This window comes from Rattus rattus, chromosome 4, assembly GCF_011064425.1.
Source record: "Rattus rattus isolate New Zealand chromosome 4, Rrattus_CSIRO_v1, whole genome shotgun sequence".
NCBI classification, from domain to species: Eukaryota; Metazoa; Chordata; class Mammalia; order Rodentia; family Muridae; genus Rattus; species Rattus rattus.
The window spans coordinates 85,106,771-85,395,128 of record NC_046157.1 but is presented as its reverse complement, the minus strand read 5'-3'; the positions used below and the strand labels follow the sequence as shown (position 1 = coordinate 85,395,128).

General features: G+C 45.5%; 1 protein-coding gene across 2 annotated transcripts; it reads right to left on the bottom strand.

Moving 5' to 3' along the window:
• Window positions 1-136,554: 136,554 nt before the first annotated feature.
• Runx2 (RUNX family transcription factor 2) lies at window positions 136,555-263,431 on the bottom strand. 2 transcript variants are annotated; one of them, XM_032900677.1, is made up of 7 exons: window positions 263,028-263,431; window positions 252,796-252,952; window positions 245,759-245,863; window positions 187,828-188,001; window positions 168,379-168,540; window positions 139,245-139,310; window positions 136,555-137,523 (listed from the first exon to the last, which is right to left on the bottom strand). In XM_032900677.1, exons 1-7 carry the CDS (start codon window positions 263,421-263,423, stop codon window positions 137,045-137,047), a joined length of 1,539 nt encoding a protein of 512 aa, XP_032756568.1. In that variant the 5' UTR covers window positions 263,424-263,431; the 3' UTR covers window positions 136,555-137,044. The 2 variants fall into 2 exon arrangements, with proteins under 2 accessions (XP_032756568.1, XP_032756567.1); XM_032900676.1 differs by lacking the exons at window positions 187,828-188,001; window positions 245,759-245,863.
• Between the last annotated feature and the right edge of the window lie 24,927 nt (window positions 263,432-288,358).

Genomic DNA, 288,358 nt, shown 5'->3' with positions numbered 1-288,358 from the left:
AACCCTCTCTGCTCGCACATGTGCATGCTGTATCCACTCCATGACTTGCATCTCTCTGTCCCTCAGCCATTCCGAATGGGCTTTAAAGCCCAGAAGGTCTGAGACCCATCCGAACTATGCTCAGGATAACAAGAACGTATTGCCATCCTCGCCGCCACCCTGCTTTGCTGTTGGCATTTGTACCAGCATTGTGAAAGCAACAGAGGACAACAGTGCGTATGCCTCCCCAGATGTGGTCCCACATCAGACAACAGCTGCATAAGGAAGAACGCGTTTCACATCACTTTCACTTCATGGAAGGTGTCCTGTTTGATGCCACACCAGAATCCAGTCAGCAGTACTCTCTAAAAGTCTGTTGTGATGTGGAACCTGAAGTTTCAACAATACCCATGTTTCATTAAAATCCCCAAGAGCCCTGCACTTCCAACATGCCTTTACCCACATTGGGTCATCGGTGGTCACTAGACTCCCCTGCTACCCATTCATAGATTAAGGTCTCAGTTTCACAATTCCTGGGGATATTATGTAAATGAATAATTCCATTAAGTCTAGGTCCTTGAGCATATCTTTTTAATCCTCTGAGAATATTCATAAAGCCCTCTTACATCAACCAAGATAGAGCCGTTGACTCAAAGGAGACTGTGTGCGCCATTGCGTGAATCGTCAGCTTAGCTCTCTGGCTGTTGTTTCACAGACCATGGTTTTACTTGAGACACTGTCTCCTGACAGACAGTCATGCTTACTTGGGCTCAGGTATCTCACAGGAACCTTCTAGAAAATAACTGTTGGCATGGTAGCCAAATGTAAAATACAAGCTTTCAAGCAAAAATTCAAAATGGCAAAAATGTCTCTACAATTTTCTTCTTGGGCTTTTCTAGTGAGGTTGGTGACGCTTTTAATAAAGGTGAGCTTTAATACTCAGCCAGGCAGAGCCTCAGAATAATCTTTAGCTGCATAATGAATTTGAGGCTAGCCTTGGTTATAAGAGACCCTGTTCTAAGAAAAAAACAAAAGCAAACAAACAACAGCCAGAAGGCAGAGCCAGTAAGATAGCCCTGTGGTAACGCTTCCAAGCCTGAGGTGGGTCTCCGGGACCTACATAGTGGAAGGAAAGAACCACCTTCTGCAAGTTATTCCACATGTATGTCCTGGTATATGTGGCGTGTGTGTGTGTGTGTGTGTGTGTGTGTGTGTGTGTGTGTGTGTGTGTGCGCACGCGCATGCGCACACGATCTGTTTGGCATTAATTTATCACTGTATTAACAAGCAGTTTAGCTATATCCTCAACTTCAAGTATAGCTACCTGAAGTTCTGCATCCTGGGGTAACTGTATCTGCTCAAATGGTCAACTTATGGTGGAGGATGAGGAAGGAGGAGGAGAAGAGGAGAAGGAGAGAGATGAGGATGAGGGGAAGGGGAGGGGGTAGAAGAGGAGGAAGAAGAGAAGGGAAAGGGGGGGAGGAGTGGAGAAGGGGAGAAAGGAGGAGGGAAGGGAGGAGAAGGGAGAAGACAGAGGGAATAGGAGAGGTGGAGATGGGAGGAGGGAGAGGGGGAGGAACGGTAGGGGGAAGGGAATGGAGGAGGAGGGAGAAGGGGAGGGATTGGAGGAGGAAGGAGAGGAGGAGGAGACAGTTTATTGCTCTACATTGTTTCCTACATTCAAAAGTGACACATTTCAAGAGAAAAGACCTGGAATACTGCACGGAGCACGAAGAAGACAAACAATGATGACCCCACCCAACTCCCAGAAGTGACATCGTGGGCATCGGGTATAAATCTGCAACCTCCCTTTACTCTATAGCACAGTACAATCCTGGTGCTCACATTGGTCTGTAAACAGAGTCCACCCACACCATAAGACACACATATTCTTCATCAGTAACTAGTGTTTTTGGTTTTTTTATAAACATATTGACAACTAGCCCATCACCATCTGGGAATTATTACAACATTGTTTAGCCAGACCCCTCATTGGGCATCCTGGTTGTTTTCACCCTTCTCTGTTCCACAAATTGCACACTTCTTCGATTCTTTCCTCCGGGAGTTACCAGACACGGAATTGTTGGGTCAAAATGTATACATAATTAAGAAAATTTTAGATGGACTCATAAAAATATAGTTGGCATACAATAAACTAAATTTATTTCATTATCTCATGTGCACAATTTCATTATTTTCAGCATGAATGTAAACCCAAGGGGGAAAGAAATATTTAGAAATAAACTAAAATTTAAAAAAAATAAGCAAATAAAAATAAACTCTCAAATCATTACCATCATTGTTGCAGTCAAGAGAATGAAAATGTCTATCTACCTTGTGAGTTTTATTGAGGCTGTTTCTGCATGCTCCCCCCCATCCCCCGTGTGTATAAAATCACTAGGTTGACTTCCAGGGACTGACCTCTTCTGGCACAGGACTTCTCACCCTGATGAATTCTCAACATGCTTGTTACCGCCATGTTCCTTGAAATAACTGTGTCTCTTACCAGAATCACTGAGGCAGAAATCATGTGACCACAGGGAAACCAAGTACAGGAGGAGGCTAGGCACGTGGTGCCACAGTCAGTAGGGCTTAGCAAGGCAGTAGATTTGTCCCTTCCCCTCCCTCACGTGCCTTTGAATATAGAACCCCTGGGGACTTTTCCCTGGAGATACTTCTGAGGGGCAGCCACACTGAGGGGCAGCCACACCGAGATGTACCTTGGTCTCCCGCTGTGGTGAAATTATTGTCCCTTCATGGTTCCTGGAAGCTAGAGAATGTTGGGTGCTCTTGTTCTCCTGTGTGGAATCCACAGGACATGACGAAACAGACTGGACAGACAGATGCCCCTCCACGTGCCACAAGTATGAGGGACAGAAAGGTGCTCTGTGAAACCACAGAAGAAAGGCTCCATTCATAGATTTATTCACGGGCCACTAAAGAGGCCCATGAGCCCCAAATCCATCTTTAAAGTCCTGACAGGAGAGTTAGGTTTAAATGGGGGTCAAGGGGTGCAAAAGTAAGCAGTTCTGGTCAGGGCATGGTCACCATCACTTTGTCTCTGCTTCATGTTCCCTGCAATGCAGCGAGCAAAGTTGTTAGAACTGTGTGACATCTCTCTCTGCAGACAGGATCCTCCTCTGGCTGACACCAAGGCTCAGCCTGTCCTTTTCAGGCTTCTGGGGAAATTCCACTTCCTTGGGGTGTGTTCTTTCAATGCCGTGGCAGTCAGAGGAGGGGCCACAAGTGTCTCTTTCAAACGTCTTCGCTTTTGCCTGGATAATCCCACAGAGGGAAGTATGCTGGTCTGTACAGAATCCTGAGACCCTGTTGGGCTGTCTAGCTGTGTGTATGAAGGGGCTAAGCTGGAGAAGCAGGTAAAACCATAGCTCTAAGGAGTTGAGACTGCAAGCTGAGCGAGTGACCGGAAGACCTTTGAAAGTTTAGATGTCACTGTGTATCTACATGTGACAGTGGCTATGAATACCCAGGCCAGAAACAGATACGTAGATGAGTCACAGAGAATTATAAAAATAATCAAAACCACTATGAAAGGGCTCAGTATGTGAGTGTAATGACCAGGTAAAGGCAGAATTGTATAAAGGCAGTGTGTTGTGGGGGCTAAGGATGAGGAAGTCAATAAAGGTGTCCAGACTTTCAGGATGTCATGCATTAGCTCCCACGTCCACATCAACTAGGACAGGCAAGGCTAATTTCCTTCTTGTTCTCAGAGGCCAGTGCAGGTTCTAAGACAACAGAGCTACTCATTAAATGTTTCCAAATGGATGAATCTGTCTGAAGGCAGAGCTGCAAGTTACCTCAAGTCACGAATGGAAGTGGCTAGCCAGAGAAGCTGCCTAGAACACTTCAGGTTAAGAACAGTCTCCTGCCTCAGTACTCTGGGCTGTGCAGGGTAGAATGGTCGTTGGGGACTTGTTCATATCAAAACATGAGGATGTGAAATGACCATGGTAGGAGTGACTTGGGTCACATCCAGCATCCTGACAACTCATGGGTTTCATGGAGAACTCTGGGAGTTTGATAAAGGAGAAAACCTGCCGAGTTAGAGACAGAAAGGGGGGGAGACCCTCCCATGCCTACCAAAGTTTACAGAAAGCCCTAAGCAAGATCTCAAGGAGGGACTCTGCCAATTCGAAGACAACCCTCCTCGCTATAGCAAGAAGGCATCTTACAGAATCATGAATCCTTTTCTGAGAAGGGCTAAAGCCAAAACTGTATAGTTGAGGAGGTTTAAAATTATTCATGTCTAATAAAGGTACCACAATTACATCAGACACACATATTTGTAGGACAGCTTCAGTGTGGGATGGAAAGGCTCCCCTAGGCTTTGGGGAGTCTCTATTAGAGGCTTTCTAACTCAGGGTCCTTGAACACAATTTTAAACTCAACAATTTTCAGATTCCTTCCTATAGAAAAAAAATATGGCGATGTTTGAGAGTCATCCTTGACACTTGACCTTGAGAGATCACCACGGGCCTCGCTGAGATAATACACACAAGGAGAGTGTGCTCTGTAAATGAAGTGCTTACCATTGAAGACAGGAACCTGCTGATGTGAGTCCACACACACACACACACACACACACACACATACACACATACACACATACATACAGACACACACACACATACACACATAGACACATCAGACATACACACATACAGACACACACACACATACACACATAGACACATCAGACATACACACATACAGACACACATACACACATACAGACACATATACACACATACAGAGACACACGTATACAAACACACACAGACACACACACACATGCACACCATCTGCCTGGGGTCTATGAGAATTAATTGAAATAATAAAGAGTGAGTTCTGCATATTCAATGATTGACTTTTAAAATGGTTGCCATTAGAGAGATGGGAGGAAACACAACTCCTTTGACTCTGCTCTAGGGAGGCTGAGGACTCTTCTCACGGGCCAGATGATCTTCACTTACACTCTAAAGCCTGCAATTCCAGCTAAAGGTCTTCACACTGACTGCTAGATAAAGCTGAGCTTGGGGCCCACCCACCCGAGGCCCACCCTGGAGTCTCACCAGCTCCAGGTCAGCAGCCTCTTGTTGACTTAAGAATCTCAACCTCTGGAATCTGGTGCACCGGTCTGCTGCCCACCTAAGCCTCTCAGTCCTTCAAGGTGTTTAATTTGATCTGCCAGACTTTGCACGCTGGGGCCGTCACTCCCTCAGAGGTTCTGCTTGCTTTTATAGCATGAGCTAGGAAGCTAGGAAATTGCAGAATGGGGGAAAATTACCAAGAGCTGAACATTGGTCTGACCACCTACCTACCCTTGGTATGGTCTTCTCCTACACTTGGCTTCCTTGCTTATAAATTGAGGCTCATAATCACAGCCCAGCTCTGAATAAGCAAATATAATCCTAAATATATAAATCTATTCCTATAATCTGTGGCATACTCCTCAGGATAGGATACGCTTTACTCCCGCGATGTCAGAGTCTTGTCTTGGTCGCTGGAAGATTCCACTGGACGGTTTTTCACCTCCTCCACACAGTAATTCTGGGATCTAGGCTCCCTCATGCTCAGATGCCAGCCCTGAAATATCTGGCTCCCAGGACTACTGTGACACAGGGAGAAAGAACCTTCTGGATGCACCATTACCTCTTCCTTTGGAAGCTCAGTCACATAGTCCTGACCACAAGGCGAGAGAAGGTAAGAAATGTCGAGGTGCCTATGGGATAATTAGTCGATGCCTCTGGCTGTCCTTGTATTAATGGTACAGAGTTCATATCTTTAGGGAAAAGACAAGACAGAGATAAACAACCCTGGAATCCAACAAGCCTGTGTCCCTTACTGCTTAGACCTTGAACACTGCACCTAACTGCATGGGACCTATTCCTTCATCCTTAACTTGGGGGTCTTAGCAAAGCGTACCCCGCCATACTGCTGTGAGACCCTTGGGAGATACCACGGGGAAAGTGCCTCTTTCCTGCCACATATATGCTCACTAAATGGGAGCTGATTTTTTTCATTTTCTGAACTTCTGAATTGCTGTTTTACCTCTTCGAATCTTCCGTGCCAGCTTGAACAAGACCAGATCTTTTTTGTTTTTGTTTTTATCAGCATATTATTTTTACTGATTCTTTGGGAATTTCACATCACGTTCTTGTTTCCCAGTCCTTCTATGTCCCCCTGACCCTTGTGACCTCCTCTCAAACAGTAACAATTTTAAAATAAATTTTTTAAAAGGAAAAAGATAAAAAGTAAAAGCACAAGCCCAATTTGTGTTCTCTGTACACTTACTGGAGCATGGTCAAACTCCCCTTTAATAGAACCGAGTCCTTCCCTCCTGCACCCCTATCAGGAGCTAGCAATTGTGGATAGTTCAAGTCAGCCTCCTTATCAAACTTTCTATGAGTTCTCTTCAATGGCTTCCTGTTTAGTCTGTTACTTTGGGGTGGAGGAGGGGTGGGGTTGTCATAGAAACCTTCCATGCCCCTCTTTCTCACCTGTTGATATCATTGCAAAAGTAGCTCCGTTGCTCTTTACAGGATCTCACAAGGCCCTCAGAGGTAGCCTGCACCCTGGCCTCAGGTGGTATCACAGGCCACTCAGATCAGTTTGACTCCCAGTGGCAGCATGGCCCAAGGACATCAACATGACGTCAGGTGACAATCCAGACAGACCATCTGGATCTACAAGGCTGGATCTTAAGGGTCTGTCACCCCTACCAACTCCTAGGGCAGAGTTCCTTTGTTGCTAATAGAGCAAGATCTACTGTTCTTGGCAGGGCCTCCCCGGGTCCAGTTGTACAAGGTAGTCACTGCTCAAGTGCCTTTGGGTGGGGAGTTTGCCTAAAGAGATGTGCATACATGGGCAGTCCCGGTCAGGGTGGACTCCTCTGTGGAATGGAACACAAGTGAGTCAAAGGGCAACGCATTCCCTGTGCCCAGCTGTGGCGCTGTACGGTTGTGGTTGGTATGCTCAGAGCTATAGCACACATTGATATAGGAGCTCTGGGTGGAGGCTCATCCAGGGTTCTGCATCCTCGGCACCGGAATCAGCTGCAACAGGGACATAGGGCGTATCCTTTCTTAAAAAGCTGGAGACCATCTTCAAGTCCTTCCCCCAGCTCTCTTACAACTAATGGATTGTTTTCTTTGTGGACATCTTGTTTATCCCACATGCCTCAGTTTCCCCTATTGTAGGATGCACACCAGGCACACTCATAATCCCAAATGTGTTACTTAAGGTCTAGTAGATGATGAGAGCTCTGAAATCTCGACACCAATGTAAACACATAGAGGGCGATGCTGATTTCTGGTAAAAATGGTGAAGTTATGCAAGGATTAAAAGTCCTATTATCTGTGACGTGTCTACAGAACACACGTTTGTTTCATTGTTCTGTTATCTTCAATTGAAGGAGATGTAGGCTCTGGAGTATAGTGTCAAGAACACAATCAGGGAAGGTCCCAGAGGCCTGGAAAACAAACCAATGGGGAAATAGGATCCATTTGTATATGTGTGGTGTGTATATGGTGGGTGTGACAGGCTCACAGTGGGGTAGGCGGCTCTTACGTATGTGTGTGGGGTTGTACGTGTGATGTCTTCATGTGTGTATGTGACATATATGTGTTGTGTGTGTGACATGTTCATGTGTGTATGTGATGGATGTATGGGGTGTGTGAAACATGTGCACATGCCACAGCACATGTGTGGAGATCAGAGGACAATGGGCCAGCGTCAGTTGTCTCCTTCCCAGGAACTGAACTCAGGTTTATAAGGCTTGGTGGAATAGAACCTTTACTCACCTAACTATTTCACTGACCAAGAAATGTTTTGTTTTCTTTTGCTTTGTTTTCTCTGGTGTGAAGGAGGGGATCTTAAACGAGGCAACCCGAGCTTGACCCTGTGGTCATGCTGTCCAGACCCCAGCTCTTTGCTTCTTTCCTCCCAGTCACTCTGAGCTCAAACTATGAAGTCTGATCCATGTTGAATTCTCACTGCAATCTGTAAGAAGAGTAAAGAGTAGCACGTCTCCATCCTCTTCCCAGGATTCCCAGTTAGGATATAGTTTGCCAGAGTAGTTACATGACACCTGCTTTCTGCAAGGGAAGCTGGGAAATGTAGGGTTTTAGCTGGGTAGGTGGCTGTGTTATCAAAGAACAGAAACAAAAAATGGACTCAGAATAGACATTTCACGGTGTCCAGATGGCGTGAAGGATGAAGTAAGTTGCAATCAGGAAAGGGAAGTGATGTAAAAATTTACATGGGGGTTAATCCTCAATGTTAGTCATCTACTTCCTCAGTAATGATACCTAAGAAACACAAAGTCTTAGAGACACGCAACAGTGATCATCTTGTGTCTGCCAGGGATCAGCTAGGGGCCAGCTAGAGGCTCTGCTTGTTTGGACTGGGCTTTCTCACACGTCCTGAGGTTGTGCTGTATTTTACTGATGTAAACGTGCTTTGCCTGGGACAAATATGGTAGGCTTGGCTCTGCCCTTCAGGGTCTCCTCCTCCAACATGCTGGCAAACATGCTGTCATGGCAATGAATGCTGGACAAGACAGCAAGAGGAAGCACAAGGTCTCTGAGGCCCAGATTTGGAGCCAACACATAGCACCTTTCACTTTGTCTTGTTGGCTAAACCGGTTGCAAGACTAAGCAGCAAGGTCCGGGCAAGGTTACAGAGAGGGGAAGAAAGGTCATGAGCTTCCCCAGCTCCCTGCTCCATCTCTACCAACACTGCATGACAACTCTTGCTCCTCTCCACCCCTGCCAATACACTCAGTTTTCTGTTTATTATTACTGTAAATAGCATGCTAACAGAGGTGAGGTAGTGGCGACTCATTACGATGTCACTTGGAGTTTCCCCAATGAGTACAGATGTTGAGCATCTTCCCATGTATTTGTGTGCTCTTTGCATAACTTCTTTGGAGACTGTATGCTCAAATCCATCATCTATCAATCTATCGGTTGACTGTGTATTTGTGTGCACATAGTATGAGTCTGTGTGTGTCAAAAAGTGCACATAAAGGCCAGAGCACAACTTTGTTGATGTCATTTATATCCTTTTACCATGTAGATCTTAGAGATTAAACTTAGGTCATCACTTAGCAGTAACCTCGCCTACTCACTGAACTATCTCGCCGGCCCCTTCATCTGTTTTCCAGTTGACATGTTATGTATATATTCTAGGTGTCAATTCCTGGCCAGATAGATAACTCTTTAGCCTATTCCCCACTCAAAGCACTGTCTTTTATGTGAACTCTTCGTTCTTGTAGCTTGTTTAGTGATGGAATGGCCATTTACAAAGTAGAGAGACAATATTAGAGTTCTTCAAATGACCAGGGTGATGCAATGAGATATCTAAAAGGATGTATTGTCTCGTCAGCCATAGGAATACCATGGCACTTCAAATATCACTATCGGGGTCGCCTTCCCTTCCACCGGCACATACCAGAAATGGCAGAGCCTCCTCTGGGATCTCGAATTGGTGTGTCTACAGTCATGGCAGGCAGCAAGAGAAGCATGTGGGAGCAAATGGAAGTGTCTACAAGAAATTGACGACACCCTCAACCAGCTCCTGCTTCGTGGCCAGTTTGTGAGGACCCAAATTTGTTACCATGCAGTCATCTAAGGCTGGAGCTAGAGAGGGTCTATGGACTGCAAGAAGCCTGTGCCAAATTTTAGGTAATTCAGTGCACTTTTCTGAGCCTCAATTTCCCTAAAGTAAACTGGGATGCCTTGTTGAGACAGAGATCTCTTCCAGTCTTTGGGGCCTGAGGAAAGCCAGGGGGCCACCAGCACACAGTATGTGAAGGTGACTTGTGTGTCCTTGGTACTGGGAAGAAAAGTGATGGATATGCTGAGGGTTGGGACGGCCAGGGAAATACGGAGAATTCCCCACCCAGGACAGCAGACCCCTAAAGGTTCCTAATGAGAATAGAGGCGGGCACTTGCAGTGTTAGCTCAGGAGAGCAGAGAGGCCTTGGTGAGGGGAAGTGGAGGCACCTGGGATGTCTGTGAAGTGGGGCTGACAAAGACAGAGCATCACAGGAGAGTAGTTTGGAGATGGTGTGATGAAGAGGGGTGTTCAAAATTACTTCTTGCCTTAGAACTCGACCAGAAGCAGAGCAAGAACTATCCTCTGTTCACAAGCAGAAACAACGGTTCACTCCCAAATTCCCAAAGGCAACCTTTGTCCAACAAGGAGGGCTAGGTGGCACTTCAGAAAAAAAAAGTGTGTGTGTGTGTGTGTGTGTGTCTGTGTGTGTGTGTGTGTGTGTCTGTGTGTGTGTGTGTGTGTATTAGGGGGGGCAGAGGCAGAAAAAGAGAGAGACAGAAACAGAGAGAGGCAAAGACAGACAGAGAGGGGGAAGGGGAGGGGGCGAGGGAGAGAAGAGGCAAAGAGACGCTTCTTTGAAGCGTGTCATTCACAACTGCTAGGTAGTCCAGGAGCTTTACAGAGACTCTTCTATTTCCGCCTCCCATCTCCCTATAGGGGAGCAGAGATTTCTCACACACACACACACACACACACACACACACACTGCACAACGCACACTCATATGCACGCACCACTGGAGTCTAGCTTTTATCTAGGTTCTGATCTCAACTTAGATCACCAGGCTTGAGTTTTCTTCCCAGTTCCCATAGGCGGCACTTTGGGACCTGTTCTCCTAAGAGGAGAAAGGAAAGGATGACCGTGTTTGTCACTTTAATAAGAAAATTCATCACCCTTAAGTTAGTTAGACCCCAAGCAAACATCCACCAGCCAAGCATGAGCTGACTACCTACCACATGCCCATCACTGGGAGGACATCTGGACCTTCCTGTCTTTGTGACACTGGTGACAAAGGCTATGCCAGCACCTCTCTGGCACAAATGGACCTGGCAGGGAGGTAGGATGGGGCTGTAGACTGGTCCTGTGAGGAAACATAACAGGATGAAGAGTAGCCTCTTGTTTCCTACCCTGAAATGCTGGCCAAACCAGGAAGCAGAGAGGGAGATCTTTCAAGGTGAATGCTAAGAGGTGGAGTTGCTGGGGGTATAAAGACTGACCTTGAGAAAACTCCAATTGAATGTTTTGTTTTGTTTTTCTAAGACCTTCTCAAGCGGATTGGAGATTTGAGACACTCTGATTCACAACTTAAGAGTTCTGATTAAACATTGATTTATGCGATGGCCAATCTGGGCCCAATCCATTAGAGAAGGATTTTTTATTGTTATTGTCGTTCTAATATTATTGTATTTATGAGCCCATGAAATACTTCTTGGCTGCCGCCCTGCCTGGAGTCAACAGCAGCACAAGACATCTTAAGTTCTAGAAAGAGGAGTTCAAGGCCCATTTTCTGCCTCCACATTGCTGTGCTCTAGAATTTCCTGGCGCCATCTCATATTTAAACTCTACATTTACGTATTTAGCCTGCGTGAATGCTCCAACAGGCTTGCCTATGGCTCTGCGAGCCTGTCACATTTGTTTGCCTCTTTCTTTCCCCAACTATGGCAGTAACTAGCCTGAAGCTGGAGTTTCAGCTGGGTTGGAAACTCACTGGACACTTCCCAGCTGCAGGGATTGGGGTTGGTGTTTATTTGCTCAGAGAAAGCCCAGTTGAGGCTATGCAGAGTTCAGTGGGTTATCATGCACTTCCGGCTTGATTTGTGGCTATTCTGGTTCAGTGACTTAAAAAGAAACACGTGGCCTGGCTAGACAGGAACTTGTTGAGATCTTGCCATGGTGGGGAGGAAACAGAGGTAACCAGATTTCAAGTATCTTTATATTTCTCTCTTACGGGAAAGACATTTTCCTCGTGATGCTGTTGGCTGATGTGTGCTTGCAGTCCCCGATGCAGGTCAACCCCAGCCTGGCAACATCCCATCTACTTTCTCTCTAGCTAGGCCACTGAAGGGATATCACCTCCCTTTGAGCCTCTAATTCAGCCTACTTGCCTTAAGGCATTTCCTGTAATTTATCAGAGAGAGAGAGAGAGAGAGAGAGAGAGAGAGAGAGAGAGAGAGAGAGAGAATGAATCTGATGGAAGACAGAGAAAAGCTGTAGTGTCAGATCTGGTCCCAGGAAGGTGGCCAGTCCTACCTGTAAGAATGACTTCTCCATAGTCTGGGAAGACTTAGAACCATGGCCCTGTGAACAACTGAACACACCATCTAAGCCAGGCTTTGTCAAGCTTCTTCCAGAAGGAACCAGGGTATAGATATTTTTAACTGAGTATCACATGTAGTCTCTGTTCTGGAATTTGGTTTGTGTGCAGTAGCTTCAGTATTCCAAAGTCTTCCTGGGTCTGCACGCTTAACAAAAGTTGGTCACCAAATGTAGCCTGCTGATCCTTAGTTTAGTCGAAACAAAAACATTTTGCAATAAGGTGGCTTTGATCTCTCTCTCTCTCTCTCTCTCTCCTCTCTCTCTCTCTCTCTCTCTCTCTCTCTCTCTCTCTCTCTCTCTCTCTCTCTCTCTGTGTGTGTGTGTGTGTGTGTGTGTGTGTGTGTGTGTGGTGTTTATGTGTGTCCATCTGTCCATCTGTCTGTCTGTCCTTGTGAGAGAGGAGAGGAGATACCGGACCACTTGAAGCATTCCTGTCCTTTCATAGCTCATGTCTTGGGATGGAAGTAACCCTGAAAACCCTCAGTCCAGGAGAACCAGAAGTGCCACAGTAGAGGGAACACAGGCCTTAGGTGACAGGTGGTTTTGCCTCAGCCAGCTCCAAGCTCCTTTGGTTCCCCTGAGCAAGTTACTTGGCTTTGGCAACCTTTCCAGTCTCCATCTTCAGGATGAAGGAGGTCTGAGAATACCCAAGTTTCCTTCCAAATTCAATATTCCCTGTAGGCACCTTAGCCCCCTTTTGGAAATGGAGTGGAACATCAGAAGAAGAAAAAAAAAGACTACAAGAAAATCTATTAGTTTCTTTACTCTAGCTCAAAGCCCAGCCAAGTCTGAGGTGACCACCTCACAACAGAAAACTCCCCCTTGTGGAGTGGGGTGGTTGGCACAGCCCAACTCAAGGACACTCAAGAGGAGCGAGCGAAAGCCAAGGATGGGTGGTCATCCCTGCCATATTCACCATGGAAACAAGCTATGTGGCCCCGTATATTGCGCCAAGAATCCTGGTGGAGCCATGTCATTGTGGGCAGACACTGAGGCTCCCAGAAAACAAGCAAAGGAGAGGCCTGGAAGCTGTTGTGGAGACAGGTCATCATGACCTTCCCTCCCAGGCCAGGACTAAGACTGGCCACCGGACAAGCCTTCATCTCGGTCCAGCTGTCCCTCAGGAAGCAAGGGGTGGGCCACGCCTTTGCCAGGATGGGCTTGGTACTGTTTCTTCCATCAACAACTATTGAGCACCACTTGTATGCCCAGATGGCGTTGGATATTGTACGGATGGAGTAGACAGCACATGGGGCCCACTCAGGAAGGGATAGCTAGGCCCAACATGAGCACCCTTCCAAGGGAATGCAAGCCTAGAAGTAAGTACCTTGCAAATTTAGGAGGAAAATGCTGGATTACAAGGAAGAGCCTTGTAAGACTTTTCTGGTGGCCACACAGAGGCTTTGCATGCTGCTAATTTGTTTGGTTGTTTATTTGTGTGTGTGTGTGTGTGTGTGTGTGTGTGTGTGTGTGTGTGTACATGTATAAGCATATTTGCAGTGTGCATCGGGGACGGGAATATGCACACACACTGTGGGCAGAAGATGTAGGACAACCTTTCCTGTCAATCTTCAGATACTATTTGTCTTGTTTTGTTTGTTTGCTTTTGAAACCAAGTCTCTCACTGGCCTGGAACTCACCAAGTAGATTAGGCTGACCACTGGGGTTATGAGTCTATACCACAATTGGCTTTTTTATATGTGGATTCTAGGGACCAGACTCAAGTCATTATGCTTGTAAGTACCGGATTTACTGACCGAGCCATAGCCCCAGCCCTGTACATTCACAGGTCCGTGTGTATGAACTTGTATTTGTGTGTTTTTATACAGAGGTGCCTGACAGCTACAGACAATCCTTCCACATGCATTGTTTCTTTGAGATAGGGTCTCTCACTGGCCCAGAACTCACCAAGTAGCTACTGGGATGACAGTAACCCTGGTCAGAGCTTTTCACTCCAGGAGAGCCAGGATTTGCCACAATGGAAACAGCTCAGGCTTCTCTGTCTTACTGGCTCCCTAGCCAGCATTCTCCATGAGAGCGAAGGACAGGGTCAGCATGCCTGTGCCGACAAATAGTGGAATCCTTGCTTGCTGATAACCCCGTAGCAATGTGCCTGAGCCTCCGGATCCTGATGTGATCAGTACAGAAACCTGCAGAGAGCCCGACATTTTCTGACCTCTGGCCAGAACTGGTTGTTTAAATCAGGTGTCCCGAGGTGGCGCAGGAGGGAAATAACATACAATAGTAGCAGGTGATGCTTTGGGGCCTGTAGTGTGGTGAGAAACGTTCACCTCAGAGGACCCAATGGGAAATGGATACTTTTAGCCACCCACATGGCACAACTGTTCCATCCTCCAGCACTTCCTTCCCACTCTCCCCAACCCCAGGATGCATGACATCATCGGCGCTCTAGCCAGAGAGGGGTGGAGAGAGGGGAGATGCTGAGATGCCTTGTTTCTCCTGTTTCCTGTTTGCTTCCTGCCATCTTCTCGTCTCCCAGGGACCTCTTAGCTCCAGGGAGCCCATTTGTTGCCACCCAGGAGGAAAGACAGTGGCCAAAGGCAGCTCGAAGAGGGGGGAGAGTTACAGCCAGGCATGGACAAGGTCCAGGCTCTGTTAGTTACTGCCTCTGTGACCACAGACAGGCCGCATGGCCTCTCTGGGCCATGGTGAAATGAGGGTACAGGCCCTAGCTCCTCACCTTGCCTACAAAGTAATCAGAAGCACTAAATGAGGCCCAGTATGGGGAGCACAAGGCACAGGAGCACGATAGCTATAGGGTAGAAATTGTTCTGATTAAGCAAGATAGCCCAGGCTAGTCCCCAGAGGTATTTTGCTTAGACTGCAACACACTACGCTTCTCAAAAATGTATATGTTAAGCCTTGAAAACCAACCAAACAAACAAACAATGAGGTAGTAAGAAAAGGCAAAGACTCTGAGGAACTGATGATCTGGTCAGGACTCCACTCTGGTTTCATTTTGTTTGTTCTCAGACGATGTCCCTCTACATAGACGAGACTGACCTGGGACCCACAGACATCCAGCAGCCTGTCTTCCAAGTGACGGGATTAAAGGAGTGTGCCTCTACACCCAGCTAGGGTTCCACTCCCACTGATGGAACGATGCCCTTCAAAGAGGGAAGGGATGACCTAGAAAGGCCTTTCCTGCCCTTCTAGCTCGTGGTGACAGAGCGAGGAAGCAATATTCCTTATCTGTTGTTTGTTTCTGACAGGGTCCCAGGTACGGACAACTAGACTTGAATTCACACAGAACCAAAGATGACCAAAAAACTCCTCATCCTCCTGCTTCCGATTCCCCAGTGCCGGGATTAGAGGTGTGTTAGAAAAGGCAGCACCTCAGTAGTGAAGATGAGTCCCCTACCAGACACCACAACTGTCAGCTCCCTGACCTTGCACTTCCTGCTCTCCAGCAGCGTGAGAAATGCTGTTGCATTGCCTTAGGTCTCCTAGTCTTGGGTGTTTGGTTTTAACAAACACAAAGGGACCAAGACAGTTGCTAGGGTCCTGTCTATCGGGGTAGGAATCCACACTGGTCAGCCTGCAGACAGCCCTTTCGGAACATGGGCTCTTTTCCTGAAAAATGAGATGGAATGAAATGAAATAAAAATAAATAGTGGATGGGGTGTATGTACGTGAGTGGAGTGCGTGACTATCGTACAGGAGGAGTCCCTGGGTTTGATCCCCTGCATTACATAAACTCAGAATGATGGACAGGCCTATAATATCACTGTGTGGAAGATGGAGTCAAGGGGATCAGAAATTCAAGGTCAACCGAAGCTTCAAGGTCAACCACAGCTACATGATGAGTTCAAGGGAAGTCTAGGATGCATAAGACCATGTCTGAAAAAATAAATACAAAGTAACAATAGACAGAAGCTGTGTCCCTTAGCCATAGAGGCATAGTATCTGAGACTTGAGTATAGGACTCCCTTGTGTAACATGGCCTCCTGTGGGTACAGCATAGAGTTCATAAACAAGTGTTTGGGTAGCACTTCTGGTGTTGGTTATCAGGAGCCGGCTTTACGGTTGGTTGCAGATCTCCTCTGAACCCAGTGACGACAGTGACGTCACCCATAGGCGACAGGGACCCGCACATCTGTTGCCGGGCAATCACCATACATTCCCAGCACCCATTTGGTTTACCTCCCACCTTTACTGCAAGCGGTTATGTCACAGCCTAAATAAAAGGCCAACCCTTCCTGACCTTCACTCCTTCTCCATCTCTCTCTTTTCCCCACTTTGTCTCTGTAGCCCCTTTTTGACCCTTTCCCCCATGATAAACCTCTCTTTCGTGGAACTGCATTACCTGGTGTTGTCTGTCTGAACGTGAGCTGCGATTCTATCACAACATCTGGACCGTCACATCCCTTCACCTTAGTGTCTGATTCTGCAGAGCAGGTGATCGCCTCACTTGACACAAACAACCAGATCAAGGCTCAAAGGTCTTAAATAAGTTACTCCCAAAGTCAACCCACAAGAAGGAAGCCTGGCCTCACTGTGAATACTACTATCCGCACAGCCTGGAAATCTGATGACCCCCCTTAGTGTGAGTTATTAGGCTGGGAGACCCTGGAAGATGGGGCCTGATGGACTTCATGGTGTGTGTGTGTGTGTGTGTGTGTGTGTGTGTGTGTGTGAGAGAGAGAGAGAGAGAGAGAGAGAGAGAGAGAGAGAGAGAGATCCTTCAAACAGAAATGATTAGCTAGATGTTAGACTGTAGGCCCCTGTTGAGTACAGACTCAAGTTCAAGCTCCTGGGAGAGCATAATTTGCTTGCAACTCCAAGTGTTTCTTGGGAAACTGTAACTGTCCTCCGTGGAGTCGATTAGAGATATGAGTCTGTGACCTCGCCCCGGAGCTGTACAGTCAGATCTGCGTTTTCCTCCACATGGATCCTGCCCACCAAGGTCTGAGAAGCACTAGAAACCAGGAGAACCGAACGGACCCTGCTGTTAGCTCTTGTACCAGTTGTGAACCCTAATAGTGTTCAACAACAGTGTGGTATGCTTTCAGACCCTAGATTTCTTCCAGGGGAAAAGGTCCTGGATTGGCTTCTGCACCCTGGGCTGACGGCATCCATGTTCTGATTCAAAAAAGATGGTGGGGGAAGAATCCTGCCCCTGAAACCATGGGAGAACATGGGGTTCTGCAAATTTACAACGTTCTGCCTAGGTCAGTGGACATCAATCCAAGAACACTGGCAACATCTGGAGACAGTTTGTGTTGTCCACGCTGGGGAAAGTGGCAGGCAGCTAAGGAGCAGAGAGGCCAGGGATGCTGGCTTTCCCCTCACTGGCTACTGTCTGTCACTAGGCTTCTACTTGGGCTCAGAGGGGGAAAGATGAATGTATTAGGTGTAGAGAGAACTGAGAGTTTTAAGACCCATGAGAACCTTCAGCTGCTTCTTCATCCTAAGCATTGAAAACAGTCGAAGACTCCAGGAGTGGGGGTGAGGTGGGGTGGAGAGGGTTGGACTTGACAGCCAAGAAGAGAAGAGTCCAAAAGCCAGAGCTCAGAGAGTATAGACACACACTTTATTCACCACAAACAAGAGTCTTTCTTAGTCATAAGAAGGACTTAAATACCCCAACCCACGGCTTTTCTGCTCTGTCCTTTTTCCTCCTGCCCTATTCCCTAAACTCTTGAAATGTAGGTATAAATGAGAAAGAACAATTTGTTTTTCCTAAAGATACTTTAAAAAGAGATATGTGGAGCCCACTGGAGTCCACTGGAGGCGGACACACCATTAGCATCTCAAGAAAGGAATGCTGGAGAGCCCCCAGAGGGTGCTTTTGATGACAGGACCTCCTCTCCCATCCGTCCCCTCACTTTGCCCAGGGTTCAATGGACTGGGGAGGAAATGTTGCTTTTCTAATCACCTTGCCCCAAGCCCTTCTGGAGGTGCTTTTCCTACCAGGGATTTAAAACGAGTGAGGGGCATTTGAAGGTGAAAGGAAACACACAAAGGCTTTAGCTTGTCAGCTTGTGGCACCAGCAGGAGACACGCCATCCTCTGAGTGACAGGCCAAGGGCATCCATTCTGTTATAAAACCAAGCTGAGTGACTGGTTCTTCCACTGATTTGCTTGTCTCCCTCAGAGACAGGGTCAGAGGAGTCAGTGAGGATGCGTGGTACCCTCAGCATCCCTTTGTTCTGGGGAGATCCAACTCTGTTAGTTGGCATCTGGTGCTTCGGGCACTGACTGAGACTGGGGCACCAGTGACGAGGCCAATTTAGTGAGGGCCTTTGCTATGATGTCCAGGTGGCCATTCATTGTCCGTAGCTCCACCAGGATGTCCCCAACACTGGCCTCCAGAGTGGCAGCAGTGGCTGGAGGGGGGCAGGGAGGTGGGGAGGATCCAGGGTGTTCAGCATGACCATCCCTGGCAGGGCCTGGGTGCTGATTGTGGCCCCTCTCTGAGGCTGGGGCTGGGGCCAGCATGGTCTGTGGCCGCTCACGATCCTTGCCACGGACACCGGGAGATGTGGCTGAGGGGCAGCTTGGCAGCCAGTCAACAAGGTGGGGCGCAGCCTCTGGGGAGGAGGTCACAATGGTGTAGAGCCCACTGCGCCGAGGGACACAGGGGGCTGGGGCTGTAGAGGCAGTGGGCAGAGGCTGCAGGAGAGAGGGTAACATGGTGGGGCTCGGGGAGAAAGGCTGAGGCTCACAGGAGGAGGACGGAGATGGCAGAGCTGCTGTAGAGGGGCCAGGCTCCTCTGAGGACAGGAACAGAGTAGTAGAAGACTGTGAGTCCAAGGTACTGGGCTCTGAATCTGTCAAATAAGAAGACAGGAAAGGTTACTTGGGCATCCCTGTTATCTCCGTTACCAACTACACATTAAACGTTCAAGAAGTCAGCAAAAAGCGTGGAACTGGATTTCCTGCCACTCAGAGGAATATCAGGCAAGGAGGAGTGGTCTGTGAAGAAGGCAGTATCCCGAGAAGAAAGTAGGCAGTGTGGGAGTCCAAGCCAGCATCTCAAGACTGTATTAAACATATGAATACACACACACACATACACACACACACACACACACACACACACACATACACACGTCTACAACTAGGGGCAGTGATGTGTGCCACAGCCATGTACAGCCCTGTGTTAGCCCTTGAACTTTTGGGTAGAAAGCACACAGCTGCTCCTTAGGACTGGACATGATAGCAAGGCTACCCACCTCCCATCAAGGGGCCCACACCCAGGCAGATGACGCCCCTCAGTTGTGTCAGCAAGCACATTTACTATCTGTGAGCGAATGTTCCATGATCACTCTCTATATAAGTGGCCCTAAGGGTCCTTGAAGTCACGTGTCTGAAGCCCCTCCTCCAGTTCCTGCAAGTGATTTATTTGCTCTTGGTTTCTATGCCCTCTCTGTCTTCTGCCCATTCTTTGGTGATCTCAAGCTCTACAAAGGCAGGACATGCTGGGGTCCCTCTGCGATCAGTAGGTTGTCTAGTGAGAGTGAGGCAGAGAACTCCCATCATCACTACTAGAAAGGAAGGTCTCCTTTCTCAAGAGACTGCTCTGTCTGACAGTGGGTTGGCCCTCAGAGAAGTCCTTTTTGGAAATATCATCTGTCCTGACTTCAGCACCCAACAAGGTCCTTCCATTGTTCGTGGGCCCCGGATGCTCAGCAACGCAGTGTGTGTGATTGACAATCATGTCTGACCAGAGACGAGTTCATTCCTCAGTTAACAACCTTTGAGCAAAGTCACTGCCATGTCTGAGAAGGTCTCTTCAGAGAAGTGTCCTGGGCTCCTTGTGAACTGCGTCTCCTCAACCTCATCTCAATTTCTCTCAGACTTCTAAGATCGCCTTGTACAAAGCAAGAGGCACATGTGTGTCTGGCCCACAATTGCCCTTGAGTTGGAAATGATGAAAGAGAAGCTTTGCAAGCTGTTTACATTGACTCTCTTGAGAAAGATATTGGCTTTGCATTTCTAATTCTTTTGGCAGACCAGATACCTCTGTGGAAGTCAAAGAGAAATTTACCATGCAGAATGTTCTAGAGAAATGGTTTCAAAGTTAACATTGTCCATGGCATTCCTCTGTTAAAAAACAAATTACGATTAAGTTGGTCAAGACTGGTACCTCAGGGCCTGGACTACATATAGATGGCTACACAGCTACACAGAGCAGCTTTGGCTGCTGCAAGATGCTGCTGAGATGGACCCTCTTGGCTGTTGGAGCTCCTTCAGAAGATGAGATGAAAGTGGGGGCACGACTCGGACAGATGGATGGACGGACATTTACTTGATGCCCCGGGTTCAATCCCCAGCACCACATAAACCAATGTAGTGGTGTCTACCTAGAATTCTAGCTTTCAGGAGGATCAGGGGTTCACACTTATCCTTGGCTGCATAGCAAGTTCGAGAAGGAAGAACACAAGGTTATATGAGGCTCAGGAGGGAGAATGTAGTACATGGAATGAAATGCCAACTGTTACCTGTGCCTTCTCCTCCCTCCTCCATTTTAACTGAGCCTTGATCACCATGATGGTTAATATTCACTGTCAACTTAATCAGATTTTTAATCACCTAAGATTTGGCACACCACTGGGCATGTCGGCGAAGCTGTTTCATGTTTGGCTGAACTGAGAGAGAGACGTTCTTTGAATGTGGGTGGCACTGTCCCATTGGCTAGGGTGCTCAACTGAATGAAAAAAGGAGAAAGGACAGATATGGAAAAGAAACTGAGGTGCAGAATTCTGTTTCTCTCTGTTTCCAACTGTGGACGCAATGTGATCAGCCACCTCGAGCTCCTGCAACCAAGCCTTCCCCAGCAGCCAAGCCTTCCCCACCACATTCGATAGACTGTATCCCTGAAAACCTTGAGCCAAGAGCAACCTTTCCTTCTTTAAGTTACTTTTCTCTGGTCACAGCAATGAAAAAGTAACTAAGACATCTACTCAGAAGAAAGTTCACATATCCAGTCTCCCTCACAGAGAGCTGGCTGTAGCCAAGTCAGTCCTGCACACGTACTAAAGTAGGACAAACACTAAAGTGTTGAGTTCCATCTACCTTCCTTGGGTCTAGTGCTTTGGCCTCATGGCTGGAGCTCAAGTGGTTTGCTTTGACCAAGAGGTGAAAACTGAGAACTAATTAACCTGAGAACTCTTAGAATGTGTTTCTCTCTCTCTCTCTCTCTCTCTCTCTCTCTCTCTCTCTCTCTCTCTCTCTCTCTCACACACACACACACACACACACACACACACACACACACACACACACACACACACACACACACACACACACACACAAGGGGAAGGCTCAGTTGTGTAATTTGACCAGCTGATTCAACAGAGGACAGGCATTGGGTAAAGCAGGGGCAGGATGAGTTAAGTTACATTGTTACATTGTAACAGTTACAGCGGGGGTTGAGGATTCACCACACAGCAGCCATGTTAGCTTCTGGGGAGCTCTGGAGAGGCAGCTGGGTTATAAAGAGGACAAGTCCGATTGTTGGGGCCAAGAAGTGGGAAATAAGGGGAGAAGGAAGAGAGAAATGGCCTTAGTTCAAGGCTCCAGACTGGAAACTTTCCCTTTCTTGTTCTCTGGAGTCTGGGTGGCCTTTTCCCAGCCACACCCAGGCCTCCAGCAAGGCTCAGTTGTGACACACCTCATCAGAGGCAGCCCTTGGAAACATTTTCCCAGGAGCCTGGAGGGCGGGGAAACTCTCTAGCCCGAGGCCTGCAGGAGAGCGGGTCTGTGGGAAGAGGGTGAGGTGTCTGAAGGCGCAGAGACTCCTCAGTGCCGCCTCTGGGCCTCGGCCTTTGATGGCTCGGGCTTGGCTGGATGGCTGCCCACTCCCTTCGAAACAGCAGGCACACTAAAGGGAGGACTGAACAAGTGTCTGATGAACTCAGCCCAATAATATTCAGTTCTTTTATTTTCCAGGAACGTCAGGAGCCCCACAGGGTGATCTTCTGGTTTGAAGACCTGGTGAGTCAAGTCTATACAGACCTCTGACTCAGTTTCATCCTGGGTTCTCAGCAGACATCTCCCAGGAGCACGGCTCAGCGGGAGAGCAAGGCCTAGACACCTCATTAGGAGAGGACAGAAGGGCTCTGAAGCAGGCGTGAGACAGGCTAGAGCCCACAAGGTGACACAGGCCACAGTGACAGTAATACCCATGCTCAGTGACTTCGGAGTACGAAATCATGCATTCACTTCACTAATCTTTGTGGCTAACTTGGCATGGCTTCTGCCATTAATGTCATAACACTGAGAAAACTGAGGCTCAACTAAATGAGGTATCCTGCACCCTGACCCAGAGCAAGTAGCTTGTGTCTAGAAAGGCTACTCTGTCGTGGATGGGACAGACACTTCGGAGGCATGAGATAATGCAGAAGCAGCATGGCCGTGTGTGTGTGTGTGTGTGTGTGTGTGTGTGTGTGTGTGTGTGTGTACTTGAAATCTAATTTGTATCCCTTTCTCCTCATTTCAAATGCTGGTGAACAAACTGCCTCCCTCACAGAAGCAGTGCAATGAGCAACTTCAGATGGGGTGGGCTAGCTGAAGCCACTGAGGCAAAGCCTGTGCTATAACCCTCAGAGTCCGGTCTTCACATAAGTGACGGGGCCACAGGGATTATCCTCTGCCTCTCCCCTCAGCACTGCCCACTGCTGTATATACTCATCCCCACTGCCAAAGGGGTCAAAGGTCAAAGGCTGAGCATGTAGGAAATCCATGGACCCCATCCCTGGTGATGCCACCAAGGTGTCACACCAGCAGCATTGTCAGCATGGATGTCTGTGGAAGCTACCCCGCTTTTCATTCTCTAGGACTAAGGAGTCGGGTTCCTGGTCAGTCACTGAGTTAATGAAGGGAAGGTGCTACAAAGTGGGCATTGGGCAGCCACACAGACTGGGTGTAGCTGAAAAGAACACTTGCTTGAGGTTCCTTCAAGGAAGGAGACACTGAAGTGAAAGGAGTTTGGGCATGTAGGATATCAGCAATGTTATTGACAATGGGCAAAGGGACCATAAACGGGTCCACTGTGGTACAGAAGGACAGATGTCCACATACGAAGGAATACTACTCTGCCCTAAAAAGGAAGAAAACCAGATACTTTCTGCAACATGGCCATATGTTGAGAATATAATACTAAGTAAAATAAAGCAGCCATGGAAGTGAGTACACAAATACCATCAGACTCGCTTAGGTGAAGTTCCTTGACTAGACAAACACAAATACCATCAGACTAGCTTAGGCGAAGTTCCCTGACTAGACAAACACAAATAGCATCAGACTAGCTTAGGTGAAGCTCCCTGACTAGACAAACGCTCAGAGACAAAAAGGACCTGGTGCTACGGGGTGGGGAGACTAAGTGCAGAGCTTCATCTGGGGGCTACGAAAGCCCTGGAGATAGATAGTGGTAGTGGCTGCACAGTGACATCAATGTACCCAGTGTCACTGAGCTGCACACTTGAGAACAACAGCAACGATGCATTAATGTCAGTCGCTCACAGCTGTAAAACAGGGAACCTTGTGACAAGAGAGGGGGGAACTTGAGACGTCTCGAATCACAATTTGGCCCAGCCATCGGAGATCATAGCTGTGTGTACACTTCTGTAACTCTCCATACAGGGATCAAATGAATCAGCCTGCTACTGAGGTTGCTATGGATACAGTGTGGGCAGAGCACCCCAGCAGGTCCCCAAGGATAGAACTGCTTACTTAACCCCCGACCCTAAGTGCTGCGAAGGCATGTCTGAGTCAGAGAGGGGGCGTCTTGCTACTAAGAGCTTCTGGTGAGACTGTGGAGATGCAGGTGGGAAGAAAATGATGTTTTTAGACCCCCATGCTTTCTAATGATGTTTGCAATGCAAGCTTTTCACCACTGGGTTGATTCCTCGGGGCCACAAATGTCCACTGTCATGGGGCCCTAAATGCACATAGAATTGTGTGTGTTTCAGAACTCCATGGCCCTCAGCCAGGCTCCTGGCCACCTCATCCCTTCCCTAGTGGTTCTTGAAGCTACCAGGCATGTTCCTGTCTCACAGTCTTGGCACTTGCTGTCCCCTCTGCCTAGAATGCTTCCCCTCAGGTATCTATGTCCCTCACACCGTCTTCACTCCTTCAGCCTTTGCTCAAAGTCACCTTAATTCCTCTTCTGGTTCCTTTGCCTGTAAGTGCCATGCCCACCTCCCACCATGTCTGCTTTCTGTTTCTCTTATCCTAGGCATCAAATTCGGTCACTGTAGCATTCACATTCCAAGGTTACTCAAGATAGAAAGAAGCTCGATTTGAAATGGCTGGCCTACCGACGAGGGCAGAGGGCAGAGGGCAGAGGGTGGTGGGTGGAGGGCGGAGGGTGGAGGGTGGAGGGTGGAGGGCGGAGGGCGGAGGGCGGAGGGCGGAGGGTGGAGGGTGGAGGGTTCCCATAAAGAGAAGGATGAAGGAGAAAACTCAGTTGGTGAAGCTCTTGGGGAGCAGGCCTGTGTTCAGATCCCCAGAACCCACATAAAAATCTGGTCATGGTGGCTCTCCTACAACCCCAAATCCAGTGGGAAGGGAAACGGGCAGATCCCTGGAGCTTGTTGTCCAGTTAGTCTGGCCCAGTCCGTGAGCTCTAGGCTCACAGAGAGACCCTGTCTCAAAACTGAGGTGAAGGGCCATCAAGGAAGACACATGACATCAACTTCTGGCCCCCACATGTCCCCACATCCATGTAGAGGAGTGGTTCTGATGCTTTGATTTAGTTAGGAGTCTGTGTTTACTGATGCTGAAGGTCCTTGCCCCCAACTGGTTTTTGATCTATCAATAAAGATGCCAGCAGCCAATACCTGGGCCGAAAGAAAGAGGCAGGACTTCCAGGTTCCCGAAAGCTAGGAGAGACGAGAGGGCAGGAAGGGGAGGATCAAGATACCTGAGGGAAAGAGGTGGATACAGACTCGGAGCATCCCACAAACAAGGCTGTGTAGCAAAAACGACACGCAACACATACAAGCACACAGATATGCACAACATACAGAACACACACACACACACACACACACACACACACACACACAGAGACAGAGACAGAGACATGGAGAGAATATAACAAGAACAGAAGGCCAAGAGAGGTGCCTGCTAAGCTAAGGGACGTCAACTTTAAACAGGCAGTGGAAGCCACTGCAGAGTTTAAGTAGGCACAAGATAGATTTGATTTGCTTCTTCAAGATTCCCCTGGATGCCAACTGGTAGGTGGTGGCAAAAAGATGAAATTAGAAGAACCATGTGGCCTTTCTGATCACCCAAGGCGCCCTGAGAGAGGACCTACAGAGCAGGTCTAAGCTTGCAGTGTTTGAAGCGATTGGTTTTTTTTTTTCTAGGAATAGATTGAATTTCAGAAGTTAAAAAAAAGAAACTCCTGCTGCCACCCTATGTAACAGTACTGGGAATGTTGGCCTCAGCCCCTGCATGCTAAGCCATCATGGCCTTTCATATATCTCCATGCAGTTGAAGCCAGCGTGGGTTTTATGGCATTTTTTAAAAGCCCCACGGTAAGTGTTTTCTATCCACTTAGACAAGGCCACTCTGCCACCTCTTAACATAGCTGTTACTCAGTATGTGGAAGATGTCTCCATGTGTCTGTGAACACACCCACACGGACAGAGACTCCATGTGGCTACATGGAATAGCTTTTGGTGGGGGACACAAGGTGTTTGTTTTTACAGCCTATATATTCTTTGCCGTGAATTTTTCTTTCCTGTGGAGAAGCTATTTCTACACCATAACGGACCTTGGCTCAGGGAGAGAATGTTCAAAATAGATTATGTTCCTCAGCCTTGTTTCCAGGGTTGAACAGCTCCCAAGTCGACACAGTTAATCCTTCCTCCCAGAGAGCCCCTCACCTTTGAACCTCATTTTCTAAACTATCATTAAAAAAAAAAACAAACAAAAAAAAACAACAACAACAAAAAAAAACCAGAAACAATTCCAAGGCTCTGTTCCTGAGTGAGGACCCTGCAGAAGCCCAGGCTCTCTGCCCACCCAGGCAAGAGATCATCCAAGGGGCCATCTCCCTTGTAAAAACGGCAGGCTTCCCGTGAACTCGACAGAAACAGCAGGGCTGTAAAAGACGGCATTCTGCTTTTAACAAGGCCAGGCAGGTTGGAGAGAAGCCAGCCTGGGTAGTCTGAAGGAACCCAAGAATATTAGAACCCAGGGTCATAAGGAGCCAGGACACCACTAGGAATGTTGGTAGAAGAGACAGTCTGGCGAGCCGCTGGGAAACAACCGGAAGCCCACTGTGCCAACCCTGGCATGAGTCAGCAGGCAAGAAAGGCGGCCAGGACAGTTGGGTCGACCAGGCAGCTCTGTGCCTGGCCACACAGGATTAGAGCCTCCTGAAGCCCCTCCCTCACACAGCAAACCTCAAAGAGCTCCAAAGATGCCAAGGGTGACAGGTGACAGGTGTGCGTACACGTGGCCGCTCACCAGCTCTGCCAAGACAAGCACCCCGATCAATTCCATGGTGGCCCTTGCTAACCTCTTGCCCGCATTTTGGATGAACAGCGGGGCACTCCATCTGGAGATGTGGAGCGTTGATGGACTCTGTTCCCCAAAGCTCGGAACATCACAGCTGTACACAAAGTTTCTCGGGAAGCGGGGGCTACGGGGTGGGAGCGTGGAACAGAGGTAAGACCTGGGCCCTCCAGGGCCCTCTGCTTTCTTGGGAGACAGAATTAGACACTTGGTAAGTGAATGCCAATTGGCTATGCCTTTTTCCCATGCCGTAAACAGGTCCAAGCAGAGCCTGCTCCTAAGACCTAACACAGTCCTGAGAGATGGCAGTGCCCACCCTAGCTTCCTTAAGTGTCCTAGGAAGGCACTTTTCTTAACCAGTACTTCCTCCCCTCAGGGTGGCTCCTTCTGAAGCCACACCTCCCAGCCACGCCTCCCGACCTCGCCTCCACGGCTCTCCTCAGGTCCTTTTTTCTAATTTGGATCTAGTCTCTCCTTTCTTGTACTTCCATGCCATTCTTCTAATGATAACCTTCGGTGCCAGGCTCAATTATATACACAGCTCAAATGAGCAACCCCGACTCTAAATTTGGCCTTGTCCATTGGAAGGAGGAGCCGTGGGACATCTTGTGTTGCCCAAAAGGAAAGATGCGGGTCCCAACGGGGAGTCAAAGCCAACGAAAGGGGGGAAAATTCTAAAAAAAAAAAAAAAAAAAAAAAAAAAGGTACAAATACGGAACGAAGAAACAGCCCAGGCCTGGCTGCCCCCCGGGTCACTGGGCTGAGGCCGTTTCTGTGACTTCAGCCAGGCCTGTTAGTACCCCATGCCCTGCCTCAGGCAGGCAACAGCAACAGTCGCGCTTTGATTTCTTCTTCCTCTTTAGAAATGGCCTGCTGTCTGACCCTACCTATGCTTTCTCTGCAGGGTTAACAGAGGGTAAAATGAGAGCATCTACCGGGAATTTCCTGACTTCTGTGAATTTTCCTCCAGATCTTGCTATGAGTCAACGCGATGTTCTTAGGACACGTGGAAAGACTCGAAGTGCCTCCCAGCTCCCCTCATCCTCCTCCGAGCACCAGGAAAAGCCTGCTGAGTAACCGGGGTGAAAAGGCAGAAGGCCCCCTCCCTCCTTGACTCTGCCACTATACTGTCCCCAGACTCCATTGTGGTATTACTAGCCCACATTATCTATAAAAAATTTCTCTGTACATCCAACATAGCAACGAAAAACTTGGCCTCCTTTCAAACTTAAGCTCGTGTTTGATTTTAATCATTTGGTTTAATTATTTAAATGTTTAAATCATTATGATTTAATTATTTAAATGTTTGAATCGTTGTGATTTTATTGATAGTTACAGTTGAGGCATCTGTACAATAGAGAGGGAAGTAATAAGAAGACTATAGAAGAAAGAGTGGCTTTCCTCAGGTGCACACTGCCTGACAGGCTGAGGACTTAGAGCATCCCCCTCAGGTCTAGGGAGGCACACAGAATCACCTCTTCAACCAAAGGGTTTTAACTCAGTTAAATTCATTACAGCATCATGTGTCAGCCGGGTGACCTCCAGAGCTGGCCAGCCCTTGCCGGCTGAGACCAGCTATGACCTGTTCGTGTTCATGATGTGGCTAATTGTTCCCAGGAGTTTAGAGAGGAAATGTTCTTGGGTCAATGGAATCCTCTGAAAGATGCAGGACTCGTGGCTCAGCTGGTAGCACGCTTGCCTCACAAGCAGGATGACCTGAGTCCAAGACTTGGTATCCTCATGAAAATCTAGGCTTGGTGACTTGGAATCCCTGTGACAGAAACCAAAGACGGAAAGACCCAGGGGCTGGGTGGATGGCTAGCCTAGCCTAATTGATGGGCTCCAGAGCGATGAGGGATCCTTGCCTCAAAGGAGGTGGACTCTGTTCCTGAGGTTGGCACTGGAGGTTGTCCTTTGGACTCCACAAAAATACAAATACTCACACACATGCAAACACATATATACAAACACCAACGCCCACAGAAATGTATGCACACACATACTTGCACACATGTGTAAACTCGTATGTACACATCTTAAAGTGTGCTGGAATTAAAGTTAAAGGGCACTCAAATGAGATTCAGAAGAGTCTGTGTGCTGGGGGTAACCACGCAAGCATTTTACAAACCCAATGTCACTTCATGTAATCAAAGCACAACTTGGGACCAGAGTCTCTCTACCTTTATAAAAGCAGACATATCCACTTTTCCTCTCGTTCATTCTAGAAAAAAAGAAAGGTTTGGGGGTCTCCTGGTATAGCCCAGGCTGGCCTCAGACTTGCTAAGCATCCCAGGGTGACCTTGATGTTTCTTGTCTCCTGCCTCCACCTCCTGGGTGCTGCAATCACAGGCTTGGTTTGTGTCGTACTGAGGATTAACCCACAAGGCTTCCTGGGTGCCAGGCCAACGCTCAACCAACTGACCTACTGCCCTACCTCCTAAAGGAAACGTCTAAGTCACTACAGTGCTTAATGAATTAAGATTATAAAATTTTTCTTTAAAATCTTAATTCTTATATTTTCATTTATTTATTTACAACTATAGAAAGGCCCTTTTTTCCCTAGTCAAACATTCCTGTCATTTGCTGTTTGCTTGTCAAGGTGCAGGTTGGTGAGCTGGGTGGGCGGGGCAGCTCCTGTGAGCTGAGATTCCACCCAGAGGGACAACGGGCTGTCGCATACGGATTAGACAGGTTCACAAGGTGAGTTCTGGATATGTATTTCTCTCAAACACTCTGAGTTCACTTACACCAGCATACACACACATACACACACACACACACACACACTTACACATATACACACATATTCACACATACATACATACACACACATATACACACATACATACACACACATACATACATACACACAAACACACACTTACACATATACACACATACACACACATTACACTTACACATACACACAAACACACACACATACAAACACACACTTACACATATACACACATACACACACATTACACTTACACATACACACAAACACACACACATATACAAACACACACTTACACATATACACACATACACACACATTACACTTACACATACACACAAACACACACACATACACACACACACACATACACACACACACACACACACACACATACACACAAACACACACACACACACACACAACACACACAAACACACACACACACACAACACACACACATACACACAAACACACACACATACAAACACACACACTTACACATATACACACACATATACACACATACATACATACACACATACATACACACACATACATACACACACACACACTTACACATATACACACACATATACTTACACATACATACACACAAACATACACACACACACACACACACACACACACACACACACACACACACCAATCCTTCCCATGGGGATGAGGTGGGATTTAATTATTGGAAATTCGTTAACTTCTTTAACAGTGCATAGATTAAAGACATTCCCTGGCACTGTCTTCTGTTTCGTGTGATTCCTGAGGCCCTTCCCTGGTGTTTTGGGTCATTTAGAAAAAGTACTGTGAGCTATGAAGTTTTCATAGTGCCTTTAGGTGATTTCTCGGTCTGCTTTTCCTTATTTTGAAAAAAAATTCTACTGCTTTCTTTTTCTCTCTTGTATTTTAAAATTACATTAGTTTATTATTAATTTAATATTGATTTATCTATCTGTCTGCCTATTACTTATTTACTTGGCATGGGGAGGGCTATGCACCACAGCACACATACAGATATCAGGAGACTGGATTTAGTTCCCTTTTCCACATGTGGATGCCAGGGATGGAGCGCCGCTCCTCAGGCTTCCGTTTCACTGAGGCGTGACTGTTTTCTTCTTAATGCAGTGCAAGCCTCTCCCTCTCACCATGGGCTACCAGGCACTAGCCACAGGCAGGCCCTTGCCCTTTCCTCTCACCCTCCTGCCTCCTGCTTTCTCTGTCCTCTTAGCTCCCACTTCACCTCTCACTTTTTAACTTAGCCTCTGGTTTCACAACTTAACAAATTGGACTTTGAGCTCTCTGTTGTAAATCCTGCTTATGTCTCTTCGATGACTGGCCAAAACGGAGAACCAATTGTCTCAGATACAATACAGAAGTCTGGGGACACTGCAGAGCCTTAGTGCTAGGAGCCCAGGATGCAATAGCTGAGCTCCCTCCTTGTGCAAGCCTTCCAGGCATCAGACTCACACAAGTTCCCATGTTTGGAAACATGGGAAAGAGACCAGGCAGCTGCTTGGGGTGGCCATGAGGCAGCAGCTAAGAATGCCTGCTGTCCTGGCTGCAGCTGTGTCCCTGAACAGGTGCTGCCTGCCCACAAACGCTGTCTCATCCCTCAGGCTCACAGAAGCACATCCCTGATCGGAGACCGTGGCATTCCCCAACTCTGCCTATTCATCTTGAGGACGGGAAGATAACTAACAGAAGGAAGACAAGTTCCAGGTGACAAGAGCCACTGTCCCTCTGCACCCCCCACAACCTCTGCCTGTGACTATTATGGCAATGACTCCTGACTCCAGCAGTGTCCCAGAGAAGGGTGTCTGGTCCTTCAGGGGCCACGGCCACCCACATCCCACTCACTAAGAATTCATCAGGCCTAATGCTCTGCTGGATGTCCCCTGGATGGGACAAAGCTCAAGGGAGGGATGAGGTAAGTGAATGAAGACTGGAGAGGTGGCCAAGCCAGGCAATTTCCTCCTGCAGCCACCAGAACCTCCTGCTTGTAAAATTCCTTCCTGTCCTTTTCCCCAACAGCATTTGCTCTCTCCTCACACACCTCTCCGCAGCCCCTCCCCCTCTCCTAGCTGGGAAGCTTCCTTGGGTTTCCTGGGAGACATATGATGGATAGAATGCTCTTTGTCAGTTTGATTCCAAATGACCCAGGAGACACATTTCGAGCGATGCCTGTGAGGGCATCCCCAGAGAGGTTAGGCGGAGAAGGGAAACCTCACTCTGAATGGGTACACCAGCATCCCTTGGGCTCCCGGTATCAGACCGAATAGAAAGATCACTGCACACAAAGAAGCTGACCGGGAACACAATCTGACCAGCCTCCTCCTGCCCCACTCCTAATCCTAGAGCCTCACCTTCTCAAGGTGACGAACTGTGAGTCAAAATAAAAATCTGCCTTTCCCTGAGTCCCATTGGCTCAGGTATTTGGTCACAGCCACAAGGCTAGGAAGTAGTAGGGGCTGAAACACACAGCCCCAGAGAGATGTCAGTTGGGTCACCTGGCACTGGCATGTTCTGAGACTAAAGCTAGAGGAGTCAATCCCTTGTTACGAGAACTCTGGGAACCTCAGCGTGACATGATGAATGTGTGAGGCAGGACCTGGGCTTGAGGGGTTTCTCATTTTCCATGAAAAACTTTTTAAAACATTTGTGAGAATGTGGGGTGTGTGTATGTGTGTATGATGTGTGTGTGTGTGTGTGTATGTATATATGTGTGTATGGTGTATATGTGGTGTGGTGTGTGTGTGTACATGTATAGTGGGGGTGGTGAGTGTGTGTGAAGAAAAATTTGAGAGACAGCTATCCCCTTGACCAATGCTGTACAGTCAACCAGTCTTCCTGAATTATGTCCTCAGAACGGGTTTGAGCATTTAAGGAAGTGTCCGGCAGGCCTGGCTGCCTCCTCTTGAACTTGACAAGTGGAGGACTTGATTGGCTCTCTGGGTTGGTTGGTTGGTTGGTTGGTTGGTTGGTTGTTTGGTTGACTATGGAGATAAAGAAGAGACACCAAACTCCTGGGCCTACCTCCCCTTGTCAAAGCCACCTCTCCAGCATTCACCATCAGTGTACCTAAACCATATAACAAAAGCATCTGGTACCAAGCCTGAGACTAGCTTAATTACAGTCCCGTCCCTCCTGCCCCCAACTTCCCTGGACCTGCTTTAACTTCTTTCAAGCCCCCATTCACCAGCCCTGTCCTCCTAAATCTCTATGAGCTTAGCTTGTGATGGAGCCCTCAGGCCTCATCTGTAAGTTTTCAAAGGTCATTCTGGCCTGGACACACTTTTCCCCAGCTAACTTTGTTTCCTAAAACTTAGAAAGAAAGAAAAGAAAAGAAAGAAAGAAGGAAAGAAAGAAAGAAAGAAAGGAAGGCAGGAAGACAGACAGGAAGGAAGGAAGACAGACAGGCAGGCAGGCAGACAGATGGATGGACTGACGGAGGGAGGGAGGAGGGAGGGAAGGAAGGAAGGCAGGCAGGCAGACAGACAGACAGACAGACGGATGGAGGGAGGGAGGAAGAAAGAAAGGAAGAAAGACGTACAGGCAGAAAGAGGGAAGGAGGGAGGGAGGGAAGGGAAGAAGGGAAGGAGGGAAAGGAGGGAGGAGAGGAGAAGGAAGGAAGGAAGGAAGGAAGGAAGGAAGGAAGGAAGGAAGGAAGGAAGGAAGGAAGAGAAGGTGGCTTCTAGCTTTCTGGGAGCCCTAGACATGCTGAGGGCATGAGGCCTACGACGTGGGAGGCTGGGGATTCCCACAGGTGCCATCAGAGTTCAAGCTTTGAAAGTCGGATGGGGCTTTGCAGAGAGATTTCCATCTACCATTCTGTGGCATCATCGCCGCCAGAATTAAGTCTGCCATCTCTTTCATTTCCCATGATTCCCTGGAGGGCTGGGAATTGTGTTACAGTCAGGCAGGTGGCGGTCTCTGAGCAGACATGGGGTTGGGTGGGGGGCACAGTTTTCCTCTTCTCCTCTCTAAGAATAAGTATCTAGGGTAGACGTAAAAGACTCCATCCAAGGAGCCCTAACCCTATAATGTGGCAAAGAAAAAAATGTATCCATCAGCATTGTGTACATAATGGCTCCCTCTTCAGCTCTGAGATCCTCCTGAGGGTGGAAATCCATTTCTGCTCTTCAGCCTCTCCTCTCTGTGAAGACGTCATCATCATCCAGACCCGTATGCTGGCACACAGTGGGGTGGCAGCCCAGAGGTCCCGCCATTTTCGATTGACTCAGTCACTGCCCTGCATTAATCAAAGAACCCCAGAAGTGAAGAGCTCTTTCCTTAGACAGGATTTCCCCCTAAGACCCAGTGGGGCCAAGTGCTAAGAGTCAGTACTGAATATTCCCACACTGATGTCCTCTGGTCTTCCCAGCTAGTCTCCTTGTGACCTCCTCGACCCAGTCTCAGATCCTGGGGTCCTTGACAAGTCCTCAGACGCAGCCTTCTATGTCTTACCAAGGGACCTAGCTGGCATTCCCATCCTCAAGCCTGAAACTATCTGCTTCTCTTCCTGTGGCCCCAGAAAAGCATGCATAGCTCAGAGGTTAGGGCTGCAGCACACAGAGGAAGATTCTAGAAGCGACCTCACACTGACATGATAGAAGGGTGGATGTAAAGAAGGGAAGGGAGAGGGGAGGAGGGGTAAGGAAAGATGAGAGGGGTAGAGAGTAGGAGAAAATATTAGACCAGAAAAAAAAAACCTTTAAAATGTTACCTCTTTCTTCCCCCCAAATAAATCTAAATGGGATACCACAAAAGGGGGAAACACCAGCTTTGTTATTTGAGGGATCAGTGGAGAAGAGTTGTAGGTGGTCCGCATCCTCCTCCTGGTGGGTCGGCACCGGTCCCAGAGAAGAAACTGGGCCGTCACCAGTCTGCTCCTGCGGCCAGCGTGGCCATCAGAGCAGCGCCCTGGGAGGCCACTTGGGCGGTGGTGGCCCTGGCCGCACCTCCAGGCGGTCCATTTGGATATGAACAACACTTTGATAGCTGGCCACGAAAGGCCAAGTTCTGAAAGCCCCCATTCATGGACCCTGCACACAGAAGCGGCACACAGGGGGAAAAAATGGTTTCCCAGTCCGTCTAGAAAGGTGGGTTCGTGTTTATTAATCGAAGGCCACATAAAGACCTCAGGGTTATAAACGTTCCTTATGAGTTCCACAGTAGCTGGTGCTGGAAAGGGGGAAAAAAAAATTCCATCCGGTGATTACCTGGGACAAAAGCAGCCACTGTGGTCTCCATGTGAGGTTCAGAAGAAGAGTACACAAAGCAAGGGGGCCTAGGTTGTGCAGGCCCCACTTGGAGCAGTGTGGTTTCCAGAAAGGCTGGGAAACTGGGGCCCCCTGCTCCCAGCCCCCCAGACATGGGGTCATTGGTAGCAGGTGAGCCCTACCCCCACCCCAGCTTCCTCATAGCACTTGGTTCTTCCTTCTGACTTTGTGGAACACCCAAGGGGAGTTTTTGTTTTAAAAGGTCACTGGCAATTAACTCCCTGTAGAAATCAGAGAACCGGAGGGGAAAGGGTTGTCTTGGAGGAAGTTCAGAGAAAAGCATTCTGGTAGGTTAGGTAGGCTGGCTCCTGCCCTCCTGGGAGACCACAGTGGGCACTTCCCACCTACAGCAAGGACCATGGAGAAGGAATTAAGGAGCAAGCTAGAGATTAGAGTGAGGCCCAGTCCCCTTTTGAAGCTTAATTACAGCAAACTGATCAGCTTTCTGCTGGGCCTATTACACAAACGGTGGAGACAGTCTGTCTCATAGGAGACCCTGTGAGCCCCGGGGTACAGATTGGCAGGGGAGCTGCTTCTGTCTTCTAGTGCAGTGCAGAAAAATCTAAACTGATAACTGAATACAAATCAGTTCTAGAGGTTAAAGAAAACGGAAAAGAAAATTCCAATTCCTGTTCCCTCCAGATAAGGGTTTCCAGTGGGGAGGAAGATGGATTCAAAGCCATTTACATTTATTTGTTTATTTGTTGGTTTGTTTGTTTGTTTGTATGTCCAAATTTATTTCGAGGTGGAGGAATCAAACAGAACTGTCACCATATCACAAAGTCATCTCAAGGAGGCACAGGGTTTAGTCATCCAGCCCCTGGACCACCAGCATGTCCCATGAATCCTCAGCACCTCAAATACTTGACCGTGCTGAAAAATCAACTGGAGGTTCCGGTTCCGTGTGCAGTTTGGCGGTGCACTCTAGGCATTCTTAGAGTGTGGTCCCTAGTAATCACTGTGGTGGTTTGAATATGCTTGACCCAGGGAGAGGCACTATTAGGAGGTGTGGCTTTGTTGGAGGAAGTGTGTCACTGTGGGGGTGGGCTTTGAGACCCTTCTAGCTGCCTGGATCAAGATGTAGAATTTTAGGGTCCTCCATCCCCATGAATGCCTGGATGCTGGCAAGCTTCCTGCCATGATGATAATGGACTACACCCCTAAAGCTGTCAGCCAGCCCCAATTAAACATCCTTCATAAGCGTTGCCTTGGTTACTGTGTCTCTTTACAGCAATGGAACCCTAAGACAATCGCATTCATCTTATTCATACATCACAGGGAAATGTCCTCGGATGCCTGCCACTGTCTCTGAGGGAAGGGGAACCTCATTCCCATGGGTGAAAATGTTCTGTTGACAAGGTCTCTGCTGTTTCCCATGCAGCATGTTTCCCATGTCGGAGATGCAGACAGGACTTTACCCGTGGGTTACAGTGTCACAAGCAGACTACAGTGCCAGCCTTAACCCTTTGCAGACAAATAAGTCTAGGCCAGCCCTAGGTCAAAAGCTATGTCTGACCCTGTAGCAGTCACAGAAGAGCAAAAGCCAAGGGCTTTCTATTCTCAGTATGGTGCCTCTGGATTTCTATCTGGCTCCTGAGGGACAAGGTTGAGCTGTGTGCTATCTGGGAGACCACAAAAGTAGTAGAAAACAAAGCATGTGTGAGACCGTTTGGGAGCCAAGGTCTGAAGTATCTGTCTTAAGAGCTGTCATTCAAATACACAATGAAAGACGGAGAGAGGATACAACATCTACGTCACCAACTTCTCACGGACACCAAGGAAAAGAATATCATAAACTGTCTGTCTTTGGCCACCAAGGAAGAGTTAACCCTGCATCGAGATATTCTGGCATTCCTGCAAATCATGACTCTCTGCATAGGGAGAATAAACCTTTCACAAAGCAGCTTGACTTCTCACATGGTTTGGTTATGCGGCATTCGTCAACCAATTGAGAGCTGTGGCTGAATTTGGTGGCGTTGTCAGAATGTGGAAGAAAACCCAGAGGCAGGGCCTCATTGTAGAAAATAAGGCACTGAGAACAGTCCCTTACTCTCTGATCCCAGACCCCAGACCCCACTTCCTGTCCACCATGAGGATAATCATGGGTAACCATCTGTCTTTCACCGTAATGTACCCATCTCACCACAGGCTTAAAAGCAATGGATCCAGATAGTCATGGACCAAAGCTTTGGATGCCATGAGCCCCCCCACCCCCCACAAAAAAAACCATTCTTCCCTTAAGTCGATGGTGTCACGGCTTTTCTCGTAGAAATGAAAAACCTAGCAGCAAGGTCTACCAAAGCCATCCCACCCTAGTGTAGAGAATTTAGCCTATTCCCCAGCACCACCTCCACCTCTTCAAAGAGGAGAAAAACAGAGTTCCAGAGAGAAGGGAGTAACTCAGAGGCTTTGCCGGCCAGAGTCGCCCAATAATCCAAAAGGAGTGGCCTCCGGGACTCTTCCAGGACTTGGAAGGAACGGTCTCTTGGCTTGGTAAGCACCTGTCTCCAGGAGACAGATTCAGAGCCTGACCTGTGAACTTCATGTGTGGTGACTTCCAGAGCCTGACGCTAACACATACAGGTCAGCTTAAGCAGTGTGCCTGCCATGTTCCTTCTGTGCCCAGCCCTTCGTGTACAGGGCAGCCTCCACCAGCCAGTACCTTCTCCAGAAGTGACAGCCAGCCCAGAGCACCGCAGAGGATGACAGTGAAAATGAGTCCTGATCGTGAGATAAAGGCCTCTTGAAAAGCCCTCAGTAAGACCTCGTGTCCATCTAAGGGGAAAAGTGACCCTGGCCTCTCCTCTTTTTATCCAGTGCCTGGCCGGTAACTTATCAACTCTCGCCTGTTTCCTCTGCCTCGGAGATCGCTGCGGGACTCATTCTGCAGGGGATGGACATGTACCCCTCACTGAAAAGTCAGCCTAGTCCAGACCTTAGAGAAGGTTCTTCCCCATTCAACTTCCCTCAGATGCTCTGGAGATACCAATGGTCATTGGCCGTCCTCACTGAAGCAAGCTAATCGCAACCTCAAGCGACACAATTATCTGCTGAAACGAGCTATGGAGTAAATTATCTGAGATCAAGTCTTCCTTTGAGTGCAAAGATCATTTTAAACTTTACCAGCACAATATCTATTTGATCACCAGCAACTGGCTTTTCAGAGAGAGCTCATGGCTCTAGCCATGCATTGATGACACCCTTCATCTTCTCCCTATCTCCTCTGTAGGCTACACTTCCAGTATCCAGTCAGGGTTTCCTCTGAGAGGGAAGATGGACTCACTAGCTTTGAAGTACAGGGGTTGTCCTGGTATTTTGTTTTTTTAATTCCTACATCATGGGTAGCTTTGTTGATTTCTATTTTTAAAACAAGCATTGCAAAAATATTTTAGCTCTTGAAAACACATAAGAAAAGATAGCAACTAATTGAAACCTCACTGGCCTATCAGACAATCGTTTTTTTCTTATATCACTTTATACCATCCATCCATTCATCCATTCACCCACCCATCCATCCACCCACCCATCCATCCATCCACCCACCCATCCATCCACCTACCCATCCATCCATCCACCCATCCACCCATCCACCAACCCATTCATCCATCTACCCACCCACCCACCCACCCATCCATCTATCCATCCACCCACCCATCCATCCATCCACCCACCACCCATCCATCCATCCATCCATCCATCCATCCATCCATCCATCCATCCATCCATCCATCCATCCATCCATCCATCCATCCATCCATCCCACCCACCCATCCATCCATCCATCCACCCACCCATCCATCCATCCATCCACCTACCCATCCATCCATCCATCCACCCACCCATCCATCCATCCGTTCTTTCTCTGTACACAAACTATCATAGGAACTTTTAGGAAAAAAAGAATATACCTCCTTCACCCATTTTGTTTGTTTTGTTTTGTTTTGTTTTTTCTGTCCCAACTTCCTCTCTTGAACACTTCAGGTCCAGGTGACCAATGATACCCAGACAATCTCCTTCTAGCCTGGACTCTTTGATTCCTTTCCACCCTGCCCCACCTAAGGCACAGGTTCTAGCCTATAAGAAGGACGTAGCTGGATATCCACACATGCAATTAGAACTCTCTAGAAGTCAGCAGTTGCTAACTCATAAATGCTGATGTGTACCTATCGTTGGAAGTCCCTTTCTGAGACAAGACAGATGAAGTAAAGGAGGTTCTTGTGGATTCCTCTTTCAGGACATACTTGTGTTGGTTCTGTGGGTGAGAAATTTAGTATGGATGGTACCAAACCATGACATCTACCCTTTACTCCACTGGCAGATTAGAGAGTAGTTGAATCTGAGGCCTGAGAAATGATAAGCAAGCTCTAACCACTGAGCTCCATCTGCAGCCATTTCCCCTCTTTATGTCCAGATGAGATTTTGCTAAGTTACATGGACGGTCCTTGAACTCACTGTATTCCAGGTGACCCTTGAACTCTTCTTTCTCTTGCCACACCCTTCTTGATGTTTCATTCCCGTGCACACGTACACACACACACACACACACACACACACAGAGGCTCATTTTTTCAGGCCCTGCTGAACTTAACTCCCCTCAGCTCTCACAGGATGGCTGCTTAGACTTTCCCACCCTTTGCCTCAATGGCTTCCTTGTCTGCATTAACCTCCTCACGCCCATCCACATTTGACACTTGTTCCTTGTCGTGGTGACATCTTCCAAAAGTTGACCCCAAAAGATACCCACTTGATAATGTGTCCACTCTAGCAAGGGTGTCCCACCTTCTGCCATTGGCATATGACCTTTATCATCTACAAATGGGTTTGGCCACATCCACAGCTACCCTGGGACACACACGGGCTACATGCCAGACATTGGAAAGACTTCCTAGAATGTAGGATAACAACAGATACAGATGGGCTATTTTGAAATTTTCAATTCATGCTGACGATGAATTTGATGGTAGGCTTTTTTGTTTATAAAACACTTTTTCACATAAAAAAAGAATATCCTATTTGGGCTATTTGAAGTTATGAAAATAAGGGACCTTACAGGGCTATATTTACTACAAGAAAGAAGGAGTGCACATCTGTGCCTCAGCCTGAGTATTGGAGCCTGCACCCGTTTTCTGGCCTTTTGAACCTGCAGCCATGGTGCCTGCCACACATCTCTTCGTTTGCCTGTCACTCCCAGGAGCAGCCCTGCAGGCCAGATCTCTGCTGGGCAGCAGGTGCTGTGGAGGTCACCCAAAGAAAAAAAAAAGCAGAAAACAAAAATTTTCCACTCGGAGCAGGCAGGCTTCAAGGAAGGGCTCATAAAGCCCTGGAACTTCTGGCAAACGCCATCTGCTTCACATGTTCCCCAGCTCATGGTGCGTGACCCTGGTTTTCATTGGCATACAGCAAAGCATCAGGGTGGTATGCGGATGGGTCTTAGGCTCCCTGACTACAGGACGGTGCCAAGATGGCAGGCCTGCCTGTGCATTCAACCAGTCCAGCTACAAGCCACAGACAACTTTAGAGCACGGGTCTAAGGGGGTAAGAGAAAGGAAGCCAGGAGGGTGGATAACTCAACTCAAGGACCCAAGAACAGCCAGGATGCTGTGACAGACCCTGCATGCTGACAGCTCTGAAACGGAACCTATAGTGTCCCTTATGGTTAGCAGAATGCACGGGGGTGGGGGGAAGACACCCTCTGAGTATCACAAGATCCTGCGATATCCGATGTTCGTTTATTTATTCCAGGTGGTAAACTCTGGGTGGGGTGCCGCCCAGAGTCAGCATTGGAGAGAGTTACTCAAAGACATTTGTGTTCCTTCTTTCCAAAACTCTTTAGAAACGAAGTTATCTACCTCTCTGTAAATACCACTCTTCTATAGGCCATGGCAAGTAAGGACTGTGTGGGCTCCGTAGCCAGTCCTGGCTTTGCTGTGGCCAGCAGACTTTCTAGCTAGTCTGCTTTCCCACTATGTGTCTTCGAACTCCCGAGGTAGCTGTGGGAAGAGGGCAGAGAGACTCGGCTTCATCCTAGCAGAACAAGCAATGGGGATGAGGCTAAGAACCTACAGTAAAGGACAGCCAATGATGTCCCTTCACCTGAGAAACTGCTTTCCTTATGGGACTGGTGGAAACCGCAGGATTCAAGCTTATGGCTGTGGTGGATACGGTGTGTGTGTGTGTGTGTGTGTGTGTGTGTGTGTGTGTGAGCGCCACATGTACATCACCATTCTGCACAACCATTACCATCTAGATTGTTACAAGCCAACAAACAAGTGGAGAGTTTGGGCAAAAGATGACAGGGAGGAGATAAAGACAGGGCCTAGACATGTGATGGTCTTACTGGTCCAATGCTGGCAAATGTTTACTTTTAGATCTCTTGTGTGCAGTAATCTGTTTATATAAGCCAGTGGTGGTTAGGCATCCTGTAGCTTGCAGCTAGATGCACAGAGATTAGATGCACATATGTAATCTCTCTGTTCTCATAGGACACTACATTCTTCTCTAAAGAGCACACCAGGACCGTAATTAATAAGAACAATTTGTAAGTGTGACGATCTGTCTATGTCTCCATCTTTGACTCAGTATTCAGTGCTGTGAGACTAGGGACCACGTGATGGGAGCCTCACTGAATACCCAGCTCCTAGTTCAGGGCCCAGCATGTAGCAGATGCTGTGGGTGCTGGGTGATTGAAGCCTTGTACAGCACTTGCTCCCCATACTGGCCACTCACGTCACTTCCTACTCCCAGGAAGACTACTGAAGTGGGAAACTTCTAGTGTCTTTGGAAAGTTAGTTATGTCAAATGATGTTTTGCTGGGGCACACGGGTGAGAGGATGTCTTGCTAGAGCAGACACAGGAAAGAAAGCTTTCCGAAGCAGGCACAGGTGAAAAGACACTTTAACATAGCAAACATGTGAAAGGACCTGTGAGGAAGGAGTATAAATATGACCCCCAGACAGTGGGAGATGAGCACCTCACTGTTCTTCGCTAATGATAAGCATGTATTAGTTCGCCTTACAAAGTGTTTTTGAGCTCAATTTGTGGTAACGCCATTGAGAGAAACTTGCCCATGAGGTTCCTGAGGCAGCTTGCTGCTTCTGTTACCTTGCCTCAGGCCAGTTGGTGTCTATGTCTGGTATCTGCCTGCTGAGAGGACTGGACTGAAGCTGCCAGTTCCTGTGTGGTGTCTGCCTGCCTAGAGGACTGGTCAGCAGCTGCTGGGTCGTATTTGGTGTTTGCTACGGGACTGAACTGCTGAGAGAGAAGATATAGCTCAACCCCCAAGAGCTATTGCTGAACAGGTCCACTTCCCTGTTATCCTAATAACTTTTCTCTTCTACTACCTGCTGGGTTCTTTCTGCTGGGAAATGGGCTAGAGGAAAGGCTGAACCCTTATTAAAAGTATGATGCAAAATATGTATGCCTATATACTACTGTGGTGATGTCTCATAGAAGCAAGCCCTGCTAACATGGAAACCACCCCCCTTCCCTCAACACGTCAGACTTCCCATGCTAAGCAAGCTTTTCCATGAGAACAGTGCCCAACACAGACTCCTTAGCAAGTGCTTCGTAAAGGCAGACCTGACAGACTTTGAAACCTACCTGAAGTTGAGCAAATTCTGCTCTCTGACAGGTAGGGGAATCCCTTCCGGTGCTGAGGGCCTGAGACCCATGGGCAAGAAGCCTCTCCCACCAAGGTACTGGATTGTGCTTCAGAAAAATGGAAACACTTGGTGCTTGCCTTTCCTGGTGCTTTATGGCTGTGTGTATAGGTGCCTATGCCTGTTCATGTGTGTGCCAGTGCATATATGTGTGTCTGTGCGCATGCACATGTGTGCCTGTACGTATGGAGAATACCACCCCAGGAATTCCCCAGGTATTCCTCATCTACTTTATTTCATCTGGTTTTGAGTCAGAGTTTTTCTGGAACCTTCTGTTCACTGCTGAGGCTTGGCTGACTGGCCAGGGAGCCTTACTCCTCCTTACTCTTCCTTCCCAGCACTGGGATGATTAGCCTGCACCACCCTGTGTTTTATGAGGGTTCCAGGCACTGAACTCTGGCCCTCATGCTTGTAAGACAAGTACTTCACTTACCAAACTCTGTCTGCAGCCACAGGATAGCTTTCTTTGTGTATGCATGCATGTGTGCATGTGTGTACACAGGTGTCGATGCCTGGGGAAGTCAGTGGCACCAGGTCCCTCTGGAAATGGACTGACAAGCAGCTGTGACCTGCCCAGTGTGTCCCAGAAATGTGTCCTCTGCAAGAGCACTGTGGGCTTTTAACTGCTGGGCCATCTCTCCAGCAGGAAGAATGCCTTCTTAGTTAAAAAAGAAAATATTCTTCAACCCTTTTTTGCTGGACTATGTTACCACTTCTAGCTTCAGCTGGAACTAGCAACTCAAATCCAATCCCAGAAAAGTTAAGAGAAAAGAATTCAATCGCACCACCCACCGGGGAACCGGAGTTTACAAAACAGCTTCCCCAGAGCTGGCTGCGAACACTGTAGGGAGGGTGGTCTCCCCTCTATCCCTGCCCCTGGTGCTCTTGTGCCAGACAGTGTCTATTACCTGTTCCCCTTCTGCAAAATGTCAGTGTACAAACTCCTGGAGAGGAGCCATGGGCAACTTGGAGACAGGATCTCCCACGTAGGGCAGAAAGATCCCAAGTTTCAACTGTCTGTCTCCATTCATATTGTGCCTCCCAAAAGGAGGGAAACTGGCTCCCGGGAAGCCATAAGGCAGAATGATCAGAAACCAGGATTCCAGACTTGGGAAGCCTGCTACCTCTTAGTTCTATGATCTCAAGCATCATGTCCAGCCTCTTAAAAACAAAACAAAACAACAAAACACCCTCTTTTCTTCCTCCTCCTCCTCCTCCTCCTCCTCCTCCTCCTCCTTCTTCTTCTTCCTTTTCTTCTTTCTCCTCCTCCTCCTCCCCCCTCCCTCCCCTCCTCCTCCTCCTCCTCCTCCTTTCTTCTTTTTTTTGCTTGGGTACAATTGAGAAATGCATAACCCATGTGAAATACAGACTCTTCAGGCTTGTCACTTGGCTAAATAAATAAAACAATAAACCTCGGACTAACCTATGAAGCCATGCCTCAGGGAGGTGACTGGAGGCCTTTTCTCCTGTTTGCTAGTTCCCACCACCTGTCACTAGATGTGTGCACACGCGCGCATGTGCAAGCTTGTGCCTCTTCCTTTGTGCCCCTAAGCTTTGCTCTCCAGCTCTCTGCAAGGCAAAACACCTCCTCTTCTGCCTCTTTTCATCCTCTGAACACAGGATAACAAGTTCTACATGATCATTAGAAGGTTTACAAATTCCGTGTTTGGAAAGTGCCCGGCACATGCCAGGCACTCAAACCATACTTAATGGTGCTATTAATATAATATCCTTCAAGATCCAAGTTAGCATATGCGTAAGTTAACCAGAGAGGGCTGGAGAAGCAGAGGTGGCAGTAGCAGGGGCCTTCCCCTCCCCATCCCAGTCTTTAGGCTGAAGCCCAACTTGGCAATTGGCTGGGATCTGGAAAGGGAGCTGGCCAGCCACCCAGAGCGCTGCAGCGTCCAGTTACCACCCGAGCCTGCTTTCCAGCTGAATCCTGCTGGGCAGAGGGCAGTGATGCCAGGCACATCACTGGCACCACCGTATGAGCGAGGAAGAATGTGCTGCAGCCACAAACACACACAAAGATTTGGATCAAAATGAAGTCCCCGGATGGGGCCATCAAGCGTATATGTTTTAGGAGGCTTGTCTCTCTGTGTGTGTGTGTGTCCCTGCCTGAGTGTCTGTGTCTTTCTGGCAGTGTTCAAGTCTCCTGAAAATAGAGGTTTATTATGGAAATGCTGACAGATCCTTAAATAGAGCATGGTATTTGCAACTCTGTAATTATGCCCTCATTGAAATGCTCCAAAGAAAACATGATTTCCTTGCACAAATAAATCAGGCAGAGCTTTAAAGGCGCATATTTAAATCATTTGACCTATAAAGAACCATCAGAGATAGGTTGCAAACAATAATGGCTGTTTTTGAAAGCCTAGGCCCGTACCAGGGAAATGTATACAGACTCCCATGATGTTTTGTAAAGTTGGACCTGTCTCTCACTACCATCCTCCTGTGGGAGTAGGTATGGAATTAGCATGGTCACGGCATTAATGGCTACAGTAATTTAAAGAGCTTGGAAATTGTCCTTGTATAAATAAATAAGAGATATGTATCTCCACCCACTTACACCCAGCACGAGATTTAAGAGATATTCACCCCACCCCAACTCTCTCACTTTCCACCTTCCCACCTCGTTGTGTCTCTCTTTCTACTGTATCTGTTCTGCATACAAGACACCCTCTGAGGCTGGACCCTGCAAATAACCACTTCAAGATGATACAGTGCCTCAGGCATGCCCATCAGCAAGGGCCGTGCCCTCCCCCTCTACAGAAAATGCCTCAGGCACTGATCTCTGTCTTCACAGTCTTTCTTTGAAGATATAAAGTCACAGATCCTTTAGGACCCCATCTGGAGCTGCTCCATGTAGAGACCGTCCACCATGGATTTGCAGCTTGGCATAGGGCCTTACAGCCCTTGTGACCTGCTCCAGGATAGACAAAGGCCATCCTTCAACTCTACCACAGCTCCCAGAGTAACTAGAGTGGAAGACCGTGGTGATGGAGGGTGAACACGCCCCCTCCCCCTCTACCTTCCCCTGCATTCAGGTTGTGGTTTATAATTTCAAACATCTATTGATACTTCCAAGTGGCAGTTGCTAAATGACAGGTTTCATTTTTTGGGAACGATCAAAACCAAAACTGGTCACGTCGAGCCCGTCGAAATTTGTCCTGGGTGGCAAATGAAAGTCTACACACAGCTACAAACTCACAAAGCATCAGGATTGTCCGGCACTAGCTTTCTAAACAGCAAAACTCTACCTAGACTTACACTTATATAATTACACGTATTTGTGTTGGGAGGATCCATGTACCACAGCTGGCTGACAGGGGTCAGAGAATAACTTGAAGAAGTTGATCTCTCCTTTTTTGACAATGTGTGAGTCCTGGCAATTGACCTTGGCTCTTCAGGCTTGGTAGCAAGTGCTTTGCCTGCTGAGCGTCTCGCCAGTCTGCTCTAGACTCTTCGTGGAAGTAGCGTCCACATGTGAATCACAAGTGAGAGTTTAAATAGGGCTGCTTCCCGTCTAGCCAGGCCATCCTACATCTTGGAGGCCTGGGTAAAAGTTACCTAAACGTATGTATAACTCATACAAATCCCAAGGTCCTTGTGACCAAAGCTTGACATAGAACCAACAGCTGGGAAGGGGCCCAGTTGGTGACATGTTTGTAAATTGCATACAAAGCCCTGAGTTAGTTCTCTTACACAGCAAAAATCAGACATGCTGGCACATGCCTACAATCCCAGCACTCAAGGAAAGGTAGCAGGATTCGGACTATAAGAGCCATCTCTAGCTACATAGCAACTTTAAGGGCAGACTCGGATACCTGAGGACCCCACACACAAAACAACAGACAAAAACAAACAACAAAAAGGACAAAATCGTGCAACCAACCAAAAACAAAGACACTTGACAGCAATTTAAAACTTTTACCTTTCTTTTCAGAAAACACCCAGTTGGGGGCAGGAGGTATGCTTAAAATTCACTGCACCCTGAATTAAGTCTCCTCCTTAGCCCATAGGTTAAGGCCTTGGTCTTTCCCCATGGCCTGCCACGTGACTGTACTTAGAAGCAAGTCCTTTAAGAAGAAATGGAGGTTAAGTGAGGTGATTAGGGTCATCGGGGTTGAACCCTCATTAAGTATGACTGATGTCCTTGCAGACTGAGAGTCACTTGAAATCCCTACACAAAGGGAAACAGCCTAGGGAGCCTGGCCAGAGGCAGCCTTCCTCCAGCCAGAGAGAAAGGCCTCAGGAGAGTTCGACCCTGCCAACAACTTGATCTTAGATCCCAACATCCCTAGCTCTGAGAAAATAAATCTGTTGTCAAATCACCCTGTCTATGCCATTTTGCTACAACTCCCCTAACAGATAAATTCAACTCCCTGTCACTGGCCCCAGAATCTATTCACCCCTCTAGGTGACCCTCAGACCCACCTAAATGTCTGTCTTCTTGTCTGCTTCCCAGTATCTCTCTACCTGTTGGGTCGGTTCTTTCCTATGTTGACTGACAGGGCCTCTCTGGCCACTTGGAATATTTGTCTTCCCCTGCCTCCTTGTCATCTTACCATAACCAACTCCAGATCCTAAGGGAAGGATGCACGGAGAGATACTATCTACCAGTATATACTAGTCACAATCTGTTGCCTTTGAGACCTACTTCAAAGATATGATAGGGAACCAAGAAAGAAAGAGAGAAGCGTTCAGACAGAAGAGTAGAAACTGGCAGTGCCACCAGAGGGACAGCACAGACCAATCATTTCTTGTCGTTTAATAAAAGTAAGACAAAGGGCTCAGGGGATGGCCTAACCCATAAAGCAAGACTGAGGACCAGGGCTTGAACCTCTAAAAGCATCCATAAAGTACCAGGCATGGTGGTATACACTTGTACTTCCAGAGCTGGGAAGACAGACACAGGCAGAGTCCCTAGAGCCAGCAAGCCCAGGCCAGTGAGACACTCTGTCTAACAGCACAGGATGGATGATTCTATGCCTGAGAAACAACACCCAAGGTTTACTTCTGGTCCTTGTAGAGCTTGATCTTGGATGCCAGCATCCAGAAATCTGGATATGCATGTGTACATCATCACCATCACCACAGATCCAAATGACATATTTATCACAATGAGAAAAATGGCCAACATCTTTGACATCCTGTCCACCTATTCAGAAATGGATGTGAAGGCAAATAGGTTGTAAAGGTATTCCAAGTCCCCTGGCTCTGTCCTGGGAGAAAGCAGATGACTAAATAAGCCTCTCTTGGCTTGCACTAGCTGAAGAGAAAAGAGAACCGGAAATAGTCCCTGCAAGAAGAACAATTTTACAAGCACCAATAGACTGTCTGGTTTTTTTTGTTTTTGGGGGGATTTTTTTTAAAGTTTTTCCCCTTTGGAATGAGCTTGTTTACAGTTGACAAGCAAAATATTTAGAAATGGAATGGGGAGAAAAGGTCTCTACCAAGTCCAACAAATTCTCCCGTTAGTCAGCAGAGTGTCTGCCAGCCTGAATTCAGGCATCTGTGTGCAATTAAGACAGTATTTACCATGCATGCTTCCCCTTTAAAGCCTTTTTCCCAGCTGATGAACCCTCACAGCACCATGGTAGGAGGTGTCCTGCAGAAAGGGGTGCGATAGACCAAGGTTCCCCCATCATCCTAAAACCTACAGCTTCCTGGAGAGACAATACCTCAACTGTCCGGTGAGCTGGTACCCTCCCAGATACACAAGGACTTTAGGGTCAGTGCCTTCCTCTGGGTACAGGGGCCATCCAGAGAGTAGGCCACAAACTTCTTTGCTGTCCATATCCAAAAGAGAAAGGCACAGCTGACTTCTATGGGAGAGGAAGGCTCATTTCTATATCCAAACTCTCTCCTCCAACTAACAGTCTATAGGGGCCTCTTAAAACACATGCTAGCTTTTCTATGAGTAAGTTACTAGGCTAGGACTGGCACTCCCAGAGTTCCCTTTCCCATCTGATTCAGGTGACAGTGCTCCACAGGGGACTCAGAGGCAGAAGAGACATTGTTTTCCTTTCCTTAAGATGGAGGTTATGCTCTGGAAAGGACAGGGACTTGCCCTTGATACTACTGGCCTCCTCACCTGCCCACCTAGCTGGAGGAGAGCAGAGATGTACCCAAAGGGCCGGCTTTAGCTCTCTGAGTCCTCAACATCATGGTGAACATTCCCTGCTTCAGAACATTGCTTCTATTGTCAACGTGGCAAATTCGATGACTAAATGTTTTACACTCATGTGACATGCCTCATGCATGCTATCAAGTGATAGCATCAACAAATGGAGTCTTGGAGAATCAATTAAGCCATGAGAGCTGTGCCCATCACAAAATGGGTCCGTGCCCTTGTGAAAAGAGATTGATGGGAATTCATTTGCTCTTCTCGGCACACGAGAACACAACAGGGCACCATCTAGGAAGCTGAAAACAAGTTTTCACCAGATGCTAAACCTACTGATGCCTTGATCCCCATCTTCCCAGTTTCTACAACTTAGAGGAATACATTTTAGAGGTCTGCAAGCCACCCAGTCTAAGGAGTTTGTTAAAGCAACGCAAAGGGACTGAAACAGTGAGTAACGCGTGGGCCCGGCTCACCTCTATGGACCTCTAATCCATCCTCGGAACTCTGCCCTACTTCATCCACAAATCTTCAGTGACACCTCGACCCCTACCATGCAAGGCAACAATGGTCCAAATGTCTCACAAAACATGTACCATCAACAACAAAACCCTATTCACCCTGTCACCAGTTACCAGTGGCTTCCCTTCTGGCTCAAACCTCAACTGACCCAGAGAATTTGACTATTCACGGGACCACAGAATCCACAATGGGAGCTCAGCCTGGAGTCTCATCTCCTGCAAGCTCACAGGACACCACAGTTCAGATGAGCCTCAGTCTCCCCATTTCTCTCCTCCATCTGCCTGGCCCCGTTGCCTGTAACTCGGTACTCAGAAGACCTTGCATCTGCCTTCCAAGTCTCTTCCCCGGGAGGCTCTGGTTGCTTTCTTCCTTCCCCAGTCTGTGCCTCGAGTCATATGCTGACCCCAGGAAGAGTTCTGACAGGTGCTCCGCTCGAGCAAATGTTAGTTTCAAGTGTGGGAGTTTAGTTCCTTTAGTAGGCAGCTTAATATTTTCTGGAAGAATCCAAGCATGGTAGGGAGGGTGAAAATTGTTCATTACAAGCCTCCCAAAGGGTCACCATTTATGGAAGCTGGGTGTACCCATGCTCTGTAAGTCTATAGTGTAAAGCATGGAGGGAAGAAATGTTGGGAAAGTGTTGGATCCACGGTTGTAATTCTGGTCATTTGCTGGTTTGCCCTTGGATTCACAGTCTACCATCCTCCACTCTTTGGTATCCAAAGAAATGACTCCATAAACTATCAAGATCCTCCCTTGCTTCCTGCTCAGTTTGCCTCATGGGAAGCACAAGCAGGAGGTAGGAATGGTGGCTACACGGGAGAAGCCAGGCTCCACAGCCACCTTTGCCTGGGGCTGTATCTTTCTCATGCAGCCCAGAGCCAGCTGTGTTCTTGTAGAAATGGCTTCTAAGTGACAGCTAAGTTTCTTGGACCAGAGTGACACTGTAGGTCTCTCTGGGCCCCAGATAAATAGTGGCTTTGTCATGCTCGTTTGGGATTGTGTGGCCATCCCTGGCTGCCCTCTCAACTCTTCTAAAATCCTTGGTAGCTGATTTCTCATATTAAATTACCTCTAGTGAGTTATTTCACACGGGTTTTGTTTTTACTTTTATTGTTTGGAGAGACATTGGCTGATACTGATGTGCCCCACCCCAGGGATTTGAACTTGCCAGAAGTGACTTCCTTCCAACATTTTAAAACTACTTGGACCAGCATCGTTTTTCTACAATTATTGCTTGTAGACAACAACACACATAGTGTTACCGAAGAGGAACATCAAATGGCATCTGTGTGCCCAGCCTTTGTACGGTGTTGCAAAGTTGTGGGGGAAATGGATTCACATTATCCTCCCCCTAAGCAGTAACAACAGACTTACGTTAGAATATTTTCTCGAGACTTGGTCATAGGTGTCTACTCATCCCTGCTACAATGTATTGCTCAAAGTCTTCCATAACTTCACCAGAATCTACTGAGCATCTAATGAAGCCCAGGGAAACAAGCTAGTGGTTAGGCAGGGTTCTTCAAGTTCATCTTCAGCCAGTCCCCGTCACAAGGACTTCACGAGAGGGTGGGGTGTGTTCTCTCAGGAAAGACCACATTGTCTTTCTTCCTCGAGTCCCTGCAGAGTCAAATATTCTGATCACCCTTATCGATGCTGTGTGAGATGTAATCATGCATCGTTTGACCTACTTTGTCAAGGTTGCCTCGTCCTATATCTTCAGAGACATCGATATCTTCCCCCCCCCTCCTCTAGTCACACTGACTCTGCTGCTCCTCAGATCCTTCACATCCATGTCCAGATCATCTTTCCTGCCAGTCTCAGATCTCTTCCTCAGCACTTGATACGGGATCTGGCGAGTAGAAATCCGTGCAAGTGTTTGTTGGATGACCGATGGCATGGTGTTCTGCTTGGAATGGGGAATAGCCACCGATGTGTTAATTTAGCATTGACCACAAAGCAATGGCCTGGTGTGAGGGCAGTACCACTCATGCTTGGTGATCACTGGAGTCATAGGCAAGACAGACAGACAAACAGACAGACGGACAGACAGACAGACAGGAAGGCTTGGATCAATGCTGAATCCTCATAATTAAGCAGAGTTTATAATTAGGAGTCTTCATGGACAGGTTGGCTGCCATTGGAAATCCAACAAAACTAGTTCTGTCTCAAGATTTGGCCAGTCATTAAAAAAGAAAAAAATCAAGTTTCCTAAGGAAATGTTTGAGCTTTTGTATCCCAGAAGCCCTGCCCCCTCAAAAGTTAGCTCGGTGTGGCTTGGTACTTTAAATTCTTCTGTGAGTATCCCTAGTTACAGAAAATATGGATTGTACCGGACCAGATAGGCAACAGCTTCTTTGTTTTCCTTCACCAAAATGGCCTGGGAACCTAGCACTCAGGAAGAAAGCCCTCCGGCATGCAGATTAGATGCTGACCACAGGAGAGTATCTGTCAGTAGTTGTTAGACACTCCCTCTTTCCAGATCTCAAACTCCAATCTTTATTTATTAAAGAGAGAAGTATGCACCCACAAGGCCTAGGCCTGTGCCAAGCTTTCTAAACCTAACCAAGAGCCCAAAGGTGACGAAGCCCACACTTAGAGCCACACTGATTTTTCTACCAAGTCTGGGCCGTTATTTCCAGGCACACAGCTAGCAGCATTTCTGATCCCACTGGCTTCGACCATCAAAACATCCTTGCTTGTCCTTCCTTTACCCATCCACTGGCTGGGTGCATGATTGCCTTGACCTTAGAAAAGGCAGTCTCTTCTCTCTTAGTCTCCTCAGTTACTGCTCCACCCCTGCATGTCCGGTCCTGACAGGAGCCACCCACACTCCAACCTGTGGGTAGCTCCCCCCAAGGAGAAAACCAAACAAAGAAAGAACCAATCAAAAGCATGACTGCAGATTAGATAGGAGATTTTCAACAACACAGGAGCCATGTCGAATTATCATACGGTGCCTTATGACACACGGCAACATCATAACATTCAAAGATGGATGAAGGGTGGCTAGCCTTCAATGTCCCCCTGCCTTGTCAGGGTCGGGTGGCAAAGGGTTGCCCCTTCTCTGCCTTCTGGGCAGGAAGTCTTCTTCGGCTCTTGCATTCCATCCAAAAGACAAAAGAGGGGGTGGATTTCTCTGAACCCTTGCCAGTTCGTACTGAGGTGGGTGTTGGGTCTTTTGAAACTGTCAGAATGAGTATGCTTCTGATTATGGGGTTCCCAAGACTCTGAGCCAGCCTTTTTTTTTTTTAAGCACATACATTTTCTTCCTGGACCAGAGCCACATTGCTCTGGCTATGTTAATCCCCCAGTAGTCACACTGCTTACCAGGGCATCCAGGGAGTTGCTTGTTTTAGGGAAATCCTGTCAGTTTGAACTCTGTTCAAGAATGTGCCCAGAGTACTTCAGCCTAGGAGAAAAGTAGATTCTGCCTGGAAAGTTGAAAGCACTTGATAGTTGGGGGTGTGGGGGACTTGTGGCAGAGGTGATCTTGGAGTCAGGAAGTAATGAGTAGATTCAAGGAGTCAGTTAACCCTATGGCCATCTAACCTGTGACCTTGGAGGTGGACTAGCTACTGGAAAATTCTCATGATGACTGACAGGTGAAAACTGGTTTATACTGGCGAGGCCAACTGCAGGATGAGATTGTCTTGGTCACATGGTCACACCATCTTCATTTTAGGGGCCTCCTCTTCTTCTTATAGGTTCTCTGGGCCCCTGATGATGTCTGAGAGACAGACTTCTCAGTGCAGCCTACAATTTCTAAGCAAAGACATTACATATTCCAGGTTTTTGCTTCTTATTTTCCTGGCTCATTAAGATTTTCTGGTCCCATGTCTCTACACTGATAAGAAGAAATGACTATTAATCCTACGGATTCTTGAGAGTGTCACTTTGGGGAAAACAATTAGAGTAGAGCTGAGTAGGTGTCTCTGTGGATAAAGCACCTGCCATGCAAGAGTAACTAAAAGGGTTCAGATCCTTAAGAGCCACTAAAAAGCCAGGTACATACATTGGTCACTTGTAATATCAAAACATGGTAGGCAGACACAGGGGCTCCCTGGAATAATCTGGCTACCAGGCCAGCAGAAACAGCAAACTTTGGGTTCAGCGAGAGACCCTGACTCCTTAAATAAGACGGAGAGCAATGCCAAAAGACACTCAACATCTGCACCCTCAAGCTTCCACATGTCATGTGCACAAGCACACGCCTGCATATGAACCCCCCTCAGCCCACCCCCACACATGTGGGCTCACGCACATAAGGACACGCGTACACATATACATCACATGCATACATAGTCAAAAGCAAATAAATAAAATAGGTCAGTTCCTACAGAATGAGAATTTCTCAAGTATGAGTTTTTCATCTCCATCATCCCTCGAATTCTGTATCTCTGCCTGAAGGCCACTGAGGGGTTCACGGACAATATGATTCATATGGTTCACAGTTTTGTTGCATATTAAAACCAACCTGAAGAAGTAACGTTGCACAGCAGACAAAGCATCAGACTTGGGGGGGGGGTCTCAGTCTTCCTCTTGGCTCTCTGTTAGCTAGCATGATCCTAATCAATTACTCTACCTCTGTGATTGATTTCTTATCTGCAAGAACCCACTGACACCCCTGGGAATGACTGACTCTCTACTGGGTCCATGAAATGACACAGACTTTAAAAAGTGTCTGTAGGGGGCGCTGTCTAAATATGTGATGAACAGCAGTTCCTGCAAGTCACTCAGGTATGATCATGGCATGATTGTACTTACTTGGGTATCCATCACTTTTGTTCCTGATATTGAACTGTACTTCATTAAGGACGAAAGAGAGAGAGGGACTGTGGGAGGGAGAGAAGAAAGGAGAAAGGGAGAAAGGGAAATAGGGAAGGAGGGAGAGAGGGATGAAGATTCATGAAAAATGAAGCAGAATACAGAATGTGTCTTCTCCCAAAGGAAAGGAAAACAGGAAGGGAGGAAAATGCGGGTCAAAAGTGTAATGAAAGCATGCACTTGTCAAGCATGTTTGTTCAACTGTCCAGAATGCTGGTATTAAAGCACCTGATAATGATTTAAATTTGAATCCGGACTAAATCTCATTTAGAACATGTATCTTTCCTATGGCTAATTTCCTGCTTTATAAAATTAGTTAGATGCTAATGCTCAGCTCACTGGATTATTTTTGAAGACAGAAAACAACAAAGCAGGCTAAACTCTGCCCGTAGAATGCGTGTGTGAGCTGCGTCCATGCAGAACATGCAGAGGAGCCTGATTTCAGGGTTGCAATGAGGCACACATGACCTAGACTCCAGGAGGTAGCTAGAGAAAGACATATTCTTAACATTGGAGGACAAAGACAATGGGGGCTGCAATTGGAAAATCTTCTCCTTTGAGCTACAAAAGAGGAATAATGAGAGCTGGTGTGGGGAGTTGGATGGGATTGGGCTCCATAGCTCCTATGTCTGAATACTTTGTCCTCAGGTGATGGAACTGTTCGGGAAGGATTAGAAGGCGTGGTTTAGTTGGAGGAGATGTGTCCCTGGGGGTGGGCTTTAAAGGTTCTTAAAGATACATACCACACTCCATTCCCAGTGTGCTCTTGTTTCCTGCTTGTAGATTCAGATGTGAGGTCACAACTATTCCTGCCACCATGCCTTCGCCCTGCCACCATCATGGATGCTAAACTTCTGGAACTGCAAGCTGGACAAAGCACTTTCTTTTATAACTTGCTTTCAGTTATGGTGCTTCGTCACAACAATTGAAAAATAACTAAGATGCCTACTGACCCAAGAAAGCCTTAGTCACCAGATCCACACGGCTACGAGCACACCCTTTGTTAGATGTCAAATTAGACTTCCAACAGCATTGGGCCTCCCTTCCTATGTTTTCTAGGGCACACTCTGGATGTCAACAGTTCAAAACATAGGAGTTATGGTCTGCTAGGATGAGCAGATAGTGCTACTTCTGAAGCTCTTTGGAAGATAAATAGGTGCAACCAGCCCAAGTATTGGGGCAGGAGGAGGGCATGCAGAGGAGAAAGGGAGAGTGGCATGCAAAAGAGAGAGGAGGATGGGTTGGCTAAGTAAGTTTGCTTCTAAAGCCAGAGCTATGGATTTGTGCCACCAGTGATGATGATGGGGTGCACAGAAGACCAAACAGAAACACCTAATGCCTGTCTGTACATTATTTCATAGATTCCTTTGCCAAAGAGCAAGGTAGATAAACTTCAGAGTCCTCGAAATGGTTTTGATGTTTTGTGATCTAGCTTCTTCTGTGACTTCTTCCCCTTTCATCTCTTTGTTTGGCATTTGATGAAATATCTCCCTGCATATCTATACGACATCTGTTTTTCTTTCACTTAGGCCTCTGCCCACATGGGCTTCCATCTGAGAACTTGAAAAAAATTTTCCCCTGTTCACCATAATACTGGCAAGCACTCAGTTATCCTGTCTCGAGGTCTGAACTTCTATTGTAGATGAATGGATGGATGTGGTGGTTTGAATGAGAGTGGCCCCCATGGGCTCACATGTCTGAACACTTAGTCTCCAGTTGGAGGAGCAACTGTTTGGGAAGGATTAGGAGGTGTGGCCTTGTTGGAGAAGGAGTGTCCCTGGGAGCGGGCTTTGAGGTTCCAAAAGATTCTGACCATCCCTGCTAGTTCTCGATGCCTTGTGCTTGTGGATCAAGATGTAAGCTCTCAACTACTGCTCCAGCACCATGTCTGCCTGCCTGCTTCCATGCTCCCACCATGATAGCCATGGACTCTAACCTTCTGGAACCTTGAGCTTCCAATCAAACTCTTTCTTTTATAAGTTGCTTCCATCACCGTGTTTTATTATAGCAATAGAAAAGTAGCTAAGACAATAGATAAGGGTAGAATGAGCAGCCACAAAGCCAGTGTTGTTGATATGGGTTGACTGTCTTAGGAAAAGCTTTCATATAATCCTACATGTTTTTTTTTTCCTTTTTCTTTTTTTTCGGAGCTGGGGACCGAACCCGGGGCCTTGCGTTTGCTAGGCAAGCGCTCTACCACTGAGCTAAATCCCCAACCCCCCTACGTGTTTTGTTATATGTCAGAGAACATAAAATAAAAGGTTTGGCCATGAATGGAGTCCATTTTGTACTCTTACTCGGTTGTAAAACTGTGAGTATTTCTTTCAACTCCATTCTGTGTAGAAAGAGCCCTGGATCTGAATGCGTGGGTTGGGTTCCATCTTGATTCAGTCCTTCTCTAGTACAAGATCAGATAAGGATCATGACCAGATTAAATCCAAATTTGCTCAGGTTTACAAAGCAAACGACTTCTTCGAAGAGACTAAAAATTAAACAAGATGCTATAAGCAAAAGCACTTGAAACGCTAAAATGTGATGTGAATGGATCTGGGGCCAGTTCTGCACAAAAAAGGAGGCTTCCTTTTGAAAATGTGGTATTTGATGAGTTGTTAGTAAGGCTGTAGTTGGCATGGTTTCTAAAGCAATATTCTATGACACTGTGTGCTATGGCTATGAGTGGGTCCTGTAGTCAATCTTCTTGATTAAAATCAACTTTTTCTGCAATAAACAAGAACAGAAAACATTGGAGTATATCGCGAAGACTTTGTTTTATAGGTAAGTTTGTAGTGTTATAATATGAAATCATTTTTTCCCACTGTCATGGTCAAAAGGTTTGAAAACTACTGCTTTCAAAAGATCTTACTATGACTGAATTAGGTACTGAAGCCCCGAATTCAAATACGACGTAACAATAACCATTACCATGATTGCCTCAGGTCGGATGGGTTCTGTTATCCCATTTTTCAGAGGGGAATAACAGGCTCCAGACCATGTAGAGGTAAGAAGGGTTTGATGCGGACCAGATCTTCATTCTTCATTTCCCATCTCAGGCAAATTAAACAGGCAGACTACTGAACTGCCTCCCTCACTTTAAGCACTCTGAGGGAGTGAGGAGTTAAGGAAATGGAGGATTGTATATTAATACTGAGGATACAGTCTTTAGTGGTAGGAAGAATGTTTGTGCCCAAATGTTCAAAATGGAAACATTGTCAGGGTGAACTGATTTGGGTGGAGCTCAACAACCCTGGGTTTAAAATGGTGGGGAGGGGAATGACCAAGTGCCTAATTTTCAAGTCAAAGGAGAAGCCCCAAATAGAATTCACAGGAATTTTTTTTTTCTCCAAGAAAACAGTAGTCATCTGGGCAGAGATCAAGAATAAACTGTAAAATCATGATGTGTTCTGCAGCTCCAATCTCACAGTGCCTCTCAGATCAACTCTAATCCATATCTCATGTGCATGAAAAGACTATTTAACCCCTCACTCGCTTCTCCAATAGGTTCTCTCCACAACTCACTCAATTTTTTTCTTGCTACAATGTGAGCCCCTGTGGGTTTAGAAGACGTGGGATGCAGCCTTCTGTAGCTTTCTTAACTTCTTTGATTCTATGATAAAAAAAAAAAACCTCTCTGCCCAGAAGCAACTCAAGGAAGAAAGTTTATCTCGACCCATCATTCCAGAGGAAGAGGCCATAGGGCAAGGCGTGGTAGCACATGACCAGAGCAAGAAGAGGAGAGAGCACATCTTCAACCACAACGTGAAACAGAGAGCACAAAGTGGGGTGAGGCTATAAATTCTCAAGACCTACCCTAGTGACACACTTCCTACAACAAGATTGCACCTTCTTAACCTTCCCAAGCAGTACCACCAACTGAGGACCAAGTGTTAATATCTGGTCTATGGGGGACATTTCTCATTCAAACCACCACAAGCACCAAAAGTTCCAAATATAAGGAGGACAATACTTTTGTCTGGATTGTTACTCCCCAAAGGCATATGTTAACACATCCTTTTAGTCTTCAACCAATGATACTACCTACTATCAGGAGACAATGGGACAAGAGTCAGGATCATTGGAAGCATGTCCTTAGAAAAGATTGTGGGACTTCAGTTTCTTCTTCTATCTCTCTGCTTTTTGACTATTGTGAGGTTGATGTGACCAAACCAAATTGATATCAACTAGATATAGATTGTAACCTCCAACCCTGTGAGCCCAAATAAATTTTTTATGTGATTGACATCACTTTGACAGGAACTAGAATCACCTGAAGATGGTCCTTGACGTGTGTGTGTGTGTGTGTGTGCGTGTGCGTGTGCGTGTGCGTGTGCGTGTGCGTGTGTGTGTGTGTGTGTGTGTGTATGTATGTGTGTGTGCGATCTTGATTACATCCATTGATGTGGGAAGACTGCTCTTAATTGTAGGTGGGACCATTCCCTGGGTATGTGATCTTGGATTGCATGAACTGGGGAAAGCAATTCCTCCATGATTCTTGACCATGGATGACCTGTGACCAGGTCCCTCAAGCTCCTACTCCCCTGCCCTCATAACTTCTCCACCCGATGGACATAACATGGAATTGTGAGGCAGAGTAAATTCATTTTTCCTTAAGTGGCTTCTGCCAGAGCGTTTTATTACAGCAACAGGGAAAGGAGCTAAGATATACTCTATCAATTGGTAACCTTGAATAGTTTGTTATATGAAGCCAGGGTTTCCCTAGTGAACTGAATGGACACTAAATGTAACCATAAGTACGTTGTTAGGTGGAAAAATAAAAAGGATCCTGATTTGATACAGAGAAGAAGAGGAGACTGCAATATCACCATACAAACAAAGAGTGGAGTGACATACTCAAAACTAAGGAATCCCAGATGCCAGGAAAACCTAGATGAACAAGGAATGCATCCTTCCCTATCCACCGAGAGAGTCCAGGCCTTCTAACACCTGATTTTAGCACAGTGGTGCTGATTTCAGGCTGACTTCAGAACTACGCATGAGGGAACAAACTTCTATTACTTAGCCTGAATTTACAGTGGATTGTTACAGCATCTGCAGGAAGCTAATTAAGTCTGGGATATAGAAAGATGTGACAACACCTAACCTAATAAACGGTGCCTAGCAGGTATTCGATATACTTTTTCTCCCACGTGCTTTTATCTCTAATTCTTTTCTATTTTATGTACTTGAATGTTTTGTCTGTCTGTCTGTATGTATGTGTTGTATGTATGTATGTATGTATGTATGTATGTATGTATGTATGTATGTATTATATGTATGTATGCATGTATGTGTTCTGTATGTGTTCTGCATGGGTCCTGGTGCCTGTGAATGCTAGAAAGAGGGCATCGGATACCCTGAAACTGGAATTGCGGATGGCTCCGAGGCACCTTGAAGCTCTGGGAACTGAAGCCAGGTCTACTATAAGAGCACCCAACACTCTTAACTGCTAAGCCAGATCTCCACCTCTCCCCATAACCCTTTGTTCATTTTTCTGTGGCTTCTAGTTTCCCATCATCTTTTAAAATGAGTATTCAGAAGCTGAAGAGATAGCTTAGTTGGTAAAGGCCTTGCCTCATAAGCACGGGGAATTGAATTTAAGTCCCCAGAAGCCACATTTCACACCAAGCCGTATGCAAGGGCGTGCATTTGTAGTTCTCTTGGCACTGTGGGGACAGAGGCCTGGGCTCTTTGTACTTACTGGACAGCCAGATTAGAAAAACTGGAGAGCTCCACATTCAGTGAGACACCATGTTTCAAAAGGGAAGGTGAAGAGTGACTGAGGAAGAGCTCAGTATCAACTCTGTAACACACACACACACACTCACACACACACTCACACACACACACCACACACACATACACACACACACACACACACTCACATACACACTTACACACATACTTATACACACACTCACACACACATACCACACACATACACACACACACTCACACACACACTTACACACATACTTATACACACACTCACACACTTATACACACACTTACACACACACTCACACACTTACATACACACATACTTATACACACACTCACACACTTATACACACACACTCACACACTTACATACACACACTTATACACACATACACACACTTATATACACACACTTATACACACACTTACACACACATACTCACACACACACTTATACACACACACTCACACACACACTTACACAAACACACCACATACACAGACACACACACGGATACACACAGAGAGACACACACACTCACACACACACACACACACACACTTACACAGGCACCCCCCCACACAAACATACATGCATGCACACACACTCATACGCATACACACAGAGGGACATATGCAAACAGGTACACACCCACACATAGGGAACATACAGTCAATGACATATAGGAAAAAAAGAGCAAGAACTAGGGGGCTCAATTCAATATCTCATCAGACTCTGAGACCTCTACGTCCCTGTCTATAAAATGGGGGCCATGGCACCTACTTTGTGGAGATTCCTGTGAAAACCAAATAAAGAGAAGAAACAACTCCTGCTGTCATCCTTGTGTGTCACGTGCTTATTGGTCCTGCCAGCTCAACTTTCCATCTTTGGAGAAAACAAAGAGTGGGTAATTATGATTTCGATTTCAAGGAATAATTATAGTTTTAAGAGTGCTGATGGTTAAAACTGAGGTTTTTCTCCAGGCATTTGTCTCCAAGGAGCACTGGATGAAGTCTATGGACCTGCTGTCCCTTCTGTGTGTTTTACAGATTTGCAGTGTGTATGCTGAATCTACTCAGGCCCAGCATGCAGAAACTTGAGTTGTCTAAAGGATATTGCTAAATCCAGATAACCTTTTTTACATGGTATACAAGATCAGAAGCAAATGCCGCAGTGTGGTACCATACAGAGCACTTACACCAACCATGGGCATGCACAGTGTGTGCTGCACGGCTGGCTTCGGATCATAGGCCAGAATCACCAGCGTGGGACCACACGTGGCATCTGGCAGCCACCACACCACATGTGGTGTGCACTGTACAGCCGGCTTCCAAGAAAACATGCTACCACAGAAGCTATCCTGCCACATGGGGATGCCCAGAGCTCGCCCAACCCTTTCCTCCCTCTCTCTGTCACATCAGCTCTCATGGAACTCCATGAATACCCAATGTCCTTGGCTTGCTGGCCTTCCAGTGGTACTGTTTTTATAGATGACTGCCCTGCTCGTACACCATTATATTGTAAAATGTCCAGGAAAGAAAATATCCAGAAGGGACAAGAGTCCTCATAATGAGGGCAGTGCAAATTTAGGAGCATGGGATTTAATGAATACCAAGTGTCTGTTCATGCCTTGGCCATGTCCTCAAAAGGAGACATATTCAACTGTCTTCTTTTAGTGTCTCTTCTTGGTTCAAAATAAATTCTATGAGCCATGGAAGAGCTTTATCATAAACACATCTATATCAACCAGTTTTTAAAGAAGAAAATACGGGTTGGGGATTTGGCTCAGTGGTAGAGCACTTGCCTGCAAGTGCAAGGCCCTGGGTTCGGTCCCCAGCCCTGAAAAAAAAAAAAAAGTTGGAAATACTATTCTTTCTGACTGAGTGTTGGGGAGGGCACATGTGTATGGCCTGAGGTAAGTATTTCTAGAGGTTAAAGAACAACTTTCAGGAGTCAGCTCTCTCCTTCCAGCATGTGGGTCCCAGGCATCAAACTCAGATCATCTTGCTTGGCAGCAAACGCCTTTACCCAAAGAGTCATCCCCCCAACCTATTAACTCATTTCCAGAGGGGTTAGAGAACACAGGAACGCTCCCTGGAAATCACCACATGGCGAAAACCCAGTCAAACCACTAAAAAAAAGAGCAAATCTAAAATTTACCATACCCTCCTTAACATGGAAGCTTCTAGAAGGAAGCAAGGGAATGCATCTCTGGCTTCTTTAAATATCTTCCTGTGTTTAATTTCACTGAAAACCACACTTCTGGCCCTACCATGCCTGCAGCCTTCTCATTACCTCCAGCAATTTACATGGCATCTTTTTTGAACTTCAGATTCCCGGACAGGGTTGAGCATGGTGGGGTAAATTAGTGAATCATAAAAATTAGAGCTGGAAAAGGCCTCTGAGGTCACGGGGTCATCCTCTGCCAACTCCCCGAGATGGTTGCCTGTGGTTTCTTTCTGAACACTTTGTTCAAACTAGTTTTAAGTCAACAATATTGTTCCCAGGGAGGGGGTGGGGTGGGTAGGAGGCACAACGAAGAATTCTTTGACCCTGCCATTCATTTTACTAGCTCAAACCTGAGAGATGGAAGTCGGAGCCACCATTCAGGAAGAGGGAGATGGATAGTGGGAGACAAGGTCAGTGATAGATTTTGGAGGGCATTGAGTCCAACATTACAGTTTTAAAATAGGGAAAATGAGGTTTAGCAATCCCATGGAACTCAGGGGCTGGACCAGACACTAACAACTGTTACTAGTTCCCTTCTCTTCTGGACTCGTTTTCTGCCTAAGGGTTTGTTGGACCATGTGTCACTGTGAGATCTGTGACAGTGGATCCCGTGTTATATTTACTTAAGTTATTTTTTTGAGGAAGGGTATCGTGTAGTCTAGGCTGTCCTCAAGCACCCCGAGATTACCTTCTGATCCCCCTCTCTTGACTTCCTCAGTGCTAGGATTGTATCCACGATTCCCCCACACCTGGATTATGCAGTACTGAAGATAAAACCTAGGGTTTAAGCATGTTAAGCAAACACTCTGCCAACTGAGGTGACTCCTCAGACCCCTGTTGTATTTATTTGTATTCATTCCCAGGACTTATCTGGGAATGGATCAGTATAAGCAGGCTGATCTGAATTACTACCCCAATGGTCTCTTCCCCTGTCTCCTATGGACATTACAAGAAGTCAGGTTGAGGGTCAAAGTAGCCACAGTTTTCTATGGGTTCCCCTGAAGTAGATTAAGCCTTTTCAAGCAACGTCCCAGGCTGAGCTGGACAGCGGCCTGAGGCATGCAGGAAGGCCACGGGCATCTGAATTAAGTTTACTTACTGACCTCCGAGGTCTCTTCCACCTCTAAGTCTTAGACCCTGCGATATAAAAGAGCTTTCTTTCCTAAGACACATAAGGTTCCAACTAGTCGAATCCTTTAAAAGTCAAAGGCCTCTCAAGAAGGATCCCTGTGGTCTCTCACCCGAATAAATCAAACACATCAAAACAGGGGTCCAACCATAGGCCCAGGGAAAGAGTGGTCCCCAATGTCTTCTTCCAAATGCACCTCTTGATCTATCTTAGCGACTTCAAAAGTTACCCCTCTAATACACGTTTTAAAACCTCATTTAGCATGGCCGGTAGTCGAATGGGCTCTGCGAGCTAGTTTGGCAAACAGATGAAATCACAGCAAATCCATATTCATTAAAGACATCTCATATGTCATCTCCAAGGATGGATGGCAGCTTTCGTGTGGGAGGAAGGGTGGCTCAGCCGAAAAGCTCTGGGGTTTGCAGAGACCTGTCGGCCGCCTTCCCGTTTCACCTCCTTTTAATTGATTCATCCCCAAACGCTGGGCAGCCCCGGGACTCATCCGGTTCAGCCGAAGCCCTTTCATGCTAAATCCCTCTCTCTTCCCCTTCTTAGCGCCAGCTGGTTGTGCTTCAGCAAGACCTCGAAGATGCCTGAACAGACTCACACGCTGCTTTACATTTTAGCGTACTGAAAACTAGGACGTCGTTGTAGAAATTATTGGAAATGATAGGTTAAAAATAAGCCATAACTATTTTCCGAGGGAACCCTATGAATATTTGGCATGTTGAAATTAAAGCCTTTCCTATCATCTCCCAACACCTTTAGGAGAGTGGAGGGGAGATTAAAGGATAATTTTATAAGTAAGAACCTGCTGTGATTGTGGGTTAATACCAATCAAACTTTGAACATGGAAACATCTAAGACAGGCAGGGGGCGGGGAGATAGAAATGATACTGGCTGCATCAAACAAGATGAACGTCCTTTCCTCTCTGGGAATGGAGGGAGAGAAAGGGTCAAGGATGGGTGGCCTTGTGACCTCGTCCACTCCGACTCCACTCACTGCATCGGAGTTACCATTGGCTTCATGTCGAGAGCGAGCCTGGCGTGTCTCATCTCACCGAGCTGATATCTTCTGGAGTCTCCTACAGGATGCTGGCCTCGGTTGACAGCAGGCACATCTCGGGGAGAACTCCAGGCTGTTTTCTGTGGCATAAACACTTAGACGCTTGTCTTGGAATAGTGAGACGCAGTTGGGAAGGGGCGAGTTCTGTCCATTTGCTACCTATGTTTGGTTTCATTCAGTTTATCCAGGAGAGAGCGTATGTGACTGGGCTTTTGTGAACAGCTGTACCTGACAACTGGATTTCAAAGTGCACCATCACTTCCCCCTTAGTCAGCCAATCTGCCCTGTGAGTTTGGTTTCACTTAGGGTATGCTATCCGGTCTTCTGTCAGAGAGATTGAAAGGAAGGAAAGGAAAAAGAAAAGTAAAGAAAAGAAAAAAAGGAATCCTGTATACAGACTTAAGGATTCTTCTACTGAATAAAGGCTTAAAGAAAAGGGTCAGGGATGGGTATGGCAGAAAAGAAATTCAAGGGACACACACACACACACACACACACACACACACACACACACACACACACACACAAACACAAGCTGTGCATGGCTTCTAAGCCAGTGAAATGCGAGCAGTTTGAAATGACACCTAGCACTCAGTTCTGTCCTCACAGACTCACATATTCAAATGTAACCCCCCCCACACACATACATGCACCCATGCACCCATGCCCGCACACATGCATGCTCACACATTCACCTGTGTAAGTTTTCACTAGCTCCTCACTTTGTTTGACTTTTGACATCCCCTCAAACATTGTACAAGTGCGTGTGGAGTTAGCTCTTTCTCCTTTGCTGCTCAGGATACCTAGCAGGGACGCAGGACAATCTTATCTCACAGTTACAGTGAAAGATAACAATTAAGTTATCTACTCAGGGCTTCCCAAGCTCCAGGTATCTTCCCTGAAACTTGCTGGCTCTGTGAGAAGCTTGATTCTCTGGTGTCTTTCAGGAACCCCAGCTGACCCCAAGCCATTATTCAGTGTTGACTGTGAGGTAAGGTGTGAACAGGAGTCAGCTTGTGTGCCCCACCCCAGCACAGGGCCCAGCTGCCCCCTCAGGCCATCTGACTTCCTTACTCTCTCCTCCTTTAGACAGCTGCGTGGAAGGGAGCTGAGGAAGAGCTGCTGGAGCTGAGGCAGGCCCTCGAAATCTACAGCGGGAACTAAGCACTCATCACCACTGCCACCCTGTGCTAGCCCTGGAACTGGGACTGTGACAGAGTGGGGTTCAGGCTGACAAAAGAAAGAGCCCCACAGATACATGGCTAATTGACTGCTGACATAGGCACAAAGGCGTTTCAAAGGGGAAAGGAAATTATTTTCAAATGTTGCTGCAGCCATTACGAATCCCCCGCCCCCCACGAAAGTGAGCTTCCGTCCACACTTAGAACCACATGGAATTTAACTCAAAATGACTCAGAGGCCTAAAAGTTTTGAAGGACACATGGGAGATGTTTGCAAACATGGGATAAGCAAAGGTTTCCCGGTCCGGATGTCAAAAATGTGTCTGCACATGAGGAAAAGCAAATTGGATGTCATCAAAATTATTAGCTTTTGGCTCTTGCACAGGTAGCATTAAAGAACTCTAAGAGAGCCAGTGAGATGGCTCAGCAGGTAAATGGTGCTTGCTGCTAAACCTAATGACCTGGGTTCGATCCCAGAACCCAGTGGTAGAAAAAAAAATAAAAAGAGCAAATTCATATAAGCTGTCCTCTGACCTCCTCCACATGTGCTCTGTGAAACACATGTATGTCCACTCACTCACTCACTCACTCACTTATTCACTCACTCATATGCACATGCATAAATAAATAATATAAATAAAAATTTTAAGGAAAGTGGAAGAAACAATCACAGCCAGGAAAATAATTGTAAATCACTTTGTGTGTATGTGTGTAAAATATAACATAGTAAATAATATAGTAAATACAGGGAACTACAAGAAAGAAAGAACCTTCAGGATTTTCATTATGAAGAAATTACATTTAGAGCGATGGTCCTCACCTTTCTGATGCTGCGACCCTTTAATACAGTTCCTCATCCTGTGGTGACCCCAACCACGAAATCATTTTTGTTGCTACTTCATAACTGTAGCTTTGTTACTGTTATGAAACATAATGTAAATATCTGTGTTTTCCCATGGTCTTAGGCGATCCCCGTGAAAGGGTCATTTGAACCCCAAAGGGGTCGAAGCCCATAGGTCGAGAAGCACTGGTTTATCGGATCAACCGAAACCAAGCGTGAGAGTATGTAGAGACCCTGTGCGCTGATTAAAGAGAAATGCTTAAAGAAATAACGCTCTGACTTGAATATCACGCCATGCATAGATGTGTTAGAACATCTCCCTAGAAACAAAGAGATTTGCATGCCACCTGAATTAATTAAATAACGAGAAAATACAAGTCTCTGTCCTGAGACACGCGTGTGAGTGTTCACTGCAGCTTTATCTATAGCATCTGTAAACTGAAAACAACACAAACACCCATCAGAGGGTGAGTGAGTAAACAAATAGCCATCAGGTAGCTCAGTTGGTAAAGTGCTTGCCTGTCGAGCATTAGACCTTGAGTTTGATCTCAGTACCACATACATAGCTGTGACAGCCCATAGCAATAATCCTGGTGCTTGGAAGGTGGAGGCCAGAAGGCCAGCAGCTCAAGGTTGTCCTCAGCTATGTAGTGAGGGTGACACAGCCTAGGGTATGTGACACTCTGTCTCAAACAAACGAACAAGAGGCACGAACCATTTCCATGTAAAAACCTGGCTAAATCTTTGAATAATTACACTGAGCTGAGAGAATCCAGGCACCCAACCGCACTCCCCAAAGTATATATTGTCTGATTAATTTCTACACAAATACAAAGGACTCTACAGTGACAAAAAGGAGATTGGTGATTGGTTGGGTGTGGGGGGAGTTAAGGAGGCCAGGAGGGAGGGACTATCAAAAGGAAATCTACTGGGGGCAGCAGATACACTCCTTACCTCAACTGCAGTAATGGCTTCATGGGTGTCCATGTGTGTCAAATTGTACACGTTAGCATGTGCAGCTTACTACTGGATGAACCTTTCTAAAAATGTGTAAGGCTTGGCCTCGTGGTTGGAGGACTTGCAGCAGAGTGTGTAATCGGAGCTCACTGTGGATTTCCCTCCAGACGAAGACGGTTAGTAGGTGTTTCCAGTGACTTATCCCAAAGTGAGTTTGCTTTTCCTTGTTTATCTGGGTGGTTCATGAATGTCGTGGGAGACTACAGCATGCCCGTTAGTGACTTCGTAGAGCTTTCCACCTGACTCTGCAAACTGCATTTAACACATGGCTGAGAACCACTCAGTGTTTGGGGTCACGTGACCCAGTAAATAGCCTTCCTTCATTTTCCTAGCACCTTCTTGGGTCCCAACCCTGACACACACATGTTCCTTCCTAACAACACACACACACACACACACACACACACACACACTTGCCCAAAGTGCATAGCGAAGAAAGAACATTTTTCTTAGCTGTTTTTTCCCCAAGGAAAGCCACATGTCGCTTCACTAGGGCCTGCATTTTTACAGATCTCTTTAAGGGACCTTTAAAGGCTGTTGGAGACTTTCACCACAGGGATCAGAGGTTCTCCTTCTAATTATAAGAAGGGAGCTCCTTCCAGGCAGTGTGTGGTTAAGTTGTCGGTTGACTGAGAAAAGCTAAACTAGTTTCCGGCTCAACACTCAGAGAAGGGCAGAAGGTAGAAGCCCAGAGTCTATTGCTATTGAAAACCCAGACCTGCTGCCCACCACTCAAGTCAAGCCAGCAGTGGTGAATTCCTAGCTGATACATAGGGAGCAGACACGAGGTCCCAGGAAGACGTGTCCCAGGGAGACTGCCGTCCAAGGTTGGCTCAGAATCTCCACACAACAGTCATTTGTCTCCTCCACTGGCTTCAGATGGGGCCACAGATGAAGCACTCTCTTCCCTCAATTCCTATTGCTTTACAAGATGGCTCAGGCTAGCCCTGCAAGTGACCTTTCTCAAATCCACCTGGCCCAGCCTTGGCATGGCCTCAGGTCAAGGGCACAGATAAATAAAGCAACAGTTGGAGCTTCTGACTCTGCTTTAATTGTTCTTTGGAAATGAAACCCAAGATCAGGGACTCTGGTCGTGTCCTAGCCAACTACCTCACTACCACATAAATCTCAGTCCCGTCATCCAGAGAAGCCACTGTCTGGTCCTTGCCTGAATGCCTCCAGTCAGAGCTGTGTCTTAAAACAGGCTGTAATTGTTCAAAAGTTCTTCCGTATATGTGCAGCTGTGACAGAGCATGAGGAAGTCCTCTTTGTCCTGGCGAGGAGAAATCTCCAAGATACACTATCAAGTTAAAAAATAAAAGGGTGAACAATGTGTGTCATGTACTCACTTCAGGACTAAAGAATGAGAAAAGACCTGCTGGTCACGTGTGCGTGTGTGAGCATTACGAAACTCAGAAAGAACAGACAAGAAGCCCTAGAAAAGGATCGCTCACAGAGGAGCGGTGGGGGGGAAACTCCAGCGCTGAAATGAAAGCAAGAGCAGGTCTGAGGAATTTACCTCCCGCCGGGAGCTATTCTCAGCACAGAACACATGGAGGGCTCACTTAGGTCACAACCCTCTGAAAGGAGAGGTCCTATTATTATCCCTGTCTCAGATTAGGAAGCTCAGAGAGAGGGTTTGGGCAACTTGGTGAAGGAGTCACTTCGAGGAAGTAGTAAAGTGGGCCACACCCAGGCAGCCCCACTTCATACACTAGACAACCTCAGGACCGTTCTAGTTAGCTTGCCCATGCTGAACAATGGAGGAATCTGAGAGATGATGTGTGTGTGTGTGTGTGTGTGTGTGTGTGTGTGTGTGTGTGTGTGTGTGTGTTTGGTGTAAGTTTAACAAGAATTCTTCTATGACTTCTGTGAAAAGACGTTGTTAGGAAGTGGGGGCCGGTTTGAGAAAGCAAAAATAGGCAAAGAAGAGAGAAGAGGAAGAGGAGGTGAAGAAAGGAGAAATAGGAGAGAAAAATGAAGGGTCCTTTCTTCTCAGCTCAACCAAACCCTGCTTCCTCACACTTGGTTGGCTGGTCAGTTCTGTCCCAGAAAATTCTCTAAGAAACAATCCTCCTATTCTCAGGTCTGAAAAAGGACATCGTTGGTTCGTCCTGCTGCATGGTAGGTACTCCAGGCTTCCATAGCAGTTCCCCCAACCCAAATACTCCAGGCTTCCATAGCAGTTCCCCCATCCCCATGTACTCCAGGCTTCCATAGCAGTTCCCCCATCCCCATGTACTCCAGGCTTCCATAGCAGTTCCCCTATCCCCATGTACTCCAGGCTTCCATAGCAGTTCCCCCATCCCTATGTACTCCAGGCTTCCATAGCGGTTCCCCCATCCCCATGTACTCCAGGCTATCAGATGCCCTCTTAAGGATGGGCCCAGGAGAGAACCCAGCTCTCATGCATTGGTTTGACTCATAAGATCATTTTCAGAACTATATTTCTACCTATTCAGCCTTATTTTCCACTTGCTTCTTCTGAGAGAGCTCTCAGTCTCTCTTGCAATTAAACGTCTCACGCCCGTTCCCACGTGTCCCTGTGTGCTCAACCCTCCCTGCCCCTGACTGGTACAGCTAGTTCTAAGCCCGAGCCTGAGACTTTAAATCTTTCCCCCATTAAGCCTTATCTCATTAATCTCTCTCTTCCATCCCTATTGTTCCAGCCTGGCTCAGGTGGATCCTGGTTCAGTTTTGCAGATTAGACTGATCCCTCCTGCCCCGGGGGCAACTACTGGGACGGATATGAACACTCAATCCCAGAGGGATCCTGTGCACTCTTGCGTGTTGCTGGTGCTAATGTAGGAAGAGACCAAACACCTGACTTCTGGTCAGCCCCTGCATCCCTCTGGGCTGATGTCTGCTGGAGCAGTGCCATCCTCAGGTACTACCTAGGCCTCAGGTTCAGTACTGCCTCCACCCCACCCCACCCCCAGCCTCCAGCGGGAGCACCTCCCCTAGGAACTGGGAGTGAAAACATGAACACAGTCCCACCACCACAGAGTGCTACAGTCGGGAAGGAAGGGCCGTCATGTGCAGGGCATATGTTCAAAGTTGGCTAGTGATTACAGCGGCTTAAAACGCTGTGTTCTAGATTAGCTGCTTGGGGTTTTCTGAAGCTTGTGCCGAAATCAGAGATGCCGTGGGGATGACATCTTCCTTATCTGTGAAGTGATGTGATGTGGAGTTTACTCAGCAAGCAAACCCCAGAGACCACAGAGCAAGGAGGCTGTCCAGGAATTCCACTCCCGGCCGCTAGCCAGATGTTCAGGTTGACATTCATCTCGAGACTCCACATGCCTTCTCTCCGAGAGATGAGATCGGGCCGCTATTTCAAAGCTGAATTTTTAAGCAGGGAGGGCCGGCTACCTAATCATCATGATGGTAGCATGTCTGATTTGGGGGTTTGAGAGCAAAGCAAGGAAGATTCCTAAAAGCGTGATAGGAGAGACAAAGCGCGTCACAGCTGGACAGATCCTAGTGTCCCAAGATCATTCTCCCCGGGACAAAGTCAAGAAAGCACAAGTAGCAAGAATGACTTGGTTGAGAACTAGAAGGGCCTGGAGGATGAGGTGATGTGGGGTTGAGGAACAGGGAACCAATCAAGCTCCTGGAGGGCCAGCCCTCTACCAAGGGCATGGTAGGACACACTTCAATAGCTAATTAAGTCTCAGATGGCATCAGGAACTTGGACTTGTCTGAATAGGGGGTGAATTTACAACGAAAGCTTACTAACCTCGACACCCACGTGTGCTCTCCCATTCTGCCCCGGCCATGCTGAAGAGGCTTTGGAATATTATATAACCTGTGTTAGCACCCCAGGAGCCATGTGAAATGGCTACCAGGGAGGTAAGAGGCAGGAAAGAGCAGATTGGCAATCAGCACTCCTCCAGCCTAAGGGATGTTCTGTGAGCAGAGATGATAAGAGGAGGAAATTCTAACATCAGAACTACTTTAAAGAATGGCGGCAAATAAAATAACTCTTCATTCCTGCGACTATGCTACTACGGGGGCATTCCTAGTATTGCCTGCAAAGGTATGTTTGCAGAAATCCTGAGGCAAACTCCTTCTCAATCTCAAGGGAAGCTAGAAAGCCCTCTAAAATGCACTTCTGACCCCAAACCAGTACAGGAAGAAGCCGTCAAGTATACTCAGCTGGGAGCCAGGTGCGGTTGGCACCCCTTGATGGATCAAACTGGTTCTAAGAGTGACTCACCTTGATTACACCCTTGGGGACATCATTCATGGATATCATCTGTCCCCTGAGACTTCCAAAACCACGAGTCATGGCAAAACACACACACACACACACACACACACACACACACACACACACACACACACACACACACACGGCCTCTGACAATCGCGCCATTGTTCACAGCAGAAAAACCAGGCACACCCTTTATCTAAGATAAAAAGAAAATGCAGAAAGCCATGAAAGGAAATCTACCTTGTCCAACCTGAAGAACAACCACTGGGCTAGTGTGAGCGCGGCGGTCCGTTTGCAGCCAGGCACCTTCTGGAAGCGACTCGGCTAGCAGGAGACTCATCAGCCAAGACTCCTTAAAATGATAAGGTGTTCCTGCCACCTGTCTCCAGGTCCCCTTTCGTGGCTCTCCTTCCAAATCAGCCTCATCCTCTTTCCAGGGCCTCAGCACCTGGTTAGTTAAACTTCTGTGTGCTCAGAATTTAGCTCTCTTTTCCTGCCAGGGAATAAAGTTTTCGAGGTGGAAACTCATTTCAGCTCTTGGAAAGCAGCCAAAAGGGGGTGATACGTGGACTCTAGAGTCTTCATTGCAGAGCTCGAAATTCATCAGCTCGGGAGCTTTTCTACCATCTTGTCCTTCATTCCTGCCCAGGACAGAGGCACTCTGTCTCTGCACGACAGACATCATACACTGGCCTCACTGTGGGGCCTCGTTGTGGTGTCTTATCCCAAACACCTTCACCTCAAGATGCCTTTCTGAAGCTGGGGAAATGGCTCAGATAACACAGTGATCGCTGTGCAAGCAGCAAGCCCTACATTCAGATGCACAGCACACACATCAAAAGCACAGTGTACACGTCAGAGAGCTGGGCATGGCTGCATGTTCCCATAATCCCGTCAAAAGGGACGGAGACACAGGAAGATCTCTGGGGCTCGCTGGCCAGTCAGTATACCCAGTCAATGAAGGTCAGATTCGGGGAGAGACCGTGTCTCAAAAAATAAAGTGGAGAGTGACTGAGATCACCCAGCGTTGACCTCCGGCTTCCACAGGAAGACGCACAGCACAGAGAGAAAGAGAGGGGACAGTCTTTCTACAAAAGCTACTGATCTGGGAGGACTTAGCCTGACACATTGTCTAAAGCCAAGTTTAGAATATATATAACCTTGCTGAGCACAGATATGGGGCTTGAGAGATTTTATGTTCTATCTCCAACCTATTTGTGCCCTTGGTAATGTTGAGGCACTTTCTTCCATATATTGGAGGGAGAAAGGTATACATTTTTGTCCTCAGGGTCCCTCCTCACTGCTCCTTGTTTCCACCAATCTCAAGAGTGAACAACCAGCAGAAGCCTCATATAAAAGCCCACCTGAGTGCTAGACAACAGTTCAGTGAGTTACACACTCTGCATAAGCCCAGTGACCAGTGTCAGATCCTCATAGCCCATGTAAGAGTACAGGTGTAATGACAAAAATACCAAGAGATGAGGGACCGAGGCAGGGGAGTCATTGAAATCTTGCCAACTGCCTGGCCTGCAACCTACCATAAATAACAATAAATAACTCTCTCTCTCTCTCTCTCTCTCTCTCTCTCTCTCTCTCTCTCTCTCTCTCTCTCTCTCTCACACACACACACACACACACACACACACACACACACACACATGCAAACCTATCCAGTTATTATTCCCAAAAGAACACTGGTTTTTCCCAGGTCTTCCCTTTAGAAACTTTAGAAACTTCCCACTGGACACACATCTAGTGTGCCCACCCAGAGGTTGTCATCCCAAGTGGAGAGCATTGTAGCAGTGATTTTGCATATTTAAGTTACTCATGCCAAGTATGTATTTGAGTGTGAGTCTGCGAGACAGAGACGACAGAGAAACAAAGAGAGGGGCAAAGACACTAGTGAAGGGCAAAAGAGAGCTCTTCACAGACTACCTAGTCTAGACACCCTTTAATCCTTCCAATAATTGTATGGTTGTCTGGGTGTTTCTGTGTGTTTGAGCCAGGTTTGGTAACGACTTTAATAGAAAATTGTCTGCCTGAACTTCCAAATGTATGGCCTGAGGTTATTTAAAATGTTTTTGACATTTCGTCTCTAGTTCTGTCCCCTTGGTTGTAATCTGTTTGTGCTTTAATTTTTCCATCTTGAATCCTTGTTTCTGATTCATGAATCTCTGCTGAAACCATGCTTCCCCCTCCCTTTCCCTCTCATTCATTGTTTACTCTAGAATTTCTGTCGCTTCCCTACATTGGACACTTAGGCCATAAAAGAAAATGTTTTCTTTTCTAATTGCAATGGCTACTAACAATCAGCCAGTTGCATGACCAGCCAGACCCTGGGGAAGCTTCAGTCACATGTCTATCAGACAAGAACACAGCATGCCAGTGGGACAAGACCAGTGAGTCTTTCCTTGGGACTACTCAGAGTCCAAGGACTGTTCTCTGGTGTCCTTGTGGCTTACAGAGAGAATTAGTTGGGTCAACAGCATGCTGGGGCATTTCCCAGACCCTAGGCCTTGGCCCTATGACTCTGATGTCTTAACTGGGAAGCCAAGTGACATCCCTGGTCTTACACTATCTTTGACTTTCAACATCAGTTTCTTCATTTGCTAGTTGGCAATGTCACCTTCCTTTTGACCATGTAGATCAATCTTTGGAAGAATGCAGGAATTTTGTTTGCTTAGTTGATTTTGAAGTGTGTGTGTGTGTGTGTGTATGCATATATGAATGTATGGAAATGTAATGTGTGTTTGTATATGTGTCAGTGCATGTGTGTGGTACGTTTATGTTAATTTTTACATGTCCACTGAGTATACTGCACCTTTGATAAACTAAGATTGTTAGCCTTAAATATTTTCCTGGGCATTCTTTATAATTTGCTATCTACAAATTCGTGTCATCTAGAGATAGAAGGGCTCTAGCTCTTCCTTTAAGTCTGGCTGTTTTATACCCTCTTCTACGCTGCTTTCCCTGGACAGAACATTCAGCACAGGAGGCACACAATTCATATCCTGGTGCTTACTTTGAAAGGAAACCTCTCTGCCATTCACCTAGTTTCCTGTTAGCGCTGAGCTCTTCACGCACAGGGAAGCCACTCATGGTCCCTTGGGATGGGAAGCCCAGAATTCCTATATGATCTATCAATTCCATGCTTGGGTCTTTATCCAAGATAACTGGAAATATATGTACACACAAAAAAAAAAGTCCATGGAAATAGTATTTATTGGAACCTAAATTGGAAGCATCTCAAATATCTATGAACTGGTTAAAAGGGCAGAATGTGCTTCTCCATTGGACGTAACTCAGCCTCAAAATCAATGACCTGCTGATCGCTGTTACAGCAGGGGCAGACTTTGCAACCTACATGTTTCATGGGAAAACTTGGGTGAAATGTCCAGAGTAAGCTACCACACATGTAGAGATTAGGTTGGGGTTTGTGAGGAAATGAGAGACAGAGGACAATCAGGGTGATAGATACTAGATTTCTCTTTGGAAGACTGAAAATGTTCTGAAATTATCAGTGATGATTGTGGAGTTTGATATTGTAAAAGCCAGTGGATGGTATACTCTAAGTGATTATATGTTTTAAAAGGTTCACCTATTACTTGTGTGTGTATGTGCGTGTGTGTGTGTGTGTGTGTGTGTGTGTGTGTGTGTGTGCTTATACATGAGTGCAGATGACCTGCCATTAGTGTTACAGGCAGTTGTTAATTTCCTGGCTTGTATGCTGGGAACTGAACCCATGTCCTTTGCAAGAGCAGCAATCAATTTCAATGCTAAGCCATCTCTCGAGCTCCCGTGTGTTTGTGTGTGCTTAACCACTTTAACTTTAAGGGTGTATTTTTGTTTTCCTCTAGAATTTTTTTTTCTAACCTTTAGAGACTTCTGTTCGACCCAAGGGTTGTTTAGAAAGAGTGTTTAATGTCAGAGAAATACTTTGTGCTCTTTAAATCCTTTTAAGATTGTCAGTGCTGTGTTCTCTAAGTTTAGCACCTAGCTCCTCCTGGACAATGCCCCCTATGTACTTGAAAAGAATGCGCACTCTGCGGCTATTGGACAGGATGCTCCAAGAGATGTCAGCTGGTCAGCTGCATTGGTGCTGTCGTTCAATACATTCCTCCCAGCTGTCTGTCTGCCCTCGCAATTGTTTAGGCGCCATGGTCTCAAAGGATGACTGTTGAATCATCTGTCTCCTTTCAATTCTGTCAACTTTAGCTTCTTACGGTTTAGGGTTCTGTCCTTCGGAGTTTTCCATTTAATCCTTTAGGATGTTATCCTCACCAGGGATCTCCCAACTGATGCTGTAAATTACCCCTCTTGTTTCCTTTCTTTATCCCAGTGTCTATTTTTGCCTGAAATCAATATAGCTAGACCCAGCTTCCTTAGAATTTGTTTTCATGTGGAATAACCATTTCTGTTTTTTCAATCTTTTTCGGTCTAAAATATACCTCATAAAATCACACTTACTGGGATTCCGATTCCGATACGGCGTGGCAGTCTTTACATTCAACCTAGTTGCACAGATGCTGGGGCTCGCATCCGCTGTGATTTTTCTTCTCAGTCTTTTGAGGCCTTTATTACCTTCTTTGGTGTTAACTAGATACTTTGTAGTGTTCTCTTTTAATGTTTCTATTGACTTTTAAGACACTTTTTTAAACTTCTGCCTTACTTGTTACTCTCAGGATTAACGTGTACAATTCTGGGAGTGGACCAAAGATGAGGCTCAGGTATCCTTCCTTAGGGGACATCTGTCTTGTTTTTGGAGATGGTCCTTCACTGACCTGATGCTCTCCCAGTGGGCTAGGCTGACTGGGGGGAGTCCTGCCCCTGCCTCCTCAGCCCTGGGTTATTAAGCACTCACCCCTGGCGTGACGTCTTTTATCTTAAGTTCTGAAGATCAAACTCTGGTCCTCATGTTTGTGCATCGAGCACTTGATTGACTGAGCTATGCCCCGACCCTATCCCATAGAACAGAACTTCGTTTGTCGAATTCTTCTCCAGGTCGGTCCTAATAAAATGCAAAGCAAGGTTGAAAGTTCACTCGCGTATATGGCTCTACGTCACCCCCCTTCTTTGCTCCATTATATAAACACATATAGGACGTTTTATAGACTTCATATCCATTACGTTTTTATGTTTTATACAAAGCTTTATAGATAGAGATATAAAATCCTTATATATACACGCAATTCAGCGTTGTACATATTGTTTTATGTAATTATCCTTTAAACCTAATAAGAAAATTAGGAAAGGGAAACACAAAATACAGTTTCCATATTTATCGATGTAGTTACCTTGTCCGGTGAATTTTATTTTTTAATTTCTTCTTATGGGTCCAAGTCCCTCTCCTGGTGTCCTATCCTTCCAACCCAAAGGACTTTCATTGACATTTCTTGTAAAGTAGGTCTGCCAGCAATGAACGCTCTCATTATTTGCTCAGAAAAGGATTTAATTCACCTTTTTATTAGAAAGAGAGCTTGTTGGATATAATACACTTGATTGGGTGTGTGTGTGTGTGTGTGTGTGTATGCGCGCGCGCGCGCGTGTGCATGTGTGTGTGTGTTAGTATTCTTACAATGTCATAAATCACGTGATTTCCAGTGTTGGTGATGGAAATTCGTCTATAACTATATGGTTCTTGCATGTGCGAGACGACGTTCTGCAGCCTCTCGTTCTTCCGCCTTTCATACTTGGCTCTCTCTAGAAGTCTCTCTTTTCTTATACTCCTTGTTGGCGGAGTTGATTTGATGCTGTTGTCTTAAGATCTTAATTTATTTTCTAATTATGAGGTTGATGTGGTTTGTGTAAGGACAGGAGCCTCCTCAGGCCAGAGGTGTGGGATCCCCCTCAGTTGGAGCTGCAGGCAGTACATAGAGAGCCACATAACATGGCTGCCAGGAACTAAACATGGGGCCCCTGTGAGAACAGTGCACATTCGTAAGCACTGAGTCCCCTCCCCAGCCCCTGTTATTGTATTGTGTTGTGTTGTGTTGTATTGTGTTGTACTGCATTGCATTGCATTGTATATTTTGAGGCAGGGGCTCATGTAGCCCGGGCTTGTACTTGCTAAGAATCTTTAAAAATAAATAAATAAATAAATAAATAAATAAATAAATAAATAAATAAATAAATAAATAAATGTCCTTGAGCTCCTGACTCGCCCATCTCTAGCTCCTGCTTGGGATATAGGGATGTGCCACTGCTTTCTTGAATACTTCAATTAATCTTGTCATTTTGGGATCTTACAACCCTCAGCTCTTCCAATATTGTGTCCGCCTCCTCTCGCTTGCCCCTGCCCCTGAGCCTCACGCTGTGCGTTAGAAGCCCTCACAGTGGCCCGCGAGTCTCTGAGCTGTGTTAATTTTTTACCCCTGCCATTGTCTTTCCCTTGGGTTTTATCATCCCTACGGCTCCCATTTCGCTCTCTGTGTTTGCGGGGTCCCTCCGTGATTGTTTCTCGAACCTGCAGCCGACGAGGGACTCCAGCAAATTTTTCATTTCCCTTGCTGTGCTTTTCAACTCCACAGCTCCGGTCTGATTCCTGATGCTCTCCATTTGATATATCATCACCAGGCTGGCCTCTGATTCTTTAAACATGGATCCCCTTAGTTCTTCGAACATGTTTATTATATCTGCTTTGAAGTCTTTGTCGGCTCGGTCCCAAATCTGGATTTCCTCAAAGACAGCTTGTTTGGCTGCTTTCTTTTCTGCGGTGTATGAGTGATGCTTTTCTGCTTCTTCGCATGTCATTTCTATTTTTCCTTGTTGTTGAAAATTGAACATATCAGTTAATATGTTAGAGCAAAGCTGGAGTCTGACTCTCTCTCTCTCTCTCTCTCTCCCTTCTCTCTTTCTTTTCTCTCTTCTCGCCTCTCTCCTCTCTGTCTTCTCCCTTTCTTCTCTCCTCTCTTCTCTGTCTTTGTCTCTGTCTCTCTCTGTCTCTCTGTCTCTGTCTCTGTCTCTCTCTCTCTTTCTCTGTATGTTTTCTCTGTCTGTCTCTCCATCTTCTCTCTCTCTCCCTCTCTCCTCTCTCTCTCTCTCTTCTTGTTTCTTCTCTCCTCTCTTCTCTGTCTCTGTCTCTCTCTCTCTGTGTCTCTCTGTGTCTCTGTCTGTCTCTGTTTCTCTCTCTCTTCTCTCTTCTCTTTCTTCTCTCTCCTTTCTCTCCTCTCTCCTCTCTCTTTTGTTTCTTCTCTCCTCTCTTCTCTGTCTCTGTCTCTCTCTCTCTGTGTGTCTCTCTGTGTCTCTGTCTGTCTCTGTTTCTCTCTCTCTTCTCTCTTCTCTTTCTTCTCTCTCCTTTCTCTCCTCTCTCCTCTCTCTCTTGTTTCTTCTCTCCTCTCTTCTCTGTCTCTGTCTCTCTCTGTGTGACTCTCTGTGTGTGTCTCTCTGTGTGTCTCTCTGTCTCTCTGTCTCTCTGTCTCTCTGTCTCTCTCTCTCTCTCTCTCTCTCTCTCTCTCTCTCTCTCTCTCTCTCTCTCTCAGCTGCTGATGTTTTGGTCCATAGTTGGTTACCTGGTCACTTCCTTGTTTAACCCTTCGGTCAGAGCTGATCTCCCCAGCAGTGTTAAGTTGGTGTTGCTGATATCTCTGCTCTTTTGTTTTGAATCCCTTTATTTAAAAAAAAAAATGACTTTATTTTCAATTACCTGTCTATGAGTGTGCCTTGGGAATATGCGAGTGAGTGAAGGGGCCTGAGGAGGTCAGAAGAGAAGAGTGGATCACTGGGTCATTGGGAGTCACTCAACTCAGTTACTGGAAAGCAAACCCCGGTCTCCTGCAGTAGTGGTAAGTGCTGCTCACCACTCAGCCATCTCTCCAGTCTGTTTGCTTGTTTTTAAGCCTAACCTCGTATACTTCATATTTAGTCAAAACTGTTCAGCTACTTAATGCCCTTTCTAGTACTCCTGAATGTGTGTGTACACTTCGGGAACCCCAGGGGTGTTTAAATGGCTACTAAGGCTGTTTGCTGTTGGCGCATTTTTTACTGCTACTTTCTGTGGTGGTTAGTTTTGGAGTTTTCTTGTTTGGTTGGTTTTTACAACTTGACACAGGCTAGAGTCACCTGGGAAGAGGAAATGAACATCCATTACTTGACTACATCTCGTGCACCTGAAGGCAACTATGGGGCCATTTCCTGGTTAATGATTGATGCGAGACGGTCCAGCCCACTGTGGGTGGAGCCACCCTGGGCAAGGTGGTCCTGAGCTGCATCAGGAGCTGAGCTGAGCTGAGCAAGCCATGAGGAAGAAGCCAGCAATGGTTCCGTGGTTTTTACTTCAGCTCCTTCTTGAGTTCCTTCACACACTTCCCTCAGGGATGGACATGAAAACGGGAGTCAAAGAAACCCTTTCCTCCCCGAGTTCCTTTTGTTTGTGGACTCCAACTTTAGAAGGGCTGCAGTTTGGGTCTTCCATACTCATTTGTTCCCAAGATCACTCTTTGGGCTTTTCTGAAGTTCATTCCATCTAGCAGTAAGCCCACTGGCTTCCCTGGCTTGTTCCGCTCTGGCTGCCGTGACAAACACTGTGAATGGAGCTCAGTCTGTTATATGTCTTCAGTGGGGTTTTGCGTGTAATAACATAGCCAGCTTGAGCACCCCCACTCAGGAGAATGATGGACAGGCTTCCCACTCTCCAATTCCGGACCACCCATCAGTTCTACTTTGCATCTAATGTAACGATCATAATGGTATTGTGACCAATGTGATGGTAAGAGACCCAATTTCAGAGAATGTAAGAGCTTGCCTAGCCAGCCATGACCCACATATCTGAGATGGAAGCAAGTGCTGATGGAGCTACTAATCCACATCTGAGGACTCCTGGGGCTTCAGGGCTCTGGAGATGCCTACTTGAAGAGTCTGTGTATACTGAGTGATCTCAGAAATAAATGCTGTCGTCTGGTTAGTTCTGCTGACTCTATCCTTCTCTTGAGCAGACATAGTATAGATTTAGTTGTTGTTGTACATAACCCATGCTCCAAGTACCAAGCAGTGTTGTCCTGTATTTTAAATTGTGTGTGTGTGTGTGTGTGTGTGTGTGTGTGTGTGTGTATAGACCAGAGGTCAACTATGCATCTTCACTTTTCAGTTTACTTTGAAACAAGGTTTCTCACCGACACTTGAGCCCGCCATTTTGGCTAGACCAGCTAAACGGTGAGCCCTGGAGCTCTGGTTGTTCATCCCTCTAGCACTGGAATTATGGCTTTTGTGTTGGTTGTGCTGACATCATGTCTGTGCGCTATGGGACAAACACTTTACCCACTGAGCCATCTTCCCAGTCCCTATAATTCCAACTTAATCCTCACAGCAATAACAGAAAAGGAAAAGGGGACCTGGTCATGCTCCCTCCGAGACTGTAGAAGCTAGAGCTCAGTTTCAAATAGCAGAGGCAGGATCCAAAGACAGACCGGACTCAAAGGCTTGCCGTTAGCCCCTGTTCAATGCTCTCCTGGAGTTTAAATGATACCCAAATAAAAAGGAACTGAAGAGCGCTGAGGAAAAATCATGATCAAAGGGTTAGCTGTAAACCAGTGGAGAAAACCAGGGTGCGGGGATGACTTGGTTTAGAAAATAGCAAAGGGGTTGGGGATTTAGCTCAGTGGTAGAGCGCTTGCCTAGCAAGCGCAAGGCCCTGGGTTCGGGTCCCCAGCTCAAAAAAAAAAAAAAAAAAAAAAGCAAAATGGCAACTTTAAAGAGATATGATATCAGCATTTGATAAGTGCTAGATACCCACCCCGCCCCCAAGGGAGAAAAAAGCAAAACAGGACACTAGGAAGAGACTTTTCACCCAATTAGGCTTGCTTCTTTCAAAGATGGCTGAGAGAGTAAAGTTTGCTAAGACCACTTCGATGACTGTTTTAAGTCATCCTACAAGTTGGCTTACACACAGGCTAGAAGGGACTCCTAAGAGTGACCCACAAGGACCTCCATCCAACCTGTACTTGAGCCTCACATGCGGCTCAATTTGCATGCCCCCACAGTGCCTTTTGATCCAAGTGACCAGTTAAAGCAAGGTTCCTGAGGTAAAAGGTAAGGCCAAGGCTGTGTTTAGAAGTGAGCAGGTGCCACGTGGGCTGTAAGTCCCAGATGTGTGAAAACCCCTGGTGGCTCCAACTATCTCCCTAACAAATCTCTGCAAAAGTCTCCCACTTGGCTTAACACTTTGTGGTGAGGCACAGCACCCAGAGAGTGCCGGAAAAGACAGCTTCACCTTGGCCACACCTCCTTAAACGGATACGCACCATCACTTGGAGGAAGCATGACTTTCGTAGAGGAAGCTACACTGGAAAGTACAAACCCAGTTCAAGGAAGGTTAATTCACAGGATCTAAGTAAACGTGTGGCTGTAAGAGTGGGAAGGTTTGACGGTTACAAGGAGAGGAAAAGCTGGGCCAGAGGGAGGCTCGTTCACACCCAGAGAAGATAGGGCAGAAGCCTAGGACATCTACCAGTCTCCCTTCAGTCCAGCCTTCAATCGGGTCTCCCAGAATTTATCCATTGGGTCAAGAGCTCTACGTGGTGACCTAAATCCTACACAGCCATGGTTCCCCCAGCCAGCTGGGACCAGAAACAGATGTTTCTGAGTTCATTTTTTCACATTAGCTTCATTTTGCTCGAGATTTCATTAAAAGCCACTTCCAGCACCGATACGTGCGATGTGAAGCCCTGCAGATGAATTGCCCTGCGGATGATGACAACAGTCACGCCACACTCCATGGATCACGTTGCTCCTTCCTCAGCCCGACTGGCTGGAACACAAAGGCAACTGCGAGGCAAAACGCTCTGAACGCAATAGCCAGGGAGCGTTGGTTTGGCTTTTTTTTTTTTCTCCCCTCCCCTACATAGATTCCCAGTGGGAACTGACATGCAGATTAGACAAATCACTTTTTATAATCCTAAAGATGGCTGCCCGATGACTCCAGAATATTAATCAAAGCCCGAGGCAGGGTAAAATGTGAATTGAATTTCTTAATGGAGAGAGACGTGAACTTTCTGTCCTTAGATCTCTGGCTGTGGACGTCTCTAAGGCAATGAAAAACTTAGCTACCCAGTTTATAATATTCTGAGAGATATATCACCAAAGTGTCAGAACGTATCATGGCTTCAGTTTCTGTTTGGAGAACTCGGTTTCCGATGTGGTCAAAGGAAAGTCAGGGGCTGCTGGCAGAGAATTTAAGGGTTGTCCATAAAACCCAAAGTCTTATATGTTTGGGGTCATTTAAAGATCCCGTGATCCTTTTCACCAGTGCCTGGGGGCCTGTCTGAGTTTCCACCAAACACTAAGGGCTTGGTATTTTTTATTTAGTCCATAGCATTGCAGTGGAGTGAAGTGTTTTCCTTTCTATGTGAGTGCTACTAAGATGAGCCCAAAAGAAACTGGACTAAAAGTGATTGAGGTTTAATACAAAAACCGGAAGTCAGCCTATACAGTCTGTCCTTCTGTGGAGATCAAAATCACATTCTGAAGTCATTTCTGTGACACTAATCATTAGGACTAAAGGACAAGAAGAAAAATGAGTGCCTGGTGAGATGGAGATGTGTTTCCTTGCCCTTTTGAAAAATGTTTGGTTTGACGAGATGTCCCAAGGTCATTACGGCTGTGCTTCCCAGAGAGGAAGTGCACACCAGCACCTCCTCCCACCTGGAGGCCCGCAGGTTCCTTGAGGCCTGGTGGGCTCTGAATCTTTCTACTGTGAGCGACTCCATTCTAATGGGCCTAAAAGCTGTTTATCATTAGGGCTTGTCCAAACCCTGCTGGTGATGCAGAGGTGTGAAGGAGGGCCGGACGTTCAGGTGAGAACACCAAGGAGGAATGTGGGAAGCCTGTGTTTGAGAGATCAGTGAACACAGGCAAGGAAGGAGGCTGATGGGAAAAGACTGGAGATTCCAGATTTCCCCGGAATTCAAAGATCTCCCAGCAGACACACACACACACACACACACACACACACACACACACACAGAGAGAGAGAGAGAGAGAGAGAGAGAATGTAAATAAATAAATGTAATAAAAATTTAAATTTGGATTCCAACAAATACCTGACAGGATTTTTAAAAATGTGTGTGTGTGTGTGTGTGTGTGTGTGTTTGTGTGTCTGTGTATGTGTCTGTGTGTGTTGTCTCTATGTGCATGTATGTGTTTGTCTGTGTCTGTGTGTGTCTGTGTGTGTGTCTCTCTCTGTGTATGTGTGTGAATGTGTGTGTGTATGTATGTATGTGTATATGTGTGTCTGTGTATGTGTCTGTGTGTGTCCCTGTGTGTTTATGTGTGTGAATGTGTGTTTATGTGTGTGTGTATGTATGTGTATATGTGTGTCTGTGTATGTGTCTGTGTGTGTGTCTCTGTGTGTTTATGTGTGTGAACGTGTGTGTATGTGTGTGTATATGTGGTGTGTATGTGTGTGCATGTCTGTATACAGGAGTGAACATAAGTGTGAACATAAGTGTGCAAGGACTTGTATGTGATGCATGTAATGACTGGAGGAAGACTTCGAGCCCTGCAGCTCACCAATTCATCTTGCTCTTGATAAGCTTGGCTGGTGAAGCCCAGGGATTCTCTGCCCCTTAACTCTTGCATCCCCAACTCATGACACCACACCCAGGGTCTATGGTTTGAACTCAGGTCCTCCTGCTTGCAAAGCAGGTACTCTACACACTGAGCCATTACTCTAGCCCCAAGGACTTTGAGGACTATTAACAGAGATCCTCTTAACAAGCAAAAAGCAGTACTCTCCAAATCCCTTCTCTTCCTCCAAGTCCTCTTCCTCACCTCCATATCCATCCCCCAAATGGTCTAGCCCACTCAAGGGAAGAGGAGAGCATTTGGAGATCAGAATGAAGCTTCTTATCAATCACTCAGAAGAAAACAAGAGAGGCACACCTGGCTCTGGGCTGCCCAGATTAAAGCCGCATGGCAAGATGACTCCTGTTTTGCAGGCTTTGAGCTTGCCCTGAATCATGAACTAAACGGCAGCTCCTCCTGCCTTGTGTATCTGCTTCTCTTGGCCTTGGATGGCATTCCTGGTAGTTGGGAGAAGGCAGATTTTTTTCCCTCCAGTTTTGGAGATCCCCTGAGATTACCAGCAATTATGCAGTAAATCTTGAAGATCTATCTCCCCTCAAACACGGTGTGCTATAGCATGCTAGGTTACAAGATACATAATTAGAGCTCATTCAGCTGACAGATTAATGAGGGCGTAGCAAAGGCCAGATAGCAGTAAATTAGGCAGCAACCTCGGGCATTACGCGGGCACTAAATTGTGCATCCTTTGCTGTGTGTTGGCTGCTGCTCGAAGTGTCTGAAATGTCTGTTTTATGAAGTGTTTGCTTAAGGAACCTCAGCTTGCATGCTCTAGGGCCAGCATGCAACACTTCGCTGCCCAACTTTGGAACCACCTGCCTGATACACAGACTATCCGCACAGCCTACTCTAAAGCAAGTAGTTAAATGAACAGATAAGGTCAGTGATTTGGTAAGCAAGTTGGAAATGTCTTTTATAACTAGATTTAAAGAGGGGCCGGAGAGATGACTCAGTGGTTAAGAGTACTTGCTGTCTAATCATGGAGACCAGCCTTCAGATCCCAGCACCCATGTAACCAGCTAGGCACCCTGCAAACACCTATAAGTCCTGCTTTGTGGGAGCTGATACCCTCTTCTAGCCTCTACATGTGTACACATGCACATCTACACACTTGCACACTTATACACATGCACATCTACACACTTGCACACTTATACACATGCACATCTACACACTCGCACACTTATACACATGCACATCTACACACTTGCACACTTATACACATGCACATCTACACACTTGCACACTTATACACATGCACACCTACACACTTACACACTTATACACATGCACATCTACACACTTGCACACTTATACACATGCACATCTACACACTTGTACACTTATACACATGCACATCTACACACTTGCACACTTATACACATGCACATCTACACACTTACACACTTATACACATGTACATCTATACACCTGCACACTTATACACATGCACATCTATACACCTGCACATACTCGTGTGTGTATACAAACATTAAGTAATTAATTAAAAACTGCCTGAGTTCTATAAACTCTCACTGACAGTTACTCTCTATAGATATTTCTATGAAATAAGGTCTCACTCTAGATAACCCAGGCTGACCCAGAACTCACCACACCATCTAATCCAACATGACCTCTATATCTGCAGTAATCCTTCTGCTTCAGCCTCTCCAACACTGGAATTACAGGCATGTGTTACGGTGACCAGCCCCTTGCTAGAAATCATGTATCCCCATGGAGAAACCTACCTGAGCGATTAACATATTCTCTTGTCCGGGAGAGGACAGACAGTTCACCAAGGCATACATAACATCAAGCAAATCCACACAGGCTCAGGGGGGGGGGGGTTAGACAGATGCAGGTGCTGTCACAGGCCTTGACTGACGTAGCCTCAGCTTCTGTACACACCATTTTTCTCTTTAGTTTCCCCTCTCTTCTGATTTCTACCTTTCTCTTTAAAAATTAAGCTATATATTTATTTTAAATATATATATACATATATATTATGTTTATACATGTGTATCTGTGTGTGGGTGTGCGCATGAGTGCAGGTACCCATAGAGTCCAGAAGAGGGTGTCAGGCTCCAGGGTGCAACAGATACAGGAAGCTATGAGCAGCCGAATATAGTTCCTGGGAGCTCTGGGTCTCTGCAAGAGCAGTATGTGCTCTTGACCTCTGAGCTATCTCTCAAGACCCAGCTTCCGCACAATCCTAAGTTTTCCTTAGGCACGAGCCTTGCCTCTGCCTCTAGCCTTCCTCCAAATCCCTTAATGATTTGTTTGCCGACACTCTAGAAGAATATTTGTGCAGCTTTAAGATGACATCTCAATTTCCTCACAATGCATTTCGATGTCACAGAGGACCTGCCGCCTGGCAGTCTGTGCAGTACTCTGTTTGCGAACAGATTACGTTGTTCAGTTGTGGGAAGTGTCTGCTGAACAACCTAGACAGCATGGCAGTGATGCTGTCAACCCAATTAGCCAAGCCAGGCTCACTCTCCTCAGAGATACTGGAGTTTCGTCTTTCAACTCAAATCAGTGTGATGCTATGTGTTCCCCTGGAGGGCAGAATGGGTGGAGGGGCCTTGCTTCAGAATTGTAATTGTTCCTCACAGGCAGATGGATGGATGAGTAGGTGGGTGGCTGGTTTTCACACACACACACACACACACACACACACACACACACTCATTGGGGGTCTCTATGTCAAGGGAAAAAATGGACATTCTGCCTCTTTTCAGAAAAGTCTGTCCCTGAAGCTCATTGCTTTCTTCCCCTGAAACTCTCCCTTGGGAGAAATGCCTCTCAAAAGATCCCACAGATGAGAGACTCGGGAGATAATGCAGATCCCACAGCAATGCCCTATGGTGAGCCTGTGATAAACTGGAGGACGTCTTTAAGGGTCAGGAGCCAAAGAAAGGACTCTGAGAAGGACGGTTGTGAAGGGAAGGAGGGTTAGGCACTCTAGAGGTGCGTTCTAAGGGTGCTGAACTTGGGTGTGCCTAGAAAGTGAAGATTTAGCAGTCAAGACCTAAGGTATCTCCTGCAGGAATTTCCAGGTGCCTCGGGGGAGATGGACACTTTGGGCTGAGGGATGGCTCATTTGATGAAGACCTGACTTCTGATCCCTAGCACCTAAGTAAAAGGCATACACGGTGACACATTCCAATAGCCTCAGTACTGGGGATACAGAGCTAGGCAGGTCCCTAGAGCTCATTGGCCACTCAGCCTAGCAAAATAAGTTCCCATCTCAACGAGAGACCCTGTCTCAAAAGTAAAAATGAGGTGCAAGTAATTGAGAGTGCCTCCCAAAGTCAACCCCTAGGCTATGACACACACGTGCACACACACACACCACAGAGAGGGGGTGGGGGGGTACACGTCTACCTCAGGACACAAGACAGGATTTATTTTGGAGCAGAGACTCACCTGCTGTGCCCCACAGGATTTGGGGCCTTTCCTTGGCAACGTATCACAGGGGCCATCTTGAAGGCTCACTTCCATCAAATGACGGACCAGGCTCCTATAAGCCTTCTATCCAATAACTTTGTGTCACAGCAAAACCAAAGTTTGTGCAGAAAGCAATGAGTAACTTGGTTAGAAAAACCCACTATGCTCTTTTCGGACACTTGAGCCATCTAAATTCCGGGACCCAAGTATAATAAACACAGAAGAGGTGGGAACCGTGCCTGCGGGAAGACATCATATCCTAAACTCATCATTAAATTGCTGGGTAGAGTGAGTGATGAAAAAGACCAGAAAATACGATGCTTTGGTGAATTGGGGTCTCATTACTGTTTAATTGGGTCTCCTGTGAGACATTTAAATCTGTGGGCAGCCATGGTGGGTGAGAACTCTCCTCTAGTGGCCCCCAAATGACTTCACCTTCACTTTCATTTTGCTAGTGGAGGGAAGCCAGGCCATTTGCTAAAATATTCGAATGACGGGCGTCTGTTTTAAAGCCTGCATGTGTGAGGCAAGTCACCACGGAGGGAAGAACCCTCCAGAATGGCTTTTAGCACTAGGGCAGCCACACAGGAGGTCCAGCCACCTTGCTTGCTCCCTCGTGCCTTTCATGTCAGACTTTCCCAGAGCAGAGATCTGTTCCCTAAGGATGGAACGCAGGCGTTTCCAAGAGCGCTAAGCGCTCAGTAGTCTGTACCCAAGACCCCTTCAAATTAGAGCTGCTGTTGTGATCTTGTGTCTTAAACGGTACTTCATAGTGACCCTGTGGGCTCAGGGGCTAAGGGACTTGCGATTCAGCCTCTGCTATGTCCTGAGACTAAGCAGGGGCCTGACTGATCGGGACTCTTAGCTTCAGGCTTCCTTACTTTATGGTCAGATTACCCCCACCCCGGCCTCTTTTTCCCCATCTGCAGCCAAGACTCCTGCCTTGTAGGGGTGCACCCTCTCTCAAGGCAGACATTTGCAGTTCAAACTAGAGTTCCTGTGACTGTGTTGAGGAGCAAGGAGGCCCCTTAGCTTCTCTGCACAGGATTCCAGCTCTCCTGTGACCATATTTAAAGGGGGGTGGGGGTGGGAAGAAGCAACCGGCTTGTTTGTAATCTTAGAGAGTCAGCTTTCTCGAACAGCAAACGGATTGCAGTGCAGTTCCCCCCTCTGTCAAACTGATTTCTGTCACCCACTCCAGCCCTTGCCACCCCATTCTCCTTGCCCATGGCAGACATCATAAGTGTTTTTTGACCTCAATTATCTCAAGGTTTAGCTGTTTGATAAGGGAATGAATGGGTGAGATAGTTTTTGTGGGGTGTCGGAGTAGGCCTGTAGGAGTCTCTTCCAGTGAGAATAGGTGTGTTTTTTAGTGATTAGTGAAAGGCAGGGGGATGACTACTCGTGGGTATAAATAAATATTCCTGTAATTGCTGACACTGCCCTAACTGACTCAGACACCTCACTGAAACACAAAACTCCATCTGGTAGGCCAAAGAGGGTGGAGGCTGATTTTAGATCTCGAGATGAACGGAAATGTGAACTTGATCTCTCATGGATAAGTTATCATGAGGAAGAAAGTGAGCTGCGTGTTTTCCGTGTCTGCCCTTTCTAGCCTTGGTTTATCAAATATATCAGCCTGCAACACAGATTTTTATTTTCTTTCTCACTTTAGGAAACAACAGCAGCAACAACAAAAAAACCAACAGTGGGTCCACAGAACATCGCCTGCCCTTCTCCGGTGTGAATAACACCGGCCGGTAGACAAAGTTCTTTGAGGAGAACGGGTATTCATAAACCTGAAAAAAAAAAACTTTAAAAAAAGATATTCTAATATTTATTTACTTATTTATGTAAGTAATGAAAAGGGGGGGGAAACACCAAGAGTTTCACCTGGCGTGTGTTTGTGGTGACTCATTTCGAGAATATTCTGAGGGGAAAACCCACCTCCCTTCTATCTCTAGGAAATTCCCTTTCTGTGGGAATGCACACCCCAGAATGCCATGCTCACAGGTCAGGGGACCCAGGGGCTAGGGAAGTTGTGTGTCTGTCTCCCCATTTTAGAAGCTACAAGCCCCAAGGCAAGCCAGAGCTCTCTCTCTGATCAGGGCATATTTTTCAATCAGAGCAATTTTATGGAGGGGGCTTAACTGACTTCCTACATTCCTGTTGCTGCCTTAATTTCTTTGCTTGCACAGAAACCCCTACAGGGGAGCTGTAAAGAAAACAGAATAAATAAAGGAGGAAGAAACTACTTCTCTTCTCTTTCCTCCCTAAAGCCCCTCGTAAACATCCCACCCTGTGTCACACAACGTACGGCCAGCGCTAAGCCTTGGCAGTATTTTGACGCGATGCACGGGCCTTTTCTCCTCTTCTATTCCTTTGAGGTTCATCTTGCAGCCCAGGACTCTGTTCCCCTGCCAACTTGGTGGGAGTGTTTAGTGACTGGAAGGCTGTGGCCCGCTCTCCCCAGAACTTCACACTTCATTTTTCCATATCCCTGGGAGCAGCAGCAAATATTTCACCAGCCTGGTTTGCTGGCTACCGCCATAAATCAGACTTAGGCCTCAAAAAAATATCCAGGCCTGTCAAGGCCTTAAGCTCTATTTTCTGATTCCATCCAGCGGTAAGTGAGAGCTTGTATTCTCCTTTAAAACTGTAAAGGGATTTTTAAGGATTGTCGCTGGAAGCCTGCCAGCCACGGGAGATACAACGCAGAGCACGGAGCTGGTTAAGGAGAGATTGGGGCAAGTCTGAAGTATGAAAAATGTCTTTCCTTAAAGAGTTTGCAATGAAATGAGAAACAGGGCTTAAATTTCATAAAGGTCTGAAAAGAAAGGAGAAAGAAAAAAGAGAGGGGGAGAGAGTGGGGGAGACCTGAGCCATTTATGAGAGAAGACTTAGGAAATGAAGGGGGATGCTCTTGAAGAGGCATGAGCGTCTATATCTGTTATGCCCATCCCCACCCCCACCTCCCTGCCGTGTCTGTATACACAGATCCTCAGGCCGTTCATTAGTCAGTCCCCGCCATCATTACTGACTATATGACAGCAAGAACAAACAGACCGGACAGTTTTATGTGCTGTATATTAATTGCTTCATAATTTAAGCCTACAAACCAGGACAGTGAGTCGAGTCGGTTTGGAAAACCCCTTGCTTTAAGTGCTAAGCAAGTTTGCAAGGTGCAAATCAGTCCCCAATGTTTGCCCGGGTCGAGTAACTTCAGCTGCAAAGGCTGAACGGCTCCTGCAAGGTTAGGAGACCGATGGGGTCGAAGGAGGTAGGCATTGCACCAAGACACCATGTTCCAGGAAATGTGGTAAACCCCGTAGGGGAGCCAGGCTGAGATCGCGCACGACGCGTAGGAAACAGACCTCGGGGGCTTGAGGCTGCGTTGTGTTTTATTGACGCACATGTGCGACTTCAACAAGGTTAAGGAACTGAGGCAAATACAATCTGTTCTCTGACTGCACCAAGTCGTTGCAGACTGGGGTCTCGGGGTGCTGTGTGAAGTTAGGAGCAAAAGATAGAAGAAAGAAAATGCTCCATGGTTTCAAGTAGGATTTAAATTAGGTTGGGATGGGCAGGAACAGGGCCATTTAGATCATGTGATCTGACTGTACAATCAAGAGAGTTGGGCAGGAGGCAGGAGGGACCGGTGACAGCACACAGTAATTAAACTTGGAAGGAAAAGAAATCCAGAGCCCGTTTGTTTGAAGGAATTTGTAGAGGAGGCTTCCTGACCTGGCTTTGCTGTCCCACTAGAGAAGTCATTTCCTTACGTCTGTCCTGAAGTCGGTCAGCTGCATTAAAGCCCAGTCAGTGGTACCGTGTTCTCTTGGAGCATCTTCTTGAGGGAGAACTCAAGAATACCTACCACTAGATGTCCTGACCTGACCTAGTTAGAACATGGTTCCAGTCCTGACACATGCCCAGCCCCCGTCTGTTTCTAAGGCTTGTTTCGTCTGACCTTTCTCTCTGACACTGAACCCCTTGGAGGTACAGGAAGCCTAGTTAGCAGTGGGCGTGTGCTTTTCAGTCACTGTATCATCTCACACCTCCCAGGTCCCACTCAGCCATCAAGAAGATGACTCTTGTTGGGCCTCCAAACTGATGAGGTTGCTTTTCCCTCGGATCTTGGTCCTCTGCCCAACACTGTTATCTCTGTGTGTCAGCAAACACTATACCCTAGGAAAACAGGGTACCAAGCACTAGTTCTCAGACTGAGGACAAAAGCTGAGGTGCCTGTTTAACTTATCAGAATGGACCTGGCCATCAGGTTCTCCCAGCATCCCTCGGTCCCTATCTATTAGAGGGTATGGCTAGCAGCCCCCTACCTTAAACTTCTTTAGCCCATCACTGAGCTTCCCTTCCCCCAGCTGCCCTTCCTTATATAATCCAGCCATTTTGGTTACCCGGCTCTTTTGATCTGCCTTTTACCCTCTTGGCCAGTGTCTTGGCCCAGGCTGCCCCTTTCTTCTCTTCCCTCCCTCCCCCATCCTGTTCCCTCCCCTCTTCCCCTCTCCTCACATGGGTCAGGGTCATGCTCACTCGAGACTACCCCAGATGTCCCTGCCTCTGGCTATGTTCCCCCATTTTATCTACAATAAACGTTCTCCTCTACTATACCTAGGAACACTCATTTCTTTCCTTTATTTCTTCTTTTCTTAATTCTCTGAGAATGCCAAGGTTCATTTTCAAGTGTTTTTTTTTAATTAAAAAAAAAAGCAGGACTGTTTCATAATATGTAAAAATTCCATGAGATTCAAGCTTCAGTGGCAACGAAGTTGTACTGAGACACACCATGTGATCAGTGTATTTGTAAGGATGCTTTATGGATAACGGCACAGGTGAAGGGTGCCACAGAGACACTTGTGATTATTCATTATGTGCCTCTATATGGAATCACATGCCTTCCCCTGTCAGAATTCCCCTGGGCAGCGCCCCCCCACCCCCACCCCAACTCACCCTGAGCTGACCGCCATTCTCTCTCCCTCTCTCAGCTCAGCCATTCTCTCTCCTTCAGATACCCAACTGCCTCCCAGGACAGCTCTCCTGCTGGTCCTCGTCCACACTGCACTGCCTCTCTCTTATACGGTGAATGGTTTGCATTTGCATATTGAATTCATTTTTTGTGGTTTTTTCCCCATTCAGACAAAATGACAAAACTATTATGAGAGACTCAGAAAGTGTCCATCTGTCACAAGTGGACCCTGACTGAAAACCGGACTAACCTGTGCAGAATGTTTCAGTGGTCATCCACAACTACTGAGATAACAAATGGCTTGACCACACCGTTGTAGTCTGCAAACTCCTAAAACATACACTTGTAGATGCTCACTGTGACATATGTAGTATGAATCTTCTGCAATATATAATCTATACAGTATGAAAGTCATGTTAATGGTGCTTTTGCATTTAAAAAGATGTATGGAACATCTTTTACATACAAGGCCTTAGCTAAACACTTTAGATTATGCAGAGGTCGGTTGAGCACTTGGGAAGGCAACGCTGGTTAGTATTATTCACTGAGGAAGTGTGGTAAGTCGTAACAGAATAGTATGTGTGAGTCTAGATCGGGAGTAAGGAGATGGCTCAGTGGGTATGGTGCTTGCAACCTACGCACGAGGACTTGCGTTCTGATAAGTAGAACTCGTGAAAAGCCAAGTGGCGAGGTAGGACACGCCTGTAGTCTAGTGCTCTTGTGGAGAGATGGGAAGCCAGCTAGCCTGGCACATGCAGTGATAAACAGCAAAAGGCCCTGTCTCAAACATCTGGAAGGTAAGGGCCAACACCCAACATTGTCCACATATTCCTGGCACATCTGCTATGGCCACTGAATTGTCGGTAGCATGCGTGGTGCCTATCCACCAGGTCAATAACATCTGGTTCACTCTGGAGTGATCTGACCTCAGAGGGTTTAGGTGTTGGCTGATGATCTCTCTTACCATCAGAAAACCCACCTGGGCCAGACGATTTCAGTGGTAATCCAACTTCCCCCCCAGAAGTTTGACACATGAGTCATTTCCCCGGTGGTGATGAACAGGACGACAGATATCCTTTTCCCACATCTATGACAGGTTTAGAGTAAGCACTTGAGAAACTGACTCTAGGTCCTCCAAAACCATTCTTATCAAACGCAAGCAGGAATAAGTGACTGAAACTCTCACTGTGGCCAGGTTCGACCCTTCCTGGCAGCTTTTCATATATACCAATATGTGGAACCCTCTCACGGGAAACTGAATCAGAACACACACACACACACACACACACACACACACACACACACACACACACACACACACACACACACACACACACACACACACACACACATCTGCTACCTCAGGCTTGCCATACTCTAGTCAGAGACTAAGTAGGACATTTCTGGGGTGGAGGAGCAGGGTAGAGCTTGTCCTCAGACCACACCTCTCTAACCACATCTAAGTTCAAACCACAAACCAAGTAAACAGGTAAAGGAGGGTTGACACAGTGATTAGAAGGAAGGGGGAGGAGGGAGCATGATAGGCCCAGATTCCATGGTGGACATGGTCTCTGAGCAGTAGAGAAGAGTTGCTGATGTTGACCATGTCCTCCCAGCTTTCCCAGAGGCTGAGCCTCAGCTAATGCCAAATATAACCTCTCTTCTGCCTTTTACTCTTCAGGCCACCCTCACATTTCTCCCAGCTGCCCCACCCCTGAGGTTTGCACTCATGCCACCCCACCACCTTACTTGCATTTCTTGGGGGTCCAACAACCGGCAGCCACCTCATGTGAGGGACTTTCCACACCTAAAAGGCCACACCTTTCAGTAGCTCCTTTAAGAGTGAGCAACAGGGCAGACCGCATCAGGAGGCTGTGTTTGATGGGAGAGTTTGTGCCCTGGGGTGTTTCTGAGAAAGGGGGAAATGGGAACCTGGAAGTCTCGTCTTGCACATTGACTAAAGCTGCAAAGGAATGGAAAGAACCCAGTTTCCTTCTCCATTCTCTTTAGACACCTGCTCTTTCCCAGCCACTGCCTCTTTGCTTCTTCTCCTTAGCAACAACAAATATAGTTTATTTCATGCTAACTACTAAGTGTAGACAAAAACCATTTCCCATGGGATCTCTTCAGCCATATTCTGTCCGTAGATGAAAGAAACCAGGGTGCAGGGAGATTAGACAGTTTGCCACATACCTCCTGATTGGTATTGACAAGAAAGGACCTGGATTTCAGGCCTTCCTGAGAGCAAAGCTAGAGCCCATGACCTCCACTGAGTGCTGTAGGCTTCAAGGGTGGTACACTTTTTCTTGTCAGCAAAGATAGAATTCGTTTCCAAAGAACCTGGCCTTTGTCAACCAAATGCACAAATACTCAAGAGCTCTGTATGCAACTGTGATGGGGGCTATGTGACCCAGTATTTAGAAGTATCTAGAAGCTTGGGATCTCCAGCCCCCATCCGTCAAGTACCTAGTTCCACAGAGTCATGGAATGGTTAGCACAGGGTAAACTTCCTACGGAGAAAATAAAAGCAGCATGATGCCCCCATTTTGTTATTAATGGTACTGTTAGAAATATAACTGCTGAGCCTTCATTCATCTACTGTAAGAAGTGAGAGATCTCACTGAGAGATCTCAGTGAACCACTGAGTACTACCATCAACTAATGAGGTCATTCCTTTGTCGGTTGGACAGATCACTGAGGAAATCCAGTACCAGTGCAAGGTGCCAAGCTTCTAGATACTTCTAAACACTAGCTTTCATGGCTCCCAATCACAGTTGCATTGTGGGATGACCATTGTGTCTTCTCCTACTCGAATACTGGAACAGAGGCTTAGCACAATCTAGCCCATGGATGATAGCATTTGAAGGAGAAGAGACCAAGTCTTCCCAAACATATCCAAGTAGGATGATGCTATAACTCCTGTTGTGGGGATCTTTTTTAAGAAGCAACAGGATGCTCTCAGAGCATGTGGTCCTGCTGGGATCATGTTGCTTTGGTTCCTATTATGTCTACATTGACTGGCTGTGTTCTCTCAGCCTTAACATCTTTATTAAGGTTGATCCTGATAGTCAACTTCAAAGGATCTAGAACCATCTAGGAGACAAACCTCTGGGCATGTGATTCCAAGGAGTTTTTAGAGTGTGTTAATTGAGGCAGAAAACCTCCATCCCATCTGTGGGAAATACTGTACCATGGGCTATGATCCTAGGACACATAAAAAGCAGAAAGTGTGCCCAAGCATTAGTTGCCCCTTCCCCACCCTGTAGATGCCACCCAATCAGCTCCTGTCGCCATGCTTTCTGTACTGTGATAGTTTTACCCTCAAACCAGGAGCCAAAGATATACCCCTTCCTCCTTACGTTGCTTTCATCGAGTGTTCTGTCACAGGAGAAAGGCACTACCACAATCCTCAACTGAAAACAAGGATGAGGTCTCCACTTTACACCGGAAGAGGTATTGATGGGAAGACAGCTTTTCAAGGACTCAGCAAAGTTTGCCTGTCATGATCCTCCTCTGCTGGGTAGAGTGTGCTAGCAAACCCAACACTTGCTGATCTCTCCCCTCTAATGAAAATACAGCAACCCTGAGGAACTTTCAGGCCCTGGTGCATTGTGGGCTTGAGGATGGAGTGCATTCCCCTTGATAGCTTTGAATTACTTCTTGACTCTTCTTAAAAGTTCAGCAACGAGCCATCCGTAGGTGTGGCCCAACTTTGCACATGCATCAGATCCAACTACTTGCCTCTTTAGATGGCAATCATGGCGCCATGCCATAGCCTCTCGTTTCTAGTCACACTTCTGAGATGGATGAGCAAGTCAGAGCACCAAGGCCTCGTGAAGAGCTGTTTCCACTGAGGCTCTGACTACGTTTCTCTCTTACAGGATAGTGACTCTGAGTAAATGCCATCAGACTCAGGAGGAATCTTTCCCACCACTGTAGTTATGGATCTTAGAAGTTAGTGAGCTATGGTGCCCGGGAGATGTGGATGAAAATCGAAGGTGAGAGCACAGAATTTAAAATGTGTTCCTTAAAGCTACAGCGTCCTATTATCCTGCAATACGAATGGGGAACATGAGGTGGTGGGAGCTTTCTCAACCTACCCAAGATCATACGTGTCATGGTCAGAGCTGAGCTATGATCCCCCCTGGGCTTCTGAACCCAATGTGACCCAGGACCTCATTAAAAACTCCTGCCTTGTCTTCTTTGTTCAATAGATGATTTAAAATAGAAATAATAAATATAACACCTCATTGTGTATATGTAGCACCTTACTTCCAATAAATGGTGTTCTTTCAGCTTGGCCACACAAGCTGCACAGAACGGAAGTCTTTCCACTACGAGCTCTGACGTGGGTTATCAACTGGAGCCTTGCTTCTAGCCCACACACATACAAGCATGGCTCAAAGAATCACTAAGGACTCACGCCCGCAAAGCTCATATCTGTCCTGTGCCATTTCAGAGTGGTGGGTTTATTTTTCCTAAAAAAATAATAAAGCCCCTCTCCATATACTATAGATGTTATATATGTGTGTGTAAAATTAATTTTCTCAAGAACCACAACGAGGTATTGGTATTGCCTCTCTCCAGTAACAAGAACTGTGATTAAAAAAAAAATACAAATGTGTGTGTGTGTGTGTGTGTGTGTGTGTGTGTGTGTGTAAATGCTGATGAAGACCTAGAGAAAAGTGGACCCTGGCACACTGTAGGTGGAAATATAAATAAGTATTAGGGGAAAAATGGAAGTTCATGTTAAGACTACAAATTGATGTCCATATGGTCCAGCAACCCCTTTACTGGATAAAAATTGCTCTAAAAGCAATAAAAATCAGTTCGCCAAAGAGACACCTTCACCGCCATGGCCATTACAGCAGATTGTGATAGCCAAGAGATGGGAACACTCTGAGGGTCCACCCGCCATGAGTGGACAAGGGAAGTGGGGCATCCTGGAATGCTCTTCAGTCACAGAAAGGTTGAAATCCTGTCATCGCTGATGGAAAGAAAGCACTCTGCTAAGGGAAGTGAACCAGGCATGGAAGGACACGTACTACTTGATCAAAGCCGTATGTGGGATCTAGAAAGATGATCTCACAGACACTGAGAGTGCTGTGAGGGCACTGATAACAGTGGTGGCAGAATAAAGCCTGGGTGGAGTAGCTATTAGCCAATGTTTCTACAAAGAAATTATCTATATCCAATATCTTGTTCTTCACAGTAATCCGAATGGTATAGGAATTACTTCATCGTCGTTGTAATGAAAATCTAAAGACTAACTCACCCAATATTAAAAAGGCAAAAAAGAAATCTTGCCTTTTGAGCAAAAGGAGTTTAAAAGAGACCATCAGATTAGATTAATCTCAGCACTTGGGAGGCAGAAGCAGGCAGATCTCTGAGTTTGAGGCCAGCCTGGTCTACAGATTGAGTTCCAGGACAGCCAAAGCTACACGGAAAATGTCTTGAAAAACCAACATATATATATTTGTATATGTATGTACATATATATGTATGTATGTTTGTGTGTGTGTGTAAATATACATATACATGCATAGCTCTAGAGATGACTCAGAGGTTAAGAGCACTTGCTGATCTTGAAAAGAACTATGGTTCAATTCCCAGCATCCAAAGGGCGGCTCTCAAACAGCTCTCCAGTTCCAGGTATTACAATGCCCTTTTCTGGTCCCAGGAAGCATCCGTCATATACATGGTGTGCATACACACACACACACACACACACACAGGCAAAAACACTCATGCATAAAAAATAAAAATAAGAAATAGTCATTAAAACCTTTAAAGGGAGATTTTAAAACATACCTGTTTGAATGTGGTGGCAAAAAAAAAACCAAAAAAACCCATAATTCCTTGAGTCTCAGAATGACCAGAAATCCCACATCCAGAGTCACCACACAGTGCCGTAGCATTTCCCACACAGAAGTATGAACCAGGACACACCCGCAAACACTCCAGGATGGTTGGAGGGCATCACTCTCATGCGTGAACTTGGAAAGCACCTACCCTGTAGAGCAAGGAGATGGAAATGCCCCCTCTATGTCGACCCTGCCTCTGAGTAGAGAAGAAAACAAAGATTTATAAAAAAAAAAAATCCCCCTTCTCGTTTCTAATTACAGATCTCCACTTTTATGAGTTTTGGGGCCTTAACATACACAAACCAGTGTGGATGGAAGAAAACCCTGAAAATTTAAATTGGCTCCAAGTTTGCGATACCCTCAGGCTTCTGACCAAAGCAAATCCCAATCTTCCCTGGAAGAAAGTACTTGAAAGGAAGGTCTCAAAGAATTCCTACATATTAAGTCACAAAGAAAATGAGTTCAACTGGGGAAAAAAATCACTGAACACACAAGTAAATAAACCACCCTATGAGAGACAACAGGAGCAAACATGGAAGCCAGACCACCAGAAACCACGGCAGTCCTGTCAGTCAAATGGGACAAAAGCTTGGTATGCGTCATACGTTCTAAAGATATGAAAAAAGATCAAATGACCAACAAGGGAGGGAGGGGACTTTCATAACCGACCACGTTTGAAAAGGGAGCAAATAGAAATTTGAAAGTTATTAAAATTGGTAGAAAATAATATTTCAATTATTAGGCTAAAGACAGATGACCTGGAACACTGAAGAATTATACAGATTCTGACAGTGGGGGAAAAAAGCAGTGAGAAAATGAGAACTATGAATGTGGTTGGGGAGCCTAGAAAACTCTGTGGTGGTTCTCTACAGGAAGCAGGAAGATGGAGAGAAACAGTATTTATTTAAATAGATCATGACGGAGACATCTCCAGAAATAATTCAAGATACCAGCACACAGAATGGGAAAGCTTAGAAAATACCAAGTTAAAAAACAAAACGAAACAAAAAAACTCTATGAAAGAAATTCACCATTAGATAAACCATAGTAAAAGTACAAAGCCACAGAGTGTGTGTGTGTGTGTGTGTGTGTATGTGTCTGTATGTGTGTGTGTCTGTATGTGTCTGTGTGTGTGTGTCTGTGTGTATGTGTCTGTCTCTGTGTGTGTGTCTGTGTGTGTATGTGTGTGTGTGTGCATGTGTCTCTGTGTGTGTGTGTGTGTGTGTGTGTGTGTGTGTGTGTGTGTGTGTGTGTGTGTTTGGGGGACTTAATCAGAGAGAATAAGCAAATTATCTGAAAGAGACTCTCAAGTCAACAGTGAATTCTTAAGGATAGCAGGGGAAATTAAAAATAAATAATAACACAGAATACTAAGAAAAAGTACCTTTTTGGGAAGAAAAATGAATGAAAGACTGAAGTTGTTCATTTAAGAAAGAAAATGATCAATGAAGGTAGATCTGAAATGTAAATCAACAATGGGCAAAGGCCAAGCAGCATCTAGAGGAAGTAATAATAGTACAGTGTTATCAATCAGTTAAGGAATTAAGGAAATTAATTAATTAAGGAATTAAATAGATACATATATTAAATTATATATAATGTAAGTGTGTGTGTGCACACATACATGTACACACTTTGTTCATCTGTGTAGGAGTGTGTCTACATGAATGCAGATGCCTGAAATGCCAGATGAAGTCATAGATCCCCTAGAGCTGGAGTTTCTCTTGGGATCTGCCCTTAGGATCTGCCCTTAAGAGCTGCCCTTAGGATCTGCCCTTGGGATCTGCCCTTAGGATCTGCCCTTGGAATCTTAGGATCTGCCCTTGGGGTCTGTCCTTTGGGATCTGCTCTTGGGATCTGCCCTTGGGATCTTATCTTAGGATCTGCCCTTGGGATCTGCCCTTGGGGTCTTAGGATCTGTCCTTTGGGATCTGCTCTTAGGATCTGCCCTTGGGGTCTGCCCTTGGGATCTGTTCTTAGGATCTGCCCTTGGGGTCTGCCCTTGGGATCTGCTCTTGGGATCTGCCCTTGGGATCTGCCCAATGAGGCTGCTGGAAATTGAACTGCAGGTCTCTGCAAGAGCATCAAGCACCAACTTATGGATTTTTAAATCAAGAGAAAATCCAGGTTAGTAGTAAATACCACATAAAACTTACAGATGAGCCATTGCGATCGAGAAAGCTGTGTTTCTTGTAGCAGTCAAGAAAATCTTCAAACTTTAATTTTTATTATTTTTAACACTAAAGATTAAAACTGTAGGCAACCAGCAAAAGAAACGAGAACCCAGGAGGTGGACGGAGTTAGAATGGAAGGTGAAGGGAACGAACTCAATAATGCGGACCAAGAATAAAGGGAAAGAGAACAGGAAAGGGGAAATTATCATTAAAAATATGAAGTGCTAAAAATGAATCCAAACTGTTTGGTTGGTACAAATAATGTAAGCGAACCTCCAATTAAACAACAAAGACTTTGAGACTTTAGCTTGTCTTGGAAAGAACAGTTGGACCAAGCTGAGAAGTTGAAGCAAGCCTTAGCAGGTAACCCAACATCGCCAAGTCACAAGGGGCTTGAGAAGTTTATCTGAGGGCCGGTGAGGTGGCTCAGCAGGGAAAGGCTCCTGCTGCCAAACCTGATGGCCTGGGTTCAATTCCCTGGTGTCAGTTAGCATTCCACCCTGAATCTGAGCAACTCCAGAAAGCTGCTGTTCTCTGACCTCCACAGAAGTGCTATGGCGCGCGCACACGCACACACACACACACACACACACACACACACACACACACACGGTAGATAATTTTTTTCTAAAAATTCTATCTAAATTTCTAAACAAAACAAAACAGCCTGTGCTATTGAAGCATGGGATAAGGCAGCTTTAGTTTTTGCTCTAAGACTTGTATTAGCATTTGAATGAATTTTTTTTATATTCATGACTTAGAAGAACAAAATGTTTTAAGTTGGCCATCATAATAGTGCATGCCTTTAATCCCAGCACTCAGGGAGCAGAAACAGGAAGGTCCAGGCCAACCTGGTCTACAGAGCAAGTTGCAGGCCAGCGAGGGTCGCATAGTGAGACAGATCATCTCTCCAAAATCTTTAGTTTTGAAATTGACAACAATAACAACAGACTGCGTCTTTGCCATTGACTTGACTACATGTGTGCACATCCGTATATGTTAAATTCACATCTAGGAATTAAATGTTAAGGGAAGCGCTTCCCTATACACACACATGTACCGCTGGAATTTAGGACCATAAGTTGGTTTGCTCCACCTTATTCATGGAGGCAGGGTCTTCCAATCAAATTCAGAGTTCACTGAATGGCTAGTCTCATTAGCCAGCTTCCTCTGGGGATGGCCTGTCTCTGATTCCCAGGCTGGAATTACAGGCGGGCTGCTCCTGGAGTTTGCATGGGCTCTGGGTGGGGCTCAAGTCTTTCAGCTTCAGGACAATTGTTTTAATTGCTGAGCTATTTCCACAGCTGCTGGAACCCTCTCTGATGAGCCCATTGTGCTTGGGCACTGCTCCCTGCTTCCTTATAAAACTTTTATAAGTGTAAGACCTGTGAAATGACCAGACTATGGGAACACAGGGGGAAGGTGACCTTTAGTGGCTTTGCTTCTTTAGGAGGTGCTGGGGTACCCCTAACCCTGAAACTCCAGTGTCTGCCCTGCCCTAGAATTAGACTCCACCAGAAAAACAGCCGATGCCTATGTAGCCGGCCCACCTTCACCTACACCACTGAGCCACCATATTGCTGGCCTATCCAACAACATTAAAGAACCCTGTGTATATAGAATTAGAGAAGGAGTTATGTATATTCCTGAAGACAGTTTATCCTCTTGATAAACTACTTTAATTTTTATTAAAACCAATTGTTATTTGTGTTTTCTCATGGTTAAGTTTCTCCTCTGTCCCCTTCAGACTCAGGCTATAAATAGGAGTCTCTTTGTTCTGTATCCTCTGGGTAGTAATTGCAGACATAAACTAGGAGAGACACCCTAGTGTCTTCCCTGTCTCTTGGTTGGCTCTCCACAAGTAGGCAGTCGTGCAAACAAACAGACCGATTTGTTTGTATTGCCCTCTGAAGTCACAATTTCTTCCATCAAATGTTTACACATTCCACCATCTCGAGAACCCCGGGACCCAGATTGATGGTATTTTTATATCTGTTTGAACATGTGCACATAATATACTTGGTTAATTGGAGTAATTAGTAGTCTTTTCATTCCAAGGCCGTTGCTGAAATTAAAACAGGGCTGTTGTTTTTGTTAATGGACTAACTGAAGAATTCTTGTTTGGAAAGCAATTCAGTCCCGATAGACATAGAGTACTGCCCCACAGACAGAGAAAGACTAAGCTGGGGTCCCAAGTTTCCAGCCTCAGGAAGTGCATCTACATCTTAGCCTGCCACTGATCACTAAATCCCAGAAGATATAATGTCTCAGTCAAACCCGAATGCTTTGGGAAAAAAGTGAAGGTCCATTGTTGACTTCATCCAGATATAAAGTTTCTTCCTGTGCAAACCAAGAGTAAAGATCACCCTAGCAACGAAGTGATAAACAGCTTTTTTTCCAGCAGGCTCTCAGGGGTGGGGGTTGGGGTGGGGGATTCACTACTTAATCTCCTGTGTGCTTCGCATTAATGACAGTGGGGTGTCGTAAAAGTAATTAATGCCAAAGAGCTCATAAATACTTGCCCATGGGCAGTAGGCAGTACATGGAGACACTCTTGACCCTGATTTTCTTCAGAACCTTGTTCTCTATGCCTACCACACTGGCAGACACTCCTTCTGGCCAGCCACAGGGTGGGTTGATAGCATGTGAGCGTGGGTAGCAGACCCAAGGAGGGCTCAGAGCTGAAACAACCAAGAAAGAGCTGAGCTAGGGTGTGGCCTGGTGTCCTGACTAGAAGGCTTCGTGTCTCTAGCAACCCCAAAGGGTCATTGCCTTGATGCTGTATCTCAGTCCCTACACCTCAGATACGGGAGTGCCACCCATGAGCTCCAGGGTATGCGGCCAACAGGCCATGATCATAAAGGCCTGAGCTACTGTGACAGAATTTTCCAGAAGACATTTTACTAGCTCCTAGGCTGAAAGGCTAGCAGCTGTGGGCCGTTGTGATGGCTCCTTGTTTGACTTTCACCTGTTATTTATCCCACAAGCACAACAGGGACTCTCATTTGAATCCGTTGCTTCCTCCACCTCCCATTTCTGCAGCCTCCTTCATCGTCCCCTCTTGGGAATGACAAATGTTCTCTGTAGCACTTTTTATCTTTGTCCATGTTCCTGTTTCCATTATCCAGGAATCCCTCAATAACCATTGGATTCTGGTTATGCTTTTCATGTGGGAAGAGCAGGGTTTCTACTGAGAGCCCAGGAGCTCTCATGCCCACCTGGAGCTATAGCAACCTTTTCTAGGATGAGGTTCCTTGGAGTGTGGGTTGAGATGTACTTGGGGCATCGGGTCCCATGGGCAGAAGGAGACGGGGAGGTTTCCAAAGTCTCATCAATTAAAAGACAGAGTAGGGGGCTAGGGAGACGGATCCATGGGAAAATGAAGCAGAGAACTGAGTTCAGAGCTCCAGCACAAACGAAAATGCTGGGTTGCAGAAGTGGGCCTGTGATCCTGGCACTGAGGAGGCAGGAGACAGGGAACCTGTGAGCAAGCTGAACAACTAGACTAGACACATCCCCAAGCCCAAGAATCAGCGAGAGTCCTTGCCTCAATATATTAGACTGAGAGCCACCAAGAAACCTGATATCACCCTACATGTGTATTTACATGTGCATAAACACCTACATGGACACCTGTACACTCACATATACACATACATGTGAACACACATATACGCAGACACACTGTGCACATGTGCAAAAAAGAAGTCACAGAAACAGAAAATTTTCAGATCAGGAGTCTTATGAGGCTAAACCTTTCTCAAAGTCCTCTATCCAATCCCAATATAAGAAGACAATCACTATGTCCGGTGTAGTGTGGGACACCTTGTTCAGGAAGCTTCCTGACTCCTAACCCAGGCACAGTGAGAGTCAGAGGCTATTATCAGCATGCACCAATGGCACATAGTATGGTAGTCAAAATAGTGGTGCCATGGACAGTCTGGCTCCAACCGGACTAGAAGCAATTTGGATGAAAGACACAACCATCCTCCATTCAGTCTAACAAGGGCAATGAAAATACAAGGTGATGGAGTGGTTGAGTCTGGAGGCTAGATTAGACCTAGGCTACCCTTGCCTACAACCTTAGCAGAAATAGAGGACCAAACAAAATCTTGAAAGCTATCTGTGGCACCAGCATCACGGAGTGTGTTGCTATGGAAACTGAGAGCTTCCTGCTGTAGGTAGCTTATTCAGGGTAGAGTAGTGCTCAGACCCCATGAACTGCTATAGAGAGTCACCAAGCCTCCCACACTGAATCCGAATGCCTCCTAACTTCCTACAGCATTCCTTCTTGATGCTTAGCCCACTGGTTTTTATTGTAGCAGTTGGTACACAGGGCCTCTCTGGTCACTTGGAGTTTAGGAGAAGGTACACGTGAGTTTCTCTTCTATGTATGCTCCCCTGCCCTCTATGCTGCTGAATAGTGCTAATAAGTGTTCATCCCATGCATCAGATGAAGCTTCCAACCCTAGACAAAGCTCACTGAACAGTGGGAAGATAGGTATGAACACCAGAATGCCAGAACTCAACAGGGAAGGCGCATGCTCTGTGTACACCTGGTTCACCCTGAGAGCTTCCTACAGCCTGTGATCAAACCTCAGCCTCAGGCTTGTCCTCACTCTGAGCATTCCACTGGCTAGGAATGCATTCACAGGAGGGCGCTTTTGTTTCTAAGCCACCTGCTTCCATTACTCATGCATGGACACTCTTGCTAGAGCCTCCGTCTCATAGCTGAGTGGCTCATATTGTAACACCCAGACTCTTCAGATTCCAAATCTTATCTCATTTCAGCCCCAACCCTCCCTGGCTTATGTTTAAAGAGTTGTCCCACCAATCTTGGTTTTCTCTACTTTTTATGTTTATATTTGACTTATAAAATGTCACATTCTTCTCTATGCCACCAGGCTGTTCCAACATCAAGTCATTGCAGTCAAAGAACATTGAACTGAGGGCCTAGACCAGGGTCAGCGTCTATAGACTCTAAGATTGTAGAAAATTCCATACTCCATACTCCCATACGCCAGTCACACTCGGGCAATATGCAAGATCCTTCACTAATAATTGTATTTTTTTTTCAGACAAAACTCCTTGCGAGAACTTTCTTCTTCATCCTATGTCCTCTAAGAAATCAACCATGTAACTGTATTACCCTCAACAACTGTTAAGTAGGGTGGAAATGGCAGAACATCAAGTTTACCTCATGGCTCTCAGAAAGCCTACCTGCTTACCACTCCTTTGTCATTGTGTTCTCACTGGGTCATTTATGAGGCTGGATACCATAGTCAAGTTCTAGATAGAAAGAAAGAAAGAGAGAGAAAGAAAGAAGAGAGAAGAAAGAGAGGAAGAAGGAGAAAGGAAGAAAGAAAGAAAGAAAGAGAAAGAAAGAAAAATAGATAGATGGATAGATCTCAAAGTCCTTGTCACCCCTACCCAGGACACCACATGGACCTGACTTCTCCTATTTCTCTAGGCTTCAATAGAATCACCCAAACTTTAACCAAAGGAACATGCTACTTGTGAACACTAGTGCCCTTCACCAGGATACAGAGGGATCACACTTCATGCTGAAGAGGAGTGTGGCAAAGCCTTTTAATATTCTGGATTCCTGTTGAAATAAAGGAACCTGCAGACACTATAGGAAAAGTTGAATGGAATTTCACAGAGTCGGGAAGCTGGGTTAAAAGCAAGTGTTGAGGGCTGGAGAGATGGTTTTGTAGATACAGGGGACCCAAAAGTATGAGCATTAAACGTTGAATCCACAGGAACTGTATAAAAGCCAGGTAGGCGTTAAAGCCACCTGTAATCTTAGCACTTGGCAGGCAGAGGCAGGGGATTCCCGGGACAATCAGGCTTGACAGACTAGAAGAAATTGGCTCTGGGTTCAACCAAAGATCCTGTTCCAGTAAATAAAGTGGAGTGCGATGGAGAAGGATGGGATTTCATCTTTGGACCTCCACGGGCATATGCACACACATGTGTGCCCATGCATATGCAAACACACATAATACATACATGCATACACGCTATACAAACATGGAAAAGAAAAGCACAAACCATTAACTTTTTAGATGCAGTGGCTTACATGTTTTCCTCCCAAACTTTTTATGGAGGCCTTTACATAACCCAGACTCCTGCTTTCTTTCCTCTCACAGAGTCCCACATTTTAGATAGGGCCACCAAGGACAGAGCTATGCAAGGAGGACCTGAAAGGAGGGAGAGAAAGGCAGAGAGATAGAGAGCAGGTGAACCCAGGCAGTCACAGAGTGGAGGCATGGGAAAAGCCAGAAGAAGGACAAAGGCAAGCATAGGAAGCTAGAACACAGAGATGGGTGACATCTTGCGCATTCTGCCACAGAGGTAGTCTCAGCTCAAAGACCTTCTGCACTATGTAGCTCCCTGTACCATCCTAAAAAAGCTGAATCCCAAAGCGAGGTCGCCTCAGTCATCCTCAACCTCCATTCTCAAAACCATCTCCTACTTTCTCCTCTTAGATGTTTCTAAAAGGTGTTCTGTCTTCTCAGACATCCAGGCCCTTGTCTTCACAGAGCTGTATCCAGAGGACTACATAAAATTAAAAGGTGGAGATGGCTGGAGAAGTAGCTCAATCATCAAGTGTGCTAGCTGCTCTTCTAGATGTCCTGGGTTCAATTCCCAGCACCCACATGGTGGCTCACAACATCTGTAACATCAGTTCCTGGGAATCTGACACTCTCTTCTGGCCTCCACAGAGCCAGGTACTCACATGGTGCACAGACATAAAAATAAGTGTAGCTTTATTTAAAAATGAGAGGAAGAGCCACAGAGAAAGCCACTCGATGTGTCTGGCCTTCTTCTTTGGGCACATACACCTTGACTTAACCCTAGAGATGTTGTTAAATGGTAGTCTAATTTACCTCCCTGTTACTGCAATAGAACACTCTGACAAAAAGCAACTTCAGGAAGAAAAGAGTTTATCCCATCTTACTCTTCCAGCTAACAGTCCGCTATGGAAGAAAGTTGGAGCAGAAACTCAACACAGGAACATAGAGTAGAAACCACAGAGGAAAGCTACTTACTAGCTCACTGTCTGGATTGCTTGGATAACTCTTAATAAAATAGCCCAGGCCCACCTGCCTAGGGATGGTTCCGCCCACAGTGGGCTGTGCCTCCCCATGTCTACCATCAGTCTAGAAAATCTCTTATGGTCATGGCCACAGGCTAATGGGTAGTTCTTTAACTGAGGCTCCTTCTTCCCAGATGGCTCTATTTTGTGTCAACCTAACAATAAAAACTAATGTAGACAAATAGCTATAAAGAATATTCTTGAACAACAACAACAAAATCCATATTTATATTTAACTTATACTGTTACTCCTATTCACTTAGTACTTACAATTATGTACTACTATTTATCAAATATTATAAGTACCTGTAGTTGTTAGAAATAAAAATTTAACATAGTATTATTTTTCTGATAGGTATATCATTTTGATGAATAAATAATGGTAAATAAGATTGATTTATCGCAGTTTCTTAGGAAACACACATTGAGTATGTAGGTGTAATAACCAGTGTAGACTCTATGTGTATCAGCTGTCAAAATCCATACCATTTTTCTGGATCTATGAAATATTTAGAATGAAAAGTTGGCTTTAAAAAAACTTAAGAGCTGGCGCCTGAACCTCGCTGATCCCAGCCTACAGCTCCCTGCTCCCAAACCCCGTGGGAGAGAGAGCTCATCGCCCAGACATGTGGGCACTCCTAAGATTGCAGGGCAGGAGAGACCACCACTTCTGCCCACCTTTGCCCACATCCCTGGCCCAAGAGGAAACTGTATAGGGCCTCTGGGAACAGGAAGATAGGGCCACTCAAGCTGCAGGAGCCCTGCGGTCCAGACTGTGCCCAGATCTGAAGGGACCGGGTCAAACAGCTCCCTGCACCCAAATCCCATGGGAAGGAGAGCTAGACCTTCAGAGAGTCAGACGTGCCTGGGAAACCAGAGGAGACTACTCTCTGCCCACATTTCTGACTCCAGAGGAAAAGACCTAGCGCCATCTGGGCCCCCTGTGCACAGGGACCCAGAAGTAGGGGCAGGCCCTTCTGGTTGCTGCCCTCATGGAGAGCTGAAATCTAACTCTGAGGAGCGACTTCAGGCCCAAGACCAGAGTAAGAGACCTGCCTGGTAGACTTAGGACACATGCCCACAGGAACAGCTGAATGCCAGTAGAGAGGAACAATTACATACCTGAAAGCAGAACACTTTCTTCCTATAACTGGCTGAAAGAAAACAGGAAAACAGGTCTACAACACTCCTGACACACAGGCTTATAGAACGGTCAAGCCACTGTCAGAAATAGCAGAACAAGGTAACACCAGAGACAACCTGATGATGAGAGGCAAGCGCAGGAACCAAGACTACATGGCATTATCGGAGCCCAATTCTCCCACCAAAGCAAACACTGAATATCCAAACACACCAGAAAAGCAAGATCTAGATTTAAAATCACATTTGATTATGATGATGGAAGACTTCAAAAAAGACATGAAGAACTCCCTTAGAGAAATGCAAGAAAACACAAGTAAACAAGTAGAAGCCCTTAGAGAGGAAACACAAAAATCCCTGAAAGAATTACAGGAAAACACAATCAAACAGGTGAAGGAATTGAAAATGGAAATAGACACAATAAAGAAAGCACAAAGGGAGACAACCCTGGATATAGAAAACCAAAGGAAGAGACAAAGAGCCGTAGATACAAGCATCACCAACACAATACAAGAGAGAGAATCTCAGGAAGATTCCATAGAAATCATCAACACAACTGTCAAAGATAATGGAAAATGGAAAAAGCTACTGGCCCAAAACATACAGGAAATCCAGGACACAATGAGAAGATCAAACCTAAGGATAATAGGTATAGAAGAGAGTGAAGACTCCCAACTTAAAGGACCAGTAAATATCTTCAACAAAATCATAGAAGAAAACTTGCCTAACCTAAAGAAAGAGATGCCCATAAACATACGAGAAGCCTACAGAACTCCAAATAGATTGGACCAGGAAAGAAACTCCTCCCGTCACATAATAGTCAAAACACTAAATGCACAAAACAAAGAAAGAATATTAAAAGCAGTAAGGGAAAAAGGTCAAGTCACATAAAAAGGCAGACCTATCAGAATAACACCAAACTTCTCCCCAGAGACTATGAAAGCCAGAAGATCCTGGACAAATGCCACACACACCTTAAGAGAACACAAATGCCAGCCCAAGTTACTGTATCCAGCAAAACTCTCAATTAACATAGATGGAGAAAACAAATTTACACAATATCTTTCTACAAATCCAGCCCTACAAAGGATAATGAATGGTAAAGCCCAACATAAGGAGGAAAGCTACAATCTAGAAAAAGCAAGAAACTAATCATTTTGCAACAAAACAAAGAGAAGACAAGCACACAAACATAATCTCACCTCCAAATACAAAGATAACAGGAAGCAACAATCACTATTCCTTAATATCTCTCAACGTCAATGGACTCAATTCCCCAATAAAAGACACAAATTAACAAACTGGATGCATAATGAGGACCCGACATTTTGCTGCCTACAGGAAACACACCTCAGAGACAAAGACAGACACTACCTCAGAGTAAAAGGCTGGAAAACAACTTTCCAAGCATGTGGTCTGAAGAAGCAAGCTGAGTAGCCATTCTAATATCGAATAAAATCGATTTTCAACCAAAAGTCATGAAAAAAGATAAGGAAGGACACTTCATATTCATCAAAGGAAAAATCCACCAAGATGAACTCTCAATCCTAAATATCTATGCTCTAAATACAAGGGCACCTACATATGTAAAAGAAACCTTACTAAAGCTCAAAACACACATTGCACCTCACACAATAATAGTAGGAGATTTCAGCACCCCACTCTCATCAATGGACAGATCATGGAAACAGAAATTAAACAGAGACACAGACAAATGGACTTAACAGATATTTTTAGAACATTCTATCCTAAAACAAAAGGATATACCTTCTTCTCACCACCTCATGGTACTTTCTCCAAAATTGACAATATAATTGGTCACAAAGCAGGCCTCAATAGATACAGAAAGATAGAAATAATCCCATGTGTCCTATCAGACCACCATGGATTAAAGCTGGTCTAAGGAAAGAATGTCCACATATACATGGAAGATGAACAATGCTCTACTCAATGATAACCTGGTCAAGGAAGAAATAAAGAAAGAAATTAAAGACTTCAAGAGAATTTAATAAAATGAAGGTACAACATACCCAAACTTATGGGACACAATGAAAGCTGTGCTAAGAGGAAAACTCATAGCTCTGAGTGCCTGCAGAAAGAAACAGGAAAGACCATATGTCAGCAGCTTGACAGCACACCTAAAAGCTCTAGAACAAAAAGAAGCAAATACACCCAGGAGGAATAGAAGGCAAGAAATAATCAAACTCAGAGCTGAAATCAACCAAGTAGAAACAAAAAGGACTATACAAAGAATCAACAGAACCAAAAGCTGGTTCTTTGGGAAAATCAACAAGATAGATAAAACCTTAGCCAGACTAACCAGAGGACACAGAGAGTGTGTCCAAATTAACAAAATCAGAAATGAAAAGGGAGACATAACAACAGAATCAGAAGAAATTAAAAAATTATCAGATCCTACTACAAAAGCCTATATTCAACAAAACTTGAAAAATCTGGAGGAAATGGACAATTTCCTAGACAGATACCAGGTACCAAAGTTAATGAGGAACAGATAAACCATTTAAACAGCCCCATAACTCCTAAAGAAATAGAAGCAGTCATTAAAAGTCTCCCAACCAAAAAGAGCCCAGGTCCAGATGGGTTCAGTGCAGAATTCTATCAGACCTTCATAGAAGACCTCATACCAATACTATCCAAACTATTCCACAAAATTGAAACAGATGGAGCACTACCGAATTCCTTCTATGAAGCCACAATTACTATTATATCTAAACCACATAAAGACCCAACAAAGAAAGAGAACTTCAGACCAATTTCCCTTATGAATATCGACGCAAAAATACTCAATAAAATTCTTGCAAACCGAATCCAAGAACACATCAAAACAATCAACCATCATGATCAAGTAGGCTTCATCCCAGGTGTGCAGGGATGGTTTAATATATGAAAAACCATCAACATAATCCACTATATAAACAAACTGAAAGAACAAAACCACATGATCATTTCATTAGATGCTGAGAAAGCATTTGACAAAATTCAACACCCCTACATGATAAAAGTCCTGGAAAAAACAGGAATTCAATGCCCATACCCAAACATAGTAAAAGCCATATACAGCAAACCAGTAGCTAACATTAAACTAAATGGAGAGAAACTTGAAGCAATCCCACTAAAATCAGGGACTAGACAAGGCTGCCCACTCTCTCCCTACATATTCAATATAGTTCTCGAAGTCCTAGCCAGAGCAATCAGACAACAAAAGGAGATCAAAGAGATACAAATTGGAAAGGAAGAAGTCAAAATATCACTATATCCAGATGATATGATGGTATATTTAAGTGATCCCAAAAGTTCCACCAGAGAACTACTAAACCTGATAAACACCTTCAGCAAAGTGGCTGGGTATAAAATTAACTCAAATAAATCAGTAGCCTGCCTCTACACAAAAGAGAAATAAGCTGAGAAAGAAATTAGGGAAATGACACCCTTCATAATAGTCCCAAATGGGGTTGGGGGTTTAGCTCAGTGGTAGAGCGCTTGCCTAGCAAGGGCAAGGCCCTGGGTTCGGTCCCCAGCTCCGAAAAAAAAAAAAAGAAAAAAGAAAAAAAATAATAGTCCCAAATAATATAAAATACCTCGGTGTGACTTTAACCAAGCAAGTAAAAGATGTGAATGATAAGAACTTCAAGCCTCTGAAGAAAGAAATTGAAGAAGATCTCAGAAGATGGAAAGATCTCCCATGCTTATGGATTGGCAGAATTAATATAGTAAAAATGGCCATTTTACCAAAAGTGATCTACAGATTCAATGCAATCCCCATCAAAATTCCAATCCGATTCTTCATAGAGTTAGACAGAACAATTTGCAAATTCATCTGGAATAACAAAAAACCCAGGATAGCTAAAACTATCCTCAACAATAAAAGGACTTCAGGGGGAATCACTATCCCTGAACTCAAGCAGTATTACAGAGCAATAGTGATAAAAACTGCATGGTATTGGTACAGAGACAGACAGATAGACCAATGGAACAGAATTGAAGACCCAGAAATGAACCCACACACCTATGGGCACTTGATTTTTGACAAAGGAGCCAAAACCATCCAATGGAAAAAAGATAGCATTTTCAGCAAATGGTGCTGGTTCAACTGGAGGTCAACATGTAGAAGAATGCAGATCAATCCATGCTTATCACCCTGTACAAAGCTTAAGTCCAAGTGGTTCAAAGACCTCCATATCAAACCAGATACACTCAAACTAATAGAAGAAAAAGTGGGGAAGCATCTCGAACACATGGGCACTGGAGAAAATTTCCTGAACAAAACACCAATGGCTTATGCTCTAAGATCAAGAATCGACAAGTGAAATCTCATAAAACTACAAAGCTTCTGTAAGGCAAAGGACACTGTTGTTAGGACAAAATGGCAACCAACCGATTGGGGAAAGATCTTTACCAATCTTACAACTGATAGAGGGCTTATATCCAAAATATACAAAGAACTCACAAAGTTAGACTGCAGGGAGACAAATAACCCTATTAAAAATTGGGTTCAGGGGGTTGGGGATTTAGCTCAGTGGTAGAGCGCTTGCCTAGCAAGCGCAAGGCCCTGGGTTCGGTCCCCAGCTCCGAAAAAAAAAATGGGGTTCAGAACTAAACAAAGAATGTACAGCTGAGGAATGCTGAATGGCTGAGAAACACCTAAAGAAATGTTCAACATCTTTAGTCATAAGGGAAATGCAAATCAAAACAACCCTGAGATTCCACACCAGTCAGAATGGCTAGGATCAAAAAGTCCAGCGATAGCAGATGCTGGCAAGGATGTGGAGAAAGAGGAACACACCTCCATTTTTGGTGGGATTGCAGACTGGTACAACCATTCTGGAAATCAATCTGGAGGTTCCTCAGAAAATTGGACATTGCACTACCTGAGGACCCAGCTATACCTCTCTTTGGCATATACCCAAAAGATGCCCCAACATATAACAAAGATACATGCTCCACTATGTTTGTGGCAGCCTTATTTATAATAGAGAGAAGCTGGAAAGAACTCAAATGCCCTTAACAGAGGAATGGATACAGAAAATGTGGTACATCTATACAATGGAATACTACTCAGCTATCAAAAACAATGACTTTATGAAATTCATAGGCAAATGGTTGGAACTGGAAAATATCATCCTGAGTGAGGTAACCCAATCACAGAAAAACACACATGGTATGCACTCATTGATAAGTGGATATTAGCCCAAATGCTCGAATTACCCTAGATGCACAGAACACATGAAACTCAAGAAGGATGACCAAAATGCAGATGCTTCACTCCTTCTTTTAAAGGGGAACAAGAATACCCTTGGGAGGGAATAGGGAGGCAAAGTTTAGAATAGAGGCTGAAGGAACCTGCCCCACATGTGGCCCATACATATACAGACAGCAAGAAGATAAGATGGATGAAGCAAAGAAGTGCAGGCTGACAGGAACCGGATGTAGATCTCTCCTGAGAGACACAGCCAGAACAGAGCAAATACATAGGCGAATTCCAGCAGCAAACCACTGAACTGAGAATGGGACACCTTTGAAGGAATCAGAGAAAGGACTGAAAAGAGCTTGAAGGGGCTTGGACCCCCATATGAACAACAATGCCAACCAACCAGAGCTCCCAGGACTAAGCCACTACCAAAGACTATACATGGACTGACCCTGGGCTCCAACCTCATAGGTAGCAATGAATATCCTAGTAAGAGCACCAGTGGAAGGGAAGCCCTTGGTCCTGCTAAGACTGAACCCCCAGTGAATGGGATTCTTGAGGGGAGGGCGGTAATGGGGTGAGGATGGGAATGGGAACACCCATATAGAAGGGAAGGGGGAGGGGTTAGGGGGATGTTGGCATGGAAATCAGGAAAGGGAATAGCATTTGAAATGTAAATAAGAAATGCCCAATTTGATAAAGATGGAAAAAAGATCTTACAAGCAAAACTACGTCGCTCACACCCTCTATCCACCATACCAAGGGCTTCCCAAGCCACCTCAGAACAGAACCCAAAACCTTCAGTCTACTGGACCGCCATGTTTTTTCTCTTGCTCCCTCCCTAGTGTCCTCTCCTGCATTCCCCTGCTTGCTCACTGCACCGTACACACGTCTCTCCAGCGCTTCTAGAGGCAAGCACAGGCTTCCTAGTAGGGAAACAGGCAATGATGTTCATAATACAGGAAGGAAGATAAGTTTGCTTTGTGTTAGTACTGGGGAAAAAAAAAGACACCAAGGTTTATGCTTGCCCAGGGTATCTTTGCGTGTTTGACTTCTGTTGTCCAAAACAGCTCTGCCTCAAGCTATAGTTAGTTCTCTCATGCTCTTCAGGCTTCTACTAAAGGATGCCCTCTTCAAGAGGAACTCTCAGTAGCTCAGTGGGAGAGGACCTACCTTGTACTCACAGAGTGTGATCCCAGCACCACAAGTGCACAATCTTCCCCCTTCTCCCTTGGAGTCCTGCTTCAAACTGTATCGGCGTCCATTCTTTCCCCTTTGCTCAAAGCCCTCGTTACAACTTGACCGTACCCTGTATATTTTGCTATTCCTCTGCCTTGCTGACTCCCAGAATCCACCACCCTACATCTTATGGGGAATGCATAAGCAAGTGAATACGTGGGTTACTTTTTATACATTCAGTTGGCTTTCATCGCAGCCAACGAGGCAACATCACCAGCCTTTTGCGTGTATCTATATCCTCGATCACACTTAGTTATGGTAAATTGCTTTTGATTTACTAATTTGGCCTGAGGATAATTCCAGGCACAACAGACACCCGTTCGCTCTTTGGAAGGTGCCGTGAGAGCGCCTGTGTTGTAAGCCTGGTTCTTCCACTCACTGTTTATAGGACCGTGTCCAAGTGGCTTGGCCTCTTGGAACTTTTATTACCTTACTGGTTCCATCCTTGCCTGCCCTACCTTGCGAGGTGATCACACGAAATAAAATCAACTATGGGAGTGCTTCACAATTCATAAACGGTCACATGCTGTGAAAAGGGAGTCTATTTAATGTTACCTCGGAGAAAGACCTGGAGAAAATCAAATACTTGGAGCACCACTGAAAACACGAATTGAATTCACAATATAAAATTAGACTACATTGAATTAGTTTCTCTCTACACTTAATAAGCCACCACTGTGAGGTAGAATGTTGGGGGTGGGGGAAACATTTCCTACCAGGGCTAAGGAGCAGCTGAGACTGAGCTCATGAGAGTCACGACCTGCATTTTTAGATCCCATGGCGTTTTACGCCATTTTATTAAAAGACACCATCTCTTCACATACCTTACAGGAAAACTCCCTCCAGCCCTGACTCTGGGGAGATTCAAGGTTCCAAGCAGCAGGAAGTCTGATGATAGAAGGCCTATGATTTCCAGAGTCAAAGAAACATGTGAAACACTGGAAGGGTAGGGGGTGGCTTTCTTGTCTGAAGCCAGGCTGATTTGGAAATTGCCCTTTGGGCCTTGAGACTAGATATCCAAACCCCTTTGAACCTAGATCTTTTCAACTCTAGGCTAGGAATGATACCTCAAAGGCTTGCTCTGAGGACTCGAGGAGACAGACTATTGATTGACACAGGGTGCCTCGCACACAGCGATGTCCAAACCTTCAGTTCCTCGCCTCTCCACATCCTATTACTCAGAAGTGCAAAGCACAATGATTTGTATTTCTGGCTGCAGACCATGTCCATGCCGCTGCTGGAGCTGCCTGGCCATTCTTGGGGCATCATTCCAGTTGCTAAAGACTTAGACTGACTGCCTGGCCAAAGATCTCTGGAGACTTCTAGATCTACTGCTCTAGATTCAATACTGTGTTTCGTCTGGGTATGGACACAGGTGGGAAGGGCTGGAGGGAGGGCCCAGCCTCCTCCTGAATACCAGCCGCTAGTCTCGGTTCCTGGGGAGAGGTCCCTGCACCACCATCATCTGTGACTAGAAGAACACCACAACATCCAGCTCAAGGCTCTTATTAAAAGAATCTCTTCGTGTCCACTGAGGAAGTCCTACTCTAGTTGAAAACAGGTGATTGCAGTTCTAGGGCGCAGGTAAGGAAAAGAGAGAGCCCAAGCAAACCCAGAAAACCAATCAATCCATGTCTAAGTCCCATCTCCTAGACAGCCCCCTCCCCTAGGAACAGCAGGGCTTGTCTGTTCACAGTGAGTGAATATTGAATGGCATGGTAGAAACTCTTCGACACACCTTCTTTCAGAGGGAAGTTGCCTATTCCGAACTTGGGATACACATGTGACCACTTTGACCAATGTAATATGGAGAAAGTAAGCCAGGTGACTTCCAAGGTATTGTCAGGCTTGGCTGGGACATTTGTTCTAGGGGTCCACCATGGAATCAGTCTAATGACCCAGGGAAGGCTCTATGTCAGCTGTGGCCCTCCTTCAGTCATCTCTACCCAGGTACTTATCACTGAATGAAGACTCCTCAGAAGACTCTAATCGAAACCTTTCAAGCATCCTTCTCCTCTCTTTCTCTCTTCCTCTCCCCCCCCCTGTGTGTGTGTGTGTGTGTGTGTGTGTGTGTGTGTGTGTGTGTGTGTGTGTGTGTGCTTGCGTGCAGGTGTGCTGTGTACAGAGGTGCAGGTATGCTCAGGTATGTATGGAAGTCTGGTGACAACATCAGGTGTCACCCTTTGGAATGTCATCTCCCTTCTTTGAGACAGTCGTTTAGCAGCCTGAAGCTCAGCCTTAGGCAAGGCTTGGCTGGGGATCCTCTCATCTCTGCCTTCCCAGTGCTCAGATAATGAGCACCAATGTGCCTAGCTTTAAAAAAAAAAAATTAAGGCCACTTAAAGAGAGTTCAGGTCTTCGTAACAAGGAGCACTTACATCCCTGCCGTATTACTTCAAATCCGTGACCCTCAGCACCTGTGGGCATTATATATTGCTTTTTTTTTTCGTGAGTGGGTTGCTTATTGTAAGAGAAAGCAAAGCCTCAATACGATATCTCATAGAATCCAGGCCCCGTGATCTACTGCTGAACAGGAAAACCGAATTCCATAGACCAAATTGCCCTCACTCCTCGTCGCTAATTTAGTGTTAGCTGAAAAGGCGGAGGCCATGTTGTTAGCATATAAAATTATCTGCAGTAGACGTGGCCATGGAGGGAAGAGTGAGTCAGGAAAAACAGACTTTCTATTTTTTTTAAACTTTATTGTTTAGAACATTGCCCTTTAAAATAATATCTCACCCTAAGTACAAATCGCTACAAAGAGAGAAGCGTCTTCTGCAAAATGGGAGGTTTTCGTGTTTGATATTTGTTATTATGTTAGTCAGACCTGCTTATTTAGTGTTTTCCTTTGTTTCTTAAGCTAACCTGTTTCTTTCTGGCCACCCCAAATTCCTTAGGGTCATATGGAATATATTCCGCTCAAAGTCACTTAGCATGAGACCATGACATGCATCCTTCAGGGTCTCTGACATCTCCAAAGCAGGCAGAAGAACTTGGAATAAAGGGAGCTGCCGAGGTGTCACTTGAACTTGTATAATTGACCAGCACCACTGGGCTCAGTGTGGTCATTTACAAACTGGACTTAATGATTTCTAAGGTTTCCTTTTGTAACATGTCAGAAAGAAGTCTGCACTTATTATGTTCGTTCTACAACAAGTCCCACACACCCCCTTTGAAACCATTTCACGCATTCTTTAAGAGAAACAGTCCTTGAGAACCATCATTCCATCGCCCTTATGAGGAAATGAGACCGGGTGAGGTGAACCCCATAGTTGGGGTTGGGGGTGAGTTAGAACTGTGCAGTCAGCATAGGCACCCCCAGAAGATGCTGATCCTCCTCGCTACCTTGTTTCCCACCCCGTCGTCCCTTGTGTTCCAAAGCTTGCGGAATCTCATTCCTTGGTCTGTAATCTGCCGTGGTTATAAGGGACGGTCCAAACCACATTCCTTTTCGCTGTCATCAGCTGCTTAGGGTGGTAAGAAACAATAGCCTCTTTCTCTGAGAGTCTCTCTCTGCTTCCCTGAAAAGGTGGCTCTTTGGACCTTGCTCAGTTTCTGAGTGACAGCAGACCAGCCCAGCCAACCCAACTGCCTCTGGGTGCCCGAGGCATTTCTAGAGGAATCTTGTCACCCAGCTCTTACCTGTGGAGCTTGAAACTGTTAAGGGGGTGTACACTGTTATTTTCTCCTTAATAAGGTTCCTCAACTATTTGACACCTGCTTATTAGTTCATCGAGGACTCAAGGAAGCAAATAATGAGTCCTTTATCAAAACACTAAGGACCCATCCTTTTCCACACAGCATACGCCTTCTGCATTGCGGATATAGCTCTTGCCCTTGTGTATTGACGAAGGGATATGTGGCTAAGTAGGAGCGCTTCCTGCTTCAGCTCTCTTTCCCCTGCACATCTGTAACTAACACTACAGGAGTGATTATTAAGTGTTCAAGTCCCAGGAAGCTCTGACATGGATCATTGGGAACTGACTCTCACAGGGGTTTAACTACAAGTGGCAGTGGTCTCTCCTGCGTAACTCGAGGCTGGCTCGCATGACAGGCTCTGACCGACATGAGCACAGTAGAAGTAGTCTTCTCTCAAGAGGGAGGCCTTAAAGGTCTAGAGTTTCTATCTTTGTGCTTCTTGGAAACTTGTACCGTGAAGGAACTCTGACAACCCTGAGGCTATCACACTGTGTGGAATTCCAAGCCAGCCAGGCATGAGGAGAAGAGGAAGATGAGGAGGGGGGGAGGAAGAAAGAGAAGGAGGAGGAAGAAGAGGAGAAATGAAGACTGAGGAGGAGGAGGAGGGAGTAGAGGAAAAAGAGACTACTAAGAACTAGGCCCATCCTATGAAAGAAAGCTTCTTGGATTTCCCAGTCCAGCCTCTGCAGGATGCAGCCAAGTGCAAGACAACAGCTTGGTCCCCTGTGGTACAAAACCACCCTGTTGAGCTCTGCCAATAATCCTGACCTACCCGAATTGTTAAAAATACATGGCTGCTGTTTGAGACCACTAAGCCGTGATGTATTCTCATAGTTAGCACTAGATACAAGAGTAATAGAGTGTCACAATACAGGTTAGCCTGCATTCACTAAGGCAGAGCAACCAGGGTCAAAGATAGTTGGGCCGCCTACACAGAGGAGGGGCCTGGTGGCTTGTGGGAGGAGCCGAATGAATGAAAGGTTGATAAAGAGGGAGAAATGAGAAATTGTACACGACATAACTTATCTATAGGCTTCCCAGGATGTATCTTACACAGTCATAAGATTCGTCTTTTTTTTTTCTTAATTGCAGTCTCCTAACTGCTTTAGACCTGGGGAGTTGATCTGTTTGGCCCAAATCAAATCAAATGCTATAAGACTATTTCAAAGTCCTATTTTGTTTTGACAAATCCTATGACTTTTATAGTGCATTCTCCAGCTTATCTATATTTAAACACAAAAATGATTGCAGTCACTAACCTATAATCATTTAATAGTCCCAATTTAATCATTTAATAGTCATTTACTGGTCCCAATGGCCCATTACACCCTCCTTAGACCTTGTGTACCCAAGTCAGGGCTCAGCCTCCACCTCCCCATGGGGTCAAACAAGGTTTGTTTTTTGTTTGTTTGTTTGTTTGTTTGTTTAAGGGTATAGGACTACCACTTCAGGAGCCACATCTGGCTTCTGTATTCTAAATTCCTGTTTCAGTCTCATCCTGAGGCATCCTTAGATTTCTAAGGATCGAAACCAGAGAGACCATATCCTCCCACCTGTTCAGACGGAGACTAATAGCACTCCAGGTCTGTCTCACAGCCCCCATCCCAAAGAGGCACAGAGTGTTTGAGAAGAAATCTAAGGCTATCCTTCATTGTTTGGGGATACACTTAAGAGCTCCACACACTTTTTTTTTTTTTTTAATTTAAGCAGGAAATTTACATTCTTACCTATAGCCTGCGTGGATACATTGACACTTGGAAGTGAGATTGAGGGAAACCGTTATAACTGTTGCCATTTGAAAAATGACTACCCTATGGGACAATGTGGATTGAAGTAGGATTTGAACAAAGGTAACAGTCAGCATCCGAGGGAGCGCTCTTTCTATATCTGGATCAGGCTGCCTTCCCTACTTTGCAAGCAGGGGCTGCCTGCTGTCAGATTTGGATGTCTCCCAACACAAAGAAAGAGGTAAGGTGCCCCCTGAGGTGAGGGGTGTGCTGGAGGCTGAGAATTGTAAGGGTTTGAAGATTCTTGCTCTCCTGCTGCGGACTAGCTTCCCCAGAAGATTCCCGCTCCACCCCCACCCACTGCTGCTAAGGCTGATACTATGTTACTATGGTGTCCAGACCCTGGCTCTTCCGTGCTGAGGTCTCTGCTGCTCTGTGTAATAAATACTCCCTCCCAACCCTCTCTGAAAACGGAACTATATTTTATTTAAAAAAGCACAGAGCCCTAACAAGACATCATATAAAAACTAAGCTAAATGGACCAATTTGTATTAAAAGCTGGATTCAGGGACTGGGCTCAATCAGTAAAAGGCTTCCTTGCAATCGAGGACCCCTGAGATGGATCCCCAGAACCAAAGTTTTAAAAGTTGTGTATAGTGGAACCTGTTTGTAATCTCAAAGCTGGGGAAGTACAGAAAAAAAAATGCATCCCTGGGGCCCAATGGTCAGTCAACCTAACCTACTTGGCAAATTTCCGGTCAGTGAAAGATCCTGTCTATAAAATATAAAGCTGGACAGAGCCCGGGGAATGACACCCAAGGCTGTCTTGTGGTCTCCATATACATATATACAGGCACGCAAATGGATCTAGGGTACAAATAGGGAGGAAGTGCTTCCTGTGTGTCTGGCTTCATTTTAAGGTGGTATTTTGGAGTTAGAAGGGATAATACCCAACGCTGAGAGTACATTAAAATGTCCACGAAGGGGAGGGAAGCCTGGGAGACAGCTCAGTGGCTAAGAGCATGTGTTGCTCTCACAAAGGAACTGGGCTTGGCTCCCAGCACCCACATGGGGGCTAGCAGACATCTGTAACTTTAATTCCAGGGTATCCAATGCTCTCTTCTTCCCTCCTTGGGCACAAAGCAGATACAGATAGGCATGAAGGCCAAACCTCCATACGTATAAAGTAACTAAATAAATCTGAGAGCAGTGCCCCACCATCCTCCATTTTAAAATATTTTGATCTATGTTATGCAAATTTCACCTCAACTAAAATAAAATAATTTCCTGGAAAAGAGTCAAGCTTCTAGAATCCTAGCCCAGCAGAGAGTCTCTGAGTCTTCGTCACTTTATGCGCTGGTGGGATATTCTGGAAAAGCTACAGTTCTTTCCTTCTGGGGCTATTCTAACTCCTACAGGGGCAAGGTCTTCTGATTAACCCAAGACAAAAGAAGGAGTGGGGGGAGAGGAGAAGGGAAGGGAAGGGAAGGGAAGGGAAGGGGGAAGGGAAGGGGAAGAAGGGAAGAGGAAGAGGAAGAAGAAGAAGAAGAAGAAGAAGAAGAAGAAGAAGAAGAAGAAGAAGAAGAAGAAGAAGAAGAAGAAGAAGAAGAAGAAGAAGAAGAAGAAGAAGAAGAAGAACTCACCAAACCACCTGGTAGGCTAAAACTGGCAAGTGCATAAGCTCTTAAGCCCTTCCTCAATGAGCTCCAAATTGTCACAGGAGGCTCTTGAGATAAGACCACGAAAGTGTCATTCCAAAGCAGGAGAGTTTCTATTTGAAATAGACAACTTTGCTTCTTTCTCAGGCACTAGCTATAAGAAGTCCCTCTGTCAGGCAATGTGGAACCTCACTTAGTGTATGGTTTCTATCTCCAACAGACCTTGCACATTCAAAATAGGGAGAAGAGGGATGCAAAGTGTCAGAGGCCTGCAGATCTTAAGAGAACAGGAAAGGGGCTCCTTTGCTTCGCTGAACTGATTTGATACTTACAAAATGATCTGCTGGGCCAAGAATATTTTTACTTTGTGTCTATATAAATATTCTTCATTTTTTTATAGAAAGCACATCGCTGGGTCTCTAAAAGCAAATGTGGTTTTGATTGAACCAGACTCGAATTTCTATCTGAACCTCGTTTGCTAACAATAGAACTGGCTTTCCCATTTGCCAAGATCAATGTTGACCTGTTTTCACCTAAATTTTATAGATGTCAGAAAAAGAAACCGTTCACCACTCTGTGGCGTACCCTGGCCTTTTTCAGTCGCACTTCGCTTGCATTTCTTGCAGCTCCTTTAAATTCCCCTTGTCACGAAAACTAACAATGAGGTCAAGCATTTCAGTAAGAAATATTGAATTATTATCCAACATTGTCAACCAGCCAAGAACCTACGAAAGCTAACCACAAAATGTAGGAGAGAGAAGCTTAACCTCAAGCTCCGAGTCCTGCCTCCATTGTAAGGGGAACAATTTTGGCACTGGGGTTGGGGGGGTTTCAGAGGATGGCGGGCTGGCAGATGGGTGGAAAGGGAACTGGACAGCTCGCAATCACATCCCAGGCTCCTGTCCCTCAGGAGTGTCTTGTTGCACTAGCTTGCTGCTACAAAGAGCCAACTTTGATTTTTCTTGGAGAGGGCTCCGGGCACCCTAACATCTAAGCCATGCCAATAGCATGAGTCTACTGAGCTCTCCTGATCCCCTGGCCATATCCCTGTCCATCAAGGCTAATTTCTGTGACAACATAAACTTTGCTGCATAGCCAATAAACTCAAACCCGATGGAACTTGATGTGGCCAGAAAGAAGGACAGCCTGGCAAGATGTCAGGGTTGGAAACAGAATGAGGTCCACCAGCCAGTGGTTTGGGAGGGGTACCGATGGGTTTATGGATATGCGCGTGTGTTTTATTTGTTCTGATAGCCCTAATAACGATTCCATTCATCAATAAACTGGCTCCCATAGGAGCAGAAATGAATGTAAGTCTCCAAATGAGCCTCAGGTAAAGCCAACCCAGCCACCCCACCACCCCTGTCTCTCCCTCTAACCCATGGTGGCCAAAGACACGGTCCTCTCTTATTTCAAGGGACCCGGATAGGGTGCTTGGACAAGAAGGAATGAGAATGGGTTTTCGGCTGCACAGGGAGATACAGCCTACAAGGCTGCTGTGGCTCTAGGATGGATGACGAAAGATGCTAAGAGAGAACATCCCAAAGAAGCTTTTGAAAGGGGAGCTGGAGATGAGGCTTGAATGGCTCCAGAAAATGTCCCTTGAAATGCAAATACTCTCATTCTTCAAGGGTGAGCGTCAAGACTAGTTTATTTCTATGAAAGGAGAGATCCAGAGCCCAGTCATCGCTAGACTGGACTTGGAGGTATCTACATGAAGTCCTGGAGGGCACGCTGGGCCTCCAAAGGGAAGTTTGGAAGTACGGAGCACCACAGCTCTTTCAAAGAAGAAGAGGCAGAGAGTGACAGGGTGGGTACCAGTGTAGCTTCAGATCTAAGATGCCAAAGAAAGACTGGGCCAGATGGGGCTCAAATGCGAAGCCTTCCCCAGGATCTGATGGCTCTGTGGCCCTTTGATCATGCCTCTGTCATGCTACCTGGTGTGCATGGAGAAGTGTCTCTATCTATCCCTAGGGGCAGATGAGGCGATCTTCATGATGCTAGGGACAGGGGCATGTCTCATTCATTTTCATATCCATCAGGTCTAGTAAGTGTTTAGTCAATATTTGAACTGACTGTAATAAAAATGTAACCACCCCTTCACGAAGATCAGACTAGGGAATTGAGATGGAAGGCAATGGTCACTCTTTCCTCGAGCTAGGGATAGGGTAGAGCTGTGTTCCTCCTCTCCCCATTCCACCTCCTTCCCTGAGATGTAGAAGCACTTGAATCGGTTAGCATTTGGCACAACCATAGTGTGTCTGTCATTGACTTGGGAGGAGAGGTCCTATGATGAATTACATCGTAACTTCTGTCTGATGACAACATCGGACTCTAGTGAGCTCTCACTGACCTATTAGCATAGTTTTACTCCCCTGCTTCTTAGATTGAAGAGGCATCAGAGACTGAAGGTCATTGGTCAAGCAAACAGAAAAGAAAACAAGACAAGAGGTACAAGTGAGGTGATCTACATTGTCATGATACTTGACAGTGTGGCCCTACCCTGCCCACCAGCATGTAACATAACATTAGAGTCTTCATAGCAAGGCCCTGGGCACGGAAGACAAGGGTCCCACACTAGAAAAACTCCACTATGGGAAAAATCAGCCAAGGGATGTGAAAGCTGTGTCCAGTGATAAATGGCTTCAACTGCCTCATACTGAATTCTCACCACTATGTCAGACCCAGCAGGCTCGCTTCACCTCACGTTTGAAAAGGCAACGTGCCGTCTTTAAGACGGTTATCTGGAGCGTGATATAGAATCTGTGTGTTGGGAAAGAACACAAGAAACTTTCAGTGGCTCTGTCTGACTCAGTGGAAATTAGGCGTATGAAAATCCAAGTGTTAAGTGAAAATAGGAGGCACAGGATGTTTGTTACGAAGGTGAGAGAGTGCAGGAGCTACTCGGAAAGGGACTCTCGAAGCCCTGATTGCCAGCCCTGCACCCACAGGGTGTGATCTCGCAGAATCGATTTCCCCATTTCGGGACTTCATTTCCGCTTCCTCTGCAAAAGGACCGTTTTTTTCCAGTGCCATGAAACAATGGGCCCCATTCTCTCTGACATTTGACAGACTCTGGCTGGCTCTTAAAAGTCCCCATAATATCTCCATTTTAAAAGCCAATTGGAGTCTGGAGGTGAACGTCGTGTGGTCCCTCAACAGACCATCTGGCAGGCCATTAATTATTGTCCGTGCTTCAGGAGAGGGTCAAGAGAGGTGAAGTGGCTGGTTCAAGGTCATGAGTCTAGTTAGTAGGGGTTAAAGAGCTGGAACCCACCTCCTTCTGTGGTCTCCTGCCGCTCTTTTTCCATATACCATTGACTCCCTAAGGCAGAGCTGACCGTGAAGCCTCTGGGACGGGAAGGAGAACATAGTTGATGTATCTTCTGTGTGGAGCATCAAGTCATACAAACATGTGGGAGAAAGTGTCCTGTGACTAAATACAAATGCTGCTACCCACCTTACAGATACTCAGTGTTGCGGGAAGTGAGGGAAAAGGGAAAAGAAATGGACCATAAACAGAAAAAACTTAAACCCAAGCTATTTGAATTCTCTCTACAAACAAATGGTGAATTTTTAGACTTCCCTGCCCCGTGTGTGTGTGTGTGTGTGTGTGTGTGTGTGTGTGTGTGTGTGTGTGTGTGTGTGTGTGTGTGTGTGTGTGTGTGTTAACAACTATGTGCTGTTGCTTGTGGAGGACACACATGAGTAACATGTAGTTATACACTAGTACTTGTGTCCACATATACATGCAGGTCAGGAGTTCATGTTAGATGTCCCCTTCAGTTGTTCTCCATGTCTCTCCTTAAGGGGCTTCTCTTGAAACCCAGAGTCCATCAGTCGGGCTAGTCTGAACAACCAGCTAGCCCAATTGGCCAACATGTCTGTCTCCTGAGCACAGGGATCCCAAGTGGCCACCATACCAGCTTTTACATGGTTTCTGATAAATCTGACCTCTGGTTTTGATGTTTACATAGCATTGAGCAATCTCTCCAGCCCCTGTATCTAACGTTTTAATCTGCAGTTTTGGACATTTTGATTGGCTTAGAATAAATAAATGAGCGACCAAAACCTCTGAGATGGACTAAGGTGAGTAGGAAGATTCCTTCGTAGCTTTCTCATGACAGCAGCCATCTTGCACACTATTCTACCTAGAGCCGGGAGATGAATAAAGATTTCCCGAAGCCAAGAGAGAGAGATCAGGAGGGAGAGAAGTCATTTTGATCATCCCGGCTTCTCATAAATCTTAATTCCATATGAAGTAGATGTTAGACAGTTGTCTGGAAACTGTTTTAAGATACTCCAGGAGAGGACCACCGCTATGTTCAAAGGGAGCATTTACATCTCAACCCTGGCCTTCCCCAGACACCCCCCAGACTCTGATGCAAAACCTAGTGCACCCCAGGGGTTCCATGGCTGGCTGCAGTGGCTTCCCCCAGCCCTAGATCATCTAGATCAGCCACTCTGCCTCCCACTGCATTGTCTTGGTGACTTATGAAGGGGAACCTGGTCTGGTTCCCTTCAGCAGGTGCAGAGTAGGAAGGGGGCACAACCATTCATAGGAGAAAGACTTGGAATTCACTGACAGGGAATTCTTGGCTGTGGCCTTTCTCTTTCCTGTTAAATGAGCCCAACAACTGCCAAATGGAGTTCAATAATACTTTTCTTTTTTTTTTTTTTTTTTGCCAGTAGTCCTGTTTATGTGAAACTAAATGGAAAACCTTGGAAGAGACCATAATAGCTGGGGTCAAATTAGGGTCAAGATCTCCGTCCTGAACGTGTGGATGTGCTGTATACTTGCCTGATGTGATGTGAGGGTTCTGTGTTGCTTAGGGAAGGTGCCTATGGTAAGAGGCCAGCTTCAAAAGCAGCTTTCACATTTGACAGGGGGAAGAACAGGTAAGGGATTTGAAGCAGGGATTTAGTTCAGTGGTGAGGTGCTTGCCTAGCAAGCCTAAGGCTTTGGGGTTTGGTCCCTACCGATACACATAATTTTTTTTTTAAAAGAAAATGGGGGAGGGGTGGGAAAGGTTCAAATTCTTTAGAAAACTGTCGCTGTCAGATGTTTTAAATGTTAAAATTGTACATTAAAAAAAAAAAGTCCCACTTGTGGCCCTGGCTTTATTGTGATTCAAACTAATTGAAAGGTTTTCGTATGCTTTTTAAAGTAATCATCTTAATTATCATGAGCAGTAATAAGGTGCCCTCTATTTTACACCTATTACGTGCCAGACACCTTGCAAGGCATTTTCGTATCTCGTTAATTCATTTACTTCGCATAGCCTCCATTATATAGATGAGAAGGGAGATTGTGTGAAAATCCGGGACTTAGGAGCGCTGCCTCGGCAATCAGGCAGATCTAGGCTTGAGCCTTAATAACCCTGTAACCCGGGACAAGTCTGAACCCCCAGCTTCCTATCAGTGAAGTGGGAACAGAAACACTGTTAACCTCTTCGGGGGCTGCTGGGAAAACTGAGATAAAACAAAAGAAATATTGCAAAAAGTATCAGGTGCCCAAGGCACTCTGTGACCGCTACCAGGTCTGAGTTAACTCCAGAGAGAAATTGAAACATCAGCTTTCAGCGCTATCCTAAGAGAGGGCACCTTAGGCCGCCATTGCCCTCCCCTCCCCCCCTCCCCCCCGGTACCATCTGGGCTACCCGGAAGTCGTAGAGCATGGGAGGAAAAGGGAGCTCTTTCTGCGTCCAAGGGAAGGAATGGAAAAAAGGGATCTTTAGGGTACTGATGAGAAAGCAAGCAGGAAGAACAACAAAGTGCCCTGGAAGTAATTGTTGAAGTGAGCCTCCCATACGGCCATGTGAACCAAATCCCAATGTGATAAAGCTCTACGTAGACCCCTGTCATGGGGTACCTCAGTCTCCCAGAAATAATATCGCTCCTCTCAGAACAAGAAGCCATACTCTCCGATAGGTCCCTGGGAAAGAAGAAAGCCTGTTGCGAATGGCTCATATGCTAAAACAAAATAGTATCTGACAGATTGATGGGCTCTGACAGGGGAAGAAGGAGTCAGAAAGATGGAACAAAGATGCCATTTTTTAAAAATTGGCCCGTGGTCAGGATTTTACTATTTTCTATGGCAAAGGAGCCAGTGAAAAGTTCCTCCTACTGATGACTATTTTTCTACAGTCATTCAAAGTCAAGGGGACCAGAGCTTTGGACCCTCCCTCTAGAGGAACCTGGGGCCTGTCCCCTGGATAATTCATAACAGGGCTGCATGGCAAAAGCAAGAGGCTCCAGGGTCCCAGTAAGCAGCGGGACGGGGAGCGGGCGCAGGGGGGACACACTGTGTTTTCAGCTCGGATTCTGTGATCTTTCTGCCAAACAGGGGTTTACAAAGCAAAAGCTTCCAGAGAATTCTCATACTTTCTGGCTTATTCTCTTGGTGTTCTTCTTAACAGGAATCAGCTGCTTGCCTGCTTGCCTTCTCCCTCATCCAGCGTGTCGCTGGGGAGCAGTTAGCATCTGGTCTGGCTATTATTAAAAGCAAGAACATCCCGCTCTGTCGGGAGAACAGTACCCCGGTAATAAAAGGACAGAGATCATTTGCATTCAGGACCAGAGATGTGGCCCAGTGTCTGTCCCTCCTCCCTGCCAATGCTTTCTTCCTAAAGTCTCCACCATGGGTCTCCCTCTCCCCAAACAGAGAGAGGCTGGGCTCATGGGTTCCTTTCCTGAGGAGGTAAGAACCTCTGGTCCTGAGCTCCGGAGTGATAAATCTGAAGCACTAAAAGGCTTTTTTTTTTTTACAACTTGCGGAAATGAAAAAGTAAACAAGACTTGAGCGGCACTGGTATTTAAGCATTCGCTTTTTGTTGTTGTTTTTGTCTTTTTTCTGGTTTTGAGCACTGGGCTAGGAGCCTGAAGGAACCATATTATACATATATATAAATCCTTGAGAGGTTTTATTAGCCAATAAAAAGCCCTAGTTCCTATTAACCACTTAACTCCTTGCTCAGATTCAACACTTACTTCCTTCTTAGATACTTCTCTGCCTCCTGTGGCCCAGAACTGCAAGCTGGTGCCACCAGCCTCTTTCTGTACCACCTGTTCTAGAAGATTCCAGTGAGAATCCTCTTCCATGATTATCTTAGACTTTCTCCTCTGCCAGTGCCCCAAGGACAACAGTTCATACCCAGACACATTTTCTCTGCTTACGGACTCCTCCCCCCAAGTCCCTGCCAAAGTTTCCTCAGCCCCTGCCAAAGGGGCAAAGACATCATGGTCTATAATCTTAAATATTAAATTCCAGTGGAAAAGTTAGGCCGAAGGTTGGACCAGTAGAGGCCAAGAGCCCCTCTCTCTTTTGGGGCAGAACCATGAGGAGGACCCGGAGACAGAAACTGGTCATCTGCTTGACTAGCTGATAAGGATGGTGTCCAAAAGAAGTCAACACTTGATTAAGGGAAGAGAGGATGACAGAGGCATTAAAAGCCTTAAACCATTTCATTGCCCCCCGCCCCTGTAAGTGCTGGGTAAGCTTTTTGCAGGCTTTAAATAATAATCTGTCGTACACTTAAATCAACCCATTGTGAGATTCTACCTTAGGAGCTCTTGGAACGCCTACCTAACACATCATCTCTAAGTGCCCTATGCCCGTGCTCAGCTCTTCTCTCCCCTCCCCCCACATTCAGGCTAACTCCAGTACTAAGACTCCTAGTACTAAGGCTCCTAAGACCTGTAGAGCACAATGCCACGTGAAGACTGGTGTATTTTTGTTCTGGTCCTAAATCAAGTCACATTCCTTTGTCACTTTGTCTTCCAGCAGAATTTTGTTGAGGGGGAGGGGAGGGAAGGAGGGAGGGGGAGGGAGGGAGGAGGGAGAGAGAGAGAGAGAGAGAGAGAGAGAGAGAGAGAGAGATTTTCCGTATGTTTGCTTGCTTTTGTTTTATACGAATGATGGGTGAGATATTTCACTTCCTAGTGGCTCTCAGAGTGGGCCCACATGAGCCGGTAAGAGCACATGGCCTTTAAAAAGTGAACTATGGAGATGGCTGGGTGGATTGAGTTTGCATGCCCAGAACCCACAGGAAAATATAGTGGGCATGGCAGACTCTCTGCCATGCCAATACTTTGAAGGTAGAGACAGAGAAGGCAGAGGAGAGCCCCAAGACAAGCTGGCTAGGCAGAGTAGCCATCTCAGTGTGCTCTTAGGTTCAAATGAGAGACCCTGCCTTAATGAATATAGTGCGGGGTGATTGAAGAGATTCCATAGGTCAACCTTGGGCCCCTCGTGCAATGCACATCGTTCCCATATATGTGTAAGCACACACACTCAAATACACATGCACACCACGCACACATACATGGAGGTGAGTAGAAAGAGGCAAGCAAGACCTGCGATGCTAAAAAAAAAAAAAAAAAAAAAAAAAAAAAAAAAAACTTAAATAAAATAGCTTAAAAACAAAACAAACAACTGTGCTAGGTGGTCAGACATTATTGTGACAAAAAATGATGTAGGTCTTAGTAAAGGTTAAACAAGTTTTCAGAATTATATCTTTCTGCTTTCTGATTGGCTGGGCAATTCTAACCAACAGGGCTGGGTTGAGTCACAAGAAGCCTTTGAATAAAAAGCCTCTTCTTAAATGTCAAGTTCATCACGGAGCATCCTGTGTCTCTTGTCCACGGGAAGAAGATAATTGTGGGATAGCAGGGCTTTCCCCACGCCAACCCCAAAACCCAGTAAATCACACTTCAGGCCAATCTATGCCATCCCTAGGAGTGTGTACTTCAGTTTTATCCAATGGGGTTCTCTCCTGTCCTCTCTTTCCCTCGGGCATGTTTGTGTGATTACATCATCGCCAGCAGCACAGTCTATTGTCTATACTGCCATCTAATCTAGGTTTTGAGGAGCAGCCTTCAAAACTCTCACTCCCAATGTCTCCAGATTGAATGGCTACTGCTGAGAAGCACCTAGGACATCCCAAGGAGGCTGATGGGACGCATAGGAAGGATGGAGAGAAGAGTCTGTTCGTCGCCCTACCTGGCCTCTCTTAACTCAAAGTCCAGAAGGGAAGAGGACAGCCATGGTGGGGAACACATTGCGGTGAGCAGGGGTGAGCAGCCCTCGGGTGCAAGCAGATTTGACATGTCTCTCAGAACTGACACTAGGAGCACATGCGTGAAGGCTTGTGGCCTTTTGTGGATGAACTCGTGACACCACGGAAGTCGCAGGAGTCAGAGAAGGAGCCTTCCACCTCCCCTGAGAGACCTTTGGCTCCAACATTGCTGTCCTCGGTCACTCGGCTGTAGCACTGTTTTCTAGGAAAGGTCTCCAAACTGACTTTCACAGAGCTGAGACAGAGCCCAAAACGGATTCCCTACCTCTCACCCGACAACATAGGTCTGGGTGGTGGCTTTGTCACTGTTTCACCTTGGCTCTTGGTTGTCTGCTTCTCGTCCATTTTCAAAACGAATGGGGGTGGGGGGCAAGCCTGCGTGGCTGTAAGACCTGTGCCGTGACCAAGGGCTCTCCGCCATTCTCCCTTGCTTTCCAGACTGTTTTCGAGTCTCATAAATACAAACATGTGGCTCTTCAACCACATCTGTAGATAATAACTTCAGGGGGCTTCCTGTTTACATGGCAATACCCATTTCCCAGCCAAATAAACTCTGTAACAGAGAGCGAAGGTGTTTATTGGGCCAGTCTCGGCTGAGAGTGAGTTAACAGGAAACTCCCACTCTCACAGAAATGTCTCATGATTAAATATTTGGGACACCAGGGGTCAGAAGCACTGGAAAGCTGACTTTCTTCTTCTGCCTGTTGTTGCAGGGGAGAAAACAGAACAGCCAGGAGAAATGCTGGCCTTGTGGCAGACTTCAGGCCCAGCTGTGCTGCCTGGAGCCCGAAGAGAGAGGAAAGAAAGATGTGCAGATGAGCCAGGACTACTCCATCCGATCCTTGAGGTCTGTCACATAAAGGGATGGAAAAGGGACACATGTGTGCACTACTGGGGAGCCCCTCAGTCTTCTGCTGATGGCCTTGGTTTAGGGGGCAGCTCCCCTCCTACCAGCTCAGTCATCCCTCTCCTACCTGCTCAGTCATCGCCTCAGACTAGTTCCACATAAGACTCTGGGCAAAGACTCCAGCCATAAAGATGCTGTCCATTTGGTGATGCCTAGGGCTATTTTGGGTGGCTGGGATTGAGAGGTACTTTTGGTATCCATTTGGGACAACTGAGCCACAAGGCTCAGGACCCAACAGAGATCTCTTTGGCCTATCCTGATAGATAAGCAAGAAACTCAAGGCTCACTTAGAGAAGTGAAGAGATGTGGCTAGGGACAAAATAAGAAAGACCAAGACTGATTCTGCGTCCCCTCCTGTGTGCCTTTGAAAGCCACGCAAATGTTTAACTTAAATAAATAAATATTCATCTTGAAAAAGCTACAAACAGATTCTTTGGTCAAAGTTCAGGCAGGTTCTTCTAGGATGTCTCTTCATCTTAGAAATAAGCTGTTTTCAAGATTTCTTGGGTAACGATCCTCTTACAGGAGGCCTCTACCCATTGGGATAAAGAAGCTGAGGTGGCCAGTGGCATCTCTAGACCTTTAAATTAGAACTGTGGAAAGTCAAACAGATGGGCCATGAAGCAATTAACAACTCGGTCTCACGGAAGGGGAAGGATTTACCAAAAATAAATACTGGCCCCAAAACAAAACAAAATAAAAGTCCTCAAACTACACTTAGGTCCCCTAACTTCCAAAGCTGAATTCCTCTGGGCCAATTTACTCACTACAGAGCTTTGTTTTTTGTTTCTGAAGACCCAAAAAGAGATATGGGAAGGAAAATACACAACTCCCTGTGGTGTCTGGGCTACCTGGGGTCTGAGGAAAGCTGGGAGGAGGGTGGTCAATTGCTGGGTCCAATTCCTGTCCTCAGAGCTCTATACCGCCTGACACAGCCAGAGGCTTTGCAGCAGGGTGGCATGGGTACCCCCTTCTTCAGGCATGGGCACTAAGGACACACACTGATGGCTAGAGGCTCTGCCTGCTCCCCCAGATGTAGGGAAAACAAGGGAACACAGTGCTCCCTAAGAGGTTCCTCTCTCTGAAGAGACTCAGGACCCCTCCTGTTCTGTAGCTCTTAGCTGTCGGCAGGAGTGAGCGTCAGACACAGATGAGAGAAGACCCAGTATACACACATAACAAAACCAAAAGAAAAAAAAAGCCTTTTTATTGAAAATTAAATTCAAACTTCAAATTAATATTACAATCATGAGGGGAGAAAATGCCAAATAATTCAATTTACAGTTGCAACATACAATACAAATAGTCCCTTTGAAGTTCAGAGTAAACTCATCCACAATCGTGACCTGTGTGGTACAAAGCAGAATTTGTACAATATGTGCATGGAAAGCAAATCTTGGGCAATAGCAATCAGAGAAATAAAAAAATAAGAACGAAAGCTGTTATTTACACAAAATGCTACAATTTGTTGTTGTTGTTGTTGTTGTTGTTGTTGTTCCGGAGAAACCTAAGAACAGTAGGCATATCGAAAGACATGGAATTTTATTCAGAATACCTAAGAAATTACTGTACGTTATGGTTTTGGCTGATATATTTTTAAAGTACTGCATTAAAAAGCAAACAATTATTTGTAAACATGAAGTTAACAGACAACGAAGAAAGTTCCCACATAGGAGGAGAAAAAAAATCTTTGTTTTAGATGCATCATCTTCTTTAAGAACAATGAATTCAAAGTCTGGGAGAATCATCTTTTATTGTTTATTACCCTCTCAAACACTGTGGATGCAAATGCTCCCGCTACTGTTCTCTAAAACTAGGTCAGTCAGTGCCTTTCCTTGGAGCGGGGAGAACCCCCAACATGGCTGCTCCCTTCTGAACCTACCGTGGACAGTCTCTAATGGTGTGGAGATGTTGCTCTGTTCGTTTTCTTAGGGTCTCGGAGGGAAGGATAAGAGCCAACTAGTTAAATCTGGTAAGTCTTTCTATTATGGGCTGGGTGCGCCTCATTCCCTAACCTGGAACCAAAGCCATGGTGCCCGTTAGGAACTGTGGCCTAGGTTAAAATTCTGAGATAACTGAAGAGCATTTTTTTTTTTATATGGCTGTGTCGGTCCCACTGCAAATCTCAGCCATGTTTGTGCTCCTTCGAGAACCGTGTCCATCTAAGCCCAGGGAAGTTCGTACACGAAAACAGTCCCAGGAGAGTATTAAGACATTGCTTTGGTCTTAAAACCACAAATCATACATGTGACCCAGTGCAAATGAAGAGTTTAAGAGATAAGGGGAGGGGAAGGGGAAAATTTAAAACATAGTGGGGGGGGGAGGGAGACTGTTGTAAGTAACGGGAGTCGCCCTGTGAGGTGGCTGAAGGGTAAAGAAAGCACTTGAATTTTTCCCAAATAAGGGAGGACGGAGGGAAACAACCTGTTTTCAAAAATGTTTCTGGGTTGCTGCCTGCAGCCACTGTAATAACATTTAGGCACTAAGGCATCCCCTCTAGTCCCTTAATAACTGTATTGTAAACTTTAAGAAGCCCTTTAACGTTAAAGAAAAAAATAATAATGTACAAATATAGTGCCTTTGAAAAGAAGTTAAATAGGGTGCAGCTGGCACCGGTGGTAACATTTCCATGTCGATTAATGAAAACTGAAAAGTGTAACCAGACACTGACTTTTGTAAATGCTGCTGAAATAGGCATCAGACAAACACGCGGACCGTGGTGTGCTTCAAGCTACCACACACAGACAATAAATAGCATCAGCTACAAATCCCATCTCAAGAAACACAAAGGTGGCCTGACCATCTATCTGTGCATACTCGGTACACAACCTTTAGAAGGCAAAGTGTTTCGGTTTGCTACTGGGTGGGTTTCTTTCCCCCTCAATTTGTGTCAGAAAGAGTCAGGATGAATCCTGAGGGAAAACACAGGTTGGAGGCACACATAGGTTCCCCATCTGCCCCTGGACTGTCCCACATCGGGACAAAGGTCAACCTGAGAAGGAACAGAGAGCAAGGGGGTATAGGGGCTGAAGGCAAAAGCCTGAAGGACTCTTAGAATGGCTCGGGATTCAAAGGAAGGTGGCCCCCAACCCCAACCCCCCACAAACACACTTTGTGCAGGAGGAATGCTAGCACTTGCCTGGTGGTGTCACTGAATGATCCCTGGCTTGGATTAGGGAGTCACACTCAGGGATTGGCCACAAGGTGCCAGGAGTGATCACAGTGCGTCCTCCTAGGAGGGCTGGATCTTATGTTCACACACGATGGCAGACACCAACTGCTACATACATGGTCTTCCCTGCTCTCTACGGCCCTCCCTAGTGAGAGCCTTGAGTATCAAAGGCTTCCTGGAGGTCCCCACAGGCTCTGTGTCTACTGACATAAGCTACTTCAGCTGACCAGCTCCCCTAGGACATTGACTTCATTCCACTTCCTGCAAAGCTGCTGTTGGGGGGCGGGCCCTCCTTGGGTAAGGCACTTTCGGGTTCCCCTGAATGGCTGTGTGGTAAGGCTGGGGGGGGGGGTGCAGACTCCTAATGTGTCTGTGTTCCTAGGCTGTACGTGTCATGATTGAGCCTTTACTACACGTGTGGCTTTCAGCTGCCTAGGCCCTCAACCACGAAGCCTGCAATTTAGAGTTCTGCTCAACTCTGAGACCACAGAACACTTTTCTGCAGTTCGGCCAATCACTTGTGCTTGGCTTTTTAATATGACAAGACTCATAATGGCCAACCCCCCGCACCCCAAAAATGAAGAAATTAGGAAACCACATGTCTCCAGCATTTCAATGCTAGCAAAGAGGCCGCATTAAGCGTCAAAGGGCTGCAGGGTTATAGGTGGTTTTTGTTTTGTTTTGTTTTTTTAATCCCTAATTATTGCTTTAACAGGTAAAGCCGTGTCAGAGGCAATCAAACACCTGAAAGAAAGAAGCATAGCATTTCCTTCATACATCATGGAAACAAAACTACAACTAAAATATTTGGAGATGGGAGTTATCGTCAAAAAAAAAAAATCACATTATGCCTGAAGGAATTGAAATTGCTTAGCAATATTTCCGATATGGCTCTAGCCCACTGAAGAAACTTGTTATTTAAGAAGAAGCACTTTTAGAGACCGAAGTCAACAGACCATTACACTAAGAAATGTTCCAAATGTCCAAATGTCATTAAATAATTATAAATATATCTTTAAAGTTATATGACCATTCACGTTAGCAAGTTACTTCAGATTTTACACATATTCATAATTTAAAAAAGAAAAAAAAAGAAAAGTAAAAACAAACAACACACAGCCAACTCAAACACTATATCATTATGGCTATAATAAGATATTGCCATTTTCAGTTTTGCATAAAGGGAGAAGCAGGAGGCACGGGGGAGGGGGAATGGGACTTATTTTTTGGTTAAATGGGGGAAGTGAGGGAATATTTTAAAAAAGTAAAATAAAATAATCTGTCCTGATCAGTATTTTTGAAGTCACTTTCTTAGAATAGAAAAAAAAAAAAAAGAGTGAACTCAAAAGTTCAAACGCATACCTGCATCAAGTCTGAAGGGAAGCTTTGGAACAGGTATTCAGAGTGGACGGCAGGGGAAGCAGCCACGCTGCTCGTCCCTTTCCGAGTGCACCACAGCTTTGTAAGCTGGTCTGCAGAGTGCACCGGCCTCCACACAGCAGAGGCCTTGATTTGGTTTTAAAGCACAGGAAGGAAGTGGCCGTTCTTCCTCCCAGACCCAGAGTCCACCTCTCTGAATTGTCGTGGGAACAGGTCACTTACGAAACCAGACCATACAACACCTTTGACGGTCTGCTCCTTGGTAGAGGGGACATCTTAAATAGTAAACAATATGAAACCCAGTAATGACTGTCCCCACACTCTTAGGGTTGCCAGATCACGACTGGGGAGTGAATGAGAAATCTTCTAGATAGCTAATCAATATACATATATAGGCACTCTCTTTATATATGTATATATTAACACATGTGGGACGTGGCCCCTGCATGCCACTGGGCCATGCACGGTTGACAGACTTCAATAGGGTCGCCAGACAGACTCATCCATTCTGCCGCTAGAATTCAAAACGGTTGGGGAGCTGCTGTGGCTTCCATCAGCGTCAACACCATCATTCTGGTTAGGCAAATTTGGATTTAATAGCGTGCTGCCATTCGAGGTGGTCGTGCACGGCGGGACCATCCTGGAAGGAGACCGGTCTCCCCCGGGGACCATTGGGAACTGATAGGACGCTGACGAAGTACCATAGTAGAGATATGGAGTGCTGCTGGTCTGGAAGGGTCCGCTCTGGCTTTGGGAAGAGCCGGGGTAGGGTGGTGGCAGGTACGTGTGGTAGTGAGTGGTGGCGGACATGCCCAGGGACATGCCTGACGTGACTGGCGGGGTGTAAGTGAAGGTGGCTGGATAGTGCATTCGTGGGTTGGAGAAGCGGCTCTCAGTGAGGGATGAAATGCCTGGGAACTGCCTGGGGTCTGAAAAAGGGCCCAGTTCTGAAGCACCTAAAAAAATTACAACAGAAGACGGGGAGGGGGGGAAACATCTGTAAATATCAATTAAAATGATAGAGACGTTACAAGATTTTTTTTTTTTTTAAAAAAGAAAAAATTAAAAAGAAGGGAAAAGAGGAAGACTTTAGCTTTCTCCCAAGGACCAGCAAGTCACATACAGGTTTTCAAATGCACTTCTCACCTCAGACTTTACTTGTCCACCTTACTGTCTCAACGCTATTTAGCCCTGAGTTCTCCTCCACACCCAGAGAGTCCCAAAGGACTTTCACCAGCAAGTGCCAACTAGGCCCTGTGTGGAAGCCAGCCCAACTCCAGGCACAGGATCACTCACCACTTTAAGGCTGAATCTTCATTGATCCCCCACTCCCACCCACACCCACACACATATCCCTTCCTTTTTGTTTCTTATTGCACGGAGTGAAACTTTTACTAAATCAGATCAACTGATTCTTCCTAACTCAGTGTAAAAAGATAAATCCCAAGTAATAGGATTAGTGTTCCCCTTTTGGGGGTGGAGGTGAGGATGGGGGTGGGGAATGGGTTTCTTTGTTAAGAAAAGTGCATCAAACAGATTCCCTTAACACAGTCTTACTATTTCTTCTTAACCTTTAAGAGAATTTAAAAATCTTATTGTAATTCTCATCTTAGTCACAGTGAAATCAGAGTAGATTTCAGTAATCTAACACTATCTAGCTTTTGCCCGGGGGTGTCGGGGAAGGCCTAGCCCTCAGAAATTCTCCCTTGAGTCATAAACTAGATAAGAAGGTATCGAGAGGGAGGGTGGAGGATGGGGTGGGGGGATGTGGTGGGAGGGTGGAGGATGGGGTGAGGACCTTGACAGTCAAGAGCCTTGATAAATGACACGGGACCTGATTTAGGCCAGGGACCCACAGCAGCTTTCATTAGAACCCAGTGCCTTGGAGAGATTGAGCTGAGAGACTCCTTGCCAGCTCCCTGTCCCCTGCACTAGACTGAGCTCTGGGTCTTTCAAAGCTTAGATGGCTTCCTGCTAGAACTTTCACAAGTTATCAGTGTCTCCTTAGGAGAGGTCTCTGCTGTCTAACTCATGAAAGTGTGGCTAGAAGACTTTGCATGTGGAAACTAGTTTCCTGAAATGGATAAAACGCCTAGCTGTGATTTTTAGGGGTTCACTATAATTTTCTAGAACCAACAGAATTACAAGACCTTTTGTTTCATCCATCCATGTTTACGTGCTAAGTCTGTGATGTTTTCTGAAGCCCCCCTCACTGCTCGACTTAGATTCTCCATCTGCCTTTGCTACAGGTTTTAGCTGTAACAGAAAGTGCTGGGCAGATCTTGGAGACCATAATTGTCCCTCAGCCTGATTTGTACTCAACCCTTCTTCTCTGACAGCTGGCTATGTGTCTTGAAAGGGTCTGTCAGAGGGTGGTACTGTCTGTTAAAATGAACATTGTTCGTAATCTTCACGGTACTCTGGGATTCAGTGTGTGAAACGCATTTGTCATACATGGTGACTGCTTGAATGCAATGTAAGAGTTAACATAACCTTTTGTCTCACATCTCATAAACCAGAAGACAGGAGCCAGAAGACAACCCAGCCTAGCCCAGCCACACCCAGCCCCACCTAGCCCCACCCAGCCCACCCAGCCCACCCAGCCCCGCCCAGCCCTGCCCGCCCTGCCCCCGCCCTGCCCCGCCCTGCCCAGCCCAGCAATTGTGTAAAATCTCACCTGCCTGGCTCTTCTTACTGAGAGAGGAAGGCCAGAGGCAGAAGTCAGAGGTGGCAGTGTCATCATCTGGAAAATGAGGGGACGAACTCTAAGTTCCCTTCCAGCTCTAGGATTGATTGACATCTGGTCTATGTCATTAATTCCAAGGCAGGAGGAGAAACAAGGGCCTTGGGGTGTGGAGGGTCCCATCCCTCACTAGTGCCTTCCCAGCATCCCCAGGCCCACTTGCAGAAGGTGGACAGCAAATCAGCTGCCTCCCACACCAGAAGCAAACACTTTCAAGCTGACAGGCTAAAACTGCATGCAGCAGGGCACTTTGCGGTCTGCTTCTTGTAAACCCCTCCTTCCTTGACTGGCCTCTCGCTCACCCGTCCCGTCCCCCTAAATGAAATTCTGACAAGCTCGAGTTTTAGGAGGTGGAAATAAAGTAGTGACGGTGGCAGACACAGGAGCAGATGAGAGTAGCCGCCTCCCTAGGCTGTGTTTATGGGCTGCCTCAAACAAGACCCCAAGCAGAGGCCACAGGTGGTCCTCTGCAGCCCTCTTGCCTCACAGCATCTAGGTGAAGTTGAGGGGCCTGCCTAATACACACAGGCAGGGCCCTTCCATGTGCATTAAGTTCAATACCCAGGGCACGTGAAGAAAGCCAGAATAGCCCGAGTAATTTAAAACGGAAAGAAGTCACACTTACAAACGTCAACATTTACCCTTCCAAGAAGCACAGACTTTACACACAGATAGACACGTTGATTTTTTTTTCTTTTTCGTTTTTAAGGCTTCTAACGTGTATTTATTTTCCCTTAAAACTATGTTTTAAAAATAATTAACATTCCATATGGTTTCACTTATTTTGATGCAGAAATCTCATTAAAAGTCTTTATGGGGGGACCCTGCTAGTAAACGCCGATATGGCTTTGTATTTCTTCCTGCCACACACACCTCTGTTTTCGCAGCTACATTCTGCTGGTGTTTTGGTTACTCAGCGGAATATGCCAAGATCGGTGCAGTTTTGGTGTTGAGAATGTTAGCTAACAGAAACTGGCTGTCATCTTTCAATGAATGAGCTCTGGTTGGGTTCATTTATCTTAGTGGAAACAATGGGACAAGTGTCTACTGGGGTTAAAGCTTAAGTGACCGTTGGTCACTTCCAGTCATTTGACACAGTGATGCGTTCAGGAGCGAGTGAAGTAGACTTGAAAGGGATTAGAAGAGACTCTCGGTAACCCATGAACATTAGCTTTTTCTGGAATTTGCTCAGTCATTTTTATGATAATGAGCATTCCTTCTGAAGTGGACCCGCAATGTATTTGGGCACGAAGAAATAATAAGAAATTGTCATGTATGGTGGGCAGGTGGGAGGGATCCTAATAGTTTATTTATAGCCATTGTTTCAGAGGGACGAAAGGCAGCTACGCTTTCTCTCTCTGAATGGTTCTTCATATGAACCTGTAGTCTGGCTGGACAAGGGCTGCAGTGTTTTAGACCTCCCTTTTGGGTGTTTTTGACAATGACACTGTACCTTTCTGATACAGCCACAAACATTTTGTTAAAAAAAAGTTGAAAAAAAAAAGATACTGACTTGACTATGGAAAATGTCAATTCGACTTGCTAAAAAAAAAAAAAAAAATGCCCATAAGACAAAAATACGAGGGAGAGGTCTAGAAGTTCTTGTACCCCATCTAATTTGTATATGCAAATACACCTCCATCTAATTTGTATATGCAAATTCGCCCCAACCTCACCCCTACACACACCCTGCTCCAATGACAGGCCTGTACTCTCAGGGCAACCCGCAGCCATCCTAAAGCTCCCAGCTACTGAATAAATAAATAAAGCCACTCTCTTTGCCGTTGCCCACGGATGATCTCGTCTGTGTACAAGGTACATTAAACTGCACTGAAAAAACGGAAACTTCCCGGAAACTGAAGCTCCTACCATAGACACGAGATCTTCTGCTTCTAACGGTTTTAAAATTAACCTGTTATGGGGAGGATATGACCTGTCTCCCAGGACTAAGAAGATGACGGTAGCACTATGGCATCTTTGAGGCCAACTTCGACTACTTAGAGAGCTCCAGGATAGTTGGGGCTGAGGGCTGAGATCTCTATCTCAAAACAAAATCGAAGTTTCAAAATGGCATCTCACCATGCCCGGGGGCTGGCGGGAGTTAGCAAAACCACAAGATGACAATAGTTTGACTCAACTTGGGGACGGAGTGACACACTGTACAGTAAACTTGAAAACCATGACAAGGAGGGGACTGTGGCCCTTGGATGGATTTTTGGATAAATTAAAAATGACTCCCACAAAACTTTGTACTTATCACAGTTTCTGCTGTGTCCTGCGATCTCCCAAGTTAGCCATGGACCGTCTTCAGCCAGTCAAACACTGATGGGAAAGCCTAATGGATTGTCATCTAACCTACACCTGACAATTAGGGAAGCTGAAGCCCAGGGGAGAGCCATTTATGCACTAAACATCCCCACACAGTGAAGGAGGCAGAGCCAGTGTACAGCTGCCCTTTTGGTTTCTGAGAGAGGACAGACAGTCCACACTATCCTTACCCTCGAGGAATCTGGCTGAACTCACCACCTCCCCCTTCCCATTCTTCTCACTACACTTGTCTAAATGGAAATTACTTAAGTAGACTCTTGGTATCTCAGTGTCACCCCAGTGATAATTACTGGTTTGGGGGAGCCCTCCTAATGCTCTACTTTGGCGACATTGTTGATCTAATCTGATTAACAATTAGCAACCAGTTTCAGTTGCTCAGGGTGCAAGAAGGATGGGGTCAGGGTCAAGGGATCGAGGTCGAGAGCTCAGTCCCTCTGGACGGCTTCCTACAGATGCTTCATTCCAAAGCTGCTGTCCCCACTGGCAGCCAGGGCTGGGCAGGTTGCAAACAAATGGAGCTGCCATAAGGAAGAGCTGAAAGAGCCTTGCTCAAGAAAGCAGCAGAGGTGGCCGCCGCCCCTCAAGCGCTGAGGCATACTAGGAAGAATACATTAAGAAAATGCCCGAGAGGCCCAAATAAAAACAAAAGCAATGTTAAAAGTAAGAACACTGCCTCTCTCTGTAAGGTCGGTAAGAGGAAAGTGGCCAGGCAGACTCTCTACCTAGCCAGGTTTCTGGGAGTCTTCAGAGAAGGGGAAAGTGTGTGAACCCAGACAAGGAGGGGGGTACCAGAGAGCCTCTGGATTTGGCTCTTCAAGCCTCTAATCCTTACCACGGGTCTTTCATTCACTGCTACTTACCCTGCCCCACAATTAAAGACAGCTGTTGAAGGCACAGATCTCTCATCAGAGCTGGTTAAAGGGAAAAATCAGACTTTCTTTTTCAATAAAAAATTATTTACTCCTCTCTCTCTCTCTCTCTCTCTCTCTCTCTCTCTCTCTCTCTGTGTGTGTGTGTGTGTGTGTGTGTGTGTGTGTGTGTACTCTATACATGCGTGGATACCCATGAAGACTGAAAGAAGCCATTTTTAAAGTACAATACAAGGGACCGAACCTACCATCTCAGACATGCTAGACAAGTACAGAGCTCCAGCCCAGTGCTAATACTCTGCACTTCTAAGCTCTACCTCTAAGACACATTTATCATTTAGGATACCGTCGCTAAACAGCTGTTGCTTGAAAACAGGCAAGGAGGTCTTTATAATAAAAGGAACCTGGAATTTAAGGAGGATGGAGGAAGCTATTTGTCAGTAAGGGGCACCGGCTAGGAAACTGGTCACGTTAGCTTCCCCACTAAATATTTAGTAGAAACGACACGACCTAGCTGAAGGAGGTAGGGACAGAAGAAAGGCAAGGGGCTCGAATCTAACTGAACCCACGTTGGCACACTCAGAGCCCATCCTTGCGTGTAAGGACATGGCCGAGCAGTACCAAAGGCCAGCAGATGTGGCAGCGAGGTATTAACGTCAGCGCTAAGTGAGGGCTGGTTACAGGGCAGGAGCTTTCGCTTCGACAAATCTCAAAGAAAGCGCATGAACTTTTTTTATTGGCTGGAGACATCCTTCCTGAGAACACAGACCACACAAGACCTAGGGGGCGCACGGGGGGAGGGGGGGCTGTCTTCTGGTAGTGCGCAGCCTTCTTCCGCTTCAACGCTTTGGCTGCCTCATCCCAACTGCCTGCTTACATAACAACTTCCTATTTCAGCCCTTCCAACAGCACTCACTTCCTACGCCACTCTTCTGAGCCCTTGCTCTGGACTCCACGGACTCATTAGCTGTTTCTTGGTCTGCTCTCTCCAACTAGAGTCAGCTTTGGGCAGCAGAACATTTATTTTCCTCTCACATCCCTCCCAGAACCTGATACAACTGTAAGAGCTTCGAATGAGAAAAATATGTGGGCAGTTGGAGGAAAAACAAGTCAGTGAAGGAACGTAAGCATCGACATCTCAGTGACAGGGCCAGCGAGGTCCCAACACAGTGAAGGGACAGGCATCAGAAGAGCTCAGGGAGGGCTGAGGGGATGGCTCAGTGGTTAGTCTCCACTGTAACTCCAGTTCAAGGGCATCAGATACACCCTGGCCTTCAGATCACCTGCATGGATATAATACACACAAACTCAAGGTAGCCATGCAATTTACATATGAAAGGAAGTAATAAATATCTCTCTTTGCAAATGAGCCTCGGTGACTCGAGTGTGTTGTCTCAGGATTCCAGAGGCTGGGGTATACAGAAGATTGTCGTGACATTGGATCCAGAACGGACAACATAGTGAGTTTGAGGCCAGTTTAGGCTGGCTACTTAGGAAGAAAAGGTCTTAACAAAAGATAAAGATTGTGTGTGTGTGTGTGTGTGTGTGTGTGTGTGTGTGTGTGTGTGTGTGTAAAGAAGTGTCAAACAATGTTGACATTAAGTCTAAAATGTAAGTCAAGTACACTGCATAGCTAAAACCTTGCTAGATGCTTTTTTTTTTTTTTTTTAATGGACACAAAGATGTTCTTGGCCCTCATCGAGTCACCTCATCTCAGACTTCAGGTAAAGCACCTATCCAGCAACATTCGCCACTGAGAAACAGATGTCCCTGTTTTATTAGCCTTCTGTCCCTTCCTTCCTGACACCCACTCGACCTAAGAGCCAGTACCCAATAGCTCCATACTGGGAAGGCCCTGGGGGAAACAGGGAAATGGGGAGAATCAGAGTAGACATGTGTGCCCTTCCAGAAAGTGAGCACAGTTGTCCCTGCCCGTGAACCTGGGTCCATCACTGCCCTTAAAGTCATGGAATTTGTTTGGGTCAGTAAGATAATGGGGGTAAAACTTGAATCTCTCTGAATGTCTGCCCTTGTATAAACAGCCAGCATTTCAGAGTCGTTAATCATCATTGATGGAGTTGAGGTATAGCTCAAAGGTACAAGCACTTGCCTAGCTTGTGCAAAGACCCCACGTTCCATAGCTAGGATTGGAGGGGAAAGGAAAGAAAAAGTTAACCAGAATGGAGCATAGATGATTGTGACAGACACAAGAGTCTGAATCCACCAGGGTCAGGGACAATGGGGACTCCAAAGTGTCCTCCTGTCACAGATCCAACATCCTCCCCCCTCCCCCGGCCTGCTGGCTGATAAGACAGAAGGTGATGGTGGGAAGGGCCCAGGATCTGCCTGGATCTGCATTCTGAGGAAGATGCAGTGAGAAAGGGAAATTCTTTCACTCCCATCTCTTCCTTTGTGGGCCCAAGAGGCGGGATTTTAAAACCAGAGCTGACCATCCCTCAGCCAAGTACGGACGGCTCTGATGCCTCTGATGAGAGGGCCGAGTGACTGTGCAGAGAAGGTGCAAAGACGAGCCTCTGTGAGCATGCACAGTGTGAGCATGCACAGTGTGAGCATGCACAGTGTGAGCATGCACAGTGTGAGCATGCACAGTGTGAGCATGCACAGTGTGAGCATGCACAGTGTGAGCATGCACAGTGTGAGCATGCACAGTGTGAGCATGCACAGTGTGAGCATGCACAGTGTTCTACATCCTGTCCTGCTCCTCGGGACAGGCAGGACACAGACTGGGGCGCTCAGGGAAATCTGGCTATGGCTACCCCACCCGGGGTTCCCAGAGCAAGGTGGGCAAGCACCAATTGCAGAACTCAGCGCCCACCTCCCATGGGGTACAAATTTGTACTTTCTTATGCGTACCCGGGATGCTGTGTCTATAAACACTACCACGCCATTTAAATGACAACACCGTCACTGGCATTGTTGTTTTAGATAATAAAATAAATCTATTTAGATAGATATTTTTACTTAGTGATTTTTTTTAAAGAAAAGAACAAATTAACATAGCCATGGTGGAAATCAGTTTGGAGATTTCTTTAGAAAACAAACAAAACAAAACAACTCTAAAAACAGAGGTACCATATGACCCAACTACTTCTCTCTCTCCTCAGTGTATACACAGAGAATTCCGTATCTTACTGCACTTCCTGTTAATTGCCGCCTTACTTACTAGAGCAAAGAACTGGAATTGACCTAGTTGTCCCTCAACGACTGACTGGATAATGGAAATCTGATATATATTAAATATATATTATCACATTTAATATAAATAGAAAAACTACTTAACATATATGGAATGCTATAGATGTGTGTTTTATATATATATATATATATGTATATATATATATGGATACTACTTACACACACATATGTTATGTGTTGTGTATATTATATAATGGAATACTACTTAACTCTAAAAAATGAAATTTAAAATTTGCCAGAAAAATGGATGGAATATATACTATAAAGATCACATGATCTCAAAAAGAAGCTGCATTTTCAGTCTCTCATGAGTGAGATGAAGTCAATAATATGTGTATATATGGAAACAAATGTGCACATGGCTACAGGAAACACGGATACACAGAACAAGATAAATATGAAGGGGACGAGGAAGGCCCAGATGCAGGGCATGGGCATGGGTTATAGGACAGTATAGAAAGCTGACTGTTTTCCTAGTCTAATTCCATCCTGGGCTTGCTTGTGTGTGTGTTTTGTTCTTTGATGGTGGAGAAGTGCATAAAACAGATGCAATAATGAAAGTGTAAAACTCAGTTCACAGCTTTCATTCTGAATGCCAGCTCCAACTGTATAGAAGCTCATAGGTTGTATAGACTGGGTCTGCTTAATTTTGATATGTGATGTTTTTACTTATTTGCAAAGTGTTTTATAATAAAGTTTATTATAAAACGTCATTTTGTTAACTTGGAAAAAGAAAGCATATTAAGAAAATGAACTCTCTCTCTCGTGTGTGTGTGTATGTGTGTGTGTCTGTGTGTGTGTCTGTGTGTTTGTGTGTCTTCTCTCTCACATAGGTATCTCCTGTGTGTCTTCTCTGTCTCTCTGTGTCTCTGTCAGTGTGCGAGTGTGCGTGTGTTTTCTCTCTCTCTCTCTTTCTCTCTCTCTCTCTGTGTCTTCTCTGTCACATGTGTCTCTTCTCTCTCTCTCTCTCTCTCTCTCTCTCTCTCTCTCTGTGCATGTGTGTGTGTGTGTGTGTGTGTGTGTGTGAGTGTGTGTGTGTAGGTGAATATGCATGTTTACAAGTAGAGGCCAGATTGATGTGAGTGTCTTCTTCATCACCCCCCACTTTTTGTTTTGAGTCAGAGTCTCTCTCTAACACACAGCGTATCAGTGTGGCTGTGTCGGTCAGCCAATAAGCTGGAGGTATCCACCTGTTTTTACCTCCCCCAGAGCTGACTTTTACACGGGTGCTCGGGATTTGAACCCTCGCCCTCATGCTTCAAAGGCAGGATTTTTCCAAGTGAATCTTCCCATCCCATCCTTCCTTCAGACACTCTACAATACCTAATGGAAAAGCAAGTGCTTCAGAAATACTGCCAGACAAATGAATATCGATTTGGTCTCCAGAAGACATGACCCAAGAATCAATTTTAGATTGTACATAAAATATTACTCTGCATCTTCGCACTGAGACGTTAAAGGGATTTTATACCAGTTGTCTCCGAATTGACCCCCTTCGTACGAAACATGACTAAGCAGAACAAAACTTGACTTCAGTTCATCACCTAATAATTAGAAAAACACACCTTTAGGGGAACTGCAGAAGACCATGCTGAAGGAAAACATCAGAATGAGAAATAGAGCCAATATTTAAGACAATAAAATGACTAACACACACACACACACACACACACACACACAGAGAGAGAGAGAGAGAGAGAGAGAGAGAGGGAGAGAGAGAGAGCCTCAAATCTCCAGTATAAATATTTGCTTTCAATGTTGTAATACAAAATCAGACAGACCAGAGGATCCTAAGGCTAAGAAAGGTTGTTACGCCAGAGGAATGAGAGGGGGCAAGAGCAGAGGATCCTGGCAATCTCAAGAAAGAGCAATACTCCTTAAACCCACTCTGGTTTTAAGGATATTGCTGGAATAATATACTTCCGCTCTGTGAAAGGAAAAGGGGACAGTAAAAGACGTGTGAGCTTGTGTGTATGTATCCAGGGACCCAGAGCAAGGCAGAAGGAAGGGGCCAAAGGCTGGGAGGGTTGAAGAGAGGAACTGGACGGAGAAGAGGGGGAACAATCTCGCTAGGCCTTGATTAGGAACATTTTAAGGGAAGGGTGGATAGTCTTTGAAACCAGATCCACTGCAGGAAGGAGGCCAGCACCCAGGACACCCTGTCTTTCAGAAGGGGCCACCCACGGTGCCGCGAGTCATATGACTGCTCTGTCACATCCTGAAGCCATTTCCAGCCCATGCACACGTCTGTGCTCCCATTTAGAGAGGATGGGATATATTGGGAGCACACATATGGAAACACTTTCAGAGAATCAGTTTCCATGAAATTCATAATGAGCCAAGTGACTTCAGATGTGGCTGCGTTCCTCCGATTAGCCAGGAAAAAAAAAAAAAAAAAAAAAAAAAGGAGGGGAAAAAGGAGGGAAAAGGGGGCAAATCCACTCTTTCAGACCCTATTTCAGTTTCAGAAAAATTAAAAACCACTAATGAGGTATGGCTACGAAAACATGGAGCCAGGATTAAAACGGGAGAAACTAGGAAAAAACGAGGTAAAGAAATCGAAAGGCAGTAGTCTTCCCCCCTAAAAATAACAGCTTCTATATCGGTAATCTTATCTTGAATCTGGGGCGGCTTTCCTGTGATGGTATCTACCCGGAGCAGCGTAATTAATTTTCTGACATCCTGGCAGAAAGCAGTGAAGTGCGCATGCCCACAGGAGGCAGCACAGGGAGGCGGGGAGCAGGGGCAAGAGGCGGGGAGCAGGGACGGGAGGCGGGGAGCAGGGGCGGGAGCAGAGGCTACAAGAGCAACTGATAGCATATGTGGTCAATTAAGATTATTTTAAAAAATTACAACTAAATGATAAATTGTTCCTAAGAAAATCTTTTTCTTTTTCTTTCTTCCTTTTTTTTTTTTTTAAAGCTAGAATACAGTGAGGGCAGCCTGGTTCTTTCTCATGACTTGAGCTAGTGGTAACTTGGACTGTATTAAAAGTAGAAAATTGGTTGACATCTTACATATTACACACCAAAGCTTAGCTGATAGGAAGCCATGGAACAAAAGGGAAAAAAGCAAGTGGAAAAGCTTCTTACAGAACAGCTAAGTGATATTAGTAGTAGCTTAAAGCATCTTACATTAAAACAGACCAGAAGTTCCCATGTTTTTTTTTTCTTAGATTTGAAAACACTGTCCTGGGGGGTAGCTATGGATGTCAGCGGGCTGGGGAGGCACGGTGAAGGAGTCCTGTGTTTTCATTTGTCCTTTAGGGTGCTGCAGTGGAAAACTCTGAATAGCATTTCTTTCAAGCTTGGTGGCAAGCCCAAAGCCATGGTGCAGGAATGCTCTGACCTGCCATTGCTGGCTGACACAATGGCTGATAGGCTGGGAACCAGATCTGGTGAGTGCTTAACCAAGCAGGCTCGACTTTTCCCCAGTCGTATATGAAGCCTTCTAAGTGATCTAATCTTTACAGCATCCTTCTGAGGGAGCAGAGATTGACTTAAAGGAAGAGAGGCCAACCCAGAAGCTGAGGCAGTGTTACCACAGCTCTGGTCAGCAGGTAGCATGACCTCTGTGACACCTTTGCTACTTACATTGTGTCATAAGTCTTCCACAAAGGAGGCTGTCACCAACTCCACTTTCTGAATGACAAACTCAAAGCTCCAAGAAATGATTCCTTTAAGGTTACCATCGAGCATATGAGTCCACAGTAGCCCAGGACCTGACCCTAGAACTATGTGACTCTACTGCCACCATTTCTGCTAAGGTGTAGAGATTCAGGAACACTCTCAAGTCAACTCGGACAAAGACGGTCCTGACTGACTCAGTGGCAGCTGTGGGGATGGAGCTGAGAGGTGGCATGGGGAACTGGTATCTGTCACCTTTTGCCATAACTGACCCTGCTTTTGAATTTGGATATAGTCAATATCACTGATGTCCCATGCGAGCCGAAATAAATCACATTTTATATTCCTTGGGCTTCCTGGCTCCTAGCACAGGAAAACAGTGAAAGCACACGGCAAACAGCCACCATTTCCTCCTCTTACCTCCCTTACTGATTGATGATCAGGTGCAAGCTAGAAAACCCATGAATGGAGACTCCGAAAGCTGAAGTTTCTGATTTACTGCACACACTCAGTGCAAGGGTCCAACCAGAGTCTTCCGTAAAAGACTCTGCCTTGGGAAAAGATGTGTGTGACACAGGATGCGGAGGCTAAGTTCTAGTGTCCTCTAATACACAGACTGTACTTTTGGGATAGGGTATGACATTTGTCCTATAACATGGCCCCTCCATATCAAAGCCCAAACCCAGCCTCAGACTAGCCCTCCGGGATGGTTTGAATGAGATACCCCCTATTCGTCCCTACCCCCATGTGCCCATCATTCTCAAGCATTGGAATCCCCAGTTGCTGGTGCTTAGCTGGGAGGCTTAGGAGGCATAGCCTGGTGGGAGGAAACGTGTCACTGGGGACAGACTTTGAGGCCTCATACCATTCCCTATTGGCTCTGTTTCCTGTTTGTGGTTTGCGATGTGAGCCCTCAGCTTCCAACTCCAGCTGCCCCTGCCTGCTATCTGCTGTCCCTGACAGCATGGAACACAACCCTTGGGAAGCTTAAGCCCCAAAGAAAAACTTTCTTCTGTAAGTTGCCTTGGTCATGGTGTTTCACCACAGCAATAGAAAAGCAACTGAGACGTCTTCCAACAAACCTCACAGATCCACAAGACAAGCCAGGGGAAGAAGGAGTTGGCTCCAGATGCAGATGACTCCAAGACAGAATCATGCAAACTCTAACCTGTGGTTAGAACCTATGGTTCTCCAAGATAGACTGAGAGCGCTTTGCATGGTGATGAGCCAGTGTAGACCCTAGAGTATGCTGTACAGACCAAACTGCCCAAGACCCCAAACCTAGATCCTAGAAACCATGACCCCATGACTTTCTTGTTCATGTGTGGCTTGTATGCTCCAGGTCAACCTGGACCCCTTCCACTTTCTCTAGTACCCACACTTCCCCACTTCATTTGCCTTGGTCTCCATGCCTTCCACCCTCCCTCGCTTCCTCCATACTGGGATTTGAACCTGGAGCCTTCTGCATGCTAGGCAGGCACTCTTCCACTGAGCTAGCTATTCCTAGCCCTCTTCTACTTTATATTTTGAAATAGGGTCTCCGTCATTCACCCTACAGACCTTCAACTCACTCTGCAGCCTTCCGAGGGAACTGAATGTCATTCTCCTGAGGGATTCCTCTGGGCCTCTGCCTGTTGAGTAGTTAGAATCACAGGCCTATCATGGTGTCCAACTTTACCTTGGTTTTTGGTTCTCCTGCCCTTAAACCCTGCTCTCCTCTTGAAATTGCAAACAGCCTTCAAATCCTGCCTCATAATCCCCTCCTACTGGGAGCTCCCTCCTCCTCTTCATGGACTCTAGCAACCTCATCTGCCATGCTTCCTGGGTCTCCACGTGTCCCTGTATGGGTTTGCAAAGGGACAAAAATTACACTGTCACCTTTACTGACCTAAGTTCTTTTGGAATCAGAACCCTGTCCTGCTTCCTTTGAACACCTCGAAGTCCTTCTGAGAGACATAGATGAAAGATATCACACATTCGAGGGTAAAAGCATGGTACTACAGTTGTCAATTATACACGTGGCAATAAGTGTGTTCCTTCTCACTTGTGCCTATATAAGCAGCTGCCTTTCCTTACCTATGTGGATTTGAGCCCACAGAACTCACCTGAGTTATACCCATACCCACAGATCTCCTGCATTCCCAACCCCCGAGTTTCATAGTGCTGTAACCCGTGCCCTGCCTTGCTCCCTTATTCTATGAACAACACATCCTTTATGCTTGACCCCTGGAGTGGCACTATTAGGAAGTGTGGTCCTGTTGGAGTAGGTGTGTCACTGTGGGAGTAGTCTTTGTCTTAACTGCCTAGAAGCCAGTCTCCTAGCAGCCTTCAGATGAAGATGTAGAACTCTCAGCTCCTCCTGCACCATGCCTGCCTGGATGCTGCCATGCTCCCACCTTGATGATAATGGACTGAACCACTGAACCTGTAAGGCAGCCCCAACTAAACGTTGTCTTTATAAGAGTTGTCTTGGTCATGGTGTCTGTTCACAGCAGTAAAGTCTTAACTAAGACACTCACATTCACCCATTTTTAAACTTTCACTGTTTTTACGAACACCTGGCTTAATGTTCACAAAGTGTTTGTGAGGTAGGCGTGGCAGACAGCAGTAACAGTGAGCCTCGTCAAGAAAGGAAGCTGCCCCCACAACCCAGCTGGTTAGTTATTGGTGAGGCGTGAGTGAACTTGTGTCCCCTTTCCACACTGGGCTCACCTTGCTGGCACGTGCTAGTTCTGTGCAAATAGAATTCCCGACAGGATACCACACAGAATTCCTTTCAAAACAAGTGTCCATGTTAGCTTCCAATTGCTATGACAACCACCATGTGCAAAAGCCACTTGAAGAGGAAAGGGTGTATTTCACCTTAGGGGTTAAACTCCATCACTGAGAGAAGTCAGGGAGGGAACTCAAAGCAAAAGCCCAGGAGGTAGGAAGGGAGGCAGAGGCCAATGGAGGAAGGCTGCTTGCTGTCCTTAGCTCATTAACCTGCTTTCTTCTGCATCCAGGACGGTCTGTTCAGGGTCGCACCACCCACAGTGAGCTGGGACCTTCTAAATTGACCCTCAGTCAATAGTCTCACAGACTCGCCTTACAGGCCAGTCCAATGGAGGCATAGTCTCAGTGGAGGCTTTTATTCCCAGAGGTCTCTAGTCTTTGTCAAGCTGATGAAAAGTTAACCAGGACATCAGGGAACCACTCAACCAGGCACGGTAGCACATCTTGGTAGCCCCAATGCTCAGGCACCTGAGGCAAGAGGATAGCAAACTGGAGGCCAGTGGGCTATTTAACTAGACACCTTAAACAATGAAAGAAGACAAAACCCAAGAATGGTCGGCTAATTTGTATCCATGAGAGCTGGTATGCTTTCTCACGTGGCTGCTGAGATCCAATATCGGCAGAAAGCTAAGTCTCACCTTCCTTCTACTTAACTGAGACGCTGAAAGGATTCCTTTCTCTCTGTTGCTAAGACTTAGTCTAAAAGCAGGGACAGGCGGCTCAGCTCTGGACGACTGCGAGACAAAGCTGCTTATGTAACTTCGGAAGCTAAGTGTGGTGCTACTGCAACTCGTTCCTCCTCCTCCGACGGTCTCAAAAGTTTTTCCACTCAAGCCCTGCACACGGAATTAACTCAAAACTTCTGCAAGAAAAACGTCCCTTTTAGAGTTTGATTTGGCATCCATTTCAAAGAACTGTTTGTATATTTTAGAATATGGAGACTTTTCCTTTGATTGAAACCTCTCTTTTAACAATGGACAAGAGACGATTTCCCCCTCTGAATGACTTAAACAAAAACAAACACATCCTAGTTACACAGACCCTTGTTCTCAGAGAGGCACTTTTTTTTTTTTTAAATGAGAAATCAAGCCCTAGAGATTGTTAAGAATTTGGCAAAAGCCTCCAAAGAGCAAAACTCAAATAGTGAAATTCTCCTTTTTGTAGGAGATAAATAAATACTAGCCCCAAGTGGGACTCCTTTCACTTTCTCTTTACTCCATAACATTCCACAGTCTGCCACACACACACACACTCACACACACTCACACACACTCACACACACACACACACACACACACACACACACACACACACACACACACACACACACACACACACACACACACACACACACACACACACACACACACACACACACACACACACACACACACACACACACACACACACACACACACACACACACACACACACACACACACAAACACACACACACACACACACAAACACACCCACACACACACACACACACACACACACACACACACACACACACACACACACACACACACACACACACACACACACACACACACACACACACACACACACACACACACACACACACACACACACACACACACACACACACACACACACACACACACACTCACACTCACACACACACACACACTCATACACACACACTCACACACACCTCCAGAGGACTTCATTCAGCATTTAACTTTGGTGCTATAGCAATAAGCTCACCAGCAATAGACCATTTTCAGCATCAGTTTGTGGCTGCCCTGACGACCCCTTGGCTTTGAGACATGGAGCCCTCTGTTGCCCAAGGACAAACAGACTTACACCCAACTGTATATTAAGGTGCTACTTGTTTTAATGAGGGAGGAAGAGTGCCTGCTGTATTCCTGAGGGACTGTGGGACAAGGGGCTAGCGGAGAGTATGCTAGTGTAGCCCTTCAAATGATGGGCAGTCTCGGTCTGCTAAGATCAAGACCCAAGTTTTATTTTTCCTCAGAGTCAGAATATAGAGCCTGCACTAGATATGGACCCAGATGTTTCCAGAGGGAAGACGCTGCCAAGCCACAGGGCAAAAAATATGTTCCTGGGGCTAGCAAGATGGCTCAGTGGTTGCCACATAAGCGTGAGGACCTGGTTAAATGAACTGCTATGGGCATGTACAGACCTATAGTTCCAGTGCTCTGGGGCAGCGGAGACAAGAGGATCCCTGAGGTTTGTTGACTGCCAGCTACCCTAGCTCTAGGTTTAGTGGGAGGCTCTTCCTCAAAAGGAACAAGGCAGAGGGTGACAGAGCAGGACACCCAGTGTTCTCTTTTGGCCCCTGCAAGTGCACATATTCACACGTGTGTGCACGTAGACTGCATGCACATGTTATGTCTTCACATAAGGATGAGAGAAGGCAGGAAGCAAGAAGAAGGATGGGTTGACTCTAGGTGAGGTCTCTCTCTTCATCAGTTACCTTGGCTGTGTTCAGTAAGGGGAAGAAGGCCCAGGACAGAATGTAGACTCTGGTCCTAGTCCTGTCTAAGCAAAGGACCGGAATGATGGAGTCCCTGCCCCTCCTGGCCACACAGATTCCTCAGTAAAAAAAAAAAAAAAAACAGGTGGGGATTCACTCTACTATACATTAGACGACTACGAGACTCTCCAAGAAACTACTAGCAATTCCACCAAATACACTGTGCTTGTCAAGAACTGTCCTCATTTACTAAAAAATAGTGTTACCATCTCAGATGAGGTAATCAATTAGCAACAGAAAAACGCCCAGGCTTTCTTGCTACAAAATAGTGTCTAATTATTAGCTAACTGTGTAACACAGGCCAAAAGAAAATGGGGACCAAGGGTTGGCAAGATGGGTCTGTGGGTAGAGGCGTTTGCTACCGACAAGCCTAATGGCCTGAGTTTCATCCCCAGGCCCCACATTGTGGGAAGAGAGAACATAGTTCCAGAAGTTGTCCAACCGTCCTCTACTTCTTTTCTAAGAAAACCTTTAATAGTTAAATGTATCGTGTGAATAAGTTCTGTGGTAGCGACGTTGCCGGCCATTCCTTCCTGTTATCCTATCTTCTTTAAGCAGATAGTCTTGATTAGAACAGCTTTAAACTCAGTAATTTGTGTCAATGGTTTCAATTCCCACAGGTGTGTGTGTGTGTGTGTGTGTGTGTGTGTGTGTGTGTGTGTATAATGTTATGCATAATTTCAGCAGCAGCTTTAAGTTTTTTCACCCCACACAGACTTCAAGGTTTCAGATTTCATTTATACGTCTATGCGAAACTGAAAGATAGACTATTTCTACCACCGTTTCCGGCTAAAGATGGAGTGGGGTTGGCCTGTCTATGGGGCCCTTGGACCCGTTTCTGGTGAGACCTTGGCTGCTTTCCAAGCACTGCTGGTGTAATCCAGGTGTGGCCTGGAAAGAAGGAGGGATGTCAAGTTCTTCTAAGGTGATGTCCACAGAACCGTGGTCAGTAGTGTCGCTCCGTGGCTGGGAGATGTCTCTGCCATTGAACCTTTCACCTCAAGAACACGGGGATCTGACATTCAGCATCCCTGTGAAAAACCAGGTGCAGTGGTATGTGCTTGTAATCCTAGCAATGGCAAGATGGGAAACAGAAACCTGAGGATCCCCAAAGCTTACCGGCCAGCTCCCACAGAAGAGCTTGTGTGGCAAAGTTCCAGGCCAATGAGAGATTCTATGTTAACCAAAAGGTAAAAGGGGACACAAGAGCATGCATGTGTATACATATAGCAAACACACACACACACACACACACACACACACACACACACACACACAGAGAGAGAGAGAGAGAGAGAGAGAGAGAGAGAGAGAGAGAGAGAGAGAGAGAGATGATTTAAGGTCTGAAATAGAAACTCCTATGAGAAAAGAATAGTAGGACAACATGCGTTTGAAAATTAAGACGTGTTGTATCTTACTCTCCAGCTCTGGTCCTCTCCGCCCATGGGTCTCTTACCATCTGACAAAAACGGCTCTTTTCATAGTTTACTTTTACTCAGTGGTGTGCATACCCGCTCATCAGAATGTGTGCATGTAAACGTCTGTGGGTGTTTTAAGAGGCCATAATAAAGCATTGGATCACCCTTGGAGCTGAAGCTACAGGTATTTGTCAGCTGCCGATGGATCCACATACTAAGAACCAAACCAGGGTCTTCAGCAAGAAGGGCAGAAACTCTTAACTGCTGAGCCATCTCTCAGGCCGCAGAGTTGTTATAATGTGTACACAGACTGGTTTCTTTCTTTCTTTCTTTCTTTCTTTTTTCTTCTTGCCACCATTTCCCCCAAATACAGCAAAACAATTGTTTACACAGCACTGACATTCTACAACACAGTACAAGCCATCTGAGAACTGCTTACACAGGAACACGTGAGCAGGCCACACACAAACAGGACAGCGCTTTATATAAAGATATAAGCACATGTCTTCACAGAGGGTTCTAGAACAAACCTCTCTTGGATACTAGGGACCAAACGTGCTATGTTTTTCTATGCAGTGTATGCTACTTGGTTGCTATGATGTTTTTTCCTATTCTTCTCTACATGTGATTAGCGTGTTTATCTCTAAGGTCGACATGATTGAAAAAGCTATCATTTCTGATGGTCTGGGTGTCTTGGGTCTTTTAAATGCTCTAAGTCTATAGAGTTCCCGAATTCCAGTAGAAAAATGCCCCCTACTTCCTGGAATTCTCGGACTCACTCTCCAGGCTCTGCTGTTGGTATCCCTGATCTCTGTCCCTCCTGAATGGACCAGCTGCAGGGAACATCCTCAGAAGACAGCAGCTTGAGAGGCTGCCAGAAAGTGCTCGACGGTGAGTTCTGCAGGACTCTCGGCCTCTTCAAGAGCAGCCATTTGAGCCTGTAATCAAGATCTGCATCCACCCATCTCTCCTTCCTTTCCCTGTCTTCCTCAAGCCTGGGAAATCTGCCTGCCTAGCTAGCTCTCACTCCACCTGCCTTTTCTCACTGTGGGTATAGGCATGTGCCTGGCTTTGTGCGTGGGTTCCGAGAATCCGAACCACTCTGTGTATGAGTTATGTGTTTTGAAGCCTATTCTATTTGTCTGCTTCCCTTCTGGGTAATTGTTCTCAACACGAACGGCTCCAAGTTGGGTTCCTCTGGTACAGTTTTATCTGACCTGTTAGAAATCCCTTAGGAAGATTTTCTTTTCCCTAAAACTTTAGCCCTGCATCCTGTACCATGCAATTTGAACTTTAATCTTATTTTAAAAATGTGAGTAGGAAGACTTAGACACTGGGGTTCACTTTGAAGAAACCAAAATGTAGCAAAAGATACACCGCTGTTTACAAACGTGTAAACTCCTCCTGGCTGACTCATGTGGGAGAAAACTCCCCTCTTTCCAATAGATCACCCAGGCTCTGCATTCTGCTGTTTGCTTTGGGTGACTCTTATCTGCTACCTGTTACTCTGGTCTGCCTCTTCTTTTCACTGATTTTTTTAAACTGTAGTCCTCTTTCATTGTCTTGCATGGTTAATTCTGTCAGCCTAACAGGCTCTGCAGTCACCAAGGCACAAACCTGTGTGCACATTTGTGAGAGTTTCCGGTTGGCTTGAGATGGAGAGCCCTGCCCTAACAGTGCGTTGGGGGAGGGGGCAGGATTCCTTTTGCTGGGGTTCTAGAGGAGGAAGGGAGCTGCGCACTCCGTTCATCCCTCTGGTCCCTGACTGCAGAAGCCGTGCCATTGCTGCCTCTGGCTCCTCCCATCATACCTTCTGCTAAGGTGGATAAAATCCTTCAGAGCCGTGAGCTAAAGTCAACCCTTCCTTAAGGGGCTTCCTTCAAATGTTTTGACAAAGCACGGGGAAAGCAAAGCAAAGAGAGAGGGAGAGAGGGAGGAAGGAGGGAGGGAGGGAGAGAGAGGGAGAGAGAGAGAGAGAGAGAGAGAGAGAGAGAGAGAGAGAGAGAGAGAGAGAGAGAAAGGTCAGAGGACAGTCTGTGGGAGTCAATTCTTTCCTTTCACTATATAGGGACCTGGGAATCAAATGCAGATTGTTGCACGCTGGGTCGAAAGTACCTCAGCCATTAATCCATTTTGCTACCATGAGGAAAATCTCTTTGCAGCCCAAAGAAGCTGAGGAGGGAGTAGAAGCAATGCCATCAGCCCTGCCACCAACCTAAACCTTTCTCCTTTCATTTTAGCTTGTAGTTGTATGATCCTGCCTACAACAAGGTCCCAGCTCTTCTGAGGTCAAGGCCTTTCTACTGAGGACTCATTCCCAACTTTTGAGTCCTCTGTCTTCCACTCATGCCATGCAGAGGCTCACCCCACTGTGACTTTTCTCAAATGGATGATGCCAGCTTCCGAGCCTGAATTCACTACTAGCTGAGAACCCACGGTTCTCTTCACTTCGTGGGCATCGTGGTCTACTCCCAGCACACCTGTCTAGTGAGCATTTGCGGATCAAGCTTGGTCATACCTGTGTGCTGACCTTAAAGCAGTCAATGGAACTGGATGCAAATCTATGAAAGTTCTGAAAACATACAACCTGCATTTTAGAAGGAAGAGAACACGCACAACCATTTCCACCCCAGAATGCATCTCGTCTATTGCTTTTTGTGGCACTGAAATCTAGCTTTGCCACTGCTCTGGCCTAAAATGAGTTTGAGTGTCCTCACAGCTATGGAATCCAGACTTTTACTAACACAGGCTAGAGTCACCTGGAGAGAAGGAACCTCAGCTGAGCCACTGCCTCCATTGGATTAACCCATTTGCAAGTCTGTGGGTCATTGTCTTTGCTAATGAGTGGTGTGGGAGGACCAGCCCACTTCGGGCGGTGTCATTCCCTAGGCTGATGGCCCTAAGATATCCCAATCCCTAGGCTGATGGCCCTAAGATATCTAAGAAAGCAGGCTGAGCAAGCCATGGGAAACAAGCCAGTAAGCAGCATCCCTCCATAGGTTCTGCTTCAGTTCCTGCCCTGGTTTCCCTCACTGATGAACTGTTACCTGGAGGTGTAAACTGAAATAAACACTGTCCCCCACAAGTTGTTTTTTGGTCATGGCTCTCGCTACAGCAGCAGAAAGCAAACTCATGTCATGAATACTTGCAGATCTGACTATTCCAACCACAGTAAGTTACAAACGTATTGGCTCAGGCATATTAAAGCACAGTTGGAACTGTGTTGTTTTGCTTTATTAAGGAAAGTCGGCGGATTCCACGTCGTTGGAACATATAGGTACTTACTTCTAGAATATGAAATTCAGGTAAATGGCAACAGCCATTCATTGCTCCTGGGACCCCACCTCTAGAGGCATTAACTAGTCTCAATAACCCTCAGCACATTGAGCCCCTAGGCTTACAGCACTGTCTATCGGGCAGGCTGAAGGCTGAAGGCGAGGGCGTCCCATGGGCATCTATGCAAGCAAGCAGGGAGTGCAAGTAGGAATTACAGAGAGACAGAAAAGGATTACGGAGCCTGGTTTGAGGCCTAGGGGAGCTTTCAATCTCTCCAGAGTTACAGAGAGATAGCAGAGGATTAAATGCCTAGTCCCTGGGCCTGCAGGAGCTCTCCATCTAGCTAAGGAAAGGCAAGATTTCATACATTCCTGTTAGATATTAAAAAATCATTATAAAAATTGTTATGAAGCCAAACTAATACAGGCAACGTCTTAAGTTACAAATATAAATCATTGAATCAATTCACAATAAAAGGATGATCTCTTATTAAGAAAAAAATATCTTTTATTTTAATTCCCTAAAGGCATTAGCTTTAAGTTGGTTACAAGTATAAGTTAAAAGAGCAGGAGAGGTGCAGGAGGTCCCTGCTCACTAAGACGCCAAGCATCCGTGGCTTCTGCTGGCCTTTCCTGGGCTACATCACAACATGACCGTGAGCTATGTCCTGGATGGCCATGTTCTGTCTCCTAGACGAGAAGGGTGCTATCTCTCTAATGCTGAGACTCTGTTCTCTATGTCTGCCATTCCTTGCCTGCCTCAACACATTTCAAGTACATGGGAGCCACTTACTGAGTTGACAGAGTAACTGAGGGAAGATATCCAACCCAAGAAGGGATGTAAAGAGCTAACGACGCAGGGTGTCAGCCTAACTTTCAGGCACTCTTAGTAGGTGCACAACACCTGATCTAAACAAATGACCACAGCAGCCGGTAAGCACAGAGGCTGAGGATAAAGAATTTGACTCTGAGTACCAGGCATGAAGATGGACAACAGTAGCACACCCCAGGGGCCACTAACTGGGACCAGGGGGTGACCTGAAACCTTACGTGAAAAACCTCAGGAAAATTTGGCGCCAGGAAGAGTGAGGTTTCATGAGACATGACAGTTTGTCAAGGAGAGATCGTTTGCTCCGTTCTGGAAGAACAGCTTCTCGTTCCGTTTACCACTGAGTTCATGTAACGTCCATCATTTTCTCAGAAAGGCCCCTGACACTTTATTGCCTGATGGCTGTAATTAATGTCAGACTCAAAATTAGAAATCAAAAATTCTATTTGATCCTTCGGTTTCAAGTTGGACCTAGAGTATGTTTTGGCATGATTACTAACTGTTAGCAGAAAGTTCTGGAAACAGATGTAGTCTTGATATGTGCTCTAAATATGAAACACATTGCAAAAGGAGCTCAAGATAAAAATATATACTGCTTATGCACACTTTGGCCGTGTCATTTCCTGTCCTTATCAACAAGAAAAGTCTCTCTAGTTTTGTCCTTTTGTTGTTCCAGGTGAACAAAACTTCCCCCCTTGTTTAATTAAGCACATTAATTAATTCATGTGTGTGTCTGTACTTTCCCCCAGCCCCAAACATATACGATGGCATAAATGTGGAGTTCAAAGGGCAACTTGCAGGAGTCAGTTCTCCCTTATGTCATCTAAGGCCCTTGGCTTATCAGGTTTGCTAACAATCTCCATTACTCTCTGAACTATCACACCAGCCCTTCTTGTCTCTCTTCCTAATTGTCTTAGTTTGTTTTCTCTATCTTCCTTCTTGCACATCTCTGTTTCCTTGTACTATACTAAGCACCAACCACATGTTAGGCTACAATATCGTAGGCTACGAGGATCCAAGAATATGTAAGACATAGCCGTGGTCCTTGAAAAGCTCGCCTCTGAGTGAAGAGAAAGTTGTGTGTAATGTAACAGCAGAGTTGACTGAAAACAGCCACACAGCTTCCCTGTTAAGTTTTCTAAAAGCAGCAGAGATGGACCACTGTTTCTTCAGAAGCTGGTAAGCATATATATCATCCCAGAAAGATATGGACACTGGAGAGGCATGGACAGAGTTCAGAGACGGTACAACAGCTGTGTAGAGAAGAGAACATTTGCCAAGAGGAAAGTGCTGGTGGGAGATGAGAGGCCTTTGGGGAAGCCATGGGGCCCTGCACACCAGCTCTGAGAGCCCTGGCAGAGAGCAGAAAGGAGCGGAACACCAGGCCTCTGTGAGAGAAAGGGAATGAACAACTTTACCTAGGAGCAGCAAACACAGGCAATAAGCACACGCAGGCCATGATTTTTAACTAAGTCTGTTCTGTGTCTGCATCCATAAACAATCACCAAAAGCACTCTGTCTGTGGGCCAAATTAAGAAGAGGGCGCGCGCATGTGTGTGTGTGTGTGTGTGTGTGTGTGTGTGTGTGTGTGTGTGTGTGTAAAGGTTTTCTAACAAAAGATGTCATGAACAGAATCTACAGCAAAAGAAGATCAGAAGGTGCAGAAAGAATATTTATGTTTTTAAAAAATATATAACATTCTTCTACCATATATATTTTTAATCCCAATTATTTCAAATAGTTCAAATCATAGAAAGAGTTAGGAACGGTCTTCCCAAAGTAAGATAAAACTGCTATGAAGCATAAATATTAATTTAAAATCATATATATGTGATATATACACATATGTGACATATATATATTATATATATATCCCTGGAAAATTCTGAGACAAACGAATAAGTGATTTTTGAGTCACTTTGTTCCATGGAGCCATTGAGGCACAATAAGCCAAGGGATGCATCTGAGAACGGTAGAAAGACTCCTAGTGACAAACTAAAATCAAGTTTTCCTCAGCTAAACTGTTCCCATGCTCTTCCTGAATCCCAGCAGCCACTGTGCCCCGAGAAAATCGGGACATCTGTTGAGAGGGTCACATACTCCTGTGAGAGCAGGCTTCATCAAACCACAGAGAAGAACTGTGTGACCACATGACAAGGTGCCTGTTGTCTCTGCATAAGCATGGCCTCTTTCTTTAACGGTTCTTCGTCCTCTGTGCGGGTGGTTGCGTAAGTGTCCAAGGTAAATTCCACCCCAACCCTGCCCTGGCAACAATTGGTTAGATCTATGTATTTTAAAAAAAAAAAAAAAAATCAGTCAAGCCACACACACAGGTTACACTCTGAGCTGGGGTACCCAAGGCTAACTATGAATAACTGTAATTAGTCATGCAGCCAGGCTTAGTCAGCCTTACGGCCTGCGCCAGCATTCTCCGATGGACAGGGTAGGATTGGAAACCGTGTCTTTGTTCCCAGCACTGGAGTGAATTGAGGTTCAAGTGGGATTAAAACGCCATCTGCTCTTGTCGGAAGACAGGCTAGTTCTAGGGAAAGCAAGATGAACTCTGACCTACAAATTTGAAAACGCTCAGATCAATCACCATTGATATGAGGAGAGGAATATGGGACATGCCATTGTTAACACATGGGACTTGCCTTTGTTTAGGGTCCATTAAATTTAATAACTTCCCCCTTTATGGCTTTAAACCGAGACCCTCTTCAAAATAAGAGCAGCTCTCACAGAACGTAATTGCTTGCCCGTGGCTGCTGTGGCAGAGGTGTGTTTACCAAACTGGCTCTTAATGTAGAAGTGGGTTCACAGGAAAAAGTGGAGGCTCTCTGGTGTTTTATTACGGTTGTTTTAACTTTCTGGTTTATTAGTATTAATTGCTAGAGTTTTCTTTTCCTTTTCTCCAAGAGGGAGGCATTGTTCCCTCTTGGACGTGGAGAAATAAATCCTCCCATGGATGGGACACACTACTGGAACTACTGATTTTAAGATCTGGACTCAGAAAACTTGACAGGGACTGGATCATAAGGAGTGCCTCTTAAGTGAGCCCCATCAGAAGCCACTGGGGTTTACATTGTATTGGCTGCTCCTCCTGACACATCTCAAATGATCACACGGCCCCCCAACTCCCCACTGTCAATTTCTATATCTTGTGGTATTGATACAATAATTGTCAGTGACTTTTTTTTTTTTAGAACTGGGCTAATGCCTGCTCTGCTGAGTTTGGGAAATGGAGTGCCGCAACTGAGAACCCTCAGGATGGAAAGTTCCTCAACAGCCTTGTGAAGCCAAGTGCAATTGCTTCTGATGCTAAGATATGTAAAGAAGAGATTCAAGACTATTTGCTTACATGGGGAAAAAGGAAAAGAAATTAACAAAGGCATAAATGCCATGAAAAAGTCCTTGGTGTAACTCCTGGTGGCCTCTCCCAAAGTAACCAAAGCAGAAACATCTAAGATTCTTCCCTGTGTGTCCAGCGTGTGTCATTAATGGGACCTCCAGAGAGGGCAGGAGGCCACGTGAAAGAGGCCACCACAGGGATGTGTCTGCACCTATACCTTCCACCTCCAGATCACAGAAGAGGTGGTCAGGGAGGAGGGAGGGAGGGAGAGAGAGAGGGAAAAGAGCCAAATGAAGTAGGTAGGACCCATAGATTCCAAGGTAGGAGAAGAAAGTCTCCCCATTGGACTCTAATGTGGAGAACCAGGCAGTAAGGAATCTCTTCTCTTTCAGTGGCAGGATTAGCACATGAAACGCAGTTTGAAGGTCAATAATTATCTACAGAGTATCCTGTAATGACCTCCAGAAAACTAACCGTAATCACTGTGAAACTATACAAGTGCCTTGCACACACCCAGCAGCACGCGTGACAGACAGCACTTTACAATGGTAAAGCCCGCTACAGCTTGGCCCGTGTACAGCCTTCTGGTCTCTCCATTGTCACAACCTGTTTCTTTAAGGAAGCACCTAGAAATCACGGTACCAACCTCTGTAGTATATCACAAGGTGAGGCGAGGTCACTTTAAAGCCACCTGGGATCAGGATGTTCCCCACACTTAGTTTATTCTAGAAGGTCTTACTTATTGTAATATAGGTAGTGGGGTAAGAAGAAGCCCAGGATGTCCAGGGCTGCTTCTGCACTGTGATGTCACCAGGCTGGTGTCTGATACACTGAACTTGACTTTTATAATTGAACTGAGTACCCTCCAAAGTCAGCACAACCAAGAAGGACTCCTTTGTCAGCTAGATGACAATCAAATAGTGTTTGCCTGTAAACAAACTCTTGCTCTTAGAACACTATTTAAGGCTGTCTGAGAGTAAGGGGAAACACCCTGATTTTTTTATGTTGTGCCTATGAACTTCAAGACATCTAGCAGTCCTGTTTTCTCTGTCATGAACTGGGGAGCACAGGTAGCAGGCCTCTGTCTCTTTAGTAGTCATTGTTATGTTCCTGCCTGGCTTCTGGAAAGAAATCTATAGGAAACAGAGTAAACTATGGGCATAATTCCTTAGGTTCTTGAACTGAATCCACACTTGAAAAGTTAGAGGCAAGGACACACACACAGAGGAAACAAAGAAACCCGCTCCTCTACCGGTCTTCAAGTACAACCATTCAGAGTATCCCTTTTGAATAGCATTTTACAGGGAATTGGAATTTCTCTAGAAACTCATCTTTCTAATTGTTTCTATTCTTGGAACATAACCCTCCCACCCCTAGTAAACACAAGCGCAACCTTAGATTTTCGATTTATTACAGAATATTTTTCTTGATACTCTAGTGACGTTTTGTGAATGTCCAGAGTTTAGTTCTGTAAATATTCGTTGTAAATCTTAATAACAATAATGTGAATACTTCTGTAATTCTATGTGAAGTGATTTTTTTCAACTCCATAGGAGTGTTAACTCATTTACATATTGAAATATTACAAATCACTTCTTTTGTTTTAAGTATACTCTGTGGGGATTCACTTTTATAAAGCAAATAATCTCCTTTAAAAAGTTTAGGTTCCTATTTTACATTAACTTAAGCCAAGCCATGCTTGCAAATGACATATAGATACACAACTTTAAAAACAATTTAGCTTCGGTACATCAGCTATAATGCCACATGCTGTGTGTCAGATCTGTCCTGAATAGTGTATACTTTCCCAGTTATTAATAAACTTTTATAAACCTAAGTCTTAGTCAGTTAAAGAACTTGCCTGATGTTTGTGTGAGGTACAAACGTGGGTCGCCCAGCATCATCGGCAAGTGTTTTTGTGTATCCCCCTTGGATGGGGAGATGTGATGTAGCCAAAAGCATTGTGAAGATAACCATGGGTCTTCTTGGGGTGTGGTAATGGAGGCTAACATTTGAGCTGTCCATGTTAGAGGCAAATGGTAACTGTCTATGTTAGAGGCAGCCAGAGGGCTGGGCATGGTACATGTAAATTACATCCGAAGGGTTTTGTGTGTGTGTGTGTGTGTGTGTGTGTGTGTGTGTGTGAGAGAGAGAGAGAGAGAGAGAGAGAGAGAGAGAGAGAGAAAGAGAAAAAGAGAGAGAGAGATCTTCAAGTCTCACTTGTCGGAAGGTCAGTCTCACGTATCTTGGGATGGCTTTATAGGCTGAGGAGAATAATGATAAAGTAGAAATTGTGTAGGCCCCTAGGACCCTACAAAAGAACCACCTCTCCAACACAACCCCAGGATGGGCTCTGGGGAGTGGACCACACACTCGATGTTCCAAGTGTGATCTGAGCCCATCAGGTAGTGCTCGGTTCAGGTACAGCCCCACAACCAGGAGCGAGGGAGGTCAGGAGGTGGAGGGTTCTCCCGGATCCTGACAGTCCACAGCTGCCTGTTCCTTCCTGTTTCTCCACACACTGACAGGAGGGATTTTCTGTTCTCTGTAGTGTTTACACAGAACCTCCCACCTTGCCTCTCCCTGTTACTCCTTTGCCAGTCACGATCACTGAGATGCTCAGAGGAGAGGACAAAACTGGACTGGACTGCCTTCTAAACCAGTTCAAAGTGGGGGCGCATTCCTGCCCTTGGCTTTAGATCAATAAACAGAGGCACAAGCAGCCAGCTTCCGCTCCTACCTCCTTCTCTGCAGAAGGGAGAGAGCCCTAATGTCACTTCATGGGAATGCTTGAAGTGACGAGAACAAAATAACTGGCTTGATCCGCATTGCGTGTGTGAAAGGCAAACCCTGATGCTAGCCCACCGGGTGTCATCTGTTCAAAGCTGTATACGGTAGTTTCCATGGTGAATCTATATACGAACACACCTCGCTAACAGAATGATGTAGGTTTGTGTCTCCATAGGTAAGACTGTCCTCTGGGGCTCTTTCTTTTGAAGGATTTATTTACTTTTAGTGTGTGTGTGTGTGTGTGTGTGTGTGTGTGTGTGTGTGTGTGTGTTTGCTTGAATGTGTGTGTGTGGGGGGGTGTGTACTATGTGTATGCCTGGCCCCCATAAAGATGAGAAGGGGCTATCAGAGCTCCTGGGATTGGAGTCATCGGTGGTTTTGATCTGCCCAATGTGAGTGCTGGGAGACAAACTTGTGTCCTTTCAAAGTAGCAGGAGCTCTTAAAGGCTGAGCCATCTCTCCACCCCCACTGGTGCTTTTACAAGGAGCAAAAAAATCTGCTTTGACTGCAAAGGGTTGGTCTGATGGAAGCCCAAAGGGACCTTAAACGCACACAAGTCTTGCACAGGTCCAAGAGGAACTTTGAACTCTATCTAAAACCAATTCATCTGAAGTACAGATGAAACAACGAAAACCAGGTCAACCCCAGACCCGTGCACACTTCCTAGCCCCCTGTGTGCCTTCCTCTTCCCCTCCTGTATCCCTGGATTGATGTCTTGCCTAAAGGACATAGTGATTTCACGCAACAGAAGAAAACTAAACGTCTATACTGTACTCTCCTTGGCCCAGCTCCCAACAGATGTCATATGATTCATAAGCACAGGCAGTAGTGGTCAATAAAATGTGGTAACATGGTTATCCAAAGAACCTTCCAGCTCTCCCTCCACCATCTCCCATCCCTACTCACCCCGGGGGGAGTCCATCTGCAGCAGAAAATGTGAAGGCACTGGGACCAGAGAGCCCTTTCCTGCTACTCGCTTGAGAAACAAAGCCTTCCCTCCTCCCAACTTGAAAGAAACAAAGGAGAGTGGACTAACGGAAGCCTGCTGCTGGAGCTTCAGCTTGTCAGTGGCGACTCAGCGGAGAGAGTAACGGCTCCGAGCTTTGCAGAGAATTGATAGAGAGAGAGGGAGAGGTGGAAACAGAGACAAAGAGAGAGAAAGAAAAGCATTAACCTGGCCAGGAGTCAAACAGGTGCTTGGGGCCCAAAGGCTGACTGACACAGGATGACATGAGACACGGTGGCTGGGTGGCCCTGTGGAGTCATATCTGATTATTAATGAGGGTGGGGTGTACGTCAGAGTGAGAGGAGGGATTGCGTTCCTTATTTATGGGACTCGTATGGTCGCACGAGGGCCTGTAGCTCCTCTGCACGTCTGTCTGAAGTCTTTACTGCAACATTCTGGCTCCCTCTGTTAAAGTCTACAGGATGGAGAAGAGGGTGGCCCGGTCATTTCCAACACACACTTCCACATGAGCCACAAGCTGTGGTGGGGGTCTTTGGGGTGATAGATTTGTGAGTGTGGGGGCTTCCACACAGAGGGGCACTGTGCCTCAGTCTTGAGCTGCTGCATGCTGCCTTTCAAGGCTCCTCTGGGGCTCACAGTGCTGGGAATGACTAGGTCTCTCTCATATAGCCTAAGCTTGAAAGTGATCGCCCTTGGAACTAGCTACTGTGGAGCCTGGCTTTAGGAATGGAGGGTGGCACCATCAGGCTGCCCTTTTGCTTACAAGCAGAGGAAGACCTAGCAATGTGACCTTTGGGAGACGGTCCTAGTTGTAAGACAGCGTCCCTCAAATAAGTTACAATTCAGCAGGACTCTAACTGGGTAACATTAAAGGTCATCTTAAGAAAAGTATGCCATCTCTGGTGGATTTTCCTCTCCTGAATTAATATGTTCAAGTGTTTGATAGCCCCGTAAATGCAGAAGAATGACCACCCAATGTCACTTGTCTCCCTCCGATAGATGGTGACTGTGAGCAGCATAGATAAGCCAGGCTTGTTCCATCAGCACCCCCCACCCCCGCCCCTGTGTACAGTGGGCTTCTAGTTAAAGCTTAGTCTTTACCTGAAATACGCCTGGGTACGTCGGTGATGGCTGGCAGCCCAGTGCCCCGTGTGGAAGACAGCGGCGTGGTGGAATGGATGGATGGGGATGTCATCTGGCTCAGATAAGAGGGGTACGACTGGTCATAGGACCACGGCGGGGAGGATTGTGTTTGCCTGGGATCTGGGAAGAGAAGGAAAAAAAAACAAAAAACAAAAAAACAAAAAAAAAAAAACAAAAGATGAAACACGAAAAACCAGTTCAGTATTCCAGCTTCTGGAGCCTAAAAAACATGCAGCCCCAAACTTAAGACACAGCACGGAAGAAAAGACGAGACTTGAAAATAAATAGTAAGAAGAATAAATATCTCCCACGGCCTCTCCCTTTTAGACCTCAAATAACTCAGAGCTCTCTAGACTTGATGTCTCAATGAACATGAGAAATTGGGGGTGGGGGTGGGGTATGCATGAGGTCCATTTTCTCTCTTATGCATAAATATTTCTATTTGGAGTCCATTTAGAAAACAATCCACTTTGCTTATTTTCAAAAAGCAGAATTTATTTTATTTATTCTGTGTTTTTGAAAATTCCTTCCCTGAACACACTTTTTAAATTATATATTTTTTCTATTAATTAACTTGTATAATCTTGCCAAGAGATGCAGACTGCGTCCTTAACTATTGCTTATCTGGCTGCTGTGTTTTAGGGGTGCTTCTTCCACCTTGAAGTGCTCCCCTGCAGTGAGCTTTCTCTCTGGGAGTCAAGCGGCAAGGGTGGGGAGAAGAACAGAGGAGAGAGAGAGGTAGCATCCTCGCTGACTAGGAAGGAAGGAAGCATGATGCGTTATCTAATGATAAAGCTGAAACAGAAAGTAGCCTTTGAGCAAAGACAAAAGTCGATTTAAAAACCAACCGTGATTGAACACTGAAAAAGTTGCATTGACATCCAGGTTTAAGGCAAACATAGGAGTTCCTGAGTGCAAGAGGATGACCCCATACAGAAGAATAGGAAAATGCTTTAACCCCATGAAAATCTCTCTCTCTCTCTCTCTCTCTCTCTCTCTCTCTCTCTCTCTCTCTCTCTCTCTCTCTCTCTGATAATAAAAATAAAATTGAGCAGAAAACTGCTGAAGGTTAACTGCCCAGAGCTGACAATGTCTTTGACACAGCTCTGCTGGGGTTCCAAGCCATGGAAACTCACGGCTAAGACGTTTATTAAAAGGCCATCGTCCATTTGTGTAAGAAAAGAAGGCAATTTTGTTTTGTTCTGTTCCCCCCTCCCCTTTGAGCCCTTACCACCCGGTATTCCCAAGGGGTCACCCATTCAAGTTCTATCTAGACCCAACCCTGCACAGCTTCCTGGATTAGGTGAAACCAGGCGTGTTCAGGGTGATTTGGGCAGAGATAAAAAGGTAAACTTGCTGCTATTCCCAACATAAAGACTGTGTTTTAATCTTTCTCTCAAAGGTCACCTAACAGAATCACAAGCAAATCTCACTTAATCAATTTTAAATGAAAACTTAAAAATTGTTATGCCAACTTTAAACGTGAACAGAGTGGGTTTTTTTTATATATATATATATAGGACAGTTGGTGTATTTGCACAATAGATGGGGCTTTCGAATGTTTGTAATTGGTTTGTAACTGGTTTGAGCCTGGGTTTCCTCATCCATTCACCATCATCCTTCCTTGGGTTTTGTTGTGATTTCCCTCCAGTTTAGACAGGGAGGAGCATCCCCAACCCACTGTCCCCTTTGAGGACTGGACCCACAGAGCAAGCTGCTTGCTGAGGAAGCCGTCTGGCAAAGCTAAATGTAGACTTTGCAAACCTAACTTCTGTTCATGAGTCTATAACTCATGACTGTTACAATAACCTGATCATGGGAATATGAGATTGCATGGGAAAACTACTTAGGAGAAGACTTCAACAGGAGACTTTCAATGCATAACCACACCCGCCCCCAACACACACACATACACACACCACATACACACACACATACACACACACACACACACACACACACACACACACACACACACACACGAGTGCTCCCATGAGAGCAGGTGCCTGCAGTGGCCAGAAGTGGCACTGGATCCCTTAACTGGAGTTGCTAGCAGTTGGAAGCTGAACTCCCATCCCATTGAGCGTGCAGTACATGACCCGGTTCTCTGAGCCGTCTCTGCCGCCCTCATTCCTACATTCTTCTCTTAAAACGGAACTAACAAACAACAAATGGAAAATACTCTTGGTGGGTTTGTTCCATACCTAAAACACATAACAGGTATCAAACTCCCCATTGACTCTTACTCTTTGAAAATCAACAGCTTAATTTAAAAACAGAAGAAGAAGAAAAAACCATATCTGAATAGTCAATTCAGGTTTATTTCTCAAAACAAAAATGAACGCATAATGAGACTCAGATTTTCCCCGGGCTGGTTCCTCTTTTAAAGCCTCCAGGTTTTTCTATGCAGTTGAAGCTGTTGAGTCTCAGCTATTTCTTGTTTATTTGTTCAGTTTGGAAACAATTTATTTAAAGATTATCTAAATAGGACATACTTCCTTGAGTGGAAATAATTAAATACATCTGGCTATTTATCTGATGTTTACTGACATTAATAGATACAGCGGGACACCCCCAACTCAAGTTTAAGAAACATTTACCTGAGCTTGAGATTCAAGAAAGAGGCAGGGCTGTGCTAACATAAACTTTCTTCAGAAGTCTAAAAGACACTTGATGATTAAAGATAATGAATTTCTAGGCTTTAAGACTCCCAAGGTTAAGACTGCACAGATGGGCAGCATTTCAACTCCGAGTGACTGGTCCTTGTTATCCTCCGATACTGATATAACTCCTTGCCTTCCACCACGAATGCAAGTTACTATTTAGAGAAATGGGAAACCATCTTCAGATGGGGGAGGGGTTGGCTCTTTGCAGAGCAGGAAAAACTGTCTCGTAAAGGCAAGGGGCTGGAGTCAAGCACATTCTCAACAGATGAAAGGGACAACCGCCAACTGCCACACAGCTACAAGAGGAGAGGCCGGAGGAATGGAAGTTAGGTTTGCAAAGTCTGTGTTTAGCTTTGCTAAACGACTTCCTCAGCAAGCAGTTGGCTCTGTGGGTCCAGTCCTCAAAGGCAACAGGGGGTTAGGGGGATACTCCTCCCTACCTAAACTGGAAAAAATCACAACAAAACCCAAGGAACGATGACAGTGATTAAAACACCACAAGGGATTAATAGATGGAACTCAGAGAGTCTTGTGGAAGAGCTGGGGGGAAGGATTGAAGCCCAGGAAGAAACAGGGACTCTACAAGAAGATCAACAGGACAACTAATCTGGACCTTTGGGGACTCCCAGGGACTGAACTGCCATCCAAAGAGCATACATGGGCTTGACCAATGCCCCCTGCACATATGTAGCAGATATGCAGCTTGGTCTTCATTGGGGGCGGAGAGAAGGGGAGGCAACTATCAGGGCCGTTCCTGACTCTGTTGCCTACCTATGCATCCTGTTTCCATAACTGGCCTCAGTGGGAGAGGATGTGCCTAGTCCTAGTGGCTTGATGTGCCAAGGTGAGTTGGTACCCAGGGGGGCCTCCCCCTACTCAGAGAGAAGGAGGGGAGGGACTACGTGAGGGGGAGGCTGGGAGGAGAAGGGAGGACTGAGATTGGGATGTAAAGTGAACTTTAAAAAGTAAATATATACATCAGAGAGGGATTAAGGGTGCTTGGTTGTGACATGAGCCTGAGTTGTTTTCCTTGTGCAGAGAGATGGCCCAACCCAGTGGGAAATAAACAGACCTGCGTGGTTGAGGGTCAGTCAACTGCTTAACTACAGGACATCAACTGCACAGCATCAGCTGAAGCCAAGTGGCTATGCCTACTGGCCCTGAACACAGACTGGGGCTAGGTTACGGCTCCCCGCTGTGTCGAGTAGGTCATTTAAATGCCTAGCCCCAGTGGTTTAATCTGTGAAATGGGATTAAATGATCCTGATTGGGTTTCATGGGCATGACAGGAACCATGCCAGATCTGATAAGCTATCTGCCTCTCGTGGTACCTATTTATTCACTCTGTGAAATGAATACAGTAATAACCACTGTCACGTTTGGAAGAATGGCTGACAGTAAAGCATCACGGTGACTCCTAAGATCTGTGGGAGAATCATCACTGCACTTTCCAACTCATGCGGGCAGGCTCAACCTTGCGACCTAGGGCGCCTCTCACAGAGCTGCTGATTTTAAACGAAGCAGCAATGGTGGCAATACCATCTCTGAATTAAGCCCTCGTGGCCAAAATCAATTAATACACAGTGAACGGCAAATCAGCATCATTATCAAAGAAATAAAACTCTGATTCCACACTCTCTGGACTATCTCCGTGTGTGCACAGCTCTTAAATACTTGTGAGATCAGATGGTATAATTAAATGTGGGCATTGAGCATACAAGCCACTTGGCAACGAACTTCCGGGTGGCTTAAATAAAAACCATAATAATAAAATGCCGTGATTAATCATTCTAAATTTCTCTTAAGCTATACTATTCTGAGAAAGTTTTACATAAAATGTCGGCCTGCCAGACATCAAGTAGAATGGCCCATTAAAGGACAACTTTGCTTTGAGTGGAAGCCCTCCCAAGGATGTTTTCACTAACACCAAACGAGGGAAGAACGCTTTGTCCTTTGTCTCTCAGAGGATTGGCTGTAGCTCAGCCAATCTCCTTCAAGGTCAGTCCCCATCCTAAGATCATATGACAGTGGCAGAGGAAGACACAGGAGGCTAAAGAAAAAATGAAGTCTAAGAAGTGTTAGAGTGTATCCACTGGATAAGGCATGAGGAGCCCCAACTTTATATTGAAGGGCTGTATTCTGAGGAGCCCCTATCCCAGGCCTTCCCTAACACTTGGTGAATGGGCAAACAAACCATCAATCTCGCAGGTGACATTTCCGGGCCACTGACAAAGGACATGACTGACTAAGCTTCAATTTCATCAGCAACGTAGGAAGAAACAAAACATCTCCCTCCCATGCTTGTGAAGATCTCAGCACATGGTCAGGCCGCCTCTGTGCTCATCACACAGACATCCTGAATCAAACATCTTTCTTTATCTTTGACCCTGCTCCTTCTTGGACTTGGTTTCATCTCAGAGAGAGAAATTCCTATCTTTTCAACTAGCATAGCCTCCAACTTTCCAGTCTTATGGTGGGAGAGAAAGAGCTGAAATATCTGTTTCCTAAGAATGTGTCATCCTAACTTAAATATATGATCACAACATATGTGTATGTGTATGTATGAGTATATGTGTGTTTGTGTGTTTATGTGTGGATATGTTTGTGTGTCTGTGTGTATGTGTGTAAGTGTATATTTTTGTACATGTGTGTGTGAGAATGTGCATGTGTTTGTGTAGGAGTGTGTATGTATGTGTATGTGCGTGTATGTGTACATTAGTGTGTATATGCATGTACACGAGTGTGTGAGAGTGTGTATGCGTATGTGTGTGTATACAGTGATTAATGCCTACCGTGAAGGTAAGTCACCTTAACTGGTTCTCATGAATGCTTTCCGAACTGCACTTCCTGAAGAAACGTGAGCCTTCTGGGATTCACCCTGTGCTCGGATGAGTCAGAGCAGGTGTGGAGAGACTCCCTACTGAGGCTGGTACAGAGCCCAGCACTGCAACAGACCTAGTGAACCACGAATCAGCTCAGCCTTGGGTGCCTTTGCCTAAACCCACCAGAGCCACATGCATGGTGTGGCTTGTCTGTCTGGGTCTTCAGAAATAGGATGAAACCATCAGGAGCTGACTCCAAACTAAGAATGGCGTTAATTATGAGGCCCAAAGCATGAAAGTGTCGAATGTGACCTGGTGGTTACATCCTGTGTGAGTGGCAACCATACAAAAGCATCAAAAACCCCAGAAGGCATCAAAAGAATTCAAGACCGATGTTGAGCTTTTTAAGATTTGTCTTTAAAGATTTATTTATCTATCTATCTATTTATTTATATTTTACATATGTATGGGTGTTTTGTCTGCATGTGTGCATCTGTGCCAAATGTGTGCAGTCCCCAAGGAGGCCAGAAGATGGTGTCAGATCCCATGGAACTGGCGATGCAGATGGTTGTGGGTGCTAGGAACTGAGTCAGGGTCCTCTGTAAGAGCCGCAATACTCTTAAGCACTGAGCCATGTCCCCAGTCACTGTTTTTAAACTTTTAATATTCCCACGATGCTCTAAAGCTACAACTCGCAGTGTCCAAAGTTCCTCACTGCATTACGAAAGTGTAAATGTTTTCTTTTATACAAATATTAAAGCTTAGGAGCAAAACCTTTAGCGTCACAATTTATGTGCACACATTCTCAAGGGTTTGCGAAATCTGAAATGGTTTATTACCACAAATATATTTCAATATCGCTTCACCTTTACTTCTGCGCAAACTCCCGCCGCCTAAACAAAGAGTTTAGCAGGAACGAAAAATCAAACCTGACTTGTAACATACATTTGAGAGAGAGAAATCAGGTCTTTCCAATAATAGGCCTGTTGTCTTTACAGGCATGATGGATAGGAATGATGTGTGAGAGAAGGGAGAGAGCAGCAGAGAAGTGGATGGTCCTAGAGACACAGATGAACCCGGAAAGAAAAGCACCCAGCTGCACGGAAGCAAGCTCTCGGTTGCCACCACGAACACCCAGCAGCAATATAGTGATCTCTCAGAACTACCGTGATCATCTATCTTGAGTAAGTCCCAGTTACCCCAAGAAATGAAGAGCAGTTACTAAGAGCTCGGGTTAAATTCTTGTTGGAAACCAGAGAGGTAGGGGGAGGCTTAAAGAAAAACCAAGCATTTGACACAATGAGGCCATGTATCCCAAGCATGTACTTGTGTTTTCAAGAATGCTCTATCCTGAGAGACACAGCCAGAATACAGCAAATACATAGGCGAATGCCAGCAGCAAACCACTGAACTGAGAACGGGACCTCCGTTCAAGGAATCAGAGAAAGGACTGGAAGAGCTTGAAGGGGCTCGAGACCCCAAATGAAGAACAATACCAACCAACCAGAGCTTCCAGGGACTAAGCCACTACCCAAAGACTATACAAGGACTGACCCTGGGCTCCAACCTCATAGGTAGCAATGAAAATCCTAGTAAGAGCACCAGTGGAAGGGGAAGCCCTTGGTCCTGCTAAGACTGAACCCCCAGAGAATGTGATTGTTGTGGGGAGGGTGGTAATGGGAGGAGGATGGGGAGGGAACACCCATATAGAAGGGGGAGGGTTGGGGATGTTGGCCCGGAAACCAGGAAAGGGAATAACATTCGAAATGTAAATAAGAAATACTCAAGTTAATAAAAAACGGGGAAAAAAAAAAAAAAGAACGCTCTAAGCTCTGAAACAAGCTATAAAGCGCCAATGGCAGAACAGTTTTTCTAAGTTCTCCGCCTCCAATAGTGTCCCTGCACATCACCTCTGAGTTCCTAAAGAGCATGCATGCTGCCTTCCTCAAACATGGCAGCACAGACGGCAGACACTTCCATCAACAAAAATGGATGACAGCCATTCATCCGAAGGGACACCAGGAAAGCAGGCTGTGTTCACGGAACTAGACCGGAGGGCGGCAGCACACTGCCTCAGCTGATATGTGAGGGGCTCTCTGCCTTCACACTCACAAATAACCAAAATGACCAAAACAAAAATCCCATGTCTGTACGATTGAACATTAGATACTAAGAACGAGAAACACGAGGGAGGGAACCCTCCGAACTGGCTATAAGAAAACATGTGGAGCTTTCTGAATGTCATTAGGAGAAGGAATGGGGCAGGCAGAGAGCTTGGTCAATGCCCAGTAGAAGAGAGATGAGGGAACCAGATTGCTAGGCTGGTGTCGGCCAGTCCCCACAGGTAAAAACTCTGGTCACTCGTGAGTGTATAAAGGGTTGGTTTTCCTAAGAATCACAAGGAGACACATCGTGGACATGGTGCTAGGCTTCACACCGAGAAGAAAGGAAACAGGGAACTACGGCAAGCACACAAAAACTTCTTCCTGTTGGTACTTGCACGCCAAGCAAGGCAAGAGTGGAGATTTCCATTCAGTGTGACTGCAGTGGCCACAGCCACCGACGGGAGCACAGTTAGAGCTCCTCCACGCTGTCACCTCTTAGCATTTATCCACTTTGTGTGAAGCTCAAGTTTTCACTGAGAAAAATGGGCTCTTTAAATTGAAGTGTAAACAGAGCCACGCCCGACCACTAACTGCTGGGGTTAAAATGGCCAATTACGTTAACAGCTAATCACTGTCTGTCCTCTTTCCCACACATTTCTGTCACAATAAACATTTTCACATTCACCCATACTTTTATGCTTTTATAAGTTCAAAACGGTGTACCTGGAATATTCGAGGCTACATGCTATGTGTTAGCCAAAAACCCTTTCAGCTAGACTGAGTTTTCAGAATGAGTCTGTCTCACTCCATTCAGACACTTGTGTTGAACGGCCTACACTGTCTAAACACGAACAGGCTCACAGACCAGCAACTTACATTATCAGAGTCTTGCTGTTCTCTCACAGCAAGAAAGGATATGCAAAAGCCTTTCCCCACCAATAAAGTTCTGTGGTTCCTCCTCAGGAAAGTGAGCTCCCGGCACTGTCCTGTCTGGAGGCAGCCATTACAACAGAAAAGGACGGAAGCCATGCAGGTGCTGACGTAAGATGACTATGAAAGGCAGCGGATGGGAACTGTCAGCGTCCATCACAAAGTGGCTCATGCTAGAGGAAGCCTGAGAATAGGATTCTGGTTTCTCATGTGGTCCCCGAACCACGCAAGCTAGCAGACAGAAACTAGCAGGAAACCAACCCATTGACTGGAAATTTCCAGAAAAAAAACGGCAAGCCATTTGGATAAAACTGGGTGCTCCGTGGGCATGCCAAGGGGTTATTAATGCAGAAGTGGGGCTTACTAAATCCCCAGAGGTGATAGCAGGGAAGAGAATAAGAAATGATGGGAGTTGCCGAAGATATCGTATCTTAGAGCACAACCTAGAAATGGTAGAAATCAGAAACAAGCTGTGCTTCTCAACAGGGAGATGACAGTTGTGTCTGCATTGATAGCAACACCAGGCCCTGGGAGACAGAAATGGAGGGGCTGTCCCTGTTTAAAGAAAACCCCAAGAGAAGACTCAGGAGGCTCTGCCATATGTCACATCTAAACTGGCCTTAGCTTTATCACCACCTGGACCTCTCTGGTAAAGTGAACAGAAGGGAAGGGGTAAGGTTCGAAGGGCACGCTCACGATTTGAATTATAACTAGGATGTGGGGCTTGCTGGCCAAGGGGCATGACACTAAGTCCAGATCAGTGTGGGTGTAGTAAATGCAGGTTCAAGGTGAGCTGGAGTCCATCAAATTGGTCAGATACCTGGAGAATGTCACACACCATGCATGGTAACATTTATAGTTGGGTAGATGATGATTACCCATTGTCCCCAGGCCTTCGTTCATCCATTGTCAACTATTGTCTGTTCTGGTACTGTATTGGGCTCTAGGAACACCAGTGATAGATTAAAAATAGAACTAGCGACCCCTCCTTTCTGGAGTTTACGGCTGAATGGGAGAGACTGACATTAATCAAATCGTCACCTAACTGTGATAGGTTGTAAGAAGGGGCTATCCATGACACCATAGGAGCAGATGGTGGGAGAAGCCTCGCATCCGGCATAGCTTTCCTAAGGTCATGGTGATTAAGCCAAGACCTGGTCAGGAGGCAGAAGCCAAGGAGGTAACTGTGTGGGGTTAACAGGGGGTGGGCAAAGGCACGGCAGGTGTCTCGTTCCTGGGAAAGAGGCAGTGTGGTCTTTTTGAGGACCTGTCAGATAATGTCTTTATGGAGCCTGACAAAAGCATGAACGTAGCCTGAGCCGGGAAGGCAGAAGTGGGAGGAACCAGGTGACGCAGGAGCTGCTGGCCTGCGCTGGAATCACCGGTGTTCACGCTAAGTGCAAAGGAAGGTCATTCTGGCTTAGTTTTTTTGTTCTCTTTTGTTTGTTTAAAAGGGTGGCGCAAGTCAGTGGTGCATTTAAAACTCTGACAGCATCATAACAGAAAAAGGGCAGGAATCCAGCTGAGGGCCAGACACAGCGAAGGGCAGGCAGGGAAAACAGCAGCTGAAGTGAACGCCAAGGCGGAGTCTAGGGGCTGCACTTAGGAAAACTGAGAGACAAGCAGAAGACACTTAATGGCTGGACACTAAGAATGAGGCTCTTTGACATTTGCTGGGCTGCGTCAGGACTGACTCTGAACGGGCAAAGTGACCCTGGGGTGTTAGAACAGGGAATTTTTGTTGACCTCACCTCCTATATTCTGATTCAAAGCTGAAGAACCCCAAGTGATACTAAAATATACCAAAGATTGAGAAAACTAGATAGATAGATCGACAGACAGACAGACATTTACAACCCTTTATTCCAACCTGATTTTTCTGAAAATGTCTTTGCTGTTGGTAAAACTCTTAGTTCTGATTAATTTTTTGAGCCACTGTTTGTGCCAGCCTCCAGTCCACTGAAACAACACCGAAGTCCTGCTCAAAAGCCTGCATACAAAACACTTGGCACACTTGATCACCGTGGGACTCAGAAGGCAAAGGGGCTCACTTAAAACCTGCCCCCAGGACTCCTAGGGCAGCCACTGAGTAGAGAGCTCACCTGCCTGCTGTGTACCCAAATCTTGGCAAGGTAGATGCTTCCTCTCTGATGTAGAAGCAATAAAGAGGTCAACCAGGACGTGGTCATTAATATAGACCATGGCCAGCTTCGAAGAAGGCATTCGAAGGTAGCATTCTGGTCCTACATCTTCCTGTCTGTTATTCTTACCACAGCCTAGAAGGGCTAGAAGCCATCTTTCCAAGCTTCACAATGAGGCACAGGTAAGAGCAATAGTCACTGGGTGGAGAATTTGAGCCATAAAAACCAATATCAAAGAGGGGGCTGAGCTCTGCACTCCTGCACTCGCTCTGCTCAACTGCAAGAGACAGGATTGGGGGCCGGGGGTGGGGTCATCCAACAGCAAAGTCCCCCACAGACTGCAAGCCATGTGTGATCCCCAAAAGTCACCAGAGCCAACAATCGAAAATCAAATCGAGTTTTAAAGCCTTCCCCTCCATTCACTCTGATGACATCTCACGTGTAAGTTAGCATTCCTCCCAAGCCTCCCCTCCTCCACTTAAAACCACCCTGTCGAAGCGCCCTTCCAGACGCATAGATTTCCTATTTCAGCTCTGTGGATTTCAGAAACCTCCTCAGGCTCCAATTTTCTTAGTCGCTAGATAAGTCAGCACTGACAACCCCTGCCAAGGCTGCTGTTTTCAATCCAATTAGAGCGAATTGCTTCTAAACTGTAAGGAAGCAAATCCTGATTGAACAAGGCCTTCAAAAGTTTAACTAGCTGTTCATAAATGAGCAGGCTCATGCAATTTTGTTTGTGGGGTATTTTTATATATTAAATGATAAAATGTTACACACAAATTAGTATTAAGTATTATATGTGCATATGCATATATTTTGTGTGTTCAATATATCGAACTAAGAATGGCTTAGATTATGTTCCTGCCTTGAAAATATACAAATAAATTATTATCGTCATTCACCTCACGGTGGGCAATGCACAGTAGGTCTCTGCGAGAAGCCCCAGAAACTTAAAGATGATCAAAATATAGCCTAGCACACCTAGCACCCAGGGCAGATGTGCCTGATAGCCTCCTCCCTGGATCTGCCTTCTGGTTCTATATTTCCATCCAATGCAGCCCCCTGAACCTTTGGCCTACAGGGCCATCACTGAAAGTGAAAGGTGGTGAGCAGGGTCCCGAGGCAACTAATAAAGAAGAATGGTGTGCATACATGCTTGTGTACATATACTGAATACACGTACATATACATACATTACATACATGTATGTAAAACCAACATGAAACTATAAGGGAAAAAAAAGATGATGCCGTGGCAAAGAATGGAAGAATGAAACCAGCACGTTCTCTGGAAAACAAAAAACTAAAGCCAGATTCAACCGGAACGAAGCAAAGTGTAGCACACAGACTCCTCTTGCTATTACTGGATGCCAGGTGTGGGTCTTCTGGTCCCGAAAGAAGAAAATACAAAATGGAGTCTTTGGGACAAGACACTGGTTCTTCTCAGATAATCATCCCTCTCTGATTCTAGAAGAATCTTCAGGGAATAAGGGAATCCCACCGCACACAAATCCAAGCGCCCTCTACGAGGTCCTCGGTGGATATTACTGGCAGGCTAAGCAACAGCGTACGCCTATACCTGCTATACCCTTGCTCGCTAAAGATGGGAACTCATGGTTCATCTCAACTGCACGCAGAGGTTGCCTCCCAAAGCTAACAGACACGAGACAGTGTTTACACACAGGATTTGTGTTCTTCTCCCTATTTTTTTTTAATCAGAATTGTGATCCGCAGTTCCCTCCAGTGAGATTTCCGGCACACACATGGGCAGAGCAGCAAGCCTATTTACCTGGACACCCTGCCCAATGGTTCTCAAAGGAAGAAACCTGGGCAGACTTTCCAGTGGCTTCAGAAACTTAAACACGGTACCACCAATGGAAAACAGAATGACTTCCAATGGCGTGTCTGTTTTCAAGTTGGTGGCCTCACCTCTTTTAGGCTCCGCGGTGCCTCTGGGTATCAGGGACACATTGGCTTGCTTGCCTCTCCTTATCCACCCTGGTGGAGCTCTGCAGCCACTCTGCCTGAGCCTCTCTTGGGTTCTCCCTTAGTCGCAGTCCCCAACATACCACCCATGCCCATGTCTCCCATTCCAGAACCATGTGGTCATTCTGCACTTGAAGGGAATGACAATGTGAGACACACACTACTCAGCTGTCCTGTCCTATTTCTGAGAGGAATGTTCTATTAAATGCTTCAGGACAAGCAACAGTGGACTGAGCCTAGGTCAGTCAACCATGCATAGGCTAATCCCATTAGCATAGTTGGCTGGAGAGCTTCTTAGTTTCTAAAGGAGTTTTATTCCCCCAAGGGACTACAGAATCAGATTGAAGTGGGGGGGAAGATGACTTCACCCTGATCAAGGTAACTGCTCAGGTGATGTGTATGGCCTTGGACTGTCTGGAAAACCATCCCCCCCAGTTATTATTATTAAAATTATTACTATGAACATGTGCTTTATAGAACTGCGCTTTAATTATTAAAAATGATTTTGTTGCATATTAATTAAAGTACAAGCCCAATACTCTTAATGTATCTTTTTTAGGACACTGTCTTCCCTGGGGATGCTAAATAATATCCAGTGGGAAGCAGAAAGTGTTCACACATGACACTTGTCCACTTGGATGGTTAAAGGCAAGCCCAGCTCAGTAGAGCTCTAGGTGACTGTCCACCAAAAATCTGACGCTCAGAAACAACTAAGGTAACAATGGAGTCAACTTCGGCCACCTACAAAGTGTATTATTTGCGGATCGTCTTAAGGCATCAAAAGCTCTTCAAAGTACAGACCAGACACTCCTGAGGTAATCCCTTTAAGAAATGCGTCTTCCCTAGCACCCAAGGCGATATTCAACTTGGCCCCGGAACTATGCGGATGTTTCTTAAATCCTTTATTTACTAGTCAGTAGTTGTGAGTAGGATCCTGGGTGAGCTACTTTATTTCCCTGGCCTTCAGTTGCTACACAAATATTACCTACCTGAAAGACCCATTGTGAAGGGCGTGTGACTTAACCCCATTGGAACAGTGCCTGACTCACGATACGCAAGAATAAATGATAACTAATAAGAATCCAATCAAATAGGAACTAAAAGGACTAAGCCCAGGATAACACTCCATCGTACTTCCTGAAGAAATCAATGACCTATTTATTCATTTATCACCAAGCCTCAGGCACTTACGGAAGACAATAGGGGCACAAAGATGAATGTAACAGGGCCTTGGACTTTGAAAAATGGAAAGTCTGACGCAAGAGACAACGTGTGGTCAAGTAATTGTCCCCGCATGGAACGTGATGTAATGGAGCATTTCACAAGGGGGCAAGGGAGCCTGACTCGGTGAGTGGGTCAGAAGAGCCTGGCAGAGGCAGTGGCGATTGGTCCAAGTTTGGGAGAAAGAATGTCTTGGGAAAAACAATAAACAGAAGGATATGCTAGAAGAAAAAAAGAAAGAGTATGATGACATATTACTAAAGAGACTGTGAGCCACCCAATTAGACAAGATGGATGAAGCAAAGAAGTGCAGAAGTGTAGATCGCTCCTGAGAGACACAGCCAGAATACAGCAAATACAGAGGGAATGCCAGCAGCAAACCACTGAACTGAGAATAGGACCCCGTTGAAGGAATCAGAGAAAGAACTGGAAGAGCTTGAAGGGGCTCGAGACCCTATATGTACAACAATGCCAAGCAACCAGAGCTTCCAGGGACTAAGCCACTACCTAAAGACTATACATGGACTGACCCTGGACTCTGACCTCATAGGTAGCAATGAATATCCTAGTAAGAGCACCAGTGGAAGGGGAAGCCCTGGGTCCTGCTAAGACTGAACCCCAGTGAACTAGACTGTTGGGGGGGGAGGCAATGGGGGGAGGGTGGGGAGGGGAACACCCATAAGGAAAAAAAAAAAGAGAGAGAGAGACTGTGAGATGAACAGCACACACATTCCACAAGGAGAAAGCCACTGTTAATGGTAGGGCCCATCTAGTAGAAGGTCAAGATTCTAGTCCTGGCTGAGGGACTACTGAAAATGGAAGTCATAGCACAAACAAACAAAAACAAAAACCATCCTGTATACGTCCAAGCATCTACATGCATGGAAAATTAATTTTCGTTTAGTGTTTAACAAACAACTCATACCCTCCCCCAAGTCTTTCCCATATCATAAAATATCACTCTCTTCCAGCTGGCCCAGGTCAACCCTCCCCACCCCCCAAGTTCTACATTCCCCACAGCATCAGTAGAGCACCTCCTGGAGCAGGACCTTGAACATGAGCCTGCTTCTACCTTTGGTCCATGGGACACATGCACCCAACACAGAGCACCTGCATGTGGCATGTATGCTCACTGGTGATTGGAAAACACCCTTCCCTTGGTTTGCATCCTTCAGTGGTACCACCCTGCACACAGAATCTCCTTAGGATGGCCTTCGGGCCTTCCATAGCTTTGCCTTTTCTGAGTCCGCTTGTCCATGTGAGTCCTCCCATCCGCGTGAGTCCTCCCACCACTTACATGCTGCTCCTCACAGTCCTGTCTCCAAAGATTCCTTTTCCAACTTTACAATCAAAATTAGTTCCTTCCCTTTCTAAGTCACTCTATACTAGGTGCTTCGTTTTATGTTCCCGGACACTTATTCTAGAAGCGATGTCTCGTATTCTCATCCAGCTTTTATTGGCTGTAAATGTCACCGAAATGTAAGCTAATGAGAGAGGACCAGGCCCTATTACAAAAACATACGGGCACAGAAGATTACGTGAATTAGATTGCAGATCTAATTCACTGCATTTCTAAAACTCATAAAGGCCACTACAAAAACTGCACCTATATGATTCACTTACAATGATGTGTAGCAAAACATTAAGCTTCAACTGACTTCCTGCATGAAGGATTAAGAGAAAAATATCAGTATATACTGTCCTTCCAGTGATGAGATTAAAACTCCATCCCACAGAACCCAAGGACGTGAATCACCAGAATTGCTTTTACGTGTAGCTGTGTCATACAGAGAATTTACAGTGGCAGCTGTCATGAGGAGTGTCTCCTAGCATGGCATCTTCAACCTCCAAAACCATTGTCACATGCTGAGTCAAAGGGGGGTTGGCGTTTGCAACAGGCTAGGTGTTTCCTGGTGCCAAGAGACAGGCAGCAGATGTCAGAATGATAAAAAGAGGTGGGGAGGAAGCAACTTCCTCAGGAAGCTGTGGGGAGGCCCTGGTCCCTCAGGCAGAAAGAACATGAGCCATCAAAGACATCAACAAGAGTGGCACCACTGGCCTGGCACAGCAAAGAAGCCAGCCGACCATATGGCTAGAACCTTTAGCCCTAGGAACTGCAAGAGACATTAGAAAAGGCTAATTGTGAACCTCGAAGCACTAACGATTTCCCTGAACTCCGTTTTGCTTTTCTGGGAGTCTGAAGAAGTCATCTGCCTTTGATGTTGGGCAAGACAAAGGACTTCAGGTGAGCATACAGCATGACCACTGTATGCCATTTGGGGATAAACAACTCTAGAGAACCAAGCTAATGAGAGAGAAGCAGGCCCCATGACAAACATCTTTGAATGGAGGATTACATGAACTAGAATGGCGATAGGAAATGCCAAGAAGTTAGCATTTTGGGCAAGCCTCAAGAATGTGAGTTCTGCAGTCCTTGTGGTATGAAATCAACTGGTTCAATAGCAGAGTATTATATGAAATGTGATTTCGGCCATAATTCACCTTCAGGAACTAAGTAAGAATGGCCTGGATAAGAAATTAGAAAGCACGGCCCATGCCAACAAGAATAACATGACATCCATGCCCTTTTTTGCACCTATATTTTCTGTATGGGATTCTCATCAAGTCAACGTTTAGTGAGACTCTGCTTTGGAGACATCCACACTAGCCGATGGAGAAAGAGAGATACAGAGAAGCTAAGAAACAAGGGCGTCCCTACGAATGCTCAGAGAATGGAGAGAAGCCTTCGGACAAAGGCTTATCCCAGGGAAGAGAATGAAGAGACCTGAGGAGGAGCTCCTCCAGCTAGGCAGTAGACAGACTACAATGAAAAGCATGTGCCTGAGGGCCACGATGCAAATGAACCTCTTCAGTTAGAATAGATGAAGAAGAGCGCTTTCCCCTACTCTCTGCCCTGCAAAGACGGGGCTCTCTCCATGTAATGGGCTCAAAAGCACACTTACTAAATAAACAAGAATATGAATCCTGAGGTGAAATCTTCCCATTCGACCACAATGTGGCTACTGCCCTGGGTGCTCCTGGATTTCCTCTTTGTCTGGTCTCAAAGACTCAACATATCCTTGACTACTTGCAGGTATCTTTGTCCCCCGCCCCAACAATGGGAGGCCATTTAAAGAACATTCGCACACCCAAGAGCGGAGCATGTCACAGATACACATGTACACCTTTGCAGTGGGAGACTGGAGCAAAGCTATCGTGATCAGAAGAGGACAGTAGGAAAACAGTGACAATAACGGATTTTTTTTTTTTTTTTTTTTTTTGGTTCTTTTTTTGGAGCTGGGGACCAACCCAGGGCCTTGCGCTTCCTAGGCAAGCGCTCTACCACTGAGCTAAATCCCCAACCCCACAATAATGATCCTTAATTGGACCAATATCTTGTACCTGTGGACTTTCATAATTTCATTTTAAGAAATAGATTCAGGGAATAGTCACTGTCCTGCTACCAATATGCTGAGTGACTGCAAGCAAGGAGCTCAACCTTCCTGACCCTCCCAAGAAGAACGGTGGTAAAGAGATGCTTCTGCTGACTGGAGGTGAACCTGTTCTGCAGAGGGGGTCATACTCCTGATCTTCGAAGATGCTCTGTCCTCCATATGTCCCTGCTTCCTCAGACGCTCACTCACGCATCTGCACATAGGGATGTCGTTAAAGGTAGGACCTCCTACTGCCTTTCCAACGTCGGGCTCAACAATGTCTAAAGCACTGTTAGGTTCTAGGCTTATGGAGCCTGCCTGTGACCTCACTTATAGATTTAGGCCTCTTCGGTGAATCTAACAGCAGACAGGTTAGGTTCAAAGGGTCTTTTAAAGACACATAGTAGGAGGCTGGAGAATGGCTCAGCAATTAAGAGCACTTTTTGCTCTTCTAGGGGATCCAGCGCCCTTGAGCTCTGGTTCCTGGGGATCTGATGCCCTCTTCTAGACTCTGAGAGCATAACATTCATGCACTACACATACATACATGCAGGCAGACACTCAGACACGTTAAAGCAAGCAAAATATTAAAACCATTAGTCATTAACATATTAACAAGTAGTTAAAGATTAGGACATAGAGATAAAAACTTTAAGTAGCCTAGTGGTTTCCAAATCATACAAGGTATATATTCATATAAAATTATTCATGATTACAAATAATATATAAACACACATCCCCCCCTCTCTCTTTCACACACACACACACACACACACACACACACACACACACACACACAGTCTAAGAATTATTCTAAGATGGCTGTTTTGGATTTTAATCAAAGTCCAGTTTTTTAAAGTCGTAGCATTCACAGGCTAGTGTGAATCTCACCCTTGCACCTTTATCGTGAATACATCTAGCACACATTTTTAGCTGTTTGCTTCATGCATGGGGTTTAAAGTTTTGGGCAGGTTAGGATGTGGTCCTCTCACAGAGCACTAACATCCTTCCACGAAGCCAATACCCTGTGCTTGCCAATGTGTTGATACATGTTCTTTGTTTTTATAATCCTATGTTACTTTTTATGCAACTGCATTCATTTACTAAACAAACCCACAGAAAGGAAAAGCTACTCTTAGGAGGTATCCAAGAACACATTTGCCCACCATGGCTGAAAAGAGGTGGGTCACCAACATTTCTGCTTTGAGACTCTTATGCCTACCTAAGTATACCCACTACAGAGGAAAACCTAGCCATCGAAAAATAAATGCACATGTAGGGTTTACTGCATGTTTTGCTTTGACTCGTTTTCTCCTTAGTCTAGTCTGCCCCTTGCAAAGACAACGAGAAGATGATGTAATACTCTTTGACCCCTCGATAATTCTGATATGCAGATTAAAGAGCTGCCACGATCCACGCATTCTTGTCAATGGGACCTCAAAGCAATCAAACTGACCCTACAGTAAGATCTGTGTTTGCACCAGTGGGGTAGGAAACCAAAAAGAGCTGGGATCTTAATGCCTCGGAGCCAGTGATGAGTGAGGCTGGTGTTCAGAAGAAACAAAGTGTCGGGCTCACTGAAACAGAAAAGAGGTGCTGAGGAGAAGCCGAGCTAGCTGTCTGCCTGAAGAACTCTTCACTGACCCTACCTCTTACTACCAATCAAGGCTTCCGGTTAGCCCTGGGCTACTGTGAAGTAAACTAAATGAAACCGTTATATGTGTAAGAAATGTAAGCTCAAATGCAAGTCAGCGGCACTAATCTTCCAATGGTCAGGGTGGGACGCTGTCCCCTGAACCACCTGGATGCAATACAGAATTTATACCATACATCCTCCCACAGCACAGCCCTTCCCGCCCCGCCACAGTGTTCGCAACATAGCTGTTAAGCCCAGCATTCTCGGAAACCTTCGTTTTCATCCCAAAGTTATCGAGCATCAAAAAAACCCGATTTTAACAAAAAGGAAGAAATCGGTGTCTTTGCACCTTAAGTTTTTCGTGAGCCGATCGCAGCTCCAGAAGTCACAAAATGAACACATCTTATCTGGTCGCCCCTCACCCCCAGCCTGCCAGACTCCAAGTGAAACCTACGTGTCTGTCTTACCTGTAATCTGACTCTGTCCTTGTGGATTAAAAGGACTTGGTGCTGAGTTCAGGGAGGGCCGTGGGTTCTGAGGCGGGACACCTACTCTCATACTGGGATGAGGAATGCGCCCTAAATCACTGAGGCGGTCAGAGAACAAACTAGGTTTAGAGTCATCAAGCTTCTGTCTGTGCCCTGGAAACAGCAAATCATAAAATAAAAGCACATTAATTAGCTGAACAAATTGATCGCGCTATATAGATATGTGAACATACATACTGGGTGGTTTAAGCCAAGGAATTATCGATAACCGATATTGATTATGATCGATCTACACAAAGTGTGCTTCAAGCATTGTAGGGTGACGGACCTTCCTAATAATATCTGTGTGTGGAGAACTGAGGGTCCCAAAGGTGACATGGAGTCAAGAGCTCAAGGGGAACTCTCTGGGTACCTCCTCTGGCCAATGAGAGGATGAGAAGACTAATGGGGGAGCCTATCTGAAAGCTCAAGGAGTCTGCTACACTGTCACAAAACCGGGGCAGAATCGTGGGCAGACCCATTTTTTGAAGGCCAATTTCCATAATGACTATAGTGATTTCGTTTTTCTTTTCTCTGTTACAGCTACCTACCTACTCCTTAATGAGAAGTTAAAACTCAAAAAAAGGAAAACAGAAAGGAAGAAGGAAGGGAAAAGGCAGGAAATGGGGGCACAAGGGAAGACACAGAGAAACATACACAGAGAAAGTCAGATTTTCAAAAGGGATCTGGGTATTTTGAGATATGCCAAAGCCCAAACGCATATAATACACCCTATTAAATCACACGGAATATGTTTTCTTTTAAACCTCCCGCTGTAGCTTTATGCAAGAAAGTGGAAAGTGGTGCTAGGCCAAATAGGTGACTGTGAAATGTGACCACCCAATATGAGAGATGGGGGAAGAGGGAGGGAGGGAGGGAGGGAGGGAGAGAGGGAGAGAGGGAGGGAGGGAGAGGAGAGGAAAAGTGGACATGAGGAAGGAAGAGATAAGAGAGAAAGAGAGAGAGAGAGAGAGAGAGAGAAGGAGGGATGGAAAGAAGGAGGGAGGGAATGAGAGAGACATAGAAAGAGACAGAGACAGACAGACAGACGGACCTTTTCTTTCTGCTGGTTTATTCAAGTTACACAGCAAAGGAAATCTGGGTATTAAGAAAACATGCCAATTAAAAATAGATCAAAGTGCTGCAATTTCTTCAAAAATCACAAACTCATCTACTAGAAGGGATGTGACAGTGTCTCGGTGCAGTGACCGGGTGTGACTGTGCACCTAACAGGAGAGGATCTCTGCGCTGGGGAGCTCCTATCTGCTGCTCAGGACTTTAGAACGTGTGTTCAAGCAGCAGGAGCTGACTCAAGGCACGGTGTTGGGATGACGGCTGCATGCGCAGATGCATTCTGAAGCAAAACTAAGGGAATCCGTATCATTACTCATCCAAGAACAAACGTTGAACACGGATTGTCAATAGCCTAGGTCTGCCATTGCCTTAAGTGCTGGGACACCTTACCTTCCTCTCCGTACAGGACAAGGGGGACACATGTGTCAGGAGAGGGTTAAGTTGAGCACTAGAATTCCCCAGGTATAAGCTGTCTTCATAAGACAAATTCCTTATTTTATTTGCCCCAAAATGTATTTTCCTGTCTCCTTTTTCATTGCCTACCCAGCCCAAAGAAAACAGACAGGAAGCCAAGGCTTGGTAATATGAGTGTAGCTGTCTCCACAGCCAAGCATGTTCCAACTGGGCCCATTAACTGAAATGCACCCACCTCCTACTTCCTGCCAGTGTGTGTTTTGGGCATTGGATGTAACAGAAGGACTAGACCTAGTTGAAAACATGATCAGGAAAAAAACAAAGGAAATCCGTTGTTAATTGTCATTTGTCCCTAGTTTACACTGATTACAAACAGATTTTAGAAACCTAAAGGTTTTTAGAGGTGACCCAAGACAGCCCCTAGACCCCAACTAATAAATTATCCGTAGATAAAGTGACTGAGGTCTTCTGTGGGGACAGGGTATCTTGGCCGTGGCCCTCAACTATTGACTAGCTTGACCAGGAAGGCACTACAGCAGTAACATGTCAGAAGCGAGCTTCCTATTCATCATGAGTCTCATCAATGCTGGCTTTCTGGCTTCCCCTCTGAGCTGCCTCAGGTGACAGTGTGCCTAGAACACTTAAGAAGTGAGCCCAGTGAGGTATCAACATAAGTTGAAAGTGTAGCCAAAGTCCAGCTATAATAACTCACCCATTATCTTAACAAATAAATGACTATAGCAGAACTTCTAGCTCCCTGGCTCTAACTAGTTTCACAATCAGAGAATTATTATACAAATACTTGTCATAGCCAGATGCATAGGCTCCTCCTCTTCTTCCTCCTCCTCCTCTTTTCTGTCCTCTCTCTCTCCTCTCTCTCCTCTCTCCTCTCTCTCTCTCTCTCTCTCTCTCTCTCTCTCTCTCTCTCTCTCTCTCTCTCTCCCCCTCTCTCGTTGACACAGCTATTAAAAGCTTATGAACTTGTCCCTGTAAGTTCTTTTCTTAATGAGCCACTTTCTGGAGTAGCAAGTTTCCTAAAGGCTAGAGAGAAGGCTGTGCAATCTTACACGGATTCTTGTACACCGCACTGTGTGTTCAGCATGTGCGATGTATGGGCACATTTTATTTACTTAATTAGCCCAATGCTGTTCCTATTAGGAGAATGCAGACAAGAGAGAAGGACTTTGAATAGCCCTTGGGCGTGAAAAATGTAAAAAGCGGGTGACAGTTTTAAAGGCCCGATGATTTTTTATAGAGTCATCCTCAAAGGCAGCCGCCACAGATGTGCAGACAACGTATAGACTAACCTATAGAGCACCTATCAGAGGATGCCAAGATAGAAAAGCATATGCATTTCCCGTGTCTCTCTATCCTCTCCTAGCAACCACCACAACCACAACAAGATCCTTACAGCACAATGCCAAACAAAAGCCAAACAGGTTCTTCATCTTTCAACCATGACGAATAGAGGCTGCCGCTAAACCACATCATGGGGTACTCGAATGACGGGCTGAAAGGCACGCTGCAGTCATCAGCACCAGGCAATCCTTCCAGAAACTAAGAACACAAGACACAAGGGAATCACAGACCGACACAGGGACGGGGTAATCGGCCCTGCTGTTTGGAGGACTAAACCTTGCTCACCCCAAAAGAGGAGCTATCCCAAGCATCAGGCCGATAAGAAAGAGTGAACGATTTTTCCGTTACTGCTCAAGGGGAAAGAATCTAGAGTAAAGACTCTGGGGTCTGAAGAAGGGCTCATTGGATAGGCACCCACCTGCCGTGCAAGCAAAAGAACCAGAGTTTGGATCCACAGAACCCAGTAAGCGTGGGCAAGCAGAGGGCTCACATAATCCCAGCACTCGGAAGGGACAGACTGGATCTCCACAATGTACTAGGTAGCAAGACTACCCCATTCCAGTGAGCTCTAGGCTCCAGTGAGAGACCCTGCTTCGCTGAATAAGGTGGACAGCAACTGAGGAAAGATCCTGATATCAACCTCAAACTTCTACACACACACACAAAGACAGACACACAAGAATGCCTACCCATAAACACTCATGAAAACACATGCTCATACAGATCATGCATAGAAATGGGGGGAGGGGTGCTGTATAAAAGCACATCCTGAAACCTCTCCTCTAGCTGGACCTTCTCCCGAAGGCAGTCAGTCACCCTTCTGGACCGGCCGAATAGGAAAGGTCTCCCTCAAGCTCTGAAAGATACCAGTATCCAGGTCCCAGAGTGGATGGCTTAAATGAAAGTCTTGGGGTATGGGTTCTGGAGGGGAAGTTATCTTTCTAATGCTCCGTGTCATCTAATATGTAGGTGGGGCCTGAAAAAAACTACTGCCCAAGATTGTCCGAGACCCAGCACAAGCCCCACCTTCACACCAATGACTCCTCCATTTCTAGATGGAGCCCTGTCTTCTGTCCTGAGTTCTAGGTTTCTATCTCCCCTGGCTTCATTGAAGGATCCCTTGAGATGTATCACAGGTGTCTTAAATGCAGTACACTCAAAACGGAACTCTTGAGTCATGCTCCAAACCAGCCTATTGCTCCAATAATGTCAGTGAACATCACTGGCTACTCATGCTTGCAGTCAAGAGCTCAGATATTTTCCTCAGTCCTTGCGTCTTAAGTTCAGCCCACCCCAATGCTGGCACTTCTGCCTCAATACAGTCTCCAGTCTCCTCAGTTCGCTGCATTCCTCCAGGTGCAACCCTAGTCTCAGAGCCCATCTAACTCTCTGAGGGTCTGACGCTGTCTGCTCTGAAGTGTCCCATGCCTGGCCTTCCCTATACCCCTAAGATTCAAATCTTGGTTTTTTTTTTCTGCATAGCCAGCTCCTTATTGCTTAGATCTAGAGTAAATGCTACCTCTTTTGAAAGCCTCGCTCTGCTTCCCATAACCAAAGTATGTCCCCACGCGCTCCTGAGCACAGCCTTCCCTTCCTTTGTAGCAGTCGTCACAATCTGTAATTATCTTGTACATTTGTTTGTCCCTCCTCGAAAACTCAAAATCCCACAAGAATGAGTGCCCTGTCTCTTGTGAACAGCTGGGTTCTCATAATCTACTCGGTGCCTGCCCTACAGTAGGTGCTCAATAAATATTTATGCAAACACTGAGTAGGCCAATAGACTCTCCTTTCAGAGAGACATCATGATTGGAAGAAAACTTACTGGTACAGTGCATCGTATTACAACACTATCCCTTAGAATGCTTCGTGGTTTTTTTTTTTTTTGCAACATTAACGAAGTCAGTAGCCAAAGTCTTTCTTTAGAAACAGGCCCAGATTGGTGCTTCCTGGAAAATTGGACTGGTGGCCATGCATTTATGCTAAAGTTCACTTGCTTTTTGAGAAACTCCCATTTCTCTTACTGTCATCCTTAAGCACTGTTGAAAGCAATTTAAAAACCAGAGAGATGAAAAAGGGTAACATGTAATCTGGACTCCACATTTTAAGGCCGTGTACTTTTGTGGATGAGGACCCTGAGAGGACCGTGAGTTCCCATGGGAGGATGTGGCTTTCCCAAGGTCACATGGCTAGTGGTGGGACTCACGCTTGGATTTCCTGATCACGAGCCCTAACGTTCTTTTCTCTCCCGTCGCCGACCAGTGTTTTAGGACACAACAGGGCGGCAGGATCCATTCAGGGGAAATCATGAGCAAAAATGAATTTTAAACAGAAAAGAACAAAAAGTAGTTTTCAAAAAAAAAAAAAAGATTTCTTTCAAAAAGTCCCAGTGTACATGGGTGAATATGACTTTTGTTGCAAGAGACGCAGGCCCACAAGGATGAAAGCATGAGCAAAAGGTCACAGCATTCACACATGCTTATAGCAGACACACATGAGGAACTGCTAAGCCCCTGGGCCACAGTATAGCCAACAGCCCCGCTGCTGATCCCTGTGCACACAAAGGTTAGCAAACGTCCACTGTAACTTCTGCTTTCAAAGCCCAGGCATCTGAAATTGGCACGAAGAGACTGGGGAGTGTGGTCTGGGAGCAGTGCAAACAAAGTCATCTCTGCAGCATGATCCACTTGCTCGTTTTTATAACCAAGACATTGAATGATGCCTCACAGCTTCCGAGAACAATGCCCCCACCCCCCACCCCTCAGCCAGAACTTCCTGCTGCAGGCAAATGTCTAGCCACATGAGTGATACTGGCCAGTAAGATTGCTCCTCCTCCACAAGGCCAGATACACCAGGAAGAGACTGGATGGGCTGTGTTTCATGAAGGGTGTGCTGTGAGATGTCTGGTCCACCCTTACACAGGATGAAAAAAGTCCCATTGGGAATCACTCTGTCCATCTACAGTTTATCTACTCCAGTCGATGAGTATTACATACCTGCCACATTCGACCCACACTAGGCATGGTAGTCAGGAGGAGATGGGTAAGGGAATGAGAGAATAATATCTTTGCCTTCAAGAAGCTTAGGGTATAGTGGGAGAGAAAGGCAGCCATGATGGGTGACAGGAATGGCTGAAGTGAAGGTGTTCAGCATGGCGATCAACTGGGGACACTAGAATGGGGGCTATTAAATATATTAAAGTCATTCTTTGTATGATTATTTTCATCTAGTTCTCAGGAGCACTGACATATACTTAACGGTCAAACGTCACGGTGCGCACTTTTAAAACAGCTCAGGTAAATAATAGGTGAAGTTGGTGTGGCGAAACAGACGCGGAAGGCGCTAAGAGGCTACACCTGTGTCAGACATAATGCTCTCCGTGCGTGTTTGTAAGCCCTTTCGTTACAAAATAAAACTGATCACAAATGGCATCGGAGAAAGCACAAGGGAGTCTTTGGCTTTGACAAAATAGAAATTTCCACTGCAGAGACCACTGTGTCCACCTAGGGCCAAGATTCTGATCAGGGGAGAGGGAAAGGCATGTGACATAAGCAAGATAAATATCGTATGAGACCAGATGATGCCAAACATGTATGTGCTGTTAATCTGACCCCAGGCACGCCCTGTTTGGATCACTGAGTAACTGCAGGCTGGCCATTGGTTCTTTTTCATTTTATTCCTTTCTTACTTTAGATTTATATATTAAGAGCATTGTTTATTTCTTATTATTATTACTATTATTATTACTATTATTACCATAATTATTATTACTATTATTATTACTATTGTTATTGCTATTGTTACTATTTTTATTACTATTATTACTATTATTGTTATTACTATTATTACCATTATTACTACTATTGTTACTATTATTACTATTATTATCACTATTATTACCATTATTATTACTATTATTATCACTATTATTACTATTATTATCACTATTATTACCATTATTACTTCTATTATTACCATTATTATTACTATTATTATTACTATTATTATTTATTCACTTTACATCACACTCACTACCCTCTTCCCGGTCACCCCCTCCCACAATTCTTCCCCCATCCCCTTCCCCTTCTCGTCTGAGTGAGTGGGGATCCCACATCAGGCGTGGGAGGGACAGGGGAGATGGCCAGATGCCTATGAGAATGTATGGGAATCTGCAACTGATAGGGATGGAAAGGTACGGAGTATCTCCAGGAAGAGAGAGAGAGACCTGGGATAAGGGAGGTGTCCAAGAATCAATGGGGGTGTTCCTAGCTGTGACTCCCAGCACTGGGGGGATATAAAACCTAAAGAGGCCACCTTGTATAGTCAGGCAGGAACCCCAGTGGAGCAATAGGGACACCAACCCACCCATAAAACTTTTGACCCAAAATTTATCCGGTCTAGGCATTGGTCCTTAAGCTATGCGATGCAGTATAGAGAGTTGCCCTCTATACTCAGATCTCCAGGCCTACGAAATGGTATTTGGCAGCCCTCTAACGTCTGCCATGTAACGTCTGGGGCTTCCCCAGAGCAGAGACGTGACTGGGGAGATGTGAGCTAATGACGTTGTCACTGAGTGCGGGACACGTCAAGAGGTCTGGAGCCACAGGATGTGACAGCTCCAGGATATTGTGATTGACAGTGATCCTCTGAGTGAAAAGAGAAGGTTGCACCTTTTTTCAGGGTAGCTCTGCTATGGATCAGGAGAGCTATTATTCCGAAGCAGTTCTGGGACAAATTGGCAGGAGCCCTTAGTTCAAACCCCTTTATCCTAACATTGGCCCAAGCATCCCAACAAGGAATGTGTGTTTGCAGGAAGCGGGGTGCATTGTAAAGCTGACATGTATTCAGTGTCATCCTGTCACTTGGAATACAGATTATTATCTTTTGGCCATTCCCCCTACAGTGAGCTTTGATTCCAAATGACTTATTTGGAAATCTGCTACTGAGACGGGAGCTCACTCAGATCCGAATCTCTTGGCGTTTCAGCTGATGGTTTCTAGCAAACACAGGATTACGCAGACTCTTGGGGAGGCTATATCAAGGGCTGACCCAAATAAGTTATGACCCCTGAGGCTCAAGGTTAAAGGCTCTGAGCCTCTCTACTCCTACCTAGGTATGTCCTCCTGTCTCTGGTGTGCTGAGAGTAGGACTTAAATGCTCTCCCACTCCTTTGCTCTCTCTCCTCCGAAACCACCCAAATCAGCTTCATCCCCGGTTCCTTATGTCTGTAACATTTCCACCTTTAGTCTTACAGGTCCCCAAATCCAGTGTACATATATCCCTACCACCCCCTTTCCTAGAGTCCATGTTGTCCATGGTCCAAAGGAATGGAATCTTTGTTTCCCATCCCCACTGGAGCAACTTCACTGGAGTCTTAGCCTTAGGCTCATATCATAGAGCATTGGCAGCAGCCTAGCACATTCAAGAGCACGCTATCTGGTCACGTGACCCTAGGAAGGGGCTCTGGGACTTAGTTTCTTCATGTACTATAAACAAAAGTGTGAGTTTCCACAACCCCTAACACAATTTCTGACCGTCCCCCCCAACACCACCATTTTACGTTACTTACCTGCTCAGATCCAGAACACCTTTTTACACCTTAACCCCTCAAACCCAGCAAAGAACCTGGAGATATGGCCCTAGTGTGTGTTGTCACTCTCGTTTGCAGAGGCTCACGCTGGCCCCTCCACAGCTCTTCAAAGAAGTCTGATGTCCTTGTCCAAGCTGTCCCCAGAACTTAACACGCATTCATTCGCACATCAACTGCACTTGGCAAAATTCTCCTCCCCAGGCTGGACTCATGCTACCCCGGTGTTTTCTGTCTGTGTGACTCCCTCTGGTTTCTACCTTAGTAGGTGAGCACAGCCCAACCACACATTATGTCCATGGTGCGTGGTTACACTTGGGTACCAGAGGCATTCAGCAAGCGTCAGTCTGCTGCAAGTTGACGTTGAATATTACTAATTTCAAAACCTTATATTCTACAGATACCCCTTCACCTCGACTAGCCATCCCTTGAGGCTGTTTTATCTACCACAATCTTAATGGAGGTGCATACAAGCACCTATTGAACTAACAGAGAACCGAGACAAACTTGAAATTATCTTTCCCTCTGTCCAGTGGAAGGCAGAAAGGAGGGGGAGAAAAGCTGGGAGGCATTTCCCACGGTAAGATTGATGAGTCGCTCGTCTCTGTTGGGAAAGACTGCTGATTCATCGTTTTTCCTAACCATATACTATCTGGTTTAGGCCAAAACTATTTCTAGATTAGAATGATGAAAGCGCTTAGAGACTGTCTTCAGAGTTAAGGTCTCTAGTCACTCTCCCTGACAAGAGCAGCCATGCAGTATGACATGGGACAGCTCAAGAGCAGACGCAGCGCTTGAGTAATTTTAGGGTGTGGCGGAAACAGAGGACCACATGTTAGAAGCAAATCAAATTCCAGGAGAGCCTCCTGATGGCCTTTCAAAAATGAGCGTCTCTCTCAGGGCCCCTCTTCGCATTTAAACCAATTTCTTTTGGGGAAAACAAGCAAAGTGTCTACCAGGAATCTCTGAGAGTTCCCTTGCCCCCAAACGGAGTCAGGTGCACAGGGGTTTGTCCAGAGTTTATCCAGAGAAAAGACAGGAAGAACCATTCCACCCAAGAAAGGGCGGAAGCTCTTCCAGGCTCTTGGGTAAAATATAATTATGGAAAAGAAAAATATAATCTACTCTGGAGACATAATTATAGAGTTAGCCCATAGACTCCATAGAATTATTCTAGGAACTTTAGTTCTGTTTTTTTTTTTTCTTCTTAATGTTGAAAGTTGGATTTGCTTCCTTTGAATAAGAGGCCACAGTCTAGATTAGCAGCATAAAGTCCTGTCACTTAATTGCATACGTGAGCATTTTTATGTACAATTAGCTAATATGAGAGGGAAGTGAGGGCCTTCCAGGTAAGCTGTCCGTTTCAAAACCTACACTTCTGAAAGTTGAGAAGTTCAAGATCTTTCAAGAAATATGCAAATGAAAGAACTGGTGCTGTGCTAATTTGCATGAACAGAAATTCAAGCTCTTTTATAACTTTTACCTTCTGGGGATGTGGCAAACCCAGCAACCAAGACTGGGTAGAGTTATGGAGCCAGGCCACAACCAGTCACACCTCAGGAATAAAATCTAAGAAAGGAGCTTAAAACATCTTCTCTTGTCTTAAAATAATGGACTCAAAGAATTTCAGATATTTAAGCAGAAGGAAACTCCTGAGAGCTTAAACAAAGAAACAGGGTTTTATTTAACTTTTGTCCCCCGCCCCCCACCTTCTCTCTCCATCTTCCTCTTCCTGCCTCTCTCCCACTCTGCCACTGGCCACCTCTGTGTTGTGAGGTCAAAGCCAGGCCCTTGTTCATGCTAATAAAGCCCAGGACCACTGAGCCGTATCTCTAGACCTGAGAAGAAGGATTTTTAAAGAATGTGCAGAAAAGACCATCTGAAAATTTAATGGGACTGCGTATGAGGGTGAAAGGGACAGGAGGGAGCTGGAGAGAGTGTGCATGCAGACACGACCACATCTACAGTGCACATACGGGGATCAGAGGACGACTCGCAGAAGGCCATTTTCTCATTCTATCCTGTGGGTCCCTGGCATTAAACTCAGAGCTACAGGCTTGACAGCAACCACCTTGTGACCATCTCACTGGTCCAGTAGCAAATTCTTTCCTTTCCTTTCCTTTCCACAATTAATTGATTCCCAGAAGAAGAAGAAAATACTATTGACTTACTTATCACTCCCCTGTCCTGATTCAACCCTTTTTCTTTTTTTTTTTTTTTTTTTTTTTTGTCTAGACCAAATGTCACAAAAGAAACGACCAAAGAGAGAGGCAGAGGCTGAAAGAGTGAGAACTTGCGGTTATCCTCAGTCTTTCTGACTTTCTTGGCTATGACACATCTCATCCTACTAGGGACACCTCAACCTCCAGCATCATGCCCGGCCATGTGGATAATACACAAAAGGTCCCCCTCTTCTCTCGGTCTACACTCAACTCCAACACCTGCTGTGTCACTGGAAGCTGCCCCACTGGAGCCTCCAGTCTTGCGTATTCACATATCTCATAGTTCTATGTGCTGTGACAGTTACAAAACCTAGTGAGAGACAGGAGCTTGCTTTTAACGGTAAGGGGGCTCCAGTGGCTGAGCTAAAAGCATCTGTTTGTCAGACAGGGACCCAGCTGAACATGGATGGCATTATTCCTCAAAGTGTCTGGTGACAAACAGCCCAGCCAGTCATACAATCCCTGGATCCTGGGCTCAGTTTCCTTCATAGGCATATGGGGTTTCCCTGTCATGATTATGGCCTGGTTCACGTGTTTTAGGAAGGGGATGGGGAGAGAGAAGAGGAAGACTTAGGAAGCACTTGTAAAGCACTCGTCTCCTGGATTGCTACCCACAGCCATGGGACATCATTCTCAACTTTCCCATTTCCATGAGAGGAAGAGAATGTTAAAAAGGCAACAACCAAGGAAGAAAAAAGTCAGCCAGCTCCTGTAGCCCAAATGGCCTTAAAGATCACAGAAGGAAAAGAAAAAGGGGGGGAGGGGGTGTAGTTTCTGACTTAAGCCGAACCTGATTCAGCTGGCGGGATGAGGTGATTTTCTTAACGCTTGCAAAACCTGATGACTTTTTGAAAGGAATGAAGAATTGAATCAAGAGCTGTAAGCACAGCCATTAAGGCAGATTTGAAGTACTTAGCTTTAATCTAGTCTAAGGCTTCCCCAATCCTAACAGTTCTGCACTTCTCTGCTTGTGAGACATCAAGAGGACACACGGGGGTCAATGTCAGTGTCCTGTGACTGGCAGATTAGGGCAACTGAGCCGTGTTGTTACCCTCTCAGGGCAGACGTGGACCAGACGTTAGCTCAGACAATGATAGATGTATCTGTGTGAGAAGTATACTCGACGTCTGACAGAGTCTGTTTCACTACATTAAGGGACCCTTGTATTTATGTCTACGCAACAGGCCTTACACAGATTATTTAAACTAAACAAGAGATGCTTTTGAAACAATCCTCTAAGATAACTCAGATGGGCATGGAGCTGAGAAAGTCAAGAACATAACAGAAAACACCATTTCTCCCTAAACTGCAAGGGTATGACAATAGGAACTCCCAAATAAAAGGTTTGTTTGTTTGTTTGTTTTTTAAATAAGTGAAACTCCAAGGATTACAGCATATATCAGCACCTTCTTGTGATGGAATAGCATTTATCCACCCATCCATCCGCCCTTCCTTAATGGCACTGCATACGTTACTAGCTGTGATAGACAGGTAATTACTCTACTCAGCCGTGTGTAATGAAGGGAGTATGCTGTGTTAACCCCAACATTCTTATCTTCTGTGAACTCCGATTAAGGAACTCAAAAGTCTACACCTTCATCCCCACACTGCCGGAGTTTTCCGCTCCTCCTCAGATCTGCTAAAGTATTCTTACATTCCACTCTGTCATGAAAGGTGCCAGGCATTTGAGTAGGATCAAGTCAGGGTTTTATAAAAGGAACTTTATTGTAGTCTTCAAGGGCGTTAGAAGGCACCAAGCTTTGCCTCCCTTTCAAGACACAGGATAGTAGAAAAGCCCACTGTGTGCAAGCTAAAGCAAAAGTGGGTTGAGATCTGTTAAGGTTTGTTAAAAAAAACAAAACCTACCAGCAATTAAAATTAAAACATTTTTATTTCAAAGGCAAGTTAATTTTGTAGATTTCTGTCTGCGGGTTTCATATTGAATCATCATTTTTGACAGTTTGTCCATAGGAAACAGAATATATGCATTTCCAGGCATATACATGTATGAGTAAAAATTGATATTACCCCTCTACCGTACCCATACCTGCATATGTGTGGAGGGAAAGCAGAGTCCAGTTAAGGGGACAGAAATGCTACTAGCCAAGTTCTGGGTAGTTCTAGATATCAGATCGCTACAGATAGATACCATGCCTCAAGGCTCAGCACGCTTTGCTTTAATGTGCTTTGTAAACACACAGCGAGAAACCTCTGCCCCCAAGACAGACCTTTCTTTATATATAAAGCTCTCAGCCTTCAGCCTGGTTCAGTGCCTTTCGTTGATTTCAAAAATGGCACATGCTCCCTGGGAAAGCAAAGGTGGGCTGAACCAACTAAAGAATTGGCTGTGGTCTGACTATTTCTTCTCTGGATCCTGTCTATCTCATGGGCCTCACACCAAAAATGCTCTCAGAAAGTAATATTCCTTCTGCTCAGTACATACACTATTACGCGTATTAACTGGTCTAGTGGCTTAACAGGTCTTACTAACTATCCTTAAAATCTCTCTCTCTCTCTCCCTCTCTCTCTCACTCACACACACACACACACACACACCCACACAAACAGAAGGGGGGGGGGGGAGGGGAGGGGAGAGAGGAGGGGGGGGGGGGGGGGGGGGGGGGGGGGGGGGGGGGGGGGGGGGGGGGGAAGGGGAGAGGGGGGAGGGGCAGGAGGAGCAGGAGGAGGGAGGGAACATAACAGTATACTTGAAAGAGTGAGGCAACAGAGAGTGTTGCTTCTGGGTTTATTTGTTTGCTTTTTAACATTTTAATAATTTATTGTTATTTTATGTGTAGGTGTGTGTCTGTGTGAGGGTATCAGATATTGGAGTTACACACAGTTGTGAGCTGCCATGTGGGTGTTGGGAATTGAACCCAGGCCCTCTGGAAGAACAATCAGTGCTCTTAATCACTGAGCCATCTCTCCAGCCCTGAGAGTCTTGCTTCTGAAGCTGGGTGTGACTACATACAGAACATGCAAATCTGAAACCGTCTCTATTTATTGATGCCTTTGGTATCCTGCCACAGATAATATTTCCCATCTCTGTGGTTCAACATTTTAATCTGTGAAGTGAGGAATCTATAGCACTGGATGGCATCAGGACAAAATGTATGAGAGGAGAAAAACCACCAGGAACACGAACCGTTTCCAGATAGTGCACCCTGGACCTGGCGGCTGACAATAAAAAGTCACTTCAGAAAGGCAAACAAGGAGAGCAGTGTGGTCAAACAGCGTAGAAGCAGCAGAAACAAAGACCTAGAGAGATCCAGAAAAATGAACACTTCATTTCCAAGAGTGATGGAGGCGGCCTCCTGTCCCTGAAAGGAGACCCCTTTTGCTGGATTTCGTAGGTGACTAGAATTGCACCAGGCGAGCACGGAAGACCTTGCAAGCAGAGGACGCAGCAGGTGCGAAGGCAGAGATAAGGGAGGAACAGAGTGAAGCGATTAGGCCTGGCTGGCACGGGGCCACAACACTGCGGGTGGAAGGCAGTTGGGCAGATCGGATGCTGAAGGGCCTTGTCACCACGCCACGCTGTCTGAACCTCATCCCACAAATAACAGAAGCTGCTGAAGTATTTAAAGCAAGGGTGTGCCGTGAGCTGGTTCCAGCTCAGGGAGACCATGTTATTCACAGAAGAAGACAGATCTGCAAGGAGACGAGGAAGAGGCATGAAATGAGCTAGGAAACGATTTTTATATCACCGGGTCAGGAGGGTGAATGCTGAGGTTGAGTGGAGCTAACGCAGTACTCACGGCGACAAGGGACCGCACGTGAGACGTGATCAGATTAGGGACGAGCATGCTAAAATAATTAAAGGATGTAACGCCGAGAGGATGAGGCAGGAGTTTACTGTTTGGTCAAACCTGCAAAACTGGAAGGAAGTTGGTGTTGGGGCAGAAAAGACCAGAGCCTCGGTGGAGATTGGGAATCCCAAATGCTATGCTTAAGACGTGTTTGTAGTATTCGAAGAACTCATAAGGGTGGGGGCACCAGGAAGTGAGGGGGAGCATGTGACACTTCCAAGAGTCCTGTGCACAGGGAGCTGGTGGGGAAAATGGATGGAGAATGGGTGGAAGAAAGTTCCCTGCAGGGATCGATGTGGAGAACAGACACATAGGTGAACCCCAAATTAATTCTGAATCTGCCCCCACTGCAAAGGCCCCAAGGAGCTTGCTGGGAGAGCCTTTATCCCGGGTGCAAGGGTTCATTGAAGTGAATTTGTGCACAGTGGTTAAGATTCTCCACTATCCACTCCATCCCCAATTCCTGAGCAAACTGGTTGATAGCAGCGACTTCAAGTCTGTAAAACTGCCAAAATACAAGTCCAGTGTCCCCTGAGCTGCAGCTTCTCGTTCTAGCTGCTCCTATAAACCTTCTAACAGTTATGATAAACTGGCACAGGATTCCCGTGCAGCAGTGCCATTTTATAGAAATGGAAATAACCTGGCCTAAAACCCTTCACCAAGACACAGCAGCCAGTCTGTTCTGGGCCAAGTCACACGTGAGATTACGGCTCAACAGCTCTTGTTTGCACAGATTAGAGTGAGCAAAATGGTTCTGGCTTAGATACTACACTGGGAAATGTTGAGCCCAGAGCGGGCATCAATGACCCGAAAGCACACAAGGATCACGAAGTGATAGCAAGCGTCCTTGGAACTCACCATCTTCTATAATCTTTGAGATTATAACTTAATTACATTTCTCTCTTCCCCCCTCTTTTCCCTCCATACCTTCCTACATACCCTTCACGGAAGCACTCCTTCAAATTCATGGCCTGTTATTGAATGCACACTGTGTGTGTACAAACATACACATAGAAATATATATTTCTAGGGGTTGGGGATTTAGCTCAGTGGTAGAGGGCTTGCCTAGGAAGCGCAAGGCCCTGGGTTCGGTCCCCAGCTCCGAAAAAAAGAACCAAATATATATATATATATATATATATATATATAAATGTAACCTGTTCAATCTTGATAACGCTACCTGTATGCAAGTTTTCAGGGCTGACCCATTAGCACTAAGCAACCCACAGGTGTGCCTCTCCCTAGAAAGGACTCCCCCTCCTCTCTCCACCTTCCCCAAAGCCTTAGTCTTTATGTATGGTTGACGCCTCATGGGCTTTTTTTCTCTGTGCAGTCTGGCATGTCCACCCTTGTTCATCTCAGGTCTTATCTGAGCACTTCTTACAATACGGTTTGCCACTCTGAGGAGCTTAAAGGGAATCGGGAACAAATGAAGTGGACTCAGGCTGTCTTCTCTCTCTTCCCCCTCCCTGCCTTTGTACCCCTTCCTCCTGTTACCAGGAAAGAGAAGTGTCTGCCTGCGGTGGGGAAAGGTGGGGCAGGGGTTCAAGGCAGTGGGCCTGAGTGGCACCATTTCCAAAGCTGCAACCTTAAGCACATACAAAGACACCTGGAAATGAAAGCCCAAGCCACCAAGCTGGCCCGGAGGTTCTTGGATCTCTTCTTCCTTTTTCCTATACAGAAACAATGCTCCAGAGGTTGCTAAACTCTAGAACCATTTCCCAAAGCACTTAGAGGAAAAACAATTACGTATACATAGCTCGGCTGTCACCTGGTCTGTGACAGCGTGAGCCACTTCACAGTACAATTTCTATTCCATAACACCAACCTGAAAATAAAAGTTCAATGGCCATGGATCAATCTAATCCAGAGGATGCACGTTAGACGGCTACAGGGCAGGCGCGATCGAGCACACAGGTGCAGCTCGGCAACTGCAGCTGAGGTTGGGGCAGGGCGATGGCTGTCCTTGAGCAGGTAGCATTTGAAGTTAGCGGTGAATGTTAAGTAGGTCCTACACTCATTGAGGGGAAAACAGGTGCTAGCTGGGTTAGAAGGAACCACCTGAGCCAAATCGAAAGCACGTGACACTCATTTCCACATCATGACTTCCATCCACAGACCTGAAAAGGGAGCCGGGGTCAAGGCGGAGGCGGGGAGGAAAGCCGGGTCACAAGAATGAAAGACGCGCAGTCGGAGCCTTCTGAGAGGCAGAAACTATCCATCCACAACTCTATACACCCACGTTTCTCTATGCACCCACATTTCTGCCAGTAAATCTAAGTACTGATATTCGAGACTCTACTCAAATGCTTGACTGTCTTCAACCAGACTCTCCGGGGACTCCCAGACAAGAGCAGAGCGCTCCTGAGTGCCCCCGCCCACTTCCGCCCTTAGGTTCTTAAGGCCTTTCTCGGCTTTCTGTCACCTAGTCCCATGGCCATGAACATCCACAGCTTAGGTCTCAGAGTAGAGTTCACGAGTCTCTTCTTTGGTTTCTTCCTGAGTCAAGTGATGGGTCAGACATGACTAGGTCCTCCACTCCTACAGTACTTTTGAAGCGATGCTTGGTAGGAACCCTCTGCGTGCTTGTTGAATAAATAAAAGATTGACTTTAGGATGTGGGTCAGTGACTGAAGGAGTCTAATTGCTAGTAGCCATTTAATCTTGAAAGAAGGAGAAGGAGGAGGGGGGAGGAGGAGGAGAAGGAGGAGGAGGAGGGGAAGGGGGAGGAGGAGGAGGAGAAGGGGGAGGAGGAGGAGAAGGGGGAGGAGGAGGAGGAGGGGGAGGAGGAGGGGGGGGAGGGAGGGGAGGAGGAGGAGGAGGAAGAGGAGAAGAAGAAGAAGAAGAAGAAGAAGAAGAAGAAGAAGAAGAAGAAGAAGAAGAAGAAGAAGAAGAAGAAGAAGGAAGAAGAAATAATAATCTTTCAGCCATTTACAGAATTGAGACAGCTTAATAAAAGGCTGGTTTTAGCCAGGTGTGGTGACTCACACCTGTAATCCTATTATTTGGAAAGCTGAGACAGGAGGCTGGAAATTTTGAGACCAATTTTTGGCTGCATATGAGTTCTAAGCCAGTCTGGACTATACAGTGCGTGTAAAGGAAGGGAGAAAGGGAGGGGGGGGAGAAGAAGAGGAGAAAGGGAGGGAAGGAGGGAGGGAGTCTATAGTAGGCAGTCTACAGGAGTCTGGTAGCACTCTTGAAGACATTTCAGCTTTCTAGCTTCACCGACAGCCTGAACGAAGCTCTGTGGATTCTGATGAAATTCAGGTTTATGACGGGACGTAAACAAGCATCAGTGAACTTGCTCATACTCCTCCTCCCGGCAAAGACTAACCAGGAGCATATCCCCAAAGAGACAGTTGGTAACAACTCATTGAAATGCACACACAGCACCGTGTCCTTAAATACATCAGAAAACTGTAACTCACTGTCATTATTTAAGTTACTGACCTCGTTTGTTTTCAAATATCCCCTCACCAGGACATAGCTGCACATCTTTTGACCTGACCTTCCACTTTGTCTGAGCTAATATGGGGCACATTAGCACAGGGCTGGGAGATGCTCAGAGGACAATTTTACAGGTGTTGATGCTGGGCAAAGGCAAAACTCAAAAGAAGCAACTGACTCTGCATGGAGGGTTTAGACAAAAGGCCACTGCCCCACCCTCAAGCTGGGTTTCCAGTGTTTATGTTTCACTGGTTAAGAATACCTTTTCTTTTAAGAATACAATCCCTTGGTCCTGATAATAATTCAAATCTTTATGCCCAGAGTGCACAATTCTCCTGCCAGCCAGCTTCTCTTCGGAGGACTTTATTCCAACGCAATGACCACAATGGCATTTGTGGAAAACCCAAGGAAATGTCCACCTTCTGCAGCTGAAAGTGAATGAAAGCTGACATGGATCCCCCAATATATGTGACTCCTTTCAGGAACTCCTCCTGACTGGAAGTGTCTGAGGGAAGTGGCGAGCTATGAACATCTCTTCTGAGAATAGTGCCATATGGTTTTAACAGAGGTTCATTTCCTGAACCCAACGAGGGCTGCTGAATCTCAATCCAAGTAAAATAATTATGCAGACAATTCCCCTCCATTACTTGCAGTGAAGCCCATTCTGTGTGGTCCACACAGGACTGCTGAGACCTCCAAAGAGACATTAAGCCACTTTTATGTACCATACCCTTAACGGGTGGACTGCTAGGTAAATTTCCTGGAAGATTAGCACCTGTCCTGTACTTAAGGTGCCATCACCCCCTCCCTTTATTTGACTACAACACGTTAACTCAACGGGAAGGAAGGAAGGAAGAAGATGGGCATGCCAAGTTAACAATTATCAATGAGACATAGACATAGAGGCAATTGAACATCACAAAAACACACTCATAAATGCCAACATACCAATCATGGAGAAAAGAGGGGAGGGAAGGGAGAGGAAGGGGGAGGGAGAGAGGGAGATGGAGAGGGAGAGGGGAAGAGGGAGAGGGAGAGGGGGAGGAAGGGGAGGGGAGGGGAGGGGGGGAGGGGGGGGGGGGGGAGGGGAGGGGGAGGAGGGGAGGGAGGAGAGAGATGGAGAGAGAGAGAGAGAGAGAGAGAGAGAGAGAACTAAAACACTGCATCTCTCAAAGTCAACATCAATGTCTGGAAATCCTTCAGACACAATTGGAGGTAAGAGAGGACTAGGAACAGAAAGCAGGGGAGGCTAGAGAACAGCTCTGTGGCATAAGGTCTAGAACATTCAACTACTAACCTTAAAATAATCAAGAGAATAGGAAAATAAGATCCCTTCTGCACAGAAGCTAAGCGACACAAATGCTGAAAAAATAAAACATTTAAACCAAGGGATACAAATTTCAAAGAGGACCACCCTTTAAGCCCAAGAATATTCTCTTAAGAACAGAATATGTGAGATCATGCTGGATTGCCCCTGATTCTGAGTTTTAGTACTGTAATTGCCTACAAAATGAACTAGCTCTCACTTTTAGACTATTAAATATCAAGTCCGAAAAAATGAACCAGTGAAACCTTTTCATTTTGCCAACATATTTGGCGCATTACAAAAAGATCTTGTTTTCCCCTCCTAAGACCTCTGCTTTCCAAAACCCAGCCACCTCTCTTTCAATCAATGTAGGGATATCACTCTTCAAAATGAAAGCGAGAAAATGTGACATTTCTCTAGATGATCACAGGAATTTCACTAACGGGAGTCAAAGTCACAACCCCCTCTTGAAAAATGAAAGACAGAGACAAAGCCTGCAGGAAAATCAGTGGCCACACCGCCAAGGTCAGAGCCAGAAGCAGGTACAAGCCAGGCCATGGCTAACCACAAGGCAGGCCCGGAGCCTTCTCCCGGGCTGTTTTCTTTTGACTGCCTAAAAGCCTTGCCAAGAAGCAGGCGGATACTGATGAAAGAATATCTTCCACAGCTGAGCATCTGCACGTGTGACAGACAGCCCTGCTCCTGTGTGTGTGGCCTATGGAACACGGGGCGACTGCCTGGCAAGGCAGGAAAAAAACCCAGGGACACTTCTTCAGAAGAGTGGGACAAAATGTCAGTCATACACATCTAACTGGACTCAACACACACACACACACACACACACACACACACACACACACTTTCCTAATCTCCCTGAAATTCGCTTAGTGATTTCCCAGAAACCCTTCTGCCCGCCTTTATTTTCACTAAAACTCTCACACTTCCACTTTGTTCCAGCCCATACCAGAAATTTTTGTGTGTTTGTTTTGAGCAATCTAGGGGATGGTTAAATAAAAAAATAAAATAAAATAAAATAAAAATAAATAAAAAAAAACAACTGTCGTTCTCGAAGCCTCTTTTTAAAAAACGAACTGCCAGTGCCCTTGCTGTGTATGAAAACTATGTTACCAAGCAAGTTTTGGTTGAATTTTCTTAAATGATTGAAAAAACAAATCTACTAAAACTTCATTTATCAGATTTTTTTTCCATTAAGCATCCATTAGCAAAGCTTGAGGGCAGTAGTGTACTGGCTAAAAGATTGAACTAAGAGCAGAGCTCTAGGCACAGAAGGAGAGGAAAGAAGGCAACAATGGGGGCTGAAGAGATGGCTCGGTGGTTGAGAGTATCCTCTTGAAGACAACCCCAATTTGGTTCCCACTGTTCATATCAGGTAGCTCACAACTGCCTCTAACTTCAACTCCAGGGGACCCAATGCCTCTGGCCTCTGAAGTCACTTGCACGCGCACACACACACACACACACACACACACACACACACACACACACACACACAGAGTGCAAGCCAAATAAACACTTTGCTCCCTAGCTTGACTTTTAGTCATGGTGTTTTGTTGCAGCAATTGAAACCCTAACTAAGACAAGTTGGTACCAGGAGTGGGGTATTGCTGTGACAGACCTGACCATGTTTTTTGGGTGAATTGTGGAAGTACTTTGGAACTTTGGGCTAGAAAAGCCACTGAATGTTGAGATATTCTCAAGGGGGATATTCTGTAGAATCTTGGGAGATAAGAATGTTGAGAGTGGTGTGGAAGGTGGAGGCCTGGCTTGTGAAGATTCAGGGGGAAGTTTAAAGAATCCTCTGAAGCTGTTTGCTACACTGAATTGAGAATCTGTCCTCCTGGTCAGCTGAGGCTAAAGAGTCAGCTATAACTAATGAGGGATTGGCAACATTAAAATAAAACCTTTGTGTTACTAGGATAATTGATGCTGACTAGCGGGAGCTAAGAAATTAGCAATGATGGAGAAGAGACTAGCATCACTGAGGTAAAAATCTTCAAGGAAATGTTTTCTCAGAGTCAGCACAAGCAGGCTGTGTTGCACATGACTGAGAGTGTACCTTGTACACTCTACTTATTAGTGTAAGAATCACCCAGACGATACTAATTTTAAAGACAAGAAGAGGTCATGGAGAGCAGCTGAGGCTTGGCACTGTGAGAGGCCAGGAGAGGCCATTGGTGAAGGTAAAGGTAGCAGTTGAAGGCCCAGGACTGAAGGGATCATGCAAAGAAATTCAGACTTGAAACTGTAAAAAAAATCTTTAAGAGGCTATTGGCAAAAGTGCAGCCCAGTTGCAGCAGAAAACTCCAGTGTTTTGGAGATGCTAGTGCCATGGGATGACCACCAAGAGCAGCAGCAGCAGTAGAAGGGAGTCAGACAGGGCCCATAAGACTATCCATGTGTGCTGCAGAGGGCAGAGCTGGAGAAATGACTCAAGCTCCTTGGTGGAGCCCAGAAGATTGGGACTGAATCCCAGATAAGTAGACACCAAATTATTTATACTGTCGGAGTTTGGTTTTGCTTGGTTCAGATTGTGACTGTGCCCTGAAAAAGGTATTTAATTTAATTTTGATTTTTATAGACTCTACATCTGAAAGACTTTGAACTTTTAAAAGAGATTTTTGGATTCTTAGAGAGACTGGATATCTTAAAGGGACTGACATTTTAATGTGTTCAAATTTATAAAGACTATGGGACTTTAAAAGTTAACTATGTTTTTAATGTGAGACTTTAGGGATGAACAAGGAAGGAGAGATATGGTTTAATAGTGACGCGTTTGTATGTCAGGTTGACAAAGGGTCAGTTGTGCTGGCTGGTCTTATGTCAACTTGACATACAAACGAGAGTTATCTGAAAGGAAGGGATCTTAATAGAGAAAATGCTTCCATAATATCTGGCTCTAATGCATTTTCTTAATTAGTGACTGATGGGGGAGGGTCCAGCTCATTGTGGATGGTGCCACCCCTGGGCTGGTGGTCCTAGGTTCTATAAGAAATCAGGCTAAGCAAGTGGTAAGGAGCAAGCCAGTAAGCAGCACCCCTCCATGGCCTCTGCATCAACTCCTGTCTCCAGGTTCCTACCCTGTTTGAGTTCTTGCGCTGACTTCTTTCAGTGATGGACTACAGTGTGGAAGTGTCAGCTGAATAAACCCTTTCCTCCCAAACTCGTTTTTGTTTGTTTGTTTATTGGTTGCTTGCTTGCTTTTGGCCATGATGTTCTATTGCAGCAAGAGCAACCTTAACTAAGACACAAACTAAAATTAAATCATTAAAAATGAAAGAAAACTAAGTCCCAATGGAGAGCTCCTCTGAGTTCTGAGAGTCAGAACTCACTGAAGAGGAAGAAAGGTGAACCTGGAAAATTAACCACGAATAACAAAAATATGCCCTCCTAACTGAGCAGCATATCAGAAGGCCGATAAGAAAGAGCCACGGGTGAAGGCATTTGCCATGTGCTTAACAAGCCCATGCAAAGGCGAGAGAAGAGACACACTCCACATAGCTGTCTCCTGACCCAGCACACTCACTGGGGCAAGCATGCACATGTTTACACAAGTGACCACCGGTGCACACGCACACAAACACGTATGTATCCCCAAAATAATGCTCCTAAAATAAATATATTTTTTACAGTAGCAACCAACTTCTTGGCCATTTTAATTGAAGGCTGGGGTTAGTGTTGCACTTGCTTAGTATGTAGAAGGCCCTGGGTCCAATCCCCACCACCAAGGAATCGCTTTAAAGGTGCCAAGGATGAGAGGTATGGGTCCTGCCATGGTCTGCACAGTGAGGATGAGAAGGGGCAAGGGGGGGAGAAAGGAGGGGAGGAATAAGAGGAGAAGGAAGAGGAGGAAAAGCAATGGGAGGAAACAGCAGCATAATACAAAACATTCTCCATGAACTTATAAATAGAGCAATTCTGACTCATATCCATAAGTGTCAGTGAGCACTATCTGTTCATGTACTCCTTACAGCTGGGACCTCCTTTGCTCCGGGCTTATTTTAATGTAACAAACCTGGTGGTGACTGTGAATGGGAATCACTCCACAGAAGTTTAAAAGTTAGAGGACATATGCTAAAAAGTTGGGAAAACCTTGGTAGAACTCTCCCAGCCCCACCCCCAAATCTCAAGACCCCCTGCAGAGGGTCCCTGCCTGTGTAAGGGCAGGGGAGATGCTGGGGTTGCTTTTCCTGCACCCTTGGCACTAATTAGAAAAAAAAAAAACTCTATTTTCATGACTACTACAATATCATTTTTTGTTTGTTTTGTTTTGTTTCATTTTTGAAGCTGAGAATGACTTTGAACAACTAATTTTAGACAGTGCTGGGGACCAGGGCTTCCTGCTTGCTAAGCAAGCACCCTACTGGCTAAGCTACATCCCTAGGCCCTGGGATATCACTGTTAGGTAGAATTTTACTAAATCTCAAATGTGGGAATTCCAATTTACAATAGGAAGGGGGTTGTAAATGAACCCATGGAACTTCTAGGAAGCTGAATGCTTTCCCAAGAGCCCCAGCCGCCCCAGGGGGGTGTCTTCAGCTACCAAATATAAGAATGAATATAGTCTGTCTTCAGGGACTTGTTCAAGTTGAAACCCCAAACCTGGAAAAACTGAAAGTTCCATGATACTCAAAAAGTCTATAGATTTCAGATTTTTTTTTTAGACCATGGATGCTCAACTGTCAATGTCTACAAAGTTATTTCAAAATCCACTTACTACAGAGTCTGCAGCACCTCTGCTCTGAGCCCTGAAGAAGAGACCCCGAGTTATACTGCAGAGGGAAACTGGACTGGGTGTGAAATTCGTGATGTCCAGCCCTGGTACTCCAGAGGGCACAGGCCCAAGGGACAAAGCTCAGTAGAAATTCTGACAAATGCTCCAGATACCAGAGAAAGGACAATGCGATTGAAAGATAGTCTTGGGGAAAAAAGCCACCCTCACTGGGGGCCCCCACATCTGTGTGCTGGTATCGCTTTTCTACATTACACACTCCTTTGCACTCTCTGGCAGGCATTTCTGAGTTTCTTGGCTCTAGGTAAAGTCCTCGAAGACAGAGCCTATCTCTGTACTCAATACTATCTCTCGAGCTACAAGAAGAGTTGGTTTTAATTGAGAAAATCATTCCAAAGACTGATTCTTTTTTCCTATCAGGCTGAGGTCTAAGCAAAGCTCAAATGGATCTGAGGGGAGAGATGGAAGGAAGTAATGAAAATTAATCATGTCATTTGACTATATCACTTGTTTGGCTATTTCTATGAGGCCTCAATAGACAAAAAGAAATACTTCCTACTCGGGGTCAGGTTGGGGGACCATACACAAAGAGCTGTTAAGTTTCTTATCATAAACACTAACAGTGCGTTCATTGCCTAGCACCTTTCATTTAACTCTTTAGATATGAAGACGCAGCCACGGAAGCTGCCCGATGCCCACACCCTGGAGCTATGCTGACAGGAAAAAGAACTAATATCTACTTTTCTAGCAGCAGTGGCAGCAGGAATGTGCAGTAGCTTAAATGTGTTTTTCATTGTCGAACGGGTCTGATTTCTTTCAGACGGATATGAGTTGGAGGCTGAGGATTGGCGATGGAGTTCGGATGACAGAAAGTGAAGCCACGGCAGGAAAAACTGTACAGAGGCTTCACGCTCCCCTTAGTTAGAGATGAAAGGTGGGTAGCGTGCGCAATGGGCTTTCCTAATCATGTCGCTGGAGAGGGATGCTCAAAACTACTGAAAGCATTGGATTCTGGGAACTCCTTCTTACCCATTAGACTGGATGTGTGAGATGGGGATCTTGAGGGAATTACTCACAGCAGTTTTGAGGTTTCTAAATAAAGGCGGGATGCAGGGGGCGGGGTGGGAGGGAAACTGCACAGGCCTCCTGATTGACTTCAAAGTTGATTTTATCTGAACGTTTCAGAATTGAATGAAGGAGAGGCACTTTATCCACATTTTCCCTACAATGTTGGAACACTGGTTTCATTTTGCTATGGAGAGAGAATGATCTTATCTTTAGTAACAGTTCCAATGACCGTGTATTTGTAAATATGTACACAGACCAAGCCATAGACCCACTAACCTTCAGTGTTGTTTTTTTCTATTAATTTGGACTATTAGAAATTTATGTCATGATGACCAAATAAGTTTTAAATGCTAAAATCCAAACAAAACTTTGTTTTCCCACAAATACTATTTCTACACGATCAAGTCATTTACTCACTTGGCATCTACTAGGCGGGCATGCCATTTCTTATAAGGTATTAAACTATAACCCCTTATAACATGTGCTCTGTCTCCTCCAGAGCCTTAAAAGCTCACAGGGAATGCAGTAGCATTGTCATAAGGTGACATGGATTAAGAATTAAGTGTCACAGCCACAGTATCACAAAACTTGAGGCAGACAGACACCCCTCCTAAAGGAGCTGGGATCTGCAAAGGGTAAGATTTCAAAAGGTATAAATGAAAGAAGCCTTTTCAAAGCAGCAGGCAAAGCACAAACTTAGACAACAAGAGAGGCGTGGCGTGTTGAGGGGAGGAGGGGGCGCTCCAGCCAGAGCCCCGGAAAGCTTTCTCCTAGCCAGCACAGACTGTTCAAACTCCTGTGGGAGTTCCGGATATCTGTGGAGACAGCTTTGGTTGCCACATAATAGATGCCCCACTGTAATCCGGTGGGTAAGGGCTAAGGATGACAGTTGTACCACAGTACATGGACAAGTCCTCCAGAACGGGAAGGTTTTCCACATCTCTTGCAGCTTCCAAAGAGACTCCAAGAGACACTCCAATAGGATGAGTTATTATACTGAGCCTAGATCCTAACACTCCTCTTTTAACTCATTATGTTCTCTAGAATTAAAGCTATTTAGAAACCCAGGAATAGAGTTCTACATGTCAGGAAATCTTCACCAACAACAGCAACACCTTTGGCGTCCATCTTGGTTTATAGCCACAGCATTCAAGGTGCTTCTGCGAATGCTCACGTACCTGGTTTGTCCAATTACATCTTTCAAGGCATTGACTAGTCTTTTCCAAGTACTTAAGTATCAAAAATGAGTAAATGAGATTTTATTTAAAGTGATGTTTCTTATCTTTTCTTTTCAGACTAGAGTTATAGCACTATATTTATCTTTTGAAAATTGTTTAGACAGACATAAAACATAAAGATTTCATCTCAGGATAACAAAGGGTCACTATTAAATAACTGGTATTTTTAAAAAAAAAAAGATGCTGCCTTTAGAACATTCTAGAACCATCAGAGTGTGTCTAGTGGATTGGCAGAGATAAGATGGTGCTAAATTATTCTGAGCCTAGGGAAAGAGACAGAGAAATCGGTCATGGATTGAATGATGTAAATACAGAACAAACCTTGAGGATTTCACAACATGACACCCCAGTCCCATGCTAACACAATCGGAGTTGAAACTTGAGAAAACTGAGCTGTAGCTCCATGTGAGGGGAGAGGCAGACACGGGTAGCCTAGGCAGCACCAGGAATCCTGGTTTATTACAACTCCCTATGTCAAGCCACGGAAGGGGTAGCCTTTTACAGGGAGATCATTTAGAGATCAAACGGACTTTGTGGCGTTTGTTTTAAGGATAAGAAAGAGGTGGAAATTGAAGATGGTAAGGATGAAAGAAAAATAGGGATTTGAGAGTTGTTTACAAAATCAAAGTGGCTGTTCATGGGCAGTATTTTAAAAGGACAAGCAAGGAAACAGGGAGGCAGGCAGCCAAGTTCAGGACTTCTGCTCATGTCGGCATAGGTGGGAGCTGAAAAGAAGCACAAGAGGAAAGGGGGAGAGGCCAGACAGGCGGGGGGATCAGAGCAGGAATAGCCAAGGAGGCTGCAGGAGGGACAGGATGAGAAAGCCCAGCAGAAGGAAGCAAGTGTGGGCCAGCGCTAGCAACCTTCAGGCTGCAGTGTGGCTGGAGGAGTAGAAGCCAGACTGCCGGAGACAGGGAGGGAGTGGGCGATGCGGAAGTGGGGGCGACAAGTCTGACTCTTTCTAGAACTTCAGTGGTTAGGAAAGAAGAGAGGGAGAGAGGGGGAGCAGAGACAGACAGAGAGAGGGAGACAGACAGACAGACAGACAGAGGCAGAGAGAGAGAGAGAGAGAGACAGAGAGAGAGAGAGACAGAGAGATTAGATATTGGCTCCAAAGAGCAATAAACAAAAGGGATGTTTATGGGCAGTAAATCTGACCTGCTGAACAAGAAAACATTATGAGGACTGTTTGTGTGTTTTCCTTTGCAGTCAAATAAAGAAAAAAATAATCGAACCAAAGTGTCCTTTGTTGCTACTCTGAAATTATGTGGTAAACTTCTCAGGTGGACAAATTATACTGATTCAGACACATTCCTAACCAAAACTGTTAATTTGTAAAATGGAATTTTACCTCTCCATAAGATAACTAAGAGGAAAGATGCACATTTGACTCTTTCTGTAATGTGCTAAAAACTACAACACATCAGAATACTGGAAGGGGCACCAGAGCAACCTGCGATGAGAAGCCAAGTCACCTACCCTTCCTGGGGATCTAAAATATGGCCATGCAACCAGCCAGAGCTGTATTCCTGCCTGGCTGGAACCGGCTTGGACCACAACACTGGATTACAGTCTGGCTCTGAGACTCCCTTAACCTGGGGACTTTGCTGCATGATTTAACTTCTCCAGGCTTTTGCCCTCGTATTTAAATTAAGATTGTATCCTTACCTACTTTATAGAGTTATCATAAATACCATACAGTGATAGATACTGTTAATAATCTTTGTGTGTGTGCGCACACATGTGTGCATATGTATATATGTGCACAAATACATTATTGTATGTGTATGCATGTATGTGTATATGTTTATAAATGTGCATATGTTGTGTATGTATACGTGTATGAGTGTGTATATATGTGTGTGTATATGTGTGTATGTATGTGTGTGTGTGTGTGTGTGTGTGTGTGTGTGTGCGCGCGCGCACGCGTGTAGTTCACAGGACAGCCTCAGCTAGCAGTCCACATATTCTATCTTGTTTGAGACAGTTTGTTCCTTGCTTTTCCACTGTTACCCCAGGCTAGCCAGGGCTTCTGGGAATTTTGCTAGCACTGTTTCTCATATTCTCATAGAAAGGCTGGGATCATAGTCATTCAAGCTACCATTCAAATTTTACACAGGATCTAGGGATCTGAACTCAGGTTGCCAAACTAACAAGTTAAGAGCTTTTGTCCATGGAGCTTTTTAACCTCAAGATTAAAGCTATATAGCGGTTTTCCCCAGTTCCTATAGACACAAAAGGCAAGGCTCTAAGGGGAGGAAAATGCCCATACTGACTAAAGGGATCTACCTTGTTTCTGTTTCTGTTTTCTTAACCTGAAGAGGTTCTATTAGCTCAGCTCGAGTACTGACGCTAGACAAGGAAGTATGGCACTAAAACTAGAGTCCTTTGAGACTAGAACTCTGATGACCAATAATATTTACCTGTTGGCAAATGCCTTCCAACATAATATAATCAACTGTGAAAGGCTCTTATTACAAGAGAATAAGATAAAAGCCATCATGTTTCCTTTCTCTGCCCTTCAGTGATTCTCCTGAGCTTCTAAAGGAGCCCCAAGGGTGACATGGGGACATAGGCATTTTCTGAGTATCTACAAAATGTCCTTGAGAAACTGCCTAGGCAAGGCATAGACACGTCACAACCCAGAGAACCTTTACTGCAGAAGCACACTGCTGTTCTCTCCAGACTCCCTGGGAGAATTATATGGAGCTCTGTCAGAGACAAAGGAGTCACATTCTAAAATTCTAAAGACAGTCGTCCAACTTCAAGGCACACAAGTCTGTTTGCTCAAGGACTAAGGTCACAGCCTTCAGAGTATACTTATCTCAAACGCGGCAAAGAAGCCATAGCACAGACAAATGCCCCAGATATGCAGGCTGACACCATAGAACTGTGCCATGAGAAATGGCTTTGCTCACACTTAGCCGGCATTTTGTTTAGACAACTTAAAAGTTTATGAATCTGACCAAGGCCCAGGAAGGTCACCCATGCTATCAAAAGGACACTTTCTGGTGCAACTGGTGGTGTGACGATGTTGACCCAGGAGAAGTGAGAAGTTAAGTTGTGGATCTATCTGCCCAATTGTGTGCGTAGTCTAAAGAGGAAACTCCTCCATTTCCGGTGAGAAAGTAAGTGCTGAATAACACCGAGACATTAACCAGAGCTGGTTTTTCCAGCTCCATAGAGAGCAAAGCAAAGGGCCCAATAATCTAGTCTGAGGCAGCTCTTGCCACCAAGAGCCGCTTTGGATGCAGCTTCCCAGCTCTGACTTTCAACCAAATGAAAGTGGCAATTCGTGTCGGTCCTGGGAATTGAACCCAGGTCCCCTGCAGAAGCAACAAGTACTATTAACTGCAGAGCTATCTCTGAAGCTCTCCAAATCCTGTTTCTATTTAGTGCAAATGGTTTGGCAACCACTAGGCCGATCTCTTATTCATTTGAACATTTTACTGCTGCCAACCACGGAGCAGGCGGCTCGTCGAGGTGAAGAGACAGCTCTTCACACAGAGAGAAGCAAGACACGTTTATGTAGGAGGGAAACTATCTTGGTCGTTGCGACACTTTTCTAATTTCGAATGTAACATGCAAAGTCTCAACTCATGGTCTAGCTCACCCCAGATTTAATAGGCACAGACATTCCCACTGACATGCAGGAATCAGACCCAGATGCAAATAACTTCGCCCCACTGTCTCAAAACATGATCTATATTTAAACTCACAAACTGAGATAAAGTAAACAGAAAAGAGTGTGGAAAAGAAGGAGAACAACTTTTAAAACTTTTAAATCAGTTTCTGCATGGCTGCACAGAGATCTCTGCTGTCCTACTCTGATACAGAGGCCGAGAAAAAGCATCACTTTTAACTCTATTGGCAAGATGAAAAGGGATAAAAAGGATACACCGTATGACATTACAGGCATTAATATTGAAAAAATTCTCCTCATCAGAAGAGAAGTATTCCCTTTTCTTGGAGAAATGGGGGCACCTAAAACACCCTAATAAAGCCAGGTGTAGTGGCTCAAATTTTTAAGCCCAGCACTTGGAAGGCAGAGGAAGGCAGATCTCTGGGAATTCAAGAAGTCCCAAGTTCAGCCATGACTACACAGTGAAACCCCATCTTTATAAAAGAAAGGGTGGAATGGGGAAAAAACGGACCTGTATGTTGCTCTGTCTTTGCATGGTTTTGTTTCCCATATTTACCAGAACATCAAGGGAGAACTAGGCACTCTATATCTAGGGGGGATCCTTCTCTCAAGAAGTCAATGATCAATACCAAATGAGGGTCTGGCCGTAGGATGTTCCTCATCTCACAACCCGGTGGCATTTGCTCTGTGAAGCCCTGTGCGCATCACCACTCAGACTCTGATGCCTAAGACCAAAGTCTGATGCTCCAACCAATGGCTGCAAGTCTGGGCTTTCTCAAACTTTGTCTTAGGAGCATGTGTAGAGAGAGGATATTATGCTACCAATTCCAGAGAGTGTGGTAATCTGTGATGCTTTCCAGACCTCTGTGTCAAAACGAAGTTGTACTTAATACCCACTTGCTTAAATTTCATCCATTCGTGTTCAAATTATCTGCTCTGAAAGGGAAATGTTTACGCTTGTGCACATTTGGGTTTTAACCTCGAAAACCATTGCTAGGGATTCATCTCGGCCTCTGAACATCTGCTTCAAAACCCAAGCTCAAGCCCATCACTTCAACGGCATTGCAAACGCACCACGCCATTTTCAAACCTCCACTGCGGGCTGTGACATCCCGTTACCACCCAAATCATTAAAGCCAGAGCTAGAACGCTAATGAGTTATTCCAAATGAGAGCTCACAGAGCAACAGGCACCGTTATTTCTTCCTCAAGTTGGTTTGTAGTGAGCAAAAGGATGTATTTGATTGGGCGTCCATTTCATGTAAATCTGCATACACAATTTCACTCGATCTTCTCCTACATGCCTTTCCAAAGCCCATAAAACCTACAAGGCCATCAGTGTCAAGGAAAAACAGAAGCAGACCCACCACGCCCATTATCTTAACGTAGAATAAGTGTCGCAGGTTAGTACTGCCTGCTTTGTTACTCTCTCTTCAGGACCCAACGCTTCCCGAGTGATTAGAAAGACACACATCGGTCACTTCACAAAACAGTGTAAATAAATGTGGTGTGCCCTGTGGACTCTCAATGCTTGCATGTGTTCAAATCAACTTGCTTAACACAGGCTGTCAGAAAAAAAAAAAAAAAAAGACCTTTCTCCTCTTGGTCTTTAATTAACATTTTCTGTATGTTCTTTTCTTACCTAGTGTCTACATCTGAATATTGACTTATTTGAGTGTCACCAAAGTGCCTGAAATGACTTAGGCTTGACAGCATGCTTTAGCACTTGGGCAAGCCAGATCTAGTCACGCATTCCAGACACGGCTGCCCCAGCAACAATTTGAAGGCTTAATTAAGTCACACTGCCTATCGCATTTATTTATAAAAAGCTAATATTGCTAATTTGTTTACTAAATACGACTAATTAGGTCCTTTAGCAAACTGCATGAAAGGCACACAGAAAATTGGACAAAGGTTCCTCATGAATCAAAAGGACTACAGATCAGCCTAGTCCTGAAACGGACACCCCTTAAGACACTCCTTCACAGCCTGCACACCTTTCTTCTCTCTGCTGTTAACATGGACGCCAGTGGCATATACATTTCCTAAAGTTCCACCTGCATCCTCAGCACACTGGGATTTAGAATTGCTTTCGAGCTGGCTTCCTTGCCTCTGTATGTTCCTTACGTCCCGTGTCTTCCTTCCAATCTGTGTCTCCTGCTTTCCTAGCAAACTAAAATCACCCCTCAGACTCGAAGCTCTGAAACTCCTCTGTAGATAGAATCCCTCCTATTCTGCATACAGCAGGAATCCAAAATTTATCCTCTCCATCAGCCTGCTGAAGAACCCTCCTGCCTTCTTCATTGACTCAGGACTCCCCTCAACAGCTGTCTTCCCTCCACACCATCCTCTGCACCGGGATAGCCTCTCTCCCTGCTGAGACCCTGTGTAGGCACAGCCAGTGATACAGGAAGTGTTCCGGATAGTATGGTGTCCCAGAAACAAGGGACTCAGTGCTGCTGACCAATGGTCCACATCCCCTGGCCATTCTCCTCTCTCTTCCTCTTAACAAATGCTTCCTTCTACCTGGATCCCATCTTCTTCAGGGCTCAGCTTCCCCAAAGCGCTTGCCTTCCCTTTAATATTTCTATCACACACTAACAAACACATGGATACTGAGTTTGTGTGACAGTGCTTAGGAATTGTTCTTTTGCTCCTGTGTTGGCTTGCTTTGATCATGCTACGAATAGAATCTAGGGTCCCCTGGTCTACCACAAAGCTACACTCCCAGCCCCTAATGAATGACAGGTGTTTACTCTTATACTCACCTTATAAATAGACTCTATCATAAATGGGCTTTATCATTTATATTTTCTGATGGAGATGCTCAAGCCCAGGAATGCAAAGTGGTTTGTCAAGGATCACTCACTCCATGTGTTAGGGTAAAGGCTTCGGTTTTGTAACCCAACATCCAAATGGGCTTCCTTTCATGCTGTTTCCTCTCTCCTGTTCCCTCAGTTCCTCTCCTCCCCCTTGTCACAGCCAACACTCTCGAAGCCACTGTCTAAATTCCTTGAGCCCACTTTTTTCACCATTACTGATTTTCTCCAGTCTTGCGAATCTGTCTCTCCACTGGGATCCCTTTGGTCAAAGTCACTCATGGCTTCCATATTGCCCTGCCCAATGGCAGTTCCTAGAGACAAAAATTAAACACGGTAGGGGACACACCTCTGCAGCCCTGAGTCCATTGCCTCTGGGACACTATACTATCTGGAGCTCTTCCTACATCACCGGCTGTACCTGCCCAGGGCCTCTCATCAGCTCTTTGACTTTATCTGACTTCAAATCTTGACTTCTATCTAACATGATTTCTTATGCTCTATGACTTTTAATACCCTCTCCAGGCTTGACACAGCCAACCTTCTAGCGTTGTAACATGACATTATCATTACAGAGTCCACACTCAAGGACCAAACAATCAAGCTATGAAAGAAAGAAAGAAAGAAAGAAAGAAAGAAAGAAAGAAAGAAAGAAAGAAAGAAAGAGAGAGAGAGAGAAAGAAAGAAAGAGAGAAAGAAAGAGAGAGGGGGGAGAGAGAGAGGGAGGGAGGGAGGGAGAGAGGGAGAGAGGGAGGGAGAGAGGGAGGGAGGGAGGGAGGGAAGGCCTGAAAGATAGTTCAACACTTAAAATCATTCTCTAAGCTCTTGAGAGGACCCAAGTTGGGTTCCTAGCACCCACATTAGATGGTTCACAACTGCCTGTAATCCCAGTTCCAAGGGACCAAATACCTTCTACAAGCCCCCAAGAGCACACGGACACACTAGAATAAGTCCTTTTTTATAATCACAAAATAGCTCTTAGGGTTTTAAGAAAGTTTATAACTTGTTGCTAGCCCAAAGCACATGCAGCCTGTGGGCCACAAGTTTGACACACCGGAAGCCTACACGATCTAGGGCTTCGAGTAGCATGTCTATGCACACCTACCTCTGGAGGTTCATGACCTACCCATTCATCCACTCTACTGAAACCATTCTGGCCTCCTTGCTGGGCCTTAAATAAGCCAGAGGGTTTAGCAATAAGTCCTGCTTTTGACACACTGCCTAGATCCTCCTCCTGGACACCGATAAATGATCCACTTGTTAATGAGATTCAGCTCTCTGCTTAAATGTTGCCCCATCTACCATACTTGGGAGGAAAAGCATGTACCTGTCTCCATGAGATCTCAACTCTGTGTCCTTTCTCTCCTTTTCTTTAAAGCACTTGGCATCTCGTGTGTGTGTGTGTGTGTGTGTGTGTGTGTGTGTGTGTGTGTGTATGAATATTTTGCTTATTATCTTCTTTATCCCAACACAGTAAAGGAAAGCAGGTCTGTTAAAGGGAGACTCCCTGCTGTAGATTATAGCATCTTCCTACAACTAGTCAATGTGCAGACAATGCGACTGTGGAGTACTCATTCAGCCTCGAACCCACACTCCCAGGCTAAGGTATCTCATTGTAGACAATGGGCTGGAAAAATGGTATGAACCAGAGACCTAGTCCAGATACGTCATATGTCGTCACACATATGAATCCAGTGATTGTGACAGGATACCCACCCTGTGCAGACTCTTGCTGGACAAAACCTCAGCATGAGTGTTGGGGGTGATCATGGAGTCCCACCCCTAGCTAAGGAGCATTTCCCAATTGATAGCTGCTGGGAGAAGAGAGTCCATTTCTCTTTAAGGGTGTAGCCCATGTAAGTGAACCAAGCTCCAGGGCATTGCCCCACAGCCAAGCACAAGCTAGACTTCATTGTTTGTGTTTGTTATTAAAGAGAACACAGAGTCGAGAGGGAAGGGGGGTAGGGGCGGATCTGAAAGAAGTTGGCGAAGGGGGGATGAATATGATCAAAATACATTATGTAAAAGTCTCAAAAATTAATAAAATATTTTAAAATTATTTTTGACCAATTATAGTAGAGCCTGATAAATACTCGCTGAAAACAATAAGCACACAATGGCATCATACAATTCAATACTAATTGTATTAGTTATTAGTGGATTGCTATCCTTTGAGCCGTATTTTAATGCCTTATGAGGAGAACAGCATGCCTTACACTCCAATCTGTATATAGTTGGAATAGCATTTGCAGAATAGTTCAAGAAGCCTGCTGCTGCCTGGCTGGTTTAGGAAATAAAAAGAGCATTTATATACACTCAACATAGAGCAGCTCTGGTTGCTGCTGCTGCTGCTGCTGCTGTTGCTGCTGCTGTTGTTGTTTTAGGTAATGCTACATGTAAAGACTTTAATGAAGAAAAAGAATCTATATAGTCTCCTTCTTGTGTGAAGAGAGTTCTATGACACCAAAGACAAAATCAATGTCTATAAACAGAAATGAAATATAAATAAAACCACAATAATAAAAAAAATAAAAACATGGCAAGGCCAGAGAGCCAAGAAACCCAGCCAAAGTAAACTCAGCAGTCGGGTTAAAGTAAGAGTTGAAGGTGAAGGAAGAATGTGAGATTTCAACGCTGGAGTTCTGAACAGAGACTGCACAGGACTGAACAGTTACAAAGGAGACTACACAGGACTGAGCAAAGTTACAAAGGAGACTACACAGGACTGAACAGTTACAAAGAGGACGACAAGACAGAGTCCTCAAGAGGAGAGGGAGAAGAGCATGCTGCAAAGGTTTCGAGCAGGTCTGAGGAACAAAGAATGTTCTGAGGCATCTCTGTCAGCCAGCTTTCCTCAGAGACAGAGCTAAGACCTTGAGAACTACAGGGGTTTGTTTGGCCTTTTGTTTGGTTGTTTGGTTGTTTGGTTGTTTGGTTGTTTGGTTGTCTGGTTGTTTGGTTGTTTGGTTGGGTGTTGGTTTTTGGTTAATGACTTTGCTTTGTTCCCTTGCTACCTCTAGCCCAAAACATTTACAACCTAGTGCATCTAGAATCTCAAGGTATTAGATGATTCTAGAACTTTCTTAAGGTTTTTAATTTTTGTTCTGGTCCCGTCACATAATAGTGTTGCTAAAAGTCGATATTTAGACTCTGACTGGATCACTGAGCTAAATGGAGGATTTCTGGAAGCAGTTTGTTTTTGTGTATTTTTGATGTGAAATTTTATAATAAAGAAAGGTATCAGTATTTGGTTTGCATTGAACATCAAAATAAGGTTGATTATTTTTCTGGCATTAAAGATAAAACAAAAATGTAATAAAGACAATGCCTTATGTAGCCAAAAGAAAGAATGAAGGAAGGAAGGAAGAAAGGAAGGAAGGAAGGAAGAGAAAGAAAGGAGGGAAGGCGGGGAGGGAAAGAAAGGGGGAAGAAAAAAGAAAATGAAAGAAAGAATAAAAGAAGGGAGGGGGAGAGAGAGAGAGTATGTCAACAGCTGTTTGTTGGTTTAATTTCCCCTGGGCAGAAAGAATAAGAAACTCAGGCAGTGACCCTGCTTACCAACTAACAGACAGGGCACTAAATGAGTGCACACTTCAATGAGTGCACACTTCCAATGAGTGCACACTTTTCTAAGGAGTGCACACTTTCAATGAGTGCACACTTCCAATGAGTGCACACTTCCAATGAGTGCACACTTTTCCAAGGAGTGCACACTTCCAGTGAGTGCACACTTCCAAAGAGTGCACACCTCCAAAGAGTGCACACCTCCAATGAGTGCACACTTTCAGCTCGCACAGCTGATTCTTCAGTAGCCTACTGCTTCTTTCTCATGCTCCAGATCACCAAAATGAAATCCAGACTCTAATTAGCTTCATCAAGAAATTTAGATGCTGAGTTTCTGGGGGGTCACTGCAGGAAGCCCTTGCTGTGCAAGCATGGGGACGTGGGTTAACCTCCATCCCAGGACCCAGGTATAAACAACAAACACACAGTAAGTAAATAAACAACAAGAAAATAGCCCAGTGTACCAGTAGTCCTCAGCCTGTGGACTGTGATGTCTTTGGAGACTCTCTAGCTCCAAAAATATTTACACTACGATTCCTAACAGTAGCAAAATTAGAGTAATGAAGTAGCAATAAAAAAATGTTATGGTTGGGGTGTCACCGCAACATGAGGAACTGTGAGAAGGTCGCAGCATTAGGACGGTTGAGAGCCACTGCCAATGGACTTTTAATGCCTGCACTGGAGAGACGGAGGCAGGGAGACCCCTCGGGCTTTCTAGGCTGCCAGCCTAAGGTAGGAGCTCTGAGGCAATGAGCAACTCAAAAAGCAAGCAAACAAAAATGGCGGACAATACCTGTGGCTCACTCTGAGGTTGTGGATTCCCCTCCTCTGGCTTGTACAGACATGCACGGGAACTCGCACATATATACACTCACAGGCACACCGACAATTTCAAATGCTAAATTTTCCATAATACCACTCTTGCCCTTAACTTTACACCTCAGGACTCACGTCTCTGGAGTCTGCAGAGTCTGTCAGAGCACCCTCGTGCACTGGTCTTATTAAATGTGAAGACATGCTTCAGAATCCCCAGTTTGGCCGAGCTTTATTTTTGAAGGGGAGGGTTGGAGGCACGGTTTCTCTGTGCAGCTCTGGCTGTCCTGGAACTCACTCTGTAGAGCATCCTGCCCTCGTCATTGATATCGGCCCGCCTTTGCCTCCTGAGCGCTGGGATTAAAAGCGCACACCACCATCATACAGCCAAAAGAATCGTTTGCCTCAGTGGTTGGCCGAGCCTCTGATCTCACCTTTCTCCATCTCAGACCCTCCCAATCTAAGCCACCAATGCCCTGCATTGTTCTATGTGACATCCAGGCCCCAGTTTATGGTTCCAACTTCTTTTTCTCATCTTCACTTAACCTCTGTGACATTAAAATCAAGCCACTGGTTGTGGTGGCACACATGTTAGGACATGCTGAAAAGATGGGGCAGACGGATCGTGCATTTGAGGCCAGCCCTGGGCTGCACTTCTCCCTCTCCTGGCTATGTTTTAAAATAAAACCAGCCACTAAAGGCTGGTCTTCTTTTCAAAAGCTCTGAATGGAAAAGTAACAACAGTTCGCTTTGCACTTACAGGTAGACCTCACGGCACGATTTTTACAAAGGCATTTGCCAAGCCAGATACTTCTCAGCTAGAACCTTTCCCCGTGTCCTGGTGAATAGTCACATCTTAGAGGCTTGAGTCTACAGCCTACCATTGCACATGCTTCTTGAGCACTGGGAACAAGAAGAAACACTGTCTGACCTGCATCTTCCCATCCCCTGCCTAGTCCTAGACGCCCCATCTTCTGTGGAGACAAGCAAGGGAGGAAAGGAAATGGCACACCCATAGGTTTGGTTACATTGGACCCACACTTCAGCCTTTGCTCTTGGTGGACCTTAGCTACGCCTTTTGCTTCTAGCCCCAAATAACAAGCAAGTCACTGCGACCAGGCAACCTTCCCTACACAGACTTTGCCCCCTTGCTTTCTGCTCCATCAGAATGGAAGGGAATAATAATAACTGTAAAACTACCAATACTTAACTCCCCACATCGACTTCAGTCCTCTCATCTCTATATAAATCCTACACACACACACACACACACACACACACACACACACACACACACACGCTGAAGCAATCTTAAATTATTTTGACTACGGCAATTTAATAATACTTTCTATATCTCCTGTTGTATCCTCAGCTTCTAATCTCAACGTTTAACTCAAGTCTTAGTTACATTAAACCACTTTTAAAGTATTCGCTGCAGATGAGCGAGGCTGTCAAGGCTCTCAACTCCTCCCAAGCCTTCTTTCTCACTGGCAAGATGACTCCCTGTCTACTTCATGAGGCTGTTGTGATGTCATAGTATTAATGGCAAATTTTGTAAATGATGCAATCAGGCAACAGAGCACCTAAGAACCCCTCGGAAGGATGGCACCACAGACAGAACTCTGAAGAAGTTTGAAGACGGGAACCAATAGTCTTGTGGAGTATGCCATTGGAGTTTTATGAGAAATACTGGGCATGTGGAAAGCATTCACTAAAACAGAAAGGGTGACAGAGAGCACACAAGGTAAATGAGGAGGCAACTGGACAATGTGAATTCTGAGGCGGACAAGCTTAACAGGAAATGGCCAACGCAGCAAGCTAGAACACTTTGAGAGAAATGGGGAGAGGAGACACCATCAGGCTGATTTCTGAAAAGTAAGTTTTAAAACGTTCATCTTTACAAAACAGACGAGTTCTCATTTTGAGCTGAGAGGACCAGTCAGCAGACAGCTGACTACTGTCATCCAAAGACAAAGTCAGCTTAGAAGGTGACAAAACATATAAAATATGAAGCCCACCCAAATATATCCATATCTATCAGCCTGCACGAAGGAGCAGATACGACAGGAAATTATACCTAAATATGAAATAAGTCCTCTGTGGCGCTGCCTCTGAAACGACGTTTATGCTTTCTGAATTCTCTGCAGCTTTTGCAAATGTTTTCCTTCTGTAGCAATTAATTAAGTGCTATTTGAAATGTAAACAAAGAAGCCAGAACCATTGCACATCATGCATAAGCCTTTTTTTTACAAGCCTCATAATTTTATAACTTACAAAAAAAAAAAGCTAAAGCACTTTCCACAGCACCTTTCAAACACAGAGGGGATTACTGCCTCTCAACAGCGGCGTAACATTCATCGACAAGATCTTAAAAGAGAATAAAAAGCAAATCCTATGTAGTAGGTGAGATTATTTAGTCCTTGTGACTAATACTCTTTCCGGTTTCCCCCAGTAGAGCATGTGGCTTGGTGGCAGCTGCAGGGGCCCATGTGCAGACGCTTTCCTTCCCAGAACCCTCCATGTTATAACCTAGATCTCCGTACTTCCTGCTTCCTGCCAAGAACAGATAAAATAATATTTGGGTCTCTGAATTAGTTTAGACTCCTCCGAACCTCTGATACATAGTTACCCCCCCCCCGAACTACCCCAGCAAATTCAAGCTGTGGAACAGATGCTGTCCCCATGTAAGGAAAACAAGGTCGACTTTCCTTCCGTGAAAAACAACGCTACCAAGTGGAATGCTACCAAGTGGCACCTGCGTTTCCTCCTTTGTAAAAGAGACATTATAAGACTTGAAGACTCCAGGGGAGGCTCTCACGAGCCAGTAAACATTACATTGTATCCTCTCCATGCCACAGAAACCGCCTTCTCATTAGATGAGTGTTTTTCTTTTTCCCCTCTGTTCAGCTGTAGAACCTGCCATAGCGAATTTTGACTGCTAACCTAACTGGATTTTGAAAAAGGTCTATCTAGGACATTAATGAGGCTGCTCATCTTTGAGTGTATCTGCAAGGTTTCCAGGGAGAATTAAGGGGACAAAGACTTGACCTGAATCTGGGTAGCACTGCACCATCACCTGGAGTCCCAGACTGAATAAAAAGGGAAGAGGAAGACGGCCCGTTGAGGAACAGTGCTGCCCTGTTTCTGCAACAGTTTGATAGGATGTAAGCAAGCAGCATCCAAGGCCACTAACAGGAGATGCTCCTGTCCTCATAGCCTCCCACCACGATGAACTAATGGAGCCTTGAGCCAGAACGAAATCTTCCTCTCGCGTAAGTGGCTTCTTTGCAGGTATTTGGGCATAGCATGAAAAACAACTAGTCCAGGAACAAAACTCAAATTCAAATGCGTTCAGGGACCCTCGATGCCGAGAGGAGCAGCGTTCCCCTGCGCTGACCAGAAAAGGTGGTATGGTTTCTCAAGGAGAGAAGAAAACAGAGAAGGTACACAAAGAGGTGACATGGTAACCAGAGAACCAGGGTCCTCAAGGATAGAGCGGGTGCTCTGGGGACAGAACTATAGGTAGACTCAGCGTGATCGTAGCTGGAGTGGATGATTGGGATGGGTGGCTACTGTCGGACTTATGACATAAGGGCTTTCAGAAGTTATAGGGAATTAAACTGGGGGTGTGGCAGTGGAGGGCTGATCATCTCTATGGCCAGATGTGCTCGTTTAAGAGTGAACCTTCCTCTCTGCTTCATCCCATTCTGTTGGCGTCTTTTCCAATGAGTTCTCAAAGCTGTTTCATCAGCATCTGGCACTCAAAGGCCCTAACCAAGAGCAAGCCAAGGATGAATGTGTAAAAAATAAATCATGCTTTTTCCTTCCCGGCCACTTAGTTCCCAACAGCAACAACTCTGTAACTAATTATTTATTATTTCATGCCTAGGCCATTGGTTTGGCTTATTCTCTGACTAGCTCATAACTTATTTAAACAGCCAACCTATTATTCTATGTCTTCCACATGGTTAGTTGCCTCCTGTCAGTCCCAACCTACTTCTTTCTTCGAGTCCCCCTCACCATATCTCTCAGCGCCCATCCCAGTATCTTCCATGAGTCTTTCATTTTTTTTACCTCTCTCAATATTTCCCAGAATCCCCTCTCTTCCTGCCAGTGTCCCACCTTCTGTTTCCTGCCTCAGCTCATTGGCTACCGGCTTTTTAATTGACAGGTGCTGCTTCTAAGACATTCTCGCCACATGAATGTTTGCCTGATTAATATACACGTAAAAGATAAGGGCGTGTTATTAAAGCAGCTTTCCTTTCTTAAGATTGACTTGTTTTCATCGCCAACATCACTGAAAGTAAAAACCTAATGTAAATCTCAAGAGTCACTGGAGTATACAGTTCAGGTCACCAAACAAAACATAAAAGACTAAAAGGGGGCTTTAAATGACTAGCTGTGGGTATTCCATACCAAGTAGAGGACAGGCTTAGGAGCGCAATCCTAATACATAAAACAACATTTTTAAACAGTTACGCAAAATAACTGGCAAACCTTAAGCTTTCCAGCAGCCTCGCTAAAACCTTCTATGATGACATTCTCCCGATATGAAAACTGTCAAAATTAACCCCAAGACCCGGTCAGGGACAACATAAGGCTAGAATGAGGCTCCCGTTCACCTGCAGGATCCTGGTGCACGTCTACAGCCCCAGCCCTGAGGAGGCTGAATCTGACAGAGTTCTGAGAGTCCACGGCAGCCTGGACCACACAGCGAGAGCCAGGCCAGACTGGGCTAAAAGCAAGACCGTATTAGATATTAACAGTGATATAAGTTTGTCTTTTTCCTTTTGGAGGAATTAGTCCCAGTTTAAGAGGAACAGAAGGTCTCATGTATAAATTAGTTCTTGCTACTTCTCCCAATATAGGGAGTTCTTCCTTCCCTGTAAAGTTTTTATTTACAGCCATAAATGACTCACTGCATTCTTAACGTGCAGCAAAAGTGGTCATAACCAAAACCTTCTATCTAGACCATCGCACTTCCTTCCTCTGGTCAGTTTGTGCCACAAATCTCATGGGACAAAAGCTACATTTCATCTTTCAACGTCAGATTTCTCCCCCATTTCAGTTGCTAGTTTTCAACAAAGTGGGATGAGGTGGTGGGTTTGTGCCCCATCATGGTGTCTCCAGAGCTGTGCTGACCGTGAACAACTGACCCTCAGCAAAAGAAGAAAGAAAATAAAAATTATATTTGTGTGTGTGTAAGTGTTGGGGTGTGGTGTGTGTGTGTGTGTGTGTGTGTGTGTGTGTGTGTGTGTGTTTGGGACTGTTCATCTTGTAAAGTGCCTCTCTGTTAGTTCACTTCCATTCAATGTTCTCTCTGGACTACTAGGGGGCAAATTAAGAAGAATTAAACAGTTTCTGTACCTTCTACCCACACTTAGTCCCTTTGCAGACAGCCAAGGACAAGGCATCCCTCCTTCCTGCTTCACTCGGGTTCTACCAAGGAAATGCTGCACCAACAAAGAAAGTCTAGCGAAGAATAGAAGCGTCAATATCATTTAGAAAAGAGGCAAAAATGAGCTCCTAAAATATGAAATGGGTGAAGCTGAAGGAAGATGTCTCAGACCTTAAAGTGCTTGCTGCACCGAGCTCCATCCCCAGCATCCATAGCCGGGTTTGGTGATCACTCTAGGAAGCCCAGTGCTGGGGGGGGGAAGGAGACAGGCAGAACCATGGAGCTTAAGGAGCAGCCAATCAGTGCACTCCAGTTTCAATGAGAGACCCTGTCTCAAAACAATAAGGTGGATAGATGGTTCTTAACGAAAGAGACCTGATGCTTGACCTCTGGCCTCTACATACAACTGTGCACATATTAACCCTCACACACATTAACCCTCACAGGCATGAACCTGTATTCACACATGCATACACACACATGCACATGCACAAACACACACACATACACACAACATGCACACATATGCTCACACAAATGCACGCATACACACAGATACACACATACATATATATGCACATACACATACATGCACACTTATACACACACAAATACACACATATATACAAATACACACATACACACATATTCACACATACACATATACACACACATAAACACACATACACACACACACATATACACACACACACATATACACACACACATACACACACACACATACACTCTAAAACTCTGGCCTTAAAGAATGTACCATAAACTCAGTCTGTGCCACCATTGTGTAATTAACCAAGAAGAATTCAAGGAACCCCCTAAGGATTAACATGCAGGATCCTCACGGCCTGTCTAAATATACACACATATATACACACACACACACACACACACACACACACACACACACACACACACACACACACACACACACACACACACACACACACACACACACACACACACTTCCCCTAAAAAGAAATCCTCAGGGAAGAAAAGAACTGTTGGGAGTGGGGGGACTTCTGTGGGTGCAGGTACAGTGTGGACTCCTCTTCAGACTAACCAGTACACAGCCAGCTGCCTTGTTGATTCCTCAGAAAAAGTCAACTACAGTTCATGATGTTGGGACCCTTGCCGCCCCCCACTGCCCCCCATGTGTATAGTAATGAAGGAGAAAAGACAAGAGTTATTTTTAATAAGGATTAACAAGAGTTGTAACCCCTAAAAGGAGTGACCCAAGCAAGATCCCCTCTCTTTCTGGTCACCTGCGTTTCTTTCCGACTGTTACTACGCTGGCCTCAAGGGCAAAGAGAGGGGTCTTTCTGGCTGGCTAAGCGGCTGCATACTTAAGAATCCTTAGAGAAGGGACTTTTGGAAAGATGTCACATAGGAGGGACAGGGGAGACCCAAATGTTGAAACCACTCAAAGAACTGAATAAAGTCCTAAGGTACCAAAGCCACCAAGGAAAGTTCACAGACAAGGAAGCAAGTTGGGCATAAAAGGGAAGTGGGTTGTGACTTCTGACCCTGTATTGGCTGTGGGTGGCTCTGTCATGGTGACCCATGTGTTCGTATCAGGGTCTAAATGCACTCAATGATCCCAGAAACCCAAGTTATTTTAGAAGCAAAGAAAAAATAGGTTTCCGGAGTCTTTCCTCCCTCGCTGACACCCACTCAGCCTTCTTGCTCTGTGTCACCTGCTTCAAAGCCTGTTTGGTCATCTCATTTTTTTCCCCTTCAGAGAAGACTGGACCCACTTAGTTCAAAGCAAAGAACTCGTCTGCAAACTACACGTGTGCGCGCTTTGATTCTCAGCATCTCATCAGTAAGCCACTCTGCTGCTTAAAGGAAACCATCTGCAGATATGCTAATGTGCTGTTATTACACAAGAGGTTCGGGAAGGTGTGCCCAACGCAGAAGGGAGGACTGAACAATAAAGTAGGAGGCTGGGGAGAGGGCTCAGCGCATAAGCACTTATCACCCAAGAGCAAAGACCTGAGTTAAAACCCCCGAGATCCCCTGGAAAAGCAGGGCATCGTCGTGGTGTGTGTCTGTAATCCCGGTGACTTATAGAAAATGGGACGTAGAGACAGGAGAATAGCCAGGAGCTCACGAGGCAGCTATGCTAGTGTAGGCAACACTAACAAGAAAGACTCTAGCTTAAACAAGAGGGTAAGGACCAATGCCTGAGGTTGTCCTCTATGACCTATGATTCATTTGCATTCACACACACACACACACACACACACACACACACACACACATACACACACGCACACACGGAGTGCAGATGGGGTAAAGTACTCTCCGAAACACAGGACACATGACTGGTTCTCTGAGGAAACAACAAAACAGGTTAAACGAAGTTTGGTGTGGCCTGGATCATTTCTCTCAGTAGGAGAAAAATGAACCGACTTCATAAAACACTATCTTTGGTCCCTGGAACACGCAGATCGAATAAACCCAAATGTTTCTGCCAAGAGACCTTTCTCACCCAGGGTCCTAACTTCCTCACAGTGGATCTTCTCTGGTTTTACATAGCGATTTTTTTTTTATTACATGGCAGATCTTTGGGGTCATATTTTTCTCAATTAAAGATTCTAATGGCCACTGAAGCAAGACAAATTACCCTCATCATTTATGTCCACAAACCCCTGTGATTCCGAGCCTCAGAACCGTAATGGGAAACAGAAATCAGGCCTTTGATTTTAGAAGCAGAAAGGTGGCATTGCTGCTGCCTGTCCTAAGCACACAAAGGTTTGCTAAGAAGAACGGGATCTGAAGAGTCCCCCTCGATCTCCGGGAACCCATTCTGCCCAGCAATGCTCCCCCAGCCAATGCGCTCTCCCTTAAGTCTCACCCATATCCCTCATGCTCCAGTCAAGTGACCTGCTCTTCTTTCTCCGACTTCCCCAGAAACAAAACAGCTGGCCACCATACAGAGCTTAATAAGTCTCATAATTTCCAAGTCTGTTATTAAGTCATTTTTTTTTCAGTCTCCTCTTCTTGAAGCTAAATAATCCCAAGTCTTTCAACTTATCCTTATAGGTCCAATTTTACAACCCTTTAATCATCAACGACGCTCTCCGCTAAATGTTCTGAAATACTCCACGTCGCTCACGTGCTCTGAAACCCAGCTCACCTTTGGAATTATTTCTCATCGTCCAGAAAGGCCCAGGATCTTCCGTGGTCCATGTGCACAGCCCCAGGAGAATTTCCTCCAACAGGTAATTGATTGCCGTGATGTCTGGTTTATTGTTAGGAGAAGGCCCCTCCACATGCCACCTGGGACCCAGTATTCTGACCAAGTGCCAGGTGCTGGCAAGCTGTCCCCGCTCCACCAGCACCCGCTCTCTTCCCTCAGTAGAGGGTTTCAAGGTCTTGCTTACACCCTTTCTATGCTAAGCTGGGTCTTGATGACTCTCCACAGTATCCAGTTAATCTCTTCTGATCCACTTACTGATTGTCAGCCAAAAGTGGTGTAAGGCACTATCCTTCACACATGACGACATTCACACACATACAGTCCTCAGGGAGTGAGCTCAAAACCCCCTAAGAACACTAATGGGGAAGCTTGACGCCATCAGAGTAAAGACATAGGGAGTCCTCGTCTTTTCCTCAGTTCCAACCAGCCACAGGGAGACCACTGAACTCATGGCTTCAGAGTGCAGGAACCCTACATACTGTTTTTATCAAATTCCCTCCGCAACCTTTAGGCTCCTCCTTCCCATCAAGATTAGATCCTCAGTTTTGATATCGACCATTCTAAGGCCTCTGCACACAAGGTATGTTTTTCCACGAAGTCTCTTCCCCAGCGTGTCAAGCTGGGTTCTCCTCAGCCTGGCGGTTCTATACCCAGCATCACCCCTTGGAGAGCCTTTCCTTGGGCCACTGTAGACTGAGTTCGTGCCCGTCTCCACTGCCCACTGGTTTTATTACTCATGTAAGTTCCCTGTCACCACAGTCTGTGAACAGATGTGATAGATAAATCTGCCTTTTCTTATGTCTTAGCCTATCTTTGCTCCAAAAATTAGGCTCCTCAAAGATGAGAATCTGCTGCTACCTCTGAGGGCTGGGGCCAGAAGCTCGAGCCACCACAACCAGTTTATGCAGTGCTTGGAGACTGAACCCAGGGCTTTGTGGATGCCAGGCAAGCGCTCTACCCACTGAGCCACACAACCCCCCAGACCCCATAATCATTCTTTTCTTCTTTTGACGCTATTCCTAACATGTTAGTGACAGCTCAGAAATAACTTATCAATGAAGAAATCTCCCTGCTTCAATAAATATTTAGATTTTAAAGTATGTGTCTAGCAATCGCGCGCGCGCACGCACACACACACACACACACACACACACACACACACTGTCAGCTATAATGTAGGAAGGTTGTGTTTTGGTGGTGGTAGGACAGGAGAGAGGAAGAAAGGAGCCTCCTCAGACCATCTACCCTCACACCATTCAGGCAAGACCAGTCATTGCCTGAGGTAGCCATCATCTAGAAACCACATCAGGCCTATTGTCATAAAGCAAAGGACTTTTGCTTCTGGTAATCATTTTCTCTCAGCTTCAAAGCAACTGCACTGTTCTGCAGAGTCCCGTGTTTCCTGATGTCACTATGTCACTGAAGTACCCACACTAGCTCAGAAAGGGGCGGTGCATACCACAGCATCAACAGTACCACTCAGAACAAACACTGCTGTAGATAACCGCAGTTTTCTTTCAGGAGCAGACAGTCCCCCGGTAGCCCAGGCTGGCCTCAAATTCACTTTGTACCAGGGACTAATGTTGAATTCCAATCCTCTTTCCTCTACGTCCAGAGTGCTGGGATTACATTTTTATACCACCGACCACACCTGGTTTCTGCAGCGTTGGGGATCGAACCCAGGGCTTCGTGCATGCCGGGCAATCAATTCGCCAATAAAACACATCTGCCTCTCTAGTTATCATTAATTTCTTCTTTTTGACTGTTCAAAAATTATTTTATAAATGAATGTGCATAGGTGTTAATGCCTGCACATATTGACTACATACAACTTTCATGCCTATTGCCTGAGGAGGCCAGAGAGGGTCTTGGCTCCCCTGGAACTGGACAGATGGTTAGGAGTTGCTATGTGGGTGCTGGGACTTGAACCCATGACCTGAGAAGAGCAGCCATTTGCTCCTAACCACTGAGCTATCCCTCCCTCCCGCCCTTTCTTCTGTTGTTTCTTCTGTAAGGATTTTTGCCGCACGCTTATCTATCGCCTTACATTTCCCTATTTGTGTAACTCTCTGAAGGTTAGTATGTTCTCAAGTACTAGTTTTATTTCAGTTAGTGCTGGTTAACTTCCACAACCTGTTAACTTCACCTCACAAACTGTAAGACTTCTAGATACTGCATAAAGGCTACTGGGTGAATCCAGGGCACACTAAACACACAGAGAGATACAGACATATGTAATCTCATTCCTCCGTGTGTTCCCTCATCCTTCAGACTGCTACTCTACTTGGCGAGGCGAGCCTACTGCACAATCGAGCTGCTTTCTCACAGCACCTACTTCTTGACAGTAATTAGGAGTGCGCTGGGCTCGACCCTGGAAGCTTCCACGACTTCAATGACAAAGACATCAGAGTGTTTCTCGTGGTGAATAACTGAACAGGAAGAGAACTGGGATCCTTGCCCGGTGCTATAAATCACCTGCTGACTCGCAGGATGACACAGGGAAAATTAGCTTTCAGGTGCTCGTGCCTCAGTTTCCCTTCCTGTAAAACGCCCAAGGCTTCCCTGCTGGGGCTGTGAAGACAATCGATGAGGTAATGTCTCAGCGTTTGGAAGTCTTTGGCAGAAAGGCGCTACATAATTACTATTTGGTATTCACGCTGCCCTTCACGGGTGCCAAGGACTTTATGATCATTCCTCGGGAGTTACTCCCGGCTACTGTGAACTTGTCTTCACGTCTACTTACGTTTAAAGGGTGAAGAAACAGAACCAGAGAAGAGCTTAGAGATGAGCGCAGGGTCACTAAGATGGCCCCAAGGTCTTCAAAGGAGGGTCTTCCACAATCCACTTCCCTTCACCACAGACAAAGCCACACCTTCCATCTGGACTAGCCCAGACAGGGTAATTTTCCGTTGAGAGACTCGGAAGCGATCTTTGGGGTACAACGCATAGCCACTTCAAATTGTTAAGACGGTGAAACCAAAATGAAGGTTCTAGGATGAGAAGCCCAGGCTAACCCTTCTTGGTTTATGCACCTCTTTTTCTCCTCACTTTCTTTTTTTTTTCTTTTTTCTTTTTTTCGGAGCTGGGGACCGAACCCAGGGCCTTGTGCTTGCTAGGCAAGCGCTCTACCACTGAGCTAAATCCCCAACCCCTTCTCCTCACTTTCTATTCAACCGCCTGCATTGGGTTACCTCGGCCGTCGCCTTGCAGGAGCCACGGTTTCCTACTGCTCACTTCCAAGCCCTAAGGAGGCATAGAGAACAGTGCGTGCAATCTTGAGTCCCCAGCCTCCCGATCAAAACATATGCTATGACCAGAAGCATGCGGTGTCAGCATGTGATGACGGTGGACCTGGCGGAGCAGTGGGTAGGTAACACCTGAAGCTCGGGTTCAGGGATGGAGCTCTTTAACATACATGGGAAGAGAAAAATCCCGGAGCAACTGATGGTCTAGCCAGGCAAAACTCAAGAAGCAAGATTTCATTTCTCTCCCTTTCTTTGCCTCCCCTTATGGAATATTCTTTCCCAGCTCCTCCTCTCTACCGGTGAACCCCTCTTGGCTCCCGGTTGCAGACACTTCCAGACACTCCCCTTTCTCTTTTCCAGAAGAGTTGATCTGCCCACATTCCACTCTCTTAAACTCGACTCCAGCCAGTAAGGACCCGAGAGTCTCAACTCAAAAGACTAACTGGGAGTGTGGATCTCAGATAGACGGAGCCCACACCACCTCCATTCCTTTGCGGAAGCCAGCACGCCCAACTGCTGACATCCAGGAACAAAAACTGAGCGCCGACTAAGCACAGGTTGATATCAGAGGAAAAACTGAAGGACGTAGTTCGAGAGAAGGGAAGGGAAGGTCGGAATGGTGAGTAAATAGATCAAAAAACATCACCAGGAATGTAAGATCGGTATAAACAGGTTATACCGTTGGGGACTAATCCCGAAAGTCTGAAAGTAGGGGAAACTAAAATGTCACTCACCAGAAGAGATGGCAACTGCCGTTGAGAACATAGACTTCTCTTTTTTGCGAGGACAGACAGCATGATTAATTTTATTAGGATGATGATGAACACTACACTGGTAACGGTAATTGGTAAAAGGAAAGAATCACAAGATGATTTTCCTCCACGGAGGAAACGTTATAGTTAAAGTCTCAATCTTCAATTTTGAATGGAAAGGCTTTGGTCTACTGGCAGATTTTAAGCACCAGTGAACAGCGGACTGGCAGAGAAGTTTCCAGAAGCACAGAGTAGCCTTTCATTTGCTGCTTGGTGGCCATATCGTGAAGAGTCTCTTATGTTAACCATCGTTTATGAAGACTGCATTAATACTAAAGAACTAAGTGTTTCTATGTCCTCTTTGCCACCCAAATCACTTCAGAGTCAGGAACGATTACTTTTCCACAAATTGCCCAAATTAAATCTTAAATGTGAATTTTACGCGAAGGGAAAGCCACGCTTCCATTGACAGCATAAATGTCATCATAGAAAAATCCTACCTAGGAACAATTATGACCACAGAAAGTAAAACAATGACTCTTTCCCCCTTATCATCTGTCAGTATAAATTATTCTACACTAATCGAGTTGACACATGACACAAAATGTGACATGGCACAAAACAGGAGCAAGGGATCTCTCAGTGATCTATCACAAACTGCCTCTCAGAAGAAGAAAAAGTCGTTTTCATTAAACAAATAAGAGGCCTCCCTATTAAAAGGAATCAATCCTTTCCTTTTCCAGTCCCTAGCACTATTTTAAGAAGGAGCCGTTCCCGATCTGACGAAGTACTGACACATTAAGACGGAGCCTGTGTGTGGATTTAGAACCCTAGAGCACACGTATCATTTGAATGCTATATTTAGTTAGAAATAAATACATCAACTGGGATGGATGCGTATGGAAAAACGGGCCTCCCCGGAAAAGGCTGCTGCTAATTCCAGTCCCAGGCAATGAGAAAGCAAGCCGAGACCGGAACGCCAGGGGAGTGCACAAGGGGGACATGCGCGCATGTTTTAACGGCTGCGATAATTTGCCATGAAAGGACGCTAAGGCCGTGGCTCCTTGCTGCAGCATGCCATGCGCTCCTGAATTAAATTACTGCCATGCAGTCTGCTCGCGAAGGAATGTGTAAACAGGCCATATAGCCTTGCATCAGTCCCAGACTCTTGCACAACGCAAAATGCCTCTCGATGTGTCATTTCCTTCTTGGCCACCTTCCCAGCTCCTGACAGTCAGTCAACAACAGAAAAAAAAAAAAAAGTACTGAAAGAGATTTAAAACTGCTCTTCTGGAGAGCACATTCCACCAAATTCTACCAGACACCAGAGCCAACCTCCACCAGCACTGCTTCCTTAGAGAGAGGGGGTGGGCGGGGGAAGGGATCTTCCTGCTGTTACTATATTTTAAATAATATTTTATATAGTAGGGGGCTGAATGATTGGCATCTATGCCAATCCAGCTGCTGCTTATAGATTCAAGTTTGCAAATATCAAAATATGGAATTGGCCTGCAATTTCCATGGCTTGGGCACCTTGGAAAACAGTGACAAAGCCAGGTGAAAGGCTTAGGACTGAGGAGAGGGTCAGATGAGTAAAGCCTTCGCTACCCAACATGAGGGCCTGAGTTCAGAGTTGCTAAGGCCAACATCAACGTACACCCACAGCAATGCATGCCTGTGACGTCAGGGCTGAGGAGGAAGATACAGTAGGATCCTGGAGACTCATCTACAGGCTCAGTAAGAGACCCGGCCTCAGAAACATTCACCTCTGACCTTCACACACGCTCACAAATGTGTGCGTGGACCCCACATACGTGTGCTATATGCAGACACACACACACACACTCATGTGAGCATGTGCACCCACACACGCATAACTACTACCTACACGTGTGCGTGCATATACACACACAGACACATATAAAGAAGGTCACACACACACTCACATGTGAACATGTGTACTCCCCATATACACACATCAGAGAGAGAGAGAGAGAGAGTGAGAGAGAGAGAGAGAGAGAGAGAGAGAGAGAGAGAGAGAGAGAGAGAGAGAACACGCGCTAAACTTGAGGCCACTAGCATCAGGAGCAGTAGAAGACCTAGGAAGTGCCTTTGGACAGCGGGAATGTGGAGATAAGAAACTTGCCCTGAAATAGCACGTAACCTTAAAGTGTTTCTATGTTTCCTCATGCAGCGCAGCCTACCTGTCCCCGCCCACCTTTGTTCATGAGTGACAGGGCCCTAAAGACTCATCCACTGTTCCTAACAAGCAGAGATCACAGCCAGCCATCAGAAAAGGCTCAAGAAGGATCCAAAAGAATGGCAGAGAGCAGAGGTGAGCCGGCCCAGATGTTATCCGGAATGAGGAAGAGAAAACCTTAACCCTCCAACCCTCTCCAGCCCTCTCCAGCCCTCTCCAGGCCTAGGAGACAGACGACAGCCCAGAACTCAACGGAGCTATACAGATGCTACTTTGACCCCTACCTTCAGAGCGGTAAGGGAAAGCTAACAGCACACTCAAGAATATGGCGGAAAGGGCCGGAGAGGTAACTCAGCAGCTAAGAGCACTCACTGCACTTGCGTAGGACGCAAGTTAGGGTTTTCAAGCACCCACATCGGGAGGCTCACAGCGACCTGTGACTTCAACTCCAAAAGCCCCAATGTCCTTTTCTGGCCTCTGCGAAGTCCATGCCCATGGGCGCGCGCCCATACACAGACAAGCACACACACACAAATGACCAGGTCCCAAGGCACACAAACCAGAGTGCTAAGACTCATAGTAGCCTGTGCTGCCTTAAAGCGCAGTGACTTCCCAGACACCAAAGAGCCAGGCGGAAAGAGAAGGAGCTACCTCCTGTGCCCTGCACCCTGGGAAAGAGCTTAGAACGCCGTGGAGAAGGCAGGGTTCTCCAGGGAGTCTCCATTCTCCCAACATGTCAGGGGAACGTGGCCAGCCACAGCGAACAAAGCCCCGTGAAAGCATAGACTTGGGTATTTTTGAATCTCTCTTTGAGAGTATATGGTTTGCTTTCTGGGGGTTCGATAACACAGAAGTGCTTAGAGGTCCTCTCATATATACCACGTGTTACGTGTCAGACGTGGATGGCATGAGCTATGTGATCTTCAGGCTTGGCTACCTGTGGGTGCATATTTCTGCTGCAGGGTACTGTGTTGCCGTGGATCTCCATGTGCCCTGCTTTGATATTAATATGCTGAATACGGAGGACTTTCAGCACCGCAAGGTAATCCCCTTTCACTCACCACACGTCTATGAAACCTGCCCAACTTATGATGAAGCCATAACTGTCATGTGGCATCTCTCCTCGGAACTTAAATAACGCCAATTTTAAAAGTCAAGGGATTTTTTTTTTAAATCAGCAACTAAGCATGCGCACGAGCCCATCACAAGTATGGTCTGGGGAACCCCACACCTGCCACTCAGGCCATTGACTTGTTCAGCCCCTTCCTCTTCTGTCTGTGCTGGACCTGTGTCGTGATTTATCCAAGAAAGTGTAGAAGCGGTAGCACCACGCCCGCTCTCAGCCTAAGCTTCAAGGCAACCTAGCAGCCTCTATCCTGCACCTCAGGGAGCCCTGAACTGTCATGCAGGAAGCTAGTAACAACTTGTGAGAACTTCTAGGGAGATCATGTAGAGAGAGAAGCCCTGAAACACCATGGGGGAGGGAGAGAGATCCCTTTTTCTGGGTCCCCGCCAAAGCATTAGACACATGAATGGAAACCATTGTAGACTGTCCAGCATTGGACACCATCTGACTCCAGCCACATGTCAGACCCCAAACAAGACCATCAGGAAACAACTGTCCAGGTTACTTCTGGCCAGCCCATGAAAGAGCGAAAAATATTTATTTAAAGAGAAAAAAAAAAAACCCTAGTGATTGTTTGAAGTCATCGCCTAGGGGACATTTCTGAAGACTCAGAATGATGATTCAGATGATTCTAACTATAACGACTTAGCTTCTGCATGCTCTTCAGTCAACAATACCTATGTCTGTCAGTCCTCTTCACTAAACTCAGAACATAGTTCCCTAACTAGACAGACAAACGTGGCACGGCTGACTGAGTTCTCACCTCCCTGCAGAAATTCTTTAAATCGAGCTGGCATTGGAAGCCAAGCGCAGGAGCACACCAGAGGATCCTAATAGGAAGTGATGTGTAAAGGAGTTAGAAATCCAAACGCATTACAGTGGCTGCCGCCTCCGCCGCACTGGCTTCTCCTGCTGGCGAACAGACGGCACTTGCTTTTCAAAGCCGAGTTGCCAACAGAAGGTCAAAGCCCGGAGCCTCCGTAAAAGGCTTACAAATTTGGGATCTTGAGCATGATGTCATGTCTTAAAGCGATAAGCTGAGGCGAGGAAAGAAATGGGCATGTTGCAAAGAACGTGCGCCCGTCCTCGTGTTTACGCTGCTTAAGATGAAGGTTCTAATAAGTCATGGGCCATGTTGCTTTAAAGGGAAGTTTTATAACTGAGATGAATCACAACTGCCAAAGATCAAAGTTGAAAAACATCAATGATGCCATAGGGTACTTTTTAATCTTGTAATGACTGATGATCATGTGCTCTTATGAAGTGAGTCCAACTGCCAACGCCAGATGTGTATATTAAGAAAGGGAGTTGTTTGTGATGCGACAGGCCTGGCTCAGCTGCCAGAGACAGAAAACGCACAGAAGGATGAACCCCTTTCAGTTTTGACTGAAAAGCAAGTCTTGGCAGATGTGTTGTTGATAAGTAGGGCCCCGGAGTGGGATTCCGGTACCGCACGGCACCCCGCCCCGCCTGGGAGTTTGTAGCACACAAGTGTTGCTCGTCCGCTCTGCGCAGTTCTCCCCAGGCAGTGAGGTATAAATACGTGCTCAAAGCACGGTTTATAACACGGATCAATGTCATTTACTATTGTGTGAAAATTAGTAAAGCTTTATTCTACAGGGGGAAAAAAAACCGACCCAGCGGAGAGCAGATTACATGGCACCTGTTTCCTGGACGCACACTTAAAAGTTCACAGCAAACTCCTCACAGAGGAGAAGACTAACGTAGTAATGGCCGGTGTTTAATGAGCACTTACTACGTGACAGCTACCACACTACCTAGTTTACACACCATGCATCGTTTAACGTTCCTAACAGCAACGGATGCAGAAGACACATTGGTGTCCAGAGCAGACAAATGCTGGCTGTGGGATTTTAGTCCAAGCAATCTGACAGACCCAACCAGTGAACTAAGAATATGTCAGTAACCAGTCCTCTGGGCCACTGGAAACTATGTTTCAGTATACGCCCAGGTCTTTAAAGAAAGGGCGGGGAATTCCACTGATAAACAGAAACCAACATCGCAATGCCCTCAGCCCTTCAAGACTCTCAAGTAATAGCCAGAAATATGCTACTCCGATGGCAAATACATGTACTTCAGGAATTACAATTGGAGGGAAGGAAGAGTAGATCAATTGTATTGATTATCTTCTTCTCTACGGGAGGGGAAGCCTTTTACTAAAGCCTTTCTCTGCTGACAGCTGATAAAAATAAGCCACTTGGAAGCCCAGAACAAGATGGAAAGCTACAAGTTGTGGGCCACGTCTGGCCTACCAGTTGTTTTTTATAAAGCTTAGGGGTTTAAAAACATGATGTCTTTATTATTCCTTTCGTGTTACCTGAGTTTATGTGTGCCACATGCATGCCCAGGCTTACAGAAGCCAGAAGGGTTCAGGTCTCCTGAAATTGGAGTTATAGGCAGCTGTTTGTCACCTAATGGGAGTGTTGAGAACCAAACCAGAGTCCTCTACATGAGCAGTAAGCACTCTTAATCGATGTGCCATTTCTTTAGCTAAGTAAATAAAGTTTTATTTAAACACAGCTGTGAGCACTTGTTTGTGCAATGGCTTAGACTGCTTTTGCAGTAAAATGGCAAAGTTGGGTCCTCATGACAGATGCCCAAAATCAAGACAAAAGGATAGAATCCAGCAGTGTCCGAGTCATGGGGACCAATCACTCACACCAGATACATCCCTACATTCAGGCAAGTGACCATACAGTGGCGGGGACATGGCATTACATTCTCAAATAGTATTTATTATAAGAAATGCTACAAGGACAGGCAAGCTTTCATTCCAAGATCGGTGTCTGCCTCCCACCTCCTCCCCTCAGGACTACCCAAAGCACAGACTCAGATCACACATACAACGTGCATCCTGTAGTCCCAGCCCCCCAAAGCCTCCAGGGCACTTGTCTGTCTTCACCGGCCAGTAGATCTATCTACTAATTCATGCTGCCCCAAAACAATCTCTTCTAAATGAGATCCTGCCAATCCACACTGGAATCAGAACCAAGTACACCAAGCCATCAGCCTGCTCCCCTTCTGCATCGGGCGGGCACCAACCCTACCCTGCTTCTCTCCCAACCATCGACTCAGAAGCAGCCATCATCACAGTAAACACACCTACACAATGATGGCTTTCCTAGGTACTGAAGAAAGCAGCCAGGATGGGCAGGAACTGTCGTCTTTCGAAGGCCAATATTAATGGTGATGAACAGATATTAAAAGGCCATTGTGCTGCTTTATGCATTGGGGGATGGGACTGACTCTTCAGCAACCCAAGGACTTGTCAGGTCAATGGTTGGAAGATGTCTGGCCTCAGAAGGAAATGGACCCTAATTATGGCGATCCAGAAAAGACTAGCAAAGCTCAAACAGGCCAAGGCATCCCTGATGTGCTCTCTTCACCTGTGCTGTGGGACCTCTGATCCTTGAGACTTAAGATTTGAGGACACACACACACACACACACACACACACACACACACACACACACACACAGAGAGAGAGAGAGAGAGAGAGAGAGAGAGAGAGAGAGAGAGAGAGATTAACCAAAATAACTAATAGAACATTCCCAAAATGAACAGACAGGGCCAGCACTGACCCAACATTAGGAATTTGGAAGAAAGCCTTACACATGAAAGGAGGAAAAAACAAGCCTCAAAGACTTCTTTGGGGCAGAAAACCTCCCCTTGCACAGGCAAGCCTTTGCGACAAAGGCAGGAGCATAAGAGACTGGGGTGGGGGAGGTTGCTGTAGGTTTGATCCCATTGCTAAAAGATGCACAGCACAGGGAGAAGCGAAGCCCTCCAGGCCTCCTCTCTTACTTCTGGGGAAGGAAAGACTCAGTCCTCAGTGTCTAGGTGGGAGATCACCTTAAAACAAACACTTCCATCGCTTGCCTGCCCCATCAAAAGCCAAATTTAACTTCCTGATTGCACTGCCTATGACTTCCAACGTATTCAGCCAGCAAAGGCAGAGCCTTCTGTGATATTTCCTTTGCATTATTTCACACTTCAACTTCGAATAACCTCTCCTCTGTAGATGGAGTTTAACGCTGCTGTGCCAAGCTTGCTCAAGTCACTGTGGGCGGCAGTGGAAGTCAGTCAGGTCTGACCCAGATTCAGGAAAAGAATAAATACTGGCCCAGACAGACACACTACCTTCAGCTGAGCCCCAGATAAAGCTTTACATACATAGACAGAGAAACCACGGTGGACATAAACCTAGTTTGTATCTCTCTTTAAGAAACTATCTAAAACAGTTACTAGAAAATGGCCAGACAACCGTGTTGTAACAATGAAGCAAGTTATCATTTGCAAATAAATTCTTTGTAATTAAGCCCTGTGCTCTTTATAAAGGGAACTGAGTGGGCGAGCTTTAAAAAGAAAAAAAAAAAAGAAGAAGAAGAAAACGGCATTCTTGGGCCATGGGAAACACACACAAATGCTTTTTTACTAAGCTTAAGATTTTAAAGTTTATAATTTGCTTCCTCAGCCTGGTGGGTCTCTTTGGCCCCACCCACTGCACAGAAGGAATGAGTAGAGTTTCTTAGCTAAAGGTTATCATGACCGAATGGCTGTCCACTTGTTCCCCAAAGTTATAAAGCCTTAAGCAATCCTGTGGGAAAGGCTAAGCTATAATTTTACTTTCTATTAACTGTAAAGTTCTATGAGCTACCCTTCCCTAAAATGTATGCAAAAATAAAATATAAAGTTTACAAAGACCATATGTAGTAACGGTGACACTATCTCCTTCAGAATGAATTCTTCATAGGGTCCTCACAAACTCTATTAGCATAGTATAGAAAGGCAGGTACTTACTTCTTGGTTCCCGGGGACCGTCCACTGTCACTTTAATAGCTCTGTGGTAAGTGGCCACTTGGGGAGGATTTGTGAAGACCGTTATGGTCAAAGTGAAACTCTTGCCTGCAGATGGAAGAGGGGAAACACAGTGACTATAAATGGATGGTATTGATGACCCTACAATAACACAGACATCCAAATCTCACCTCAGAGACTCCAATCAGGAAAACTTCCCCTAAACCAGAAACCCTCTCATAGCCACTAGAGAACACCTGTAAACTTGTTCGTGATTAACATCAGCATCTTTCCTGAGGTTCTATGCAAGCAGCCTCTACCTCCACACCCCCACCCCCACCCCACCCCACCCCCGCCCCGAGCAATCTCCTAGGTAACAGAACCAAAACTCTGGGGTTGCTTCAAGAGGCATCTCTGCTTTTCCCATTTTCTCTAACATCAGGAGAACATCCCAGCGTGAGGGCAGACAACTTTAGAAGTGTTTATTTAGGATCAGGTCATGACCCCTTGAAAGAACAATGGTAAATTATTACTGGTGATGTTACGGCCTTAGCACTGAGTGAACTGATTAGGCGAACCTCATTTCAGTGGGGGCCCATATCTCTAGTCCTGGCCTTCACATGCCTGAGGTACATGATTTCATCCCTGAACCGTCTTTCTCCTCCCGTACATCTCATTGCTAAATCTCTAAGGACGTCCCCAGAGTAACTTTTTTTTTTTTTTTTGCTAAACAAGCATGACGCCTCTCAATGCAAACACGTTTTACTTTTAGGAGAGAGTTTCTGCGATGCCTGTATTCCCTCTGACGCTTCAAATGAATGGGCTTAGAAGTGATGAAGACTTCGAGGGGGCAGGGAAGGGTGTGGTAAGGGGGTCTGAAGGTCTGCCTTCTCCAGGAGATGCCGGCCTCTGTTCTACAGACTCACTGACAGTTGTAATCAGTTAGATTTGCAATGGTTAGTCATGTCAGATAGTCAAAACTGCAAACTGTTACAAGACAGGAAAAGGTGGGCGTGAAGCGGTGACTCAATAAACCATCAGCAGACGGAGCCCCAGCACTCCAGCCTCTGCCCCTGAAACAGATAAAAACCTCCCTTTGTTTTGCTCTGTTTTTTTGGTCAGATTTTTTCCCCCCTTCTACTGAAAGCTGGGAGTATTAAATCAAAACACAAATCTTAGACAATATGTAGCAATGTGAAGTTTAATGCAATCTTTTCAGAGCTTAATAGGGAACAGGCCCCACACCAGCCTTAATGGAGAACAGGTCTTTGGCTGTCAAGTCTACTGGATGGCTTTTCTTTTCAAACCAGACCATGTAAGTTGCTAAAACCTGGTTAAGAAGCATATCATTTGTTACCGTGTGTGGATAGTCTTAAGACCCCTTGACTGCTATCTAGAGCTCCAGGGGTGAAGAGGCAGAGGGGGGGTGCAGGAATGTGGGAGGGGGCAGCAATGAGACAGACGAATATTGATCAGAATACTCACTAAGCTCCGGCCGCGTCAACCACATTATCTCGTTTAATCTTCCCCAGTTAGAGTCATCACCCCCGTTCACCAATGAGGAAGCCTCAGCCCCAGAGACGCTTAGTCATTTACCCAAGGTCACACAGTTAATATATGGGAAACGTCAGAAACTGAACTCAGATCTTTTTGACCTTAAATATTCTAGGGTAGAGATGTAACTCGGAGATAGCCTGCATAAGGCCCTGGATTTAATTCTCCCACATAGAAAAGAAGGAAGGGAAGGAAAGAAATGGTGTGGAGGAAGAGGAGAGAGGGGAGAGAGGAAGAGGAAGGAAGGGAGGAATAAAGATGAAGGGGAAATAAAATGAGTTTTTTTTCTTATTTTGCTGCAAAGTATGAAAAAAGAATAAGTAACTGACTTCTAGGTGTGTCCCCATTCGCTCCCTGTGCCCAGGAAATAATAAATGTAAATGGATTAACGTGACAGGTGAATTTGTCTATTTATAAGCGTCACTGAAGCATCGCACTGTAGTCATTACATAGGAGACAGCGCATGGGTTTGTCATTTGTCTCCATACAGAGCAGAGGATCTGTTGTAAACATTAACACCGACCAGAAGAATTAGACAGCCAGGAGTGTAAACCAGGCTCGAAGACCTCAAAGTTAACAGAAACTGAGACCAGAACGTTGAGGGGGCACCCTGATTAAGAACTAAAAACAATGGCTGAGACTCTGGATTCAGAGTTGATTTTGATTAAGACCCTTTAAAACACACTTCTAGGTGAGATCAGCAGTCTACAGCTCAGGATTCTGTTTCTAACAGTGGCTCCAAGGCCGTGATTGGAAGACAGTATCTGACCTGGTGCTAACATTAATGCATCAAGGATGCCTGTGGCTTGCTTTTCCTCAGCATCTCTAAAGGATCTGCGAGTGATGATGTCAGTGGATACATAGTGACTGGCTTGGGAGGTGTTTCCATTTTAAATCTTTACAACTTGGGGATAATAAGCTGTCTATGTTTCTCCCAAAGTCAGAGAAACGTACTCCATATAGAAACAAGCCCAGGTACAAAATCCACCCTTCAAGGCCAGAGCATCAAAATACTAAAAGGTAAACCAGTTTTCCCTTTAGAAAACTCCCCTGGGGCCAGAGAGTTGGCTCCGTGGTTGAGAGCTGTTATTGCAAAGGACCCGGGTTTGATTCCCAGCATCCTCACGGAGGTTCACCATGTCCTCAGGCTCTAGGCACGTATGTGGTGCACAGAGACGCAGGCAAGGCAAAGCCCTCAAACACACAAAATAAAATAAGCCTAAACATGCGTAAATGAATGAATGGAGAAAACTGAAATTTAAAAGACAAAGAAAAACAAAACAAATAAGCAAAACGTGCCTTAAAAAAGAGGTGAGGTTGGGAAGAAACTGCCACCTTTCAGAGTGGATTCCTAAAACCCAAACTGTGCTTCCACAGTGAAAGCAACGCCAAAGGGGGCTCTTTTACTGCTGCTTTTACACTAGCCCCTACAGTGTGGGAGAAACCTCCAGAAACTCTGACCGGATTCACTAATTAGCTCGTCTTACAATGATGCTGCATGTCCAGAGTCAAAAGTTTATGTGGGCAGCATTCATGCTTTCCTTAACTTAAAACGAGTTTCCCAGTTTCCACCTTCCATGGATCCAGGGCTACATTTTTTTCTATATAATTTTATGTCCGTGGGTATGTCTGTCCACCATGCGTATGCCTGGTGCCCTTGGAGGTCAGAAGAGGCCATTGGATCCTCCTAGAACTAAGGTGACCAACGGTGCCAGCAGCCATGTCAGGTGCTAGGAATCAAGCTCAGACTGGATGGATCCTCTGGAAGAGCAGCACGTACTTTGAGCCACCAAGTCAGCTCTCCAGGCACCAGGATTACACTTTTCACAGTGGCTCCAAGGGCTAGGGTGGAGAGTGCCCATGCGTCGATGAGCCACTAAGACTGTGCATGACATTTAACACAAATCTTACTTGAGCTGGTAGGATAGCTCAGTGGGTAAAGAAGTTCTGAGTTCAAATTCTCATATTTAAAAAAAAAGAAAAGAAAGAAAAGAGTGTGGGTATGTATGCCTGTAACTCCAGCCCTGGAGAGTAAAGTACAGAGGGGGGGATCGTGGGAAATACAGAGCTGCCCAGGCTAGTTGACACAGTCAGCTATCTGAGAGACCATGTCTGGAGAAAAGCAGTGGAAAAGAGACTAACGAAGTCATGTCAGTATTCATCTCTGCCGTCCACGTGCACTACACACAGGTGCACATGTCAGCACACATGTGCAAATGCATTCATAACCCCCAGACACACAGGATCCCGCTCAGGCAAAGCCAATTATGTCATCCACACCTTCATCTAGGAGCTAATCTCAAAATACCACCCCAGGCTGTGTCGTGTGGTGGATGCGTAGCAGAGACTGTCACTGGAAGACAGTTCCAGTTGAGCCTTACAGGCTGCCCGGAAGAGCCGGAAGGCACGGGCTGTAAGCAGGGTTGTGTCCTAAACTGGCAAAACACCATGCTCTGTGCACTGTAAATGCTTTAAAAGACTTGTAAATTAAAAGCAGCAAGCTTGATGTCAAAAGAGAGGAAGCACCAAAGGAGGAGGAGAGAGAGGAAGAGGAGGAGGAGGAGGGAGGGAGGAGGAGGGAGGGAGAGGGAGGGAGGAGGGGGAGGAGGAGGGAGGAGGAAGAGGAGGAGGAGGAAGAGGAGGAGGAGGAAGAGGAGGAGGAGGAAGAGGAGGAGGAGGAGGAATGGTGATTTTAAACCCTTCTGTGTAAAATATGAAGGAGAAGAGGAAAGAGACGTCACATGGCTTCATGCACGTCTCAGAGATGCTGTACTTGATATCGGACATTTTTGAATGTTTCGGTCCTGTTGCTGTGGTCCTGTGATGATCTAGGAAGCAAAAGTGAATGGAAGCCTGGACACATGGATACTTTATAAATCTAAGGCCAGTTTTCAGCTGCAGAGAGTCTATGTTTCAACAGTGAAAAGGTTAAGAGAAACATAACCCTTTGTGGAACTTGGACTTTTTTGTTTTGTTTTTCTTTTCTGATGAACACCCTCAAAGATACATTTTGTAAAGTTGGGAGAGAAAGTCCAGGGGTCCAAGCAAGCGGAGAAGACTTAGCAGCAGAGAAGAAGATGGGCGAGAACCAAAGAGGAAGCTGGAGATGGTCTTCTAAAAAGCAGGTCACGCTAGAGGGTTTCCTGCCCCTGGAAACCTGACTCATTTTCATAGAGAGCCGCCTCTTGTTGATGCACTCCGTGTTTTCTCTCTCTCCATTTCAGTCTAATCTTCCTGCTTCCTCTTATTCAAAGTAATACAGTAATATAAAATCTATTATTAGTGATAAATCAATTTCTCTCTCTCGTTCTCTCTCCACCCACTCCTCCCCCACCCTCCCCCAAGTCTCGAAGACAAGTCTGGACCAATTTCTCCATCCTGCCTCTGGCAGCCGACTGGAGCACTTCAGATCCTCTACCATGTCCCGGCTGCTTCAAAGGAAAAATCCTACTTTCTTCAGTTAAGATCATAAGAAATATAGGGGGAGGGGGTCAGCTCTGTTTGGACATAATTACACTTCATCAAAAGAGGCTCCCTTCATCTTCCATGCGTGAAAAGTCTGCAAGCAGTTAAGTCTGTCTTTTTTTTTTAATATAAAAATTGCTATTCGGGAAACCAGCCAAAACTCAGAAAGCCAATATAGTAAAACAGCGCACACCCTTTGTTTCCTTTTGAAGTCTCTTAAATAAATATGTTGAGGGTTTACAAAGTACACTATCACTCCGCCATAGTTTCTAGTCAAATCGATCAGGAAAAAAAAAGGGGAGGGGGCGTGATTTAGCATCTATATAACACAAAAGTACAATAAATGAAAACACAAGCTTGGATCTGTAAAATAAAACAGAGTAGCAACCCATCCTTTAAATACTAAAATTCACTACTCTGGTTACAATAACAGAAGAAAGGTACAATTTAGCGCACACAGCTACATCGTCCTGTTTACAGTTAGAGCACACAGGTGCCTCATTCTGTTTACTTTGGTTTTTTTGTGTTTGTTTGTTTGTTTGTTTGTTTGTTTTGGCAAGAGGAAAATGGAGAAACTTTTAACTATATCGTGACCCTGCCACAGTAACTAAGAAACCAACAAAAACAAAGAGAGTAAAAGGACACGTGAATGTCAGCACACATCTCACACCCCGCCCACCACGCACCTAGTCAGGACATGGAAGCTGTGTGTTCTCACTCTTCTTATGAGGGAACCCAGAGGCACAGAGGAGCCCTCTTAGTTAGGTGCTGTCAGAGGCTCTGAACCTCATTTTGGTAGAAGCCACCTTGCAGTGACAGCATCTCATTAGCATGCATCCTTTTTGGTACTAAGTTGTATGACTTGGCCCCATTCCTAGAAAGTAACTAGAACTCCTCATCGGAAACAGCCTCGCTTAAATTTCCCTTATCAAGTTTTTATAATGGTAATAATTTGACATATGATCCAAACTGGAGAGTAATTATTAGACACAGTTTAGAGTGGTGTTTCTCATTTCCTGATTCAAACCTGGGCCGCAGCGAACACACAGGCTCCGTGGTTTTGCTTCACCTCAGTCCTAAAGTGGCCCCACTTTATTTTATTCTCTTCTTAGTGTAATACTTAAAAGGGAAATATTAGATCCAATAAATCGAATGAACATAATACTTCTGACAGGCGAATAACCAATGGAAGGTCTCTCTGGAGAATAAATAAATAAAAAAACAAAGTATTGAACCCCTCGGAGACTCCAGCAAAAAATAATAATTACATTTTCTGAAACCGTGGTGAAAAATAATCCTTTAAAGGATTATTTCCTGCTTTGTGATTCTGTTAAATGTTCCTAATATCTTAATGTGGATTAGATGATCAGAGACCCTAAATACTGGTGAAACCATTGAGATCCCCAAGAGTTGTCTAGGCGATCTTAGAGTCATTCTTCTGATTCTGAAGTCAGCCTGGGCTACATAGTAAATAGCCCAGGCCAGCCAGAGCTACACAGTAAGACCTTGTCAAAACAAAACAAAACAAAAAAGCCTGAATAAATATTTTAGTCAATTCCTATTACAAGAATAATTGAAATCATTCACAGGTGACATCGCTAAAGGACAGGAGAGCTCCAGCCGCCCCCCTATCAACTCAGAGTAAAGCTGAGGCTGTCTGGAAATCTCTCCAAAGCAATCACTTCCCTTCCCCTATTGCCTCTCCGCCCACTCCAGTCACGTGACTCCTCATAACTCAGAACCTGATCCTCCAAACATTCTTTTCCCTACTGTACGTGCTAACCCCCCATGAAATTAGGAGCAAGTTCTTCTGAAAACACTGTTTGACTCTTCTATATAGTAAAACAAATGAAAAAAGGCCTAACTACTCAGGAGAACACTCCAGGGCATCTGGATTTATTTAAGCAAACCCTCGGTGGTTGAAAAGATGATGCTACTTCTCTTACATATAGACAAGTGCGTTTGCATCGGAGAGCCTAGCGTGTTTATCCCACGATTGGTATTAAACTTCAGAGACCTACCTCGTCCGCTCCGGCCTACAAATCTCAGATCGTTGAACCTGGCCACTTGGTTTTTCATAACAGCAGAGGCATTGCGTAGCTCGGCAGAGTAGTTCTCATCATTCCCGGCCATGACGGTAACCACGGTCCCATCGGGTACCTCTCCGAGGGCTACAACCTAGGTAAAACAGGAAACACAGAAGGAACAGTGGCACATCAGGAAGGCTTAAGGACAGAAAACACATGCTCACTGTAAATGGTGTCTTATCAGGGCCTGGTGTTGTGGTCCGGCAATGGCAAACCAGAAGGGAAGCATCTGTAGTTCGGTTGTGACATCATCTTGAATACACTGGTGTTTCGGGGTCCACCCACTTCAAAAGCAAGCTAAATTTGCCTTTATTTATTGTTCAGCTATTCACAGGATATATGTACGTTTTTCATTAAATTCCATGTTAGGCTGTCTGCAGGAATTATACTTCAGAAAGAAGGCGGACACCCCATCTGCAGACTGCACCATACATATCAAGGCATCTCCTGTCTCCCGCCACAAGAGCCCTGGAGCATGGTCTCAAGTCAGATCTCAAGCTAAAATCAGAAGGGGACTTGGGGTTAAGTGCTTGCTATGGAAGCATGAGGACCCAAGTTCAGATCCTCAGCACCTATGTGAAAAGTTGGGGGAAGGCACATTGCATGCAACCCCACTGCTTGCCAGCCATCCACCTTAGCCTAATCCATGAGCTACAGGTTCCAGGAGAGGCCCTGTCTCAAAACTTAAGGCAGAGGACAGAAGGGATAGCTCCCTGGATTAAGCCCTTCCCACCAAGTTTGGTGACTTGGGTTCCATTCCTGGGACCTACATGATAAAAGAGAAACCATATTGGCAAATTGTCCTCTGACTTCTGCATGGACTTGAGTGCATACAGGCAGACATAATGTAATTGTAAAATGGGGTGGAGAGCAATTGAGGAAGGTATGACAGTGTCAGCCTCTGGCCTCCATATATACTGACAACACATACACACGGGGTGGGGGAGAGACAGACAGACAGACACACACACAGAGAGACAGACACAAAGACACAGAGATACGGAGAGACAAAGAGACAGAGAGACAGACAGACAGACAGACAGACAGAGACAGAGAGACAGAAAGACAGAGAGAGAGGGAGGGAGAGAGAGAACCTGATTAGCTCTACGGAAAAGGACTCAGGTGAAACTCCTAGGACTCGGGTGACAACTAGTCCTGGCTGAAACACTGGATACAGATCAGCTGTGGTCATCTCTTAACGACGCTGTGAATGTCTATTGCATACTTCTCTATATGGGACCCAGTGAGATCATCAAAGCTGTCAAGAGAATAAAGTCTGGGTTCAGAATAGAGTCCTATCCAGGGATGAAAGTAAGTGAGCGAGACAGCTCATTCTCCACTCCAGAAGTACATCCTGGGCTGGGGAGATGGCTCGGTGGGGAAAGTGCCGGCCTGGCAGGTGTGTAGACAGAGTTCGATCACCCGATACCTTGTAAAAAGCCAGGTGTTATGGTATATGCTTGTAATCCCAGCGCTGGGGAAACGGAAAAAGGGAGATTAGGGTAGGTCAGCCGGCCATCTTAACCCTAATCAAAGAAAGACTCCCCCCTCCCCCCAAAAAAAGACAGCTCCAAAAACTGACATCTAGTATTGACTTCTGACCTCCAAATGCACACACATACATGAGTACCTGCACGAAAGTCAGCACACACTCGTACTCACAATCCCATTTTATGTCGTCTACCACGTTGGCATGACACCTTTGTCCCCGCGGTCTTCAACAGTTCATCTGAAGCTTTTCAGACAAGACGGGATAATCTGACGCTGAGGCTAACACACACTCGGAATCACTTTGTCCCAGGTTAGCTGTGCACACTGGGTTATCATGCAACCTTAGTGATGCAATGCCGGCCACAGGGAACCTTCCTGGTCACATATAAAGCTCTCTGTTCTCGTCCACTACCAAGACACTGCTCCTCAGTGACAGTCCCTTCCTCTCCAGTAACTAACTCCCAGGATCCTCTGCCCAGCCGGTTCCCATTTCGTCACCTAGTGCCCAGAGACCTCACAGCAACTTGGCAAGAGCTCCAGCAAAACCAAGCACTCGGACAAGGCGCTCCTGTGCATTGTCCAGGCAGCAAACACCCTGCTCTGCCTTTCCCCATTACTGCTTCCAAGCGCATTGGTCAGAGGCTCTGTGTAACAAGTCCAGATACTCCTGAGGGCACTCTCTAAAGTGTCTTTCTTGGAAACTGATAAACAGATACTATGTTTTAGGACTGAATTTTCCCTCTTAGAACCCCTACCCCAAATTCCTCCCCTCCCCATTACATCGTCTCCCCCAGACAGGAAAACAATGAAACAAAATAAAACCTCGTCAAGATTCTTTTGTTGCTCTTTCGGTTTCTCCAACCTCGTACCTTGTTCAGTTCAAAATCAAGAGGCTTTTTCTTAGCATATAGGACTCCCATCCCCAGTGTCCCGCTCTGTCTTTTCACCCTCACTTTTGTAGATTAATAATTAACACCTCTTTTTTAATGAATTAGTCCCAGATTTAAGGAACGGCCTTCGTTTATTTACGAACCTCAACTCTCAACACAGTGCCTGGTGTATTAGGAGGGCATTTGATGAGAGACGGCTCAGTGGGTGAAGTGTTAGCCATACAAGCGTGGAGGCTGATTCAACTCTTCAGAGCCCACATGAAGGGCAGACATGAAAAGATGCAGGTCTGACATTTGTAATACCAGCATGCTTACTGGGAGATTGGGGCGGGGCTTGGGGGGTGGCTTGTGAGTCATTTAGTCCGGCACACAGCAGCAAACAGCAAAGAGGCTGCCCGGGACAGTGTAGAGCACAAGGACCAATATCTGAAGTTGTTCTCTGATCACCACATGCGTACCTTGGCATTCCATAGCCTCATATAGTAATGTGCAAATACACACACACACACACACACACACACACACACACACATTTATATGTGAGAGAGGAATATGTGTGTGTTTCTGTGTGTGTTCATGTATTTGTTATGTCTCTGTGATTGTGTAATAGGTCACTGTAAGTGCATGTATATGTGTATGTCTATGCATGTACATGTGTATGTATGTATACATGTATGTGTGTGTCTCTGTTATGTGCATGTATATATATATAGATGTATGTATGTCTGTGTCTATGTGTGTACATGTGTAGGTATGAGTGTCTCTGTGTGTGTCTCTATGTGTGTACATGTATATGTGTATGTCTGTGTGTGTACGTGTGTATGTATGTCTGTATGTCTGTGTATGTGTATGTATGTCTGTGTGTGTGTCTGTGTATGTGCATGTGTGTGTGTATATCTGTGTATCTGTATGTGCCTGTATACGAATGTGTGTCTCTGTGTGTGCATGTGTATGTGTATGTCTTGTGTCTTGTGTGTGTCTCTGCATATGTGTATGTATGTCTGTGTGTATGCATGTATATATGTGTGTGTGTGTGTCTCTGTGTGTGCATGTGTATATGTCTTGTGTCTTGTGTGTGTCTCTGCATATGTGTATGTATGTGTGTATGCATGTATATATGTGTGTATGTGTGTGTGTCTCTGTGTGTGCATGCATGTGTATGTGCGTGTGTGTGTGTCTCTGTGTGTGCATGCATGTGTATGTGCGTGTATGTGTGTCTATGAAACAAGTAAATGAAAGAATTTCAAAAAAAAAGAAAAGAAAAGCACTGTTCTCAGCAGCCAACAGCTTTGTGGGCTACCAGCTAAAATGCTGAGGGAACCAGTTACAGGATGAGTCAGCATCCCTCAGACAGCAAAGTGTCCTCACTGCAGACCGGTATTACCTGGAGTACACAGCTTTTCTCAACCTGAGAAGTCTCCTGGGTCAAAAGCAAATCCCTTGAGAACAAGATTTCCTCTCTGTCACCTTGGTCTAGCAACTCGGGTATGGCAGAGAGGGTTACTAAGAGAGGGTTACTGAAGATGGGGCATTTCTCCAATGCCAAAATTTGCACGTTTGAAAATACAGAAATAATTGACTATGCCTACCAGCATTCATCTGACTATGAAGACATCTTGTACCCTCAGCAGATTGTATTTTAACCCCTGCTGCCTGGCTTTCTACTGAAAAGTAAGTATTAATAAAGGTGAAAGAAAAAAATACCATCTTTAAAAAGGACTTTATGTACTAAAAAGCAAAAGACGCTATTTCCCCTACTTTCCCTATATATCTACTCTGACCATCACACCAACCATTTTCTCTCTAAGAACCAGGGTTTCCCAACGTACATTGGAAATCGTTTTTAATCTGCAAAATGTAGACGATGCCCCAGCAGCACAGAGTGTCGCCATAGTGATCTCGGTTTCCGTGCGATAAGGAGAGTGGTGCTGAGTCTGCTGCTGACTTGGGCTTTCCGTGCTAAGGATCCTTTAAGGCTATCCCTGAGTATGTGGCTCTTCACGGCCTCAAGTGTTCTGCAGTAGTGTCACAGGTAAAGGATTGCTCCCCCTGGGTTTCACCCCAGTTCTGCAGTGTTTCAGAAAAAAAATTATAAAGAAATATGCCTCAGTTTAAAAGTTTTCAAGAGCTGGGACATTATTATTTTACCACATTTTTTAACATAATGGACTTTTTTTTTTAATTAAAAGAGAACAAAAGTTGGTTCAATAAGGGAAAATGTGAAAGAAGATTCCTAAGAGTGAATGCTTAAATCCACAATATGAAAGCAGTGTAATGATAATCATATTAAGTATAGATTCGCTTTGTATATCAAATATTGTGTATTTAGCAAAACAGACAGTTGTGTGCACATTCTATGAAGCTTAGAGCTTGGCCTGGAGAACATGCCAGCACACACGTGACAATCTTTCTGACAAGGCTGACTAAAACCTACTGTATGTTCTGCTGTTCGTTGTATCAGACCAGACTGACCACTGTTGTTTCTGAGGAGGAGTGGTGTATGTCTTGGGAGGGGGAGTGCTGTATTTAACTTTGTATCAGTCAGAAGCATAATTACATGTTTGAGACTTTTTAAGTAGATGTCTGAAGCTTAGAAGTTTCCTTTGAATATTCTCAACCATGTTTATCTAAAAGAAAACCAAAGAATGAGGAAAGTTTTACACATTTTATCTGTACCAAACCCAAGTAACGGAAAAACATTCTAAAGAGAAAAGAAACAGCCAAAATAGAAAGAAAGAAAGAAAGAAAGAAAGGAAGGAAGGAAGGAAGGAAGGAAGGAAGAGAGAGAGAAAAGAAAGAAAGAAAGAAAGAAGGAAAGAAAGAAAGAAAGAAAGAAAGAAAGAAAGAAAGAAAGAAAGAAAGAAAAAAGAAAGAGAGAAAGAAATTTTCTTTAACTGGTTAGGCCAAGGCATGAACTGAACTTTTTCCCATGCTGCCCAACATGAAGTACTGTTCTACAAAGAATAATAATAATTTCATCTCTAGGTGTTCTTGAATTATAACAATTACAAAGTCAAGAAAAGCAAGAGAAGAGAGAAGTCACTTTCTGTTCTGTCGCCTCAGAATTGAGAAGGAATCTGCTTTATTTAGCTCACCCCACTGTAACCAGCATTTAAACCACACAACATGCAGTTTGTACAAACGAAGTTAAAGAATATTCTAACTCTAGTGATGGTGAGAGCTTGTCTGAGTCCCATTCTGACTGAATCTGCACCTCGCTCTGAACAAGACTCGATCATAAACTTAACTTAGCCCCTGTTCCTGTGGTCTTACCATACTGGAAGTTGAAAATTGCCCATGACATCTCCATGGACAGCAGTTCAGTCTACACTAATCAATTACTCTGACAGATTAACATTATGTTGGCACAATGCACGTGCTGTAAAATGAATTATTACTATTTGCAAGATAGAATCTGATTGTATTTTTCTTTGTAATAAAGAGAGAGGCAACTCAGTAATTGCGAGAAGCGGAAAACAAAACAAAACTATTTTTTTTTAAAGTAAACTATAGAAATTTTTTTAAACAAATACTACAGTGCGGTTTTAGAATTTCATCCAGGAAGGCTTTCTAAACTCAGAGGGGGGAAAAGCCAATTGAATTCTAAAAGAAAAACAGGTACAAGGTATCATCTTAAAAATATGTGGCCAATAAAAAATAAATTTGACAAATTTTTTTTTCAGTTTAAGCCAGCAATCTGTATGCAATGAATCACAGTGGCTTAGATCATGTAACCGAGGCTACCCCAGACTTCTGAAAATACACAGCAGTGATGGTAAAGGAGACAGTAGAAAGAACCAGAGCTACCACGGCTCCTTAAATGTAAATGTTCCTCAGTTTAAAAACTACATATATTCTATCTAAAATGTATTCTTACTAACATATATACACATATATATGTACATATATATGTGTGTGTGTGTGTGTGTATACATGCATAGTACAGCCTCACAATATTTCTCTTTAAATGGATTTTACAAAAACAATGTGCCCTGTCTTCATAACTTGATGTACTATAATTGACATACTTTTGCAAAAACAGTTTGCATTAGGTTTAATAAAGACTTGACAAGCTTAATAACGTCTTCCCTTCTTAAGTTATAAATTAGATTGCTTAAAGATACAAAGTCTGATCATGAAACACTCAAGAAAGATACAAACCACGGACACTCAGTTATGTATAACTTGCAAGTTTGCTTTTAAAGAAAGAAAAAAAAAATAGCCGATCGTTGCCAGCAAGTCATTCTCAAATAGAAATCGCATCATCATTTGCAAACCTCAGCGAAACTGAAAGATGATATTAAAAATACAAAATTAACTGTGAGTATTTGATCATATACCTAAATATGCTCTTTTTCTTTAGCATTACTAGAAAGAATGTGGTTTTGGTGAATATACGATCTCATACTCTCTAACTTAAAACAGTGATATGGGCCTATACTACTTCGACTGTTAAGATATACATCTGGATGTCAACATAGTGTTTCAGCTTGAAGCTATTTAAGGCCACTTAGTTATGAACCCTGAACACCAGGCTTCACAGTGAAGATGCTGACAGGCCCCTAACTCAAAGGGCGCTACTGGATGCAGAGCTGACGCAGTCTATACACTCGGTCTACCAGACCCACCATCAACTACTGAGCTGAATTTGCAAATTGCTCCCGTCCTGGCACTAAAATCATCCGTGACAGAAAGAGCCTAGCATCCCTGAATAGTCGGCCTAAACTATTTTAAGGTTTTAGTGAGATACACCTGAAAGAAATGTTAAAAATATTTATTTCCATTTCCTTGACACCTGGAAGGACTGACTGTTTCAAAACTACAGAACTTTGGTAAAAAGCGCAGTGGTAATAAATAACTTTGCACGAAGGCTACTAGCTGTTTTGTATTTTTGGCATGTCGAATATAAAGGAAATAAGGACTCCTTTAAAAAGCCCAAATTATGTTACATTTACAATACCAATACCAATCGGATCAGTATTCTTTGATATAACCTATTGTCATCATCATGGTGAAGCACTATTTTAAGTTATCAGATATCAGACCAGTCTGCTGAATGCATTTCTGGTTGACTGCAGTGAACTTTGGGCCGCAAACCTAAAATATAGGCTCAATAAATATTGTGTTGAACACTAGATTTCTCAACGATTTTTTTTTCTCTCAGTCGGGGGGGGGGAGGAGGGAGCATGTTTTAAGAGCATTTAGCTCTCTGCTTTCCACCTGACAATATCATAACTTATTTTGTACATAGCTCTGGATAGGATAGCCAAATTGCTGTCACCACGTTTGAAAGGGGGGACTTCTTCATAGTATTTCCTCGGTGCAGATGTATTTGATTAGGTTGAGAGAGGATAAGAAGCCTGCCATGGTCATGCGTTTATTCCCAAAGCAAGTTATTTTGAAAGGGTTGTTGTTACATCGTTGAAATGGAAATTATAAAAGTTGCTGTCCAAAAATCTGAACCTCGAGATATCCATAATTTTTTTTATTTAAACAGAGAGATAAAACTATTAGGGTGAGTCTCAATGGTCTTTAACTCAATGTATCACAAATTTTAACATTGTAATAAGCCCTATGTTATCAATGGTCTGTTTACTGTTTAAGAAAAAAAATGCACTCTGTGATTAGAAGGCTTAACAATAGGGAAAGAAGTTCACTTTCAAAATCGTTTTAGAAACTAGTTAGAAAATCCAAATCCAAGAAAAGTTCAGACTGAATCACATTCCATCATTTATACCCACATCCTTTCCTGCAGAATACTTGTACTCAAAAATCAATGCACCACGTAAATGGCCAATTCAGGACAGTTATCCGTGAGCACATCCAGCACCAGAAGGGTGCACAGAACACTGGACATTGAATTAATAAAGTCAATTTTTTACACTTTAATGTAAGCCCTTGCATTATACAAAATATCTACTTACTTACATGTCCCTCTATTTTCATTTAGGTTTGGGGAAAGATTTTATTGTTCAAATAATGTCTACTTTCACAGAGGGTACTTAGAAAATTCCGGGCCCTTGGCTGATAAACATTGTAAAAGATTCCTCTCAATGGAAAACCATTTACTGCAATTTCTCCTTTTCACATCACAAGAAGAAAACATGAATCGCCAAAATGAATGCTCTCAAAAAGGAGAAATGCGACGTGCGTTCTTTTAGGACCACTGCTTGATCCAACTGCAAAAGGAAACTGGCCACTACAATGCCACACACACCCCTTCCACAACAATCCATTCAGATTTCTGTTCAGATAGCAGACCTAGAGAGATAACTGCTCTAATTGACCTGGGCCCCTCTTGCTGCTCCACCCACACATGGAATCTGAATTGCTGCGTGGGGTACCGGGTGATCAACAACTGGGAAATGCAAGGGGCCCGTGGGAGTTTGGCACCGGTGTCCGAGATGAAGGAATTGGCACAATTCCGCCTTTTTTTTTCCCCCTTTCCTCTCTCTCTCCCTTTCTTTCCTTCTAGATCATTCTTAACCTGCTCTACACAGATGCTGGGTCCCAGGCTCACCCACTAAAACTGGATGTACTCATGGATTCATTTCTCTTGCTGGCTCCCAAACTCCATCCCTAGCGTCTGGACCAGCGAGAGTGGACAGTCACCCATCCACCACAGTCTGTTCTGGGGGGAGGGGGCTTGGAAGGGTGCTTCACACCACCACCACCATCTCTCATGGCGCCGGAACCCCAAACTGCATCACAGATATGACCAGAGACTGGGGACCCGCACACTTTCAACCTGTCGGCAGCTGCGCGTGAGTCCCACCGCTATGGGTGCTGGCAAGCTAACGGACTCGGCGGAGGAGGCCGCCGTGAGAGCGCACCTTGGAGCCCAGGCCTCCGGCGGGAGCCACCCACCGACCTCCCCAAGAAGGGACATCTGGGGGTTCTGGCTCCTTCAAGGCAAATAAAGTTTTCACCTCTGTTTCATTCTGACCAACCGAAGTTCCACCACAGGATTCCTCCCAGGAGGAGTGAGGCGGGAGGAGGCAGCCTAAGCCTTGATCCCCTTCCCCGATGCTCACTCCCCTCCCCGCACTCAGAGATCCAGCGCCCCGAGCCCCCGCAGCTGCCGGGCCTCGATAGAAGCCGAGACCCCGGCGGCCCCGCCTTCCTCCAAGTAACGGGAACTGGAGCCGGCCAAGGAGGGCGCGAATGTCCCCGTCCGTCCCCGCTCTCTCGCGTTCATCCCAAGTTTACTGAGCACCCTCAACCTACGCGCCAAGGCTGGCTGGCATCTCATTCCGCCCCAGGCACAAGCGCCCTCGGGTACCGGCACCCTGCGGGCATCCGGGCCAAGCCCGGGGCAGCCGGGACTGCCAAACGGCACCCAATCCGGGAAAGGGACGCCTAGCTCGGGGTAGCGGCCTGCCGCTGCGGGGGAAAGGAGCGCACGGGATCCCGGAGAAAGGAGGCCGGGATGTCCGGGAGGAGTGCGGGGACCCCGGGGTGAAGGGGGCTGGAGGAAGTTTGCAACTCACAGTGGGCACCTCGGGGCGTCTGGGGCCCCAGCAGGGGAAGAGGCAAGAACCAAGCCTGGGAGACATGAAGGGTGAACGAGCAAGGGAACCTAGGCTGAGATGGTAGTGGGCGCACAGGTGAGAATGGGGGATCTGCTCGCGGTGACCGCTGCGGGGTAATTAGATCAGGGCCACCTCGGTCCTCTGAGTGGGGCCACCAAGGTTAGAGTCTTAGAGGGCACCCACGGGCACCGAGACCACAGCGCGGAAGAGTCCACCGGGCCTGGCCAGGGCTTGGGGGTAACCAGTCTCTTACCTTGAAGGCCACGGGCAGGGTCTTGTTGCACCGCCAGTGCGAGGGCAGCACGGAGCACAGGAAGTTGGGGCTGTCGGTGCGGACCAGTTCGGCCGGGTGGTCCGCGATGATCTCCACCATGGTGCGGTTGTCGTGCGGCGGCCTCAACCGGGGCACGGCTGCCGCCGCTGCTGCCGCCGCCGCTGCCGCTGCTGCTGCTGCGGCCGCCTCCTGCTGCTGCTGCTGCTGCTGTTGCTGTTGCTGCTGCTGCTGCTGCTGTTGCTGCTGTTGCTGCTGCTGTTGTTGCTGCTGCTGAGCAGCCACTACCGGGCTCACGTCGCTCATCTTGCCGGGCTGCAGGCTGCTGGAGGGGGGGCTGAAGCGCCGGCTGGTGCTCGGATCTACGGGAATACGCATCACAACAGCCACAAGTTAGCGAAGTGGCCGGGGGAGGGGGAGGAGGGTGGAAATGGGGGGCGAGGTGGAGGAAATCGAGGGGGTGGAGGCGAGACGGGGGCGGGAGGGGGGAGGAAGAGGATGGAGGTGACGGGACAGGAGAGGTGAGAAAATCAAGTTCGAGGAAGCCGAGTGCCGGCGGAGTCAGCTGGGGGGCCGGCGGCTGGCGACCCCGCACAGTTGGGGTGGCGGGTGGGGACACCCGAGCGGCGCGGATCTCCACCGGGAGGCTTGGGAGCCCCCGGCGGCGGTGGCAGCAGCGAGCGGGACGCGGGGGCGTGTTTGTCCCAGCCGAGGCAAGGGACTTGAAGTTAGCAGCTTGCCGTAGTGGGGCCCCTCGGGGCACCGTGTCCTGGGTGCGCTGACGACCCACTCCCGGTTCCAGTTCGGTAGTGGAGCCCCGCAGGTTCAGCAGTCCATCTCGGCGGCGCGTGTGACCCTTCGCTGTCCGCCACCGCCAAGCCGAGCGCGGCTGCCCAGCTCGCGGCGCCGTCGCCTGCCCGCGCCGCCTTCTCCTCCTCCGAGGCCGCTGCGCGCTCCCCTCGCTGCCTGAGCGCTCCGAGTCCTCCGGCCGCCGACTCCTTCCTTGCCCCGCTTCTCCTCTCTCCCTCTCACTCGCCTCCGTCTACCTCGCAGCCCGGTCCCTCCAGCTCTTTGCCAAGTGCCCCGGGCCCCCCTGGCGTTTCAAGGTGCCCGGAGGTAAGTGGGGGGTGGGGGGGAGCGGATCTCGGGGCGACAGATCTGGAGCCTGCGGATCGCAGCCGCTGCCGCCGCCCGCCGGCCGCCAGAAGCGCCGGCACGCTGCGCTCGGCGCCCGAAGTTGGAGGGAGGCGGTCCCCGCCTAGGACATCGCCGCCTGCGTCCTCCGCTCCCCCTTCACCCCCAGGACCAAGAACCTCTTCTCGGTCTGACTACGATGAAGCTGAGAAGCTGGAGAGTCTCAGGCTGCTCCTGCTGAGGTTAATTTTTCGTTATAACTTCAGGAGTGGAGGAAGGAAAATTCTCAAGTGTCCGAGTTGACTTCTGAGCACTCTTCACCCTTCCCCCCCAACCCCACCCCACATTGGCTGGGGCGGGGGGGGGCAGGTTTTTACAGACTTCGGGGGTGGTTTTCCCCCCTTAGGTGACATCAGGAAAGGGTGACAGGAGGGCATGTCAAAATAGTTTTAGAAACTCTCACGGATGTCTGGACACTTTTATTATACGGTCCTTCTTGTCATTACTGGAGAATAAGGATGGGTTGCTTTTTTTTTTTTTAAGAAATAAAAAAAAATGACAGCTTGGTAATTAAAATAAGTTGTAAGTTGCAAAAACGCTTGCTGAGAAAGGGGAAATACACAGCGGTTATCCATTAATTTTCCAATCTTTTATTAAGTCCAGTCTTCGTCTCAGACTAAGTCTAGTGTCTTTAACTGTCTTCCTCGCCGCTCCCCACTTTGGAGGAATAAAAGTAAAAAGTAAAAAATGGTTCAGTAATTATTTATTTATGTATTTGTTTCCCGGCGTTTTGGGGGTAGGCGATTTTGGAATCCCCAAAAGGTTGTGGTTGAGAGATGAAGGGGTGTGGGGGGAAAAAAGCAGCAGTTTTTACCTAAAATGTGGTTTTTGGAGGCTGGGATTTCTAATGATTAGGTTTTTGTGGTTTATATAGACACGACCCAAGCTAAGGCGATCATTATGCTGATGGGAGTCAGAAGCACGTGGGTGTCTCCGACCAGCCTCAAATTCTGAGCCTTCAAAACAAATCAAACAACTTGCGGCGCCCACAGAAGCCGGGAAATCCGCCGGAGGCTGCTACACCCCAAGAACTAGGCAGAAGCAATATCGGGCCCGCTCACCTCTCGCGTGATGTCTGTTATGTCTTGCTTAACCGATTCTTTTAAAACTCCCAAAGCTTCCAAATGGAATCATCTACCAAAGTCCCGGTAGCTCCTAACAAGGTAGTTGACACAACTGGGATTTGGTGAAATCAATGAAGTAGTCTAGTCCCCTTAGAGGACTGAAGAGGTAACTTATTTCTCACCATCCATCATTATTTAAAACTCTTCACATAGCCACTAATTGGTGCTTTTATTGTTGGGTGCAAACTCCTCCCAAGTTCTGCAAGAAAGAGACCTGTCACGATCCTCCCTAGCGGGTTTTGAAGGGACGCTGCCTCTCTGAGCCCCCCCCCCAGCCCGCCCGCGCGCCCGCAGAGCCCAGAAAAGGTACCCAGAGCGCCAAAGAGGTTGTTGGTGCCTCTGTGCGCTAAGAACTTGGCGAGTACAAAAAGTGGATTTTTGTGCTCAGATGATCTGGGGACCTGTGTTCCTGTGCCTGGGAGGCGCTCTGCGGACTGAGGAGAGGACAGAGCTGGGTGTGACTGCGTGCCCTCTCACAGGCGTAAGGATGACACTGGGGAGCACTCCTATGCCCTTCCCCTTTGAGTCACTGTTTCGGCCACCGCTTTCTGCTCGCTCTACCTACAGCTATGCCCCTCTGTCGGTCTTTCCTTGTCTCTTGTTTGCTCTCTTTCCGGATTCTTCCACTAATCTTCCCTTCAGACTCTCCCTGCGCCTCTCAGCCTCCCTCTTCCTCCACTGCCTGCTCCTCTACGCCACTGGAAAGCAATTCTGCGCCACTAGCTATCACACACACACACACACACACACACACACACACACACACACACACACACACGACTTCCTCGTGCTGAGTGGCCTCCTTGTCCCTAGAGCTCCTGGTCCGGGCCCGGGACCACTGAAACGGCTTATCCCAAAATACACTGCAGGTGCAGCGAGAGTTGCTGGGCTGTCTCCTAAGGGTGTCACTTTATCTTTTTGATCACAGGGGAGAGCTCTAAGCCTGAATATGCCTCGCCCTGCCTGCGCACGAGCTAATCTCCCCAGCCATAGACGTCAGCCTAGAAAGGGAAGTCAGACTTCCTAACCCATCTGAGAGAGAAACTGCACCCACACTAACTTGCACCCTCACAAACTCATACTCTGACACCATGACACAATTACATGCATACCCCTCCTGTCCTTAGCGGGACGGTTTCCTTTGGTGGCACAGCTTGTTTTCATAGCTTCTGGGATTACAGAAGAGGGGAGAGTCACCAAAAACGGATAGCATCTGCAGTCAGAGATAGAAAGTCGCTGGGAGAGGGCGTTTGGTCCTCCTCCCAGGAAACCCACAGAACAAGGAACTTCCAGAAACTGACAGAACTGAGAAACTGACCATGTTTCAAACAAGGGCTCCCAGAGTTGGGCTTTTTCCAACAAGAAATACTGGGGTCGTTTGAATATAAGAAATTCTACCTTGTGGACCTTTGCTTTCCCACCATTGCTGTTTATTACCACCGCCATTCCTCATGCCCCCCTCCTTTTACTTGATGCATAATGAGACATGCAGGCCTCAATGGTTGGGGATTTTAAGGGCAATTTAATCAATGGTGAGATTATTTATTTTAATTAATCATATCCGGTAATTCGGCTTTATAGCCTTCCTGGGCATCTTCCCTCCATTAAACATTTCAGTACGACTAATGTAAGCAGCTCTTGGAAGTTCTCAGTCTTGGATCCCTTAAAATATCCTACAGTTATTTATAATGTGGAAATGAAATTTTCCACTGAATGCCCTAACAAGGGCTCAGGTATCTGGCACAGTGGATTTCAGTCTGCTTTCAAGAGCGTACTTGCTCTCAGCTGGAACTGGCGTGGTCTTGGCTCTGAGCACTGAACTTCAAGTAGGAAACATTTCCACAGCCCCTTCCCTCAAACTTCCCCTAGCAGTAAAGGCATAGGAAAAAGGTGGGGCTTTTGCATGTGTGTCCTCACTGCTGCCGCAGTGAAATGCTTGGTCTCACCAGGGGCTGGCTGAGAACACAGCTCACTCAGTAATGAGCTTACTGCTTGCTTACTGCAGGGGCTTGAGGCCCTGAAGCCCCTGCCTAAGCCCCACCCACCCAAAAATCAGAATAAGATGGCGTTTCAACTCCAGTGCTGGGAAGGCAAGACAGGCTAATCCCTGGGACTTGCTGCCTAGACAGCCCAGCTGACTCAAGGGGATCCAGGCCAGTAAGAACCTGTCCCAAAGGACAGGGTGGATTACGTGTGAGGGATCATACTAGAGGTTGACCTCTGGCCACCACAGGTATGCATGTACCCACCCCCCCCACACACACACACACCCTACACATACACAACCTATATAAACACATACACCCTATAAACACATCCTATACACACACCTTACACATACACTCACACACTCCCTATACACACCCTATATACATATTTTAAACATACACACCCCATATCCTATACACACAAACACACACATACATACACACACACTTTTTTTTCTTCATTTTTTTACTGGATATTTTCTTTATCTATATTTCAAATGTTTTTCCCCTTTCTGGTTTCCCCTCCAGAAACCCCCTATCGCATTCCCTTCCCCATGCCTCCATGAGGGTGCTCCCCCACCCACCCACTCCCTCCGGCCTCCTTGCCCTGGCATTTCCCTACAATGGGGCATCAGGACCAAGGGTCTCTCCTCACACTGATGGCTGAAAAGGCCATCCTCTGCTACATATGTGGCTGGAGCCACAGGTCACTCCATGTACACACACACACACACACACACACACACACACACACTGCTTTAAAAAAAACACTAGATTCCTCTTCACAAATATTCTTCTTTTCTGTTGTATGCTACAGTACTAAAAAAATACACTTTTCTGACGATTTGACTACCACAAAAGGTACAAGCATAGCCCCTTAATGTTTAATATAACTGTTTTGTGATAATACCTGGCAACTCTAATTCTCCAAAGAAAGTGTGAGTTTAAAACAATTTCTCTCTCTCTCTCTCTCTCTCTCTCTCTCTCTCTCTCTCTCTCTCTCTCTCTGTGTGTGTGTGTGTCTGTCTGTCTGTCTGTCTGTCTGTCTCTTTCCTTCCCTCTTGCTTTCCCGTCCTAATTCCTTCCACATTATTTTATATATGCTTGGTTTTTGTTTTGTTTGTTGTTGTTGTTTTTTTTTTTTTGTCTTTTTTCATGATGGAAGGTGAAGAAAGGCCCTGTAAAAATCTTAAAATACTTTTCAGTGAGCCAGCTAATAAAGTAGGATGGCCAGCGGAAAACTATGACCATCCTGAGTTCTCTGCTCTCGTGCATGTATGTGTGGCGGGGAGTGGCAGGGGTGGCAGGGAAGGGAGGTGTTGAAAGCAGAAAGATCTTTGGAGAGTTTCCTTTGGGGGTTGGTTGTATGAGGCTAGCCTGGAGGATGGGTACTGTTACCCAACCAACAGTTATAGCAGAGCCCACAGACAAAATCTGGACTAAAGACTCTTCTTGACCGACCTGTGCGCTGTGATGTTCATGCCGATGTGTATGCATGTTTGCACCTTCATGGGTAAATGGTGTGACTGCATGTGTGTGGATATGCGTGCAGAGGCCCTAGGATGATGTTGGGGAATCTTCCTGGATTGCTCTTAAACCGAGTAGCCAATTCGAAATGGGGATGCCAGATTCATACCCTCTCTCTTGCACGGTAAAAACTTTTAAAAAATTTTCCTTACTCGCTTTATGCAGATGGGCGTTTTGTCTGTATATACGCCTTGCAACACTCAAATGCCTGGTACCTTCGGAAACTAGAAGAGGGTCTCCCTGGCAACGGGAGTTGCAGATGGTAGTGAGCCACCATGTGGGTATTGGGGATTAAACCAAAGTCTTCTGGAAGAGCAGCCCGTGCTGTTAACTGCTGAGTCATCCTTCCAGCCCATGGGACGCGTTCTAACCACTGAGCCACCTTGCCAGCACAGGTGGGATTCACTAGGTTCCTTACCCCCTTTTCATCCACAGCGCCACAAAAGACACAAACAGACATGCTGAGAAGTTTCTGGTGTGCGGGGTGTTCACGAGTCCTACCCGCGCTTTCAAGACGGCTTAAGAACTCCCGCGATTCCGACATGCTTTTCCATTTTAATTTTGGACAGTTAAAGGCTGCCTGATTTGTTTTAAGCCCAGTAAATTTTTCCTGTTGTCAGTGGACCTATAACAATTTGCATGGCTGTAAAGAGAGATGAAATGTCTGTAGCAGAGGGCTTAGCATCATAAACCTTTCCTGGTTCTAGTTAACGTCCCCATGGGTCATTTTCAGGCACTCGGAAGGGTACAGCGTTGTCGTAAAATGGGTGATGTTTGCCATATGACCCTTCCGAACGGCATCGGTGGAGCTCCTGTGGAATCTGTATGCTCTTAAAGGGGGGCTTATATTTCCTTTGACTAGAATGCCAACGTCCTAAATAATACCCTGTTACCTGAAGACCAAGATTCTAAGAGTCAGTCTCACTTCACTTTCCAGAGTTTAGGAAAGTGAAATAAATTTTCCTTAATTAGCCTGCTGGCATTTAGGTGGCTTTTGGTGTGTGTGGCGGTAGCGATGATCAACTGCGGAATGTCCTATATAAAAAGTTTACGGGGGTCTGGGATGAAATGTATGAGAACCCCTAAAATTAAAGGTTTCCTGTAGGAATCCTTTCCTGTAGGAATCTTATCAAATGCTCTCCTCTTACCCTAAACTCACCAAAGACAGCGCTGTTCAACTAGAATCCCTCCCGCCCAAGGTGCCAGGGCTTCATTTTAGACCTAGGGTGGACCACGTGTCATGCCCAGGTAATGAGAGAAACGGAAACAATGACGTCTTTGGTCCAAATAACAAAGTACAGAAAGCACCATTTTCACCGTGTCGGAAATTCCCGTTACAATCGGAAGAAGTGGAAAAACAAACCGAGTGTCAAGAGTCCAACTCTTTCTACCAGCTGACTGTACACAAGCAGCCCTGCGGTGTGAGGTCTACAGTGCGAGGTCTGTGTGGCGAGGGCTCGCCCTCAGAAACTGCCTAGGGTGTTTCTACCTAAGCCTCCCTGCAATTAGACATTTCTCGAAGAAAACACTAACTTACTCCTTCCTACCTAGGATCAAGTAAACCATAAACAATGGTCCTGTCATCTCCTCCAACTTTTTAGTGACTGTCCTAACACATCCTTTTGACAGCCAGATGGGGACTGGGCAAGCATTTGAATGGCTTCAGCAGGCCAGCTACGATGTTTTCACATGCGAGTTAATTAAAATACGGGAATTTTACTTTCTTTTAAAAGTGGGCAGGACTTTCTCCCAGTCACACTCCTACCGGAGATTCTTCTTCCAGAGCTACTGTTCTCCCTCCTAAGTTTCAGTTATCAACTTTCTGCCTCTTGGTTCAAAATTCACCCATTTTACAGTTGTGTAGAAATCGATCTGGGGCCCATCAACTCTTTCTCTTTACTAGAAAGAATTTTCATTCTGGGTCTCTTGTATCTACCTCAAGTCTCTGCAGTGGAACACAGGTAGCAGTTCTAGCTACTGCCTCTTCTCCCAGCGCACGCACACGCACATGAAAGAGCGCGAGAGAGAACTACTCCAATCCCAAGTGCTACAGCAAAGCTAGCTTGTCCAGCTTCTCTGAGTGCAAGCAGCACATATCAACCAAAAGCCTTGAGCAGCCAGCAGCCCCCGACCCCACCCAAAACTAGACCCTCCCATCGGGGTTCTCCATAACAATATTTCTCTCCTTAGACAGCTTCGTCCAGATGCCTGCTGACCACCCCTCCATCCTCAAGTATTCTGAACTATGGAAGGTCCTGCTCAGAGGCAAGGACTCTTCCTCCGTTGCCCTGAGATTAGGAGATGTGTTCTATTATCCCTCTTGCTTGCTTGCTTTCAGTCCCGAGGATTGAACTTTGGCCCCCGTCATTACTACTTTATTGGGCTGTATTCTTAGGTTCATTTCCCTATGTTTATTTACTTATCTATTAGACTGGGTCTTGATACGTTACTCGGGTTAACCTTGAATTCTCTCTGTAACCCAGTAAGGCACAGAATCTGAGGTCCTCCTGCCTCAACCTCCAGAGAGGCTGGAATTGTGAGCCCAGCTCTCTCTGACTCTGTCTCTGTCTCTTTCTGTGTTGTTTGTTCTTTCCTTTTGTATTTTTTTAAGATTATGATATGCATATGAATGTTTTGCCTTTATGTTAAGTGCGCTAGGTGCCAGCAGTGCCCACAGTGGCCAGCAGAGGGCATCAGATACCATGGAACCGGAGTTACAGCCTGCATAGGCTGCCATATTGGTGCTAGAAATCAAACTTCGGTTCTCTGAAAATGCTCTTAACAGTTAAGTCATCCCTCCAGCCCCTACTTCCTGTATTCTTTATGCTTCATTTACCTTTGTTAAGTCAATCCCTTATTATTCTAATCCCCTGCTATACTCAGTAATTCTTCAAATTTTTCTTGGTTAAATTATTCTGTGATCTCTCTTCAATGGACTTGGACATGGAAAACTAAGGCTTTCCATGGACTAACCACCAGCAGGGCCTCAGCTACATTGGTTTCCACCTGGATTACCCCCTGGGGTTGTATGATGAGCATTTTGAGCACTACGTCATGTCTATTAGATTACTTATGTCTACCTTATAGAGAAGTGTAGTTAGAAGATACACACATTTAAGAGATGAAGATGCTGACAGAGACAAAAGGTAGATAGATGTCTTAAAGCACAAGGTGAAACTAGTCGGTATTTTCTTCTGGAGTTCTCTTTCCGTATTTCATAAAATTCTAGAGCCCATGTGATAATAAAAAGGTACATAATTATGGGAAATGGTAAATGGAGACAGTTGGATGTATATGTATATATACAGGTAGGTTAATATAATGTGTGACAACAATCATTAATGATATAGGGTTCAAAATTTAGGAGTGGGTGGGCCTGGGAGGAATCAGAGGAGGGTGGGAAGAGTGGGAATGGTGTTGCAGTACTCATGTATGAAGCTCTCAAAAAATAAAATAAAATTATTTTTAAAAATAAATAAAATCTCAGGCAAAATCTCCAGAGCTGTCCTGTGCCCAGATCTGACCAAGAGCCAGTGGCAGAGAAGGAGATCTCAAGGGATCAGAGAGGCACAATTTTGGGTTCCAAGGGAAAAAAGAGCTACAGTAGACACACTCTGCCTGGGTGCAGCTGAGCTGAGGACTGGGCAAGGCTGTTAACTCAATTAGAAAATAAAGCTAGGGACTGGAGAGATGGCTCAGCAGTTAAGAGCACTGACTGCTCTTCCAGAGGTCCTGGGTTCAAATACCAGCAACCACATGGTGGTTTACAACCATCTGTAATGGGATCTGATGCCCTCTTCTGTTGTGTGTGAAGATAGGGACAGTGTACTCAGATACATAAAATAAATAAATATTTTTTTAAAAGAGAGAGAATTATGAAAAAAAGAAAATAAAGCTAAGACAGCATGCAATTAAACAAAATAAATGGATTGAATATTGCCAATTCTCTGCAAGTTTTTAATATGTCACATACATCTTCGATCTCCACGAGAAAGATGTAAAAGCAATGCTAAGAGTTTGTTTAATTATTGCTTCTGAAGAAAGTTCAAGGCCTTTGAAGTATACTGAGTTTTTTGTTTGTTTAATGCTAACTTAACTGAATCAAAGTGGGAGGGCTTGAGTTAGAACCTTAAAGTGCCGTCCCTATCTATAAAGGGATACCATGTAGATAGACAGCCATCCCTGTCTGTAAACTACTGTGAAGTATATGCTTGGGCTGTTTACATCAGTCACTCAGTCCTGGTACCATGATTCTCACTTGTGCTCATCTTCACAAGAGGAAAGTTATTGAGGCCGCCTTGAGAAGCCACATCCTAGTTCTTGTCCATGTCCTATCCCAACAGCCTCCTCTGCCCCAGTCAGGAGAGGTTCTCTAGTTAGAGCTGTTTTCTGGGGGAAGGAAAAGTATGAAATTAAGTTTTAGATTCCCCACTTTGTTTTAAATTTTCATACTTTGCTCATCATGGGATTTTATGGCATCAAAATTGATTTTTAAGAATGTTGGGTTGTCAGAGATGGCTCAGTGGGTAAGATGACTTTCTGATGGTCCAGAGCATAGAACTCACACTCATAATGAGTCACCTACAGCTCAAGCTTCTAAATAAAAAATTGCATGTGGGGACCTTATGATTATTTTTATGTAAGACTTCCCACAATGTGCCAGATTCAAGGAACTTTTCCAGAATTGACATGATTTATTCTGCTTAAAATGTATTATTCTCATGGCTACTCAAAGTATAGGTTGCATCTCGTAGTTTTATTTCTAGTCCTTTTCTTCTCCTGTTTCTGACCTATTCCCCTGGTGTTTATCCTTACTAAAGTCATTATAGTGAGCCCATAATGGTGTCGTGGAACCTGATAGAGGTGTTAGAATTTAACATACATTGTCATTCACAGTTCAATCCTGGTCTCCCTGAAAACTGAAAATTCTTTTCAAAGGCAGCTCTGATCCAATTGGACTGTGGAGAATAAACTAATGAGAGAGTTATCAGAACCAGGGCTCGTGAACAACAGAGCATATCATACAGTCAGCCTTGAAAAATGGAACGGCTTTCAATTTTTAACTTCTCTTTGCAAGCATTTACAAATGCGACTATAAAGTTTTCCTTCTGAGAGAGATCTGGCATAAACAGTGCAGTCGAAAGCTAGACCCTCTAAGAACTGTCACCTTTTGACTGTCCGTGTTAAAATGATGAAACTGGAAGAAAATACTTGGAGAGTTGTTTTGTGCTTGTCACAGAAAGGAAGAAGTGAAGGATACCCATCTAAACAATCTATCGGTCATTCTGATTACACATGCATGGAGAGGAAAATTCAGCTCAGTCACTCGCTCCACCTTTGAAATTATTTATCATATGAAAAACATACGTGGCCTTGGTAAATCTAGTACAAGCTACTCGGTTTTCTGAACGTCTCCTTCGGAGAGTATAGAATTGGAAGTCAAGGAGGGAGAGGGTTGGCCTTCAGAAGGTTTCGGTTGGAGTGGATCCTTGGTCTCCTTTTGAGGTCTCAGACAACAAGACCCGGGGTGGGGAAGTCTTTTTCATAGAACATATCCTATGAGAATGGATGCAGCTACAACTTGGGGAATCTAGCCAGGTGGCTCACTGTAAAAACCTGAACTGAACCCTAGCCTAAAACATGATATGGCCTCAGATGTGTCTCTGTGTGAAGATTGTATAAGTCCCTCACACTGAAATGCCCACAGTGTCCAATTCGCTGTTTAGGAAGGAGAAGACAAGGGTAACCTTTGTGTTTCTGAAGCTTACAACCTTTGCCATCAGTGTACGGGATTGGAGCTTCTACAGTGAGAGGAGCTGAGCTAATTTTCTGGTCTTGTTGTTCAAACATAGGGGTTAGCCCTAGATAACCCTGAAGAAGCAGAAAGCCTAGCAGACACTGTGTGATTAATTTCGATTAGGAGATTGAATGAATATACCTATGAAGGCAGAAACTTGGGTCTTGAGATATATGAATCACCATTTTCTTCTTCGGTCTGTCCCTTCATTCTGTTAATGATTTATTAGTCATTATGTCCGTTTTCTCCATTGACACCACCTTAAAACAGGTCTTTATCACCTTGAGTTCAACTGTCATAGGTGTGGTGTGTATGTGTGTGTGTGTGTGTGTGTGTGTGTGTGTGTGTGGGTGTGGTGTGTAACAATTAAAGAAGAGGCCATAAATCCCGAAGGGAATCAAGGTGCACAGGAGAAGTTGAAGAGGGAGAAGAGGGAGGATATAGTGTAAACAGTGCTCACACCTAAAATTCTTAAAAAGATTAAATTAAAAGGTATCTCCTGGTTGCCACATAAAACCCGTATGAATTAAGGGACCAAGTGCACCTCTTTACGTGATGCCTTCAAAGACACATACTCCAAAGGACTAAATATTCATAACAAATATCTATCAGAAAGTATAATTCACTTATGTTTTTATCAATTATATACTGTAGCAATCGTAATAGAAAGGAAATCATGAATGCTTCTTTAAAAAATATGTGCAATGTCATATGCATGTGTGTGGAGGTCAGAGGTCAAGGCCAGGTGTTTTCTTTTATGTCTCTCCTCCTTGTTTCCTTGAGTGAAAATTTCTAAGTGAACCTAGAACTCGCTGACTGAGCAAGACAGCTTGGCCAGAGAGCCCCAGGGGCACTCACGTTCCTGTCTCCCCATTGCTAAAATTAAAGGTGCCCACCACCAGCTTTCTGCATGTGGCGGCATGAACTCAGGCACTGAGTAGACCATCTCTCCAATCCCCCAAGTCTTGTTTGACACAAGGTTTCACTCACTATGTAGCCCTGGCTGTCCTACAACTTACTCTGTAGACCAGATCAGCCTTGAATTCACAGATATCCCCCTGCCTCTGTCTCCTGTGTGGCGGGATTAAAGGTGTGTGCTCTATGCCCAACCCCCAGAAATATTTTAATCAAAACTCATATAACCTAAGACAGTTAACAAGGTACAATTCCAATTTGGGTACCTTTTTCTCCTTTCTGGGAAATAGTTAAGTGTTATTAATTAAATACTTAAGGCATAACATATATATTAAAATGTCTTATGACAAAAATTAATAAAGTGGTATTAAAATAAAGAAGATAAATTTTGAGTGACAACGACCTTGTCCATACACTTTCTCAGTGGATGAAGGTGACTTTAAGGCCTTATCTCACTGTGGAATTTACATTGTGCCCAAAAGATCCTAAAGGAAAGCTTCATCTGTTTTAAGTGTCAATTATTACAATAAACTGTAAATAGCAATCTTTGTAACTATTTAAACATGATATAACACATTAGGCATTTTATCACTCAAGTCTGAGACTACATCATTTGTATGCAAATGTTCATACCCTTCTAATTGCTGTGATATATACGCACATATATCACATACATATATTTGCATATATATACAAATTCACATACTATGTATATATAGACACACATATACATAAAGCAATATTTTTTTAAAAAAAGAGGAGGTCAAGAATTGGGAGTGCATGGAAGGAGCTAGAAGTAAGGAGGGAGGGAGTTATGTAGAAATATATGCATGACAGTCTCAAAAGATTTTTAAAAACCTTGTCCCTTGTATGTAGATAATCATAAAAAGCAAAGTGTGGGAAACATTCAACCGGGGAATGAATTAAGACTGTGTCACATTCATCCAAAGAATATTAATCCAACAACATAAAAAAGGCATGAACTATTGACAAATACTGTGGCTCAGTAGAGTTTGGAAAACATGATGGGATGGGAAAGATATCTGAGTGGTTAAGAGCACTTGCTGCTCTTGTAGGGGACACAAGCATTGCTCTCAGAACCCATATCATGTCTTATAATTACTTTTAACTCCAGTTCAAGGGGGATCCAACGCCTTTAGCCTCCATGGGTACCTGCACTCACATGCCTATACCCACACACAGATACATACACACCCTGGAGTAGTTTAAGTAGGAGTGGCCCCCATAGGCTCAAATACTTGAATTCTTCCTCATTGGGAAGTGGTACTACTTGAAAGAGATTAGGAGGTGTGGCCTTGTTGGAGTGGGCGTGGCCTTGGAGTGGGTGTGTCGCTTGGGGGAGGGCTTTGGGATCTTAGAAGCCAAAGCCAGGCCCCGTGGCTTTTGCTCTTCCTGCTGCCTGTGGATCCAGTTATAGAAGTTTCAAGCTCCTCCTCCAGCACCATGTCTGCCTGCATGCTGCCAGACGTTCTGCCATGATGACAATGGACTAAACCCCTAAACTCTTTGTAGCAACGAAATGCTTTCCTTCGTAAGAGTCGCCATGGTCATGGTGTCTTTTCACAGCAACAGAACATTGACTAAGACAAAAATGCATAATTAAAAATGAAATATATTGTTTAAAACTTTATAGTAAAAAAAAAAAGAAGCCAGACACAAACGACTACAACATTTGTATTCACTTATAATGAATGGCCATGTCCGTCCATTGCTCTGCTAAAACACCTTGACCAAAAGCATCCTGAGGAATAAAGGGTTTAGTTTGCTTACACTTCCACATCACAGCCTGTCATCAAAGGAAGTCAGGGCAGGAACCTGGAGGCAGGAACTGAAGGCAAAGCCATGGAGGAATGCTGCTTAGTGCTTGCTCAGTGGCTGGTCCTATAGCTTGCTCATCTTGCTTTCTTAGATCATCCGAGAGCCCCTGCATAGGAGTGGCACTGCCCACAGAGAGTGGAAACCTTTCACATCAATCATACCAACATCAATCAAGAAATTACCCATAGACCAATCTAATGGAGGCATATTCTCCTTTAAGATTCCCTCTTCTTAGGAAGATCTAGATTTTGAAAAAAAAAAAAAACCAAAAACCAAGCAACCAAACAACAAACAAAACAAAACAAACAAACAAACAAAAAAACCAACATAGCCTATAACTAGAATGTCCTTGGAGACAGAAAGTAAATTACTATTTGCCAGGGGCCAGTGGACCAAGAAGATGGGGTTTCTTTAAAGGGTAATGAAAGAGGTTTGGCACTCGGCAGTAGTAATCCCCACCAGTCTTCTGAGTATGCTTAAAGCTGCAAAGTCATACATTTTGAATTTTTTAATCTGTCTATTTTAGATGTGTACGAATGCCTGCATGCGTGTCATGTGCACTGTGCATATGTTGTGACCATGGATATCCGAAGAAGGTATCAGATCCATTAGAACTGGAGTTGCCTTGTGAGTGCTGGGCACTGAACCATCTCTGCAGCCCTTGAATCATGGGATTTTGAAACAAGGACTTCTGTAACATAGCTTAGTGAGTGAGCTCAGCCACCAAGCCTGAGGATCTGCCTTCAAGCTCCAGAATCCACATGGTGGAAGGAGAGAGAGAACTAAGGCCCAAATGATTTTCTCTCGCCTACTTGTGTGCACCAAGGCACACACAGATATAATTTTAAATGCTATTTTATAGAAATCTTAGTTATAACTGAATTTACAGGAAACGTTCACTGGGCACTTTAATTACGCAGTTATTCCCTGGAGAAGCTCTGTGTTCTTTAAGAGAATGTAGAGAAGTATGGAAAAACCAGGGACATTTCAGAGGAGGAGAGAATTTCCAGGAAGTGGGGTTTCACACTTGGCTTGCATGTCCTACTTTGGTCCAGGATACCCACCTGTCCCCCTCCCCATCATTTAAAAAAGTCACTGTCTTGGTCAGTTTCCACAGAGTGTGTCAACAAGTAGCAACTGTATTCCCATGGCCCACATCAGAACTTCTACTGTCCTGGCTTCTCTCCATCTCTCTAAGGGCTCACCATGTGTTGTATGTTTACCTGATGTTACTTATTTGTTTATATATACCTCTCCCTTCCTCTTTCCTCTCACATGGAGGCTGCCAGTTCAGTGAGATCCTGAATGTCTTGTTTACCCTGAACACCTAATGCTCAGAATGGTCAGCATCCCATAAATGTGAGCTTGACTTCAAGGATGGGATGGCATAATCAGACGCGGCAAAGGTATTCTAGCTACTGGCATGAAGCCTCACCACTGGGTCAAACAGACCTCTACAAATTAATAAAACAAAACGACAACGAGGCTAATCAAAACTGATTAGCTGCTAAAGATGAATGGAAAATCACCAATCCCATTTTTGTGTTAGCAGTAGACTTAACGAAATGACAAAAGGTGCTCATTGTGATCGGTCACTCTAACCTTGTCCCCATGGTTTGTTTACTTATCTAGATTGCTGGGGATTGAACCCAGGACCTTCTGTGTACTGGGATAAGCTGTATTCTCAGCCCCCGCATATGAGTCTTATAAGTTTAAGAAGAAAACTGTGCTGTGAATGTGAATTGTTCCTTTAAGGTGCGCTACTCCTAATATGTCCCGTTCTCTAGCATTTACCAAAAACAAGGATTATTACTAAGTAAAAAAAAAAAAGATTATTAAGTAGCTATTTAAGAAATAATTGTCATATCGTAGATTTTAAAAGCCTTTTATAACTGGGGTTTTGGCATTTTGTAACATGTTCTATAAAACTTGAGAAACGCAGGAGACGCTGATTAATATATACCAACTAAGAAGATGGCATCTCGGGGATCTCTAGAATCGCTTTCACTTTCTGTTTAAATATGAGCTTCGGACGAATTTCTCTGGGAGCTGATCTGACATTGGCATATCTCTCAGAAGTCGTGCAGATTTTTGCAACTTCAAGGTCGGCGCGAGGCCATTTGTAAAATGTGCCAGTAGCCAAGGCAATGCTTCCTTTTTAACGTGTCCCTATACCAGCATCAAAAAAGGAAGTAGGCACGTCAGAGAGGATAAGAGATGTTTAAATTATTTTCAGAAACTGAAGTGGTTAAAAAAAAAACTTCAACAGGCAAAGAAAAGTTGAAGAGCAATAAATGAACGTTCAGAGGAACTACGACAGCAGACGCTAAGGGCGTCATCAACCCACGCTTTTGCTTCTCGCACTGTAACCGGACACTGAATGAAACGTTGCTTGGTGCTCCCCAAATGACCACTGGAACCCACAGCACTAATGCCCAGCATTAAAGTCCGTGGAATCCTGGGCATTCTTAGGGTCATTGGGTGGGAGAGGAGAGCTTTCTGTGTGCTAGATGGGTACGGAGGAAGTCACCAGGGTCATCGAAACTGTATCTTGTTCAGCAGGGTTGCATACCAGGACCTCAGGTGGACATGGGGAGAGGGGACTTGGGTGTCAGAGCTCCCACATTAGGCACCTAACAGTGTCTGTTGCTCCGTAGTGAGAGAGTCAAGACCCCCAACAGTCAGTCCCAACACTATCCAACTTAATTCTTACAAAAATCTAGTGAGGTGGCATGATTTAAAAAAATCACACCTCTTCTTCATAGTAGGTAGCTTGGAAATACGGTCTCTGAGAAGGCACAGGGCACACGGGACACTATCTGATGTGATAAAGGGTGTGGGCATGGAGCCAGGCATGGTGACACACACCTGGGATCCTAGCATTTGAGAGACGGAGGCAGGAGAATGAGGAGCTCACGTTCATCCTTGGCTACACTGTAGCGTTAAGGGCAGCCTAGATGATGAGGGACTGTAGCAAGACAAACGCCGGAGAGCAAAGACTGTATGAGTGTATGGGAAGACGCTTCTTGTTCTCGCAGCCTAAGGAGGTTGAGAGGACCTCAAGTTAGGTTAGTCAGGTTGAGTTAGGACACGAAGGTGGTGTGTGTGGTTAGAAGGCGACACAACACGAACTGCTTTCCACTGGAATTAAATGAGAGGAAATCACAGCAGAGATTCTGTGCCAGGAGATAATCCAGAACTGAAGACACTGGGGAGGGAGGCTGGGCGTGGGACGGAGGCTCGATGGACTTATTTTTGATCCTGTTTTTCTAGTTTCTCATTAGGAAAATGTCAAGCAAATTATGATGTTGCACATCATTGTCGTCATCATCTTTGTGTGTGTGTGTGTGTGTGTGTGTGTGTGTGTGTACTTGAACATGCCTGTGTGTATGTGAACACACACATGTGTCTGTGGAGGCCAAAAGAGGGTGTTTGAAAAGGCTGTTGCCAGCCATGCATAATAATGCAAGAACCAAACTAGGGTCCTCTGCAAGAGCAGCGAGCGCTCTTAAGCACTGAGCCATCTCTCCAGCCCTGGGGGTTGTTTTGACTCTACAGGCCCAGCCCTGTGCTCGCCACCTAGCTGCTACATGAGCCCAGGTTTGCACTAGTGTTCCATCTTGAGAGGTTCGTGATGTTGCTCTGAAATTCTTCACCCCTCCTTCCTGTACCACACACAAGCCCTTACGCAAGCGGCAGGTTAAAACAGTAAGAAGGGGAGTGGGGTGGATTCTACACACAAAGGATACAGTTTCCCCACCAATGTCTGCATATTGGTTGCAGGACCCCCTTGGATACCCAATTGTAGATGTTCAAGTCTCTCCTGGAAAATGGTGTTGCATTTGCCTACAGCCGATACATAGTCTCTCGTAAATACTATGTGGCTTGCTGTCATTGTGTTAAAGAGTGACAAAAAGTCCATACATGCTCTGCACAGACAGTGGTCCTTAAAGCACACCCCAGCTCACAGATACAGAGTGTTTGTATCATAATTGTAAGGGATAATATAATACAATATAACTCCCAGTTTAGTGGAGTTAGGAATCAAAAAGCAGACGCAACCAAAGGACCATTAAATCTTGGGGATTGGAAGGCATCTGGTAAGGAGCAGAGGAGTTTGCACACGTCGGGAATAGAGAACTAAGTCCATTTGATTTACCTGTATCTTTTAAAGAGCAGCTAAATGTCAGCCGATGCACAGGTTACCACTGGGGAGGGGGTGCCATTTACTGGAGCTAGAAGTGCTCCATAACTATAGATAGCACGGGTAGAGGGCTGGAGGAGGGGATGGAGGAGGGGGATGGAGAAAATAGAGGAGGGGATGGAGGAAGGGGTGGAGGAGGAGGGGGGAGGAGGAAGAGAAGGAGGAGGGGGCAGAGGGCACAGAAGAGAGGAAGAAGACCTTGACTTGTGTCAGAGGCTCAGTTCCTACCAGTTCTCTCTATTCTCCACCTCCACCAACACCCAAGATTTCCCCCTTCCTTCTCTCCCTGCTTCCTTTCTTTCTCTCTCCCCTTCTCCCCCCCTCCCCTTCTTCTTCCTTTAAATGAGGAAGGGAAGAGAGCAAAAACGGAGATAGAATGATAAGAAAGAAGCCATAGGAAGAGGAGAGGGGGAAACCAGGGACCGGGCCCTCAGTCTGCTTCCAATGTGGTCTCGCTCAGTTTCTGTGGAGACTAATTCATCAGCAGAGAGAAAGACGAAGGAAAGCAAATTGGGAGCAAAGGGAGTAGCGCTGTAGGAGAGAAGAGAAAATGTCATGGGAGGTATGCTATGAAGTTACTACCTTTTCAAGATGTCCTTCCTATCCACAAAAATCTCAACTCCCTCTCAGCAACCCGCCTCACAGTCCAGGCAGGCGGTGACTCTTTAGTTCGCTGTCGTAGGCACAAACTTCCAACAGTTCTTCTGCCGTAAGAGACGCCCACAGGAGTCACCAGACACTAGATTCAGCAGGGGCTTTTTGTTGACTGTGACATAACTTGGAAAAACGACGGAGCCACACCTGGTCTCCCTTTTGGAACCAACGAACTTTCCTTAACTTGTTGGGTGTATTATAATGAGCTGCTTTGGAGTCTGGCTTCTTAAACTGTGGGCTGTGACCCTATTTGGAGCCAGAAAATTGAATGTGGCGGCTGTGAGATTTTTTTTAACAGTAAGAGAGTTCTGACCAAAAATTAACCCCAAATCAGATATATAACCCTGGGTGTTTCCGGCAGGTCTCACGTGTGTGGCAGCACGCCGCTCCACAGCAGCCTCAGTTATAGACAAGCGCCATGTGCACTGCGCATGCTCTCATAGCACGCAATCCCACTGACCCTGGGCTCAGCGTCAAGGCTATGTTTTACTGTTTGCTATGATTTGCAGGGTTTTTATTGTACATACAAGCTTTTCTTCTCTTACAGAAACAATGGTTTAACTACAGTGACTTTTAATATTTTCCTACCATTATCTCTCATTAGAAGAAATATCAATTTAGTGTATTTTTTGGAATGAAATACATTAGAAAGTTTGATTTTAATTCTGTTCGGATTACTGATTTATATTTTATTTGTAAAAAATGTTCTGGAAATCATCACACACCATAATCCCAGCACTTGGGAGGCAGAAGGCACAGGGATATCTGTGAGTTGGAAGGCAGCCTGGTCTACATATCGAGGTCCAGGCCAGCCTGAGGTACATAGTGAGACCCTGTTTCAAAAAGTTAAAAAAAAAATCAATGAATTTTGGCTGGAATTAGGTGGTAATTTTTCAACAATTTCTAAAATGGACTTGAACATACGTCTTCCTTTAGTGTTACATATTTATACAAAGTGGTGCGCCCAGAATTAGCTATATATTTTTCTTTTAGTGGTTGTTATTTGAGAGACAGGGACTGGAATGTGCTACGCAGAACAAGCTGGCTTACAAAATACAGTGATCTCCCGCCTCTGAGTGAACTTCGGAAATGCTAGGATTACAGACACTCACCATTAGGCCTGGTGACATTAATGATTATTATATAAAAATATTGGTCAACTCTGAAAATTGTTGAAGATGTCAAATATTCAGACAAGATCTAATTCTGTTTCCAAACATAAATAACTGTATCTTAATGCTATGCAAATTTGTTTTCATCTTCAATTAATGACAAAATATGTATGCTAAAATTGCTTTAAAGTAAATTTCTTTGAATTGTTGTCATTAAATACTTGATTTTTTGTCCCTTTTTTATTTTTCAAACTTATTTTAAATACCGATTGTACTTAATATTTAATTGTATGTAATTTAATAAATACCTACTGCGGTGGTTAATCTTGTCAACTTGATAGAATTTATAATCACCGTGGAAACAATCTCTGGGCATCTCTGAGACAGCTTATCTAGTTTAGGTTTATTTGGTTAATTAGCTTAGTGTGGACTCAGAGAGATTCCAGACTGAATAGGAGGAGGAAGTGAAGTGGACACCAGTCTTCCTCTCTGTCAGCGATGGGACCACCTGTCTCAAGCCTCTGCCACCATGATATCCCACCATGGTGGACGAAGCCTTCAGACTGGCAGCCAAATTAACTCTTACTTCCTTTGGCGGTAAGCCTATGGATAAGGTCCCCATAGACTCATGTGTTTGAATGCTTGACCCGTAGGGAGTGTCACTATTAGGAGGTGTGGCCTTGTTGGTGTCACTGTGGGGGCAGGCTTTGAGTTCTCTTGTGTTCAAGCTACACATAGTGTGGCACATTGTCTCCTGCTGCTGCCTGAGGATCAAGCGATAGAACTCTAGGCTTCCGTCTGCCTGGACACTGCCATGCTTCCTGCATGGCAGTGATGATAATGGACTGAACTTCTGAAACCGTAAGCCAGCACCAATTAAATGTGGTCCTTTATAAGAGTTGCCTTGGTCATGATGCCCCATCACAGCAATGACCCTAACTAAAGAGGCTTCCTTAATTTGTCTTTTGTCAGGTATCTTGTAGCAAAGAGGTAACGACGCTGTGCCTGGGGAGACAGACAGGGTTTGTGGGGAATTGTGAGAGAAGAATGTTGAAGAAGACTTCCGTGAGAGCATATGCCTCAAAGCATGCAGTCAAAGAGACCCTGAATGGCAACAGAAAGGAAGTCCTAGGCTGGGACTACAGATGACAAATCATGTAAAGATTACAAGAGGTCATCTGGTGAATCGACTGATTTACTACAGGAATGTAGGGCGATTTATAAAAATCATTCTTTATATGTTTGGGAATGGATGCAGCTAGAAGATGTCAAGTTATGTAGGGTGACTTGAAGTTTTCATCTGAAAATAATGTATTTGAAAGTGGGTAATGAAGATGCCACACTGTGTATACAGTTTCTTTAAAATCTTGTTCTTCACATATTTTTCATATTCATAATGTTGAATATGCAGTGTGTGTGTGTGTGTGTGTGTGTGTGTGTGTGTGTAATATATGTGTGCACCCATGAACATATTTGCATGGATGTGGTGTCCTTGTCCGTGTATGTGTGGAAGCCAGAGGTTGTTGGCAGAATGTCTTCCTCAATCATTTTCCACCTTATTTCTTGAGACAGTGTCTCTCAGCGAACTTGGACGGGCTGGGGAGACCTGGGATTCACCTGTCTCTGCCTTGTAGCACTGGGTGTCATAGACGCACATTAATGCATACATCTTTTTACCAGAACCCTAGAGATCCAAACCCGGGTCCCAACATGTGCATCAAGCACTTTACACACTGAGCCATCTCTCTAGCTCTGCTTGTAAAATTCTGCAAGAAGAAACAGAGTAGCTAAGCAACCTATATTAATCAAAACCATAGCTGAGGGCTGGTGGCACAGAGCCTTAGCTGCTGTGATGAGTCCCTGTTTAGTCAACACTGAGGACATCGGAGAAGTTCTTGGAGCCTTGTGAGGCTAATTTTATCCTCTCATGACAATTCTTTACAAGTTTAGTTAGCAGGTGGGGAAACGAGTCTAATAAAACCGGGGGGTCTCTCTCTCATCTGCACACAGGTAGAAAACAGTGACATCAAACACTCAACTTCAGCAGACGCCCCAAGGTGACTACGCCGAGCGCCACGTGGAAGGCAAATCAGTGGGGCCACTGGCCAATTCCAAAGGAGAAAAATGAGTTCACGTAGTCTGGATTTCCAAATGTGAGTGTAAAATGGATATCAAGAGGACACTGGAAATGTTCTAGGCACAAGGCTAGGTTCAACATCAGATGCAGGGAACACTAAAATCAGGTAGATTTTAATCTCTGCTGAGGTCATCAAAGGCATAGTGCTATGTGGGAAGCTGAGGCAAAAAGGCTTAATCACAGAAGTTTGGGGGCATCTTTGTCAGCATAGCAAGGGCCTATCTCAAAAACAAAACTAGAACATCCCAAAGCAACCTCATGTACATAACCTAGGAGTCATTTTAAATTTTAGCTTCATAAAATATGAAAACGGTTTGAGCAGACATTTTCCTAAAGGATCAACAATGGCATTCTTGTTATATTCAGAAATATCCTAAGCCTGGCGTCCTTAATCATTGGGGAAATGTAAATGAAACCACTGGGAGATACCGTTTCACAGCCACCAAGATTCCTGCGATCAAATAGACAAGGACAAACGTTGATGAGGAGTGGAGAAATGGGAAACCTCAAACGTTGCTGGTGGGGATGCTAAATGGTGCAGTGACACTGGGAGACATTTGGGTTGTTTCTTTAGTCATGAAACATAGATTTATCACACGAATCAGAGTCCTACCCCCAGGTTTGCAATGTGAAGTAAAGACGTGCATTGTCCAAAGCTCACATGAGCATTATTCATGCTGCCAAAAAGTGGAGACCACTTAAATGTCCATCCGTTAGTGAATGGGTAAATAAAATGTGTTCTATCTAGTCAATGGGCCTCGATATGTGGTCATAAAAAGTGAGTGAAATACTGATACATTTCAAAATGGATAAACATTGAGGGCATATACGCTAAGTGAAAGATTCCATATTCAGATCTTTGTATCATCTCCCAGTGATAGATAGAGCACTCCTCTAGATCTGGGGCTGTTTGCAGAAAACTAAATGAAGGGAGAATGTCCACCCTGGTCATGCATGGTGTCATCCAATTGTATGCCCACCATGAATATACATGATGTCATCCAATTGGATGCCCACCATGGCTGTGCGTGGTATCATCCACTTGTCTCAAGACTGGGAGAGCCTAAAAGAGAAAGATGAAGGAAACCTACTACTGCCTGCACTCTCTCAGCCAACACTTTCCAAGTCAGTGAGAAGCAAGCTGTTCTGTTCCACCATGCCTTCTCTCACCGAGGAGAGAGGTGGAGCTCTAAAACCGTGAATCCAAACAAATTCTACCACCCGTGTCCTGTTTCCCTAAGTATGTTATCCGAGAAACTGAAAACTCACGTTCTGTTTATGTCCCAAATTGTCTAAGAGAGACAAAGTAGACCAGTGGTCATCAAGGGCTGGAATTAGGGGTGAAGAGCAATCACACATGATCTTATTGAGGCAGTGAAGATGTCTAAAAATTAGTTTCCGGTGATTGTCACCCAGCTCAATAAATTAATTAAACCAGTGAATTGTGCAGCTAAACTGATGAACTTATGGAACTATAGCCTAAGGTTTATTCATAATTATAAAAATTAATTTTTTAGTTATTTCATGTGGAATCAAATTTTTTAGAAGTCTATATTCAACAAAACTGGAAAATCTGGATGAAATGGAAAATTTTCTAGACAGATATCAGGTACTGAAGTTAAATTAGGATCAGATAAACCATCTAAATAGTCCCATAACTCCTAAGGAAATAGAACCAGTCATTAAAAGTCTCCCTACCAAAAAGAGTCCAGGACCAGATGGGTTTAGTGATGAATTCTATCAAACCTTCATAGAAGACCTAATACCAATACTATCAAAACTATTCCAATTAATAGAAACAGAAGGAACACTATCCAATTTGTTCTATGAAGCCACAATTATGCCTATACCTAAACCACAAAAAGACCCAACAAAGAAAGAGAACTTCAGACCAATTTCCCTTATGAATATCAATGCTTAAAGACTCAATAAGATTCTCACAAATTGAATCCAAGAACACATCAAAATGATCATCCATCATGATCAAGTAGGCTTCATCCCAGGGATTCAGGGATGGTTCAATATATGGAAATCCATCAATGTAATCCACTATATAAACAAACTCAAAGAAAAAAACCACATGATCATCCCATTAGCTGCTGAGAAAGCATTTGACAAAATTCAACACCCCTTCATGTTGAAAGTCTTGGAAAGATCAGGAACTCAAGGCCCATACCTAAACATAGTAAAAGCCATAAACAGCAAACCAGTAGCCAACAGCAAGCTAAATGGAGAGAAACTTGAAAAAATCCCACTAAAATCAGGGACTAGACAAGATGGCACACTCTCCCTCTACCTATTCAATATAATACCTAAAGTCCTAGCCAGAGCAATCAGACAACAAAAGGAGGTCAAAGGGAACAAGTTGGAAAAGAGAAAGTCAAAATATCATGATATGCAGATGATATGATAGTATACTTAAGTGACCCCAAAAGTTCCACCAGAGAACTTCTAAACCTGATAAACAACTTCAGCAAAGTAGCTGGATATAAAATTAACTCAAACAAATCAGTATCTTTCCTCTACTCAAAGGATAAACAGACTGAGAAAGAAATTAGGGAAACGACACCCTTCACAATAGTCACAAATAATATACCATACCTTGGTGTGATTCTGACCAATCAGGTGAAAGATCTGTATGACAAGAACTTCAAGTCTCTGAAGGGAGAAATCGAAGATGATCTCAGAAGATGGAAAGACCTCCCATGCTCATGGATTGGCAGGATTAATATAGTAAAAATGGCCATCTTACTGAAAGCAATCTGCAGATACAATGCAATCCCTATCAAAATCCAAAGTCAATTCTTCACAGAGTTAGAAAG

Excerpts from the sequence above, each read along its gene's own strand:
- Runx2 (XM_032900677.1), bottom strand. The coding sequence starts at position 263,423 with ATGCGTATTCCCGTAGATCCGAGCACCAGCCGGCGCTTCAGCCCCCCC. Across the intron at positions 245,864-252,795 it reads TGTAGGCCGGAGCGGACGAG|GCAAGAGTTTCACTTTGACC; the intron begins GTAGGTCTCTGA and ends TTCCATCTGCAG. Across the intron at positions 139,311-168,378 it reads CGTACCCAGGCGTATTTCAG|ATGATGACACTGCCACCTCT; the intron begins GTAAAGACTAAG and ends CTCATTTTCCAG.